Source organism: Larus michahellis, chromosome 3 (assembly GCF_964199755.1).
Source record: "Larus michahellis chromosome 3, bLarMic1.1, whole genome shotgun sequence".
In the NCBI taxonomy this organism is placed as follows: domain Eukaryota; kingdom Metazoa; phylum Chordata; class Aves; order Charadriiformes; family Laridae; genus Larus; species Larus michahellis.
Window position 1 is genome coordinate 86,381,135 of NC_133898.1, and position 286,112 is coordinate 86,667,246.

Here is a 286,112-nt window from a genome sequence, read left to right on the forward strand (position 1 = left end):
AGGCCTGTTGTGGCACCGGCATCTGCTTTGTGTGCGCGGGGATGTGCAGAGAAGCTTAAGTAAGTGTGGGAAAACAGCAACTGCAGATCAGGATTTGCCATAAGGCAAGACCTAACACATAGCTCTTTCTGGTTCACCACAAACAGATGGAAAAAGCACATAATAGGCTCCAGCTAAAAGTCTTCTGTTCTATTCTCTTTCTTATGAATATACCACTGAGAAATTAGCAAAGTTTTTCAAGAGCACAAGAACACTCACAGAGAAAGTAGCCACATAATTGCAAAGCCTTTTTCTACTAACGATTTTCATACAGATATGGGAGACGTAATGATTAAAGGAATATGTGTCCAGTGTAGTTCACAGTGAACACATTCGTTTTTACACGCCACAATTTTTGAGCAACACGTCAATCTTTAACAAAACACAAAGGAAAATTAGGCTGGTCACATTCACATCCCAAGACTTCATATGCAGAAGCGGGGGGAGGTCCTTCTGCAGAAAAGAGCCCCCCCCCTGCTTCCCCTCGGGCCTTTTTTTCCCCATGTGACCTTATAGAGTGGTGGCAAGAGACACAAGTAGCAGGAAGACACTATGTCTGTACTTGTGGCTGGTCAGTGAGGCTCAGGTAAAGCCCCTCCAGATATAGGGGATGGTATAGAAGCCTCATCTTACCAGCTGGGGCTTTTCCTTGTGTCAGACTCAGCAGTTTCATTTGCTGAGATTGACAGCAGAAACTCTTGGAGTTGTAATCTCCCGTGGGCAATGCGTGCTGGCAGCCTTTTTGGGGGGTGGGGGTGGTATGGGTGAGAATGAGCAGTTTTCCCTACTGTGAAGTTGGGCAGGGTGCATAGGTTTGCCGGTTTGCTCCTCACATGGTCCTCTAGCACTTCGAGAACCTGGGGGATGTCAGCTGAGAAACAGGTTCAGAGAGGAGGCAATGTAACTGGTGTCCCCCCAAAACACTGATTACTTATAGGAGGCACGTCCCTTTAGCTCCCACAGCATAAAGCTAGAATTTACAGGGAGACTAAAAATGAATTAAAATTATAGAGAAACTGAGGAATGTAATTAGGCACCTTAGCATGGTTTCATGTCCTCCAACCTGAGACTTCTACATCTCTAAACATCCACATCCCAGTTAGTCATCCAGACTGTATAACCCACGGCAAGGAATGGGCACTTCTAAGTTACACCTCACCTTAAAACAGACAATAGGTCAGAGGATTGTATGCCACCAGTGCCTGTTTCTCCTTCCATCAGTCACAGAGGGAGGCTATTGCAACTACTCAGGCACAGGTACCTAGGCAGCTGTTGCCCCCACACTCCCCCCAGGTAACGTTATATCCCCGCTGCCTGGGCAGCCCTGCGCCTCTCAGCTGGCAGGTGTCCTCCACATACTGCCATAAAGTAGGATGACCTCTGGCAAAACTTTCCACCCATTCCCCGCAAAGTTTAACCACCCTGTTGGTCATGCATAGAAATATCTTCCCCTTCCTTGCTAGCAGGAAGGCCTGGCACACCCTGTCCGTCTGACAGTGGAATGGAAAGCAGGAGTCCTCCGTGGCACCATCTGACAAGGACGTCTTCTCCAATTGCTCAGAACTGAGCCTGCCAAGCCACTATGGACTGCCTCGTACAACACCTTGCACTCATGTTAAAAGCACGTATTTAGACGGTCTTGGAAATTATTTGCTCTCGTTCTTCTAGAGCCACCCTGCACTCAGTCTGCAATAGGGTACTTGGGATAGCATCACACACAGAGCTTCATCCTTGATCCCCCTAGGTGTGCTCCACTTGCCCCCAGGTGTGGATGGAAGGCACATTCACTCCAAAGGAAAACCTGCGTTGCATGCTGTATCACTAATATGTATCCAAAACAGCAACTAAGTTAGAGCATTTTCCCTCATTTTGTCTTTCCTTGTGTGTTTGGAGAAATCAAATAAGCATCAGTGCTTCCATACAGACAGATGAAGAGCTTCAATGTCCCTCCTCTTACATCCACTTACAGCCACAATAACTATTTTGTTTCCAGAGGAGTTATTATAACTTCATACAGATGGGAAAGGGGAGAGAATTTGGCCCATTATCACTCTCTCAGAGCCTTAGTGAAAATAACTATCTTTCACAGGCGAGCTAGCCGCCAGTGGCAGCCATAGGAGCAGAGAAGATGTCTGCCTGCCTGTCCTGGTGTCTAGCAAAAGAATACAGAGCAAAAAAAGTTAAAATAAAGATTCAAGCCAAATGGCAACTGTTCGCTTATTCACGTACATTCTTATTATACTGCACTGGAAGCAATTAAAGCAAACCTGTCCTGGGAGCGCTGCAGTTGTGGTGCAACTCGGTGCCAAGTGGTGGAAGTAACGGCCATGGCTGAGCCGTCTACTGCTGAGCTACAGAAAGAGCTGCGTTTGGCACGCTTTCGCCCGAGGAAAAGTCCGACAAGCAGATGGAGAGATGGGCTAAGGCTCTGAGGCGCTATTAGCCAGCATGATGGCAGCAGCCTCATTCAGCGTGGTATCTAGCTGCTGGCAAGGGCTCTAGACAACACCTACAACGCAGACAATGCTGAACAAGTTACCACTACAGGAGTTAGGCTCCTATGGCTCAAGAATGTTAAAGAAGGAGGACAGTAAGGTAACGCTGGGTATTTAACAGCAGGCAATGCCCAAGAAAAAAGGCGAGGGGGAAGAAGTGAAAATAGCGACTTCAAGGGTCTGACCCTAGAAGGGAACGAGAGGAACTCCATAAAAATTAGAGTTAAAAACAGCACTCATCCCAGCACCCCAGGGACAGACATCCTATGAGGCTAACAGAGGGAAAGAGTTGTGGTTTCAGCCACTCGCTGCCCTCGAGCACAGGCACAGATGGTGGCACGGGCACAGCTGGCAGCACAGGCACATCTGGCCTCCCAGCCCAGCCCCGCGCAGCACAGCTGGCTGGGGACTGCCGACGTCCAGCCAAATGGGAGACTCGCGCTCCGAGCTCTGTGAGCTGCACCCACTGCCCTCCCACCAAGATGACCATTTGCGTGAGCATCGGGGCTGATGAGCCGCCCACAGGTCACTGTCCCATGGTTGGCGTCTTTCAAAGATGCCAAGGAAAAAGAAAATATCTTTCATGGAAAGTGGCAGTATGCTTTTTGCTACTGTGAGTTCTTCTTCAGAGGAAACAAAAATCTTAGTTACAAACCTTGAAAGAATACCTGCACCGTTTTAGTGCTTTGAAGAAACATAAGGCAATAATTCCAGATCCTGGCTGCTACTGGCATTACACCTGAATCCAGGGCCTTAGCACATTTTGTTACTGGATGGAGAGTGTCCACAGACATGTTCTTATGTATATAAACTTTTTTGTGTAATTGTACATCTCTAAGCAGTTTATCTGGTCTTGATCTTTATATGTCAATTATATGTTATTGTAAAACAAATTAGCTTTTGGTTACTAATACATTAAATCAGTGTGGTGGGTTTTCAAATAATTACATGAAAAATATATAAGGCCATCTACAAGAAGAAATTGTGCTATAGTATTGTGACCCTATTCTCTCTGGACCACGCAAGGCACTCATAATATGTTCTGATTTCTGATATTTCCTCTTAATGTTCTTTAAGATAATTATGTGTAGTTACAAAGAGGGCAAATAAAAAGACATTAGTTGAAATAATATAAATTGCAAGTCTAAAAATAGAGGTCAGAATAAAAAAAACCTGATGGCTGATCCTACAACTGCTGAATTTCCTTAAGCCCTTGTCTCCCAGGAGACTGATAGAGCCTAATGAAAATAAATTATATACTGCTGTGATTAAGCTGCAGTTATTAACTGAAATTCCATTTAAGAGAAAATAATCTAGCTTCTACTATGCAGTTATACTTGTTTCTAGCAGGTGATAAATGGATAGGGTTCTAAGATACAATCCTCTTTCTAAGATATTGCATATCCAGTATGCTAATTACTAAATACAGATTGAAGTTTATATTTGCCTGCATGCTCATTTTGTCTTAATAGAAGATAAGCAAGAGATCTAAAGAGTCACCCTTTTATCCTTTTACTTTGGCTTGTGTGGCAAATAAATGAAGAAAGGCCCTGAATTTGGCTGGCAAGTTTTCTAACGTGCAAGGTAGAAGAGAGATCCTTCAGTACAGAGGTATGCATGGGAAAATGCTGCTCTATGGAGACTCAAGATAATACCGGCAAGTCTTTCACTCTCATTTCCCATTTAAACATGCTATTAAAATTAATTTGTAAGCATGAGATAAGTCTCTCAGTAATTATAAAAAGGACGGTATATCTGAAACAATGAGTAATGTTGCTTGGTGGGCTCATCTCCACATTCTTCCCCACTGCAGGTTCGTAAAGTCAAGCACCAGCTTCTTTGAGCAATTTGCAAACGAGCGGAAAACTGCCGGTGATGGCAAACCTTCCTATACAAACACAGAATTGCACGCAGGTCTGTGCAGAAGTACATGTCACAGTATAATGTTTTTCAAATCTCTTCTTAGACAGCAAGAATGTAAATCTGTAGTATCCGGTCACTGAATTTCCAAGAACTCCGTGCTATCAGCAGCACCACTTAGAAGTTTTATTCATATGACTGCACAGAAGATAATGTTTTATATGAGCATCAGACCACTAAAACCACACTAGGAATTGGTTAAATTTTATTTTAAAAGAGGTGAACCAGAGATATCATCTGTGAATTTAAATTCGCTGCAAGTATTTTTGCCTCCCTATCCAAAAGTTTTCTAACATCACCTACTCAGAAATGTCAGATGCTCCTTTGCAATTCATAACCTCCTTACTTATTCTACAACAGTCATTAAAAACCATTCTTGCTTTGGTTGCATTGTGCCTTTCAGCTCCAGCTTCTACTTAGATTAATAAATTCACACGTTGAGGGAGCATTTTCTCACATTTTTTCAAAATTAATCTGCTGGCATAATACTCCAGTGAAAAGGTAAAAAGTAATCTTTTACAGTGTTTTTTGGTTTTGTCACATTTAGAGGTAGCATCTTGGACCTTCATCTTGACAACTGGTCTTATGAAGACAACAATGTGATTGGAGTTGTGTTCTTAAGCTTGCGCCTCCATGGCATTCATTTTTGTCCATCAATAATAATTTCCATGATTAAGAGCGATACAAAGATACAGGCATGGCAAGATGTTGGCATTGTGTTCAATGTTTCTGGCAGAAATCAATGGGGCTTTCCTATTTCCCTGTGGCCACTGCAAAGGTTAGAAAATATCCTTCTATTTCATTAGAAAGTTAAGTTGGTGGGAATAGCAATTTGAGGCTTCTGAGCTCTCTCTCGTGTTATATTTTGACATATGCAGCTGGACAACATTCAGAGTAGTGTTAGTCGTTCCTCCTTCATGTCATCATCGTTGGCGGCTCTCACCGGGGGCACCTCTCCCACCGTTCACTGCTTCAGCCAACACGGGTGCCTCACCGCCACTGAGAGGAAGGACCGATAATTTCAACAACTTGACATACCACAGCTATTTGCTATTTTCAGCTTGGAACAAAACTTTTGCCTCTGTTTTACCTCATCTGCTTACACAACTCGTTTTCTGTAACATTTAGTTACTAACCTCTGCCAATATTCCAGCAACTGTCAGTATTTCTGACTCCATTATATAATTTTTGCTATTTTTAGATGAACTAATATTAAATGCAAGTCTGTTGCACTAGAAATAAATGTTAGTATTCTTTCTTGTAAAGCAAATATCTTTTTGCAGATCACATACAGGTCATAGCAATTGAAACTGAAGTAATATAAAGACGATCATGTGTGTATTTCTAAGATATGTCTTGGTACAGTCCCCGTATATATAATTGAACTAAATAAATAATAGAAAAGCTATTTATTGAGTACTAACAGGTATAGATCTGAATGTGAGTATGGACTTCTACCTCTTGGATTTCCTTTTCAGTTGCATGTTAGAGAAATTAGTCTAATACAGACATATTACTTTTTTATTCTCACGGTAGTTCACCTGAGAGGTGTATCATCTTCTTGGCTAATTCTTTTCACTATTAGTTCATTTATTGTATTTTCATTTTCATGGAGTGCCTACAGTAGTATAGGGTGGAAAAAAAAAAGAAAAAAGAAAAATAGGAGAGACAGTTACCAAAAGAATTACTCAGATATGTATACAACTACAACTAAATAGAAAACTATAATTTATATAGAGCATGTCAACAAGAATTCATAGTAGCAAATGAACTCGATGAATATCTAACTTCTGCCTTCACCAAAAGTTTTTATATACAAATACCGGTTAACTGTAGAGACAAATGTGTTTTAATTTGAGAAAACAGTAGGTCACATTACAATTTTGTTAAAAGCTCAGAACACCAGTGTCATACACAAGTTTTTTAATGCTTCCTAAAATGTTATGTTGACCTTCTTATCAATACAGAATAGCTGAACGTGAGTCCCTGCAAATCTGGCCAACATTATAGAAACCATTGGTGTAGGAATTTCTAAGAAACAGTGAAAGGCAGAATGCTTATTTTCTCTTTCAATAGCTTGTTTTGTCTCTTCGGCACTCCAGAACTCCTTTTAGTGGTTTTAATACAATTATGTTATTTTTCAATATTTGTACCTCTTCAGTGAAACTAATTTGTTGAGTGCTTTTCTGTCTTCCTGTGGGATATGATTCTGAGAGCATAACATCATTTGGAGTTCAGGGTGTGTGACACCTCACAAATCACCTTGCAAAGCGTACATTTTTATGGGCGGTATCTTCATACGCTACAGCGAGCAGCGTAATAAAATGCCATGAATACAATCAACAATTTTTAGTATATCTTATGAGCGCAAGAGCCATTAGTACAGCCTTTGTCTTAAAAAATACTCAGTTTCTCAAAGCCCTATTTTGGTTTAGTTTTAACCTTGCTACGTATCAAAGTACAAGGATGAAGCTTTGTTCCTGCTGTCAAGACAACCAATGCCTCTTCAGCAGAAGGGAAAAAAAATCAAAGACTTGTAGAATGCCAGTTGAGTTTGAACCTGAAGGCCACAGTCTCTGAGCACACCTGGTACTCCCCACAAGAGCAGGATACTCAAGAAAATTGAGGCTTCAAATGAGCTTCCATCTAACAACCTATAATTTCTCTTCAGGGAGTGGGGGAAATGTTAAAGGAAAATTCAACATGACAGTCCCTTTGCTAAAGTGCAAGGAGGAGTTCAAGATGATCTTCAGAATGCTGCAAGACAAAAGCCTCATTACACGTAATTACTGCTTACCAGTACCCCAGATTGATAACAAGCTTCCTCTGCCAATTTTACTCTATCATTATACAAAGAGGTGATTAAATTATTTGACAAATCAACTTTCCTGTGCAATGTAGAGTTATTGACCTCAGGTAGAACAGAGCAAGGTTAGGTAATGGAGGGGGGCTAAGCAGCACGGCAACTTTAAAATGGCAATATTTGTCCAAAACTTAGCTACAATATGCAGAAAATTTTCAAGACAACTAGTGAGCTGGTATGTATTTAAAAACAAATACATGTTGCGACATCATAGGGTGTGCCAGCCCTCAGACACCACTTTGCGTGTATTGCCTCCTTCTCCTTTGCAGGTAGAGGAACTCTCCCCTATTTGGTGGTTCCTGGTCTTCCCTGTGTCTCCACAATAGCTCGGTGTGGCCATGACTCTCAGGGGTCTGCTCGGACTGAGCGAGGCTGCCTGGGCGATTCACAGCAGGGTGATCAGCATGAAACTTCTTTGCTCCTTTCCAGGTGCCTGGAACAAGACAGCAGCCGTGCCATGGGCCACACTACAAAATATAGTACAGATGTTTGCAACACAACAGCTGGCCAGGTACCCTGGTCCTGTTTCGTTTACTAGTGCAGACATAGCCAATCTTTTCCACTTTATCATTTCAAAAGACATTTCTCCTGTAGTTAGGATGTTGTTATTCTCTGGTTGCCCATTTACAGACTTTCTTTTGAGGGGCAGGAGGTCTACGCCAATTTTTATTTTTTTTTTCCTGCTGGAAACCTTTGCAATCTCAAATTCTGCAGCAGGAAAAACGTGACTCGGAGCAAAAGAGATGTCTTGAGTGCCACTAGCTGAATTTTCTGTCCTGAAATTGTTCTTACTCGAGTGAATATGACTAAGGTTTATTCAGAGCTCAAATACCGTGGAAGCAAAAGTAAGGCCACACGATTGCAAAGGTCACTTTTGATAAGTGGAGTCAGCAGGAGGCACTATTTCAGGGACAGCTTCTACACAATACCGACCTACTGCATTGTAAGAAACGAACAGCCTGAATGTGAGACAGCAGTTTAAATGGGATTAAGGCAGGTAAAAGCAAAGATCAGGCTGATGTAGCAGTGCTCTGGTAGCGTCTGGAACCAAGCTGCACAACCCCCGGGTACAGCTATATTCCAAATTAGCAAATAAGAGGTGTGGAAAAAGAATCCTCATCTGAAGACTGAGTGGGGCATTGCTTTCCCCACCTGCAAGTGACACACGACCCTGACCGTGGCCGGAGCTGCCTTCTCCTTGCTCAGCAGATCGAACTGATGCTTCCTCGTTCCACTACGCAATGCTCTCCCAAGCATCCTCATGGCCTCTCCAAAAGTACTCTGCTTCATCCCTCACCTTCGCTGGCGAGCAACCACCATCTCACTGGGACAGGCTGCATAAAGGGAATCATAAATTTCCTGACTCATTCGCATGACCTCTTGGCCAGCTGAAACAAAACTGCCATCCAAAGCAGGTGCTGGCAGTAATTGGCTCCCTCTAAAACCCATGGGTGGAGTGTGAAAATGGTACTACATATGCTAATTTCTCACTATAATATGTGCATGAACTATTCTCTTCTAAATCCTTTATTTTGCCACATGAGTGCTTTGTTTTGAAAATCCCACGCTGTGTGGTTTCACACAGGCTCTGCTGTGCTCTCCTCCATACTGTGATTCCGGGCTGGTGCCTCCCATTCCCACTTCCGTGCACGGCCACAACCACTCTATGGCTGTGCTCATTATAACTGCTCGTTATAAAGGCAGAAACTGGAAAGAGCAGTTCGCTGGCTGTTTTTTTAAAATATGTAGTTGAATTTGAAGGTCCTGCTTTGCTTATTTGTTTTTAATCCGAACTTTTCATCTCAACTACATAAAATATTAAATATATTGTTCACTTGGCCTAAAATATAGTTCAGCCATTAGATGGGGCATGTGGAATGCTTTTTTGCCTGTTTCATCTTTCTATCTTATGGTTATTTTAAAAGCTACCAGAAAGGAGCCATGTTTTATAATGCATTTATAATCTTACCCATAAGCTGTCTAACACTAATCTTTTACATAACTAACTTTTTTAATAACTATCTACTTCCATGTCCATGAGAGTGTCTCACAGAGGCAATCAAGTTCATTTTCCCTCCTCTTGCTAACATCCCCATGCTCCTCCACAGGTAACAACTCCCATTGCCTGTCTACTTGCCTAAATGGTTAAAGGGACCATGTAAAACTCAGACAAATTGTTCTCAAGCATTCTTTGCTCTCTTTGTTCCCAGAATAGCATGCACACTAACAGTCTTAATTCTTTTTAGCTTTTTCAGTCTTTCCAATTCTGCAAGTTGCAATATTAACTTATCCTATAATTCTTGTTTTTATCATGTCTATGATCACAGAATCACAGAATCACAGGATGGTATGGGTTGGAAGGGACCTCTGGAGATCATCTAGTCCAAGCCCCCTGCCAGAGCAGGGTCACCCAGAGCAGGCTGGACAGGAACACGTCCAGGTGGGTTTTGAATGTCTCCAGAGATGGAGACTCCACCACCTCTCTGGGCAGCCTGTTCCAGTGCTCTGCCACCCTCAAAGGAAAGAAGTTCCTCCTCATGTTTAGGTGGAACTTCCTATGCTCAAGTTTGTGTCCATTACCTCTTGTCCTGTCACTGGGCACCACTGAAAGAAGACTGGCCCCATCCTCCTGACATCCACCCTTTAAGTATTTATAAATGTTGATAAGTTCCCCCCTCAGTCTTCTTTTTCTCCAGACTGAAAAGACGCAAATCCCTCAGCCTTTATTCCTAAGAGAGATGTTCCGGTCCCCTATCATCTTTGTAGCCCTTAATGATGTCCAGAATCCAGCAGAAGAATGAATTTTATTTTCCATACTTATGTTTTGAAGAAATTGTGTAGGACTTACTTGAAAATCAGGACTAAAACATCACAGATGCAATTGCTGTTTCATGAAAGTGTTCTCTTCTCAGTGACTGGGCATTTCTCAGTTCTCTGCATTAATTAATTCCTGGGGTTTGTGATTGCTTGATTTCATTCAAATAAATTCTGTAAAAGTATTTGACATATTGGATGGGAATGTTCTATGAGCAATACACAGGTATAGGACTTCTAGATTCTGGTGGTTCCCTTGTGAGAAATGTTTACCATGGTAGTTATGGAAATCTTGTACACACATATTTCTTGTTTTGGATCGCAGAGTTCTGTCATGGACAGATTCATTCAGTACTTTTTGACTTGTTTGTTCTTGATAACAAATTTGGTGAGATTAGGAGACATGCCAAAGATGACAGAGGAGGTGTTGGTAAAATATATTTCAGGGCATAGTAAGGGCTGTAATTGTGTGAAAGACTTTCTATAGACACTCCATATATCATAGAATCATAGAATGGTTAGAGTTGGAAGGGACCGTAAAGATCACCTGGTTCCAACCCCCTGCCATGGGCAGGGACACCTCCCACTAGACCAGGCTGCTCAAAGCCCCATCCAGCCTGGCCTTGAACACTTTCAGAGAAGGGGCATCCACAACTTCTCTGGGCAACCTGTTCCAGTGCCTCACCACCCTCACAGTAAAGAATTTCTTCCTAATATCTAATCTAAATCTACCCTCTTTCAGTTTGAAATTGTTACCCCTCATCCTGTCACTACACACCCTGATAAAAAAGTCCCTCCCCGTCTCTCCTGTAGGCCCCCTTTAGGTACTGGAATGCTGGTATAAGGTCTCCTCAGAGCCTTCTCTTCTCCAGGCTGAACAACCCCAACTCTCTCAGCCTGTCCTCATAGCACAGATGCTCCAGCCCTCTGAGCATCTTGGCGGCCCTACTCTGGACCCGCTCCAACAGGTCCATGTCCTTCCTGTGCTGAGGTCTCCAGAACTGGACGCAGTACTCCAGGTGGGGTCTCATGAGAGCAGGGTAAAGGGGCAGAATCACCTCCCTCGACCTGCTGGCCAGGCTTCTTTTGATGCAGCCCAGAATGTGGTTGGCTTTCTGGGCTGCAAGCACACATTGCCGGCTCACATTGAGCTTCTCATCCACCAACACCCCCAAGTCCCTCAGAGCTGCTCTCAATCCATTCTCCACACAGCCTGTATTTGTGCTTGTGATTGCCGTGACCCAGGTGCAAGACCTTGCACTTAGCCTTGTTGAACTTCATAACGTTTGCTCGGGCCCACCTCTCAAGCCTGTCCAGGTTCCTCTGGATGGCATCGCTTCTGTCCAGCGTGTCGACTGCGCCACACAGCTTGGTGTCATCAGCAAACTTGCTGAGGGTGCACTCAATCCCACTGTCCATGTCACCAACAAAGATGTTAAATAGCACTGGTCCCAGTACTGACCCCTGAGGAATGCCACTTGTCACTGGTTTCCACTTGGACACCAAGCCATTGACCGCAACCCCTTAAGTGCAGCCATTCAGCCAGTTCCTCACCCACTGAGTGGTCCATCCATCAAATCCATGTCTTTCCAATTTAGAGACCAGGATGCCATGCAGGACAGTGTCAAATACTTTGCATAAGTCCGGGTAAATGACACCTGTTGCTCTCCCCTTATCTACCAATGCTGTAACACCATCATAGAAGGCCACCAAAATTTCAGGCCTCGACTAGCCCTTGGTGAAGCCACGTTGGCCATCCTCAGTCACCTCCTTATTTTCCATATGCCTTAGCAGAGATCCCAGGAGGATCTGCTCCATGATCTTGCTGGGCACAGAGGTGAGACTGACCAGCCTGTAGTTCCCTGGGTCTCCCTTTTTTCCCTTTTTGAAAATGGGGGTTATGTTTCCGCTTTTCCAGTCAGTGGTAACTTCACCAGACTGACACAACTTTTCAAATATAATGGAATACGGCTTAGCAACCTCATCCGCCAGCTCCCTCAGGACCCATGGGTGGATTTCATCAGGTCCCATGGACTTGTGTGCCTTCAAGCACATGATGGTACATGATTACTAGGAATATATGACTTAAGGGATGGGTTCTTTTTATGTTGTAAATAGGTGGCACAGTTAAAGACCCAACTTATTCATCCAGAGGGTGACTGTTGCTCTTTAGTTTGGTAAAATGAAAAGCTTTTTCAGAGCAAATCTAAGGCCATCACAGCGCAGCTGAGATCTCAGCTGCAAATTACAAATTTTTCAGCATGTTTTGGAAAAATTTTGATTTTGTGGGAGTAGGCTTGTGATATTTTGTATGTAGTTATCTGTACCTTGCCCTTTTCTTGATGATGAATGATGACTAGAAAGGGTATGTGGATATGAGAGTTCTCCAGACAGACTGATGAAATGGTAGCTCGTTGATGGTAGAAAACTGCAAAGTCAATATTTTTTAGGTGGTGCAATCAAGGTTTTCTGAATTATGCGTTTCCTGACTCATCCAGAATGTTACACCTCAGGGTGCTACTAACAAATATCTTCAAAGGACATTTTGGGCCTTATCCCAGAACATCAAGACCTTTTGGGACATACTCATGTCTTAATCACTCAAGTGCTTTCAGTGCAATCAATACCACAGTACAGAAAAGCTAGCAGCTGCTTTTGCAATATTCTGTTGGAACTGGCCCTAAGCACCCAACCATTTGTGAAAATGACTGTAAAGCTGAGTTTCCTTGTTCTTTTTACCAATCTCTCATTTAAAATACTATTTAGGTTCTTTTCTTGTATTCAAACTTTTAACAAGATGATCCAGATTCCTACTCTCCCACAATGATGTGAGCAAACTTTTTCAGGTAGGAACACAACAGTTCGATACGGCATTTCGAATATGGGTCACAATTCTTTTTTCTGATGTCTGAAAGAAGCCTTAATAAGCTCTTGGCATTTAGAGAATCAATCTTTTCTCTTTCTTTCTTTTTTTTTTTCATTTTTTTGTGTTCATTGGAACTTTTTTCCCTCCCCGGCTTTCAAATTCTGTAAGAAAAAACCTTGGAAGAAAATTAAAACTTCTTTTTTAAACACATCACAATTTGTTGATATTTTCAAGATTCAAGTACAACTGCATTCACAAGTTGAATGTGTGTGCTGTTTAATATCAAACAATTGTTTTAGTGCCATTTCAAGTGTCTGGCTGTGTTCATGCCTGCTAATTAAATGTTTTTTTAAAAAAAACATAACAAACCCAGCCTAAATTGTGCAAAACTTCATCTACATCTGCTTCTCTTATAAAAAGACGTCCTTGGAACAACTCCAGGGTATTAAATAGAAAGCCTTTTGTTACAAATAAGACAGTCATTTACCTGTAGGCTTTAGCATGAGTTACTGTGTATTAAATTCACCATTCAGTCCCTATTGACGGTTAATAATGCAAGTGTCTCTGTGGGATAAAAAGGAAGTATTACTTGAACCCTGTTTAGATGTGCTATGTTCTGGTGTTTTCGGTGTTTGATAACAACCAAATATTTCTGTCCCATCTCCAAAGACTTCAGGGTGGAATAAAGAAGTCGTCAAGTTTCCCGCTCACATTCAGCACAGAGGGTCGCGACAGGCCCCAGTGGCAACACCTGCGGGTTCCTCCAGGACAGGGCTCTCTCTTCCATATGCAGCAGCATCAGTACAAAGCCTGTGAGGGAGATGGTGAGGCAACAGCCTGTTACAGTAGGCAGACAATACATGCATTTACACGTTATCGCTTTTATCTTGTGTGCTAATCACGCCATCCTGCAGCTTTCTCAATAGCTTGCAGGTAATTGAAAAGCAAAGGTTATAAATATGAGCAAGGTGGAGCTGACAGTGCTAAGAACAGAACACCACTATGGAGAGCCTGTCTTGTCTGGACCATCCATCGCAACAGTGTGATGCATCCACCAGGAAACTGGTGGGTTTTTGGACTCCTCAGGGCTATGAAAACCCAAACTGTGATCCGCTCAACCATTGCCTCCCAGGCTGACCCTTGCATGCTTTTCAGAAAGAAAATCTTCTTCGTGCTAAGACCCACCATAAGACCAAACCTAGCCTCACACATGTAGCTTCTTCCTTCCCAAAAACCTTTTTCTGTATATTTTCTAAATAGCGAAACTTTCCATTAAGAGCATGAAGCTTGTAGTGCAAGAGAAAGGACTCATAAAACTCAGCACTGAAATTACAAGGATGATACTTAAGCTTCTTTGGCTTTCTTCACCAGCTTTCTCTCATTAAGGTTCTTCATAAGAACATACACACATGTGCATATTAACAAAAATGGCTAAAAGTCCTTCAAGGTAAAAAAAAATTTCTGCAAAGAGACTAGAGAGAGGTTAAAAGAAAACAACAGAAACACATCGTTCTATTTTTAAGAAGCAGAGCTTAAGGAGTCGCTGAATAGATAACGCACTCAGTAATATAGACGGAGATGTCATAGAAGTCAGATTTATCCAGGCTGATTTTCCTGCCCCTGTTTTTACCCATGTAATTTCTCCAGTCAAACTTCTTGGTGTTCTCATAGCAAAGCATGCTCACAGCAGGCATGGAAAAGCTTGTTTCACATATTGCAGTATGCTGTAAATATTCCTATAGATAATTAAAAAAAAAAAACACTTACAGAATTGGATGCATTGATTTCTGTGAGATAAGCTGGAATCGGTCTTGTCTAAAGTGGGTGGAAAAAAATGAGATGAAATGCAGTATGATTTCCCTCAAACACATAAAAGCCTTTGTCCACAGTTAGAAGATCACCAGAGCACAACATATCTGGCAGCACTCAGTGAAGACAGTTGTCAGCTTTTCTCAAAAAGAAGTAAAAAATGTAACTCATCTTGGCATAAACACCCTTTAAGTTTGAACCATTACAATGTGATTGCTGCAAAAGCTTCTAAAACATCGACAGATCTTTTCAAGAATGGGCTAGAGGCAACTGGGTTTACACTGAATTTTGGAACTAACTAAATTAAAATGTTAAGAGGTTTTTTCTGATTGAAGTTCAGTGGCATTTTTGCTGTCACAAGCTCAGTCATTGCAAAGCATCATTGCCTCAATGTAGTTCGTTTGGAAGGAGAAAATTCTGCCAGATAATTATACCTTATCACCAGGAGTAAATTACACCTTGTAAACCCCCTGAACATTACGTAGTCTACTTTCTTAAGAAATAACTGAATAAAACATGTGGATTGCTGAAAACAAGAGGCATTTTTAATTAAATAGGAAGTAGGATTGTTATAGATTTAGGATTTAGTGATTCTTAATATAGCATCTGATGTGGCAGGCCCGTTTACCCATACATGGTTGTGAATGGGTTTTAAGTTCTAACCTGAACAAAGGCAATTTAATTTCCACCTTTCAGACCACAGCGTTTCAGATCTGGGACTAGCTTTAATCTTTTGGAAAAATGCCCTGAAACATAAGTTCAAAACCTACAAATCCATACCTGAATGAAGACAGTTCAGGACCCAAAATCCAACATTCATTATTACAGCATTCAGAATTTATTGCTCCTTGTGCAACTGAAACTCCACATTCTTGCACCCCCTTGTTTCACAGCCATAATGCAAGAAGTCTGCGCTGACGAAGCACAGACCCGTCACTGCCCAGGCTGCTTACCGCTTGAAAAAGCACACTCTACAAAATAAAGATTATGCAATTCAAAAGGCAATTTTCAGAGCCCGAATCTGGGGAAATTTTCAGCAGAACAGCAGAACAGCCAAGTCGAGCTTCAGAATTATTTGCTCACCCATGCTCCTAATTAAAAACATGAGTTAGTTAAATTTTGAAAAAATAACACTGCAGCAAGACATTTTCTTCCTCTTGGGCCACTTTATTGGGAGTATTTCTGCCAAAGCAGAATCACACATGTGACAGACACTGTCCAGTTCCTTATGTTTTGACAGACAATATGGGGCGTTCTTGACAGCGATGTTTCTTCCAGCTCTACGCTTACTAAATTCTGCAGCCACTTCATCTCAGTTGCCATTAGATTCGTGACGGGCCGACAGATGCAGGTGTCTTTTTTGTACCAGTCGTTCGCTGTACCTATAATATCATGCCATCACAAAAATGATGATAAAGAGACTGCTGTTTCTGAGCATTCTCACATGATACGAGTCAAGCATATAAAATTGCTGTAGGCTATGAAAACTGCTACTCAGGAACTCTCCTCCCTGTCATGCAGGTTCAATCAGCTGAGGATCTCCTACCTTGGGACTGCGTGTCCAGGCTGCTGTCAAGCACCATCTCTTATCTCTCCACAAGATTTACATCCAGCATTTTGCTTCTGTCCCAGTAATTACAGTCTCGGTGCAGCCCATGAGAGTATCGTCTAGAGCAACCACCTCTTCTCTACATTTTCCATCTCTAGCAATGCCCCTCTAGTCCAAACAAAATACAGAGGCCAAAAGTATCATCTTCCCCTGTCAATTAACCAACACGCTTCTATCAGAAAGGTAGCTGTGGTGTCACACAGACAGTAAACTTTGTCCGTCTGTCAAAAAGCAAAAGTCTGTTTCGCTCTGATTACAAATTCTACTGTGGCTTACGGTTAATAATCACAACAACTGAGACAGCAAGAGTTGTCCTGCATCTTTTTTCCTTTCGAGTTTTGTATATCCTTGCACAAAAGACAATAAAGCAACAAATCTCCAGTGGAGCCCAAGGTAACTGGAAAAGCAACGCGTCTCGCTTTATGTTGCCTGCATGTCTTCTATTGTATTACTCTTAAATCATAGCAGTTACAGGTAATTAATAATTGCTAGTTTCTATTAACATTAAAAAACAACATCAAGAACAGCTCCTTTTTAACAATGGCACATTTCAACTAGCTTGCCCAGGATTCTTGTTTCTATGGCCTGGGCTTGACAGACTAAGAATACACCCAGCTGGTTTTCAAACCAACACTTTCAATAGTCCGGGGAAGGGCTGTATGACTTGCCATAAAAACAGCTGCCTCTGTCTCCCCAACCAGCCAGGAATAAGCTGAAGAGAACAAAACCTTGAATGAAAACACCTCGACTTTTCATGCAAGGACAAAAGGTGGTCATTATGCATACCAGGAAGGTTCTTTTATAGCTGGTAATTACATATAAATTGGGGAGTTATAATAAAAAAAATCATTTCTCTCTTCATCTACCTAAAATGTGATTTCTACAGCCATTATATAATTACTGGTATTTTTCAGTAACATTATTAAGAACAAATGAGCTAGTGTTTCTGAAATAATCATAAAGATGCAAATACTGAAACTTCCTTATTAGAACTGGTTGTTCAGCATGAGGCAAGTGGCAGGAAAAAAATCTTGTCTTGAAAACCGCAAACTGAACTTTTTTCAGTGTTGAAAAAGGATCAATTTCTATCTTTCTACTATCAAGAAATAAATCATCCCTATTATCTCTGACACGTTATTTCAAGCTCCTCATTTTTCTCATTTGTTCAGAAAATGTCAACCAACTACTGATCTCCAGCAGCAAACCTAACGTAAGATGAAGAAAGATCAAAAAAAATTCCTAAAAGAACAGGAAAATCTCCCTCCTGTCACTACTACTCTTTACCAGAAAATGTCAGTCCACCATGAAATAAATGTTGTTCTTGACTCTCGGTCAAGCAGTCATTCACAGGTGCATGTCTGAAATGTGTCACTGTAAGCAATGGTAAGCAACATCTTAGGGAAAAAAAATATAAAAATAAAGAACAACCATCTCTTGGGAGATATTTATGGCTCCGTGAGCAACAGCCTGGGTAGCTTTTAGTCAGCTAAGTTAGATGATATACCTCACCACCTTCAGATGTCTTGGGTGCTGAAAATCCATACTAAATGTTATTAATATAGAGGAACAAAAGGAGTGATACAGGGAACAAAGAGGAGAGAATGACTTGTCTGTATTATATGGAGAAGGACATTGGAATCAGGTGCACAAATATCATCATGTCAACACTCAGTCCACCAGAAACTTCATTTATCTTAAGGCAAATTAATTTTTATTACTGGTAATGTTTCTCTAAAGAGAGAAAAACAGCCAGAAAGCACAAGAAATGCAGAAGTAAATATTCAGTCCTCCAGGATGTTTTCTGTTGGCAGAAGGTGAAATAACTCACATCTCCACAAGAGCCCTGGGACTTTGGTGTCGGCATTTCCAGCAGATTCCTGCTGTCCTGAGCTACCCTGCGCCACAACGGCAGCAGAAGGCTCCAAACAAAAGAAATAACATAACCCAAAATGCATGAGAGCAGAGAGAAACCCATTGCATGGGCCCGATGGCAGTCCATCAAACTCATGTCTCCTTTCCCCCAGCCCACGCTCTGGCCCACCAGGTGCTTCTGCCGGCTGAGGGCTCCCTCACGGGGAGGGGGGATGCAGGGAAACCATGTCTCTCCCAGCAGGAAGCTACAGGCTGGATCTGAGCTGATGGTAAGAAATGAAGGCTCCACTACTGTGGTGAGGGGGTAAGCAAGATACCTAATTTTCACGACAAGGTCTTTTTTACTTTTTTACTTTTTACTTTTTATTTTTTATCCTTATTTTTTTTTTAATTATCGCAAATAAACTTTTTCGACACATTATAATTCATCTGACTCCTTGGAAACGTCACATCTCCCACTTACTCCACTGGTGACGGGAAGAGGCTCTGTCCTTAGCTGACTCAGACTGTCAAAGTGGCTTCTTCCTGGCTAATTGTTAAACATCCTGCTTTAGCATAATTTCGTAACCTTGCTCTTCCTCTCACAATATTACGTAGCATTTGAATACCTTCTGTGATACTGTCGCACATTTGCAATGCCACCAAAAAGCTTGGAGGAAAATTATGTACATCTTAGTGATTTATCAGAATAGTTTTAATTTTGTATTTTAAAACTCATAGCAGCAGCTTAAATTTGCCTGTGACTATACCAATACGTTCCCAGTATTTGCTGTAGCGCACAGAAGTCAGTCTTATGGATTTTCTGTCTGTTAGTAGGAAAAAAAAATCACAACTTATTGATCAAATTATGTGATACACATACTAAATATTACAAATACATGAGTACCCGAAAAAGTATTCTCAGGTTTGTATGGACCTCTCGGGTTCTTCAGTAAGGCCCTTTCACTGTGTTCATGTCAAACACAGCATTAATTTACAAACGAATGTCTTTTTCTTTGTTTGATCACAAAATGCACCTTATTTACATGTCTGGTTTTGCGCTGAAGTATTTACCAGTCTTCTTTAGCTGGTCTAAGCCATACCTGGTACTTGCTAGTTGACACAATACACTTACCAGTGAGTTCAGATGACGGGGGGGGCGGGGTGGGGGGCAGGGAGAGGAAGTTTTATGAAAGTGGGGCCTGGATACAATAAATAAGTCAACGAAAAAATGAAACATGAAAGGTGGCAAATCATAAACAAAATAATATGTGTGTGAATATGAAGCATGGAGCTATGTCTATCTATGAAAAATGCTAATTCTTGCTCTTGAGCCTCACTGCCAGACTGTAGCTTTCCAATGAGTGTTCAGAGTGCACCTTTGCACGACCGCTCCATTTTCGTTTCAGTTTATGCCCCTTACCTCTTGTCCTGTTGCTGGGCACCACTGTGAAGAGCTCGGCTTTGCCACCTTTACTTACTGCCATCAGGCATATGTACACATGGAGCAGATTCTCCTGAGCCTTTTCTTCTCCAGGCTGAACAACCCCAGATCTTTTAGCCTCTACTTGTATGCCAGGTGCTCCAGTTTCTTAATCCTCTTCATAGCCCTTCACTGGACTCATTCCAGTAAGTCCCCGTCTCTCTTGCACCAGGAAGCCCAGACCTGGACCCAGCACACCAGATGTGTCTCACCAGGGCTGAGTAAAGAGGAAGGATCACCTCCCTGCTGGTGATGCTCTGTCTAATCCAGCCCAGGAGACTGTTGGCCATCTTTGCTGTGAGGACGCACTGCTGGGTCACACTCAGTTTGTTGTCCATCAGGACTCTCAAGTCCCTCCTGTAAAACTTCTTTCCAGAAATTTCATCCCCAGCACATAGCAGTCCATGTAGTTCTGCCTTCCTTCCCAGGGTCAGGACTTGGCATTTCGCTTTGTTGAACTTCACGAGATGCCTCTCAAACTGTTTCTTGAGCCTGCCAAGGTCCTTTTGATCTGCAGCATAACCGTCTGGTCTACAATCACTCCTCCCAGTTTTGAATCATCTGCAAACTTGCTGAAGGTGCAGTCTACCCCATCATCCAGGTCATTAAGAAGATGTTTGTAATTGATGAATATTATTGGCCTCAGTATTGACCCCTGGGGCACACTGCTAGTGACTGGCCTCCAGCTGGACTTCAAGTTGCCGATCACAACCTTTTGAAACCATCAGTTCAGAAGGTTTTCCATTTGTCTAGTTCATTCTTCATCAGTTTGCCAATAAGAGTGTTGCAGGAGATGGTGTCAGATGCCTTGCTAATTTCATGATAAACAGCTATGCAAGACATTCTGTTCTCATTCTTTTAACTATGATCAGCTGCGGCTGCACTGAATTTACCAAGTCTCCCAAGCCCTGAGCAACCTGGTCTGAACGACCCTGCACTGACCCTGCTGTGAGCAGGAGATTGGGCTGGTTGGCCTCCTGAATGATCCCGTGTTTTGTTATAGCAAAAACAGCTGAATTGCTCCCCACCAAGGACAGGACCCAGGGCTAGGGTTTTCCTGCTATGGAAAGGAACTGGGATGGAGGAGCCGTGGAACTGCCATGAAGGATCAAGCATGCTTCTCCTGTTGGACAGGAGGACAGGAGAGACAAGGGCAGTGAATGCTGCTGCTGAGAGGGTCAGGCTGCCTGGGGACGTGTTTGAGTCACCATCCCCGGAGGTATTTAAAAGACAGGTAGATGTAATGCTTAGAAATATTGTTTAGTGATGGTTTTTGTTAGTGTTCGGTTGGTGGTTGGACTAGATGATCTGAAAGGTCCCTTCCAACCTGAGCAATTCTATGATTTCCCACATTAAGCACTGAGCTACTGCTCCAGCTCAGCTCCCCACATCCCAGCACCTGCTACACTGAGCGTGGGAGCCCCTTGTGTCAGCCGCAGCAGTCTGCTGCTCTGGGTGAACCCACCTGGTAATTGTGAGCTCCGGCTTACAGCGCTCCTTTCTGACTGACAAAGAACATTTCCTGGTTGCAGGAGTGAATGTAAAGCCTTAAATCTAGAAGAAAAATGTCAGAAAGAGGTGAATAACAAGAAAAGAGCAGCTGATCATGCAGGCTTAGCAGTGTGCAAAAGGTTATTTTTTTTGCTAATATTTTTTCTATTGTTTGCTCAGAGTTGCTAGACTTTCAATAGCCTACAGTGCAGTGTGGAAAGAATGCAGTTATTAGATTGTGCTAAAGAAACTCAAAGAATATGAGATCCTAGAAAAAAAGATACTTCTAAAAGACATGATCTTATTTTTTTTAAAATCTCAGACTGGTGATTTCTTTTTATCATTTAACACACCTGAGATTGTTGAGTCAGACATGCAGTATAGTAATGCCTGTGGCCACATTAACTCAAAATCCGCTTATAATAAGGATCAGAAACACAAAATTGAAAAAGTAACTGTTAGATGATTCTCATCTAGATTTCTAAAGGTTGCAGAACCAGACTTTAAGTTTTAAAGGGAATATAAATAATGGTACAGAGAATTCAAAGGCAAAGGTGGAGAAAAATTCACCCTGAGGAGTCCATAAATTGCAAAACTAGGTATCTGGTGAACAAATTAAGACAGTATCTGACATTAAGGTGAAAGTCTGTGTAAACGTGACTAAGTTATATTGAACACAGACTGATAAAACTGAAATAATGGACAAGTCAAGAAATCACTCCTTACTGTGGTAAGGTAAAATAAAAACTCAAAAAGGTAACATTTGTAAGAGTTTTGGAAAATGGAGAGCTTACTTGCAGGCTGAAAGTATACCAGGTGTTAAATCCTGTTGGTCACTTTAATATTGTTATGAGGTTGTTAATTTGAATTGTCCCTGTGAGCACATCCAGGACTAAATTATCCTTTCTCCATCCACACTGCATGGCACTTCTGGAGGCTCCCAGTCACATCCGTACTCCCCCAAACATGTCTCACCTGTCCTTTGAGGTCTAACTGCACATTTGGCAAGCCTTCTTCTCCTGGGCTCTTCATAGTCATCTGCATCCTTCACAGCCTTTGTAACAGACATGTCATTACTTTTTGCTTCAAACCAGGGGCTAGGAAGGGGACCATTGGAAACAGGACGGTTCAGTGGGTTATCAGCCTTTTCCGTGCTCTTCCCATGCTTCGAATTGTTGACAAGATATACAGAGCAGTGAACATCTGCTCTGTAGGACCGGCTCTTCCCAATGCAGGAGGCTCCTGCAGGGATGCGGCACACTGTCACATCTCATGGTGTTCATTTGTCATCTTCCCAGCATGTGTCCTCAAGCCTGGGCTCCCTCTCCTCGGAGGGAGCCCCTGAGCCTGGCTCAGCATCAGTAGCTCTCGCTGTTACCCAGGGACATGGCCAAGGCTGGTGGGGAATCAGGGGCCTTCTCTGATTAGTGTATGTGCGGTTGAATCCTGAAGCTAAGGTCCTTCCCCAGGGCACTGATTCAAGAGACAAGACGCATGTCAACAAGTAAGACTTTTTTTTTTTTTTTGCCAGAAACCTCTACTGCAGTCTGATACCATCATTCCTACCCAAAGAGATCATGGGCAAAGAGCAGGCCCTCTTTAACACCCCCCATGATTATGTAACTCATTTCATAGAGAGTGACCTGCCCCTCGGCCTCAAACACCCTGAAGTTGGCCACTTACAGACAGAGTCAGGCTTAATCCACCGAGCTGAGGGTGGGAGACTCGGGGAAAGACAGCAATGTCCAGAGACGTCTCTCAACGGAAACAGATCTCACGAAACCCAGATCTTTCCTTCTGAGCCATTAAAACTGAGGACTAATTCCCGGGGCAGCCATAAAAAAAAAAAAAAAAAATATTAGAACAGCCTTGGTCAAGTTGCCCTCTTACACAAAATCCCTGAAAAAATAATCATCTTCCTCAAACTTTTCCTACGATCTTTAGGCTGTTTTTTTTTTAACTGAATCTACAAAGGAGAATGGGCATCCCTTACGGGTAGAGGTGGAGCAGGACTGGACATAAAGCAAAGCCTGGAGCTCCAGAAGGGCAGAACTGAAAAGTAATCATTCAAGCATAAAAATCTTCACACTTTAAGACTGAGTAGGCTAATTTTGAAGGCATCTGAGAAAATCAGAATTCTGACCAAAAAAGCAGCTATTGCAGTAACATTTGCAGTGAAACTCCTGTGGGTATATAACAATTTTGTAGAAACAGTGTTAAAATTGTTTAAACTATGTTTAGAAAAGCCAGAGTCCAATACAGATACCTGCTCGATCCTACGCAAGACCACAGCAAAATGCTCGACACCGATGTCGTTGGACATTCTGGAACGTTTTGCAAGATAAAACGTAGACAGAGATCATCTGGCATGAAAAAGATGGTTTAAAAAATGGTTTGGGAATAGACTGAAAGGGGGCAAGTGCAAGCTGACTTTGGTTAAGAAGGTCTGTGTATTAGCAATACAAAGGACCCAAATTAATATATCCTGCTCCTCAGGGCTTAAAACTTGACCCAGTAATTCAGGTGAGGACTACAAACTGTCCTGGCTTCTTTGAAAGAGATACTGAAGAGCTAACTCAAACTCTACCAAAGAGCTAAAGCTCAAGTTAAACTCTACTAAAGAACTAGCTCAACTTAAACTCTACTAAAGAACTAACTCAAGTTGAGAGCTCAAAAGAGATAATGCTGCTAAAGAGCGCTGAATTAAGCTATTAGGGATTTCTACTTAAGATTTAAGAAGTCTTTCGCGTATTACATCCATGGTCTAATCAAATGGTGCTGTAGCTCCTCTACAACATCACCAACTCACTTCAACTCAACATCATTACTGCTTACCATTTTTCTCATAACTTTTGTTTTCTTCTGCTTGATTCCATTTCTGTGACACCTTCCCTGTCTCCAAAGGTCAAGCCCTTAACAAGGACTCGGTCTAGCAGGGGGTAAGATGCATTTCCATCATTAACAATATATTATGGTCCAACATGAGTATGTTGCATAGTTGAGCATTTTTTATTTTAGAAGTAGAGAGTTGTTACTTACACGTAGCACATTCTCAGTGTTTGGGCAAGGTCCATACAGAACACACAGAACAGACATATTATAAAAAAAAAAAAAAAAAAAGATTGCCGGAAAAGGAATTGAAGGTGGGGAGTAGGAAAAGGGGCAGCTTGAGCTAGGCAAGGCAGGCGAGAAATGGGCTAGAAGATAGAAAATTAGAGAGACAGATGGGAGCTAATTTGCACAAGACCTTGAAGGAAAGAACAAGGAGTTTGAACTGCATGCGGAAAGCTGAAATGCAAGAGATTTCACCACAAACATTCACACCGAGAGAATGATATTTAAAAGCCTTAATAAGATATGAATTTGGGTAACAGTTTAATTATCTTTCTGAGAGAATGACGCAGGTGACCTAAGCCTCGGAACCATTTTTCATATTGTTTTCCCCATCTGTGGAGTCACTAAATAATTATGCCATTATTGTGATTGAGGCCTCACTTCTGAGGAATTTCAGCAACACCTGGATATACTGACATTAACTGGTTCAGTGATTAAACTTCCCGCAGTTGCTTTAGTAACCACGTCTTTGATGGGATTAAAGAATTCTGTCACCATCACTTTTCTGAAATCCCCACCAGTCTCTACTTTACTAATCCACTAATTTGGTTCCTCCTATTTACCAATGTGCTGACCACCAGGCAACAGCACTGATTGCAGGACCACCTGCTGGGGTGATATTTGAGAATGTCTTTGCAAATATATCCTAGTTTTCCTCAGTGTTTGAGCAGGCTTTTTTCTCTGTTGAATATCCAGCCAGTACCTGACTAAGGATCCCAAAAGGGTGTTTCTCCATTCCAGAAAGGACCCTTGGAAAGGCTGTGGTGACACCACCTCTTTCAGCATCTAGGTCTTGGATAAGGAAAGTGAGCTATATCTTTGCATCCCTCTTGATCTGTGCCTTCCTTAAAGCAGCAGTGTCTTTCCAGGATCTAAGCTAACAGATTCTAAGGTACTCTAACAGTCAAGGGACAAATCAGACTATTTTGCAAACTATTGCATCTGGAATTTTCTAAAGAGCCCGAAAAAAATACGCACCAAATGACCATCATAATTCCTCAAGAGTCAGACACCGAGCTCCTTGTGTAACGCTCCAGCCAACAGCTTTAATTGTGCTGAGATACAGGTGATGTGAGTGGAGCTGACTGCACTCCAACAGCGTCCCAGGCTGGATGAGGGCAGGAGAGCACAAGGGCAGGATAACATTAGAAGCCGTGTGGCATCCTATGCTTTGACAGTTGCGTATGGTCACTTCTGCAGCTCTTTTACCTCTTGCAACTTTTGGCACCGGGCTGCAAACAGGCGTTTTATGTGAGCCCAGAGACCTATTGAGAAGCAGTCTGAGCACAGGTCTACACATGTACCTTTCTGTGGATGCCCAAATATCTCTTTTTCGTGGAAATGCATCATACAGCCACCATATGACAGGCAAAGTCACTCCAGAGTCCACTCTAGAAAGGGCCCCGTCACTTGCCAAAAGGGTAAATGGGATTTATAGGCAGCTGGAGTCTGGCTTGTCCTTTGAGTAGCGTGGTTGTACCTGCCAAAGCAAAGTCCAGCAGAGCTGACACGCAGACATGGATAAGGAAAATTACCAGGATTTTGGGAGGCTGTTGACAGAGGATCTAGCACAAAAGATTAATGAAATCTGTGTAAACTCCTATTACCTCTGCTTCTGCTATATGTATTCTTCAGAAATACAGACACACAGATTCTTTAGAACTGACTGTGATTCTGTCACTCAGTTCCTTGTTAGTTTTGGCATCTTTCGTAAGCATGACAGATAGAAGCAACTCTGAAAGTCTTGGAAGGGTGCAGAGGAGACATCAGGGAAAGCATGCACACCACAGAAGACTGTGCCAAAACAAATGAGTTTATAAAGATCACTTTGCTATGTAGTCTACTTGAACATTGTACATGCCATGTCTTTCACCGTATATTCTTCAGACTATAAATAAATCAAATTGACATATATTCACAATCTAGCACCATCTGCTGCGTAGAAGAGGAAGGCATTTTAAAAGCAGAAAAAGGATCTGTTCCTTTTCTTACACCACACATCTTAATCAGTGAAATGTATTCCTGTTTTTACAAATGCGTAGCTTGGCTTTAAATATAACGAGCATTTGAAAAGAATGATTTGAGGAAACCCTCCTAACTATGGATTCTCATTTACTATTAGTTTCTCCACTGCATTAAAATTCATTTATTTCCAAAACACTAAGCTGAGAGCAAGAAGCAGGAAGGTCTCGTTTGAAGTGTGGTGAATCAGACCTTTGTGGAAGAGATGCATATAATCAGGGATAAGGTTTATGTTTTATATACAAATTCTTCTAATTTAAGATAAACATGGGATTTAATAATTGAGGCAAATAGTTCTCTGCATCATCATATAGTGGTTTTACTTGCTAATTATATTTTTCAACTGTTTTATATATACCCTTACAACAGGTCTTTTTTTTTTTCATTAGCTGTGACAAAAGTATGAGATGTTATTCCCAACAAATTTCATTCAGGAACATAAGTTATGCCTTTCTTTCCTATTTATTACTCAATTAAATATATATATGTGTGCGTGCGCGCACGTGTGTGTGTGTGTGTATGTATTCCTGAAATGTTAGGTGTCTATCTCTTTTCAAAGTTTTTGGAAGATTGTGGCAAAGCATAGAGGCATATTCTGAAATTAATACATACAGGCTGCCTCAAAAAATTAAGCTTAAGCAACTTTGCTCCCCACAGGACACTAAAATTAATTCATTAAGGAACTCAGCTCTCCTTCATTTCTTCAATAGCTAAGCTGCCTCATTTGACTTTAACATACAATCTGTTACGGAACCACTGAAATCGTTCAATATAAAAAACTTGTTCACAGTTTCTTATGTCTCTCACACTAAAATATTGAAAAATTATTTAGCTTCCTCCCTCTGCTTTGTCCAAAAGGCTAATGCCTTATTATTAGCAAAGTGGTTGTCAGCAACAGAAAAAAAAAAGGGATGTTAAATCAAGTTTCTGCTTTAAAAACAGAAAAGAGGAAAAGGAAAAGAGCCCACAAAATTTCAGCGTACTGATGCAGTGAATTCTGGCCTGTGCAAAGCTGGAATAGTTTTCCTTATAGGTGCTGACCCAAAGACAACTATCACTGTGGGCCACGAGGTGCCAGAATCCTGCCTGAGCTCTGACCAGAGGCTGAAGATGGTCCCGAGTCCTTTGTTTCAACCAAAAAATGTCTATTTTCTGCTTATTTCTACAAGGAGGGGCTCTCTCAACAGTTAAAATGCACAAACTGTAGGCCAGCCACCATTGGTATAGCTGTTTGGACGCAATTTGAAGTGGCTGCTTAGCTGCAAATGTGAATTCTCAACAGGATGCTTTAGCCCTGTGCTGTGACCAGCAGGATCTTTGGTGAAGTACCTCTGAAAACCCCGGAGTATCCAGCCTCTTTGATTTTTCAATAAATATACTAAAAAAATACACTGTCTGCTTCTTTTAGCATTTCTTTTGGTGAGCTACTGCATAGTTTAGAGTACTGGAAAATGGAAAAGTCGAAGTTCTACACAGATAAATAGGACTCAGAGCTGAAATGTATTTTTAGTACTCCAATTTTCTGAATAGAGCTAAAAAAAAAATAATAATAAAATTGCTCATGCTGTAAGAACCAGTCATATGCTCCAAAGTTAACGACAGGCTCCAGCCGCCCTGACTCACCAGCAGGTTTTACAAACTACAAAGGAATACAAAGGCTTCACCTCTGCTCATTCTTCCTAACGTTTTCCCCATGCAACTGTTTATTTATCTGCAACGTGGCTAAAATGATGCCAACAGCGAAAAAGCTATGAATTATTCCTTAGCGCTCTGAACCTTAGTTTATCGATGTTGTCTCCATTTCAGATCAGGACTTCAGATTACCTGGTACCAAATCATTCCCCTCAGGAGCAAGCCATCTACAATTTCTACAAAAGAATATAAATACAAGCAAGCCCTTCCACTGGAATGGGATAATACATTCCAAAGCAGAAGAGATAAAAAATTGTGAAACATTAAACATAAAAAAAAAACCACACCCAGATGCAAGTCTACAGGAAAACCTTGTGAACTTTGATCATAGTTTTCCATAATATTTCCAAACATCAGCTCTAAACATATCTGAATATATACCTCGGATCTAGCCATCTAGCTCTTCAGCTATGTTTTTTTTCAGTTGCTAAGAAACTTCTTTCTCCTGTTTCTTGTAAAATACAAGTTTATAACATCCGACATGCTGTAGGGAATCATTCCTCATTGGATTGACTTTGAATATACCTGAAAGCATTTTGTTGCTCCTAGATTTTATCTGCTATGGTCCAATGAGCTCCAGTGAGCTTGAACCCGACCTTGACATGTTGCTCTTTACCTTCAGGTGATAATTCAGAAAGTAACTGCTCACAGTCAAGTTTAAAATCATTCTTTTCAGACAGTTTTGAGGAAAACAAAAAGATCAAAAACAAGCCTTGACCTTCACCATTCCCTAACCCGAAGCCAAGTGCAGTTAGATTTTCTCCCATCCTCATGTCTCCTTGTCACACAGGAAGTTTGAAGCCAAGGCTTGCAGTTCACTGCATCGGGTGCAGGTCTGGGGATTCTTTTTCTTTTTTTGGTATTGAAAATACAGTCTACAAATACAGCGACTATTTCAAAATGTATTTCCAAGCACGTAACTTATAGTGCAAATAGAAAAACAGTTCCCTGAAAATACTTTCAGCATGAATGCACCCAAATGAATTCAGACTCCCAAATGAATTCATAGGCTTTTCTGAACAAATACATCGTTTCTTTGCCACATCAGAGTTGTGGCCATAGAAAGGGACCCTTAAGAACATGCACTTTTTCATACCTGTAGCTGAGCTTTCTGATCAGATCACATCTGTGCGCGCGTGAATTTAAAATATCAGCTGAACAGAAAAAGCTTTGAAACTATACCCCTTTAACTGTATCGAGCCATTGCCTTGCTCAGAAGTGATCAAGTCCTCCCTGAATATTGTACTAGCAACCAGTCCAAAATCTAAGCTCATTTGCATTACAGCAGACTACATCTGTCTCACCTACATGTCAAAGAACTTGGCAAATTTTAAATCAGTCCCACTGGCTTCACTGAGAAGAGCAGGTATCCAACACTAGCAAAATCAGGTAATTTGACGGGTTGTATAAGGCTGTAAATTCTAGTCTTGTGTTTAAAGCCATTCAGCAAGTTTAGAGGAGTAAGACCAAGATCTCTGGTCTGTAAGACCCTGTCCTACGGCTTGGTCATTCACAGCACCATTGATCTCCCATGTGCATCCTTGGACCATGGACACAACCGCGGTTACAGCATTAAGACTGTAACTACAGCATTAACTATGGCAGAGTTTCATACTGAAACCAAGATCGGTTGGAAAACAAAACTACTCCCAAGATCTTTACAATCTGCTTCTGCGATGCTTTGCACCTCCTGCCAGACACACCCAGACTTCTTGGTGCTGTTTCTATGAAGAGGCTAATACAGGGCAAGTCAAAAATCATCAAAACTGTTTCTCAAGTTTAAAAAATGGAAAGTTACTCAAATCAATTGTTTTTCCAAGAATACCTGAGGCTGAGCATAAATTTTTGGAAACTGAAAGACCAGTTTCCGGGATGTTTAGACTAGTTTCTAATAATGTCCAAAAGCCTTCCCAGTGCATGTATTCTTCTTTACTCTTGGCTTCAGCAAGTAAATAACATTCTATTCTTCACTCGCAAAATGCAGCTTTTCATTATTGTCTGTTCAACTTTACTCAGAAAATGTGAGTTCTTCCATAGAAAATAAAATAGTCATTTAATCCCTATGGCCCTTAAGAAAACAAACCTTCCAATGAGTAATATTTAAAGGAGGTAATTTTTCTCCAGCCTCACCACCATTCTTTCTGCCTACACTTTCCACTTTGCACGGAATGTTTTTCTCATCTAGAAAGCTCTTTTTTTTCCTGTAAATGTGGTTAATTAATTTCTCTGTTATTACAGGATGCAGAGGACATACTTGCCTAACTGCAGCTATCGATAATTACAAATTCAGAAACCAAAACCTGTTCCTGTCCCTTTTGGGTTTTGTTACCCTAGTTGCAAATGGTAGCTACTACGGCCACCAGCCAGCAGCAGCGATGGTAGCCCTAGAGGTGTTAAGAACGCAAAATCCAGGGCACATTGTGCCACGGCTGAGTCTGCCATTAGCTGAGCCACACAACCCGCCACCGGCAGGTTCTTCATCTCCTCTCAGACCCAAATTTGCCCCCAGGGAAACCAAAGGACGGCGCGGGAACCGCCAAGACTGGCGCAGGACTTCCTGACCCCACGAGCCCTGATGCACCGGGCCGCAGGGCAAACTCGCCCAGCGCAGGGGAGAACGCTGCCCGGCCTCCCCCCGCACCGCCCGGCCTACCCCGGCACCGCCCCGGCCCCGCACCGCCCGGCGTCCCCCCGCGTCCCGCCCGCTGCCGGTCCCGCACCGTCCCGGCCCCGCCATCGCCCCCCGCACGGCTCCGGCACCGCCGGCACCTCGGGGGGCGGGGCGAAGCGCGATGTGGCCAATAGGAGCGCGGCCCGCTGTAGAGCTCAGCCAATCAGCGGCCGCGCCGGCGGTCGCGGGGGCGACCCGCTACGCCCGATACTCGTCGCCCCCGCGGCGGCCGCTCGCCCGGAGCCAGCAAAGGGCGAGCACGGAGCTCCGTCCGGCGTGCCAGAGCCCGGGGGCTGAGACTGCTGATCCGCCACTGCATCTTCTCCCGAGCTGCTGCTGTCCCCGGCCCCGGCTGCAGCTCCAGCTGCCGGCGCTGCCCAAATCACGGAGGTTTCGGGTGAAGGTTGTCGCCTCGTTCCTGGCCCCAGAGGGACAGTAAAACAAAATAAAAGAAAATTGGAATAGAATAGAATAGAATAGAATAGAATAGAATAGAATAGAATAGAATAGAATAGAATAGAATAAGCAAAGCGAAGAGAAGCAAAGAAAAGAAAAGAAAAGAAAAGAAAAGAAAAGAAAAGAAAAGAAAAGAAAAGAAAAGAAAAGAAAAGAAAAGAAAAGAAAAGAAAAGAAAAAAGATAAAATAAAATATTAAATTAAATTAAATTAAATTAAATTAAATTAAAAAGAAAAAATAAATAAATAAAATTGAAAATAAAAATAAAATAAAATAAAATAAAATAAAATAAAATAAAATAAAATAAAATAAAATAAAATTAAATTAAATTAAATTAAATTAAATTAAATTAAATTAAATTAAATTAAATTAAATTTAAAACCACAAGAAAATTAAAAAATAATAGTAATCAACCCTCTCTTCTGACAAGAGGGCTGCCGCAGCGCACCGCACCGCTGACATACGGGAAGCCGCACCCGAGCGCGGTGGTTCCTCGCAGCAGCCGCGCCGTCCTCCCCCCGCAGCGGCCCCGCTGGGCCCGGCAGAGCCGCCCGGGGCGGCGGGCAGCGCCGGCGGGAAAGCTCCGCAGCCGCGCCGGTGCGCGCCCCGGGCGGGTCACGGGAGCGCGCCCTCCGCCCCCGCACAGGGACACGGGGGACCCGGTGCGCGTCTCCGCGAAGGACTTGGCAGGGATGGGGCCCTAAACATGAGATGTGGCAGAATTCCTCCCTGTGTCTCCCCTCTGTATTTTGTATTTCGGTTTAGCCGCTGCATAGCAGTGAAAAAAAAAATTAAAAAAAAAAAATTAAAATCCATATCCTGTTTTGTTCTTTTCTTTTTTTCTTTTTTTTTTTTTTGTCCTCGACTTTGATTATTTGCGGTTGCTTATATTTATTTCGGTTTGTATTTTTTTTCCTAACTCAAAGACTACATTAATTTTTCGATATACGAACAGTTACTTCACACAAATTGACTGCCCCGAGTACTTCTTTTTTTTTTTTTAAAGGTAGCCCAAGTATTACGATTTGATGGGACACTTCTATTAAAACACACAAATGCTACTGACATGTAAATAATTCCTGGATGACAGTTTTATTACTCAACCCTTTCCACGACCTTATAGCGTACCTGGCGCATCTCTCCCCGGCAGCAGCTCCATGGTACGTGCCTTCCCTCGGGAATATTGAAACAGATATTGAAATAAATATTGAAATAAAGAACTCGCCGGCTAAATTCCGGGTCCCGCTGCCAGTGCTATAAATGACAACAGCGCTTGCGACTCCACCGACAGATGAACAAGACTCCGGACTCCGCAGGAGAGACCTTTTCCATTTACTTTCATGATGGAAACACAACTTGCGTCCCGGGATAAAAGCGAACCGAATAAGTGGATATTTAGTGCACTAGCTCAGACCAAAAGAAAAAAAAAATCCTAAAGCCTACAGCTTTTGAATCTAAATCAAACCTTTAAAGGAGATCCAAGCCTGGCATTTGAGTTACCATTTCCTATTACTGTCAAGCACGTTTAGCCTTAAGTGAGCAAACAAAGGATCAATTTTGTATCTGAGATTCTATCAGTTTCGTATCTGAGATTCTTTCAGATGCTGGAAGTAATTTGTTTGCATGCTACTTTGCGTCACCTCCACCCGGGACTGAAATAGGGCCCGATCCTGGAAACTCACAGCCTCCTGCCTCTCCGCACCAATCCAAGAGATTTACCATCTGCTTCAGAACAGTGAGCTCCGCAAAATCCAAAAGCGGGGCTCCCTCCGGTCTCCTCTTCCCGCCCGAGTGAAAGCTCCCCTGAAAGTATCAGATCGGACCTGAGCGGGGGGTTTACCCGCGTGGAGGCTTTTCCAGGGGAAACAGATATTTTTCTGACAGTCTTTTTTTGTGTTGAACGCGTTTCAGGTTTTTCATACCAACAGTGTAGAGAGACATCTTTTTTTCCCCTTCAGATAAAAGTAACAACGATTCTAAAGAAGAGTGTTTGCAAAAGGGGCACGTTTGACAGAACACAAACAGATAAAGCAGACGAATAATGTTCAGTCTTTAACATCTCTGTGCCGGCCCTTTGCAAAAAAAAAAAAAAAATTATTGTTTTCCAAGAGTCGTAGGTATAGGAAAGAACGGATTTGACTTCGTTTGGGTTTTGCTGGTTTGTTTTGATGAATGAGAGAAGGAAAATACTCAGACAAATGTATAATAATATATATATAAAATACTCAGTGGCAAATTCTTTAGAGCTTGACGGTGAATACCGTGGGATCTGGGCAGAGCTCCCCGTCATCAGAAACGTTATGGAGAAACAGGAGTTCCTGCTGACAGCACTTCAGTGAACCAACTAGACAAACAGTAGTTTGTCAGTAACTTTATTTAAAAAAAAAAAAAAATCGCATGACAAACTGGAACCAAGACCAAAATACTGTATCCACTGTACATCATTCATTAGAAAACAAACATACACCACATTTGTATTCTACCAAACAGAGAGTGTATTTCCTTTAAAATTATATAGTGCGTGCTTTTAGATTCATGCTTTTCAATATTTATTTTACATTTGTTACTCAAATATTATCTGTTATAAATAATTGCAACTTGATCAAATGGTGCACCTGTTACTGTATGCAAACCTCTTCCGTGCTGCAAGTGTGGCTTATTGTTGCCTTTTTTTTTCTTTCCTTCTTTCTTTAAAAAAAAAAAAAAAAAAAAAAAAGCTGTTGGTATTGCTTTATTAGGACCCGAGAAAGCACATCTGACGTGTCAAATAAAGTGTATGGATGCCAGAGGCGCTTGCAGACCCAGGACTGCTGGGAACTCCCACGGCTGGGACCGCTGGGACAAGTGACGGGAGAGCACATAGAAAAAAATCGTTTCCAAAAGGCACAATTTCCTCGACACAAAGGTACAATAAAAATATATGGCCACTGAAATACGGGCGCCGATGAGGAAGCGGTGTCTCTCCGATGGGATCCCGGGCCCGCCAGGGTTTCGCCCCCCGCCATCCTTTCCCGGCACCGCGGCGGGGGGACACCCGCGACGAGCGCGCAGCCCCGCCGCCCGCTGGGACCTGCCAGTCCGCCACCGCCCTCGACACGGCCTCCCGTGGGACCGCCCCGGGAGGCCTGGAGCTCCGAGTAAATTGGATGGGGGGGGTCTGCGGCGACACCTCCCCACACACCCCCCGCCCCGCCCCGTCCGCCTTCCGCATCACTGCTGGCGGTGCCTGCTGCCGCTCTCCGGGTCGCTCTGGTCGTCGGTGAAGCAGACGTCCACGTCGCTCTCGTTGTCAGTCTTTTGCTCCTGCTCGGGGTGCGGGTAGCCAGAGTCACTCTTGTCCTCGGCCGCCTTGCCGAGGCTCTGCCCCGGGTGCCGGGACTTGACGTGCCGCTCCAGGTCACGGCGCCGCACCAGCACCTTGCCGCAGTACTCGCAGCGGTAGGGCGTGTTGCCCTCGGCGTGCAGGCGGATGTGCTTGTTGAGGTTGCTGGGGTCCCCGAAGGGCCGCAGGCAGACCTTGCACTTGAGGGGCTTGTAGCCGGTGTGAGTCCGCATGTGGATCTTCAGCCCGTACTTGCGGGAGTACAGCTTCCCGCAGTAGAGGCACAGGTGACCCGTCTTGGGCTTCCCGCCGGCCGCCCCCGCCGGCAGCGCCTCCAGCCGCCCCCGGCCCTTCTCGGCCGCCAGCTCGGAGAGCTGCTGCGTGTGCATGGCGATCTCGCGGTCGATGCTGGCCAGCGAGCCCAGCTCGGCGGCGTGCAGCCCCGCCGCCGGCCCCCCGAAGTACGACACCGACTCGGGGTACTTGAGGAGGCCGCCGAGGTGCAGCTTCAGCGGGTAGTAGGGGGCGGCTCCGTAGAGCAGCTCCCCGTTGTAGACGGTGAGCGGCATCACCGGCAGCCCGCACTCGCCCGCGTACGCCTTCAGCCCCTCGAAGGGCGGCAGCCCGAAGCGCTCCAGGGCGCCGCCGGGCAGCGGCGGGTAGCGGGCGGGGGGCAGCGCGGCGGTGGGCAGCCCCCGCTCCACCTGCCGGAAAGCCGAGGCCTCCTCCAGGGGCGAGAGCAGCGGGAAGGCGCGCAGCCCCCCGCCGCAGGCCAGCCCCGCCGCCGCCGCTGCAGCCGCCGCCGCCGTCGGGGGGGCGGCCTCGCCCGGCAGCGCCCCGCACTTGGGCGGTGCCTCGGCGGCGGCGCGTCCCGCCTTCAGCCCCCCCAGCAGCTTGGAGAAGCCGAGGGCGGCGGCGGTTCCCCGCGCCTCCTCCCGCAGCGGCCCGGCGGGGCGGAAAGCCGAGCGGGCCCCGGGGCAGAGAGCCAGCCCGTTGCCTCCCGCCGGCCCCAGCAGCGGCCCCGGCCCGCGGGCCGCCCCCACGCTCATGTCCAGGGCGCGCTCCTGCTCCTCCTTGCCCGCCCCCCGCTTGGGCAGCCCCGGCTTGGAGAGCGGCGGGGAGGCGGCGGCGACCTCCCGCTTGACGGCCTCCCGCGGGCCGCAGCCGGGGGGCGGGTGGCCCCGCAGCGCGGCGGCCGGCGGCTCCTTGTGGGGGAGGCCGAAGGCGGTGGCGGCGGGCCGGCCGTGGTCGTGGTGGAGAAAGGGCCGTCCGTGGCTCAGCGCGCAGTGGAAGTGGACGTGGGCCTTGAGGCTGTTGGGGTACTTGAAGGTCCTCCAGCAGTACCAGCAGATGTACCGCTCCTCCCCTGCGGAGGCAACAGGAGGGGACCCGTCAGCGGCGGCCGCGCATCCCCGCGCATCCCCCCGCCGCCCCGGCCCGCCCCCCGCCGTGCCGTGCCGTGCCGCGGTGCGGTGCGGGCGCTGCGCTGCGCGGTGCGGGCTGCGCTCCCGCGGACGGGGCGCCGCGGGGGGAGCAGCTGCTGCCGCGAGTCGTCTGTCGGGGGGCCCATCTGTTGGCGTTTGCGGAGGAGGGAGCGTATGTCAGGGAGTCGGCTGCACCGAACAAAGGCCAATCTAATGATCGTGAGCCCCTCATTACGCGGCGAGACAATATCCGATATGTATGGGCCATATGTAATCGTTCCCTTTCAGAGGACAATGCCCTTTGTGCCCCGTCCCCTAAACATTTCGGCTTCTCTCAAGCGGAACAGACCTCGGTGGCCGCGGCTGTGGTGACTGCCCGGCACCGCGGAGGCACAGGTTTCGCTTCCCCCTCGTGGCCCTGCTTGCCAGGAGTGTGTTCCCACGGAGGAGCATCTCCCCAGCCCCGACGGTGACACGCTGCCTCTGCGGGCAACCTGTCTGTCTGTGTATCTTTTCTTTTTATTTCTTTTCTTTTTCTTTCCTTCTTTCTCCCCCTTCCCTTCTTTCCTTTTCCATCTTTCTTTCTGTCTCTCTCCTCCCCTTTCCCTCTCCCTTCTCTCCTCTCTTTTCTTCTCTCTCCTTTTCTCTCTGTGTACCCATATCTCTCTCTCTTTCCCCTTCCTCCAGTCACTGCCATACACCGACAAGACGTTTCAGAAGACCCTAGGGTCCCCCCGAGCTGCTGCCCACCCTGCCCGTCCCCAGCTGACCCTCTTTCCTGAACCAACGCACCGAAACGCCACGGGTGAGGCCAAGCGCCACACGGAAACGAGAGGCCGCTGCAAGCCTGGGGCCAGCTCCTCACGTTTTGGGGGGTCGCCTGGGGGGGGGGCGAGGTAAGGCACAAGCCACCGGGGACGGGGGGGCTTCGGCCCTGCGCTGCGCTCCGCGGCAGCCGTGGGGGGCGGCGGGTCACCGAGGCGGACTTACAAGCCCCGAGAGGGCTTGTAACGCAGCTTTTGGGCCAGGGACCAGACGGTGGCCGGTGCGGGTGAAACACCAGGTATTCGCCCTCCGCGGGAAACTCGGGCAGCGAACTCGCGTGGAAGGATCCAGCGCTGGTGCGTGTCCCGCGTCCCCCGTGTCCTCGCCGTCGTGCGCAGCCCTTCCTCGCTTGCCGTGGAGCGGCGGTCCCGGGCCGTGCAGCCTCATGGAGTCGTTGGACTTGCTTTTTCGCCCCGTCGAGAAGGGAAGGGGGTGGCACCGCGTCCGCCCGGAGCGCGGGTGGGGCAGCGGCTACGGGGATGCGGAACTACGGCCGGGATCGCAGCGCCGTGCTTTGGGGAACGGGTAACGGAGCGGTACGGAACCAAAGGCGTGTGGCCCCGCACGCCCGCCGGCTCCCTCCCTCTGCCTCCATTGGCCGTTGCGGTCTCTCCAGCCGCGCCGTTTGGCCCCGGGTTGTCCTCGGCAAAAGTGTGGCGGGATCGGCAGGACCGGCTGCCCACCGCGAACGCCACCGAACCCGGTCCAGCGCTTTTCCCGGCTCAGCTCCAGCCCAGAGACCATCGCTCGGGGGAGAGAAAAAAAAAAAAAAAAGTGAAAAAAAAGTGAAAAAAATAAGAAACGAAAACAAGGAAAACTACCCCTGTCTCATCACCATAAATACAAATAGATGGGGTCAAACACAGAAGATTTCCAAAGTTTTCTTGTTTCGTTTTGGTTTTGATTTATTTTTTCTTTTTAAAAAGCGCTCTCTGAATTTCTTCCGCCCTGGTGCTTTGCTTTGTTTTGTTTTTTTTCCAGCATACTATCCTTAAAATAAGAGCTCTTCAGCATTTTGATACACTTATTAATTAGTCCGTATTAATTAGCCTGGAAACTGTGTGGCCGGAGACACAGCAGATCCGCAGGATCAGCCTGCAATCAAGTCTCGCTTCGACGGGACGAGGAGGATGCCACACGCTGGGTGCCTCTGGCAGACCTGTGCTTTCTTGTCGTTATTTCCCCTGAGCAGCCTGGTCCCCATCCGCAGGCAAGGACTGCTGTGCTGGGAGGGCAGAACCCGGCGCTGTGTCCTCCTTCCTGCAGCCGAAACTTCGCCAGAGCCTGGGCTTTCCGAGGAGGGTGACCCTCCGCAGACCCAATCCCTCACTGCCCTTGGTGGGGGAGGACAGAGACGTTACCAAGAGTTTCTTTTCCGGCTGCAGTTTTAGTGCAAGGAGGGATTTGGGCTCTTGCGCATCGCTCGAGTCGGATGGGAGGCGAGCTGCCAGCGCCCGGCGTTTCGGCCATCGTCCCTGCGGGCCGGATCCCGATCACCCTGCGGAGCAGCCAGCCTTGAGGGGTGAGGAGGGTCAGCGCCTCCCCCGCATCGTGCCCTCTCTTCCTTCCCGGGGATACCACCAGGCTGAAGGGTCTTCTGCGTCGGGCAGGAGCAGGGCGGGTCGCCTAGCCGCCAGCTCAGCGGGCTTAGCCCGAGGTGGGCGAGTGCCCGCCGGTCGCGCCGAGCCGCCGCCGCCCCCACTGGGCGCGCTGGGAGCCCGTTTTCCCCCCGGGATCAGCGGGAGGATGCGTGAGGGACTGGACCCTCAAAATAATCGTCTCAAAGCTTGCTTAAGCTTCTGTAAATCGACAGCAGGCTTGCGGGCCGATAAGAAGCTTGCTTGTGTCTATTTAGCACTTTCTGCAGACCATTCTTTTGCTTACTGCCACCGGCTGAAAAAGGTGTATTGCCACCAGCTGAAAAAGGTGTATTGCCACCAGCTGAAAAGGGTGTAGGCCTTTGGTTATCAGAGTGGCCAGACTCTGTCTACCCCAAACTCGCTGAGGCACAATGACTGTGCTGAGCCAAGTGCTGCCCAAGCAACAAAGGCAGGAAGAGCTCATACGGCGACCGTGTCAAACAACGAGTAGCTGGGCACAGGCCACTGTCATGCTGATTGGTCAAGCTACAGACCAACCTGGACTATAACTGGTACGGTGACCCCACCAGAAACTGAGACTCCCACCACCATCACGACTTGAGAACTACGGATCAATGGGACACCGCTGAACTCCAGAGGACGATCGGGACGCTGTCGGGCCTGTGGTGGTGACTATGCTCTTGCTGTGTTCTGCAATACCGCTTCTCCTTTCTGCCTTTCCACTACTTCTGCCTTATTCTATCCCTCATGTCAGTGACTATTGCTGGGGAATAACAATAAAGCTACAGTAAGCGGCATCTGACCTCGTTTGTGTCCTACTCTCACGCTTGGAATCATTGCGAACCTCTCCCGGCCCAACTTGGGCTGGGATGTAACACTGGCTTCCCCCGCAGGGACTAGCCGGAGGATGTGCCTGCTGCCAGAGCGGCCCGACGGGTGAACACTGAGGGGTGCCGTCTTCTCTCCCCCTCTTTAATGTGCTGCCACCTTATCATTTTTGTTAACATGGGTGTAATTCCAGCTAAGAATCAGCTTGCTGATTGAAACAAGTGGTCCCAGATGACTGTCTTCCCCTCCCCAATATCCTCGGAAATCCTTATTTGAGTGTGATTTGATGACGACTTAATTTTTTACCTAATGCATCCTAATTTACAGGTATTGCCCAGTACCCGTTTCGACTTGACTATGTGAATCTGCCCAAAAAATGACCTGAAAAGAGGGTCTGAAGCTCTGACCAAGGAGCACACAAGGTGAAAGTGATGTTTTTAGAAACTGCGAAGCCAAATTGCTGTCTTGCATAACAACACGAGCGCTGTTTTCATAGAAATTCCATTTGCCTATCAAAAGATCATTAAATTGTGCCGCTGACAGAACGACTTGAGGCACGGGGGCCCTTCCATACGCTACCGAGTTAATAGATCACCCTTTAAACATAAGCAGATGGAGTCTTAGTTTAAAGGGTGGCAGGTTAAAAGTGACAGCAGCTGTGCTGGCATTAATTTTTCTGAGGAGCCACGTTTGCTTACCGCAGTTTGGGGTCCCCCCTCAAAGGTGTCAATTAAAGAGGGTTTGTTTTGTTTCGTTTAATTTGGCTGCTCTGATAACGATGACCGCATCCGTACCTTTCTCGTCGTGCGTCGGGGTGGCGGTGACGGGGATGTCAAACCACTGCGCCAGGGGGTTGGAGTACCAGACGGTGAGCTCCTCTCCCGGCTGGACATCTCGCAGCGCCCGGTAGAAAATCTGAGAGGGGGAGAAAGAAAACTTCTTCAGGAGGCTTGAGAGGGGAGGCAGGCGGCGGAGAGCGGTGCCAGGCCGTCCCGGAGCCGCGAGTGGGGTACCTGTCCTCCTGGCAGATCCGCAACAGCCTCCAGTGTCTGCTCTTGGGAGTTTCGGGCAGCCCGGATTAACCCTATCCATTCCAGAGCTGAGCTCCCGGCTTCATCCACTAATTCCCCTCTCACCATCCGCACCTGGAAGACAGGCGGCACCGCTGTCACTTCCACGCCACACGAAACAGAAAGACAGCAAAAAGCTTACCCGTCCCCCTCCCCGCTCTGCCTTGCCCGGGCGAGCCTGCTTTCCCACGCCGGGAAGGTCTCTGGGCATGGCAGCTGGGAAGCAGCGGCGACAGCGTGCCGTTTTGCCGCCGGTTTGGCTCTTCCATCCTCGCCCACCTTTGGGCAGGACCTTCCTCGATTCGCAGGTGCCCCGGGAGAGCTGCGGCTGGCCTGGAGGGAGCTGCTGCTCTGCCGGGGTGAGGATGGAAGAGCCCGGGCCCGGCGGGGACCTGCAGCATTGCGAGGGAAAATGGGGAATTTTTCCCTCGGGTGGCACTGGCCCAAACGCACCTTGTTCAGTCGCAGCTGCCGCATTTAGCTTAACGCAATATTAAATGCCCAGATAAGATGTTATTTTTTTTAAGGGTTTCCGCAGCCTTTGAGCCCGTGGCAAAACAATTGCGACACACACGACTTGTCGGGAGACGGGGAGGGGGAAAGGGGAGAGGATTCTGCTTAGCTACAAAGTCTCTGTGGCCCCATCCTTCATAATCTGCTTGCCCATACAAAGAGAAAATGAAGTGCCCGTTCCCTGAATGACCGTGCAATAAAAGTCATCGGAACAAAGCAGTCTAAAGCGAGAAACCAAGGGAGCCAGATGAGAAATAAATTTGAGTGGGCTGGCAGAGCGTTTAAAAACAATTAAAGGGCATTAAAAATCCGAGCGGAACGTGTGAGCCGCGGCTGCCCGGGGGGTAGAAAGAGGGCTCTCATCCGCAGTCCCCTGAAGAGCCTGATGGACGGGGCGAGCACCCTTCATCGCCTCCTCCTCGCTCCTTCCCACCTCGGACACCGTCTGACCCGGTAGTCGGGTGGCCGTCACCCACCTCCCGCTCCGACCGTGATGGTTGTTTGCCGTTCCGGGGGTCGGAGCTGGCCCCAGGCTTTGCGAGGGGGCCGAGCTGCGCCGGGCTGCCCCGACACCTGCACCTCGCCGCCGCCGCCCCCCGGGGACCCCCGGCCCGCTCGCCCCGAGCTCCCCTCCGGCCCCAGCCAAAGGGGTCGCGGCCGAGGAGAGGGATAGGAAAGGCGGGGGCGGGGGGGCACAAACCCGAGCCAAACGCAGGAATAAACCTGTGCATCCGCCTCTCCTCCTCCGGACAAAACCCGGGGGTTGTGAAAGCCGCATGCCCCCGTCTCGCGGGACCTCCAGGGGCGAGGAGCCCGCCGTTCCTAGTCCTGGCCCTGCCGGGGAAGGGGGCGATGCCCAAGTGAGCGAAGCCCCGCGGGGCGGGGGCCGGGCGGCGGGACCAGAGCCCTCCGGCACCGGGCACCGGGCAGGGGGCTGCAGCGGCGCGTTCAGCAGGTCTATGTCCAAGGCGGGGGAGCGTCCCCTCCTCCGGGAGAGCCCCCGGGTCCCCTGGCCTCGCCACGGAGGTCGGCTGGGCTAGCGGAGCCCCTTCGGTGAGGAGGAGGGGGAGAGGGCACGGGCGGGCAGGCTTTCCTGGCAAAGCCACGAGGAGACATCTCGGGACGCTCTGGAAATGTTTCCCGTTCCTTTTCTGGCTCGCTCTAAGAAGGGAGGATCGAAGAGAGAGGGGGGGAAGAGCAGCCTCTTGTCTCAAGCCAAGTCAACGAAAAAGCAAGGTCCAGCGGTGCGGGAGAGACCGTAGGAAAAAAAAATGATAATAAAAAAAAATAAAAATACCTTTTTTTTGGGTCCCGGCTCCCTGCGGTCTGACAGGTACTTGCCCAGTTTGAAGATGCCCGGCACAGGACCCAGCCGCAGCCCGGCCGGGATGCAGCTCTCGGCGCTGACGCTGATGGCCGGAGCCCTGCTGCTTTGCATCGCTGCCTCTGGGTGTGAGCGCTCGGGAACCCCAACTACTTAAGGGGGCCGGAGTGACAGCGGCGGGGAGGGTGAGGACAGGCGTATCTCCGCCCGCAGAGTGACGCGGCGGTGTGCGGGCCGCCGGCTTTTCAACGGGAGCGAGGAGGGGTACCCCTTGGCAGGGGGATGCTCTGGGGGCGCAGAGTTTGGTGAGAGAGTTTGGCTCCTCGAGCAGCTGCGGAGTCCCATCCAAGAGGGTCACATGGAGCCTTTCCCTAACCCTCCTGCATAATCAGGCGGAGTGAATGGCTGGCAGACAATGGGCCAGGCGACCTTCCCATTCCTAAAAATCCAATTTGTCAAGGGCAAAGAAAAGGCGCTGGTGAATCAAAGGTCTGGAGGGACCATTAATCCTCAGCATGGGGTATTGTCCCCCAGACAGTTACGATATTTTAAGTGACAAATCCACTGTATAATTTCTCCATAAATTTTACTTCCTTTTATTGTTCCTCGACAAACCAGTTTTGGAAAATAAGTGACTATTTTAAGTCTACTTGGCTGAGCCTTTTGAGGTTTAATATACTTCAAAGATTTTTAATTCTCTTCCCTTGGCTTTATTGTAAAGGAGATTAAACAAAGAGATGGGGAATGTTTTGAGGACTTGTTAACTTCTATTGATTCTCGGCGTGTGCCATACAGAAATTGGGCAGGTACTTGATGGGAAAACACCAGAAAATACCTACACTTTTTTTTTTTTTTTTTTTTTTTTAAAGAACGACCATATTACCATTTCAGTGGGTTGGTTTCAGGCCAGTAATCTGTTCAGAAGAGCTTTGATCCTTAAGGAGGATGAATAGCACAAAATATGAGCCGCTGTAGCCCCTGTAAAACACAAACCGCTGCATCTGCGAGCGCTGGGGAAGCTGTGCCTGTAATTCTTGCGATTAGGAAAGAGACAGGAGGAGATAGAGACACACAGCCACCAGGAAAGACAGGGACACGGCCAGCAGATAACACAGATGTCTAGCGAACAGCACGCAGCTGGATTCCCCGCTTAATACATCCACAGGTTCCTCTCTCACACACAAAATCGCCTGCCCCGACACTGCTTTCGGAGGTGGAACCTACAAAAAGCCACTGTAAATAAAGCCAGAACGAAGCGATTCGAACAGAGTGCGTCTATGTCCCTCCTCTCCGCATAAATGTTTTAATTAAGATACAACGAGGCGCTAGGATTAAGTCATTTTATAATTCAGGATGGGTAAGTGTCCCAAGAATTTTCCTAGAGCTGAAAAGGAAAGGCATGCGACTTTTTTCTTCTGCACATGCAACACTCCAGATGTGCCTGTCAGACCAAAGAGTACAGTAACAAATTCCGTTTTCCACTTTCGCTTTTATAGTCCTGTCTAATTCCCGCTAGCAGGTTTTCTCCGCACCATACCTCGTAACTCTCCAAAAAGAAGGTTTCTCAACCTTTCTCCTGCAGAGAAGTTGCACACGCAGATTTTATCCATTGCTTTCAGAAGCAATGGCAGGTATGGAGCTTTTTCCTTTTTTTTTTTCACTGCCGTTTTTCTAATAGTCAGACCTAATAAATTTCAAAAGAAAACCCAAAAAGCTACGCTTAGACGTGTGTCTACCCGTAGGTGCCAGGTAACTGAGCGGGCTCTTCTCAGGCAACCCCGCTTTCTGCAAGACAAACCTTGGCTCGTCGCTTTCGATGTGATCGTTAGCGTGGGCATTAATCTGGATTTGTTCGCCGCCGTCACGCGTGGCAGCGTGGGAGGAAAAGGCCACAGGGATGGGCACGGGGGACGAGAGCGTTTTGGAAGCCGGCGCGTCTCCACGAGTTGTCAGTCGCAAAGATGCTCTTTCCCTTCTCCCTGCCCGGCCCCGCGCCGGGAGAGCAATGAAAGCTCATCCTGGCAAGTTACTGCCGCTGCTGCCACGACACTTGCCCACGCCGGTGGCTGCGCGCCCCAGCCCCGCCGCTGCCAGCCCCCTCCTCCCCCGGCCTTGGCTGCCCTCCACCAGGCACCGGCGTCCGCTCCCACAGTCGGGGCGAGCCCCGGAATGTCAGCGTCCCTGCTGAGACCGGTGGGTCGCACCCCCCGTTCCCTCCCGGGGCTGCCCGCGGGCACCGGGCGGAGAGCGCTGGGCTCCCCCGGACGGGTGGCACCGGGATGGGGACCGGGACGAGGATCGGGGCAGGGACGAGGCGCTGCCGGGGGCTGCTGGCCTGCACCGAGTCCGCGTCGGTCGCGGATGTATTTTTAGTAATGGTGCGTATCGGCGCGCACACGAGATAAATGTCGCGCCTGCCCCCCGCGGCACCAATGGTCATCGATCGCGTCTCTCCGCGGTGCGGTGGCAGCGACCGTCCCGGGAGCGGGGTGTGTGTCTTTCTTTTTCACTTCAGGGAAGAGGGGGGAGAGGATGTGGGGAACTGAAGATGACCCCTTTGATCAGCGGCCTGAATGGGGAAAAAAAGGATAAACAAGAAGTTGAGGGCAATAAATTTAAGCCATGAACATGTCCCTGTAACCTCTGGCCTGGCCGCTTGAGGATGAGACCGGGTTGAAATTCCGAGAGCCGCAGAGGTAGAGAGAGGGCTTTTAAGGCGACCAAGGTACCCTACTGCTCCGCCTCGGGAGCCGCTCCCTCCCAGGCCTTAATGAGTCAAAAAGCGTGAACGACACGCGAACAATTTTATCAATAGGACCATGTAAAGGCCGACTGTGAGGAAAGTTATTTATTAATATAGCCGATTGTGGCTGGTTCCCATCCACTCAGAAAAGAAAAGCCCTTGCTCTGGAAGCATTCACACCAGTTCTCCAATTTTTATTCTGTCCTGTGGCTCAAAGTTGAAGTTCCCCAAGTGAAATAAATTGTCCACAAAAGAGGAAAGGAACCACATTTTCTTTTATTTTTCCTTCCCTAAAAAGGAAGGGTGAAACCGATCTAATGTGCCCACTGGAGCAAGATGCAGCATGAAAGGCCGGGTGTTAAAAGTAAAAGCAGCCTTTGGAGCAAATGGGATGGAAAATTAAATGAAATTAAATAGCTTGAACGACCGTATTGTCCCTTATTAAAAAGACACATTAATTACATGGTTTCAGCTTTATTCAAAGACAATGTTTAGACTCAATCAAAACATTCCACTATCGCTCTTTATATACTTAAACCGGGCTACTAGAGGCACCATTAAAGCGAGATCACTTTTGCCCAGAGATGCGATGAAAGTTATTTTCCTCGGCGGCCCTTATTTATGCCCACCGCTGAACTGCCGGTGCCCCTGAGTAACACTTTGGCACACTGTTCTCCCTGATTTAACAGGTTGCCCCATAATGAGGCATGAATGTTAAGGAACAACAGTCATCCAAAGAGGCACAGTTGCGGAGAGCAATGTCCCACCAGGGAGCTCCATTCAGACCATCAAACCGCTCCGGCACAGAGAAGGTTCAACACCACATTCAGACCAGCATGAATGCCTGTATACAGGGCCCGCCTCATTATGCCGCCGAGCACCGCAGCGCAGGCTCCAACAAAATGCTGCAAGTTCATTCAGCAGGCCATGCTCCGCAGAGCCAGCCCCGCCGCCGGCTCCCGGGGTGACCCTTTTCCCAAATGGCTTTGCCCCGCCGAGGCGGCCCTTCCCCGGGCTGCGGGACGGGACGGGGCGGGACGGGGAGGGGACCGGACGGGACGGTGAGAGGGACGGTGAGGGAGGACGAGAGGGAACGGGACAGTGCTCCCCGCCCTGCCCGGGCTGGCCTCGGGCCTCCGGACGGCGCCCGCCGCCACCGCCCCGCCGCAAGGGGATGGGGATGGAAGGAAGCGGGTGGAGGGCAGGGGGGAGGCTTGCTGAGACCCTGAAACACGCAAATCCCCTTTAAACCGAAGACACCAACACGGTCTGAACGTTTACTTTCATATTTTCCTTTTTCTCCTCTCCTCTCCTCTCCTCTCCTCTCCTCTCCTCTCCTCTCCTCTCCTCTCCTCTCCTCATTCCCTCCTTCCCTCCTGCCTTCCCCTCTCTCTCTTTTGCAATTCCTTGATATTTCTTCCTCGATTTCCCTCACTTCCACTCTTTCAGCCACTCTCCCTCAAAACCCCTTCCCTTTCCCACGCATTCCCCCTTTCTCTTCCTTCCCACCACATCCATTCCTCCCCCGTGACACCTCCCGCCGCCACCGCCGCCTCCCCGCCGCCCCTCCGCAATGCTGCCGGTGCCGGTGCCCGGCGCTGCCGGTGCCCAGTGCTGAGGGCGGGCGGTGCCGATTGGCGGGGCCGGGCGGTCGCGTCCCGGGGCCGGCGGCCCCCAACCAGCTGTGCGGTGCAGACGAGATGCGGGTGGGATATTAAAGCAGCTTTTGAATAGTAATTCAGGTTCTATGGGAACCCGGGCAGATGACAGGAGCTCGATTTGGTATTCGTATTGTTAATCGCGAGCGTCAGCCCAGATCGGATTCAAACACGTTTTGTGCTCGTTAAAAATTCCAGTGTAGGGGCTGAGATTTTTCTCTTTTTTTTTGTTTTGTTTTTTTTTTTTTTTTTTTTCTTTTAGCCCAGCTTCAATTGGAGGCGAAACTTACCGCATAAAGTATTCAAAGTCTGTCTAAAGTTGCCTTTTAACCGGATTCTCCCCCTCCCGCAGCCCCCGCCGTATCTCTTGGTTCTTTCGGTTGACATGGTGCAAATAAAAGTCAGTAAACTTGTTGCTGAATTGCAATGTTTCGGTGTACCTTATAAATTCATACCTTTTCTCCCTCGATCGCCTCAGAATGAGCCCCTGCCTCAATTCGATTTTCCTTGCTGTTGGGCACATTTAGGAGAGAGTCTATTTGTGAAGTTCATTTCTAGGCAAATGTATTCAAGAGCTGATTGGGATGAATAGGACCGTGTGTCAGCCGCCCCTAATTGGGATTAAAGCACTTCGGACCATATGCAGAGAGTGACAGAAATTCTCAGGTTTCATTGTGCTCAGACTTCCACCCGCCTGGACACTCGCCCTGGAAAAGGGGGATTTTTAAAGATTTCAGGGAGAAACTGAGGAAATAAAGAAGACGGAGAAAATGACCAGGCTGATGTCCCTCTGCGGGACTGCCAGCGTGGCAACTGCTGGGGACAACGACGGGCAGCGGCGGGACCCGGCGAGGCGGCGGGGCCGGGGCCAGCACGGCCGGCAGCGGACCTGGCGCCGGGTTTCCCGGCGGAGGGAAGGGGAGGAAGCCTCGGCTCTCTCACTCCCGGCTTCTATCGGGGGTTGAAAACGTAATGCGACATAATAACCCCGCGGCTGGGGGGTTATATGGGATGGGAATGAAAAACCCCACGGGGAAACTTCGCCGGGTGTTTCTAGCCTAAGGAACAGGCTCCCAAAAAAGGAGGGAGGCAGCGAGGAGGGAGGGAGGGAGGGAGGGAGCGGAGATGCGAGTCGCAGGCAGACGTCGCTCCCTGCCCGGCCCAGCACTGGTACCAGGGAAATGGCGTTTTTGGAAATGTGGCCCTGCTGCAGCGGGACCTGGCCGGGGGCTGTTCTCCCGGCGCCGGCCCCGCCTGGTCTAGTGAAAGATGCCGGTCAGATGCCGATTCGGTCAGTGAGTTGGACGAGGTGATCTTTAAAGGTCCCTTCCAACCCACACCACCCCGTGAGTCTATGCTTTTAACCCAAAGCTGCTCCACTTCCATATCCATCCATCGCCCTGTCTGCCCGTCCATCCAGCTGCGTGCCAGCTGTGCACGAGTGGCCCTGGCAGGGTGAAGCATCCTGCCGGGATGAAGGCTCTGCACTGGTGGAGCCATAGAGAGAGGCGATGTTCAAAGCTCAGGCCTGGCCTTCACAATTGTGACCAATCCGGGTGTGGGGTCATCTGAATGTGGCAACGCAGAGAGAAAAATATTATTTAAGTTAGTGATTTTTAAACGCTGTGCTCAGTTATTAGAAATACGATGTTTAATCCCATCATAATCAGAAGAAGACCCTGTACCGCTAACAGGGCCTTTGTTTGCCGAGGCTACTTTGTCCCAGCGAGGTGGCCGAGTGCTGGTGACCGTCTGCTGCTTTCGTCCTCTCTACGCTCCTCTGCAAAGTACCCACCGCCCCGACGGGGCGGCTTTGTGCCGGTGTCCCCGGCAAGCTCATGTGCCGCTGGAGGCACAGATGGTGTCCCCGCCGTGCCCACTCCGCGCTCCGCTGCCGTCCCCGCGGGCTCCGGGACCCACAGGCCCGGCGGAGCCTCCGGGGGGGTGTTCGGTAAACCCGGGGCGATAGGACACGGCTTTCTTCGGCGATACAGAACAGGGTATCCCCTGCGGCATCTCCGCGGTGCCCGACTTTCATATTTCTGCAAGACAAAGAGCGGGATGGAGCGGTGGGCACGGTCGTGCGTGGCCGTGTGCGGGGGTCGGGACACGGCGGTCGCGGGCGGGTGGTCGCCGCTGAGCCCGGGGGAAGCCCCTGAGGCAATTTAGCCGCAACATCGCTGGCTACGGACAGGGTGAAATGCACAGCCCTGCTGTGCCTCCGCCCCCAGACGGCTGCGGTATTTAAATAGAAAAAAGGAAAGAGCATCCCCGCGCCAGCCGGCAGCACTGCCCCAGCTTTCCGGGGGCTGGCGGGGGGGCACGGCGTGTTTGCCAGCCCAGCGAGAGCGACCCGTGTTTGCCACCCCCGGGAGACAAACCTCTTCCCTTGCCCCGGCCCGAGGAGAGAAGCGCGGCGCCGGGACACGGCAGGACCGGGCGTGGGGACAGGCCCCCGGCCCCCGGCTGCCCCTCGCTCCCGGGTGCCCGCGGAAAGGATGCCCGGGAGGCCCCGCTGGGCAGAGGTTGCTCCTCGGGGTAAAGGCAGAGCTGCACGCAGCTGCCTACAGCTCCAGCATCCATATGTTATCCCGCGTACATCCACAGAGGCAGGAGGGATGCGGGTTTGTCTGTGTGTCCGTACACAGGCACACGAGTGTGCCTGTTTATAAGTCGGTATGCTGAAGACACTGAAGTGCCCTTTTTTTTCCCATGGATTTCATGACAGGGGCGCAGGGAGAAAGGCCCTTTCCGCTCCCTCCCGGCCCTCCCTGAGAGGCAGGGCTGTGACTTATGGAAAAGCATACTGTACATACAGAGCCAAAGGTTACCCAATATATACCGGACCAATGCGCTAGGAAGCATCTGCTAAGGTCTGCATGGCGCTGAGGAACCGAGTCGCTCCTGTGCTCCGGAGAGCAGCAGGGTGAAGAAGCACGGCGCTTCCCTCCCTCCCTCCCCATCCTCCAGCATCAGAAATATCCCGGGGAATCCAGCCCATAGAGCTATATTCTGATCTGAGCTCCCTCTGAGTCGGCCTTTGTAAAGACAGTGGTTGTACCACTTAAATCACATGGTCCTTCCACCTCTAGGCAGGCACTGACTTTTAATTTCAGCCTGGGCTTTAATTGTTTGGGTTTTTTAAATACAGTGGGAGTCTCCTTCTCTGAGCACTTCCACAGACTGTCTCTCTCCGTCCTGACAGCTTGATAGATCCGAGACCGACCCTGAATCTCTTCCAGGGATGAAATTGTGCAGCGACAGAGGAAGCCAAAGCACGCAGGCAGAGTGCGCAGCCCCCAGAGCTCCCTTCCTCCTCCTCCTCCCCCTCCTCCTCCGAGGACCCCTCTGCCGTGCTCAGCTCGGCTCAGGCCGAAAAATATCCTTTACGCGCAGTAAATTTGTTGCGTTTTCCTCAAGAGCTTACAGGGAGGGGGGGGGTGGTGGTCATATCTTTTAAAATCAGCCCCGTGTTTACAGAAGAGTGGCAGCTGTAAAACGAAGCACTTAATTTCAGGAAATCTTCTCCCCGAGGGGCAGCGTTATAGCAGTGGGCTATGGAGGGGCGGTTCACAGGTAGATGCCAAGGACCTCGGGAGAAGCAAAGTGGCACCAGTGCCTGGATGGGAGCGGGGCCCGGCGGAGGGAAGGCACCGACCCGCTCCCGCTGCCGATGCCCTCGGTTGGGGAGCCGGGAGGTGGAAACGGTGGCGATTTCGCCCGTTAAGGCTCCCACCGAATCCAGCCCCGGATCTGAGGGGAGGCAGGGAAATAAATCATTGTCACGGAAGACAGAAAGGGATGAAAAAACGGTAGCTGCTGGAAGGAAGATCTCTCTCCGCAGTGGCACCAGAGAGCAGGGCAGAGCTTGCTGGCTGGCTGGTCATGATGTAGATGGAGAAAGAAATGGGTTTTGCCAGCAAGCGGGAGAAAGGGCTGTAAGAGAGCTGACTTCCTAATGAGCGCATATAATGTTGTAAAGGGTTTCAGCATTTTATGCTTTTCAAGATACGGCTATCCGCAAGAAGAAAAAAAAAAAAAAAAAAAAAAAAGAAAAAATAGAACTTTGTCACAAACGTAGCCATCAGAAACTGTTCGTTACACTCTGGTAAACATCCCCTCGTGGTGAAATTGTTGGTGGGGGCGGAAGGCAGGGCAAGAAAACGCATCTTTTTCTAGTATGTGCAGCTCTCTAATTAATGAATTCGACAAACTGAAAGGTCTTCCTCTGGTTCCTGCGACTTGACTTTTTTTTTTCTTTTTTACTTTTTTTTTTTTTAACCCAGTAAAGATATTCGAAACAAGAAAGTATTTGGGTTAGATACGTAGAATAACGGAGGTTAAACTCACGTTATCTAGGACTTATCTTAAAGTACACCACGAAGTACAGTCTTTTTCCTTCTCTTTATTTCGGCATTGCATATTCTGATGCTGAAATATGCATCATTTTGACAGCTTCGGAGTTATGAAACCAAAGAAACTTTTGGTGTCATCTGTCGGAAATAATTTTTCTTCACAGCCTGTAGATTTTATGTTATTTCTCTTCATTGTTTGTGCTATTAAAATAAAATCTAAATAAAATTATTCAGTATTTTTGCCTGATCCCTTGTGACCGCTGCCCTCAGCTTTCCCAGCATCATCATCTTTCAGTCTAAATATTCAAATATGCGTTTAGAAGAAAAAGACAGATTAACCTCAAAGTTTCGGTCTCACTCTATGTCTTTCACACGGAAAAATAAGGGCGCACTTCGTGCACACACACACAGAAGGGTTAGCTCTTCCAAAACTAGAAGGAAAAATAATATTTGTATTTTAATATTTCGATCACGGCTTGGTATTTGGCGGGGACGCCTTTTTAATAATCTGACCTATTTAGATTATTTGCGGAATGAACCCTTCTCAAAATCGTGTTTGAATTAAGCTGCGCTCAAAATATCAGAGTCCAACTAACTCCTGCTTTTGAGTCACTGGCTTTAAAGACAAATTATGATGCCCACCGTATCGGTATTTCTGCTTGAGAAAGATGGCTTGCCACCACTGTGTTTATACCCGTGTCCCGAGATATTTGATGAAAAAAATCGTGTGTGCACATTCAGCTACCGCTGAGAAGTTTTCAACATCCCGCGTTAGCCAGAGCAGCCCCCGGGCTTTGGGGTTCAACCCCAGGCGCAGAAACTGCTCTCGGATGGGGGCGGGATTGGACCCGCTGCAAACCTAACCCCATACGGAGGCAACGCTTGACTTTCATCCATCCCTTATGAGCCTTCCAGGCAGCTTTTCCTCGGCAATGTGAGACCCGGGCCAGTCCCCGAGGTGCCCGCACCCGCCGGCACTGGGCTCCCAACGCTGCACCGAGCTGTCCGCACCCGCTGTCCCCGCCCCGGCTTGCCCTGCCCGCTCCCTAGGAAGACCCCGCAACCCTGGACAGCCTTTATTTGAGAAAAGGCGGCCCCGTCCTACAGCCTGGGCGTCGCGGAGCCGGTGTGCTGAGATTTTCCTCTACTGCTTTACATTGCAAAGAAAAAAAAAGAAAAAAAGACTTTTTTTTTTTTAGTTTTCGCTTTTCTATTTTATTTTCCTCTTCTCTTCTCTTCTCTTCTCTTCTCTTCTCTTCTCTTCTCTTCTCTTCTCTTCTCTTCTCTTCTCTTCTCTTCTCTTTCTTCTCTTCTCTTCTCGTTCTCTTCTCTTCTCTTCTCTTCTTCTTCTCTTCTCTTTTTTCTTCTCTTTTTCTTTTTCTTTTTCTTTTTCTTTTTCTTTTTCTTTTTCTTTTTCTTTTTCTTTTTCTTTTTCTTTTTCTTTTTCTTCTCTTCTCCTTTTTCTTTTTCTTTTTCTTTTTCTTTTTCTTTTTCTTTTTCTTTTTCTTTTTCTTTTTCTTTTTCTTTTCCTTTTCCTTTTCCTTTTCCTTTTTCTTTTTCTTTTCCTTTTTCTTTTTCTCTTCCTTTTTCTTTTTCTCTTCCTTTTTCTTTTTCTCTTCCTTTTTCCTTTTTCTTTTCCTTTTTCTTTCTTTCTTTTTCTTTTCCTTTTCCTTTCAATTCCGAGAAAGCAAAAATACGCCTGTCCCCTGGGATGAGTTCCCAGGAGGGGAAATATCTGCGTTTTCATCACGGCACACCTGAAAGCTGTCACCCCGCACCGTTGTGCCAGTGCTCAAGCCGAGCCCCGCACTCCGTGTCCCTCAATTCCTATAAATATCAACCTTTACTGGCGCTCCACCCGTAGCCTGCCCGCTGGAGGAGAAGCCGGCCCAGACCCACGGGGACCGCAGCGCCGAGCGGCTACGGGCTGCCGGCGGGGCGGGGGGACGGGGACGGTCTGCAGCACCCCCGTCCCGCTGCCGCACCGAGCCGGCCCCGGGGGGCGGGTTGTGTTGGAGGCGGTTGAAACCTGGAGCGAGAAGACGGCAGTTTATCAAATTCCCTTTAGGAGACCGCAAAACGGGGTGGAAAAGATGCGCATACACATGTGCGTGTTGTACGCACGTATATGAAACCTGTCCGGGGGAATGTAGGCACGGAAATATAGAACATGGCAGTGATATATTTTTGTCTCCTCGGTTACATAGTTTTTCCTCACATATATAGTTTCAGAAACCCCCTCTGAGCTTCTGGGTTGGAGAGAAACCGTTTGCTACCAGATAGAGCGAGGCAGCGAAGCCTCCCCTTGGAAAAGCGTCTCTCAAGCGTGATCCGGCGAAGATGCAACTAATTAACTCGCTTCTCTGTTTTCCGCTCATTTCTCTCCGGTAATGTCAGGGGCTTGCCGGGGACGGGGGGCGAGGGGGGGCGGTTCTCCTCAGGCCAGGCTCCACCGTACGCACCGGGGAGGCGCAGCCCCCCTTCTCGCCTGCCGGGTTGCTTCAAGGTTAGCCGATACCTTTGCGAAGTCGTGCAGAAAACCCGGCTGCCGAGGTCCCACGGGGCCGAGTCAAGCAAGAATATACGTGCTCCTAATTTTATTCGAGTTAATAAAAGCAACACTACAAGTTTGCAAAGGCGGGAGACTGGGGCTGAAGGCGGAGGAGCCGCTCTCGGGGGTGGTGGTGGGGGGAAACGCAGAGTTTTGAGTGAAAACCTGGAGGAATAGTAAAAAAGGAAGGAGAGGGCTTGGGGAGGTGGGGACAGCCTCTGTGCAAGCCTGAGGTGGCGCCGGAGCATCCCCGGTGCCCTGCCGGGGCGGCCGCGGGCTATTTCTGTTTTACGGTAGCATCCTTTCCTCCGGAGAGGCCGAAAGCTCAGAGCAAAAACTTGCACCTTCGGGTCAGACTCGCTTTCTCCAGAAGGTGTTTAAGATGCGGAGGGGTGCCCGGAGGCACCCAGGGGTGCGGGGGCAGGTAGAAAGGGCTCCTGCCCTGGGCTGGGCGACGGCCTCGGGCAGCCTCCTGACTTCTCAGGACAGCTTTCATCGCCCACAACGGCTTAATGCTCATTTAACTGAACCTCTGTGAAGAGGTAAGGGAGAGGTAAATTCTCCCTGCGAGGTGCCGGTTACCTCAGAGACCTTCAGTCCCCTCTCTGTGTCCCCACGGGGGTCCCCAACGGAGCCACCCTCCCTTTGCAGCTCCAACACAGGGAAAGGAGAAGCTGTAACTCTGCTTAGTGCTGGGATTTGGCCACGGGAGAAAGGGGGCAATCTGCAAAATACCCTTTCAGAAGGGCTGCATTTCACTCACCCTGGTCTTTCCAGTAGGGAAAGTCCTCCCTGATGGGACACATACCCCGTGTGAGTGAAGGGCCACCTGGTCGGTGTCTGGACTGCAGGTTGACCTACACGGCTCACAGGGCTTGAAGGACAGTTTAAGTCCCATCACAGCCTGAACCGGGTGTGCTGCTCAGGATCTGGCCCCACATGCCAGGGCCAGGGCCATTCCCTTCATGGAAACTCTGAGCCATCGGGGCGGAGGATGCATTTACAGCTGACCAGAGGAAAAAAAAAAAACAACCCTCAAATCAACATAACACTGATTTGATACTCTGTCCTGCATATGTTCCTGCTGTGTACATTTTACTGAGAGGAGGTGGGGTTAAATGCCAGAGTGTCTGTGACCCAGAAAGGAAAACCCTTTGAAATAACAGGCTACAGTGTGGGAACGCTGGTGATTTTTAAAAATGATTCTAAGTGCAGGTTGGTAGGAGGTGGCTGAGAGCATCTTTCTGAACTGGCTACCCTCGCCAAGGAGTTCTCACAACAGAGCTGATGCTGATGGTTTTAGTAATGCCTCCGTCTCTTGTCATTTATCCTCACATTGTAAACTGAGCCATCATTATTCTAAAGTCTTTCCCTCATCTAATGAAATTATCCTGAAAGTCTTCTACGTAGAATATTAAATAGTTGCCTGTGCAAGAGTCTTTTTTTGTGTCTGTGCGTTGGGGTAGGGTGAGGGTGCTTCAAATAAAAAATTCTCCAATATAAATCCTTTGCCCCTGAAATCATCAATCAGGAACAACAGGATCCTTATGTTCAGACACGTGCTACCAAGCAGCCGAATTTTTGTTTCATATGTATAAACATTATTTGTGGATATTTCCCACTGGTTTGATGGGGTCATATCCAGAGTCACCACTCCTCCAATCCACCTCCCTCAGTGCAGTATATAGCCTAAAAGACCACCATTATTGGGAAAAATATCAGACAACTGTCACATTACCTAACTTAGCGAAATCATAACAAAGGCTTCCATTAGAAGTGACATAACATAAGCTGGAAGGGGTTTTCAATTCCACTTACACTTCTTTTCCCCGTTCCTTCCCTGAAATGTCTCACATTCTCGACATGTTTTGTGGAAGCTTGATTAAAGTCAGGAAATCTGGTTTTGTACCACTCATTCATTTCCCGAGGGGATATTAAACAGAAGACGGCAAACAGGAATGCTTATTGTCAGATCTGTGAGAAGAGACGTACTGTTTTCGGTTATTAGATGAATATGTAAACATGTACAAAAACTGAGAGCATTAGTAGAGACTATTTCTGTGTGCAACTAAGGGAAAAGGATAAAGGAAATACTGTATTTGGAATTGTGGAGGAGGACCCATGAACAAATCCTGAACGAGCATCATCCTTCCATCATTTTAAATGCTGTTTATAACATGTGGATTGGAAGAAGCATTTAGTTTGTAAAAAAAAAAGAATCTATCCAACTATTCTGTGTATATCTATATCTAGCGATGGACTACTAAGCATATTCAATATGTTTGTGACGGGTTTTATTAGGGGGGCAGAGGGGGAAGAGATCAGCGAGAGCTGACAGATAATTTCAGCTCACAGATACGACAAAGTATAATTTTACCTGCAGGTTCTTGGCTGCGATTTTTTCATCCTATATCTGGATGTCCCTCAGAGCAGCAGCCAGGTCCGGGGCTGAGCAGGGGACATCAGCGCACACAGCAGCACTGCACATCTGTTTTGTGAAATCTTCGTTTGCCTGTTTTGACAGAAACGCACTGAGAGGACATGGTAAATACAGCGATCCTCCGCACAGCTCCTGGAAAAGAAAGGCTGCAGAGCAATGTCAAGGGGAAAAAGCTCTGCCCTGTCTGCCCCTTGCCATGCCCCTGCCCGGGAAAGCACCTCTCAGCTGGGCCTCCAGGGAGATGGAGCCGCAGGGGCATCCATGTTCTCCAAGAAACATGGGAAACCGCACACGGCCATCAAATATCTCCCCTGCACCATATAACGCGGCCCCACGGCTCCACACCAGCCGCAGGACTCCTGGCCTGGCAATGGGCATCCCCAGCACGCCCCAGTCGAGAGAAGCCCTGGCCCATTTGCGCGGGGGATACTGCAGGGCTGGGACGGACCCCCTGAAGTACCAGGTGCCACGCCGCAGGGATGCTCTCCAGCAGTGCAGGATGGCCTTTTGCAAGGCACCAGGAGGGTTTACTCCTCCACAGCCCTGGTACTGGTGTGGTCTGCTGCTGTGCTGTGAAATGGGGTCATGCGACATGAGGCCTGTCCTGCCGAGAAGAAGACAGTCCAGGATCGGGGGCTGGCAAGACCCTGTGGTGCCAGGCGCTCCCGTTCCAGCAGTGTCCTGCAGTGCCAGGTGCTGGGCGAGCAGGGCTGTTCCCCGTGCCCAGAGTGCAGTGCAGCAATGGTATTTATCATAGCTATGGTAAATCTCCTGCCCAATCTCTACTAATTGCTTCCTGCCACACTACAGCATGCAGAAACACAAATTGCCAACACGAGGTACCAAAGCAGAGCAAGAAAAAGGCAAGGGGGCAGGTGGAGAAGGATGGTGTGACAAAGAGATGCCCGCTTGATGTGATAAGCAGCAGCATGAGGTCTGCTGCTATTTTTGGTTGCTCTTATATGTTCAGTGAGGCAATGACAGGCTTCTGTTGTACGGCAGCTTCCCTCTCTGCTGGCTTCTGGGTGCTGTGATAAGCTGGGTGCGATGCAGTTGTGGGTGGCTGTGATCCAAAGGCATGTGCTGGCAATCTGGTTCCCCTTTTTGTAGCTGTGACGCTGAAATAGAGGAATAAGGACTTTCTCCTTGGAGTTTTCACATGCTCAGCAAGTTCTGCAAGGTCTGGATGGCATTTTGGAGGAAGGTGTCTGGTCAGAGAGCTTCCATAGAAATCCCACAGAACTCAGCCTGTGGTCTCCGCCACGTCTCCTTGCATTGAGAAGGAAGAAGTAAAGGAAACACAGCCAGGATATGAAAATTCTTTCTTCCCTACCTCACCCCTCACCCTCACATTCCTACTTACAAACAGGGTCTCAAACCTAGACTCTCTCTGACGTGCCAAGAAAGGCTTCTCATCCCAGGGGCACATGTTGAGAAACATCACTGTCTCCATCTTATCCTATGCATCTTCCCTCTCCGCTTCATAGTTCCTCATGCGTCCCCAGCACCTTAGCTACACCGTCAGCAACAGATCACTGCACGGTTCTGTGAGACTGGGTCTGAAATGCCTTTCAGGGGTACTTGGTCAGTCTAAGGACAACTATTGGGTACTTCTCACTGCTCCACCCAAAAATTCTTGGTTTACTGCATCCAGTCCCCAGTCCCTGCCAGCTTCAAGGCAAAGCCCAAACTAAGCACCCCCGGGATGCTGCAGGGACAGGGAGGGACATGCGCAGTCCATCTCTGTCATGATAAAATCAAGACAGCATTCAGGTTCCCCTACACAAACTCGCATATAAATACTCATACTCATACATTCATATGTATATGAATACACACCTGCATACCTCTAGGCTCATCTTCGGCTATCACAATGCCCAATATATTCATATATATATGAATATATGAATATCCCAAAAGATACCCAGAACTACATTAATTATAGCCAAACTAATTTGCTCATTGAATATGTAGAAAGTCCTATGTTAAGTTTTGCTGAATGGAGCCATTTCTTTGCTTACTGGTGACAGTGGTGTTGGCTGCCTCGCGGGATATTTACTTCTGGCTCCGCAGACAGTCTCTCAGTTCAGGCTGATGAAGCAGAAGGAGAGGTTTGAAGTGGTGGACAGAGATGGAGAGAGTTTGCCCACTGTGAGGAGAGCCCCTAGGGAGCAAGTAGGCTGCTCTTCGCATGGTACGCTGTGTGCAAATGGACAAGGCATACTTAAATTTCATAACAAATAGGTTTTGTCAGACCATGGAAAAAATAGTCCTCATGTGCTCACAGGTCTTGCCAACCATTAGCACCAAGCACCACCTTCCCAGCAGGATAAACCAGGAGTTACCTCACCTCGCTGAGGATCTGCCCTTGCCAGTACTTCTTGCTGCCACCATGATGGCTGACAGAAACTCTGCTGACTTTTGTGAGTGCAGGGATAAGTCTGAACTACAGCCTGCGTTCATGGTGGAATGGGGAGGCCATGAGGGCTGCAGCTTTCCCATAGCTGCTGCCAGCTGCTGTCTATCTGTCTGTCTGTCTGTCTTGTGTCCAGGCAGCCTTCCCCTTCCTGCCCACATTCAGTCCTGAAAACTAGGCTTGCAGGAGGGGTGAGTACACACACTCACCTGGGTGTAAGACCACACTTACATACGTCTCTGGGTGGGGAAGGAAATAACGCCCCCCCCCCCGATCTAGGTTCTGCCAAAGTAGGGTCCTCATTAGAGGTAACAAAGTCAGAGTGATGATTTTGGAGTAGAAGGTGCGGAAGTGGGTAACGCATCCAGGACTGACTGACTCAATCCACTAATTTTATATACGGTGCATGTGGAGGACAGGGGAGAGGAAGAGATGAATGCAACTTCTGGCACCAGCAAACACCGGTAGAGCTTGCCTTCAAGACCCCAAGAGTTTCACCTTTTTAACATTCCTGGTTAATTAGCAACTTAGGAAACCGTTCTGCCAAGCTGAGGCAACAAAATGCAAAACCTAATGATTTAGACAGCAGCTTTAATGCAAACATGCTTGGGTCAAATATTAAATCTCATAAAACAAAAAGGTCACTTTTACTGCATCTGTGCTGGCACACCACACACCAGCTCCATATGCCAAGGGCCCCGAGGGCACTCACAGCCCTGGCTGTCCTTGCCCACCCCCCAGGGCTCCCCTCACCCTGCCCATGGCCCAGGACCCCGTCTCAGCCCCCCGGGGCCATCAGGCACTGCTACATGCTGCCAAATGGCATTAATGAGCCCCCTCCCCAAACACGGAGTGGGGTTTTAGCCAGCGAGCGATAAGAGTGTGGCTACCTGGCCTGTAACAGCCTTGCTCAGGGTCCCTCGTTGGTGGCCACGCGCTCCCAGCCCTGCCAAATGCCAGGTGGGCTTGTTCGCCTGGGAGGTGATGGCTAGCATTCAGCTAGACTCCTTCAGACTTTTAAAATACATCCTTTTTTTTACTGATCTCACTGCAAAAGTCATTCTCCTAGAGCCAGTGCTGCTTGAAGAGAAGGCACCATCCTTCCCTCCATCCCTCCCTCCATCCCTCCCTCCATGCTCACCCTCACCGGCGTGCTGCATCCTGGGGCAGCGCAGGTACCGGGACCCCCGGCTCCTGCCTCGGTGCACCCTTCCCAGCAGTACATGCATTAATACATCTCAGATCCCGCTCAGAAGTTATGACCTGTGAGTGTTTCCCATGCCACCGCAGGAAAGGACAGGAAAAGAAAGCTGCAAAGGGTTCAGGCCCAGGTTCTTCCTGTTAAACTTAAAAAAAAAAATAATTACCTCCAGAGGCTTTCTCCAATGAGGATAATTCCAGCATGGAGCAAACCGAGCCCTGAAACCTCAGGAACTGGGTAAGGTAAAGGGAAATTTAGGTGAGGTGGAGACCGCTGCAAGACAAGTAAGTGGTCTGATGTCTAAAGAACAAAGTCAAAAGTTTATCAGGAAGTTGCATTGGGACATGGTTGAGACATCACAGGAGACAACATGTGGTCCCAACTGGGCCCTTACTGGGAGCAGCCTGGTACCGAATTTAGATAGCAGAGGTTTTACACTGGAAGAGGGCAGGTTTATATTGGACAGAAGGAAGAAATTCTTTCCTGTGAGGGTGGTGAGGCACTGGAAGAGGCTGCCCAGAGAAGCTGTGGATGCCCCATCCCTGGAAGTGTTCAAGGCCAGGCTGGATGGGGCTTTGAGCTGCCTGCTCTGGTGGGGGGTGTCCCTGCCCGTGGCAGGGGGGCTGGACTGGATGCCCTGTGAAGGTCCCTTCCAAACCACCCCGTGTCTCCCCGAAGCCTCTACACCTCAGGAAAGACCTGCACAGGCGGCGGGATCCCGAACGGCCCCCACCACCCGCGGGTCGAGGCTCTTTGGGGGCTGCCAGGCCGCGGCGGCCGCAGTCCCACGCCGCCGGGCCGCTGACGGCCGCCCGGGGCCCGCCGGGTCCCGCCGGCGGCGGGCGGAACCCCCGCGCAGGGGAACGGTTCCCAGTGCCGCGTGTTGCCGGCCGGCGGCGGCGGCGGGCGCGGGGGGGCGGTGGCGGCCGCCTCCTTCCTGCTGCCGGCGCGGGGGTGGCGGCGGCGGCGCGGCGGGGCCGGGGCATCGCGGGCCCGGGCGCCTCCTCCCCGCTCCTCGCTCTCTCTCCTCTCCTCCCCATGGCCGGGAACTTCTGGCAGAGCTCGCACTAGTGGGTGCCGCGGGGTGGCGGAGGAAGGGGGTGGCGGGGGGATGCGCTGCGGGCCGCCGCCGGGCTTTGTCCATTCATTGCCGGGGCGCGGCTCGGTGGGGAGGCCCGGCGGGGGCCAGGGGAGCGCGGCGGCGCCGGGGTCCGGTCTGGCAGCGGCGGCGGGGCCTGCTGGCCGGCGGAGCCCTGGCGGGAGGCGGGCTGGAGTTGTGAGAGCGGCCGGGGCCGCCCCGACCTGTGGGGGCTCTCCGTGAGGGGGAGCCGCCTCCCGGCGTCTCCGTCGGCTGCCGCCGTCTCCGGCCAAGGGGTGTGGGTGGCTGCGGTCCCCCGGGTGCAATGTATGTGTCCCCAGCGGCAGCCAGGGCTGAGCTGCCTTAAAATACCCCGTGCTGGGCGCGACCGGGTCTAAACGGGTGCCCAGGGTGTACTAAATATAACGTAAACCTTCCTCGTTACCCACAGGCACCTCAGATCTATACAGCCGGTTTAGTTGATATAGCTAAAAGCTAACCTTAATCCCTGCTAGTTAGTGGTTTGGTTTGGTTTTGGTTTTTTTTTTGATATCTAACTTTGAAAACCCCAGTGAACGTTTCCTTGAGGAGGTCGTGTGTGGCTTGGTTAAAGGCCACTAGCCCCTTAGCCCCGAGCCTTAACCTGTAATCTGCTGGCACGGGGTGGCTGGAGGGGGGGCACTCTCAATATAACGCTGACAAAGAGTTGCTGAAATTATTTCCCCTTCTTTTAGTTTACAATGGATTTTGGATAAACAAGATCTGTTGAAGGAACGCCAGAAAGACTTGAAATTTCTGACCGAAGAAGAATATTGGAAACTACAGATATTTTTTACTAATGGTAAAACTGTTTTGTTTTCATCTCTGCCATAAAATCTGTACAGCATCTGCCATGTCTAAATGCAAGTTTGAATTGCTTAGAGAGTGCAATGTTTTCATTGTGGTGTTCCGTACACTTTCACAACCTATTTTAACAAAGAACTGGAATATCAATAACATTGTCATTTGTGAGCTGTATTAACACAATTTTAGGAGAAATTACAGGCAAATTAGCTGCATATATAACATTTTAACCTGTGACGGGACAAAACATGGTACGTTTTCATATTTTCAAGAGGTTCTTACTTAAAAAGTACAGGGAGAACAAGCAGAAACTGCTAAGCTAGCATATGAGAGGCTCAGTGTCAAGCATTAATATTCAAACTGGGCTTTTGGTGGGCTTTTAGGCTGTGGTAAGTATTGTAGCTGATCTGTGCAGTCCTTTTGAACAGCAAAGCTTGGAAACTTGTTATTTGGGATCAGTTACGTTCTTTGAAACCTTCATCACAGCCTGCATCTTGCCGTGTGACTGATTCCCTGGCACCGAGTGGCTCTCAAATTGCCTACAAGTTTCTGAGAGCTGTTGGCAGGAAGCCTCTTCTCCAAAGGAGTTTGGGGCTTGTCTCTGAAGTTACCTAAGACTTACTTCATCCTGCAGAGTGTTTAACTCTAGGAATGGCCGCACTGGAGCATATCAGATTATGCAGGCACTTAAACTCTTTTGTGTGCAATTGTTCAGCATTTTAAAAAAATCTGCCTAAACAAAGGATATTGCTAAGAAGTACTTTTTTTGCAGACAGCTCTGAATATTTTCCACAGCAGTCCTTTAACGTACAGAATGCTTATTTTTTCAGCTATCTGGCCAGACATACTTGAGACAGAGAAGTTAAGTGACTTTCCCGAGGCCACTGGAAGATATTATGTCAGTGCTGGAATTGTATCTGTGAAAGATACTTATCCCAGCTTCTCTTTTGGCTTAGCTATTTTTATAATAATTGCGTATGCTGCAAATCTGATTGCTGTGGATACATCTGTGTTGTCGCTTACATGGCACCAGGAAATCAAGCTAGAAATCTGTTCAGTCAGTTCCTGAAATTCCTTGAGGTTAAACCAAAGTGTTGTAGCTTCATAATGCAAAAAGAGAAAGGGGGGTACTGATATTTATAAAACTGCATGTCTATGCTAATTTTCACTAGTATGAATTTGAATTATGAGATACACTTTTAAAAATGTTTCACTCCAGCATTTTTCTTGTGTAGACAAAGATTTACAAAGTAGACAAGGTGGTTTCAGTTCGGGGTTCTCAGGATCCTTGCCTCCCATGAAGGTTCAGTGTGTGACCTGCAGCAGCTGGGGAATGGCTCTGCCAACATCTCCCTTGTGCATGTACGACCTCAGCCTGCCCTGGAGGAGAGAGTGGTGCTGGGCTTTCACCCCTTCTCTAGCAGAGAGAGGCCACCTTCATGCAGAAGGCTCTCAGGGGCTGCTCTGTGCTGGTGGGAGCTCAGGCAGAGCTTGCTGTATTCAAGCCCTCGTTATGTGTTGTATCATCACCTGCCTCTGCGTAGGGATCCTGCTTTGGGTTTATGGAGCCTCCCCCTCTTCTCTCTCACCTCCTGTGTTACCTGGGTGGGGAGATGAGTCTTGGCCATGGCTTGTCACGTTCAGCATGTGCCTGCCCAGGGGATGGTTGTTCCCTAAAGCAACCAAGAAATTGCCCGGAGAAAGGCCGTTTCCTGCTGCCTCCTCATTGTAGAAGTGCAATAGATCACCAACCGATTGTATGGCCATGTGCAACTACTCGGACTGTTAATACTGTAGAGAAGGAAAGCTGTCATCTAAAATAGTTTGGAAAAGGGAATTGATGTTGATTTCTCTCTTTGGATCATCAAATCTTAGTAGAGTTTTTGGTTGAAAGGCACATTAATTGATTTCCCTTTCTGGTTTAGGGCAGAAGCTGTAATGTTTGTGTTGCAGGTTACCCAAGACATTCATATTTAAAACAATTTTTATTTAAAAAAACCACTGAAACCATGTATTTTGTAAACGTAAGGGAATAAATAATCCAGTAGTTTCTTTGGAAATATTTAAAAAATTAATTACAAGTATTGGACTTTTTCCCAGCGTATACAAGCTTCCATTTCATTAAGTCTCTCTAGGCTCTTGTCCATTTTTTTCCCTAAACCAAGCTTGATATTTCTCTGACAGCAGATGGCTTAACCGTTCCTGAAAATCCCATGGGAGTGAGAAACATATTTGGAGAATTCTGTTTAGCTTAGTATTTGGATTTTTCTGATGCCTTAATAGTAAGACAGCTTTGTAGCCCCATGGTCAAATCAAAGGGAAAAATCCTTTCAAACCTCTCAAGATACGCTGATAAATATTTTAATATTTGTACAGACATTGCATACCGAGCTTAACCTCTTTTCTGGCAGTATTGCTTGTCCTAGTGTCACTGGCAAACTAGTCTCAATTTGGCATTCTTGTTTTTAGGAAAAGAGTGGTATGACATGGACAGGAACTTCATGTTGCTTTGGGTAATCAAGAGTGGATGACAAATTAGTTACCTTTTCCTATGGGGGAAAAAAAAGTTGCTAATTATCAGTGCTGTTCAGGGTGGCTTTCTCCTTTTCTCCTACGTTCAGCCCTTTTTAGCCAACAGCTTCCCTTGATATTTGTGTGTTTTAAAATTTTGTGCTGCTCATTAGAAGTGAGAGTAGGGTGTACCCTGACTGTCCCCAGGCGATATGGGGTAAGGGCATGGGGAAAAAAATCTGGACTTGCGTGCTTAAGTAGAGACTAAGAACTCAGCAATGACTGATAACAGAATTGTTTGCTTTTTCCATCAGTGCTCACTGTCTTGATCTTGCTGTACATGTTTTAAATATATATTTAAGTGTATTTTAAATTACTGTTTTGGACATTTCTGGTGAGGAGGGGAAAAAAAGAAGAGGGAGTCTTAACACAGCCGAGACTTGCATAGAATAGTGGCCGTGAAGAATTATGCGAAAAATAACAAGTAGCAACCTTCTGTTTTGCTCTGCCATTCTCTATATCTGACCCCTGCTCTTAATCCCAGCTTGATGCATCTAATTTGCTTGGCGCCTTTCCTTTGCCTGGGAGGCCAAACAAGAGCTACCTGCACAGATGACACCAGGGTTGTTTTTTGGCCAACTGGCAGAGGACCACTGTGATGGAGCAGCTGACTGCATCCTCTGGTCTCCCACCCCCTCTCCCAAGACTAAATATGTCATTTTTTTAACACCTGCTGCCTCTGCCAAATTTAATGACCATGTTTGTGTTGGCAGCTTTAGTTGTTTGGAAAAAAAAAACAAACAACAAAACAAACATCCATTTTGCATGGCGCTGAAAAGCCGTAGACTGATATTGTAAGTATTTGGATTTGTTTTGCTCTAAAATGGAATACCCAAGCTTTTTGCCTTCTGAGATTTGTGTTGTCATCTTAAAGGTCGTACTCATTTTGTACACAACGAAGTCAAGTTGCCTTTCCCTTTTTAAAGGTGTCCACAAGCTTCAGGATGCAGTGCTTCTTCTTCACCTGCAGGTCTGTAGGTTTACAGCAACATGTTGTGTCACCGGAACGCTGTATCTGAACTGAGGGAGAAGACTGTGCTGCTGCTCTTTAGAATCCCCAGCACTAGTCGTGTTTTGAGATCCTTTGGTATTTGGTGTCAAATTGTTGTAAAAACTCAACTCAAGCTTTTGTTCATTTTTTTTTAAGTTATCCAGGCTTTAGGTGAACATCTTAAATTAAGACAACAAGTTATTGCCACTGCTACAGTCTACTTCAAGAGATTCTATGCCAGGTAGGACTGTTTACTATGATGGTACGAGAATAAAACATTTGCTAGGCACATTTTGGTAGCCCTTTAAAAATGCAGTTCTGTATTAAAAACAGTGCCACTTTTGTTTTCTGGATGGTGTAAAGCTTTTATGCTACTAAAGTTAACTTAAGCTTTGCTTTTTCAAAAGGAAGTGTGGTGCTCTTAATAGATTAATCGTTCTACGTGTATGAAACAACATATTATAATTTTGTTATAACATTTCAGATATTCCCTAAAAAGTATAGATCCAGTATTAATGGCTCCTACGTGTGTGTTTTTGGCATCCAAAGTAGAGGTATGAAGTATTACAATTTTTTAATGTAAAATTATGTGATGTATGAGAGAGAAACCGTTTAGGACTTTTAAACTTTTTGTCGTTCTTCATGCTTTGGGGGTTGAAACCTTCTCTTTTTTTGTATGGATTTCTATAGCAATTTAAGAAAAGGAGATGGAGAAGGCCTTCAAACATATTACTTAGTGTTTGATCTTTCACAATTTTGTCTGAATTACTAACCCTGAAGGGCCTCTGAAAACCGTAAAGAGTAATTTAAATGGCTGTTTCACTGTGGTACAGTGTTTACGTATTTACATACACTATCGCTTAAATTGTGCAGTTTGCCTTTCTGGTGTGTTTTTCCTTCTTTATGTTTACTCAAACTTTAAAACATAATTTGAAATGTTTTCCTAATTATCCTTTTCCCTTCCACGTAGTGAGGGATCTTCAGAGTTTACCACACTTTCATTACTTGAATTAAAAGTATGTTGTAGCTCATATGGCATCTTTGAGAAATTATCGTAAGGAACTGACCCATTAGGGATAGTGGTGAGAAGGCTCCAATGCCTCCACCATCAGAAGTCCACTTTGAATGTGGCCAAGAGTTAGCATCAGCTTGGGCACTGCTCTTAGTCCTCTGTAATGCAAGAAGTTTTTCAGCTGTCTGAGAAGTGTCAGCATAATGGAAAAAAATCAAATTGGCCAAATTGTGATATGTCAGCACTAATGAATTTTACAGGGGGAATTCAAATGCCTAGTGGATGGTAGAAGCAGTCCTACTAAACCAGTAGTTGCATGTGATACTGTTTTCTGTACAAAGACTGTGACACCTTCAAGTGTTTGGAAGAGATGAAGGAAAGGAGAAAGGTGCAGAATATTGGAGAGAGTATTTTTTATCAGCCTGTTAATTAAGCCTTTAAGAAAGTGCAAACGTAGAGCATACGTAGACAGATTTACCTTATCTCATAGAACAATTACTAGAAGTCAGTGCAGCCTTTTTTACGCTATGGCTTCTGCAACTCTAGAGGGCAGCTATAGTGGTAATGATTCTGCTATGCACTTCTCTGAAAGAATGTTGTCCATAGAAATTTTTAATCTTGCTGACTATCTCAGCAGAGAAGCTAAGGCTTTGTGGAAACATAGTAAAAAAAGGTAGTTAATGACAGGTTTCTAAAGGCAGTTTTTTCTCCAAGCCCGTTAAGGAAAAACAACGTACCTTCTTGAAGCCCTCTTGTCTATCTTATCTTGTAGGGTGTTAGCCAGCTAAGCTTTTGTGGCTTTGGTACCTTTCGTAAATGTTTACTGTCTCTCCGTAACTCAAACAGCAAAGTAACTAATAAATGAAAAAACTCTTTACCTAAAATCCTTTAATTTACTCTGTTCACCTTAAGAAAAAAAGAAAAAGAAAGAAAAAGGGGTGGGGAAAAAAAGAAATACTGCGTAAAGAAGCCCATTTTAGTAAGAAGCCATTATTTTAATTTGATAACAGTATGAGTACATGGTATTTCAGGTGGTTCACCTCATTTACCATTCCTTTTCTTCAGGAATTTGGTGTTGTTTCAAATACAAGGTTGATTTCTGCTGCTACTTCTGTATGTAAGTATTAATGATTTTCATTATACTGTAGTTAGTATAATGTAGTATAACTCTGTAGGGAGATCAGACATTTTCTTTGTGTTTTTTTTTTTTTGTTCTATTTTGTTTTTAAAAGGTAGCCTTTTATCAAGTCATTGGGGGGCTTGCATGTTGACTGCTAGGAGCCAATTAAAGCTATACAGAATAAATAACTTCTGTTTTTAAATTTGGAAACAGAAGGGTCCTTTCTCTATTACTTTTTGGTTGATTCTCATTTGAACTTATGCCAAGCATAAATAAAACCAAAGTAATAAAATTAAACTATTGAGGTTTATAAACAGCCTTGAGTAGTAAATTGATTTCTGAACTACTCAAAGATAGCTTTGGAAACTTAGGGCTTTATTTGTCTGTTTTATAGCAGGTATGTCTCCAAGGAAGTACCTGTTTTCAGAATTTTTGGTAGGCTCCATACCTCCTAATTTTTTAATCCGTTTTTCCCCATCATAATATTAGTCTCTGCACGTGATACTTATTTCTAAAAATACATCTTATAACCTACATACTGTTCACAAATAAAGGCAATAAAATCACGCTGTAGTTACTTCGTTCTCTATCTTTCACACCTGCCTCGTACTTTCCAGTTCCTGTAGCTTGCATCTCATCCTTCAAGGTCTTAGTGATGGCTTCCTTAATTGAACGCTATTATTTGACCCAGAAGGTCCAGCTGCTCTCAGGAGACAATTCGTGGCTGTGCTCTTCAAAATGTAGGTCAGTGCTTTCAAAATCCCTCCTAGCTGTTGAGGGGACAGGTGACTGGCTGCATCTGTAGCCTCCACATGCAGTAAGTGCATCAGTCCATGGGGCTGGCCTTATGACAGTTCCACCATCAGGAACTGAAACGCATCTTCAGTGCCAGCATGACCAAGACCAGTACTGGATTTAGCAATAAGAGTTGCTATTTTTACAGCAGTAGCATCTCAAAGCACTGACCTGTGTGGCAGTTTTGATGCATCAGTGAGAAAGCTGGATGGATTTTGGTAAATACGCAGTAGCTGATTTTACTTGGACTTCTTCTCCTGAGCCATGCTGTTGCTGAAAATCCCAATTCTCAGAATCCCACAGAAGATGGCCCCCACACAGTTCTTCCTTCAGACCTAGAAGCCCTGCCTGTCCTGATAAGTGCTCTGCATGTCATGAAAGTGGGGACAAAAAGCAACATGCTTTCTCCTAGTGTTTATGTCTCTTACTCTACCTGGTCTTCCTTTACCAGAGTTGCTTCAGTAGCGTGCAGCAATTTTTTTGGAGGCCTTCATAGAAAAGGTGAAAAAAGAGGAGGTGAGACAACTAAAGAAAAGCTAATGAAAGGGATGACTAGCACAATAGTGGTCAGTTGAAAAGGTTTGTTTGCTTTTAGTTAGGTAGAAACATGAAGTTAGTAACACATGCTTCTTTGTGAGGAAGATAATCTCAGATTGGTTTCTGGCAACCTCTTCAAAAGCTTTTCACTCTGTTTCTACGGCTCCATATGGTTGTGTCTGCAGCTTGCTTTGTGGGGAAAATGTTTTGTTTCCCTATCTGCCCCTTCAAAGTGGTTTATTTTTTTACTATGTATCTCTTCAGTTTGCATGCTTCTTGAGAAATTGGTTTTATTCATTCTTCTCCTTCTTGAACTCATTAAAATTTCCAAGCAACAGCCTAGTTGTATTGTCCTACGGCAAATTTTCCAGCAAAGGCCACCATAGGTCTAAATGTTGAATTCTTTAGTCCAGAGGACTGGCACTATCATTTCATCAAAGTGAACGGCGTACTGATTTTCTAGATGTAGTATCGGTTCGTATTATACTGTCATTAATATAAGGACTATTGTCCACTTCCAGGATGTTTAAATGTTACCTGTTTTCCTTGGAGGACAGGGACTTAAAATAGATGTTAAAATGTTTCACTTGTACAAATCTCAAATCCACGTCCTCATGTGTACTTAAGTTTTTCTTTGCTCAGCATTCCAATATGAGGTCACTCTGGTTTTGCAACTTAACAGAATTCTTAACAGTGCACTATTTGTACCTGTTCTCATTGTAAAATGCATGAGGATAATTAGGTATCTAAATTAGGGATCATCATAAGCTAGAAAACCGAGGATATATTTGAACATTCCCTTGGAGGCAAGTGTCTTGAACCATATTGGATGCCTAACCAGATGCTTAGGTGTCTCTTTCAAGGAGAGAAACACCCTTGAAATGTCTGATAATCCAGTGCCTAGGACATTTGTCATCAGTGTGGTGCATTGACTTCTTGCTTTCAATTTGAGCCTGTTTTTTGCATATCCAAAATCTTTGTGTTGTGGACATACAAGAGCTTTTGGCTGAGCTCTCTCACTCTGCCCTTGGTCTTGCTTTTCTAAGGCTTCATTACATGGTTTAAAATCTTGCATGTTGAAGGATCAAGCCTATGTAAAAAAAATCGCATCTGAAAATTCCATTTGGATTTAGTGTCGGAACTGAGATCCTGAAGAGATCACCAGGTTTGGAGTGACATCAGTGGGTAGATAGCTCTCTGAATGATAACTTGTGGAAAACTAGGTGCCCACAAGCTAGTTGCTAGTTAATCAGATTTAAGGGTGCCCAAAGCAGCAGACAAATGTCTGACTGAGTACCTGTGAGTATCTGGGTTTCAGGTGTATTTCTCTTTCCCTTTCAGGATCTTAAATCTTATCACTTAACTTTTCTCTTTCAAAAACAAACCTTTTGCGCTGCAAACAGATGAGTTAATAGAAAGGGAAAGAAGTGAAAGTATTAATTACGTAATTTTTAACATACTCATTTCTCTTTGCTGTAGTGAAAACTAGGTTTTCGTATGCCTTCCCGAAGGAGTTTCCTTATAGGATGAACCATGTAAGTATCCTGTTCGAAGTACAACTCGATCAAATAAATTAAAAGACAAATAAGTGTTAGCAGGAAATTGTGTCTTTTAAATTGTAAGAAAGAAATATTTTCATCTTCATATGTCAGGGTGCTTATAATTAGTTTTAGATAGTTTATCGGGAAAGTTACTTCTAAACGTAATAAACCTCCCATAACCTTCTTTCCTTAAGTTGTTGATGGGAGTGCTATAAAGAGAAGTGATGTGACTGGGTGACTGAAATAGTGATTTTTAGTATAGTATGATGATACTTTTAAAGCTTTAGCTTTTTTTGAATGTTCTTGTTTACAAATACATTGCTGCAGGGAAGGTAAATAGCCCTCGCACCTGGGATACGTCAAGCTTGCACACAGGAGCAGTTGCTTAGAGAAAGCAGTTTTATTTTTGCATATAAAATGTAATGGCTTTTGAAAAAATAATTTTTATTTATTAGTTAAAATTTAGATCTACCAGTGGTTTTCAAGGTGTTCTCAGTCACAATGCTGAGAAATTTTGTAGTTTTTCTTGAAACCAGTTTTGACCTGTGCTGTAGTATTTTGAAAGTTAAACAGAATTAATTATTTTTAGATTGACTGTGACAAATACTGCTTTTCACCCAAACTAGAAAGCCAAATGATATATCAGAATATAAAACATCTAAGACCTTGCAATAAAAATGCGCTGCTATTTTACAGATAAAAGCAAATGGAAATGTATTTCGGAGTACTGCTTTCCTGTAGCCAAAGCGGTCCAGTCTTTTCTTTGGTATCACTAATACGTCACTATCTCTATGGAAAGTGAGAGCTGATTTAATTGCTGCGATTGGACAGAATATTTCATATGACATTAAATCTGAAAATACTTTAAAAGCCCATTTGGCTTGTTAGTGGCCTGATGAAGAGGCTCTAATTCTACAAAAAGGACTTCTCTGTTGCTTTTAAGTATTTATACACAGGGAACAATTTGCTGCTGTTGAAACAAATCAGACAGGTACTGCCAGTGAAGTAGTCTTTCCTAGTAAACTTGATCCAAAATGTTTAAATGCATTGTTATTCTGACTGGGGTTAAGTTCTAATGATGGTAAGGCAATGGCTAATAATAGTTTGATTTTTGTTTGGTTTTGTAGTTTCAGAGGAGTTGCATTTAGGACTGTTAGAAATACGTGTTGAGAAATCCTGTGGATTCATGACGTTAAACTGGATGCCGGTTAATTCTTTCTGTTGTCTGAAACATGCTGCTGTTTAACTGTGATTTTACTTCTTTGCAGATACTAGAATGTGAATTCTATCTCCTAGAATTAATGGTAGGTGGGCTTTTTTGGTGGTTTGCCTTTTTTTAATTTTTTTTTTGGTGTTGCCTCAGTTTACTTTTTACTGATGAAGAATATTTTGAATTTTGTGCTATGAAATATGCATTATGCTGTCTCCCCCCCCCCGCCCCACCCCCACCCCGTCTCCAATTTTAGAATGATGTCTGTGGAGGTCTAACGTTTACATTTTTCATCAGAGTTTTGCATACAGGAGTTTTATCATCAGTAACTGCATTTGCAAGAAGTTATGCTTTGGGGTTTAATTTATTTTTGCAGTACACTATGCAATATGTAGTACGTGTGATAACTATGTCTCGCTTCAGTGTTCAGCACATGTATCTTAATGCAGCTTTTCCCTATAGTGTCCATACAGTTGGCTGCTTTCAGCAAGAAGATTATTCCTTCTTGTTTACACCAACCTGGGCCTGAAAAGAGGGGATTTGAGAGCGAGAGCAGTGGATTTTTTTTCTTTCTTCCTTTCCAAACCAGTGTCAATTATTTTGGCGTGCTTTCCATGTATGGTATTTAGTGACAGACTGTTTTCTGGCAGTGTTTTATATTTCCAACTGGGAATTACGGGTTCGTAAGCAAATGAGGTTTCAGTGTGCTGCAGATGCGGCTTTTTCTGTCTCTTAGGGGAAAGACATTGACAGACTGGCAACCATGCTATGTAATGGTATTCTAGAGAGAGCACTGCCCTCATTAGAGCAGGGTTAGGTGTCAGAATGCTACTTAAAAAAAATAAAATCAGTAATTGACTTGTAAACCAAATGTTGTATTTTTTTAATATGAACTGACAACACAGTCTGCATTGTAATCTAACTTTTATCCCGTTGACGTTTTTCCTAGGACTGCTGTTTGATAGTATATCATCCTTATAGACCTTTGCTCCAATATGTGCAAGATATGGGCCAAGAAGACATGCTGCTACCTCTTGCATGGTAATGAAGACAATGATTAACAGTAGTGCCTCCTTTCAGCAAGAAAGCGAGTATTTAACAGTTACGCTTCAGAGGTGTTTAAGCAAAAGCAGACTTAGCTATATTTGAATACAAAGGGTGCCCTAGTTAACCTGTGCAGGTATACGTCTCCGACTTAGCTTATTCTGTCTTTAACCCTGTAATGATTTTACTTTGCAGCGATCTAATTTTTATTTTTAGACTAGCTCTAATAGCACAGTTTTTTACACTACTGAATGGCGACTATGAGCAGAAGTAATCTTTTCCTATTAATGTCAGCTTTCTCTTGTATCTCATCATAGGAGCAATATATAGGGGTTTTTAGCTGTGTTATCAGAAGTCTTGAACTGTTTCTCAAACACAGAAAGACAATAAAAATACTTTTTATGCTTGCCCTTACTTACTTGTGAAAGAGGTATAATTATTTTACGGCATGTGTCAATACCCTCTGCAGAAAGACATTCATGATGCTATAACACAGTGCTTCCAAATAAACTTCTGCTGTGACTACAAGGAAAAAAATGAAAGGCTTTAAGAGATTTTTTACAAGGGAAGAGATCTCTTCCCTTGCTGTTTTGCCCTGCAGCCTTACTGTTTCTACCATCTGGGAAAATATTTATAAACTAACAGCAGCTTTTTGAAGTCATATAGTCTAAAGGTGAATAGGGCAATACTTACAAGTTGTTTTTTGCACAGGAGGATAGTGAATGACACATATAGAACTGATCTTTGTCTGCTGTACCCTCCTTTCATGATAGCTCTAGGTAAGTAACACAAGTAATGTTTCTTGTCCTGTTTAAATGGATGTATTCTGTGCCTGTCCCATCAACAAGCATTTCCTTAGAGCGACCTCACAAGGTGCTTCAGTTTGTGTTTCATGCAGTGCTGACAGTGTAGCCTTGCAATTTAGCAAGCCTTGAAGAAAAATCAGATCATGAATCCCGAGTTTCCTCTGGTGAACCGTATACTGTTTTGTCTGACTTATAAAAAATAGAATGTTTCTAACTGTATTGAGAGCGGATCTTTGTTCAATATCCATGTCGCCTGATCTTTGCAGCTTGCCTACATGTGGCCTGTGTTGTCCAGCAGAAGGATGCAAGGCAATGGTTTGCTGAGCTATCTGTTGATATGGAAAAGGTACTCTATTTTTTCCTCCCACCACCTGTTAACAGATCGACCAGAAATGGTAGTCATGGTTATAAAACTGTCGTCTTCCATGTCTGCGATACTGATTTGAACTTCATTCAGTGATCACGTGTTAAGCACTGTTGAAATCGGGCAGATCTCATGGGAAGGGAGACAACGTCAGGTCATTCGGTTATCACCCTGCTCTGAAAGTTAAGACAGAACCATTGTGTAATGGCAAAGTGTTGCTGGTGTTGTCATTTTTCAGATGGAAATATAAAACCTTTGCATTTTTTTGCCAGAAAAAGAATTCCCAGTGTTTTTTGTCACTCAAGATAGACTTTTAAATTCTAGTGCATGTAATTTTCTGATTCTCCTTTCAGCATCATGCCTCCATACTGTTCTCATTTTCTCCCTATAAATCTACATAGTATAGCAGAGTGTAAAATGTTCCTGACGCTTTGAGGATGACCAGGGCCGTGACTTCAGTCAGTGTTAAACAGGGGGACACCAAGGTCATTCAGTTCTGAGTTTGCTGCTATTACAAATTCTATGTCAAATAATCCCCTTCATAAATTTATCAGATTCCAAGGTGCAGTTGTTCTCATACTATTAATGTTCTTCATCTTCATTAGTTCCTTTTACTTTTTAGGTTGACTTTTTTAACCTTTGTTTAGCTCCAGCAAGCAAGTCGAACTAGTACACATACTCCTTATCACACTGTTTTTCAGTCTGTCTTTTTTGAAACTGGGAGTCTGGAATTAAATAACATGTTATGGATGAGACGTACCATTGCCCTCTGCGCTCTGTATTGCCCTTTATCCCACTGATGATACCCTGGCGTTGTATTTGTATTCCAGGATTTGTCTTCAAATTTAAGCGCAGTGTGGATGCTGTGCTGCATCAAGAGTTCTGTGAATTACGCTGTCGTGCATGTAAAAGGAGGGTGATAATAAATTGGCAGCAGAGGGAGAACCAACCTATATTTGACAGATAAGGTTACCATAAGCTTCATACTGAACACATTTGAATGTTCACACGTCCTGGTTCTCACCCCAGTGAAACAATCTAAACTTGATTTTTTTACATTAACACCACGGACCTCGTAGCCAACTAGGACTTCTGTTTCAAAGATACATATTGTTCTCGCATTTAATCAAAAGACCATGTATTAAAAAGAAGAAAGAATTCTACTTTATTAATTTAGCGAATGATGAAACAAGTATTATCCACCTTTTGTATAGGATATTGCACTAGAAATTTAATAGGAAATTAAGGTAGTTAAGTTGCAGTAGATAGAAAATGTCCAAACTGGTAGAGAATGCTTATGCTTCCAGAAGTGGAATATGAAAGTTCAACAATTCTTATTATGTGCATATAAGAATATAATAAGAATATATAATAATAAGACGACGACTACAGTAAGAATAAGAAGTATTTAGACACTCCTTGGCTCTTTATTTCTTGGTAGGAAGGAATTCAGACCAATGTTTTGTGGTTTGGGCCTTTTTTCCCCCTACGCTGTGTCTCTGATGTGTATAGAACTTTGATAGTCACCAGCTACTGTACTGGTCACCTAGCTGCAATCATGCTGCCAGCTGTCTGTATTTTCCGAGCAGCATAGATATAAGCTGTGACCGTCGTTGCAAGTAAATAAATAAAAAGCTCTTCAGCTTGCAGGGGCGGAGAAGTGGTATATACAGTCAAATGGGAGGGAAAGTATACTGTTCAGGCTTCCATTCACAATTAAATCAGAAAACTACTTGTAGTAATGGTTGATTGCCAGACCAGATTAAATATGAGACGGCTCTGTTTATATTATGAAAATTGTGCTAGTTAATTTCAGTTTGGGGCGTGTTTAATTAATTACACACTTAAACTGACTGTGACAGAGATAAAATCACTATTGTGCCTGACCTTGCGATCTGTTTTCTTTCTAATCAGATTTTAGAAATAATCAGGGTTATTCTGAAGCTGTACGAGCAGTGGAAGAACTTTGATGAGAGGAAAGAGATGGCTACTATTCTTAGTAAAATGCCTAAACCAAAACCACCTCCAAACAGGTACTGTACTTCCTTAATATACCTTGCATATGGAAAAACATCTTAAGAATGAGTAAATGTTTAATTTGAGGTACAGCATATGTTTTTACAGTGCAGGCCTTTCTATTATAAACAGCCCGTCTGACTGTTGAGGAGCTAGTGAGAAGCAGAACATTCATTGTTTTATGGAACGCATTAATGTAATTAGAAGGTGATCGATACCACTTAGCAAATGTGAGGAACCGCGGTGTGAGGCTCTGTGACTGGGCCAGATTCCTTGGAACTAGGCCTGCTTGATGTCGTATTTGATTACTGCGATTAAAGATCACTGTCGGGGATCCGCACAAGCAAATCCCTGCACACTGTAATCCCGTGCTTATGTAATGTGAACTTTGAAATGTTGACTTCAGAAGTAGATTCAGCAGGCAGCTGTATGGGGATGTATTGAAATTATTATTCAAATGAATACTTAATGCATGCTGAGAATAACCTTTGCATTTTTTTATGAAATTCAGCAGAATATCCTGACTTATTTGTGTATATGTTGAAGTATTTTCCTTCAAAAGGTTTTTACTACTTTCAGAATACTGTATTTTTTAATAAATAAAAAAAAAGACAAAAATGTAATATGGTGCTTATTTTTGAAGACACGTGTTTTTGTGTTTTCTTTTCTTCCAAACAGTGAAGGAGAACAGGGTCCAAATGGTAGCCAGAACTCTAGTTATAGCCAATCTTAAAACATTCCAAAGAATTTCTTTATGGACCACTTTGACTCGAGACATCCTGGGATCTTTACCTGCGTTCATGAAATGGACAGAAAGTTTTAGTAACATCTTTGACGAAGAACTTGAAGAATAAATAGCTTGTTTGTGTCAAGCATTTTGAAAGCTTTTTCTCTAAAACTGCATCATTTTCTCTGACGCTGGAGCAAATGTACTAAGATCTTTCAGTGTAAGGAATCAAACGATAAACCCAGCTGCAAAAGATTAACACTGTCCACTCAAAACAAATAGTTCATGATCGGTTTTGTTTGCTTTGAGAAAATTGTAACTTGCCATTGAAGTGAACTATTTTTAAAGCGACAATAACCTGAAGCCTAAGTGTAACTGTATTAATGACTTGTGTTGTCTTCATTTTGTTTGTGACTGAAGGAAGATAGTGCACTGTATGTTAAATCTATTCATTACCTTGAATTTTGTTGATTTTTAAAAAAAAATTAATATGGATTCTGTAACAAGTGACACAGCAACCCTTCAGAAACAAAGCCTAGAAGAGCCTGCAAAGAATATTGTTACAGTTTTAATGAAAGCTGCAGGAATGAAATTCAGTTCCTTTTTTGGATTAGAAAAATGCTGTTTTACTCATAGATGTACTTGGATGTTTTTGCCATGAAGCGTAGTAGCCCAGCTTACCAGAGAAGTGCAATATGTATAGTGATTCTGCAGTTTTCTTAAACATTTCAAGTGTTAGGAATGAAAAAAAAACCCCAGCATACTATGAATTTTTTTGCAAGTAAATGTACTGTATGGTACTATTGGAATATTTCACAATCAAGTACAAATCTGGATATAATTCCTATTTTTTATGGTGGATTTTTTTGTACAAAAGATATACACTGTTAGTCTGCCTTCACTGTTAGTGTGAATTTGTGTGGTTCATTAGAGAGTTTATTTAAGAGGATCAAGCTTTTGGTGAGTTTCATACTGGCTAATTTTAATTGTGGTGTTAGGAGCAACTCTTTAGAATAACTGAAATGGGATTCCTTGGTTAACTACGTGCTGGAGAAAATGAGATACCTTCAAACAGGCGGCCATATCCTGTGTTCCTTACTCAGGCAGATAATCCCACTGAAATCAGGAATTGGCCTAAATCGAATTTCTTGATTTTTAGATAACTTTGTTTTTAATGAAGTTCTGTACAGCTTCATTTTGACTGATGATGCCGACTTGCCCGAGTATAAGAATTGAATGATTAAAATAAAGTTCAGTAACATTGTTCTCAATTATTTTTTTTTCCTGAAGCAACACATTTCACTGGTCTGAAATATTGGAGGGAAGTTCTTGAAAGCCCTTGCTCTATGATGCGTCTTGGTTCAAAAAACTGTCCCCTTAAAAAAAAACAACCTGTTTTTTGCAAATACCTGTCTTTGTAATTGGCTGGTCATTCAGTGAAATACAACGGAAGTGTGTTTGTATGTAGCCCATTAGGCTACTAGCATTTATTTCTGTTCAGGTTATTTTTGTAAAGTATTAGGTAAACAAGCCCAAACCACTTTGGTGAGATGGAAAATATATACATTTTGGTCTTTGCTACTTTTGTTGCCATTTGATCCATACCTTTTATAGCCAGTTGATTGATAAAGTGGAATTTGGCTATTTACCTTTGTTTCTTGAAGTCTAAAATGTGCTATTTGTAATGTGGACTTGGGGACTAGAAATAAATCAATGCAACTTGACCACTGTGTGTAGTTCTTAAACAGGAACTATTCTTTAGGTAAATGTCAGTCTTCTCACATATACCACATAATCTGCTAAGAAAGCAAGTGTTTTGAAATTAGGGATTTCACGCTATTAATGAAGAATTCCGACTGGAGTGATTAAAAGTTTTCTGGCTGCTCAAGAGCCTTTGCAGACTTTACTTCACACCAAAATTACCTGTGTGACTTAAAACCTCAGAGCTAAAATATCAGGCACTTCTTGGTGGTAACTGGAAGTATCTTAAGTCATTTCTCTACTGGGAAGGTGAGGATAGTTTTACCAGCTCTGATTCCAGTGTAAATGGTGAAAGGCAATAAAGTACGGTTAAAGGAACTGGATTCAGTGATGACAGTTATAAAAGGAAAGCTGTAAATTGGAACAACAGGACATCGAACATAATGTGAATTCAACAGCTTTGCTACCAACCAGACAGAAGAAATCACCTTTACTGTGCTTCACTTCAAAGGAGATAAATCCACAAAAATGAGGTACCTCATTAGAAGAGAGGTAGCTGAAACTCTTCACAGATTACATGGTTGTAGGTGACAGCGTAATGTCAAAGCAAACACAGGCCATCTATGCCAAAAAGAGTTAAAAAAAAAATCTAAAAGGAAGCAAAATGAACTGGACCAGACAAGTTATTTAACTTAATTGTCATTTGAAAATCAAGTTACATCCACATAGGGAAGATACAGAGAAAGACACAGAAAGGATTATCAACTTTGACAAGATACAAATAGCTTGAGAAACACCTTGCAAAAAACCTACCAAGACTAATAAAAACTAATTAAAAGAAAAAATAGGTATACAGTGGCTTTTCTGTTAAAATAAAAATCCACAACTCTTCAGCTCAGGAAAGATAGCAGAGGTCTAGAAAAATCTAGAGCGGTGTGAAGACTGATGAGGTGTCAACCGTTCACCACTTCTGACAGAAGAAGCAGGAGGGTCTGATGAAAACAATACATGGCAGGTTGTGAAGCAGCAAAGGGAGAGACTTCTTAACCATGCGTTGTTGAAGCCAGCACAGCCTGCTGTGAGCGCTGGGAGTTTGTGTGGAAAATTTACAAATACCCAACTATACCAAGACATGCAAAGCCTGCAGGAAGTATCAAAGCACTCTTGAGTTGTAAATGAGGATAATCTGGGAATTGTATCCCTACATACTTTATCCTGCTTCATGCTCTTCCTCAGATGTTTATGACCAGTTGCTGCTGAACAGAAAATAAAGGGCTAGACAAATCTTGGTGTGACCCAGTGTGACGGTTTGTTGTTCATTTTTTGTGGCTATGTAGTTTTAGATGTTCCCAACAAACTCTAATGTAGCTACAAAAGGAAGCACTGGCCACTTGTGATTAAATTGTGACTAAGTTTAGTTGACTAGATCTCCTTGCCTTGTTCACCTGTATGTTGAGGTTTGGTGGCTTGCTCAATACAAGTAGACAAGATTAATTACACATTTAGCTAAATATTTTCAAATTTTCTAGACAGTCTGACCTTAATGATCTAGATCAAAAGGCATCCTTAGTCCTGGTGAGACCTGGCACAACACAGCCAACGGTGGACTTCAGTTGCCTCTTTGACTATGTGCCCACAGCATTGTGAAGCCGACAGGCTAGGTCATGTTAAACAGGCAAAATTAACAGATCATAGGAGTTGGCTAAATCCAACAAAACTGCTGGCATCTGCTAGTCCTCCCAAACCCGTCTGAAAAAGACCTTTTAAGAGTAAGATAGTGAGAATTACAGAATAATTGACCCCCCACCAAGGTAAAAAGCATACTGATCCTACCATTTTAATTTCGTCTTTATCCTGTTAATTCATCAGTTAAACTAAACCAGCATCTTGGAAATTAACCTAAATTCTGGTTCTTAAGTTGCTTGGGTTTTTTTATGGATTGGAAATAAAGTATAGCAATAAGAGTGCTAAAAAGTCAATAATACTTTCAAGAAAACCACACTCATTACTCACTACGACAACTACACTACTGGGTCTCTAATTACTAGTAAAGACAGGAGAACAGAAACCCCCGTAAGATACAGAGTCAGGGCAGCATGGCTAACACAGCTGGCTGTGCCAACTACAGGAGTTCTCCTCTAGAAACAAATGACTGCAGAGAGACTGCAGGACTTGTTAGGAAATAAAATTCCAGTAAGATTAGTTAATTTTTCCTTCTCTGTTCTCTGAACTTGAGAGGGTATATTTTTTAGGTCCTCTTCTCACCATGCAGACTGCACTGTCAGAACAGAAGAGCTGTAGGGTAAGCACACATTGCCCGTATTGCTGATTACAGCAGAACCAGAAATTTTAATTCTTTTTTCCAGACATCCTGCAGAGTGCTGAACATCTGGGCTATAACTTAAATTTTCTAGAGGCCAAAGCAGTTCACCTTTGCTGGTTCCCCTGAACTGCTAACAGCATTAAAAAACAAACAAAAAAATTCCTTAAAATAATGACTACGCAAATTTGTAGGTGGGGATGGGATGGGTCGATTTGTTTTTTGAAGTTTAAGACACGCAAATTAACGTACATAAGGAAGGGAGTTTAGTAACTTCCTTGGACACCTCAAATTTTCCAGCCTAAAATGATTACATCTCTGTAATAATAACTTCAAATACAGGCAAGTTCTCACTTGATACTGAGCTGCTGAGGGAAAAGCTCTTGACTGAATGCTGTAGTATTTTGTGCTCAGAAGCAGATCTGCACATAAAAATGCATATACTTTTAAAAATAAGGAATAACACAACGTTTTGAACAGCAAGTATTCTAGCATCAGGTCAGTTTCCCTTTGTACTTTCTGACCAGTAGTGAAGTTTTGGCCTTACAGTCACATAGTACAAACCTAAAAATCTGTACTCTACGTGTACTCTTTGATAACACAGCAAGTATTTTAAAACTCCAGGTACACATGAAATAAAGTAAATCTGTGCTTAGGGCAGTTACCCCAATTCCATTAGAATATCTGCAGTGTAACTATTCTAAACAAACTAGCCAAGGCAGTTATTTAGGAAAGGATAATTTTATTTGTCCTATCATCATTATTTTAAGCAGTCGTAAACTAAATCACACAAAAATCTTAGTAAATGTAATAAGCACTTAGGTTCTCTTCACATACTTTCACCAAAAAACATAGCCCCAAGTAAAGGTTGAGCAAATTTAATATGCTCTATTCATGTCATAATCTTCAGATATAAATTAAACCAAGCAGTTGGTGTGCATGGCTATTTAAACGTGAATGTCCATTTACACAAGCAAGCAGGAGTGTATTCTGGAATTGGAACGCACACAGTTTGCACGCTAAAACCTACCAACCATCCCGAAGCCTTGATGGGGCAAGGGTTGGGGTAGTCATCTTCATTTTTTCTCTGGAGGTTCATGTTTTACCCAATCTTCAAAGCCACCAGCGTATTGCTGAACGCTGAAAACATGCAGAAGATACAACGTTAAGAAGGACTCTTCTTGAAAAAGGTATCTAAGAGGACATGGCAAAAAAACCCCAAACTAAAATGAAAAAAAAAAAAAAAATCAGAGGAAAAACATACAGAAATTCTCTGTAATCAAATACACTTGTACCTAGCTTCAATGAGACAGATCAACATTCCTTGTACTCTAATGCTGCCTGCTTCCATGCAGTGTGTTCTGTAGCTCTTCTCTTCCAAATGACACAATGCTGGAGATCAAACATCAACCAAGTAGTAGCAGCTGGACCAATGAAACAGTTTGCCACTTCTTTTTTTTCTTTTTTAAAAGAGAGAACAGACTCACTGTGGTGGGAGATTTACATGTTATTATACTTCATGTGTTGTCAAATAAATGCAGCACACTGATCTTTACTTCCTTGCAAACCTACATGCTCTATAGATCTGACATAAGCCTGCACAGAACTAAACTCTGGAAAACAAAAACCCACCATGTAAAACAATACTGACTCCTTCAATTAGGCATCAGGAAAAACAGGTAATGGAGGATATTTTGCACTTATTAAAACAATGTATTTATAAAACAGGAACATGCTTCCATACTTTTGACTAGAATTTGCAGGGATCTTCCATTTCATGAAATGCAGCTCAGCAAGAACACGAGCAACCAACCAATTTTTTAAATTCTATCTGCAGTCTTCAAGCCAGCGAGGCACCTTCTGTCACAGGTGTAACAATTCTGCCAACCAAATGCTGGTTTTGCTCTCGCTCTATCAATCTCACTGTCTTTTTAGCTATTGGCTTCACTGCTTTACTCATGGCAAACAATCCATTGCTTTCCTGGAAGCGAAGGCGTACTTTGTCAACAGTGAACTGTACAGGTGGAACTGCAATTTAACAAAGGGTGCGGTCTCCTAAACTAATTTAAGATTGTACTTTTACCAAGGTGAGCAATTCTCCACCCTTCCAACCATCCTACATCTCAGGACTAGTGCTTATGAAGCTGTATAAGGAAACAATGTCTTGGTGAGGGAGCCCTAAGAGGCAAAAGGACCCCTGTGTGGCAGCACGGTCTTGCAGCAGATTCTATCACCGGCAGCACATGCGCAGAGCTGCTGAAGGGTTGTTTCACAGGGCAATATACCTCACTTTGCTGGAACACCCAAGGTTCAGTGGCAGCAAGAGGAGTTGTCTAACTCAAATACCAGTCGCTTTGTTCACATTCCACATCTAAATTTTTACCCTGGCCCATAAGAAGCGAGTAAGACTTCCACTTCACAGGGAGAGGCCACCCTTACACACAGAAGCTTACCTGCTGAAACCCAAGGACATGGCGAAACTGAGTGCTTGTCTACTTCTCTTCCCTGCCAAGCAGGAGAAAACCACAGGGTCCGACTTGGCCGGCATCTTTTGACTGTACTTCTCCTCGAACTCCGTTGGGTCCATTTGCAGAGCTTCCACTAATTCACCCACTGGGAAATACCAAAAGAAAAAAAAAAAAGAGAAAAGTCTCATTTATTCACCAGGCTTACGCTGTAAGGCTTCCAATTCCTAAGAAGTTTAGCCTCACACCACACTAGCAGCCCTCTAGCACAGCTCCTCTTCGCTCAGTCCCTGCCACTTCTGCTCACAGGCATGGCCATCAAGCACAGGGGAACACCTCGACTTACGGGGTATGTTGACGGATGCTGGGATTTTTCCAAACTTGTCAATCTCCCACCTCTCCCGCACATCTACGTGGAGGACCTTGGTCTTCTTTAAGTCTTTGAGCTCCTGGTAGGAAAGGCTCGGCACCTCGCCGGCGCAGAGGCTGCGGCTCGGACCTGCCAGAGAGGAGCAGCCCGTAAGCCCACAGCCGGCTCCCGGCCCCTCGGGGACGGCCATCGTCTCCGAGAACGTCTAACGTAACACTGGGCTGCCCCCGGGCGCCGGCAAACCGGACCCCGCCCGCCCTCGGAGAGACCCAGCCGCCACTCCGCCGTCCCCGCCTCACCGGCCGCTGCCGGCCGCCACCATCCGCCGCCGCTGCCGGCCGCCCGCAGGGCCTGCGCCGCCCACCGCCAGCCCCGGATCCCGGACGCCATCAGCCCGCCTCGGAAGATGGCGCCCGGCCCGGCCCGGCGCGGCCCTCCCTGCCGCCGGCGGGGGAGGAGACGGGACACCGGCGGCACCGCCTTCTCCTCAGGCCTCAGTCCGGCGCAGGAGTTCAAGGAGCACCACGGCGCTAGTCGACGCTGGGTTAAAAACAATTAAAACCTTTTTTTTTTCTTTTCCTGTTCTTCCCCTTGTGACTCCAGAGTAATTCCAAAACCTGAGGAGAAAAGGTGGTTTTAGCACTGGCCTGCACTGCTTCCACCCTCCCTGCTGTCCCCTCACAGCCGCAGGAGTCCCAGGGCAACAACCGCATCCCCGGATTCCATATGCTTTGGGTTTGGAGGTTCTCGGTCTTCCAGCCCTCAGGACCGATGGCCAAGACATGTTTTAATGTCTTAATGTTAGAAATGAGGGTTCCTCCATTCAATGCGTCCTAAACCAGTACTCTGTATTTACCACGTATAAATACATCACCATACCAGTGGTTCCAGCCTTTAAAGGCAGGCCTGCTGGATCTTTTCCCTCCTTCATAAAAGATGTGTTTTGAGGAGTACGCTGTCTAATCTTTGCTAATGAGAGTTCTCAAAACAAGAACAAAATATTTCTCAGTACTGTAAAGTGTGACAAATTGAACCTGGCACACGTAACTGGTTCACTAGCTGCCCTTCTGCCAGCCTCTCCATATGGCCTCCTTGACAGGCATTTGCGGATTGTCTCTTTGAAGCAGTATATCTATCTGTATATATATATGAGTCGAAGTTTTATGTGTTTCCCATTTTCAACAAGGTATGGGTAGAATACACTACTTCTGCAAATTCTCTTTTGAAGTATAATTTACTGTATATTTCCCCTGTAGTAAAATAACAACCATGGTTACTCTCCATTTATTGCGTATATTGCTATAAGGACCATAAAGCATGTGACGTGGACCATCGCACATGCACATTCACATCAAATTGCATTTTTATAAATTAATTTATGGTTTTAATTTGACCCTGGATCACACACACAAAGAATGAACACACTAGCTTCCTTGCAGAAATAGGAATGACCCACTAGCCATCTCGCGAAAGACTGAGAGGCTGAAGTCAGAGGAGATGAAGCTAGGCAAACTCCCCCGGTCGGTGAAAGAGTGGGAAGCAGCACATTCAGTTCCCCTCTCACCTTCATGGCACTGTCATCCAGCATTCACTCAACCCCTCCTCAGCAGCTTTTTTCATTTCACCTCTTGGAACTCTCTCCATTTCACCTCTTCTTCAGTCCACTCTTTCTCCATTTCTGCACAGCCTCCCACACTCATCCCCACTGGCGTCATTTCCCAGCTGATTACCCAGCTGCATTTACCCTCTTCTTTATCCTCATCTTCTCATTTGACTGAAGCCTTCATTGATTGAAGATATGGTTCACAGACCTAGCCCTTCATCAAGCCTTACTGCCTTTCTAATTTTTTTGTTACCGCATCTTTTTTCTATCATCTGGGGTTTTTTTTCCCCACAAACTTTTCAGCATTCCCATAGTATTCTTCACCATGCTTTATTATTTGCTTTTGGCCTTCTCTGCTTTCTCTTTTCCTTCTTTCATAAGTCTGATTGCTGATGCTCTTCATGTTTCTTTCTTATTTGCCTTTGACCCTTCATTTTCTCTCACTACCAAACCCCAGACATGATTCAACCACAACATTGACTTTCTTTGGCTCTGCTTTTGCATTGTTAAGTGCTTCTGGAGGAAAGCTGTGGACCTGGCTGACTTCTGTGACAAATCTGTTTTCCTAACATGCAACTTGAATTTATATGCCATTTTTCCCCAACACAGTGGGAACCTATGCATAAAGCCTGCTGTCCTCACTCTCTGCACACAATTCAAATAATTTCCTTTGCGAAACATCTTCTCACCTCACCTTCTCCATCTCCTTTGTTTGCCTTCCCCTTCTGCCAGCACCCCAATGTTCTATCGTAGAATCATAGAATGGTTTGGGTTGGAAGCGACCTTAAAAATCATCTAGTTCTACCCCCTGCGACCGACAGAGACTTCTTCCACTAGACTAGGATGCTCAAAGTACTCCACTTGCTTTTTTTTCCTTCCCCTTATCCACCAATATTTCACCTCAAAACACCACAGTGAGTGATCACACAGAGCTACAGGGCTCTGACCAACTCCCTATATGAATATCTAGCAGGAAGCAATGAGTCTCCTATATTTAGCATAAAAGTAGATGTCCTCTTCCAGATATTTCTGCTCTCCTCTCTGTACTAAATGAACATATTCCCTGTCACATCCCACTATCCCCCTTTCGCACATCGTCACTTTTCCTTCCTTCCCTTTAACCTTTTAATCTAGTTATTGCTCTTGAAGTGCAGTAATTCCCTAACGTCTCCTGTGCGGAGGAGGAAGGGCCTACTTCTCGATCCAATTTGTTTCAGGTTGTTGTCCCATATTCCTTCTCCCTTTTCCATACAGACTCCATGAACACAGCATTCACAACCCATGTCTGGGGCTCCTCCGTTACATGGCCTGCAGTATGCCCGCACGTCTTTGGGCTCAGTTGTCCCCACTGTCACTGAAGTGCCTAAAGAATTCCTCCTGCCTAAATCAAATCCCGCTTAATCTGTCAACCTCTTTCGACAATAGTCTTCTTGGCATCTTGTCTTTGCTTGGTCCGATGACTTCTGCATGCTTCCCTAACCATTCTTTCAGCCTGTTTGATTCTTTCAGATCCACTACAAGTTTTCCATCCTTGTATTTTTGAGGGATGCCACAGCAGCTTCACCTTTGCCCCCTTTTTTTCTCTACGCCTTATCACTGGATAATCTCATTCCAATACAACTGCTGTCTCTCAGTCCTTAATTCAGATTTGCCTTCTGTCCAGATAAAGCCCCCTTTGCTGCCTTGCCACAGGCCGAGTTTAATCTCAGTCCCAGCCTCTACTATCTCCTCCCTTGCGTGCTGGTCACCGGTGACTCTGCCGGTCCCTCCGCTGGGACACGCACCGTTGATTTGCCATCTCCCTCCGGTCCCTTCTTGAAAATCTGCACAGACTCTTCTGCGTCCCCTCTGGGCAGGGGTATCCCCACACCCTTGGGCACAGGCAAACCTGTTCCCTTGCTCCCTGCAGACACAAATCCAGTCCGGCACCTCCGGGCCTTCCAGCAAGACCCCGCCAAAGCCAGCTGCGAAGGGACCCCCATGATGCCTCCCTCCTCTTTCCCGTGAGTTTCTCAGCTGCCCCGCAGCCGGACCTGCCGCTACCTGTTGCCTCTCAGCGGGCCCCGCTTCCCTCCCTCCCTCCCTCCCTCCCGCCAGCCGGCAGCCCCGCTCCCCCGCCGCCTTTCCTACCCGGCAGACCCCCCCGATCCCACCCGCACCCCCCCTGCCGAGCTCGTACGGTGCCGGGGGCAGCCGGCCCGCCGCCCCGGGAAGCCGCCCGGGCCGAGGTTGTGTCCGGGGCGGGGAAGCGGAGCGGGGAGGCCGGGGGCGGGCCGCGCCGGGCGGAGCAGAGCGGCTCTGGCTGCGGACCAGCTTCCTCCGCCGCTTCCTGCCGCCGCCGCTGCGCCAGCCTGCCTGCCGCGCGCTGCTCTGTGAGTGCGGGGCGCCCGGGGCGGGGAGGGGGGGAGCCCGCCGGACTTGCCCGGGGGCGCGCCGTGCCCGCGGCGGGCTCTTCCTAGCCGAGCCGGGGGGACCGCGGAGCCTCGGCGCGGCGGCCGCGGCTGGAGGGCCGAGCCGGGCAGGGCCGAGCCGGGCCGCCCCGCCATGGCGGCGTCCGGGCCCGCGGCCCGCGGGGGAGCCAGCAGGTGCGGCCGGGCTGGGCGCGGGGAGGGGAGCGAACTTGTGCCGGGCTGGGTGACCGGGAGTGGGGGGGCACTACGCCGCCGTGGCCCCGGGCCGGGCCGGGCGTCCTCCCCGGGGCAGTCCTGCTCGGTGTTTTGAACTGGTATCCCAGTACGGCTCGGCGCGGGCTCGTTTTGTGTGCTGGTGCCGTCCGGAATAATGTGACCCTGCCGTGGCATGACAAACAGCCGCAGCGGGCCGTCTCCGTGACCTGCAGTCAGTTTCTCGGTCTGTGAAATTAGAGAGCGTCGGCAGCATCGCCTTCGGTCGGGTTTAAACATAAGCTCCGTTCGCTTCGCATTAGGCAAAGCGCGGTTACGGAGTGGTGTGGCGGCTCCGCGCGGCGAGGCCGCCGTGGTTATTTCTGACAGCTGGGCATATGCCGGCCTGGTGATGCCACCGCCGTCCTGCTGCCGCCGCGGCCTGGCTGGGCCAAGGCACGCTGCCGGCTCCCCGCGCCGAGTGCTTCCGCAGGCGGCGCGTGTGACCGCAGCGCTGGTGCTCCGCGACCTGAAAGCTTGGTTTTCAGCGAATGCAGATGGGTACATACGTGCCTGGTGATGAGATGACAGCCTGGTGACAGTCCTCTCCGGTGATGTCCTCTCCAGACACGGTGTTTTAGACCCATAACTGCAACTCTGCACGTTGTATTTGAGTTAATGTGTTGATTTTTGGATTCCCAGGTTTCTTTTAGAACTTCATTAGGTCTTTTGCTGTTGATGTCCTTTAGGACTTCATCCTACAGCTCTTGCTATAGATTTGTCGCTACTCTCATGGTTAAACAGGGTTACGCGCAACAGCATATTAAACACAGATGCGCAAGAATAAAGAAAGACATCAAGAACATGGAAGTGGATGGCAGTTACTCCAGGTGTAGCACTATGTTCTTGTTATGCATCGTCTTTAGCTTCAAGTATTTACCAATCCCATTAAATAATCCTCCCATACAACCACATAAAGCAGAGTCATGTTTAAAGGATTCTTTGCACCCTCATCTTCCAGCTTTTTAAATGGAAGTGTAGTAGTGGTGCGAGCATGTGCCAGATTGATAGCAGAACATGCCTTTGTGAAATTGCTCTGCAGTTTACTATGGTTGTAAATATTTTGTCAGATTTCTTCATGAAATATTGAAGAACTGGTGCTCTGTAGTTTGTTTCTGTGAGATTCACAGAAGTGCAGCTCGCGTCTCACAGGTTCTGCTGTGAGCATCAATCGTAGATCAAGGACAAGTTGTTCCACTTTAGACGTGTCATCAAAACAAACTGGGGCAATTTGTGTGGAGGAAGAAAATGGAATAAATTTTTTTTCCCCTCAGCGTCAAGACTTTGACTTTCAAAGAGCTCAGACTAGTTTTCTGTAGTCATTTACGATTTTATCTGCTTTACCCCTATTAATTAGCTGACTCCCACAACACCCTTCCAGAGCAGATGGGAAGTTATGCGTAGCTGTTGTCTTCCTTCATCTTCTCTGACTCAGCCTTTTAGGCAGGGCTACAGCGTGAGTCTCAGCCTAGCGTATTATCTTGTGTGGGCTTCACCCTGGTATCTCACACACTGTGCTGCAACCACAGTTCCTTTTCATTACTTGCTATTAATTTACAGTCTCTTCTTCTTCCCCCTCCGCTTTTTTTTTTAGACTTCACAGAACTAGCGTTTCTCTGAACTTCATCCTGTGCTCATATTGCGCTTCATTTTCTCTTCTGACATCTTGAACCACTTTTTTTCCCAGTTTTTGTCTGCATGGTTATCCTGACAAGATTCTGTAAGTTCACGGGTTATTCTCCAGCTGTTTCCGTTGTTACATCCTCAGATTTTCTGTGGTGATGGCACCATTACATCAGTGTTCGTATCACGTGAGTGCATAGTCTGTCAACTCAGTCATCTGACTGCCTTTTCACGTACAAAATTTTCACTTGTGGGCCAACATCCTGAGTTATAAGTCATGTCTCTTTTTATGGTACTTATGTGTTTTGCTTTTTAAAGTGTGAATTTGTAGGAAAATCCGTGTTAGACCAGGAATGCATCCACCCAGATGTTTTTGCCTTTTGGTGTGTTCGTATTTTTTTTTAAATACATTTAAGGTGGATTAGAGAACCTAAGCAAAAGTTGCAATTTTCTTTATGAGTTTGGATATTGACAGGTATCCCTGAAGTTTTCCATAAGACACTAGCAAAACCTTTGCTATAAGATACTAGCAAAAATACGTCCTCAAAATACTACTCCTTTTGCCCACTTAATCCTTTAATTTAGTCATAAGACCAGTAACAGGGTCTTTTTATTCTTGTTTCTGGACACGTCTGGTTTATGTTCATCCTTAGAAATAAGTTTTCTGTGGCAAGTGGGTTTCAGTAGGAAATTTGAGGGGGATTGTGCAGGATGCAAACGTGAACGTTGACAGACCGTGTTTAGCATGGGCAGCTGGATAAAAGGGATTACTAAAAGTGAGAAATGCTATGGGTGGGATTTTGTTGTATCTGGTGGTCTGAAGGCTCTGTCTCACCTCTTGCTCAAAGAGTACCTCAGTGTCTCACCCTTTTAGGACTGTAATAGAATGTCAGGATTGGTGTTTGAGCTCCAGTGACGGTGTAGGATGTGTGATGTGCCTTTGGGCTAGGAAATCTTGGAGATGACACTTTCAGAATTTCAGATGACATTTTCCAGGGGAAGAAGTGTTGCTGCCACTACCAGTCATCAGTTCTGGTCCTTTTACTGCTCTAGCAGGCAGCGGGGGCTTGTTTGCCGCAAAGGTTTCGGTGGCTGTCAGAGCACTGAGCCTCCTGGCCTGCTGATGGGTGACACTGCCCGGTTGCTAACTGTGATGGATGTGGTTCTTGCTGTGATTGGGTGACATTTGATCTAGCAGCGAGCAAGCCAAAATGCCACAGGTAACGCTCCAAAATATATAAAATTGCAGTTTACATCAAAACATGTAGCAATTCTGCAGAGGATCTGGCATTACTGAGCTGTGCGAGGCTCTGCTTTTTTGTACTCTTGCAGTTATGTGGAAGCTCATAAAGCCCCTTTACAAATGTGCTATGGAGCATCTTGGCCTTTGGACTTAATCTGCACGTCTGCGCTGTTCCTCAGCCCCTTGCTTTGGTGGTGGGCTGCTGTTGACAGACAGACAGTTCTGTTAAGTTACATGAAAGTGCTAATTTTTGAAATGCTGTCTTCAGTGTGCTATGCCTTTTCAGTGTGGTGCAGTTTTGTGTTTTTTTCCCATTAGCAACATAAAATCATATAATTTTAATTGGAGAGTTTGACTACAAGTGCTGCGGTGGTTGGTATTTAGGATACCTCAGATGAATTGAGGGATTGAGGTAAATGTGATTGCCCCAGCTACTTTGAATTCAGGTGCTCACTGATGGAATAATTAACAGTGCTGGTTTTGCAGTTAATGGCCAGTCCTACTGGGAGAGTCTTATCGGAATCCAAAATAGTACCTGGAGACTGTCTGTAGACTCACTTGGCTATATTTCATAGGGTAAGCATGCTTAGATGAGCTGGTGGTTATTATACCGTTTGTATCTTGTTGTTTGCATTTTAGTAATGCAAGTGTAACCCTCCTAGTTAATCAAGAATCAGGAAAAATATTGTGGTAGGTATTACACAGATAAGAACAAAAAATGTGGCACTTGCCTGAAAGATCTGGCACCCTAATTATAAGATGAGAGAAAAAGTGGATCTTGGCAGGTGGAAGCAGTGGTATGGTAGTAGTCAGGACAGCAGGGTATTTCTCTAACATACTGATGATCTGGTTTGGGTTTCATAGAATCATATCAGAGAATACCAGGTTGGAAGGGACCTGAAGGATCATCTGGTCCAACCTTTCCTGACAAGAGCACGGTCTAGACAAGATGGCCCAGCACCCTGTCCAGCCGAATCTTAAAAGTGTCCAATGATAGGTTTCTTATAAGCACCATAGTGAAGGTACAGCATGGGAAAACTCACTAAGGTGGCACATTTCAAAATTTAGCAAGTGAGCTGTGGACGTTGTAGGAGGAGGGACTCAACCTCTAAGCAAACGAGTGTGAGATGGTAAGACGAGAATAGGTTTTTGGGAGTCTAGACAGTGAAGACATAGTTCGCTTCTCCACCTCTCCTGCATAAAGATGCTGTGAAGAGGAACAACCTCTTTGGTTTTGGTTTGGGTTTTTTGTTTGTTTGGTTGTTTTTTTTCCCCAAAGGAAAAGTGAGTCGTAGTTCACACTAGCCTTGTATCTTTTATTGGTCCTAACTCTGCTGAGTTCCAGTAAAATATAAAACTTTAAAAAAATAACAATTACTTATTTTAGAAATTATATCCATCTCTTTTTACTTTCTAATTTTATACTTTATGAAGAGGGTGCATTTCTAAAGATAGAAATATTAATGCTGTTACATACAGACTATTTCAGGCATGCCTTACATTTAAATAGTCTAGGCATACCTTGGATTTAACATAACAAATTTAGCACGTTGATTCTTGGCACTTTGACAAATTTAAAGCTTTTAAAATTAGATAGGCAGATCATTCTGCTGCTTTTGAAGTGGTTTGATCTTTCTAGAAAGGTGGAAATGAGCAGTTGTAGCGAGGAGCTTTTGATCTTAATCAGGTTTTTGTAGGCAGACTCACATTGGGAGTCTTTTAAGAAGTAAAAAGTAAGCAGAGAATAGAAAGTGATGGTGATTACACTTCAAACTCTTGTATGCTGAGCTAAAAAAATATGAACGTGTTTGGCAAGGACGACTTCTTAGTTTTGTATGAAATTATTGTTTATAAGGAAGAGAATTAGCTTTTTCTATTTTTAGTTTTTTCCCCGTGAAACTGCATGATTTTTACTTAAGGTTTGTACTGTGAGCCAAATAGAGATCAGGCTGGAGCTAACATACCCTCTGAACTCAGCTTCTTCTATTGCAAAATCTTTTTTTTTGTTTAATTTGTCAGGTTCGTTAGTCAAACATCATTTGCACTGTGACTTGATTTTGTGCATATGAAGTGAGAAACTTACCATATTTGTTTTTCCTTCAGAAAAAGAAACTTCCAAGCAAGGATGTGTAGAGACTTCTTTCTGCTTGTGCATTCAGAGGGAGAGTCTGTCTCCTTTAGGAGACTCCACAGCTGATGGCTGTAGCCACAAATTACTCACTGAATGTATTTAAAAAATGGGAGAATGGGATGAAAAAAGGCAAATCATGGGAAAATTGCAAAGGTTTTTAATTTTCATTGTGTTAAGTTCATTTTGTGTAAATTGCTCATTTCTTCTCCACCTGCATGTCCTGAATGGCTTGTGCCTATGGTTAACAGAAACGTACAGAATTTCTCTCTTCCCTTTTTTTCTTAGCTGTATTTTATGCTCTGTATTTTTATATCTTGGGGCTTTTTGTTCAGGGTTTTCATTCCAATAAAATCTTGATCTTCTATTTCCCATAAACTGAAATATTTCCGAGAAGTAATTTCTGAAGCACCTTAGATTTCTTCCTTGTTTATCTCAATTAAATATAATAATCAAATTCCTGGTGTAAACATTTTGATTTTGAAGTGTTGATCATGTTTTTAATTGTTAAATGAAATCTTTTACTTGTAATGTTTTCTGTCCCCAAATATACTGGACAAGTAGTAGATAGTACTGCATATATAATGTGCTACTTGCATTGCAGATGCTTGCTGAGTGGCTCTTTGCTCTTACGCTTTCATATCACTTAAATGCTTTTCAAAATTAGGCACAAGCCTCGGCTGGCTAGGTCCTTGATAGTCTGTGGCTTTTCCAAGAGCTCACAGGTCAGTAAACATTGTCTGATGGATGCCTGTCTGTATGTGTGTTCATGAAAACTGATTAACCTAATGGTCCGTGTTATCTTTTGTTCTGCCTGCTCTTACTGAAAGAAGACTGAAAAGTCTCCGGGTTGCTCGGTGGGTTCCCAAACCTGCAGCGTGAACACCGGCTCCTTATGCCAGTGTGCATTTCTAATGCTGTGTTGAGTATGTTGGGCTAGAAATGCCACGTTTTCAGTCATTGCAGGTACCAGCTGACACTCTGTCTTTTCCATGTGTCCTGAGGGACCCTCTAGAGCGGGTTGAGTGGTGGGCTGTGCGTGCCCCGATCTGGATTGTATCGCTTGGATTATGGGCCACAGGATTTCACAGGTGGTAAAGACTTGCTTATAGTTCAGCTAGTCAGGCCCATAATTGTTCTTTCGTGAAGTTATCTGAGCTCTCAAAATGTACTGACATGAACATGACTTTCATTTGGGTGAAATCTATGGTTTGGACAGTTTTACATAATCTGTCCAAAGAGATAAGAATTGTTATGCTGAAATGAACTCGTAAATCGCTTATGTCAATGTTGAGTAACCTAAACACAACTACGTTCCTTTAGGGAGGACATTTTTGCTGTCTTTGCTATTGACTCTTTACATAATTTAGTGTAAAATCATGAGTTTTCTAACAGCAGCTGTGTTGGCCTTACTGTTTGATGAATGTCTCAATGAATCTTGTGCTCAGTTAAGTGGCAGTGCGACAAGTGGTGATGGGTTGTTTTACATGAAGCTTAGATGTATATGATAAGGTGCCAAGTTGAAGTTGTTTGGGTCTGAAGCACCTTCTCCTGTCCTAGGGATGCCGTGATGCATGGCTGTTGATGTACATTAGGCACGCTAACATTTGTTGAATATAAATAGTCAAGAGCTGGAATACTCACATCTTTCTTACTGTATGAACATAAATTGTGAACCTAGAAGATCAGCAAAGCTGAATTCAGTGGCATTCTTCACTTGCACGTCTAAGCATTTGAAGCTTCATACACTTAAGTACAGGAAATTTTGAAATCTATAATTTAAGAACATCGTGGTATATAATATAAACTGATTGCTATGTAAATGTAGCGTTCTGAAAAAAATGAAATGCATTTTGAAAAGTGGAGGAGACATGAAGCCATTGATGCAAAGAACCAGAGAGCAAAGGTTTCTTTCATACTCTACAGAAATTTGACTTGTCCAAAGGAAATTTCTAGTCCATATGTTCATGCAGAAAACCTCCAGCGCTAGCAGTATGCGTGACAGATGCAGAGATGTGTCCAGATCTATAGGAACCTGGAGCAGGAGCTCTGAGGTACCGATTGCCTGCTTCACTTTAGTGAGGGCTGTTCAGATACCAGTGACGGTGGTGTTCTACTATCGATACTGATGACTGTTCTGCTGGTTGGCTTAATGGATAAGAAAGGAGGGGGAATACTGGGTTCAATATAAAGTCAGTTCCCGTGTCTCTCAGAGCTTCAGTAAAGGTCTAAATGGATATACGAAGAAGATTTAAAAACTTAGGTAGATAAAGTTTTTAAACTTTGGCAAACTTATCTACTCGATTGGTAGCAAGAAAATATCTTTTGCTGTCCCCAGATGCGGGGCGTTTTAGAAGTTTCCTATACATGAACGAGGTTGCACAGTTAAAAATGGTACTGGTGGCTCAGGTGATATTATTAACCTGTTTGGGGTACATAACAAGATGTAATTTTTTTTCTAAACAGAATGGCTCACAGGTTTGCAATGTATGAATGTTTGACTATCTTACATTCTGTAGGAAAACATAAATTTGTTTTTATGAAACACATAATTAAAAGACAACCTGTATGCTAAGCCTCAGAAGTTGTTTGTGTGATGCACAGCTACACTTCTTCAGTGAATTCACATTTGGATTTTGATTAAATGACCAGTGTGGTGAAATCACTGAAGATTTTTAAAATAATGTTTAGTGGCAAATATTTATCCTTTAATTTTTTTCCTCATAGGAGTCCTTGATTAATGACCCAAATTTCGTATGAGAGACTTCATCCATATGGCTTCTCTGGTGTTTAATAGAGGGGTCATCTCACACTCCAGTCTGTCCTCACTCATATGAGAGGACACTTTCATGAGATTTGGAAGACTTGAGTATCTTATTAAAGTGTTTTAAATTGCTCAAAAGCTTTTAGGGAATGTGCAAGGTATCCCTTTCCAAAGGGAGATATGTTAAGAAAGAGAAGCTTTTATTTTAATGACATTTTTTCTGGTAAGGTATGGATGTAGCTCTCTGGTAGTTTACTGCACAATAACAAAAATAAAGAAAATCTTGTTATCTCAAATATTTAACACTGCTGCCTGGAAGTGTGCATCCCCTGTAGCTGCAGATATAATTCATAATGTCATGTAACGTAACTAACTGATCTTGCAGCATTCCTAAGAGTTCATTCCTGACACGTTCCTACTCCTTGTTACACAATAGCTGACATTGGTCAAAGCCTAAAACTATGTTCGTGAGGTTTGAATGTGTGATTTAATCTCATGCTTTTAGAGTTGAAACTCGAGACATTTGCTGAAGCGTTTGGACAATACAGCAACCCCTGTTTCTCTTTCTCAGTAAGTAACAGATGCGGGTGAAAGATCCATCAAGAGCCAACCCCGAGAAAGCAAAGAGAAGCAAAAGGCCTAACAGGCCGCAGGATGAGGACTCCTCAGATGATATTTCAGGTAAATATATTAAGGGATGTTTGGCCCTGAGGTTGAGGGCTAGCTAATAACTTCCGTGTTGACTGATGAAAACCACAAATGAGCGGTACCATGAAATACTTTCCTTGTTTCGATTTATAACAGAGATATCCCCAGTCAAGTGCTTATGACGTGATCAGTTGTTACACTACGTGACTGCCCAAAGGGCCAAAGAGTTGGTTGATCTTCAATGACAACCTCTTCAGAGCAGAACAGTCCTTTCCAACGCGCAGAAGGTCAAGCGTGTGTGGCAGCAGGCTGCTTGCCTGAACAGGGAACTTCTGAGGCAAAAAGGAAGGGCAGAGAGGGTGGAGGCAGGTTTGGGCTGCCCTTGCAGGGGCCCTGAGTGTGCAGGGATGGGATTAGGTGACCCAGCCTCAGTTAGAATTGAATCTGTAAAGGGTAACATGGGCTTGTATGGATACTGTGCCAGCAAAAATGAAGGCTAGGGCAAGTGCAAACCTGCTGCTTGATGGGGCAGGGGACCTAGGGACAAGGGGCATGCGAAAAGGCTGAGGACCTCGATCCTTCTGTCTTCACATGGAAGCTCTGCACTTGGTCCTCCCTGGTCCCTGAGCCTAGTGTCAGACTCTGGGATTTAGGCATTGTCCAGAGTATAAAAAGATTGAGAACTGTTAAGCAAACTGGACATGGGTAAGTCTGTGGTATCAGGTGGCACCTGAAGATGCTGAGAGAGCAAGGTGATACTGTGAGGCTACACTCTGTCATCTTCTTCACAACAAAATGGGGAGAGCAGTTGATATGCTAGAGGGTAAGTCTACCATTCAGAGTCACCTAGACCGGCTGGAGAAATGGGCTGGCAGAAACTGCACGGAGTTCAACAAAGGCAAGTGGAGAGTTTGGCACCTGTGCCAAAATAACTGCACGCAATTACAGGGAATCAATGGCTTAAAAACAGTTTTGCGGAAAAGGTCCTGGGGGTCCTGGGGCACGTGCTGAATAAAAGCAAGCGGTGTGGCTTGTGCCTGCCGTGTGCTGGACTGTATTAACTAAAGGGCAGGGCGAGGTGCGTGATTCTTCCCATCTTTTCAGCACCTCTAAGACTTCACCTGAAGTATTGTGTCCAGTTGTGGGCTCCCTGTTACAAGGACATTGACTTGTCGAACTGAGTCCAGCAGTGGGCCACCTCCTCTGCGTTGTTAGGGAGATTGAGAACGTGATGCGTGAAGAGGGGCTGAAAGGAATGGATTTGTTTAGCCAAATGACTGAAAGTGTAGTTTCTTTCTTTGACTGCCTGATAAGTGGTTATAGAGAAGGCAGAGCCAGACTTCTCTAGGAGGTCCGCAATGGCAATGAAAGGACTAAAGGCAACAGAAAAAAATTAGGGCAAGGAAAATTTGGCTAGGTATGAGGAAAGTTACTTTATTTTCACCCTGAGGATGGTCAGATGGAAAACTGATTTTCTAGTGAGTAGGTGAAACCTCTGTCCTTGAAGATATTCAACACTCAGCTGAACAAAGCCATCAGCAACCAGATCTAAATTTGTATTTGGCCCTGCTTTGGATGAAGGTTTGGACAAGATGGCCTTCGGAGGTTCCTTCAAACCTAGGTTATTCTGTGATATTATAGTGGAATTTGTGCAAAAAATATGACAGAGAAGAATGTGGTTGATATTCATGTTCAGAATGGGCAGTTGTAGTATTTGGGTATTTGAAAAATCTTTCCTTATGGATTGAAAAAGAGGTAACTGCCTGTGTTGTTACATGCAAAAATAGGTTTATATGGTATTTTACTGGTGACAAAAAAAACCAAAACAAAAACCAGGGAAATTAATTTTATACAAAAGCAATCCATATACTTTTGTACAAAGTAGTTTATCTGTTTTTAAGAGGTGGTGTTTATTGACTTGAAAATGATTCTCATTATAGAAAGACTGAAATAGATCCTTCATAAAATTCAGTATATGAGGAGCAGCTGTATCATTTTTCCTGTTTTAGTTCTTTGCTATTTTTTTTTCCTAATGCTGAATTCGTTGAAGACTGCTGTTTTAATGTACACGTGCTCCCTTTCATAGCTATTATTTTTAATGGTTGAAAGTGAGTATGTGCCATTTTCTCTAGGCTTAACCTGCCAGCACGTGAGCCAAGCGGTGGATGTGCATCATGTGAAGAGAGCGGTAGCTCAGAGCGTCTGGTCAATATGCGCAGAATGTCTGAAGGAGAGGCGGATGAGTGATGGTGAGCCCGTGGCACCTTCAGACATCTGGCTGTGTCTCAAATGCGGCTCTCAGGTAAGCATATGCTGTAAATTTACGGAGGTGGATCGGCCCCGATTTTTCTAAAGGATACGGCTGGTGTGGATCCTTGTGTGTTAGGCATCTCGTTACCTTCAGGGAAACAATGTGACATAAGTGCTTAGTTGTGAGAGTCCATGCTCCAGCTTCTTCAGTGGAGTGGGATGTGGCATTACGGTCTTCTTGTCTGGTTTTCGTCAGTGTTTTGTGTTAGCTTTATGGTGTGGTTCGGTATTGCAAGTAGTAAGTGACAGTCCTACCTTTCCTGTGTTCTTCATCTGCATGCTTTTGCCACTTACGGAGAATTGGCTCCAGGAACTGTGTGGTTGCAAAATGCATCCGTTCAGCTGGCTCATCTGGCAGAAGATTCTGCAAATACAAATGAATGAAAAAACTGATCTGTATATTGCTGAATCAACTCACATTGTGGGCACTCAGTGCTAGATTTGATTGAAACCAGGGAGAAAGGATTGTGCCGGCATGAGAATGCCGCTTTTTGTGGCAGCTAGCCATTAGATTTGATCAGTTATAATGTGAAATTGTGCCCTCAGAGTTTAAAATGGTGGGTCCTGACCCCAAGGGCTTACACAGGTTTCTGACCTGTGAGTGAAGTAAAGCCTGATACAGAAAAAATCAGTTTACAGGCAGTGCCATGCTTGGTTCAGCTAATAGTTGCCTGAACAAAGCATTTCACAATTTTCTTAGACTTTTGGTAGATCTTGCTATAGTAAGGACAGAAGCCAGGTCCTACAAATATTAACTGAACAGATCTAATTTTGTGAAGAAACATGCTATTCGCAGTCTTCAGAAAATAGTTAACTAGATCAGAGGAAGACTCATATAGCTTGTCTCTGAAATTTTGTAGTTAATGAGGGCTTTTACAAGGAGTTAAATCTGTCTGCTTTTTTCATGTTTTGGAGGCTATTAACTGCATAAACTCATGCCTCATTCAGAGACCAGTCCTGAATCTTGTAAGTCCCACTCTGTAGACACTTAAAAAATTACAAATGCGTTCTCTTGAAGTTGCTGTACATAGTGCGTTCTGAGTAGTTTTTTTGTATAAAACCATTTTATGTGCCTTTTGCTGTCTGGAATGCATTTGGCATTCTTGAGCAGTGAGGGTTACTTGTGCTGTCCTTTCCTTGATATTCTGTGAAGCAAATATGCTACATAGTAATTTATTTCACATTTTTTAAAGGGAATTCTTACTTTTGTGAATGGCATAATTTGCTGTCTGCTGATACTTACTTGAAAGCTAGGAATTATTTTTATTATGTTAAAACAAACCTAGTAATTTTCTATACTTTTAACTGATTTTTCCAAGTAGAAAAGATGAGATTTTGGTTCTGTGTAGTGATTGATTTTCCTTTATTAGTAAGAAGAAAATGTGTTCATTAAAAAAAAAAGTTAATTTGTAATACTGAATTATAAAGAGTGTTAAACCCTCTCAGTCCTTGAGATTGCTAAGTAAGTATTTAGGGCACTATATCTTTCTGCTTAATTTTGAAAAGTAAAGTTTTTGCAGTTTACTTACTAATAATATAGTCTTTTCGTACTTTCCTTTTTACCCCTTACTGTGTTGATGTTTCCGTTTTTAGGGATGTAGTAAGAACTCGGAAGGCCAGCATTCTCTGAAACACTTCCAGACAGCACGCACAGATCCTCATTGCATTGTTATCAACCTCAGCACGTGGATCATATGGTAAGAATGAGTATGCAGGTGTTCGTGGGTGCTTGTGTGTAAGGACTACTCATGTAGTGTAGTGTCTTCTCATGATAAAGAATGATTATGACAGGTAAAATGAATACTTGATATAAAGCAAAGGCAGGCTTTCTGGAGAGAAAGTTAGTTTGTCTTTAGGACTCTCGGAGGGGTCACAAATCAATACTAAGATAGAAGTTTGTGTCCGTTGTGTTCTGTAGAGAGTTGGCTGGTTAGAGGAGTTTGTCCTTCCTGCTTGTTTTTATATCATGGAATCGTAGAATCTTCATGGTTGGAAAGGACCTTCAAGGACCTTCCATCAAGTCCAACCACACACACACACAAAAAACCCCTACAATGTCTGCCACTAGAGCATGCCCTGAAGTGCCACATCTAGACGTTTCTTAAATACCACTAGGGATGGTGACTCAACCACCTCCCTGGGCAGGCTGTTCCAGTGCCAAATATGATTGTTTGCAGGACTATAAACTGAGATTATTTACATCTGTGTCACGGTGCATTGGGGCTGATCTACAGAAGAACATATAAGGGATGAGAGAATTCAATTTTATTCCTCTTTTTAGTATGAAACATTGCAACCTAGAGCTTAAGTAATTTGCGTAAGGTTGTGAGAAAAGTTTGTTAGAGCTGGGAGGTGCATCCAGATGTCCTGAATTCCACTTCGTTTCGTCTTTTGTTTAGGTGTTACGAATGTGATGAAGAACTGTCAACACACTGCAACAAAAAGGTTTTGGCTCAGATAGTTGACTTTCTTCAAAAACATGGTTCCAGGGCTGAACCAAGTAAGTTTATACGAATAGTTTTATCTGGGGATGTCTATAATGTACTGTCTCTAAAAGCGAGTATTTCAGATTTTGAGTCATGTTAAACATACAAATGAAAAATTCTGTATGATGTAAGTATGGTACAATTTGTAGTTGCACAATTACTCTACAAGTAATGCCTGTTGTAGTGGTTTTCATAAACGTAATTTCATTTTTTTTCGTACAGTGTGGTTACATTTTAGGAATATTTTTGGCACTGTAAGATGGTTTTCCCAAATTTTGTCTTCAATGAAGAAACATTAGTTTATTGTAGAAAAGGTGTTACCTTAAAAAAGATAGCATGTAATTTAGTGCACAAAAACTATATGGAAGCATTAATCAATTGAATTTTCCAAGTATGGATATGTCACATGTTAAATTTTTTCTGATTTAAATTTGTTTCCCATAGTAATTAAATTTGTTTAAGGGGATCTTTTAATACTCTGTTTTGGTTGTAATGCTTTCTGTTCACTGATGTCATTGGGTTTTAATAAATAGAACACTAACAGAAAATAGTATTAAATTGTTTTCTTGTGTTAGGAGCCTACTATTCTTCTCAATATATGCAGCAGTTGATAGAACTTCGTACGTGTGGCCCTCAGGTGTTTGCTCATGATAAAGTTGATGTTATTCATCCCTGCTGTAACCACCTTGGCAGCATTTCTGGCTTATGACTTATGGAATGCATTGGATTCCAGATTTTCTTCACAAAAAACAGAGCTTAAGTAAACTTTTAAAACAATTGGTTGTAGGTTTTAGCAGAGACAGTCATCTGTTTAGAAGTAAGAATGGAGAAGTATTGCCTTTCTGAATTAGAGTAGGTATTCCTTTTAGCTGCATGTGCATAAATCCTACTGGTTTTAAGAGGTGTTACATATTTTTTGAGGGGGAAAAAATGAAAGGCCACTCAGAAATACATATTTTATATTTTGATCCAGTCACAAGTTGTATGTTAAATTATTCAATTGTAATAAATTGATAAATTGCTAATTTTTGCATCTCTTCTTGGAGCAGTGAAAAAACAGTATGTGATTTCAGTTTCATTCACAGCTTCAATTTCAAGTTTATGTGTAATAAATGGGTGTTGCAGCTTGCTTGCAGATGGAAATGTAGTGTTTGTTTCAATTTAATGGAAAGAATTTCATTTTGGTTTTGTGCTACTGGATAAGACTTTCAGAATGATATGTCCCTGTGTGCTTCATGGTTTAGATTCTTAATTTATGAGTCTGCAAAATATCTAAAGTTTTCAGAGTGTGGTGCTTAGAAGTTTTCTGTGAAATGTCTTAAGCAACAAAAATTCCAAACTAACTCAGGAAAAGTAACCTTAAATTAGGCCCAGGATTTCTTAAAAATGGGGTTTATAGCAGAGCAGGGCAGAATATATTTGTGGTTCATTTTGATGCTCTGTTTTGAAAACGCTTATATTTCATTTAAGTATTTGCCTGATATAACTGGAAGCTCTGAAGGGCAGTTGTGTCTCCTGCTCCACGCCAGGAAAGGGCTAAGGCTGATACAAAAAGCGAGCACATGTGTGTACTTCCAGTAATGGTTTTAAAACTGGAAATCCGCAGAGAGTGTGGCTGTGCTGAGCAGTTTGGACCTCGTTCTTGAGAACTCTGGGAACGTTGGCCCAAAGATGTTTTGTTGGGATTTCTTAAGTGGCAGGGAAAAGAGGAATAAGCTGTTTGCCTGGCATACTTCGTTGCTTTGGGCAGGCTCCTTGCTGGAAGAGGCTGGGAAACAGCCGTGTGTGGATAAATAAGTGGTATGTGTGAGAGGGCATTCCCAGGCAGAGTTGGCGTTCTTGTTTCACTTTGATAAATGTAACAGCAATGCCTTTTCTGTTTTATGTCAAATACTTGGGCTGACACACTTGGTACTTCCTCTAAAGAAATGTAGTTTAAGTAAGACTATTTTTTTTCTTTAAATTAGACTGCCTGTTTTTTTAAAAATAAAATCTGAAATCGAAATGTAATTCATGCTGTTGTCCAGAACACAAAGTATAACAGAGAAAATCAACTCTACTATTGACAAGTTATCTTTTTTATTAAGCGTAGCATTTTATTTCATGTTACAGTGATATTTTCAGGATAACTGTCACCCTTTAAGTTATTATTTGGCTTATATTTTTAAAAATTTATTTTGTATATTCAGCCATTATAAAAAACCCCTCTAATTATAAATAAATGAAAAATAACTTATGTGAGAAACAAGGAGTGTAAAACCTGACAATTATTCATTCATATTTCCCACTTAAAAATCTTGTGCCTTTTTTCCCATTGGTTTTCTGTTTCTTCCTAAAAAGCAGCCACAGCGAAGACACTTGATTTTCATATCAGAATGTGGCACTGTAACAACAATTCATCTTATGTCTGTATTTCTTTCTGTTGTACCAAGTGGTTGGCATGGTGCATCATTAAAATTCAAATAGCATTCTGTAGAAATTTCTGCATAAATGCAGTATGAACATGGATATGAGTAACTGATAAGGGCTGCTAGGTTTTTTTTTTTTGGTTCTCAAAACTGCAAGAGTCATTTAAAGATAAAATGATCAGCTTAAACATGTAAGGGAGGGTTATATAGATTTCCTAATTAATGCATCTTGGAAAATAAACAAAAGCAAAATGCTTGTCATTTGGTACTAATGTGGTGGAATAGTGTGGCAGCAGGATCCCTGCTTTTCACTCGGCCTCTCATAAAGATTCGACTTCACTTCAGCTGTAAAAATGTGCAAATTACATTACTACTACATGACTGACTTTTGTAATTACATTAAGCGATTGAGATAAATCCCAGTGCTGGGTTCCCAAAAGAATGCTTGCAGCTGTGTGATTTTCGCATCTGATCCTATGGTTTGATGTACCCAGCAATGCCTGTTTGTTTTGGGGGGGTTTTTTGGCCTTTTTTTTTTTTTTTTTTAGAGGAGTCTGTTTGGTTAAAAGGTCATGTTGGGCACAAGATGGAAGAATAAAGCAAGATTGCTTTCTAGGGTGTACCACCCAGAAATTTGTTTTGTGGAAAAGGTTAGCGGGCCATGATGATTTTCACGGAAAGGCAGGTGCAGTATTGTCCGTGTGGCACACTTGTGAGCTTCACATGGACATAATGCACATGTAGTACACAGAAACCATGCTGAGACATTGCGATCTGCATGTCTGCTCATTTGCTGGAGAAAATAAATTGTTTTGCAGTCTTAAAAGTGAATATTATGCGTATTTTCCTTGACAAAAGCCAAATTAGATGTTGGTGGAGACATAAGATTGCATACTCAATTTTTTTAGAGAGCAGTTAATTAAATTTGTTCATGTGGCAATAGAATGGGAAGGGAGAATATTTATTCTCAGATTTTCTAGTTAAATTTATTGTTGGGAAGGTCAAACAGAGGAACGAGATTTTGCTAGTAAGTTCAGCTGCCCGGATTTGCCAGTAGGTGAAAGTTAGAAACTTGATTGCTGTTTTAATGGATGTAATGGACATAAAGGAAAAATTAAAACATATATAATTTTACAGTACAATTAATAGGTGTTAACTTGTATGGAAAAACAAATAGTATGATGAATAACTTCAGATTTGCATTTGTCTGTGGATATTAGCAGTTGACAAAGGATCGCACTGAAAAAATAATTGTGTTCTTTCAAAATTGATTTTTACTATGTGTAATTTGGACTTTAAAGTCATGTAAGTCCATTCTGTCTATTTAAAAAGAAAACTAACTAGCAAAATAAAGCAGAATACGGTGATTCTCCAAATCTGAGATACACTTTAGCAAAAAGACATTTCTGTTGTTGGTCATAAATTTTTCTTTCAAGTTTACTTACTTGTTAGGGGCTACTGTTAATTATACAAGTTGCAAAGAAATGAAAAGTGAATCCTTGGCAGAAAAATTTTTAGACATTCTGTCATTTTAATCCATGTATTCTTCCCTTTCCTGTGCACATACTTATTTACTTGTGAGGTGTAGCACAAGTCATTTAAGCGTAGAGGATCAAAACTGGTGCTTGAATAGCTTGCTCTTTCACACTATGCAGACGTGTTTTTTCGTTTGTAACATTCTGGCAGAATCTGAGAAATAAAATTGCAGTTGTAATCTTTCATTTGGTAGTGTTGTAACACTGCAAGAGAAACTGGGCTTTTAAAACGTAAAGCTAGTGACCATTTCAGAAGAGAACCGTGCTGTTTTTCTAAGGGTTAGATTCTCATTGTTGTACAGTGTCGGAAAAAAAAATAATCTAAATTTTTTTAAATAAAAAAGGAGCGCCAGACAATTTAGTAGCATTTCATAATACAGCATGATGAGAACTTGGTAAAAGAAAGGCAGTCTATTAACCTTGCTTTTACTGTGAAGACCTTCAACTGAAGTACCAGAGTTGTATTCAATAGAAAAGGCTTGACCTTGGAATAAAAGTGCATATTCCTGGAACCATCATTTTTAATTAAAAAAAAAAAAAAAAGTTGCATTGAAAGGATGAGCAAAAATGCTTACTCCCCTGGCTGAAAGAAAAATTGGATGTCATTTATCCTTTTGCTTGCGTACCATCTGCACCCCCAGGCACAGCTCAGTTTCAGCAAGGGTGGTACAGAAGTCCATGAGCACTGCAAATGTTTGAAATACTGGCAAAACAAATTGATGGAGACCCTGCCGTAAGTTTTCCGAAAGTCTTTTGCAAGTGGATGTGTCAGCACTGTGTGTGTGTTCGTACACCTGGTCTGGTGACTTGCTCCGATTCACGGGCTGAATTGTTGTCTGTGCTGAGCAAGAGGTGTAGCAGCGGAGCAATCTCCAACTGCTGTCCTCTTCCCTCTGGGTCTTTGAGCAGCCTGGTCTAGTGGGAGGTGTCCCTGCCCATGGCAGGGGGTTGGAACTAGGTGATCTTTAAGGTCCCTTCCAACCTAAACCATTCCATGATTCTGTGGTGGGAATAGGGGTTACTAGCATGGGGGAGAGCAGGGGATGTCGTGAAGCTTTGCCGGGCCTGAAGGCAGTGCCAAAAGCGCAAATACAGCTGTCTGAGCACCAAAGGAGCAGGTGCTGGAGGTGGACATCATGGTGGGACCAGAAGCAGGCAGTGACCTGGTGCCAGGGAAGAGGAGGTCAGTAGGGTGTGATGAGTTGGATTGAGAGCTGGGCAATGGGTGTTGGCAGAGTGCTCCAGTCAGGTGTCTCTGCGGCCAGATACGCATTGTTGAGGGAAAAGGAGGTTGTGGTGATCAAGGCACAACTTGGGTGAGAGTTTTCCCTGTGTGACTGGATTAGAAAGGCCACCTCTGCAACAAAACTGCAGAAGGAGTCAGACAGAGAAGCGTAGTCTGAACGTCTGAGCCCCAAAACAGTCACAGTCGGGTGCTCTGTCGCTGCTGTGGAGGGACAGACCTGCCTTGGGCTGGTGTCCACAGGGCCTGAGAAGGGCAGAGACTTGAGGGGCACCACGTCAGTTCTCTAAAAGATGTAATAGTGAACTACAGGCAGAAGTCAATCTGTGAATTTAATTACTTTTGTGCTTTTTACCCACGTTGCTCTTGTTAACATTAACGAGGTCCTTTATAACAGGTATTACTGCACGTGGCGGGGTGGCTTGGAGTACTTTTCTCAAAACACTGGCCAGGAGCTGAAGGCCCTTGTGGGCAGCAGCAGATGACAACCATTTTGATGGAATCCTTCTGCTGGGGTCCTCGTTGTGTCTATGCTGGCATAAAAGTCACTTTTCATATTCAAAAGCACGCCCATTAAAATATTACAGGACTACAAGATTGTGTCAGCAAGAGTCTATGGAATGGTTCAGTGCAAATACACTTTAAAAAATTACATATTACCCTTTTGATTAATAACATGCTTGTAGCCTTGGGTTAATCTTGCAGAAGGACCCTCCAGCCCCAATCTGTAGAAGTATTAGCTATCACAGTCATTACCAGCATTTTCTATTAAGACTGACCAACTCTTCACATGTCAACTAAACATTCAGCTTCAGGCCTGTCTGTCATTTGTCACTGAGCTGGGGACACTGAGTTGAGTTAAATTAAAAACTGCTGTCCCTCCTCTGACTCTGTGTATGTCCTTAAAAATGTCTGCATGGAATAAGTGAGGCAGCAGATAATGTTTGTAATGGCAAAGCAACACTTTTCTGTCAAGACTTTTTCACAGATACAAAAAAACAGTAAAACGTCACATGGATTGTGTTTGTAAAATCTATTAAAAATCAAGAAGCAATAATTAAAACCTTCTGAATGAAAGAATTTTCCTAGATGCAGGCCTTTTCTTGATTTACTGCTACTTCTCCTTATCCCTATACTAATTATCCAGCTTCGTGGCAATGTCTGGTTCTCGTTTATTGTGTTTTATAATTGCGTATTCATCCAGCTCTTATCGCAAAGCTGGATGCTTCGGCTTTGTTTTTTCCCCCTTAAATAATTTATATGTAAGGTTCAGCAAATGGAACCTTGCTACTTGTGTGAAGCTGCCATTTAACCATGAAGTGAAATGCTTTTATCGAGTTTGCCCTGCAGATATGGTCCGCTGTGGCAGGGCTGTCCATATTTGGTGGCTGTGCAAGGAGAGCCAGGTGGTGCTGCAAAGCGTAGCACAGTGAAGCGTGGACAGATCTAGGTTTGACATTTGTCATCCTGTACTGCTAAAGGGAAGAGAAAAATCTGCTTTTCCATATGCTTATGCTTTAATTTTTGCCTGCAGTTTTGTCCAGATGGCCTTGTGAACATTGTTTACTTTAAGATGCTGTCCCAGATGTTTTTGAATGCCGATGGATAAATGCAACAACTGCGGTATACTAATACACAAATTATTTACACAATTTTGGCTTTTTTTTTTTCCCCTTTTTTTTTTTTTTTTTTTTTATTTTTAACCATCTCCTCTTCCCAGCACTTCTCTCTCATGTTTCGGAGGGGAAGAAGTCTCCACTTGTGTTACTAAATTTCTGAGAGTGAGTGGTGCCTTTGAGTTGCAGACACTTGGAGCTCCCATTCTTTTGGAGCTCTGCGTGGGTGGATGAGTCTCAGACACTGCAGCGTGGCCCTTGTAAGCATGTCAATTAAAAGGCGTTGCTGCACGTGGTCCATAAAACAGTGGCTGTTTCAGGGTGTGAGCAGCCCCCAAGCTGTTTGTCAGTCGTTGCATTCAGAAACACTTTGTCTGCTTTTTCAAGGAGAACTTGGTGTCTTACTTCGCCCTTGTACTGTCTTAATTTTCCACACGAGTGGAAAGCTGTGTAAGCAGTATTACCAAAAATATTTAAAAATGTTTTTGCACGGCAAAGCACCTCTAACTGTGTTTTGACAAACACAGATACAATTTGGAAAAATAATTATGCCCTCATGACACTATAGGGTGCAGGCAGACTGCGTCAGAAGTTTGTTGCCAGATACAGTAGATATTTTAATGACTTATTTTTTATTTAATTATATTTTTTTCATCTTCTAAGCAAGAAACTACCTAGGAGTGTACATAAAAGAACCTTTTGGCATGAGCATTTCATTAACGTAAATAGGTCTGTTAGCTATTTCTCAAGAACACTTTAATGAGACTTCAATGTGAAACTCATTAGAACAAATATATGAATTCATATGTCAAGACAGAGATTGCAGCATCACAGTTCTTGGCATCTATTAAGTCCATAACTCATTTACATTGACATGCATTGTTAATCAATATTTAAGACACTGCAGATGTCAGTAATGTTCATATTTAGTCCTGCAACCATGACAATATGAAAGTTGCTAGTAGAATTTGAGGCTAAATATTGTTATCTCAAGTCTTTCCATTACCTCTAGGCTACAAGTTAATGACCGTCTAACTTTGCTGCCCCTCATCTATTTAAATAATAAGGGAAACAGGGAAATACGTGGACATAATACTGGTAGCATATTCCATTGCAGTTTTATCAAGTTTTTGTTGTTTAAAATTTAAACAGCTGCATTATATGCATTTGGGTTGCGTTAGCAATTCCTCAGGCTGTGACAAAGGGAGGCGGGTGGAGGAGCAAATGTAGCATTTGGGGAAACTGATAACAACTCTGATTTGGCTGTTGACCGTGTTGTACAAGGCAATTCGAACAAAGCACAGTAAGCAATAAAGACTTGAAGCATTCAGCTGGTAACTTTTGGTTACCTCTCTTCAAATGCACCAGAAAGCAGACTTTGTGTGGCATTTCTAATGTGTCTAATGAACATACATCTTAACTACCCATTGTTAATAAACTAACAGAGCCTATTTTACTTTATTTATTGCTTGGGTAATTGAAGAAGTTACAGTCTTATAGGGGAGCGTGATTATTGTGGAAGGTTTTGTTGGATATATGTAGTTTTTGGGGGGATTCATTCTTTTTTCCCACCTGCTGTTGACTATTATTTTTAAAGATTACCTGAACAAGCTTAGGGTACCATCAAGGTATCTTTCCGCGGATGTTAAAAATCATAAACATAATCCATGGAAGGACTGTATTGATTAAACTATGCAATTATATAGTAATATTAATCTATAGTTTAATTATAGGTTCATCAAAAATCATACGACTCCGTGAAGAAAACAATGAAACAAGTGAGATACTGAAAGGAAAAAGTTCTGGTAATGGTGCATCAGTTCCAGTTAAAGGAATAAATAATTTAGGAAATACGTGCTTTTTTAATGCTGTCATGCAGGTAAGATGGAAAGATCATACAGCTTTCTCTTAATATATTTCAGAAATACTTTATCTGTATAAGCTGTGGACTTCAGAAAAGGTTCTGACTGTTACCAGTCTTCGTTCTGCTTTCTGAAGGTCCTTTTCAAATTCTTTTTACTCCTTGCTATCCAAGCAAGATTTCCTGTTATAACAAAAAAGAATCCCTGGATCAGTAGCATTTTTCACAGTAATGAGACAAATGAAAATGTCAAGTGTTTTACACACTGCATATGTGTGTGGGTTGTGCTCTAGCATATGGTTTTATTTGTAGTTCAGCATTAGGCAGTCATGAGTAATGCACAGTATTTACCATACTGGTGGGTGTGAAAAGTGGTACTTTTTGCGTAATATAAATGTCTGCACAGTGCATTGTGATGGTTTTAAGCCCTTACAATGGATGCAGTTATAAAAGTACTGATTATGGGGTTTTTTTTCTGACCAGAATAAGAGGAATGAGTGATACTAATACACTTTTATTGATGTTGAGTGTACAACTAATCCAATATCCTCAAAAAAGCAGCAGCCTTAGCGGGTTTTATATTGGACCATCCTATTGCTTGTCAGTTGAGCAGGGACATCTCTATTTCTGCAGACAGGAGTGAACAAATGAGAGAAACTGCTACAAAGGCGTTCTGAACTGGCACTCTTTACCTTGTGTTTATGGTGGTGATTACAAAACTCAGCAAACAAATAGTAAATTTGTCAGGAGCAGAATTACTGCAAATTGTTTCCTGTCTTAGGGCTTTGTAGAAACCTAAGTGATCTGCAGTCAAAGTTAACCAAAAATAAAGAAACAAAGCTGGGATATGTTGAGTTGGTTTCTTTTTCAAATTCAGAGAGGTGATGCTTTTCAGTGTGCCAAAGCCTTTGTGCTTCTTGTGCCACCATGAAGGGGACTGCGGAGTTTAAAAGAAACAAATGAATTCTGATACTAATGTCCTCGCCATAAAAAAACCCTAAGAGTTAATGAATCTTGTTGTTCAACAAAAATAACAAAGTTATTACTAGAAAACTATTTTGGAATTACAGAACCAGAAGTAGATACAATTTTAGAAACAGTCTGAGATCAATGATCTTGGCTCTTACAAGAGTGATACCTGCTTTTTCTAATGGTCTGATTTAAACCTCAGTTGTACATTATGAAATATATCTGGTTTTGTCTATCCCTGAGACAAGAATTTATAACTAAAGAAAAAAATATAGTTGAAAGATCAGCATGTGTTTCTTGGTTGTTTGGTTTTTTTTTTGTCCTTTAAGAACTTGGCACAGACTCACATACTAAATGAACTGATGTATGAGATGAAGGAGAAAGGAACAAAGTTAAAAATCTGTCATACTTCAGACTCCCAATTGGTAAGTATGCAGCAAGAAATATAAGTTTGGGGAAATGTGGGAAGAAGCTGGAGGATGGAGAATCGCATCTCCATTAAAGAGACACTCTTACTGTCCCCTTTCTTTTGCCTTGTAATTGTTTAGCCAGTTTATGATTTCTGTGAACTCACTCCAATTACAAAACTGATTATTCAGCCCTGGAGAAGGAAGAATAATCACTTCCTTTCACATTTTGTGACATAGAAGTAGCAAATAATGCCTGACCTTAAGAAAGAATGGCTGAATTATTTTTGTTTCCCATTTAGTTTCTTCAGTATGAATGTATGATACAGAAAATAGTATATTTGGCTCTAGAAAGTGTTCATGAAATATTTTATTCCAGTCTGTCCCAGCCCTTCATTGATAAGGCTTTAAAAATGTATTACGTACTTCACGGGCCAGAGGATTAAACTGAGAGTGAGGACCAAATTTCTTGTCCTGGAGCTCATTGCAGGCATATGGGAAAGAGACTCCTGTGGTTGTTCTCAAAATACATTGCTGTTCCTAGTCATGTCTCGGAGAGACATAAGTTTTCATAATATGTTGTTGGCAATAAAGATGATACCCCTTTCCCTCTGCTAGCTAAAAAAGGCAGTTGACAGAGGATTTCTTATTCTTTTTTTTTTCTTTTTTTTTTTTCCTGCTGGTCGCTGGGAGCTTCCTGGTGGCAGGGAGGGTTGAGGGGTGGGATTCTGTTTCAGATACCTCTGAAATAATGAAGATTTCTGTATGTTGCTGTCGGTGATGTTCCGAACTTCTCCAGGCAAGAACAGTGTGAAATGCACTGCCTTGCTGCCTTCATTACCTCCTGTGGCAGTTCTGAGCAACAACATGTTTCACTAAGTTCTCCTGAGCCACAGTGGAGGTCTGGAGCTTGTTTGTGCCCAGAAGCTTAGAAAGCCAGTGGTATGTTGGTTTATGCTTAATGTGAAACTTGCACAGCCAGGAGGTTGAAAGATTTATTTTTTTGTTTAATGACAATGCTTACAATGTAAATAAGATCTTTGGAGCAAAGACTGTGTTTTCTGGTCTTTATATGTCAACAGAGGATTAGAGGGCTGCAGTAGTCTAACTGATAGTAATGGAGAAACTCCCAGCTTCCTGCATGGTAAAGGGCATTTTCCCACCATTTCCTACCTTTTTATAATGCAAATACTTTATATTTGTGTGTATCCATAGTGCTTATGTTTTGTGTAGATCTGCTTTCTGGTTGAGGCAGCCTCTCTTATTGTTTGTCTGGCAGTTGTAATCTCATTTTGTGAGAGTCGGGCCAGCTAGTAGGAAGCACTGTGGTCACATACGGACCTGGGAGCATGTTAGGGAGAGCTGGCCATCTGTGGCTATTGAGATGCACGTGGCATGCGAGCAGTGCAGGAGTGTCTCCTACTCTAAGACTGGCTCAGGTGGCTGCTGGGGGGCTCCTTCCAGCAACAGGACCTGCTGGCTGGGGTGAATCTCATACCAGGAGGGGCTGCGTGTGATGTACCCTGTGCCTGTCCCTGCTCCGCCATGGTGGACCTGCTGCAAACCACTGCTGGTGCCTTCCCAGCACCTGGTTCCTGGAGGAACATGGTATATTTCTGTGGCTGTTGAACATGTGGAAATTTCAGTGTGCGGCTCACAGGTCAGAGAAGCTGGCCACCCCTTCCCTGGGGTTGAGCAGACAAAGTGCCACTGAGCTCTGTCTTACGCTGGCCCACAGAGGAGGTCGCCCGCGTTGTCTCTGCAACTGAATTTCAGTGCACATGGGAGTAAGAGTAAAGCAAGTAATTCAGGAGGTAGTCTGTTTTTGTGAGAATCAGACTGCCTGATTGACATGCCTGTTTCCAAAACTATTGGTTACCAGCCAATTTGCTGGACAAGAATTGTTTGTGTTTGCAGCTATTACTGCTTAAATAATAAGCTTTCTCGTCCCCCTGTACTCAGCACTGGTGACACCCCACCTTGAATACTGTGTTCAGTTTTGGGCCCCTCACCACAAAAAAGACATTGAGGTGCTGGAGCGAGTCCGGAGAAGAGCAGCGAAGCTGGTGAGGGGTCTAAAGAACAAGTCGTATGAGGAGCGGCTGAGGGAACTGGGGTTGTTTGGTTTGGAGAGAAGGAGGCTGAAGGGAGACCTTACCACTCTCTACAACTACCTGAAAGGAGGTTGTAGAGAGGTGGGGATCAGTCTCTTCCCCCAAGTAACAGGCGAAAGGACAAGAGTAAATGGCCTCATGTTGCACCAGGGGAGGTTTAGATTGGATATTAGGAAAAATTTCTTCACAGAAAGGGTTATCAAGGATTGGAACAGACTGCCCAGGGAAGTGGTAGAGTCACCATCCCTGGAGGTATTTATAAGTTGTGTAGCTGTGGTGCTTAGGGACATGGTTTAGTGGTGGCTTTGTCAGAGTTAGGTTGATGGTTGGGCTCGATGATCTGAAAGGTCCCTTCCAATCTTGGCAATTCTATGATTCTATGATTTCAATCATGTAGGTGACATCAACATTTTAAAAAAAAAAAAAACCGCAACCAAAACCACTCTTAAGACTGAAAGTTACATTGTTCTTTGTCATAAATGTCCTAACTTGAAATAAGTCTAATGTGTTATTAACTTTGAAATCTGATGTGCAATTTACCTTTGCTTTGAAGGATCCTTTGGTGGTAAACCTCTCTAGCCCAGGACCGTTGACTTCGGCGATGTTCTTATTCCTTCACAGCATGAGGGAAGCTGGAAAAGGTCCGCTTTCTCCGAAAGTGCTGTTTAGCCAGCTTTGTCAAAAGTACGTATTGTCAGTATCTCTTACTTATTTATTTTTAATTTCCAGTGATATGTTTCTAAGCGTGACATGTCTGTTGTCCTTTCTAAGGTGCTATTAGGTTTTTACTGGGCAGTCCAGAAAATGTTTTCTTCATGTTTTAAAGTGGCAGGGCTCCTTGTTGTGCTCCAGGGTTGTACCTGCTCTTCGTGAAATGTATGATCCAGTTCATAACCAGTAACTTTCAATGGGCTTTGAACTGAGTATGAGGAGGCAGAAGAGGGTATGGTAAAACTGAAGAAAATAGAATTACCTTCAAGGTTTTGTGGTATGTTAGCATGAAGCTGTGCTAATACTGCAAAGTGCATGGAGCTATTTTGAAAAAAAAAAAGGGTAAGCTTTTAAATGGGAAACCTCTGCTATGATGTCTGACCTTGGCATCAATTCAAAATTAAAAAGAGTCTAACAAGTAAGGACTTGAAGCAGTACTGAAATGGCATATGGCTCCAGATTGCGAAGAGCTCACAAGCCCTAAAGAAATTCCTGTTTCTTGTTCTGGAAAATGTTTACAGTGGTGCTTTGTAGGTGCCTTCAATTATGATGCAAACAATCTTGCTTTTAAAGCACCTGTAGAAGACCTATTTAAAAGTTGATACAAGTATTTAGATATTTGCTTTATAAGTAGAAGAAGCTGTAGAAGCAGAGTAGCTGGAGGATGATATAGCTGAATCTCACATTAAAAAAGATAAATAATGCATGTTGTTTTACTTGCTACAATATTATTGTATGGAATTTTAAGCAGCAAGAGAGTTAGGAGGAGAGTTGCAGCCCACTACCATGGCATTGCAGGGCAACCTCACTGTGCAAACATGGGTTTAAAATTTGGTATCAATAAACAAAAGCTTTTAGACTACATCAGGGACAATTTAATTCTGATAAAGAAATCAGTTATTACTTTTTCTTTATCCTCAAAATTCAACTTCAGAAACTTAATATTATATTTTTTCTATTGTACTTGACTTCCTTTTGAGTCTTTTGAGCTGTAAAAGGGAATTTGTATAAAGTGTCCTTATAGTGATTTTGAGTCAAACAGCAGTCTTCTCTGTTTAGCATTATCTACCTGGAAGAAAAATATGTTGTTTTCTTACTCCTCCTCCTGTTTCAGGACTACCCCAAAAATGTGATTGTAAGAACAAAATTTGGTCAAGAAATGAAAGGGAAATGATTAAATAGGAAGAATATTTTTTTCTCTTTACGTATTAAGGATAGAAGGGAAAAGATGATGTAAAACATGTTTTGAAGCCCACCTTAGCAAACTCATTGTAAAACAATCGTGATGCAGTATCCTTCAGATGGCATTGTATTTTTGAAGTGATGGTTATTTTGTACCTGCTCTGTGTGTGTTTTATGGTCATCAAGTGATGGCTACACAATATATTGGTATTGAATCTCAGATATCTAGTTCTTTTTCTTCTTGTTGTTTTTTGATCTTTAAGATAGGCATATACTTCAACTACCAGCTAAAATGGAAACGTGGGCAGCAGACTTTTGCTGTTTAGACATGTATCTGTCAGCTTCTGTCATCTCCTGCCTTCATCCCTACTTCTTGCTTTTGTTAGCCTTGCAGAACACAACTGAGATATAAATCCTTTACTAGCTCTAGTATCACTAACAAAAGTGTCAGCCACGTCCTGTTAGCAAGAAATTAGGTGTTTGAGGGCAGTTAAGTGGCCGCATGGGTATGACAGAAGTTTTGGTCTTTTGATTATATTGTTATTGATAGTGACATAAGAAGCAAGAAAGAAGAAAGGGAGAATTTCAGCAAATTCAGCAGTCTGCAGTGGTGAAGGTAGGAGAATGGGAAATCCTCATCTTTGCAAACAATACGTTTACTATATATTAACTTAAACACTATGAATCCAGTGTTCTGTCGTGCCGTTTTTACAAAGCCTTTTTTCACCTTTTAAAGTTGTCTTTCTACTCTTTAGCAAAGCTGAAATGAGAGAGAGAGAGAGCATGGCAAGATTGGAGGTGTCCCCAGCTAGGAAGAAATCTGTGTTGCTGCAGCATTCTCTGTAAACTGCTTTTTGAATCCTGCCAAGAAGTCACATTAATAAAGTAATCTTAAAGGCATGCACTACTTGTGGTCTTCACATGCCTTAGCACAAACTCTTTTTACTTAACAAGTAGAGTTCAAACAGCATTTTTCCTAAAGAGATGACAGGATGAGTGTGTAAAAGGAAGAACTACACTAAAAAAAATGTTTGTATTTCAGAGGGATATGTCAGAGAAAGACAAGTCCGTGAACTACTGGGGAGAAGGACTTGTAATAATAATGGTTTGGTTTTATACATTTTATGTAAAAGTTTGCTGACTCCAGTTGCAACCTTGTTTTTTTTTTTTTTTTTTTTTTTTTTCTTTTTAGTTTATTCTTTCCCTAGCACAGATCTTGCTGTCTCAGTCCCAGTCTGCAGTATATGGCCATACCTTTCTTCAATAAAGAATTCATAAAGCAGATTGTACAGAGAGTATAGGATGTACTTGTCTGTGATGTCAAGAGCTGGACTCAGTGACCCAGGAATTGTCTTCCCAGTCCCAGTTTTTACCATCTAGCCGAAAAGTAACACAGCAGTTTCCGAATAACATATTTCTCATGTGTAGGTAATCCTTTAAAAATGGTTACTTTTCCCTGATGACACAATTAGATTATATATATATATAAAAATATATGTGAATTTTGATTAAATTGGTATTGATGAATTTTACTTTTTTTGTTTTTCAATCTCCTAACTGAATGGTGATGTATTTTCATGTTGAATCAGTTGACGCAAGATAGAGTAAAGGTAGCTGTATAATTTAACACCTGGCACTTGCCCTCATTTCCAGTTCAGTTCTGGAATACACTTCTGAATTTGATGCCCAGAGTTGCTTTTTTCTATACCCTTGTAGGACTTCAGGACTCCACCTGCTTCAGATGTTGCAGTATGAGTTTGAATGCTTGCATTTGAACTGGGCATCCTCACCCAAAAATTTAAAAGCGCTCAGTGAAAGAAGATACAAGAAGGCAGGGAAGGAAGGAGGAGGAAAAAAGGAGAGGGCAAAGGTAGAAATACAGCTAGGTGTGGGCAGAGAGGCTGTAAAGAAGGGGACCAGGCATTGCCTTGTTCAGCTGCAGCTCTGTCATGGCATCAGGTGGGATCCCCAAACCTGCAAGGGAGAAACTCTGCAAAGTAGATGCACGTTTGCAGCTCAAAAGCAGTGAGAGAACTGGGACACGGTCCTTTCAACAGCAGACTCTGTCTTTAAGGGTCTAGGGAGATCATGGCGTGGAGTTCATAATCCTCTGTATGAAAGGGTATTTGTGGTGGTTTTTTATTAAATAACAAAAGAAAAAAAAATTATACCAAGTGTTAATTTTATCAAGTGGTGGGGTAGCTGGGTTGAAGAAGGGGAGAAGAAAAGAAATGGATGAGTCTTTCTATAGCAACTGTTCAGCGTCTGGTACTAATTCATCCACTGTTAATTTTGTTAGTGTTGCAGCTGTCAGATGTTTTGCGAGGACAGATTGTGAGCATAGCTACGGGGCCCTTCTGTTGGTTTTCCACTATGCTGAATATCAGGACTGCAGACTTCTGACTTATCTGGAGACTTAGTGACTAACGCAACACAGATATATTAAGAGGACATACATTTTATTTCCTTTATTTGTTATGATTGAATAATTTTATTGGTGGAAGAAAGCTTAGATTTGTGTAGCAAGTGAATGTTGCAGCATAGAAGTGATGAGTCGAGAAAGTAGTTACAGAACTTAGGTACTTCAGATTTCCACCAAATAATTATTTATAAGGGTGTTATATTGCTACATTAACATGCAGGAAAAAATACTTGCCTAACAAAGATTTTATTAGTGGTCACAAAATATACGTCGGTCTTCCCTCCCCGAGGAGTATTCATCCTTCCTTCTCAGGTGCGGAAAGTAGGACTGAAGACGGAGGTGGGACTGACAGAACGGAGCTCTTGCACAGTTAGGACTATCGATTCGTTTTGGAGGGAAACCTAAACAAAGCCTAGAGCATTCCATATTTATCACTTCTGAGAGGACATGCTAAGGGAAACTGAGGTAATGTTGTACGAGATTTAAGGGGTGAACAGGATTTTCTCATTGATTAAGAGTCTTTTAGAGCCTTTTCTTTTCAAATAGAATTGCTGTAGAGAAAAATCTCTTTTAAGAAAAGATTTCCAACTTGCCTATTTTTCCCATTTGATTTTTACCATTTAAAGATAACTGCAGCAGAACACGTGGTTGATGTTTCCTTGACCAGTTGTGAAGGATTATTTCGGGTCCCCGTCGTGCCTCCACGTGCTTTGCTGACGGTGCTGCGCCATGTTCAGGAGCTCTCTGACAGGAGATTGAATATTCTTGTCTGTGCAGCAGTAGCTGAGATATTGCACATCTTTCTTTTGGTTAACTTTGTCAGAGTTTCCTTAATTTTACAAAGAAGTTAACAAAGCTGGATGGATGAGGTTTATGAGTGCAAAGTAGATGAATTGCGTATATAAGTGGTGTGCATTGGCAGGAATCGTCTGCACTTGCTCCCGAGTCTTGCATTCGCTTCTTCTACTCAGGAGGAAGACCTCTGCAGCATATTGGACAACACAAGTATTTGCAATGTTTGTGGTATTGGTGAGCTGCGTAAGCAATATTTGTAGATACAATGAAGAAGAAAACCAGTAATTTCATTAGGTACATTGGAGGTGTATCCTCATTAGCAATGTTCACATTAACCAGAATAGAGCGTTAGAAGATAAAGCCAGTTTGGAGCTTAAGAGAGAGGTAACAAAAAGAGGAATCCTTCACGTCAAGAGGGACTTGAATATTGGGAGTTTAGGCAGGTGAGGACATGGAAAGGAGGCATGACAGCAAGACAAGACAGGAAATGATAGAAGATAAATCAGTTGTGCTTATTTAACTGCCCTTGGAAAAGTTCAAGGAGCTGTCTGTGAAACTGAAAGGCAACAGATTTAGAGCCAGGGGAAAAGAAGGGTTTTTTTTAACATTTCGTAGAACTAACCTGTGGAACTTGCTGTCACAGAGCACTGTTGCAAATCTTAGCAGGACTTAAAGGAAGAAAGAAAAATTAGACGTCTAAAAAGAGAAAACTTTTTGTATAGGGATACAAGACCTCATGCATGAAGGCCTTCACTTGGCTACCAGCTGGTAGGAAGAAATTTCCCCAGACAGGTATTTCCATTACTCAGTGAAAAGAGCCTCATTTCTCTCTGATGGTCAAGTGGGAAATGGCTCTGGTGCAGGATGTCAGCAATTATGTTCATTCAGAGCTACTTCTATAACAAGTGCTTTTTGCGCTGGCAGCAGAGATCTGGTGCGCCGCAAGGAAGTGATAGTGCTTCGTTTTCTCTTTTGGGGGAAGGCGAGGCAGAAAAAGATGAAAGAAATCAGCCAGCACGTCCAAAGGAGAGCGAAGTGCTGTCTGTCCCTGCCATCACGACAGGACAGGCATGTCTGGTGGTGTTATTTCCATGTGGGGGCAAGCCTGTGTTTGGTTGGGTTTTTTCCTACTAAGCACCCCGTGGCAGCAGAACTCTTATGTCTTTGGGACAGGTTTGAGGTAAGATTAATCATGGGGATTAATCATGCTGTAGGATTTTGCTCTCTTTTCTGCCGTAGTGCTGCATATAACTTGGGGTCATTAATGAGAATAATTGCTTTAGGAAGAACAAAACTTCATTCTAGCTGTTGTGTGATGACAGTGAATAAGTATTTGAAAGTGTCACTGGGAAAGGTAAGTCATGTGAATTGTGGTAATTTTTATATACTGGCCTTTTGCATAGTTTTTTTGTAACTTTCATTGATAACTGACCAGTCTTTAGAGATGAACATTTTCATACGCAGATAAGAAAATTTTTTTTCTCTCTGGCTAACATTAAGTAAACATATTATTTTGCTTCTCTATATGGTACTGCAGTGTTGAAGGGATTCCTACTGGATCAAATCAAATCAAATAATATGTTTTTTTTTTTTTCTCTTTCCAAACACTTATTATTGTTTCTAAAGTTTTCCAAGGTATTAGGCTATCTTCTGTTCAAAGATAGTAATTATTGGAAGGATTATTTTGGAGAGGATTTTTATTAGAGACAGCAAAAGTATGGCCATTCTGTGCAGTATGATTGAATGGCTGCAATTGTATCCCAGTTTTGCTTTTGAAGTGTAGCTTAATTTGCCTCAAATTAATATAAGATAGGAATTGAAAGTATTAATGCTTAGAGGACTGGTGGTTTTTTTTTTCCTTTTAAAAATTATGTTATTATGTAGTTTTTGTTACTAAAGCATTCTAGGAAGTAGATCATCATGAGAAGTATTTCTTTAACTGACAGTTATAACTGGTCTCCAGATGAGTAACGAGAGGCTAAATAAGCAGTACGCATGTAGATGTCACAGTTGTCCTTCACCACTTATAGCCATTAGCAGGAGTTCAACCTGTTCTGTCATTATCCTGCTGACACTGTACAACAGGTTGTATCGCATTGGCACTGGCTTCCATATGTCAGCACATCTGTGAGCGGTCAACTCAACCAACCATCTTCAAGTCCCCCACTTTTGCCAGGGATCTTGCTTGAAGCATATTTTTCAAGGAGACAAGAGCGCACATCTTTTAGTTGTCAGATTTCTGTGTATCAGCATGGACTAATTCCTTCCCCCCCCCCCCCCCCCCCCCGCCCCAATACTGGTTTGTAAGTGTAGGAAGTTTCCAGTAAATGCACTGTGTGGTGTGAAATTCCCTCCCTTTCTCCCTCCTTTTTTTTTATCGTTTTTAGGTTTTCTTGTGTGGCTTCCCCTCAAAAACAAATGCACTAATCTGTAACGTTTTTCCACAGAACACCAGATATTTAGTATTATGTACAACGTGCTATGTACGTGAATGACAGATTAACTATATGTTAAGCAGTGTTAACAGTGACATCATTTATCAGTCAAAATAATTGACTCAAACCTTACATAGCATCTTTACACGTCATTTTCTGTGCCACTTTACTTACAAAGTGGTAGCTGTTACATTCCCATCATTCGTGTTTCCATTAAAATTCAAGCATGTAGATTTATGTGGGGTTGGAAGGGGTTTTATTACAAGCACAGAGAAGCCTAAATAATCTTGTCCTTGTAGATGCAATGCGTGCTTGTAAAATGAAAGACTAAGAAAAATGAAAAACTGTCACGGCTCAGTTAATTTTAACCCCTTTCATTTAAGCTAATAAACTGGTGTGGAACATACGGGTAAACTATTTTCTCTTGAAATACCATTTAGTAAATTAATTTTCATCTGGAACGATTATTGTGTGTTCATCAGTGGGAGGTTACACTGGAAAGGTATGTGTGGGGCTTTTTTCTGATTGGCATTGAAGATCTAGCTCTGGGAGGTGTGCCTGCAATGACGAGACCCTCCTGTAACAGTGATGGAGTCTTTGCTTGCTGCTTTGTCAAGTAATTATTCATTTTTCCTCCTTTTTACTATAATGTCTCTTGCAGTGGCACAGCTTCTGTGGCCAAAAAACCCCACAAAAATTCCTATTAGTACCAAGATCCAGGTTATGTAAATGCAAGATTTTGTTTTCTCGCTATACACTGGAGCTATTGATGTGCATATGTTGGAGGAGATAGGCTGAATATAACCATGGATTCCTACTGTCTTGGGAAAACAAGAAATTTCTCATAAATAAAACTAATGATAATACTGTGGCTGACTAACTAGGTTTCTCAAACGGAACTGATTTTGGCATCTGGGTTAAAAAAATAAAAACCAGATTCTTTCTGATTCCCGGCCATTCAATGAAAGAAACAATGTGAAAACTGTTTTAGCCAATTGAAAAGTGAAACTGTGCATACATGTAAACATGTGCATGCAGGTATATATGTTTGGGGCTTTTTTTAGTGTATATTGGGTGTTTTATTGGATCCAAAAGAAAGCTTTAGTGCTTTTCAGGATTTATTTAGGTTTTATAATCAAATTAAGTGGAAATAAAACATATGATTTTAATAGCAGCAAAAACTTGCATCTTAATAATAGTAAACCAAAAATATTTCATTTTTAGGAGGAGTATTTCAAGTTTGAATTAATTGATTTTTTTTTTTTTAAATTTGAAAATAATATTTTATGTTGGCCTGCACATGCAAAAAAAAATTTAACTCTAAAAAGAATGCTTAAAAAAATCACCCACTCTGCTGATTCCAGATTTTATAGTAAGCATCATGGTAGAGCAGCATCATTAAATCATTTTTATCTAGGGATATTGTCCATTTTGTGTCAAAAAGTAGATACAAAGTACAAATGTGAAAGTGTCATATTTGTAAATGTGAACATGTTGTTTTGCATAGGCAGGTCCAGATTTATTCCACTTAATTTTAGGCACTGACCTTAGATGCCTTGCCACCTTAGAGCCTTCTCCAGTTACATCCCAAAGTGCCTCCAGCGAGCAGTTCAAAACTGAGCCCCGTGTATCACGGTCCTGCCTGTAGCCCAGGGCTGCCATGCCCTAACTTGGCATCTTGACATCTTGCCCAGCTTTAAGTTTTACTCTTGTAGGCACGTTGCATGTCTGATGCATTTTCTGGTCGCCTTTAATTTCTCCCGTCCTCGGGCACAAATTTCTGAAGCAAACCTGAGCAGCTTTAGTGCATGAGTGGGAAAGAAACCTCACCTTCAGCAACACTATAGAAGAGCTGAAGAGCGCGGCTGGGCAAGTAAGATTATTGTGCCTTCAAAAAATATGGATAACGTATTTACAGCTCGATGTACCTGTTAGCCAAAGCACACAGTCTGAGGCTGAAAATGAAAACTGGCTCAACAGGCGGCTAATAAAATTGAGTAACCAAGTAAGTGGGTGGTTTTTCTGGCTGCTCTGACAGTTTGAGAAAATTCCTATTTGAGCTCTGCTCAGCCAGTTGTCTCCTGTGCCAGATTTTGGAAGGGGTGCACATGGTTACGCCTGCACGTGCTCTTCCCAGTGTGCAGCAAGAGTCACAGCTGCCATTTCGTAGCGTTACTGGAAATGCAAAAAAAAAAACCAAACACAACAACCCAGCCTTTCAAATCCCGTTTTAGATTAATTGGTCCAAGACTGTAAATTTCTACACTGAAAGGGTTATCAAACATTGGAACAGGCTGCCCAGGGAAGTGGTGGAATCGCCATACCTGGAAGTATTTAAAAGACACATAGATATGGTGCTGAGGGACATGGTTTAGTGGTGGTTTTGTCAGAGTTAGGTTGATGGTTGCACTCAGTGATCTTAAAGGTCCCTTCCAACCTAGGCAATTCTATGATTCTATAAAGGTCTAAAGGGTAACTTGCCTGGAAAGACAGGTATGGTTTGGCCAGTAATTTACAGTTAATGTAAATAGAGATATGATAATAGTGACTATTTACACAGTCTCATTTGGGGTTGTGAAAAGCTGGAGGTCCAAATTGTTCACAAGAAGCCTTCTAGCTAGGGTTATTAAGGATAACACCCTAAGGATCTGTCCACGTATTCATAAGTGTATTTAGTAATTTCTATGTAACCTATGCCTGCAAAATAGGATATTTAGAGTATATTTAGATGCCGTGAGTAGCGAAAAAAAGACATTTACAGTTTTTGAATGGCAGTGATTGAAACTGCTGAATGAACAGATGCAACGTTACCCCTGTGCAGTTGGCTAAAATTTCACTGGTGCAAATGGCAGCATAGCCTGAATCAGAGGTTTTTCCTCTTGTGATTTAAGATGCTCTGTGCAGTTGGCTATAACATCACTGGTGCAAATGGCAGCATAGCTTGAAACAGAGGTTTTTCCTCTTCTGTTTTATGGGGCTCATGCGGATGCTGCTGATGGCCTTTTTGCAAGAATTGCCTTTCCTGTGGAGCCTTTGATTTTTGCGTGTCCTTTGCGTGTAGTAATGTGTAAACAGTACAAACTCAGCCAGTGCCAGTGTCCCTTCCGCGTCCTTGGGCTGACTCGCAAGCTGGCTCGTCTCCGCTGGTGCTGTGGCCAGACACCACGGAGGAGGACAGCTCGAAGGGCAGTGTAGTCTGAGAAGACAAGGGCGACACCAGATGTGTGTTTTCCAAGGCATGTAGACCCTTTTCCTTCAAGACTTTCAGTTTCTAGGGATGAAGAGTTTGGAAGTATGCAGATTATTATTATTATTATTTTAAGAAGCTGTTGCAGTCTTTGGTGACTTAGATCTTTAACCTGAGTAGCCAGTGTGTATTATTCTAGAAGGTGGGCTTGTAATCTGGGAATTTCAGATAGTCATCCAAAAGGTAGTGATGTTATCATTTATGCAGAGGTGGTATCTTTTTTGGTTGCAGCTTTAATGCTTTTTAGCTCATTAAGGATCTCAAAACCAAAGCAAAAACCCCTCCTTCATTCAATTTTATTTTAAAAAGGATGGCTGTGGCACATGGTTATACAAGAAGTGCTTATCACTCACCTCGTGAACAAAATCACAGGTCGACTGGAGAGCTGCATCCTCATGGCTTTCTCCTGTAGGTCATTTCACATGCTCAGCTCAAGATGCTGCTCGCTGCCATTTTGGGGACAGCCAGGGAAATCCCCATGGTGGGCTGCTGTGCAGGAACCTATTCTGGAGGACTTGGGGCTGCTTACGGATGTGGCACAGAAATCATTTGGATGGGATGGACCACGCTATACCCCATCCCCTAAACCTGATTATTGTGAGAAAAGAGCATCGTATCGTGATTTTCTTTTTAATGCTGGCTATTTAGATTAGTAAAGGAAGCTAATGGTGATAGGAAATGTAGTGATATTAAATCACAGTAACAGTGTGGACGCTTTATGATCTTCCATGGGTCGTCCAGATTACTTGTTCTGGTGCACTCAGAAATTGCAAAAAAGCTAAAATTTGTGATGCTTTTGTATTCAATATGCAGTGGGAGCAAAATACTGGCTGTACTTGGCTGTTACGATGGGTGAATTGGGAAGATTTCTTTGAATTAGTGCAGAAGACTTGTGAAATTTCCAGCCTCTGTCATCTCAGATGTTTCTTTGCTCTCAAAACCAACTGGGTATACAGCTCCTATAAGCAGCTTTGGGGGAAAAAATCAGACAGTGTGTACTCAATTTATTACCTGCTTTTGAAGACCTGGTAGCTTTTGGAATCTGGATTCAGATGTATTGTCTGAATCAAAGCAACTGTGAAGAGATTGTCTCATTGAATTTGGGCTCTTTCCATTTTAGGTATGAAGCTGCATTTCGTTTGCTTTCGTTTGCGTATGTTTTAATAGGAATTTCAGATGTGAAGTATTGCAGTTTGTTAGACTGTAGAACAGGAGTTTGGATGTGGATGTGATATGAGTTGATAATTCATGATGCTGAAAGGTCCTTCTAAAACTTTACCAGAGTGACTCTTAGAAGAGTGATTAACTCTTCCTACCAAAACCCCCAAACCCTGTCTTTACTCATTAGCAGTGCTCTAGAATGGAAATCTTGTGTTTAGCGCATTTATCCCCAATATCTGTAACGTTAATTGAAGAAATGTAGCATAAATAAAAGGCTAATTGAATACAATGTAAATTACATAGATCAGAATATCATATTACAACTTTCTCTCATGTTTTCTTAATAGCATTTGAAATCCATATGCTTATGTGATGCTACTTATTTTTAGCATGTTTACCATCTTACTTATTGACTGTTCACTCAGTAAGCTGCAGATTACTGGACTGATTGACTGTGGAGCCATTCAGAAGAGATGTTTAAGAAGAAAACATACTTCTGTTTAAGAAGTTAAGAAATTCTCATTTGGATTCTGACCTGCAGTTTTCCTTTGTTTGATGCACAACCTTGTGACTTCCCTTCCATTTCAAGATCATCTTTTCCCAATTCAGACTACAGTGCTGCTTCTGGTTTACTATTTACGGACTGTTTATATGCATTTGAGATTTCTTCTTGGTAGAGAGAAGGGTGAGACAGCAAGGCAGGTTCAGCACTTTGAAAATCTCCTGCATGACATTGGGACTGTTTGGTGATACAGAAGTACTGGTATAGTCTGTCACCAAAATGCTGCTAGCACGGATGAAACTTTACTGGCAAAATTGTATTTTACTCAAGCCATCCTTAATAGGGTCAAAATGCTACCCAAATGAAAGTGCAGCGTTGTTGGTGTAATTGCAAACACACCAGGAGCTTCCTAAAGCCCCATTAGATCCAGCAGGGATTGCACCTGTTTATACCCTTGGCATCCAACAAGATGTCTGATGTAAACTTTCTCTCATTAAGCACCTCCCAGTGTAAATTTAAGTTCCTCGCTGCTTCTTTCGTAGGGCTCCTCGATTTAAGGGGTTCCAGCAGCAAGACAGCCAGGAGCTTCTGCACTATCTGTTGGATGCAATGAGGATTGAAGAAACAAAGGTAACGTCCTCGTGTATGTTTTTAAAGAACTTATTTGACTGTATGGTAAACTAGTCTTTGCTTCAGTGTTCTTCATGTTCCCTGTGTTTTAAAGATGTACTTAATGGAGTAGCAGTGGCTCGTTTGTTATCTTGGGAAAAACAATGACATTTTTGAAAGAGGATTTCATTATGTTCATGTTTATATAATAAAACTGCTGATTGGAATAACAGTTTGAGTTTCAGAAAGAGCATGGTAAGTAGATCATGATAAATTTAGGAATCTGAATTGTTTGCCTTTATTAAAAAAACAAAAGGACAAAAACCAGACTTCTGGGTCGTCAAGAAAGTAGAAGTAGAACCTCTAATGTAGCTGACAGTGGGCATTTTAGGGTAAAGCTTTGGGACAGAAATTAGCAGCTCCTAGCTGTGGGCCTGCCCATACTTTTGTATGAAATCTATTTAAATGAAAAAATTAGGACAAAACCAAAATACTGAAAAGTTTCTTATATCTCTTGAAAGTGTGAAGAACTACTTGTTTTATAAATAAGGTGCTGCTTTTCATTATTTAAAATCTACATCCAAGTATGCCAAGTACATAAACTGTTATATTAAAAATGTCCCTGTGTGGTTTTTCTCGTGGTTTTTCTCATGGTTTTTTTTTTGCTTCGTTATCTCTGGCTCCTGCATTGTTGAATACAAGGAAGTGTGCATTTGCTTGCTCAAACTATTTCGACCATATCAGATTTCATCTGCTGGATTTAATAATCTTGGACCCTTCTTTTCAGATAATATTTTGGTAAATGGTGTTTTATAAGTCTCATCAAAAGGAGGGCCTTAAATCTCATACTGACCAGCATATTTCCTCTTCCCTCTTACTTAGTAACGGGACGAATGTCATGATCCTGAGCTGAATTATCTTGGAGATGAAACATAAAGCTGTGTCTGAGCCCAGTTCCTGGCACTAGACTAGCGCTGAACAAATCCCCATCCTACCAGAATATCAATATATATTGGTCTTGGGAGCAGTACACTTGGTCATAAGCAGAACTGAACTACAGGGAGAAAGAGCTAAACCTTGACTTTGTCATGCTTACAAAATTAGGTGTCGAACAGGGCACGCAACAGAAGCAGCCAACCTTAGTTAAAAAACATCTGTCATGTTTTTGCAGTGGAGGGAAACTTTATTTTGTTGTTTATTGATTTTAATGTAATAAAAAGTGGAAACTGTATTTGCTCCACAAGTGAGGATTCACCAAAAGCGGGATTATTACGACGACTAAGCAGCTTCTCCAGTGGGTGATTCCACTTTGCCCTTAAGTCAATCCCCAGTTTCACCAGTGAATGTGCTATCACTATGATAGCCTGCGTTTGTATTTGCCTTTTAAATAGTTTATTATTAGAGAGTGGTGACAGCTAGAGTAGCTACCACAAGAGAATAATGGAAGATGGTGAGAATTTTAAGTGACCTTTTGGGCACTATTCCTACTGCCCCCATCAGTGGGCAGGGAGAGGTTGCTCCCCCCCTGCAATTACACCCCTCTGCTGCCTTAATGGTGCATTATCACAGAATCATAGAATGGTTAGAGTTGGAAGGGACCTTAAAGATCATCTGGTTCCAACCCCCTGCCATGGGCAGGGACACCTCCCACCAGAGCAGACTGCTGAAAGCCCCATCCAGCCTGGCCTTGAACACCTCCAGGGATGGGGCATCCACAACCTGCCTGGGCAACCTGTGCCAGTGTCTCACCACCCTCACAGTAAAGAATTTCTTCCTAATATCTAATCTAAATCTACCCTCTTTCAGTTAAAACTATTACCCCGTGTCCTATCACTACACTCCCTGATAAAGAGTCCCTCCCCATCTCTCCTGTAGGCCCCCTTTAGGTACTGGAAGGCTGCTTTAAGGTCCAGAGATTCCTCCCGGAGTCTTCTCCTGGAGACTTCTCTTCTCCAGGCTGAACAACCCTAGCTCTGTGCAAACACGTCTTTATCACCTCGGGCTGCTCCACCACAGACAGTACTAGTAAAAGCTCTCAGTCTTTTTTTTCTTTAAACTTTATTTGATTATCCCGTGTTTCAGGTCTGTAGATGGCGTGACAAAGGGCGAACGTCAGGCCTGTGGTGACCCCGGCAGGAGCCTGGCAGCTGCCCGGTGTCCTCCCCACCACAACGGCTCCTGCTGGGGACAGCCTGCCTGCAGCAACCTGCCTGCCACCGCAGCCCTGTGGTGGGGGTTACAGCCGCTAACCTTCCTCTTTCACGCTGCTTTTAAACTTTACTCTCGGAAGAGGGAACAGCCATTGAAAGGGCAGCCGGCTGCTTTGCCAGCCCCCTGCGAGAGAGCCGAACGTGGGGCTGTGCCTGCTTCCCTGTCCCTACCGCGATTAGGTTTTTTCAACCCCTAAGGGTTTTGATGACAAATACGTATGATACATAATATGGCACTAGTTATAGGAACTGACAAAAAAATCACATTCCACTTTTGCCTCCTCTCCATGGTTTTGTATCTCATACAAGGGCTTTCCAACACCAACGTTGAACTTTTCCCTATCCCTGTTAAAAAAAGTTAGAAAGTGTGTATGTACACAAGTGGGTTTTTTTAAGATAAAAGCTTGTCAATACTACAATGAAGATGACATAGCGTCTGCTGTTTCCAGCAATGTGGGCCGGAGATGGTTTCACACCGGGGCCTGAAGTGGCTGAACCCTGCTGCTAATTGATTAATGTCTGCTGCCATTGTCCCCAGCGCCCTGCCCATTCAAAGACTATGTCTTTCTTTGACCTAAATAAATGGTTCAACGCGCTAATCCCAACAAAAGGGTTGCTTATGGCCCTAAACCCATTTATGGTGCTCGACTTCATGAATTACCTATTGATTAGTCCTTTTAGTATATTGTGGGCTTTAAGATGAACAAAGCTGAGCTCGGGGCAGCGGGAGTTAATTCACAAGCCAGGTCACATACTCATAAGGTGGGAGTATGACTTGGTCGGATGGGTGCCTGAACTGGAAACCAAACCTCCGACATAGCATAATATATGGCTTGCAAGTGTTATTTGCTGCCTGCAAACAAGAGTTATTTATGATTCTTTTCCTGTTAGGACACAGGGTTTGAGTTACTCGCAGAAGGTTTGATATCTCTGTCTGTCTCTAGGATGGTACTTCGCTCTAAGTGTGACTTCAGTGACACGTGTCACTGTAAATGTCATTTGCGCACTGACGTGAGGGAGTTGTACACGTTACTAGAGTTTGTGGATTAGAAAGCTGGTACGTTTTCCAGGAAAAAGGGAAGCAGGGGGCATGCAGGCTGTGGCCTTCCTTGGCCGCGGACCTGACGCTGCCTCTGGCTTCCCAGCCTGGGGAGGCCTGGGCTGAGCCGCCTTTGTGCCAGCCGGTGCGGTTCTGCTGCCGGAGTTCACCTCTCGGGAACACGGCACCTCCGTATCCCCTGGGTCAGCTGAGAAATAGCGGGGGGAGCACCCCCTGTTTGGAGGTGCAGCTACAGCTCACCTGTATGACATTTCTTCTTCCAAAAATGCCGGGTTTTAGGATTTTTTTTTTTTAAGCAAGTGTTGATGACGTTTATGTGGATTCATAAAAAGTTTTGTATCTCTCCTAAGGTTTTCTAACATAACTTTGAAATGCGCAGTGTTAGAAAGTAAACAGAAGTAATAAAAATACTGCCCAAACGCAGGCATTGAAGTCTGGCTATTGAAAGATACTTGGCTCCCTTCAAGTATTTTGTATCTTAGCAATTAGTAATAGTCCATTTTTCCTCAGCACTTCCCTCCCCAACAGTGGAAAAAATGGGAAGTATTTGTTCACTGCAAATCTTATAGTTTCTTGATAACCTCTCAAGTGCTCTACAACGGCTCCCTCTTTGAGGGGAGGAAATTTTTCAGTAGTCACCTCCTAAAGTTAACTTCATGTAGCTTTGGCACTCTTAGTAACAACAGTCGTTTTAAAATATTAAATGATGCTTAATTTAATGAAGTAAGAGTAGATAAAATCTAATCATATATTAATAGTTTTCAGAATGTTTACATTTAAAATACTTGCTAAGCATTTTGTTTGTCTGTTTTTTAACTATAGCGTATACAAACTGGTATCTTAAAAGCATTTAATAATCCAACTACTAAGACGGCAGATGAAGAAACTAGAAGAAAAGTCAAAGGTATGCAACTCTTTATTGAATACTTTTAAAAATGCACAAGTTTTTAAATACCATTTTCTTCAAAACTGGTTATTGCAAACAGCAATAACAAAGTACTGTAGTTACAAGACTTTTATTATGTATTATTCTAGTGCCACCTAGTGCATATCTAAAGGATAAAGAGTTTAGTATGTGCTGACTTGCATCTTTGTATCCAGGATGAAGTCTTCCCCTGTATTAATAATGCCTCTTGTAATGATAGGTAGAATTTAATTTTGTTCTCTAAAATATTTGCTGCATCATCAGGTTTGTTGTATAGCCACAATCATTGTATCACTCAAGAGAGGCCACTTTCCATAAATAAAACTGATTTCTGTTAGCTGACTGATACTGCGAGCACTCTAAATATGATTGATTGCAAAGCCAAGATAGGACGCTGTTTCCAAAACAGCTGTTTTTTAATTAATTTGTATGTGTGTGTTTATGCAAAAGTTCTAATTTGGGGGATTTTGTTTTAATTAAAGTCTTAATAATGATTAAGCTGTTTGGAAAGTCGCCCTTTCCAAATCTGCAGCAGTTAAGGCATAGAGATGTATTAGAACAGGCTTTGGTCTCATGTTTTAGAGTTTTATGGTTTCAAAAATCATTTAGAAAGGGTGACAACCTGTCTGCTACCCTAGTGTCTATATCAAGACAATACAATATTAAGTATTCAAAAGAAAACTGTGATTTTATTTAAAAGGCTTCTTCTTGAGAGATACAGTACTGTTATTCTGTTACAGTAGGTGGGGAAGGGAAGGATAACAGGGAATCATATCACTAAAATATTTTGAAATGTTGAGATAATACAGTATACGATATATTAGTTATTGTATTGTGTTCAAAACATTTTGAATATGTTTAAAATTGTGCTTTCACAATAAATCCTCGAAAGAATTTTGTTGTACTTATAGTGTGGCATTGGATCTGTTATTTTTCACATTTAAAAAAGGCAATGTTTTTTCAGCATATGGAAGAGAGGGTGTGAAGATGAACTTCATAGATAGGATCTTTGTTGGTGAATTGACTAGCACTGTCATGTGTGAGGAATGTGAAAATGTAGGTATTCTGGAATTTGGTTTGATGTGGAATAGATCACATACTGGTTTGATTACGTTGTCTTGAAAGTATAAAATTGTATTGCCAATTTTATACTTGTTTGTTTGTTTGTAAAAGCAAGACTTTATTGAAAGTTTCTCATTTAAAATGATTTATTCCTTCTTTAAAGCATTATCCTCCGCAAACCTAAGAAGAGGGATCCTTTAAATTCAAAAAAGGATTCAAGTACTGGGCTTGATTTTACATCTAACTTAAGGCTGGAGGTTCCAAATTCTATAATCATCCGTTTAACCCCCTGATTTTATTTGATATTTTTAAAACACCTGCCTATCTTAAGATGCAAATCCTCCTGCCTACTCTTCTGGGATATACCTGAAAATTGGGAATTGCTTACTTTGAATTAGCATGAGTGGGGAAATGCTAAAATTACTTTTTTTTACTTGAAGTGTTTTTGATAATTAACGTAATAACTCTAATGAACAGCATATTCCTTTCATAATTAATATTACTGACATTTCATCATAAATGCTTTCCATGATCCTTATAATTTTCTTTAACTTTGGAAGAGAAAAATCTTATTTGCATGACTTTTCTAATTGAATGTTACATTTGTGTTTGGTTTACAACATTATATTTCATATTATAGAGATTAAGTTAATCAATCAGCCTGAATAATTAAGCACAGTCCCGCAGTGCCAGGTAAACTTCCCTCTGTGTGATGTGCAGGTTACACTTCAATGTGCTACTAGTATCAATGAAGAACTTTTACAATATACAAAATAGAGTTTGTATGTATTTGGCATGTCTCATTCATTTTTGCTGGATTCTTATATTCCGCCTGCAGAGGACTCAGGAATTTGCTCGCTGTAGCCCTTTGAGGAAGAGTTAAGCATTCGCTTTCCTTTGCCTGCGTTGGCAAAGATGTTTTTGACTAATGTTTGTTCATGCAAACTCACTCTTTAGGGGAACCCCTCTTGGAACACCGCTCATCAGGCAGTCATTCTTGTTACAGTAGTTTTGATGTCATTTATTGCTTTACTGGAACCCAAATCATGCCGAGTCCCTGCACAACAGGTAAAAATAAGGCCTACAGTCCATATCAAATATCGCAGGTGTAAGACAGGGTCACGGATGCAAGAGAAGGGCAATGATGACAGTAATTGAGGGCATGACTGTGTTCAGTAACTTACATGTACAACATGATTTTTAAATTTTTTTTTAAGGCCTTGTTTTTCAGTCTTTCCAGAGGCAAGATAAGTCAGTTTTGGAAGGAATTTGATAACGGCAAGGGAGAGAGCTTAAGGAACAGGCTTGGATGAGATGCTCTAGTCATAAAGGCACATGGGAAGTGCTGAGAGCAAAAGTCTTTAGGTACGATTTGCCAGATATTTCTAGTCTCAACTTAGATTTTTATATGGCTTATAGATGGCAAAATAAAACTTCAGCACAGAAAAGAAGGCTGTTTTTTTTTCAGTCCCCTTTTCCCCAGTAATTGGATTTATTTTAACAATTACTAGCGTATGTTATGGCGTGAAAATTTCTAATAAAGCTTTTGGCTGTAACCGGGAAGCCTGACTTAATCTTTTCGGAGAGTGTCAGGTTAGAACCTGTCATCTAACTGTCATTAACCAGTCCTTGCTGCTTAACAGTGTACGAGGTCCAACGCTTGCACAGAAGCATCCAGGGTCAGGAAACTCTACAAATTAGCTTTCTGCAGAACCGTGCCATCTAGAAGGCCCACATACTTGAAAAGCTCAGAGAAACAGCACCGTACTTGCTTCTAGGTCCAGTTCATGCCCAGATGAATGGCTTTGCCCTTTGTGTCTGTGTGCCGAAATTTTCTGCAGTGTTAGAAAGAAAATCAGCGCTAACATAAAAAAAAAAAGAAGTTTCTGGAAGTTCTTCATTGTAGTTTGATACATCTTGTAACTAATAAGCTTTTTATATAGTTTCTGATAACTATTTAAAAAAGGGAGCTATGTGCTAAACTCATATATTCCTCTTTGCATTTAATATGCATTTTCTCTTTTTCTTCAAGATTTCAACAGTAAAAGAACCTTTCATTGATCTTTCACTTCCTATAATAGAGGAGAGGGTAAGAAACGGAATATGTACTAAATAACTATTGCTTCCAGTGGATTATTTTTACATACCTTTATGAAAATGTTTATGGATATACACACAGTTTTGATTTCAAGCCTAAAAATGGATGCTTGTCCATAAATACGTGTACTGTCATACATCTGTTCATTATATAATTTTATTTATATATATAGACACACAATGTCATTAAGTCATTTTTAAATTAGTCCAAACTTGGAACAAAGGACCATTGTAATTTACTGTATATGTAGGTCTGAGATTACCTTAATTTAGTAGTATTTTTAGTATATACTTATATGAATAGAATGATTATATTTTTTTTTTTAAGGTCCAGAAAGTTAGATTCTAGCATATTGGTTTGCATCTAGAGAACCTGAATCATTGGGCTGAAGCGTACCTATGGGATGAGACAGTGTAAAAATGGCTAGACTTCGAATATCTTTATTCTGGTGTTTTTGGCATTTCACAGAATGCCTCCAATAGCTGTGGAGGAACTGTGTTGCTTTGGAGACATATACTCTGCTTTTGCAGGACTTGGGGTTTTCATTGGAGAGTAGGGGGGGTGAGTTGGGGGTGGTTCTTCCCCCATCCTGCATATATTCATGTCTATTTAAGGGAGAGTATTTAACGTAATATTTAACCCCATATAAAATGTACTTGTCTCCCAACACCAGTTTTGCTCATCATAAATTCTTCTTCTCCATTGCTGCATTGAGTGCTGATGTCTGTGGGAGCTAAAGCTTTAGGAACATTTTGAGTATTTGGGCCCCTGTGCTTCCCGGCTCACACGTGTAACACGGGAACTTCACGGGCTCTTTTTGAGAGCAAGAGATCTGCTGGCTTTCAGCAATCGCAGCACTTACTTGAGGACATGCATTATTTTATGGTTGTCTCTTTCCTTTACAGTCTAGATACACCACTGCCATTAATGTGATGGGGGCTGTGCAGCAGCTCCTTCATCACCTCTCAAGGTGGTAGGCTGCACGAGGGTCTGACATATGGGGAGCGATGTCCCCTTTGATAAATTCACATCTCGTACAGCTCCGCATGTGTTTATACAATACTAGAATAGATTATTTGGTATGTATTCTCTACAGGAACTCTGTATCATTCCTGTTTCTTGTGGCTCTCAGTTGATCCTTCAACGATGTTGACAGTGTGTTTATGATAAATAAAATTAGAAAGTAGTCCTATCTTGTAATTCAGGGGCCAGTTAATTGGATATAGGTAGGTTACTATTTTCTAAAGCGAAGGAAAACCCCCACATACTTTCATCTTTTATGTAGGTTGCAAAGGAATACAAAATTGGCGTATTTCCTTTCCTAATTTCCTAGGTCGCAAAACCTGTGCCTTTGGGAAGAACAGGTAAAGGTAAAAGCGTACAAGAGGCAGATCTTGGTCAGTATAACTGTTCTTCTATCACTGCACTGAATAATCAACCCAAAATTGTCAAGAAACACACTTTAACAAAAGATAAGGTAAGAACTCAAATACTCGCACTAACCAGTCATCTTGAGTTTATTCTGAAATTTCTAGGGTTACAGGGGTAGGAATTTTGACATCTATCAATGAAGGTATTTTGGTATACATAAAGCTGACATAGACTTGTTTTAAAATATTTAGGTCATTATTAGAAGTGTGAGAAAGGACAGTCATTGGGAACCACTTAGTTTTCAGTTACGGGGGTTTTTTTTAAAGGAAAAAAAAAAATCTGCAAGTTAATTTTGATTCACGTTGCTTTTGGTTTTGTTGACTGCTTTTCTTCTGGTGCCCTCATAGTTTGTTCCTGGTTGCAATCACAAGAACTGTTAAGTAATGCTGGCTCAGAGAGCAGGCAGGTCTGCGTTAGTGCTGTCCCAGGGATTAGCTGGTAGCGGGTGCAACAAAAATAGTACAGCCAGCAGAGACTCTGGGGGACCGAGATGATGGTTTCCGTGATCCGCTTGGCCTTCAGCAGCCCGAGGGCTGGGGAGCTGGGTTCAGCCCCTCTCCAGTGCAGCCTCCTCGGCTGCATGGTTCTTCCTGATGGTAGTAAAAGGGTTCTGCAAACACGCCAGCCTAACAAAAGGGATTATTGGTACGTATTAGTGCTTAGAGATTAAACGAAGTATGTAGTAATAACTGTGCACATATATTACTGTTAATGAAATGTGAGAAAGGCTCTCATTGTCATTATTGTCATATAATGTCATTATATGTCATATACGGTCATAATTCTTTTTTTTAATAAGCCTTATCATCGATATAGGGTTATGTGGCCAATTACAATCTTAATAATAGAGTTAATACTGATACATAAAACACAATTACTAAAACGTTTTCAAAATTAAGAAAATAAAATATAGTATGGATTCAATAAACTAGATTATACAGACTAAAGGAAGCAACAGCTCTGCCTTCAATAAAAATGGATAGAGTGACCTATGAAGTATGTCTGTCTAATTGGTGAGGTTTTGTGATCCTCTTCGCCCCCTCCATCTTTTCAGACACGTATTTATCATTATTTTAGTCTCTTTTTTTTTTTAATTATTTCAGTGTAATACAACTGTTCTGCAGTAAAACTTCTAATCCAAAACAAGCAATTGTTGAATTCAGTCAGCGTTTGTTGATGTTCTGTGACTTCAGTTCATTTTCTAAGCTTGCTTGTGAAAATGGGGGCTGTCCCGTGGGTGGTTTTGTAGGCAACAGAGTACCTGAACGCTCCTTGTTTGGCTTTTCTCCTGAAATGGGGAGCTTCACAATTTTAATAATTTTTTGACTGCTGTTTACATAGTACCTGTCAACACCAGCAGTAATTTCAGACAAGCTCCTCTCCCTCTCCTCTACGTATAAAGCAAGCTTAACTGAGACAAGAAATTGTCCTAATGGAGAATAGTTTTGGGGGGTTCTAATTATTTTTATTGGGTTTTTTTTTTTCCTTTTTTGATAAACTGTTCACTTGCTTACAAGTTTAAGGACTTGAATTACAAAGTCACGCATTTAGTGTAGGTTTAAACCCTGCTTAAGAAAATATTCAGGAATATTTTTTGTCTTTCACGTAGACTTCATTTGGACTTAAGTTCTTGCTTAAAGTTTAAAACTGAGTATGTGCTTGAGGAGTCTTCATGAATTGAGTCTATGGTATATATTTAAGGGATAGACTGAAAAAAGTTCAGTGCCTGCAAGTCAGGCAGTTCCCTGTAGTGCCTAGCATTTTGGTACCCGTGACCTGGAGTGGGATCCAAATCAAAACCAGTCCAGAAACCCCCTCTACCAAATAAGAAGCTACCTAAAGAGAGTCAGGAGGAACTGCTAAACACAAAGCCATGTCTAAAGTTACGCGCTCGCTGCAGTGTAGGCACAGGATCAGGTGTGCAGATGGCTATTTCCCTCCACGTAGGTTCCCTGTTACGGAAGCAGCCCGTGAAAGTTAGTTTCTGTAGCTAGCTCCGTGAGAGCACTGATGTGAGCTTAACTCCTCCTGTATGTCACTTTGTTTGTTTAAACATACTTCATTAATGCCAAGAAGCGGAAGATGTGAGTGCGCAGAGCTCCTGGTGCTCAGAGGGCATTATGAGCCTTATTTTAGGAACGTGCCTAGACTATAGGTTATGAGATCGTGGCAATTTTAGATTTTTGTACCTGGTATCTGAGTGAGCCCTACTGAAGGGGTCTGTGCCCTGTTGGGGACCATAAAACCTCTCCTGAATCAGGTCCAAACACACTAAATGCACCCGAAGAAAAAATAAAACAGAATAACCATATAAAATACTGATAGGAGCAGAGAATGAGACAGAGGTAGAAACAGGACGTGATAGAAACAAAGGAAAGGATGGAAAGAAGAAGGTGCAGACACTGATTGTTGTAGGAGATAAGGACCAAAACTCGAACTGTTGAGGTGAATGAGAGGATTCCCGCTGGCACCACTGGAATTTTGATCCAACTCAGATAAAGGAAAAAGCAAAAGGGGAAGGAAAGTTGCTCATTTCTTCTGGGAAAAAGGCAAACAAAAGAAAGAAGTAAAAGAATCATGAACACTTACAAATCACCTAAAATTACGGCAGCTTTGGTTTTTTTTAGTCTATAGTAGTAGTTTTCTGTGGCAGCAAGGTTTTTTTTTCTTCTTACAATCTTGATAAAATACAAAAAAATCAACTTCAGATAACATACAAATTAGCAAACATACCACTAAGGATGTTTTATTTAATTCTAAGACAAGTGCCTACAAGGTGAGTTGAATGTTCTCCTGGAGGAGCTAAGGCCTTCGACGGGAGGCTGAGGGACAAGCTTAAACTTGAGAACCTTTTAGAAGCTTAAGTTAGATTAAGAGAATACCACTTCAAATGTGCCATCCCCAGCTGCCACGAAGTGAATGTAATTAGTTGTGGGAAGTATTGATCTCACAGTAAGTATAATGCTCTTAGCTGGCTAGGGTGTAGGTTTCTGATCCTAAATTGGTTTAAAAAGATCTTAAGGAGAGATCAACTAGCTTAAACGTGAGAGATGAAGAATATAAAAACAATAGGTTTAATTTGCTTTGAATTTGTTATGTTTCAAAACCTATGTTAGACCACAGTTCTGTTTTTTGTTTCTCCCCTATATTACTGAAATAATAATGCCATAATTTACAGAATCAGTTGAACCAGGAGAGACGGCTTGCCAGAAAAGCCTCCTCTAATGAAGAGGAAAGAAGTCCCATTATCATGCAGGAAAAAACCAAACAGCTTGAGCTGGAAGGTAGCTCTGGCGTCCTGTACTCCAAAGACGCGACCGCTGACTCTGCCGTAAATGGAAGTCAGACGGAAGGCAGTGAGAAGGAAGCCAGCCGCTCGGAAAGCAGCTTCGATGCAGACAGTGAAGCCTCGGAAAGCGAAAGTGCTTCCAAGCAAACAGCGTTCAGCCTGTCCAGCAACGTGTCTGGTTTGCACGTCAACCATGGAAATGCTAAAATGCCGCCCAACAAACCAAGTGACGGTAACGATGAGATGATTTCCAGCGCCATATCCAAACTCAGTTTCTGCGATACTATAAATGAAGATAAAAAAATGAGCCGCGGGGATTCAGCATTAGGTTTATCGAATAATTCCGTGTTCTCAGTAGACAAATCCCCGCCGTCCCAAAACCCTCAAAACGCTTTTCAGACGCTTTCCCAAAGCTACATAACTAGCTCAAAGGAATGTTCTGTTCAGTCCTGCCTTTACCAGTTCACCTCTGTAGAGCTCCTAATGGGGAACAACAAGCTTTTATGTGAGAGCTGCACGGAAAGGAAACAGAAGTATCAGAAGAAAACAAACTCCACAGGTAAAGTGCTTGTATCTGTCTGGACACTACAAAATTGCCTCTCAAAACCTGCTGTTTCATTGCTCCAGCACGGGCCTCCCCCTTGTGGATAAAGAGAAAATGTCTCCCCAGGTAGAACTTGCTCGTAACAACTTTAAAGTTCATCCTGCGAAGGCAACAAGACTAAATCTTATATTAGAACGTAAGCATAGATGCAACTTAGAATTTATTTTGCATCTTTATTTTATCCAAGATAAGTAATTTAATGACGACCACAAACTGAATAGGCTCATCGTTACTAATCTTTGCTGCTGTTTCTGTTCTTTGCAATCCTAGAACCTTTGAAATAAATGCTGTATTTTTCAGCTCTAGCAACTTACATAATTGGGGAAGTCATGTAATTAAGTAAGAGGGGCAAAAAATGACACTTGTAATGAAGAGGAAAGAAAAACTTACAAATATTTGTAAAAATGGAGATGAGGGAGAACTACCTTCTTGTGATGACGTTTTCCTCAATGTTTGTATAGCCCAAGCAGACCATTAGGGTTCACTGAGTAAGAAAAACAATTTAAATATAACGAAAAATAAACTTTTAAAAAGGACTGGAGGATTTTTTTTTTAATGTGTAGTAATTCAGAAAGATTAAAAAAAAATTAAGCTCTCCTGATTATTTATAAATAGAATACAAAGGGAAGTCTTACAGTAACAAAAAATTGCCTCTTTGCTGTGCGTTTATAGATATCTGGAGAGATACAGGTTAAGCATGGGTAAATTCAGAAAAATTAATCTAAAAAACCTATTTTATAATCATTCATTCATCATTATTGGTCTGCGAGTAAGTGCTATATAAGTCATATTTTGGTTCCATGGGCACAGTGAAAAATGGAAAATCAGTTCATAATTAATAATTAATTTTTGCCTTCTAAAACAAAAGATTTAAGAAGTCACCTACTTGAAACGCTCCATTCTACCTGAAATGAAATATTTACCCTTGGACATGCGTAAAACCAGTACATTAATTAATTATTCAGGGAAGGAAATGCTTTTACTGTAGAGCTAGCCACTGAGCTATTTTTGGTAGGAGCCCCGGATTCAGTTCCCTCTGCAGCACGGGGGGATCGGAGCCCACGTTCCCCAGTCCTGCGTGCTGAAGCCAGCAGATTGAGGCATCCTGAAGTAGACACCCCCCCTCAGGCCCTTCTCTTAAATAAGCATAAAGCATCTAGTCATTCAGAAAGAACTGAAGAATGTAAAATTAATCTCTATCTTAGCCGTTAGGACATTAGCATAGATGAAGAGACCTGCGCCTTCCCTTTCTTGTTCCAGTGATCATCCATTTATTTTGGGTGAGGTGGTTTTAACAGGAAAGTTGGGTGCTATAGTAACAGGCAATGTAGGTATCTCAGCGTGCAAGCTGACCTAGATAGCGTACATGCTTCCAACTTTTGATCTGATTTGCGCAGGACAGGTTAAAATAATGCTCAGATTTGGCAGGTGATGTTTATTAAAAACAAGAAAAATGAGAACAAAAAATTTCTGTTGCTACACAAAATTTCCCTTGGATTTTATACAACATGTACAAATTAATTGCAACGTAGATCTGTTCTAGCAGATGTTTAAAAAATACTTAAATTCTGTGTGACTGCCCCACTTTACAAATTATTTTGGTATTCATAAATACAGAAAAGAAAATGGACGGTGTCTACACAAATGCCCGGAAACAGCTGCTGATTTCTTCAGTTCCTGCTATTCTTATTCTCCATCTGAAAAGATTCCACCAGGTAAAAGGCCAAAACCCTCTTGTCTATTCCTCTGCCTCACCGGTGGACGAGCAGTTCTTTTTAAGTGTCATTGTGCGTACCGATATTTGCTATTTACATGGAGAACTGGTAGAACCACTATTTGAAACATGCTTGTGGGTTTTTTTTTGACTGCCTGTTACCTTCAAGAGCGCATTTAGGCAGTATCCAGGGAAACCTCTTACGTGTCCATCATGCTTATGTGTAGCAGGCGCTGTATTGAAAACATAACAAAGAATGTTTAAATGTTACAATCTTATTCTTGCTTTTGGTTTCTTTTAATGGTATAGCAACGCACCTTAGCTTTAAAAATCTTCCTACTAAAAATAATTATTTGACAGTCTGTTTTTTTTTCTTCTTTTCTTTTGAAGGCTGGTTTGAGTCTACGGAAAGTAAATAGGCATGTGGATTTCCCCCTGATTTTAGACTTGGCACCATTTTGTTCCGCATCTTGTAAGGTACCCCTTTCAAATCTTTATTTTTATTGTACTTCAACGGGTTGTTGTCCTGAGCACACGTTAAACTGGACTGATGATGATGAAGGTGATGAGGATTACTATTTCTTCCTTTCCTAGAGAAATTAGAGTGAATGTTTTCAAATAGTATCCCGAGATTGGAACTGTAACTAATTGAAGTTCCATTCATATCAAGAATACCACAGATGTTAACTAGTACTAGTTAAGCTATGCTGCCCTGATGGTGTTAGTGTATCTAACAGCATTAAGGACAAGTATTGGTGCTTCCATGGTAACTAATTTAATTAATAGCCTCTCGAGTATTTTGAATAGATTTATTTCACCACTGGAAATGCTGTAGATGTCTGTTTGCTTCTTTTAAATTAATACTGTTGAAAGCTAGTTAAGATATCCGTAAAATTCATTGTGAAATAATTTCTCTTTGTTTTCTGTGTATCTGGGAATGCAGAACGTTATGGATGGTTCAAGAGTGCTGTACAGCCTTTACGGAATAGTGGAGCACAGTGGGTCCATGAGAGGTGGTCATTATGCGGCGTATGTGAAAGTCAGGACACCCTCCAAGAAATTACTGGAGCATATTTCTACCACTAAAAGTGTTCTGGGTATGTACAAACAGAGCCTCCTTTCTCTGTGAGTAAAACCAAAAGCAACCACGGGGTACAGCTCCTTATCCTTAAGGGGATTTATAGCAAATAACTGTTTTAGCTCAGAATATTCTGTTATTTTTAGGGCTGCATAAATCAATTCTTTTTTTTCCTCAGTTACACCCAGTACGTGACCTGCTTCTGTATTAACCCCACGTAGAGCTCAGTGGATAATGGAATTTTGGTTCAGTTATTAAACAGAATTGATGTAAAACTCTTCTCTCATTCCTAGTCAAAATAATATGTCCAGATGAATAGTTGTGCCTGGTAAAATGTAATTCCTTGGCATATTTGGTATTTGCAGTTCTAGTACAAGAGACAAATCCATGACAATTTAAACTAAATTTTCCATATATTTGAGCATTTTACCTATTTTAGGATTACAAATTTTTAAAAAATCTGGAAAACTCTGGTTTAATGTGAACAGCAAGAAACTTTTTCATGGAGGATGCGAAGTTTGCTGTAGGGTTTCTGTTGGTATTTTAAGAACAGCACACTAGTTCTTATTAATATGTTTTGGATATGCAGAATGAAATAAGATTCTAGGATAGAATCTGTTAGTGAATGATTTGTGGAAGCAAGAATGTTGAGCTGTCAGAGTAAGATAAATATATTTACCGTTTCCCTTCACGGGAGGAGTGAGAACCAAGCACTATCCAGTCTATGCTGTGTAGTATCCCTTTGCATTTGAAGCGCGTTTCCCAGAAAGGTCTATTTTTTGTATTATTTCTGAAATGGAAGTCTTCCTTACTCTTACGCTTCCCTTGCAGTGATTGTTAGAACAGATGAGATCTTATTGTGTTCTTCATTTCATGCTGATCAGCTTTGGAAATATGGGGGTTTTTCTATGTCAGAACTGGTTGTGTGCTAGTATAACTTTCTGTTAGAAATCAGTAAGCTGTACTTGAAATGTCTTAGGCTTTTTGAAAAAAATATGAAAAAAGCACTGGCAGTGTACACTTGTAAGCATTGTCTTCCACCAGCTTCTCTTACAGTTCTCTTTAACGTGTAAATTTCAAACTACAAATACGGGACTGCATCTAAGTCATGAGTTATTCTTGTGGGTTAGAAGCTTCTCTTGCTTTTTGAAATATCCACTGTATTTGTTTGATGATGACGTGGAAGACAAAAAACAACTTCTTTTGCTTTTCATTTCAGGTTTAAAAGAAGCCATGGGCGCATCAGGAGGACAGTGGGTGTATGTTAGTGATGCTCACGTTCAGATGGTTCCAGAGTCAAGAGTACTAAATGCACAAGCATATCTACTTTTTTATGAAAGACTATTACTATAATTCACAACAGTTTAATTTAAAAGATGGTCGTGGTTATTTAGTTTATCTTATTTAAAGCTGCAGTGGTAAGAGTACCTGTAAATATTGTGCCTTTATCTTGTAGAGAATTTATCATATGTTGACTCTGAAGTTCAGTCACGCTATTATAAATATCTGGATGGTTCTCTTAAAGTATGCACTTTGCCAAACATTTAAAATTCCTGGATACATTAAAATACAGTACCGTTAGAATGTAAAATGATGTCCTATCCTCTTGAGGTCTATGGAAAGTTTGTTCTTTATTTTAATAAACTTTCACCCGTAGTTCTAAAACAGTTGAGAATAAAAATACTGATAGCGTTAAGTGCCTGGATTTGCTGGTGTACGGTAAGAATATAAAATATTTCAACTTTTTGTGATCTAGTCCAGATCCTTCCCGTCACTGGGTTGGATGTCAGCTGTTAAGACTTCTGCAGACAAGAACCTGTCTAATCGTGTCACTTCCGTGTAGTAATGGGAAAGCACAGTGCTTCCAGGATGGAGTAACAGCAGCTGGCTCTGGGTGATGCTGCACCCGGGGAATAGATTGGGGAGAACGTGGCTTCCACAAAGTGACAGTGAATCCTCGGATACCCAGTACCCTGTTGGCTGTCTCCAACTGGCACCGGTATAGCAATGTACTCCTGTTTTCATATAAATATATATTGGTGTGCATATGTATATCCTCTGAGATACATACGCGCACACACACACACGTGTGTGCGCGTGTGTATATATATATGCACACCGTAAATCTATCAATATATATTGTCATTTTACCTACTAGGAAAGAGAATTGCAAATACTTCTGTATTTAGTAAATTTTCGACTTCATAATTATGACAATGTACAGTATATAAGCTTGTGTATGAGTATGTGTGGGGTTTAAGTGTAATTGGGTAATTCTGTTACTTTTGGTTCTAAACATGAATTTGTTTATCTGTTCCTGAATACTTTTCTCACAGGAGTAATAAACTATAAATTATTTTTGCACTGTGTGTGTGAGTTGGACAGTAAATGATGACTTTTGCCCTGTCACACGTGTCTGGACTTCCCTGTGTCATACGTAGAGGATACCACCTGTCCCAGTGGCAGAACTTGTTTCTGTATCCAGTTTGCAGAGTTTTGAGTTACTTCTGGTAATTTCTTATTTCCAACCCGGAGAGTAATAGATACATTTTAAGGTCAAAATCTGATGTCTGCTTTGAAGCTATGCGGTATTTCATTTATTTAATAAGCAGTTGCTTAAATACAAATTACTTCCGTAACAGTTCCATCCTGTCCAACTTGCTCTTTGGTAGAGAAAAGACTTACGTTTATTTCTGCTTACTCTTTTCATTTATGGAAATGTTTTTTTGGTGAAAAGACATGCTGTCCCGACCACTATCTCTACCACATGCTGTCATTCCTACTTGCTCGACTTTCCTATTCTCCTATTCTATTTCAGACCTTCCTCCCACCTGCACTCGCTCTTTTGCGTAAGAAAATAGCAAAACCTGCCATAATTATATTTGCTCAAACTGCTGAGGTATATTTTTTAGCCACGTTACTTATGCATACTCGTACAGGCACTAAGGATTGTTAGGCCAGACAACTGGTTGTCATAACAGAGTGAGACCCTGCTCCCACAGGATTTTATCTTCCAAAGGAAAACTCCTCTGTTTAGGTCAAAATTAGGCTGTGCCTTCTGGCCAATGCAATAATTTGTTGCCCTCCACAGATTAAAATTGTCTCAGTCTACCCAAAAGTAGTAAAACCAAGCAGTCAGCTTTAGCCATATGTATTCCAACTAAGCACATCTTAACCTGAGTCTACACTAAGAAAGAAAGAAAAAAAAAATCATGTTTAGACTAGAGTTGGTTAAAATATGTTAATTCTCTTTTACCTCCTTATCTTCCCATGCCCTTCATCCACCTCATACACCCTCCCCCTGTTTGTAAATAAATGGTTAAAACTCAGGATTAGTTCTGGGCAAGAGTCGCAGCAAATACCAACCAAGTTTCACTTCTATGATGCAATCTTGCTAGGAGACCACAGATGGAGTGCGTTTGATCCACCTGAAAGCAGACGGACTGACTAGACGCGGCCTGAAGTTCCTAGTTTTTGCTGACTTACGTAGAACTACTGAACCTAAGTACCTATATTAATCTCCTACTTTTTAGCCTAGAACTACCTCCCTGGAGTACAGAACTAGGAGAAAAACAGAACAAGGTTCTTAACCTGTATTTTCTTAATTTTAATGCTATTTCCAGGAAACTCTTGAGGTGGTCTTTGCTTCTTTTTAACCTGAGCTCACATACTGTTTGGACTGCTGAAATCTTCCCAAGTAAACTTACAGACCAGGATACCATGAAAGACGCCGGCAGAATTATTTCCTCATTAACAGCCAGGGAACATTTCCTTCCTTTTAAGGTATTTTATAGGACACGTAGAGAAAATGGCATGAAAAAAAGCTAACGCCTTTATCCAAGATAGCCTCGCTCGTGACCAATAGTGATGGCTTCCTGAGTTGAAATAAAAGCAGTGTTAGCAGCAACTCCAGTAAGTTCAGAGCCAGGAACAGGTATGAAAATAATAGAGAAGGAAACACGCTTTAAAAGTGAGGGCAACAGGTGAAGTTATGGCTTTAGAATGAAGAATTGATGACTAACACGCGATGTCATACACAATTTTAGATGCAAGTCACACTCGGTGTGGCCTTCAAGACATAGGGTTGGGGTTTTTTTTGTGGCCAAATTTGGCTCTAAAGCAAGTGATTGTACATAAATATGCATACCGAAGATCTGTTATACTTCCTTATCAGGAATTGCAAGAGAAAGTCAGAGCATTTCAGGAACCCTGTATTTGCTAAAATGTTAAATGTGGTTCTAGAGTCTAGGAACTCTTAGTTTCCTGATGTGTGCACTCTATGGAAAAGCTGTGGGTTTTCAGAATTTAACTGAAGGGCTCCAAAGTTTAAGACTCTCCTTAAAATATCTTCTGTTACCAGAAAATATTTTCAGGCCTCCAGCACGTACTCTTCACAGAGCTACACCCTACCTTCTTGGTTTTGTTGGGTTTTTTTTGTTTTGTTTGGGGTTTTTTTTGGGGGTGGGCGTTGTTTTGGTGGGTTTTTTTCTTTTTTTTTTCAGAGAAACTTCAGATTTATTATACTAACTTACCGACACTGATATGTGTACAGACATCACGTTTGTATAAGCCTGTCCTCCTAAGAGAGGGCTACAAATACTTAGTGGTGAAGGAAAAACAAACAAATCAACCAACCCACCCCGAACTTCTCTGCCCAAAATGTACCCGCTGTAGTCGTCTTTGTTTAGAAAATGAAATACAGTCTGCCAAACCTTCCTACCCTGTTCCCATCTGCACCCTCTGTGTGTATCAATGAAGTGCTCTTGCTTACGGATTTCAAGTGGTAGCAGGTGAGAGTGGCCTGTGAATTCATTAAAAGGCTGAAGTGTCTTAGCTTCACCATGTGCTTCTCTTTGGACCTCTTTTTTATACTAACACAAACTGAATCATAAAGGGATATGAAATAAATGCATCTACATTCTCAACCCGTTACAAAAATCTTACTTGAATGTATTAGTAATAAACTAAGATTTGGAAAGGAATAATTTCTCAAGGATAAACTTTAAGATTTATTAAAATGGGAATAAAGAAAGCATTTGAATACAACTCATTTAGCAAAAATTAGCAAATCCAATTTTAATTAGAGAAGTGGTAGCATACTTCACAAAACAGCTCCACAGCAGCCCTGATTAAACACAAATTTGATAGTCCTCAGTTTTAATCAGCTGGAAACTTTTTTGCTGTGCTCTGTACACATGTATGCATTTGTACAAGGATTTATACATTTACATGAAAGAGATTCCACTAATGTTCAGTAGAACCGTTTCAGTCTAATTATTTTAGAATAATTTTTGGTTCTGTACCTACTTAGTGTGTCTTAGGGCGTAATTTTGCCAGCAGTTTTAGCTGTTTGTACCTCTCCTGTTGATGTATAAATACACTGCAGAAACAGTGGGGAAAGTGATTGTTCAAAATGATTCAAAATCTATTTTTTGGGTAAACTGAGATTATAAAATATATTTTCAGACAGAAGTCTGTCAGTTCAAGTCAAAACAGTTCCTTTGCACAACATTATATAAAAAGTAAGTGAATTTATTTGTTATAATAGAACAATTGCAATGTACTGTAACTACTTTAAGACTACTTGGTGTACATTCCATTTATAAAAAGTTATAAATACTTCTGTCTTCATTGATATTAGTAGAAAAGCTATTTTTTAAGTGCTGAGAATGTTTCTTACATCTATTGCTGCTTCCAATATTTTTCTAGTACGAAGCATAAGTGTGCAGTACTGCTTTTAAAAGAGAACAGAAAAGCATTTATTTTGAGTAGGTTTATGACTTCTTAACACTTATCTCATTCCTTTGCTAGGTTATTTTTTTTGGGTTTGAGCTGTGTAACCTGGGGATCATTACAGTGAACTCTGTAAGGAAACCACCATGTCAGTAGCAGACATTCCCTATTGAGCCATTTCACAAAGCAGAGTTCTGACACTGCTGTCATCTGTGCATGGGGAATAATCCCTGGTATGTTCATATGTGCTTGCACTTATACAAAAGACAATCCAAGTAATCAAAAAACCCCATTGCTAAGCTCGAAAATACATCAAGCATGTTAAAAGTTTTGTCTTGTTTTCATTCATTTACTTTTTTCATTTGTTTGAACTAATAGTCTGACTCTACTCTGCATGTATTTAAATAACGGTATTTTTAGAATTTTACTACAGTACTGATACATTGTACACTTTATTTGTAGATTTCTAATTCCAAATATTATTAAGTAAACAGGGCCTTAAGCACAGACTGTATTTAAAAAACAAACAGAAGTCTGATCAGTTTTCCAATCTATCCTAGGTGCTTTAACAAGTTTCTCAGAATAAAGCTGCCATTTATCTTCTGTTCATTTTGCCTTGACATCTATGGTATATATTATTTGACAAATTTATAAATAAAACATCCAACCATTTGGAAAACTATATTGTTTACATAGAAGCTGTATGTTGTACAATTGAGTTTGCAAAGCTTCCATTTTTTTTTCACAACTAAAGAGAGAACATTTTTTCCTTTTGTCTCGTGTCACAACTTCACTGCACTTGGAAGAGCTCCCCAGAGATGAGTCCATATCCTTGAACACTGAAGCTACACCACTTGTGTCCCCCTGCCTTACCATCCATGACGTAGGTCGTAGAGTAAGAGACAGAGTTGGTTCCCTTTACAAGAACAGAGTTTTGTCCTTCTGTGACAAGATCAGGACCAAAAGCGGGTCCCCTTCACATCCCCAGTTTCAGCAGTAGCTTCAAGCTTGCGCATCCGTAAGGTCCACTCCAGGGTTCCAGCTGCTCGTCAGTTGGCGCTGGACAGACTTAAAACTTCCAAAACACTTCTATCCATGGGAAACATTCTCGGTCCAGCCATTGCGACACAAAAGTCTACAACACTTCAGTTAACAGTAATACGTAGCATAAGCGGCACCAACAAATCTTACAATGAAATCATTATGTGAAGTAAAGCACAAGTTTCTTGAAGCTTTCAATTTTCCATAGATTTACAGAAGTTAGTTTATTCTGTTACTCTATGTGGGTATTAACGTGACTTTATCCAACGATCAAAGAGATTATGGATGTTTCAGGCATGTACAACAGATGATGTGAAAGGAAGTGATCACAGCGGTAAGTAATGTGCTGGCTAATGAAAATCTCTGTTCCGCAAAAAGCAATGCAACCACCAACTCCTGGCCTACAGAATCAACCCCGGCATCCGTACAAGAAGAGCTATTTACCAAGGATGATTTTGGTTTATCTTCACACGTAAATATACAACGATAACTTCAAGGTAAATCTCATAGCTTAAAGGTTAATTTGAGGATTCTGAATAAAATACTTCAAGAATTGCCCTGCTCCACAAATCCTCCAGAGATGCACAAGACTGCCCCGACTGACTTAGAAGGCCGACACCCTGCAGCTACACGACGTGGAAGTTACTGATATATCCCCATGCGGCACCACTGCCCGGAGTTACATCCACTTCACGAAGCACCTTTACATACTTCTTCACGTAGGCTCCACAGCGGAGCCTGCGATGGATTGCGCTCCCTGGCCAGCAGTTACCTGTGGAGGCCGCGGGGCTGCCGAGCTCCCCACGGGTCTCCTCACACTAAGGCAGGCCGGCGCCGAGGGGAAGCCCCTGGGGCGTCCTGCGGGGACAGGGCGATGTTGGCCGAGGGAGACCCCTCCGTCCCCGGCCGCGGCTGCCATGGAGCGCGGCGAGACACAGGAACGTGTGTGGCTGCCCACAGTAAAGATGGCGGCGGGGGGGGCGTTGCCCGCCGCCGGCCGCTTCCCGCCGCCGGAGGCCGGGGGGAAGGGAGGCCCCGCCCGCCCGCCCTTAGCAAAGATGGCGGCGGGAGGCGTTCGCGTGTTGCAGGCAAGGGTCGCCACCGTGACGCGTTTTACTTCCGGGTGAGCGCCAGTAGGCGCCATATTGTCTTGTTCGTGAAGACGAGGAGCGAAAGAAGGGAGAACGCGGCCGCCGGGCGGTAGCAGCGGCGGTGCCGGCGGCGGGAGGCAGGGGAGCGTGTAAGTAGCGGGGCAGGCTGCGCTCGCCAGCGCTCCCGGGGGCCGGCGGGGGTCGAGCGGACCCGATCTTCCCCTTCGCTCCTCCTCCTCCCCCAGCCGAGCCGAGCCGGGCCGGGAGGCGTTGGGGGCCGCCCGTCCACCGTGGCGGCAGCTCCGAGCCGGGCGTGAGGAGCCGGCGGCGGCGCTGGGCCGGCCCGGAGGAACAGGGAAGAGGCGAGCTGCTCGGCCTGCCGGGCGGCCCGCTGCGCATGCGCGGCGGCGGCGGGGGGATGAGGGACGGCCGGCGGCGGGGAGCCCCTGGGGACCCCCCGTCCTGCCCAGCGCGCATGCGCCGCCGCCGCCCCCCCCTCCCCCTCTTGGTCCCGCTGGGGGGTCCCCGGTGGCCATCGGGGACAGGGTCCCGTTAGCCGGCAGTGCGCATGCCCGCGGGGGGCGCGGCGGCGGCGCCGCCTCTGCCGGGGGTGAAGCCGCCGTGGGTGCTGTGGGCTCCCGCCCGGGGGGGGGCGGGCCGGGAGAGGCCGGCCCCGGGAGGTGGCGAAGGAACCCCCCTGGATGGGCAGGGGAGGACGTCGACTTATTTAGGCTGTAATAACCTAGTTAGGAAAGCGACACGTGGGCCAGGGTTCGGCGGCCGGCGGTGTCAGCAGCCCGGCTCTGGGAGATGAAGCGTCTCTGTGGAATGTTTGTGTAGTTCTGTGGCGATTCTCACGAGTTCGTTCCACTGGAGGGCTCCGGAGAACTAAAATTAACAATATCATCACGCGCAGCAACGTTTGTAAGGCACCGCAGCCTGGTTCAGCGGCTTGGCGAATGCGGGATGTTCCTAAATCGATCCTTAAACAGACCACAGGGTTGCAAACCTTTTTGTACCAAGCACTGCTCCAGCCAGATTCCCAGTACTCTTTTTAGACAATCCCACGCAATTCAGCGTTGAACTAAACTTGTTTGGGATATGCTAGCCTGTACAATTTAGGATGGGGCTACAAAAATGCTCAGAGGGCTGGAGAACCTCTCCTATGAGGACAGGCTGAGAGAGTTGGGGTTGTTCAGCCTGGAGAAGAGAAGGCTCCGGGGAGATGTTATAGCGGCCTTCCAGTACCTAAAGGGGGCCTACAGGAGAGATGGGCACAAACTCCTTAGTAGGGCCTGCTGTAATAGGACAAGGCACAATGGTTTTAAACTGAAAGAGGGCAGAATTACATTAGATACTAGAAAGAAATTAATTACTGTGAGGATGGTGAGACGCTGGGCTAGGTTGCCCAGGGAAGTTGCGGATGCCCCATTGTTGGAAGTGTTCAAGATCAGGTTGGTTGGGGCTTTGATCAACCTGATCAAGTGCAAGATGTCCCTCCCGTGTCAGGGAGGTTGAACTAGAAGGCCTTTGAAGGTCCCTTCCAACCCAAACCATTGGATGATTCTATGAGGTGCTATCCCAGCTGAAATTTACCAAGTTTCTGAAACAAATTACTGTAGGGAGTATTCATCTACCTTAGTGGTTGTTCATTTCTTCTCTTATAGTCATACCTGTAAATGTTTGTACGCAAACAATTTGTATCTAAAGGTGTGGGATACAGAGAGCAAGGGATGCTCTAAAGGATTTATTTTAAGGCAAAGGGTCAGCCAGCTTTTAGAGGTGAGGAATTCAAAGGTAGTCTTCAAAGCATAAGGTACGTCTACCAGCAGACAATATTCTAACATCATTTTACAATGGCAGGGTTACAAATAACAGTCCAGTCCAGCTGAATAGCTGTATTGGGTGTAGGAGTAAGAAACCCCTCTTGAAATCAAAAGTCAGGCCACGCTGAGAGGTGGTGCCTCTCGCGGAGGTGACTGATCCTGCGGCTGCTCCTGATCGTAGAGCACAGGAGGAACTGGGAGCCTCGGCTTTGTCCAGGGACAAGTCGTTAGCATTGCTGCCAATTCAGTGACAAATCAGAAGACAAGCTACTGATTTTTGATTTGCCTGGGGCAGCAGCAAACCTTGTGTCATCTCTGCTGTTATGCCATTATGAGAATTCCTGGATTGTCTCTGTCACAGGTGACATGCAAACTCCTGCTCTGAAAGAATGCACTCAGAGGTATTGCAGGGCTTAGGAGTCCACAAATTTAGCACAATTCCACAAATTTTTAGTGGACAGCTCACCATATAACCTGTAGTGGTAGAGAGGAGTCTTAACCATGTTTGATTTTCAGTCAGGTGCAGGATTATGCAGAGGTGTTACGGAGACAGGAGTGTCCAATCTCCCCTCTTCCCATGACTGAGGTACGTGATGATCGTAAGTCTGCCTTTGGCAACAAATAATACTATGGGTAGGTTTTATTAGACGTCCTTGCTTTCATCACTAGCTGATATCTCTTCCTTAAGTGATTACTGTAGTTATTGAGTGTAATATCTGCTCATGAGAATAGTTGTTTATTTATTTATTTAGTTATTGGTGCTATTCATTTTTTGTACAGAGCACGTTCATCAAGGAGGAAGTTGCAGACGGACAGTGCACTTCAGGAAAAAAAATAAGACTCTCTTACATTGCTAATTGAAAGTCTAGCATCAGGTCTTCTAGTGGAATGATACGTGCAAAAAGTAAATCAGATCAGACCTTTTTTTCCCCCACCCCAAACCCAGTAGAGTTTTGTCTCAGACCACCTAAGTTACTATGGTGTTTCTGTGATAGTGAACGTTTTAGCAGTGGTTTTTGTGCTTTATGATAAAGCATGTGTTTGTCCTTATGCCTTCAAAATACAAAAAAATATTAAATGATACCCGAGTTGCCAATATCTGGTCCTTTTGTTCTTTTAAAAGGGTTGGCTTCAGCTCAGTGGATATGTGGATTTAAGTTTAAAATAACAGACCTTGGAAGCTACACTGCTTGAGTGACTCACTGAAGAAGTTTTCATAGTACTTTTTTTTTTTTTTTTTTTTTTTAATTTGGCCTTTGTTCAGCCTACTTCATCTTGGTAGCACTGTAAATATTAGTCAGACATGCTGACGTGTGAACCAGATTCTGGAAAACTTTGTAGATACTGAACAAGCTGTTTTCTTCAGTTCTTTTTCTGGTTCTGTATTTTGGATCTTGGTCATGCATTTGGAAAGCCTCTGTTCTTCAATGTAAGAAAGAATGGTTTGATGTTAAAAAATGCTCTTGGGAAGAGAAAAGATGTACAGTATCTGGGCATTAAATACCTGCAACAACTTAGAGTGATGCCCTAAGGGATCTAGAGAGGTCTTTGGCCAAATAGAAGTGGGATGGGTGAAAAACTTAACTCATCCCATAAATGTTTAATTTTCTGATCAGCAGCTGAGTATAATATAGTAGTAAATATTTGTTTTCCCAAATAAAATGGCATCTGGTGCGTTTTTGCCTGAGCGATGGTGTGCATTTGTTCTGACTCTGAGTGAATGTGTGCATGCAGCCCTTCTGTAGTAACTCCTAGAGTTCTTCCTTCATGGGTGCATAGGGTGCAGTGCTTTTCCATACTCCCGGATATTTTCTGCTGCAGAGGTGTTCTGACTTACCTAGGTCTCCCACATTAAGATCACCAGCTGATGATTCTTGTAGTACCCTTTCTGCATTAAATTTTCCTTCTTGGTAGAGGGGCTCCTCCAGGTGTGCGAGGCCATTTTTCCTTTATCCTATTTGCAACTGAACGGTTCCACAAAATTCATCATGGAAATTCACCATAAGCCTTCAGTCACTGTGCTGAAACTTCACAGAGTCAATATCAACTACCTTGAATGAAAGGAAAAGACCTTACATTAGGAAAAGGCGCTCGCATGAAAGATGAAGAGATCAGGCTGTTGATTTCAATGACCTCTGCTGCTGAGACCTCTCCATTTACCTTTAGGTCCATCGCCAGAGCCAAAGCCTGTGTGGGACAGAGAAGCTCTGCCCACAGAGTATGTGGTACTTTTGAGATGCGTCTCAAGGTGTGATGTAGATGACTCTCTGCAGTCCAGGAATTCCACAAAGAGCATCAAACAGAGACTGATGTATCTTTGCTGTTTGTGTTGTCTTGAGCTTATGCAAAAGATTACCTAGCTAATGACACTGATTATTAATATTGATTTGTTTCAAAACTGGTACTTGCAGTTTGTTGTACTCCTACCTCTTGAGGTCCTTCCCTTCAGCTACTCTGTAGACCTAAAGATAGTCAAATAGTTATGGCCGCAATAGCACTTTGGCTGCGAGCAAATGGAATATCTGGTTTTTTTTACCTAGATATCTGACCGGTGAATGGAATATCAAGAAGAGTGTTGTCTTTAACCCTGGGGTCCAAAGACTAGCTGTGTAGGGGTTCTCAAAGTATGCACAGCAACCTGCGGTTTCAACTTCTTTGTTTATTTAGATGATGGATACTTCCTTGCTAAAATGCAGTACCTGTTTGGAAGGCCTGCAAGACAAGATCTTTAGTCACCAGAAGAACTTCTGCAGCTACGTATTAGAGCTCAGATTGCAAGTAAAACTTGTCAGGCCATCTCACGTCACGTATGGACCTGCCGTTCAGGGATGATGAGTAACATTAACAGAAAGGTGATGCAACAGCCTCTCTTCTGCATCAGAAAGCACTTGATTATTGGCTCTGGTTCTGTAGGCTCCAGAATCATTTGTTGGTAGTCTGCCTGTCTACAGCGTTGAAAAAACAGGCTGGCAGATAGTTTCTTGGAGATCTGGCCAAATGCTGGTTGATGTCTGATGTAGGAGTTCCTAACCTTGATCTCGTCAGCTCATGACACAGCAGAAGGTGCCTGCTCCTTTCCTTCTAGGGACAGCCTGAGTCCTAGGCTGTGTCCTGATTTCTTAGAGTTCAGGTAATCTTGCTTCTAACAAGTATCTTATTTAATGTCATCTTCCGAAGAATACATGTTATGCACTGCCGAGATATTTCACTGTCATGAATTTCCTGGGACAAGCCATTCAGAATCTCCAGATCTCTTTTTCTGCAGAAGCTGTTGATGTGTAAGGTGATGTTGTGGTTTAACCCCAGCCAGCAACTAGGACCACGCAGCCGCTCGCTCGCTCACTCTCCTGTTCCCCCAGGTAGGACAGGGAGGAAAGGAGGGGAAAGAAAAAAACCCTCACCTCCGATGATCGGTTGCCTATCCCGTCCCAAGCAGTGATGGCGCATCCTTGCCCCCAGCCAACCCCCATTTATATACTGAGCCTCATGTCTGTGGTATGGAATATCCCCCTGGTCAGCTTCTCCTGTGTATGCTTCCTCTCAGCTTCTGTGGGAAGCTGAAAAAGTCTTTGACTTAATATTACCTAGCAACAACTAAAACAATATATTGTTATCAACGTTCCTCATTATTCATCTTGTACCAAATCCAAAACACAACAGCTACTAGAAAGAAAATTAACTCTATCCTAGCTAAAACTGGGACAGATGTTCTGTGTAGTTTGGATGCTGTGTAACGTTCATAATGGGGAGAAGCACGTTGTCACAATGGTGATAGGTTCTTAGAAGGAGCAAGGAAGAGTCTGCTAGATGTACTCATCTGGCCAACTAGGTGTGGTTGGTTGTCTTCCTGGCGCTTTTCTGGAACTGGGCTAACTTTGTAAGTCTCTGTCTTACTGTCTTGGACGATCTGCAAGAATTGGACCAATTCAGATTATCCATTAGCTCTATTAAATTTCATTTAGGGACAGGTCTTCCTTATCTTCCCAGTGAAAATTTCGTGATGTTTTTCAGTTCTGCTGCGGCCAATCTTATAAAGCATGTAAAGAAGATAGCATCTTCAGGATGACAAGTGGGCATTATCTTTTGACATTCACAGGACTGAGTCTCGCTTCCTAAGATTGCTCCTCTCCATTGTCTGGACTGTACCATTGAACTGGGTACATTGAACTGGGTACGTTGTACCATTGAACTGGGTACATTGAACTGGGTAACAGATTTTATGAACTTACACTGTGAAACTGCCGAGGTAGAGTTTTCAAGGAATCTGAGTGAGTTAGTTAGAGCTCAAGTTCTGTTGAACTAAAAAATGGGCCCATCTTTGATATCGGTGGGCAACTAACTATGGAGGCCTTCACCAAGTACTGTGCCATTGGGAATTGTCAAGAAACCATGCTCTACTTGACAGGGTGGTATTTCTGTTGGTGTAAAAGCCTGTAATTTGCTTCAAGGTAACTGTATTTTGGGGGAGTCTCCCAGAGTTAAAGGTGAGCATATGAATTATCACTCAAAACTCTGGTTACTGGTAAGTAACTTCTAATTGTATGCTTTTCAGTGTGTGGTGTGTCTGGACACATCATACAACCGTATTGAAAAATACCTTATTTTGCAGACAGATAGGCAGGTTGGAGGAGATGCCTTTTTTCTTAAAAGAGCAGGTTAACACTGAGGTGTAATCTATAGCTGAGATGCACATCACAATCGAGGAGAGGAATGGAAAGGTGCCTTTTAAAATATCTTTTATCTGTCTTAACCTAGTTTTTTGTTGGGTAAAATACTAAAGTGTAGTAGAGAATTTGACAGCGACTTTCAATTTTCCTGGGTGCTGTTGGCCCTCAGAGGTTGCTATTTGCTAGGGATCAAGGTAAGTCTTATCTATGCCACTATGTCAGCTTTTATCACCAACAGGAAAGCTTTCAGCAGCAGTCCTCTCAAAGGTGGCACGTTTTAGTACCGGTAATTTGCAATAATAAAAGTTCAGCAGATCCTGCCTTTGGATAAAGTTCCAGTAGGTCCAGCTTTTGAATAGGAATCTCTCTTTTTTTTTTTTTTGTTGAACATACAACAGAATATATTCCAGAACATGTGTGCTCTTAAAAACTTTAGCAAAATTTTGAGTTATCATATTAACTTTTCATAATCTGTTAAGTACACGTAACTGAAAGTAAATGTGAATTGACAGAGTGTTTTTCCCATGTGATTGTGTTTCTGTATAAAAGAAAAAGAATCCTGAATTGGCTTCTGTTTCTTCATTGGTAAACAGATTTTTAATAGATTCAGGTTCCTGTTCTGGGATCCGACATCAGGGAACGGCTCTTGAAGCACCAATAAATGTTCTTTTGTTTATTTGTGTTTGCTAGAGAGAGAGAAAGCAGAAAGGCTATATTCGATTTAATTGAAGGGTAGAGCAGCTAAGTAAAAGAACCTTAACCCCTGTCATCATAAAGGAGGGTATTATATGCATTTTCCTTTACGAGTAGGTACCTGTAAAATGGATCCATTCTTTGAACTTGTTTGCTTTTCAAAACCTGTTTTACATGTAGTGACATTGGGACCAGAGTGTCTTAATGACTTCACAGTTGATGTACCCCTCTGTTAGTAAGTAACTGTCTTGCTAATGTTTAAATTTAGTAGATTTTAGCCAGTATTCATCTTCGGTCCCTTTCAGTGGAAAATAACGCTTGTTTCACTGCAATTTGGGTGCTCTGCTGCGTACTTGGCCTCGTGTCACTAGTGGGAGGTGGGCTTAGAGCTCTCCATTGTGTTAGGTGAAGCCTCTTTCTTTCAGGTGATGCTGATTTGGGAACTTGGTAAGAAATTAAAGCTCGTTTATAATTTGTGTGGTAGTGTCCTCAGTTTTGGCAATGCAGATTTTAATTAGGTGGGGAGTGGACTTGATTCTCTTTTCTCTGTTATTACTACTTGATGTGTCTCAGGAAAATAATGTTTGCTTCTTGGCACATAGATTACTACAAGAGGCTTCAGCTGTTTCAAGCCTTTAAGTTACTGACTTGGTGGGGGAGAGGCATTGTTTGTTGGTTTTGGGTTTGTTGGGTTTTCTTCCCTCCCTCAGTATTGGGAGTGAATTGCCTGCAGTAAATCTAAAATTACTGTGAACAGGCTATGTTTTCTTTGCTGTGTTTTATGAGTTCTTCTAGAAGTAGTTTGTGCCATTTCCAGTTTATGGCGCTAAGGTTCAAAAGTGTTGTTTGGTAACTGTCGTATCGGGTTTGTTCGTTACCCTAAGACTTGTCTCGGTCTGCTTTTATTTTTGACATCTTTAAAATAGCATCACTAGCAGAGGAAAATATCAGCGATATCCGATGGGACAATATTGAGATTCTGTTGAAAAATTCTATGATTCTATGATTCTTTTAGACTATGATAACTTAAAATGAAGAGCTAAAGCCAATTTATTTGCCTCTGAAACTTAAAAGCAGGTAAAACCATTAAACACTGCGGTGCTTAGCAAAACAATTTGTGAAGACAATAAATCACCTTTAAATGCCTGTGGCCTCCCTGTAGCGAATGAGAAAATTTTACCTCAAGTACCTTTTTCATGTTTACCATATACTAGTTAGGGAAAACTTGGAAAAAGTGTAGGAAACCAAGTGGGGTGCAAAAAAAGCAGGGAAGTTTGTTTCTCTGGAAGTGATGGTGTCCTGCTGGTTCAGGTCACCATGTAGGTGGAGGCCTTAGAACAAACCTCTTCTGTTCACTGGCTCTGAATACTGCATGTTTAAATACATCATTTACTTTTCACTACTGAAAGAATTTGAGTACATGTGGTCTTTTCCTTTAGCCGGTATATCTTAAGGTTAGTTTTATAAACATTTTAAGATGCTAATTTTGTTCCTTCCGTATCCAATTCCTGTTTCTGTCTGAAAAATAGCACAACAGAGATGAGTTGAAATAAATAGAAAATTAGAAATAGTTTTGGCCAATTTTCACAAGCTACTTGAAAAAGGGCTTTTTGCATGTATAGTTGCATAAAGAAAGTGATGTAATTGCTTAAGTATTTTTGTAGTACATATTTCTGATTAGTAAAAAAGTTTTTTTTTTATACTGAATTTGGTAAGAAATCTGTACTTGAAAGCCAGCATGTTTTGTAGTTGCCAACCTCTGAAAATCAACATTTCTTTGGGAAAACAGTGGAAGCACAAATGCAATACAGAATTAAAAGCTTTCAAATACAGTTCACAAACTAAAATTAGCAGTTTCAAATGGCAGTGGTTTTTAAATTCGTCTGCTCTGGATGGCATAAATTGAATTAACCAAATGTTGAAGTTCTTCAGGGTTTTATGCAGTTGTTACTGTCTTGTCATGCTGTTGTGCATCAAAATTGAAGTCAGCCCCGTGTCTTGACCTCTTGCTTTGCACTTCCCCACCTGATTTCTCATCCCAAAATAGCGATAATAAGGTGAAATAATCTGTCTGGGGAAAGCTGAAGACTCTGGGCGGTATTATGTTGCAGAGTGGTGGAGAAGCATCTATGTATGCTAACAACTAAAACCCAACTGTTTTTTTTTTCTCTGGCCCCAAAGCCAGCTGGCTCTGAATGAAAGTCTCTGACCTTCCAAACCAGGATGGACGTGTCCCAGCTGCTCGCTGGGTCCCAGGTCCGTGCTGACACCTGAAACATGGTTGGGAGCAGCCCAGAGGAGTCCTTGGTGGCCTGGGTCCGTGCTGGTCTGTAATGGGAAGATGGTGGAGTCCTTCGGCACCACTTCCCTTAGCAGCACAGACTTGGGCTCGAGCACGATAACTTGCAGAGAGGGAAACCAGGAGAGGAAGAAATGCTGCTGCTGGTGCCTAAAGTCAGTGCCTGTCTTCTGGGACTCTTGGTGACTTGCTCAGATTCCGGTTGATATAGCTGCAGAATAATTTATCTCTCTCCCACAAAAAAAGTTGAATTAATTTCTTTGAGTACCTCCTAAAATAGTAAGGTAGTTGCTATCTCAGGGGCAGGTTATACAGAGGAGATTTGGAGGAGTTGGTTACCTTAGAGCTTCTTACGCTCCAAACTAGTGCTTCAGTCTGCCTGTAGTGAAAGAATAAAGAAAAGGCTAGAATACTAAATATCCTTTTCAGTGCAGAATCCATAAGAAACAGGTAACTGAGAAGTGTTTTAACAGCTACAGAAGTTTATTACAAGCTAATTGTGTTAGCTGGATCATGTTAAAAAAAAAAAAATAATCCTGAATGTCCAGGATTTTAAGACAGATGTATGGCCAGTCCAATAAAAAATAATTGTCATCTGATCCAGTCAAGTACAAACTGTGCGTAGGAGGTTCCAATTCAGTTGAATTTGTAGAGGTGCTCTTAATATTGCTACACTTCCATAAGACAAGTTGACAGTTTCTTTAACTGGTTGAAAAATGGATTTTTTTAGCATTCAATTATATGCAAACCTGCCTCTTAGGTTATTGGTGGAACAATTTAATCTTCTAAGTCTTTATCACTAGCGTGATTTAACAGCTGGAAACAAAGGGAGCATCAAGGTGAGGCTGTGCAGTGCTTTGAACCACAATTGTTAAAACCTTGGTTTAAGATGTAAACAAGTTTATTTTGACAATTGAAAGAATTTGGGTTCTTGACAGAGAGATGAATTGAGGGGAGGAAGAAACAATTACTTTTTTCTTACTTTAGGATGAAAATAGTATGAGAAATTTCTTTTTCATACTTTGTGTACAAAATATGAGTACTTGGAGAGCTAGGAGTGGCAGGACCAGCTTAAATGTTGGATTAAGTGCACGTTAGCTACTTTTTTACTCAACTGGTGAAAGAAAGTTGACTTCCTAGGTACAGATCAAAATCTTTTAAAAAACAAAACAAAAAAAAAACACAAAAGAAGGCCATTGTCTTCACCTACTAAAATTTTTAATATCATAAAGACATCGTGGACGAGGAAAAAAATCAAATATTTAATTTGGCAAGAAAAGAGTGTGAAAATAGAAAAGTAGGTTTTGCCCAATACTTCCCCCCATTCCCAAAGTTGATGTGGTCTTGTTTAAAGCCCCCAAAAATGCATTTTCAGCTGAATTTTTCTGAGCCATACACATGTACTTTTTGCACTGGCTGGAACATAAGTGGTCTCAAAACAAAGGTGATCTACAATTTTTCAAATTAAAAATAAAATTTGACAAAAGTATGTAAAATATGAGCTTGCATTCATCTCTGCCTAACCGAGCACCCCAAAGTGTTATGTACAGCTTTTTTTGTTGTTGTTGTTGTGCATTTTTGTGGTGTGATGCTCTCTTCCTTGCAATCACGCAGTTATTTGTAAGAATGTGTTAAGCACTAAGCACCGGATCCCTTTGCAAGCAGGATTCCCTCTTAATTGCTCTTCTTGGGTCAGCCAAAAGCCGCCTCTGCCTGTGGGTCTTCATGTGTCCTACTCAGTAGTCACGGCTGGGGCGATGTCCCTGGCTGGCCACCCGAGTGACACCGGCTGCTTTGAGCCAGTTTCCTCTGAAGCGGACGGCTGTATTCATCTGTTCTCTATCGCTGTGAGCGTCATCTAGGTCTTGTGTGCTGCTCCTGTGACCTCGGGGAATGCTTGTTTGTGTTTGGTTTTGTTTTGGTTTTTTTTTTTCCCTCTTGTTTTTTTTAAGTTTGGAGTGTTTGAAAGAGCCTACATGGGTGATGCAATGGCGTGAGGAGATACTCATTGAGAAGGGAAAGCCTGTTGAGAAGTTGCTAACAGCCTGGGAAGGGCAGAGGGAGTCGCGCTTAGTGCAGTGTATTCCGTACTGGCGTTGGGAGCGGTTCCTGGAGTGAAGTGTTCCCAAAGCCCAGGCTTTGTCTTCAGAAAAGCTGTTTAGAGTGGTGTAGGTGGCTGCTCTCTGGTCCTCCATGTGTAGCAGGTTAGGTGTAGGCAGGTTAGGTGTACAAATGACTGTAAGGAATTGATATGCCATTATAGGCATATTGACCTGGTAGACCTCTGTGCCTCATCGAATTCTTGCATAGCTGGTCCTGGGGCTTCACTGAAAGCAGGTTGTGGAGCTCCCGTGCCATCAGGTCCTAGGGGCCGCCACTGCCTGCTCGGTGAGGATGTACAGCATGACACCAAAAAATGTTTCTTGTGATTTTAAGGGATGATGTGGTAACTGTGCAGTTATGCAGTGATATTATTTTTTTTTCCTCAGATTTGAAGGCATCTATTACTTAGTAATTATAACGAGCCTGTACAATGCATAAAATGCATGTGGACACTGTCTTGTACTTGTGCAGTTCTCCAGTGCAATTGTTAACGATGTGTTTTACCATTCGGTGGCTTTCCTTTGTCTTGCTTAACAGCCTTGCATGACACTTGTATAGAAAAATACACATCTTTTCCCTAAGAAACAGGCAAAGATATAATTTAACTAATGTCTTTTATATTTTGACTTACTTTAAATTGCATTTATTGTCAGATGAGTTCTTATCTTACAAACTTGTCATATCTCTCCTTGAACGTCATTTGGTAGTTAATTTCTTTGTGAAAATACAGAGAAAGCATACTAGGCTTCTGAAATCTTACAGTAATATTTTCAGACGTTACTCTAAAGGATGAACCATTTCCTCCAGCTTAAAATATTAAGCCAGCATTGCTTCAGCTTGCTTTGCAAGGCTTAACTATATCTGCAGTTATGTAAGTTTCAGTTGTGTGATATTTCATGGGCATCTATTTAAACATACAACTATTATTTTTAGTTGAAATATAGACTATATAAAGACTTAAAAGATGTGGGATCAAGGTGGACAACCTTGGCAGCAATGGCCTTTGAACCAACAGCAGTGGATGCAGTCATTTCAGCACCAGCAAGATCCAAGTAAGTATAGAGAAAGCTTTGTGGATTAATTTATTTTTTTTTTAATCTGTTGTCATTTGAATTTTTGAGTCTTTGTTACAGAGCATGACGGATAGTTGCTTCTTTGAACAACTAGAAAAAATAGAAAACATACGTCAATTCCGCATGTTTTGACATAGTTAATATTCCATATGTAAAACACAGGCAAGCAACCTGAGTTATCCTGGACAAGCTATCAACATTTTACCGGTCATACAGATCAGCATTTAGACCTCTTGTACATTTACAAAATCTGTATCCCTATCAGTTCTTTAGCCAAGCCGAATCATTTATTTGAGAAAATCTGCTTTTTATCCATTGCCTGTGTGGCAGAAGTACTAATGCAGATGTATACAAAGGAAAAACTCTCACTGGAAGATTAGTATGATATTTGTTTTAGGTTACAGCCATGATGACCATGATCTCTTGTTTGGATTTTTTTCCCCACCACCAAAAAAATCATTTTAAACAGTAGAATATAATATACCTTAAATTGAGAGTTAGGTGACAATTCAAAGTATCAAGAGAAATACTGAAATGGATAGAGAGAGTGGAGGCGTGTATTTAATACTCGGGCAGAATGATGAGGCATACTGGTTTTACATTGCTTTCTGTCACTTCAATTTCTGTAACTTCACTAGAGAGATTTCCTGACTTGATAATTAACAGAAGACATACTACTGTCCTCTTCTGAGAGTGCCATTTATTTACTTACTGGTCGAAATGGTAGTAAAGAAAAAAAGGGGGGAGAGAACTCTAACATAAAATAGAATTCCAGAAGTCAGGGCTTATACAAAGAGTATAGGTTGCAAAATGTGTTTTTCTAACTATGCATCTTTCTTACACTTCAAGGTTTATGAAGTTAGAATTTAGGCTATATATATTTCTTTCTTGTATCAAAATGAGTTCACTTATGAAAAATTTGTATTACGACCACCCATTCAGTGCTAATGTGAACCTAAAATAATTTGCCTTATGGCATTTTGAACATACACAGAGAAACTCTACTTCAGCAAGTATGTACACTGACGCTTGCAGTCTGTTTTAGTGTACACTGTGAATAACTTTTAATGGTGCTCCTGGTACTTGCTGAAGGTAAACGTTGCCCGTTTCTCTTGAGCAATGGGACATGTAATTGAGAAACACAGTTAAACTTCAGACATGTGAATACTAACCTTTTAAATTTCTGCTGTTTATTTTAGGCCAGATTGACTGGGCTGCATTAGCTCAAGCATGGATTGCTCAGCGAGAAGCCTCAGGGCAACAGAGCGTAGTGGAACAACAAGGAATGATGCCAAACGGACAGGATATTTCAGGGATAGAGTCTGGTCCAAACAACCATAATAATTTTCAGGGGGATCCCAACTTCAACAGAATGTGGCAAACAGGTTTGTTTTCCTTCCCATTCATTGCTTTTTTTCATGTAATGAAATTTTGGTTTTGTCAGATATCTTTGAGTGTGAATAGGCCCTGTCCCTCAGCTTTCAAGATGCAAAACTACCAGTAGCATAAACTAATTAACCGAGTATTGCAGTTTCTATCTTCCAGTCAGGTGTTCCACAGAATGGGTAGCAGTACAGACACAGAGGTCTGATAACACTTCAGTAATATCTATATAAAATAAATAAATTGCTTTTATAATATACACATGCAAAAGATTTGTTTTGTCCCTGAATGTTGTAGAAAGATAAATTGTGAATTGGCAGTTATATATTTATTTCCATGGATTTTATTCTTGCATCTTATGTGTTCTGTTGCGTATCCCACTGCACTAGGAGCAGCAGCACTAAAGGCAACAAGACGCTTCAGAATTAAAGCGCATCAGTTGCTCTTTCCTGTAGCGTAATACCTGCTTCTGGCATGATCTTGAGATGTAGAATGAGTTCACAATACAACTGACAGATGCTGGCTTTAGGTGTTTTAAAATCTTGAAAAAGGAGATAAGCAAAATTCTGTGTGTAAAATATGTTTTATTACATGTTTCATATGCTTAATATTTGCCCTTTTTGACTTACCTATTTGATTGTCATCTGTGTAGTTTTTCAGTTATCGTATGTCAGAGTTGGTTGAACGCTTCTATTAGTATTGATTATTTTCAGTTCTCTATAACTTCCTCAAAACTTCAGTTTTGGCCAAAAATTCATTTTCTTTTTAAAACTTCATAAAATAACACTGTCAATAAGCATGGGGTAGAGATTGAGTATTTTCTGCTAAGAATTTTTCTGAAGTTGTTTTCTGAAAGGTTTGTTATGTCACCACACTATAATGCAGTTTGAAATGCGTGAACAAGGTAGTCAGTCAGCCTGTGTGCAGGCCTTCTGTTGTCTTGGTGAAAACTGCACTTCCTGCTTGATTCTGTTAATGATTGAAAGAATAACACCCCCAATTTTCACTGTGACTGTTCAAACTTGTTTAAGTGCAATGTTTACCAAAAGTAGGCTTAAAATGTCATTGACGGTTCTTACATGTGCATAACAAAGGGTGGTCACCATCAGGGTTCATTTAAGTTTCACCCACCTGCCCTGGGCTATAAGTTATTGTAGTTACATGTAAGAATTTTAACTTTACTATGTGGCAGTACATAGAGTGTATTCTAGCTGTATTTCTGTATTGTAAGTAGAAGTTTTCACAGCAATACTGTGTCATTATTGGACAACTTTGTTTTTCATATGATCCGGTGGTGGTAAGTTCTTCCTCCTGTGCTTTTGCATCTGTGAGGTGAAAAAGAATAGTATCTTAAGTGGTAGTTTTTGCATATAGTCACAGAATGATAACAGTGAGGAAGATGTTTTGCTGATAATTATAAATGTTTGGTGCTCAAGCTCACCCAGAAGATGCAGAACAGGAAAACATCTTGGATCTAGGAGTGAGAATAATGTAACACCTTTTGTTAACGGAAAACAATGCGCCAATGCATTTTTTGATTGTTGGGTATATCATTCAAAAAATACATAGTTTTCGCAATTTTTTGGGACACTGGTAAAGACCGTGCTGATGCAGGTAGGACCCAGCTTCCCTTAATTTAGGCAATGTTATTCTTAATGTGTAAAAGCAGTCACAGCAGACAAACTAAATCATAGCGTGCATGGCTAGCCAAAGTCCTCTGTGTATTTACTCTGTTTCTACAAAGCTTCATCTTTCTCCATATCCTTCCAAGTTTCTTTTTGGATCCAAAAGTCCTTCAGGCGCTACTAATAAAAAAGCAAAATGGCAATCGGAAAGCCAACTGCATAACTTGCAGACAATTAATTTTGAAGGGATTCATGTTCCAGAAGTGAAAACAGCATCTGTTGTATGCACTTGCAAGCTTTCAAGTCAGTTGACTTGAACTGAACTGGGCGTTTAAATAGTATCAAATGTTAACACATACACTTATGAACAATAGCTCTTGTAAGCTGTACTTAAAGGATAAAGGATTCTGTCCCTTAGAATACTTTAGGAGTATTGACTCTGGAAAAGGATTTGATTAATCAGCTAAAAATGACCTACCAGGATGACAGTGAGAAAGAAAGGAGTGACACAATCTTTGAACATACAAGAAAAAGAACAACGAAGTAGAAAAACCATGTTAACGCTTTTTAGTTGCTACAGTAATGGATCCAGTTATGATGCAGATGGGAAGGACAGTAAAAATTAGAAAAATGGAAAGAATTAGTCCAGGACTGGATGGAAGGTAGGAATTAACCTGAGAGGCCAGGTATTAGTTCTGTTACCGTGAAAATTCTGTCACAGTCTATATATATCTGTATTAGTGAACATAATTTTTAGACTGGCTTCTTAAGGACACAAAGCTTATGGCCACTTGAGCTATTAATTAATTCCTTAAACCCTTTTCACTCTGTTAACCAATTTTAATTTATGTTTGAGGGCTTACGACTGTAGATTATGCTGGGACTTCTGCTAGATATTAGAGAATCTAGGGAATTATCTGTTATCAAGACACAAGAATTTGGAAAGCAGGTATCAGTGGTTCTCCTGCTCACAAAACCATTTGCTTTCCGTAATATGTCTTCTAAGTCTACTGTGCAAAGGAATAAGATAGCTCATTGCTTTGAAAGTTGAAACAAGGTAGAAATAGAGGTATAGGAGCAGTTCTTTAGCAGTTCACAAAATTTATAAGTGCTATGGTGGGCTCAATATCACTGGAAACTTATATAAACAAATTTACAGCATCTCTGTCTTAGTCCAGTTCTGCCCCCACCCCCCCACCACCCGCCGTTTTCATTCAGCTAAAGTACAGCTGAACTAAACAGTTCATACAGCTATTTGTATTTCCTTCATTTAGTTGAAGAAATTGTTGAGGTGGCAAAATACAGTCTGTAGATTGATGAGTCTTCATAACTTTTATCATCTGCGTTGCGTTGAGGAACCTTGTGATAAATACAAGAACATTGAGTGATTGGTGACTCATATGAATGGTACTAATTTGGTATTGAATTGTATTCTGAATCCTAAACAGAATGGGGAATGCCTCACCAACCCCCTCACCCACCTCCAGATCAGCAGTGGATGGCTCCAAGCACAGGTCAAATGGAAATTGTTCCTCCATCGGAAGACAGCAACAGTCAGGACAGTGGGGAATTTGCTCCTGACAACAGGCATATATTTAACCAGAACAATCACAACTTTGGGGGACCTCCCGATAACTTTGCAATGGGGCCAGTGAACCAGTTTGACTATCAGGTGAAACATATTTGTTGCTTTAATATTGTAGACGCGCAGAGTCCCTTCCGTGGATGTGTTCCTCTAATATCATCTAGCGGCGACTTTCATTCTTCAGTTCTACAAACATCTACAGAATCTGTTATCTGCTAAGACACATTTTTACCAAATACTTTACAGAAGAGACTTTAGAGTTTTCAGTCTTGTGCTGAGGCCAAAGGTTTTTTTTTTTCTATACTAGTAATGAGAAATGGCTGTTGTCTGCAATATTAAAATGAATCACTGTGTTCCAGTATATAAACTAACATTACGTAGTTTTGTATTTAAAGGAAAAAAAAAAAGAGGGGGAAAAAAGTGTTCAGAAATTTATACTTAAATACACTAGATAATGTACCATAGGGAACAGTCCTGTATTTGCAGGAAGATAGACTGGATGATCCATTGATCTGTCCATATCTATCTACTGTGATTCTTTAATAAACAATGGTATTTCTAAAAAAACCCACATCCAATTTTTTCTTCATCGTGGCATACAAGTTGCATAGCAGAATAAATCTGTAGGTGGTTTTAGCACTAATAATAGCAGAGGGCATTGCACAAATTTTTAAACACAAAGAAAGTTTTGGATCTTTCCCCTATTTTCAGTACTTTTCTTTCAAAACTCTTGATCTAAATGACAAACTGTACCTGTTAAAACACCCACCTCCTGTTCATAAACAAACCCAAGGGAAGACAGGCAGAATGTGTTTCTGTATTCTGGCCTATGTTATTATTAAATGCTCTTGTTCAGCAATATGAGGAAGGAAGTGAACCAATGTTTTCAAATACACTAGGTTATTATAATTTCCTTTGTTTACTATTGTGGGACCAACTGTTAAAATTATTTTTCTAAGTACTACAGAAAACTTGTTTTGCAGTGAATAACAGGGATGCTTGGCCTGAAATTGTAGTGGAAGAGTGCTTCTACTACTAGTGACTAAATAAATAGTCAATAAAATATAATTTTTAAAAAAATAGATGCTATAACTTTCTTCCTAAACACTCTCCTCTTAAATAGTTTCATTGGGCATTTCTGGGCAGCAAATTTTAAAACAGTAACCCCCTCATGTATGCCTCAAGACCTGTGACTTTTGGATTGTATACAGCTTGCTCAGAACCCAGGGTCTGCACTAAACTTGCATATTTATGCATTTAATATTTTAATCAGCCATACTAATAACATCCGTGAATGATCACTGGAAAACGCACAGTGCAAAATTCTTTTGTAATGAAAGCTCAAACTTTCCATTTTTGACTTATGTTGTAGTTACAAGGAAAGATTGCTAACATAGGCTTTTAAACCTTAATTTTGTATACTGTTCATTTAACTGCATGCTCTGTTGATAAGCTGGGAAGGAACTGCCGGAGATAGATGGTGATTATAGGGCTTAATGTTTAGCACAATATGAAAGGAGATTGATTGAAGCCCTTCCAGCTTCATTAGTATCCCTGCTTAAATCTGAGTTGGCTCATTAAATATTTAAGGAAAACTTGTTTCTTGGGGACCACAGAAAAAGAGATTGAGAGATCTCAGTAGCCTAGAAATCGTGGATTCCTACTTGCATGGATTTCTGTAGACCGACTTGCACACATGCTGTGTTTAGTGTTACATGTAAAGAAAAATAAACTGCATTGCTCTTTCAGCATGGGGCTGCTTTTGGTCCACCTCAAGGTGGATTTCATCCACCTTATTGGCAGCCAGGACCACCAGGGCCACCAGGTCCACCAGCACCTCCTGCACCTCCTCAAAATCGAAGGGAAAGACCCTCATTCAGAGACCGACAACGTTCACCTATTGCGATGCCTGTGAAGCAGGAGCCTCCGCAGATTGGTACATGTTAACCACTCCTTAATGAAAAAACATAAAAGCTGTGTTTTGAAAAGAATTGCAAAATTTGAAGACTTTTCCTTTTTTTCTTTTTTTTTTTTTTTAAATAAAAAAGGAGGGAAAGAAAAAGCTATGGTAAATGGGCATTTCCCCACAATCACATATGTGGCTTGATTGGATTGGGGTGGAGGGTTTGCTGCTTTGCTCTTGTGTTTTTGTTTTTTGTTTTTGTTTTTTTTTTTTTTGTTTTGGGGGGGAAGGTTTTTTTCATCTTACAAAACTGTAAACCTTGCTTATGTAGATGCTGTGAAGCGTAGAACTCTGCCTGCTTGGATTCGTGAGGGCCTTGAAAAGATGGAACGAGAAAAACAGAAAAAATTGGAAAAAGAGAGGATGGAGCAGCAACGCTCACAGATGTCTAAAAAAGACAAAAAGGAAAACGAGGAGGCTGAAGAAGTGGATGGTCCACGGTTACCTCAAAAAAGCAAATTTGTAAGTAGAAAGGTTTGCTTTTTGCTCAGGTTTGCATTTCCTGAAACGTATCAACTTTTTGGTCTCTTTCAAGCAGAGACTGTGTATTCCTGGTTGTCTCTTTGTTTCTGTTCCTTGAAGTTAAGCTGCTGCTTTGCTGATATTTACTTGGTGTTTTGAAGTTGTTAATGTCTGAGAGGTAAAAGTATGTTATTTGATCTGCAGTAGCAAAGAAACAACGATGAAATTAGGCTTTTTTTTCTTTTCTGTACTTTGGAAACATACATGGTCTTTGAAGGCTTGAATTCTAAATCAGCAGCTGAACAAATTCAGACACCTGTTTTTGCTAAACTGAGCCCATTCAGGAAGCCTTGTGTTACCTTCACTTTAGCAGTTATCTCATTTGTTTGCAGTTCCGAGTACCTGTCTGGCAATGAACTGACAACTGTGTATTTACTTATCTCGTGTGGGTAGAGAGGTACCTGCGTGTTTGTTAGGAGGAGAGAAAAGAACTAGAGTTTTATAACTGTAATACAGATTTCAGTATAAAGTAAATCATGTTAACTACCATAAATAGAAACTAATGAGCTTGACATCTCAGTTTTTCCTGAAATGCATGCTGCTGTTCTTGTAGGACAGTGATGAGGACGATGAAGATGCTGAAAACACAGAAGCTGTAAGCGTTGGGAAAATCAGCAGGAGTCCATCCCCGGCTCCTCAAGAGGAGCAAAGTGAACCAGAAATGACAGAAGAAGAAAAGGAATATCAAATGGTATTAATAACGTAGTCGTATTTGCTCATATTTTTTGGGGCATAGCAAAGTAAAACACTTTTTCTCTGCCTGATACTGTCAATACAGGTGTATCTGTTGAGTACTATATGAGTACTTATCATACAGTAAAGCAGGTTATATTTGCATGTCTCTGTATAATGCTGTTTTTCTCATGTAGAGAGAGATATAGGTTATATAACGCATATTTAGCACAGTAACGTAAGAATGTAATGACTGTAATCTTTACATTGATTGTTATTAGTTCTGTGGTTTGGCTTAACTTGTCAAATTCCTGAAGAGTTTTAGTGATTAAGTGCACCCGTCTGAAATCTATCGTTCAACCTCAGCTCCTGTGAAAGGGAATTTAAAAAATGTATTCTTGCAAGGAAGTGCTAGAAATCTAAGTCCTAGACCAGCAAAAATTTCACTGTGTGTGCAGAAACTTTGTACTTCAAAATCATAGTTGTATGCTAATTGTACAACTGAAACGTTGTTAATGAAGGCCCTGAATTCTAAACTGTTTGATGAATGTACTTTTGTAAAGCACGTGGCCAGACTGAGCAGCTGGGAGACGTAGCTACCAACATTTCAATTTTTGTAGTAAATATGTAATAATAAAATACTATATAAGTAACGTCTGATGATTTTTGCAGGATTGGGGTCTGTGAGGCAGCATACCAGACAGAAATGTACTCTTTGTTTTTTAAAAGAATAAATGGGACCAGTCATTTCTGATTTACATATTCATTTGTTGTACCATCTTTTACATTAGGAATCAGTGCCCTGGATAGCTGTGTGTAATACGTGTGGATACAGTTCATGGTCAAAATACAGTTCTAAAAGTTTTGAAATCAGGTCAAATTTAAACAATTTCAGACTTAGTTTTTAAGTCCTGTCTGTTGAAAGAAATCATTAAATAAAATGTGCATGAGAGTACTTTCATAGCTGTCAAAAGAAGTGACGCTCTATAGATACAAATTGAATGCAGCATTTATTCATGAGATTTTAGCCTTTAATTGCGTATATACAATTTTCTTCAGATGATGCTGACAAAAATGCTGCTGACAGAGATTCTCTTAGATGTCACAAATGAAGACATTTATTATGTGGCCAAAGATGTTCACCGTAAAGCAACTAAAGGTGTGCCGGTTCTTTTTTTTGTTTGTTTTTTTGTTTTTTTTTTTAGTTTACTCTGTGAATATTCTATATTTGCATGTCTCTAGAACATAAACCTCCATAGTTATCCCCCAAGAACAATTCCAATATAATGCATTCAACTTGGTAGAGTTCAAATCCAGTAATCATGTACTGTTGTCCTGTGCAGTGTATTGTGAGTTACTTCAGTTATTCCATTTCTTTCATACAATTCATTTATTTAGTTAAAATGGTACCTATGTGTCAGTGCCTCTTGAGTTGTAGCTGTTTCTTAATGCTATCATCTTTATCTCAAGTTCTTAGCTGTTCAGAAGTGAAAAGAGACAAACTTTGAGTCCTCAATTAGTAATTCATTTGCTCTCAATATTAACATATATTGTACTTACATAACAGATTTTTTTTTTTAACATAACTGAGTTAATCTAAATATGTAACTACTGAAACTTGAAAATGATGTGCAGATGCTGTAACTTGGAAAGTGATTTATGAGTATATATTTGGTTTTTTTCTGTTCACTATTAATTTGCAGTTAAATTCTAAATCTTCGTGGTCAGAAAATCTAGAATTGGTTTTAAATGGATGATGCGTTTTTAATGTTTCTTCTCTCCCTCCAAAGAACAGCAATAGTAGTAGATTTAACAATACCATAGACTCATGACTATGAAATCGTGGCTATTTGTGTTAACATGTTGTTCCTGTTGTTGATGTGATACAAAGCTCCTGCAAAACAGCTGGCACAGTCCAGTGCACTGGCTTCCCTCACTGGACTCGGTAAGTATGTTCCTTATTTTTGAGAGGGCTTAAAGGGGGAGTTTCACTCTTGCCTTGCGTTTCTAGAAATTGCATTTTGAAACTAGATTTTAATTGCCCAAGAGCATGGGTCGCTTTCCAATAACTTTTATTATTATCAGCACCTTTGTTTGTTCCACAGGTAAACCTACTGATATAAGTGGGATGGTTTTTGGAGTAAAGGACTAGTCAGTGTGAGTTAGCGTATGAGAATCTTGCCCTGATTTTGAAAATGCATAAAAACTTTAGATAGGTCTGTTTTTCAAAGTATGATTGTTTCAGAAGCACACTGCGGTCTTCAGAGAGAGGAATACTGTTTTATATTTTTGTCCTATTTTGATCCATCCAAACAAGAAGGGAAAGTTGTTAAGAGTAATGTGGAAGTCTATAAATAAAAATACTATAATCTTTGGAATTATTATTTTATTGAAAAGCTACATAAGCACAGAGGCTCCCATATCATGTATGACCAGAAACAACACAGAAAAAAGAGATTGAAATTCCAGCTTGAGACACCAACAGCAAAAAATCTTTCCCAACATGCTTTTTATCATCTAAAACATACTACGGCAGTGTCAGTCATCAGTTATGTGCTGCTTGTGTGGATTTCTGATGAATTAGGTTGAATGTTGTCATCACAAGTATACACGTTTTAAAACTTAACTCAATCAAGATCGTAAGAACCTCAGACTGAAAGAAAGTAAAATATCTCCATGTCTGATGTTTAAATTGACTTTATCTTTCTTACCAGTCCAGTAGTTATTGGTATCTCTAGGGGAGAAGAAAGTCCATTTCTGTTCCATCTCCGTACCTGTCAAAGTGCAGTGTTTTCTAAATCAAAATAGAAAAATTGATGTGGCATTCAGAATTTCTGTAGCCTTGGACTACGGAGGCGGCTGAAGTCATTTCAGAGATGTCTTCTGGGAAAGGTCCCAGGCATTTTCTGTCCGGTTGCTGATACAGAGGCAGGCACTGTTACGATCTCCGCAGGGAGCTTTTTTTCCCTTTCCATACAATGGGAAAAGTACCGTGATCACAGTGGTTGCTTGCCGAAAATAGACGAGCTGTTCCAGATGGAGTAGAACCAGACAGTGAGCATCAATGCAGATATGGGGGCCTTGATCACACCAGTCAAACAACATTGGCACTTACCAGAATAAAGTGACTTCTTCAGAGAAGAGGAAGTGAAGGAAGGGCAATGTTACTCTCCTCTTTGCCCCGCAGAAATATTAAGAACAAAGCTTAATCTTTCCTCGTGATAGACTGGACTTTATGCACGCAGGTGGACTGGGTGGTTATGGATCAGGAGACAGTGAAGATGAGAGGAGTGACAGAGGCTCTGAATCATCTGATACTGATGATGAGGAATTACGACACAGAATCAGGCAAAAACAGGAAGCATTTTGGAGAAAAGAGAGAGAACAGCAACTACTACTAGAAAAACAGCTAGAAGGTAAATCATGTAATGTCTTCTTACTGTGCTGCTGTATATGGAGTTTACTGCTTAGCACATGTAAATTGGTGGGAGAGAAAATGCATTTTAAGCCAGATTTAGAAATAATGTTCTTTAAGTAAAAAGTTTTAACAAAAAAAGATGGTTGAGCTACTTGATCAAAATGGGTTTGCTGCTTTTCTTTCTAGTAAGAAAAAAATCCATGTAGTGTTTTCCCTAAACTATTCTACTTCAGCATTAAAAGAGCAGACATGGTGCACATATATCTATATTCTGTAGATATTGTACTATAATGTGTTTTTAAAAAATTATTAGTATCTCTTGTGACTGGGGCATAAATGTCACCCTTCTGCACCAGACTGCAGTTTATATAAACTTGATTCCTTAAAGCTGTATGCTGTAAGTATATGAAGCACATTTCACGTCATCTGAAAAACCTGCTTTTCTGATACATAATCTTGTGCCGTGCAGCTTTCAGAACCTGGAGCAGGAGGCTGCAGTTTCTTTGAACTCACTATTCCCAGTCATAGTTGAGGGTTATGTCCATATGTTGCGTCTCCGTAATGGTGTTTTTATACCTGCTACTGGGGCAAGATTTATTAAACCCAGTCAGTTCATGCTTAGCCTCTGAGAAGGTGACAGGCTTGATTTAAAAAAAAAAAAAAAAAAAAAAAAAAAAAAATCTGTGATTGACTTCTCCTGCTCTATACAAGGTAAGGTTTGTCCTTTTATACCAGTAATGTAGGTGAAAAGGGCATCACAATTGTCACCTTGCACTGCTGAAGAGCAGTCTAGGTAACGGATGAATACAATGGTAAGAAGTCGTGATCTAAGTTCATAAGCTGGAGGAGAAAGAAAGTGCTATTACAATAGTATATTCTTTTTCTTATTTTGATATAGATGATTTCTTCCTTTTTATTTTTAAAGGCCTAGAAATAAGACACATGTATCTCTTAATAAAAGTCTGAACTAGCTAAACTTTTAGTTTTCTTAATATTCCTGTCCTTCTCTGAGTGTTTTTAAGATTTATGTATAAAAGGATAGTCGTGTGGAGAGTGACCGAATGGTGGCCTGTGACCTCTGTCTTCCAAGTACAAGAGGCCAGATGCCAGTTTGGGGACATCTCCATAGGACTATTTACCGAAATATAAATCTAGAGTAAACAAGCTGATTCTATACATCCAAAATACTGAAGAATACTAAATGCAGAATCCTATTTGTAGCGGTGTTTAGGAAAAGAAGAGATTTCTAATATATGGGTACGGCATTTTCTAATATACACTGACTTCTGCCTATATTACCGAATAAGTTGGGGACCAGATGGAGTTGTTTTCTGGGTTAGATTTGACCATTATAGTATGGTTTGGGTTGGAAAGGACCCTTTGAAGATCATCTAGTCCAACCCCCCTGCCACGGGCAGTTGCCATTTTGAATCACAGTGAGTTTCTGGATGCGGTTTTATTCCCTAAGTTAATTCAGGAACTGATGGCCCACATCAAAAGGCCATTTTTTGGCTACAAACGTTGTATGTCAGTTATTTTTTCTGGGTTCAATTAAAAATGGGGAGGGGAGATAAACTTGGCCAATGATGCAAAGGGTCGTAGGTTGAAGGGAAATAAGTAAAACTTTTTTTAAAATTGGAAACCTCTGGAAAATGCTCTGAGAATCTGAATTTCTTTATTTTGCTATATGAAAATATTGGCCTGATAGTCATTAAGTTACTTTCAAGAAATATATTTTTAATTCTTCTGTTGTGTTCTTGCCATGCTTATAGTACTTGCTGACTACCAAGTTTACATATAATCTCAACTGACCTTAACTTTTTGTTTTGTAAGAGCTTCACCATAGAATCATAGAATTGTTAGGGTTGGAAGGGACCTTAAAGACCGTCTAGTTCCAACCCCCCTGCCGTGGGCAGGGACACCTCCCGCTAGACCAGGTTGCTCAAAGCCCCATCTGTCTGTATTAAATGCTGTGGTCTTAACTTTCAAGCTGAGTCTTGAGCAAAGAACTATCTGCAAGTCTCCTTTTTACACTGTTCCTCTCTTCCTTGGAATTCATTGGCTTGTTAAAAACAAGGACAAATGTAAATTGTTTATCCTAGTTAGCTTTTAGGACTAACTGAAGTTATCCTTGGAAAACACCATAAACCCAGTATTTTCTTTCAAAAAACAAACTTGCGTCGCTACAGCGGAAGGTACTTTTTTTGTGTCATAAGGCTGGCAAAACGTACGGCCAACGTTGTTCTGAGGTTGAGAGGCCACCCATGCACCGTGTGCAAAATACAACTTCTTCAGACCAGCCAGTGATTACTCAATCCTGGATGAACAGGGCTGGAAGGAAGGCAGGAAGCGTAGGCAGAGCTAGAGGAGTATTGTAGGAGGGAGAAGGGCAGAATCAGGCGTGCCAAAAGGTTGCAGGAGGAAAAGGTATGTGTATGTAGATGAATTCGGGAGTTCGGGTGCTCCAGGGTATTCATTGGAGAACTTTTGTTCTCTTATTACCACTGAAACATGAAATGGCATCAAGCACTTCTAAAAGTGTCTGGGTTGTACACTTTTTCTAAACCAGGAGGGCAACTTTTCTAGAATTATAAAAAAAGAAAATAAGTTGTGTGGTAGGTAGTTGGTACAATGGCAGACAGCGTATTATTTATAAGTATTATGAAATGTGCTCGGAAATTTGGTTTTGCCAAAAGTAACAGTATGGAAATTATTACCTATTACTCCAAATTAATTGCATTTTTCTTTTGTATACCTTTTTTTTTTTTTTCCCCCAGAAGAAAAGCTACAAAATGAAAAAATCTCAAAGGAGATGAATGAATTTATCAACAAAGAACAAAACAGTAACTTGGCATCACAGGAGGCAAAAGAGCTTGAAGCAGACATGGTTCATGAAAAGAAAAGATCTCCAAACGCAATCGCACCTGATCTAGAACTCAAAAAAGAGGGTAAAGAAAGGACAGGAAGGAGTGGGTCAAGAAGCTCTAGTAGCGGTAGCACTAGCAGCAATAGCAGGAGCAGCAGCAGTAGCAGCAGCGTATCCAGTTCATCCTATAGCACTAGCTCAGGTAGTAGTCGCAGCTCTTCGCCTTCTTCCTCTCCTAAAAGGAAGAAGAGGCACAGTCGCAGTAGGACGCCTTCACATAAAGTTAGGCGCAGCAGAAGCAGGAGTTACTCCCACAGAAACAGGAGAGAGAGGAGTAGGAGCAGGGAGAAAATAAGAGAAAGGAGAAGGTCTAGTAGAAATCGCAGCGCTGAAAGAGGGGAGAGGCGAAGAAATCGGAGTCCTTCTCGAGAGAGAAGCTGGGATAGACGTAGAAGTAGCAGCCGCTCAAGAGACAGGCGAGCCAACCGTGCGAGCCGCAGCAGAAGCAGGGACAGACGTAAAACTGAAGACCAGCGTAGAAGCCCTGCTGGAAATAGGCACAAACATAAAAGTGAGGGTAAAGATCAAGAAAGGAAGAAGGAGCAGAGCGGAGGTGTAGACAAAGACAGAAAAAAGAACAGAGAAAGGGAGAGAGATCAGGAAAAAAGAAAAGATAAGCCGAAAAAAGAGGAAAAAGAAAGTAAGGCTGGCAATCATGACGACAGTAGATTAAAGAGAAAAAGAGACAGCGAAAGAACTTTCTCTCGCGGTGATTCAATATGTGTGAAAATAATCAGACAGGATTCCAGACAAGAAAGCAAAAAAATTTCTACCAAAGATAGCAAAAAACGGTCAGGCTCCGAATCTAGTGCGAGGAGTAGTTCTGAATCACCAGGAAGCAGTAAAGAAAAGAAGGCTAAGAAATCGAAGCATATTCGGTCATGCTCCATGGAGAAATCTCAAAGGTCTGGTAAGAAGGCAAGCCGCAAACACAAGTCTAAGTCACGATCAAGGTAGTATACTTTTTAAGTATTTTGTCTGACTTTTTTTTTTTTATTATTTTTTGCTATTCGTCTTCATGTGTACGGCATATGCACTTTTTTTTAAATAAAGTATGGTATTTATTAGATTTTTTGTCTTAGGCAAAAGTAATTTTGGAAAAATCTTTTAAAGCTATTAATTACTAAGCCTAAAGTGTGTGTGGGTTTGGGGGTCTTCTGTTTTTTCCAATTAACTTTTTCCCCCTTTTCCTTTATTTTTCAGATCAACAACTCCTCTTCGTCGTAAACGCTGAGGAATTTATGGCACCAGTGCTATGACGTTTAAAAATTCCATGAGTTATAAAAGGCTTGTCTCATTATAGAGGCACATTGTGGCTATGTAGGTGAAACCAGAATCCTTTTTTTATCTGTAAATAGGTGTATTTTTTCCAAATGCTGCTCAGAATTAAATACCTAATAGGATTTCTTTGTATTACATTTTTTCAAGAACAGTAGTGCTTATTAAGAATATAAAACATGCCATTCTCTTTCAGCTGTAATGTTCTTAAAATTACTATTGAATGTACTGTGATGTCAATAAAGCTCTTTAGTTCATTTTTTGTTTAAAATTCTTGCACCCGAATTTTGTGTTAAATTGTAGAAAGTACCTTTTTTTTAAAAAAAAAAAAAAGAAAAGAAAAAGGCAGCTTTTTTGGTATAACAAATTTTTAAAGTACTTGAAAAAGATTTTAGTGTAAAACACTTGTCAAAGTATGTAATCCGTGGACCTGACGAGATTTATCTCGGGGGGGTGTGGGGCGTGGAAGAACAAAGAAAAGACATCATACTTTTTCTTTTGATATGTGTAATAGATTTTTAATATCCTTTTGATTTGGACTAGCAAGTAATATATGCTGTGTGTGTAAAATATGGGTCACTGTAATGCAAGCTGTACTTAAACAGACTGAACCCCATTAGGAATATGTGCGACTTAACTGATCTTGTGTGACGGTGTTAAGCTCTGGAACTATATTCCTCACCCAGTTTTCAGAGAGAACTTTCTGGACGTTCAGGGATATTACAGGAACAAGACTCAGTATTTCAGATGTTTTTTTTATGGAATATATTTATAAATGGCACTCAGTACACATTAGAAAACCAGTAACAGGTTAACTTCGCACTTTGGCACAGGCATTAAACGTGTAGTAAACATTAAAGCTGGTTATTTTTGTTAGTGTTATGAGAATTGTGGTTCCTGCAAAGCTAAAACATTGATAAGACAGCAATGTAATTAAATTTTTTTTTTTTTAATATCACCATAAAGTGAAAGAGGTCACTGCGATTACCTCCTCCTTCAGGAAACGGACTCAGACTATTGCTGGTAGTAATAAGAGTGTGAAATAATACTAGTTAAAAAAACCCACAACAATAGGCCAGTGACTGTTACAGAGGAACATTAATTCAGGAAGAGACTGGTGATCTGTGCCTGGAAGGTCTGGTACGATACCAATTGTGAAAAAGATAAAAGGCTTAACATCAAAGTAAGATCTCTTTGGCTGTATCTTCGAAGAAAAAAAATTTACTAGTACAGGCAACTTGCAAAGCATGTCTTCATGAACGGATTAATCCATTTACTAAAATTAGAATTCAGCTATGTAGCATTTTTGCCAGTGTAATTTTTTTTCTGTAAATTAAATGCAGAAGTAAACTGCCTCAGTGCAAAGAATCACATTTTAACTATACATTTATTAAGCAAGCTAACGGCTGGTGAATACGTGCATGTTTATCAAAACACCGTTACAGGGAAATAATTAGTTAACCAGTTATAAATAACATACCGCCCCAATTAAGTCCGTTTACAGAGAGTAAGCAGTCATACTTATTAGCAAAATAAGGCATAATTTGCAATGCGCTAATTTTACTTGCATTGGTATGGATATAAATAACAATGTATTGATCCAATCTCGGTACACTATTGGCTCTTGGTAAAAGTGAGGATTTTTGGAAGAATAGGTAGCATAACACTTCAGATGCCTTAGAAGGATATTGTGAGAGAGAAAGAAAGAAACTAGAATTAAGTTTAAGAAAAGCTATTGAGGAATACAGTTTCTATGATGCATTGAATTTGATTTTCAGTTCAGATTTTATATTCTCTGTCTAATAATAAAAAAAAGATTGTGTATGAAAAGCTTTATATACTCTGCCAACAACTGGAATTCTGTCACTTCCTGTACATATGAAAATTATTTTTTTGACACAAATGCACTTATATGGGTAGTGACTGTATGCCAATAAAAAGAGCATACGATCTCTGTATTTAACTGTTTCAGAAATCTTACTAAACAGCATACTCGGCACACCAGTAATTAAAAATACATCGGTACTATGTCAGCTTCACATACATTAGACTGCTTGGTGTTTTACTAAAACTTCCTTATGAATGTTTTTCAAGGGTGAAGGCTAAAATAGCATCCAGTCTTTAATTCCATACATCTGAAGTGATCTTAAATCAAAACATGTGGAAATATATACAAAAAATGGGAATGTATCGCTTTGGAAAAGTCTAAATTGGGTTGTTGCTCTATTCTTTTACATTTTTAAATAAACACTTGAAAACATTTCAGTACTCGTGCACTGTAGGAGAGCAAGACGTACAATCGTGAATGCGATGCAGCTACTCTGAGGCAGTTCCCTTGGAGATTTTTTTGTAATAAATAAGGGATGGTGTGGAATCAAGTGAAAAGTGGTCTCCATGCAGATACTGTTTTGAAGACGAGTACAACGCAACCAGCGTGAGCGTGTGCCCCACGGTACCTGTTACACCATCAGAACAGGAGTCGGCTGCTGCCGTGGTTAGGCCAAACAAGAGCAGTTGGGTAAAACATTCTAAATTTAAAGACTGAGCAACTACACGCTCTTTGAAACATGGCCTGATAACTGGCTTGGGAAAAAAAAAATCTGTTATTGGTGTCTTTGAGGCCCTGTCTTGTGGGAGAAGTCAGAGTCTAGGCTGCTGCATTTAACTGCTGTTATCTGAGGATCTCTGTTTAATAATAGAAAAATGGAACAGCTACCTCTTGTTTAAAACCAGCCTAGCCTGTTAAGTAAAATACTTGCCAGTGTGCATGTATTTAATTGCTTGTTACTGAAGTTTTTAAAATGGCAAATATAAAAGCAATGGCAATGTAAGGATTAGCGCTCTCCCTCTCCAGATTTTGCCTTTGCTTTGCTCAGTAAATGAGAAGTCATCAATTAATTTGCATAAGTAATATGCAAAAGCACACTTGGAAGGAAGGCTTAGTTTTGTGTCTTGAGAAGGCTGTGTGTCTTGGCAGAAAGGACGACTTTGAGCTCTGAGGTGTTATTAACGACTCGTGAGTCCACTGCACCCTGAGCTTTGCTGGATGGGAAGCGAGTGAGTAGGGAAGTGGTGCACGTACAGACTAAGCAGGTTTGCTGTGTATTTAATTGCTGCCAGGACAAGCTGCTTTGAGACCTTTCAGTTAGGTTGTGTTGTTTTTTTTTAAATTTGCAGGAGACCTGTAAACGGGCAGGTTTCAAGCAGCGAGGGTTGTAGCACCAAGCAAGGTCAGTTAATAAAACAGACTGGCGTTAGATAGAGGGCAGAGCGAGTCAAACTGCGACTGGCTTTGTGCAGGCTGTGCCTCTCATCTGCGGATGCCAGTGTCCCCACGGCTGGGCTGCCATCGTCTGCCCAGAGAGCACGGGAGCGCTGCCAGCGGCTGTTTCCATGGCTTACCCCAGCCTTGCTCCGCACCGCTCCCGCCCAGCCAGCTTTGGTTTTCATGGGACTTTCTCATGAGACCTGCAGCTCAATAAAGTGTCAGAAAGTTATTCTTTTTCACAAATGGCTTAATTCTTTACCATTTAAGTGTGTTAAAACCAGCTCACCGAGCTCGCCGAGGGGAAGAAGATCTCCTAGTGTCTGTTGGCTCTGAATGGCCAGTGCTTCTCACAGCTCCATATGGATTCCAACCCCCTGACTGGGCAGCAGCGCCTGGGCGAGGGAGCGGGGAAGGCAGCAGCCCTGTCCCTGCTGGGCCGCTGCCCGGACTGTGCCGGCAGACCCTGAGATGGCACCAAACCAGCCAGGATGGTTCCCAAGAGGAAACACTCAGGAGTTTGTCTCGACCTCGGCCATCCTGGGGCCGAAGGGCTTTGCTCCGTGCCGCAGACGTGTCATGCGGGATGTTGGGTATCACTTCTCCCCCTGTGCCTCCCCTCTCCCTGAGAGAGGAGTCTTGTAATTCGGGCCCTCCCCTGCAAGTCCAGTGTGCTACTTGGCAATAAGAGACTGGAAGCTGAGAACTAATCGCTGTCATCTGAACAAGCCTCTGCTAAAGGAGTGTTTTCTTGTTCCACGAGACGTGCAAGGATCAGGTCCACATGCAGAAGTGAGGGGGCATAAATTTAAATAAAATCACTGTGTTAATTTTCAGCAGGGCTCCCAGGTGGAGCCCCAGTGACATGTCCCATGACGCACCTGTGGGACAATGCGGGCTGTATCAGCGATGTTGCAATGCAAAATGCATCAGGACACTGCAGTGCTTTCCTGTTGCGAAGGGAAAGGGAAAATAAAGCTGTTTTTCTTGCTGCTTGTACATCTTCCTAAGCTGGAATCTTGGTTTTTTTTTAAAAAAAACAAGCTTGAGTAAGTGCTTGTCATGGTCTGTCCAGCATTTTGTTTTGCTTCCCTTATGTTTTATAAAATAAATATTCATAACATGTTAAATACTAGAATCATAGAATGGTTCGGGTTGGAAGTGACCTTAAAGATCACCTAGTTCCAACCCCCCTGCCCTGGGCAGGGACACCTCCCACTAGACCAGGCTGCTCAAAGCCCCATCCAGCCTGGCCTTGAACACTTCCAGGAATGGGGCATCCACAGCTTCCCTGGGCAACCTGTGCCAGTGCCTCACCACCCTCATAGTGAAAAATTTCTTCCTAGTATCTAATCTAAATCTACCCTCTTTCCATTAAAACTGTTACCTCTCATCCTATCGTTCCACTCCCTGATAAGGAGTCCCTCCCCATCTCTCCTGTAGGCCCCCTTTAGGTACTGGAAGGCTGCCATAAGGTCTCCCCAGAGCCTTCTCTTCTCCAGGCTGAACAACCCCAACTCTCAGCCTGTCCGCATAGCAGAGGTGCTCCAGCCCTCTGAGCATCTTGGCGGCCCTACTCTGGATCCACTCCAACAGGTCCCTGTCCTTCTTATGCTGAGGACTCCAGAGCTGGACATAGTACTCCAGGCGGGGTCTCACCAGAGCAGAGCAGAGGGCCAGAATCACCTCCGTCGCCCTGCTTGGCCATGCTGCTTTTGATGCAGCCCAGGATGCGGTTGCCTTTCAGGGCTGCCTGTGAGCGCACATTGCCGGCTCGTATAAATACCTATAAGTACATTTTATGAAAGATTCTAACCGGCGGCGCTACCCGCGGCCGGGCCCGGGGAGGAGCAGCCCCGCGGCGGCCGCCCCTGGGAGACCCGGACCGGCACCTCCGCCACCGGCGGCCACCGAGGGCCGGGCCGGGCCCCATCGACGGGCGGAACCAACCTTCCCGGCACCCGCCCCGAGAGGCTGCCGGCGCCCTGTGGCCGCCGCACGCCCGGCGCCGGCAGCAGGGCGGAGCGGGACGAGCGCGGCGGCGGCCACGACAATGTGGGGCGGAGGCAGGGCGGCCCGCGCCCTCACCCGTGCCCTCGGGCGCCGGCGGGCGGCGGCGGCGGCGGGCGGTGAGCCGGGGGGGGGCGCCGGTGGGGAGGGCCCCCGGCCTGGCGCGGCGTGGTGCCCGCGGGCGGCGGGGCCTGGCCGGCCCGGCGCGGTGCCCGCAGCTGAGGTGGCCTGACGGGGCGCTGTTTCGGCGGCCACCTCGCAGCAGGGCCCCAGCAAACCTCCCACCGGATCCGACCTTGGCGGTTGCTTCTGGTGGCGTCTCCCCGGCCCTGGGCTCGGCGGCCCGGCCGCGGCCTGACCCCCCTCCGCCCCCGGCTCAGGTCGGCCGCTGTTTTCCGGCGGCTGCGCCGGAGGAGGCCGAGGCAGCCGCAGGCCAGGCTCGGTGCTGGCGGGCTCCCCCCAGAGCTCTCCCGAGGGAAGCGTTTTCCCCCGGCCACCTCCTTCGTAGCCCTTCTTCATCCCGGAGGGATCTGTAGGTTTTTCCGTCGCACCCTGCCGCCTAAAGTCACCTTCAGGGGGCTGCTGCTGTGGGGCAGTGGGGCTTTGCTGTGGTTTGGGGGCTGTTGGTGACAGCGGGGCGGTGGGTGAGTGTCCCTCAGGCCTGGGGGAGCCTCACCGCACCTGGAGAACCCTGTTCAAGGCCGTGTCTCCGCACTGTCTGTGAGGTTTTCTTGTATTTCCTTAACAATTCATACAATACAAACTGTGCATGCAGCTCCATATTTCTTATTACAATATGGAATTTCTTACTCCTTTGTCCAGACAGGAATCAGAGACCAGGGTCAGTAATGATATCTGTGCATATGCACAGCCTGTGGTCAGAGTAAACGTTTTGGTGAAATTTTTGCTAACTGGAACATTTCAGCTACCTGAAAAGTTCTTTGTTTGGGCTCTGAAAAATGTCATCACACATAATTAGAGAAGTACTGGGGTGGTGAACTAGCATATGCCCTTTTTATTTCATCCCCATGTGCTCCCTAACTACGATAGTGAGCAAATGTGTAAAGATTTGCCCAGTTAGTATTGTTGTTCTAGAGCGGTGGCATTGTTAAACTAGGGGTTTTTGCCTATGAGCTCTCATAAAGCTGATGTTTTCCATTCGGTTGCTTTCCTTTTATTGATGCAGATGACCATGCTGATCTGTCTTTTCAGACAGGCCTGAGAGGTGCCCTTCAGAACTATAACTGGAAAATACAGATGAAATCCAGCGGTACTCTGCCTGTCTCTCCAACTGAAATAAAAAGCAGTATGTAAGTATTGTATCTAAAATAATCCTGCATGACAAGGACTATAATTTTCTATAACAATTTAATTTTACTTTGTGTCAGTGTTACATGAAGTGATTTTTACATCTCAAAAGTGTTTAAATGTTTGATGTGGCCTATTTTTGTTTTATTAATTACCAACTTAAAAATTACAGATACGCAGCCATCTGTTTTGGGAGATATGTTATACATACAGTATATAAAATCTGTTTGTTATTAATCAAGTATAACTAGAACCTCTAAAGGAACATGAGTTTGGGTTTTTTTTTCATTTTCTGATGCAGAATTTCTTTTCCCATATCTCATCTGACATGAAACGTCGGTACTGGTTTCATGACATTCAGCTTTCATTATTTAGGCTCACCATGAAGAGACTTTTCAGCACTTCACACTCATCAGTGGATTCAAAGGAAATGAAAAAATTCCAGCTCCTCGCACATAAGTGGTGGGATGAAGAAGGAGAATTCTCAGCCCTTCATTCTATGAATGATATTAGAGTGCCATTTATTAGGTATGGTTTTGAAGACAGATTTTTTTTTTTTTTTAGTATGTACTGTTGCTGCAGAACCTCAGAAAATATTGTAAAAGAAAAACACTTAGTAGTACTTAAGATAAATGCATATTGCATCTACTAAACCACCTTGTGTGTTTGCACTTAGTCACATCCCCTTTCTTCCAGAGATACTCTGTTGAACATGAGTAGTAATTATCATTTGGGAAATCCACTTTCTGGAGTAAAGATTCTCGATGTTGGCTGCGGTGGTGGACTGTTAAGCGAGGTAAGAAGCAGCGTGCTCCAGTTTCTCTTGCTAAAAAGCATACAAAGTACTTGTATTGTTTTACTATTACACTGCTTAATTTCTAATCCTCTGAGGAGGAGCTTTTCTCTTCTATGATATATGTTAGTTTCTGAATGTTTTGGAGCAGTTTGCAGAAAAGGAGGGAGTTGGTAATGAGGAATTCTAAAATTGTGAGGCTCATCAGAAAAATAAGGTTTCAAACACTGTAAAGAAAAGGAGAGGGGGAAAATTGTGTGAAAGTCTTTGAGTATTCCTCTGTGCAGTCACAGTAGGACAACTTTTTTTTTTTTCTTTTTTTACTTTGGAGCCTAGACAAGACTACTTTAATCATGACAATCCTCATTACTAAAGGAGTATTTTCTATTATAAACTTGTCCTTACATGTTCACTTCTTTGAATTGCTTATCTTCATTTTTTTTATATTGGGGGTGGGGATTCTTGCCTTTGCTTTGATCTCATGGGAAAAGCATGGAATAATGTCAGACACCTGAGGCATACCTCCTCTCTGTCAGGAGAGATTCTCCTGGTACAGAGGCTGATGTTACTGCTGCTTCTTGGGGAGTCTGCTCAGACTTGGGACTGAGAAGGAACTATTTTTCGTGGAACTCTTTGGCCGCACAGGCTCTGAACGGTGCTGTATCCATTATCAATGGACTAGGGATGGTTTGTGAATTTAGGATTACAGATCTGGCTGAGTTACTCTGGGAACTTCATCAGCATCTGAAACGAGGCGTAACAAAGGGACCTGAGTCTCCCCCCGTGTTTTCTTTTTTCTTTTATTCTGAGCAAAATCCTGTAGTCTTGTCAGAGTCTGCTCTCAAAACCGGTGTGCTGCATCACCTTCTCAGACTAAACAACTGGAGAATTCCAGGTTGGAATAACATACATGTGGTCATGTTCTGCAGCCTGTTTCAGTTTCAAAAGAGGTGATGGCTGAGGTGTTAACCTGTGAGTAAGAAGACACTGGAGAAACTTGAGTGACAGCCAAGCCTGATGCTATCCTAGTAAACATCAGCGTTTAGTTCTCAGCAGTGAGAAAGTCCCAGAGATAATCATATATTAAGTAACCATTAAAAAGATATGAGGATTTACCATTACAGGTGGATGTTGAAGAAAGTAATGATGGTAATTAAATACGGCATTGTTTTCCCCTCTTTAAGTACTGTGTTGATTTTCCCCCTTTGTTTTTCCTCTATCAGAGGGTAATAGTGGAGGAAATCTTTATTTGGTGTAACCAAATGGATTCAGAACAATTTATTTTAAAAGACAATTTAAATGTGTTTATTCCAGTATATAATTTTCTAAGAAAATTAACACCATCTCCCCCAAATCTAAAGAATTTCTTGCTTTAACAAACATTTAAAATAAAACTACTGGATCAGAGCTCATCGTTTACTGTTGTTTGTCTTGTTCCCTGGTAATGTTTTATGGATCGTGTATGTACATTGCAAAGCTGCAGAAACTTTTAAGTAAATTGTTTTCATGCAGAGAATAAATTATCCTCTGTTTTATTAGCCTCTAGGTAGACTGGGAGCTTCAGTTACTGGAATTGATCCTCTGGAGGACAACATTAGAACAGCAGATCAGCACAAGTCATTTGATCCGGTCCTGGCCAAGAGAATACAGTACAAGTCCAGTTCACTGGAGGAGATTGTGGAAGAGTCTATGGAAACCTTTGATGTAATCGTAGCTTCTGAAGTAGTGGAGCATGTGGCTGACCTTGAAGCGTTTATCAAGTGTTGCTCTCTGGTGTTAAAGGTAAGAGAGTTTTTGCTTTCATTATTGGGAATATTTATTCTCTTTTATTATCATTAAGGCTTTCATTTGAAGGCATGTGAAAACACCTAAACCTGCATTCATTCCTCCACTTTGGAGTGCTTGAGATCCGAAGCCTACTCCAGAGGTGCCTTCCATTCTCCTCCATCTTGCAAGTACACGTTCCCACCTTCTGTAACTAAAGTTAGAGAAAATTTATTTCCCCAGCCCTGCCTTAGAAAAGTGTTAATGGCATTACCTAGCATTGCAGTTTTGCTTTGCATCAAGACCTTAAGAAATCTGGTTGCATCTGATTTCACTTAGGTGGGAGGAAACATTGTTGATGGATGGCAGCGGCTCAGACTGCATTGAAACTGGCTGTCATGATGTTTCTGACTCACAAGATTCTATTCCAGCTCTAGCATCACATCAGGTGTGCTCCTGGATTGCTCTTAAAGGGTCATAGTTATGCTTGGAGATACCAGGTGTCGTTTTATTCCTCTTGATATTATTTCATTTGTAAAGGGTGGTAGGCCCAGTACACAAGCAGCAGCTTTCCTTTAATCTCTTGATTTATCTTTCTGGTCATCAGAAGGAATATAGATTATTTGAATGGAACACTTAACTAATTTTCAGCCTGCTGGGGACATAGAAATTATTCTTTATTTCTACCAAACAGTCTCTTTCAGTACTTAGAATTCATTTCTGGCTTTGTTTTTTGGCCCTGTAATCATTAAAACAAGCACGGCATTCAGCAGAATCAAAAATTAGGCAGTATTGCATGTTTTACTTTGGTTTTAATTTAAAAAGGTTTTCTTTTTACAGGAGATAATTATACCATAATATCTTTTATTTATCTACTTCTCAGCAATGTTACGTTATAAGGGACTTTGTCAGACGTTCTTTTGGGCAAGGAAATGGTTATCAGACCATCCAAGACTTTGATTATGCTGACTCTTTGAGGACTACTGAGTCATACTCTTAGAACGTTATATTCTTTATTGTATTTAAATGGTATACTTGTAAATATTGATCCGGGGATGAAATTAGTTCTTACTCTTGCAGCATGTAGACTTGAAGATAGACAAATTACGTGTTTTAATGTGATGAAATTTACCATTTTTTTAAAAAAATAAATATTCTTCTGATTTAACATTTTAATCTTTTAATTAGCCTGAAGGTTCTTTGTTCATTACTACAATCAATAAAACACAGCTGTCCTATGTCCTGGGAATTGTGGTTGCAGAAAAAATAATAGGCATTGTACCAGAAGGAACACATGAGTGGGAGAAGTTTGTTCCCCCCGAAGAGCTGGAGCGCCTCCTGGAATCAAGTAAGTTCTAGGCCAGATGATGGGAATGCGGAGAGGTATCCAAACGCTCCCTGTAGAAATGGCAAGGGGATAAGCTAGGTGGGGTGAGTGCTAGCAACAGTACACAGCTTCTCCTGTGTGAGTTACCGGTTATATGTTATCAGTATCGTTTCTGGTTTAAAGACACTGCTGCTTACTGGATTTTGCATAAAATAAACTAAGTGGAGTCGTAAGAATGCAGAGATTGCTCAAACAAAATGACTGTCACAGCTGCCTTCCGTTTTATCCCCTAACTAAAAATGCCAGGGTTCTCCATCCTGTTCTGGTGACAGAATGTATGCTCTGAAGTGGTTCATACGCTGTAGGTCAAGTTTGAGAAAATAACTGCATTGGCACTCCAGAGCTGCGCTGCTGCCACTGCATTGTCTGTCATCTTCCCTTTGAGAGAAGGTGGTTTTATTCTTGATTGCTGCTCCGTGTTCTTTATTCATGCCATGTTACTAAAAGATTTCTTCAAAAACGTAAAGATGAAACCTACACAAATTCATTAGTCAGTTCTTGAGAAACTATATGATGCTGATTTGAAGAAATAATTAAATTGCCCTGGTTTGATTGCTTTTAAAATAGACAAAGCACTGAGCTGGGAAGAGTTCTGCCCATTGCCCTCCTTCCCTGCAGATGTTTTAAAACCCTCTCACCGAATATTTCACTTTGCTTTAGTTCACTGTAAAGAAGCTGCAGTATGAGTTGAGCTGTTCTCTTGGCAAGGTCTTCTCCTGGCACTTTGAAGTGATGCCATAAGGAACATGACTAATACTGTGTCGTGGTTTAACCCCAGCTGGCAGCTAGGACCACGCAGCCATTCACTCACACCTCCCCACAGTAGGATAGGGAGAAGAGAGAGAAAAAGGAAAAAAGAACCCAACAAATAAAACAACAAAAAACCTCTTGTGCGTTGAGATGAAGACGGTTTAATAGAACAGTAACGGAAGAGAAAATATGAGTTACTGGTCATATATTATGAGTATCATTTCTGGTTTAAAGACACTGCTGCTTACTGGATTTTGCATAAAATAAATAAACTAAGTGGACTCATAAGAATGCAGAGATTACTCAAACAAAATGACTGTCACAGCTGCCTTCCGTTTGATCCCCTAACTGAAAATGCCAGGGTTCTCCATCCTGTTCTGGTGACAGAATGTACGCCCTGAAGTGGTTCATACGCTGAAGGTCAGGTTTGAGAAAATAACTGCATTGGCACTCCAGAGCTGCGCTGCTGCCACTGCGTTGTTTGTCAGCTTCATTACTCAATAATGGTAAAAGAATGTACAAGATCAGTGATGTGATACAATTGCTCACCACCCAATGATCAGGTGCCCAGCCCATCCCGAGCAGCGATTGCAGATCCCTGGCCCACCCCCATTTATATACTGAGCCTGATGTCTGTGGGATGGAATATTCCTTTGGCCAGCCTGTCCTGTCTCTGCTCCCTCTCAGCTTTTATGGGAAGCTGAAGTCCTTGACTTAATGTAAGCATTACTTAGCAACAACTGAAACAACACGTGCTATCAACATTATTCTCATACCAAATCCAAAACACAGCAGCTACTAGGAAGAAAAAATTAACTCGTATCCCAGCTGAAACCGGGACATAGCGGTTCACATCCTGGTGGTTCCTTCTGTTCTCCCTTCAAAAGGAGAAGCAGGTGCAGTGGAGTGATTTGTTTTGGTAGGGGGTGTGTTTTCCACCTTCCCTCATGCATCCAGCTGGGACGCAGCAGAGCCACGCAGTGAACTGAGCGCGGCTCAGCAGGGAGTGCTAAATCACTCTTTACTTGCACTGAGTCCGTGATGGCATTCTTCTGCCTTTTTCTCATCTTTTCCATTCCTAAGGGGAGTCTGCCGAATCCTTTCAAAGACGTGCTCAGATTTTGATTTTGATATGTGTGATATCAATCTGAAGAATGTCTCCACCTGCAGAAAATGTTACCAGTCACCAAAATGTGGTGGTGTGAAGTTGGGGTTTCTAGCATATGGCTTTGAGGTGGCTCACCATAAAGCATGCTCATGGTACGTGGCCTGGCACAGAGCTGTCGCTGCTACTGCCGGTAGCAGGACCCACTGTCACCGGTGATGCCGTTGCCACTGCCTGTAGTGGTGTGTGACAGAGGCCAGCTTGTGAAGCTCTGCTCCCCAGCTCGGAGGAAGAAGACTTCTTGTTCTAAAGGGTTTGATGTTGCAGTGACTTAGAGTATTTCAGAACATCAGTTGCTTTATGGCTTCTTTCTTTTCTAGATGGCTTTTCAGTCAAGACTGTGAATGGGATGTTGTATAACCCCCTCTCGGGGTCGTGGAGCTGGATGGAAAGCACGAGCGTGAACTATGCGATGCATGCGGTGAAATCCGGGGCTCAGGCACAGTCCAGCCCCACAGACGCCCTGTCAGAGATGGAAAGCGAACAGCCCTCAGCCACAGCTGGCACTACCGTGTGACAGTCTGAGATGGGTGGTGATGGACTGCCACCAGGAACAGCAAAGGTTTTACCCAGGTGGACACAATAAAACCTTTTTTAACAACAAGCTTACCATTTGCATTAATAATGCTTATGCTATTTTTGGCCAAATATTTTAGGGCAGTCTCAGAAAAAAACCAGTGCCCATTATCTCAGGAATAATTTAAGATTGAAATGAGCAACGCTTTTAAAGAGTAAGTATTCTTATAAAAAAGTGGTTTTGAATTGTTGGACAGGAAAATGCAAATTATTCTGTCAGTAGCTGGGAGGAAGCTCTTATATGTGATGGCATTTTCAGTCCTACTAGGAAAACTCAGATCTCCATAGAATAATAGCTTAAATGTAGAATGAGTTTAAAAACACAATAGTGTATAATAAATAAAATGCCTTAGATATTTAAGTTACTGAACTGAGTCAGTTAAAATATAGAAAACACTTTAAAAACCGCAAACACTTGTTTCTATATTATGCCTTCTCCCTGAGAGGAGGAAAAAAACCATAGAGAGCTGCGAACCTTTTCTGTCAGGTCGTGCTGTTTCTACAGTTGACGTGAGCTAACTGTGCAGGGGTGGAAGAAGAATCTCCTAGACCAGAGTGCCTCAGCTGGCAGAAGTCTTTTCACCATAAAGGTACTTGTATCTGTGCCTATTATTTCAAATTTCTCGCTCTACCCAAATGAAGGGAAGTAAAGTTGCAGGTAGAATTTTACTGAGCAGCCAGAGTTTTATGCTAGAAAAACGATGCATTATCAGTCTGTCCTAGAATTGAAGTTAGATACCTGCTCACTCTCAAGTCCTAGTGCCAGGTTAAGGAAAAGCGTTGATCTGCAATGAAATAGGACTTTCTCAATAAAATGTCTTGTGTATATCCATGGCAGTATCTCTTTCCTTCTCTTCTCTTCCTCTCAGCTTGTTGTATACAGGTAGAGAGGTGGGCTGGACGTGTTTTTTCTAACTTTTAGTTTGCAGGGATTAAAAGTAAACTTTTTTTCTTTTTTTTTTTTTTTGCGGGGCTGGGGGTGGTGGTTCAGGGGCTGTGTGGATTTTTTTTTGCTACCACTGCATTTTTCTTGCTGTAGAGGTTTGGTGGGCTAAATTATTGTATTACAGATCTGCGTTCTTGCAGGTTTGCTGCACCTGCATGATGCCTTGGGATCCAATTTCGTGATGGATCTGATGATGCACGGAAGAATATAGTTAATTTATAATGCAAATAATAGTAATTCATACATATTAAGACTGAAAAGGGTTGTCTAGTGTGATCATTTCCATGACAGTAAATTCTGCTTTATAATACCTGTTTGGGCTGTATTTTGGCTTTGGGAAGAAGATTCATCTTCATGTAAAGAGTTGAGTGATGGAGAAGCCACTATGTCGATAAGTAAATTGTTCCAAAAGTTCATCAGTTGAAGTGGTCTAACCTCAGATCCCAGCCAGTGTTGTCTTAACGTCTTATATTTTTAGGTTAAGGACCTCTCTGCTATCAGCTTTCTCTGTCTTGTAAATCTAGCTGGTGTAGTTTCAAGTCAAGTCACCCCTTAATTTTAGATAAATGGACTCTACAGCTGCTTACTGCTGCGGTGTAAGTTCGTATAAAATTTTGTGGTAAACACCCTTTTTGAAGCATGCTGGTGGAAATGGACACAGCATTTCAGTAGTGGTCTCACTAATGCTGCCTGCAGGAGGGACGATGTCGTTCTGCTTCTGCCTGATCTTCTTTTGCACAGGCATTTGCTCCATCGGTCACGCGTGCAAAGCAGCATGCAGTGTTGGGGAGTGGCGTGACACCGGGAAAAATGTAGAGCCAGAGCACATAACCAGCAGGCTTTGTTCCCAGCAGGGCACGTGGGTGAGTTCCCCATGCCAAGTAATTGACTTCAATCTAAGTTATTTATAGCTCTATGACTGCTTCAAATTTTACCAACAGTGAACGGAAAGAAACAGTATCTGGAAAGCACTGAGACCTGGGCAGGTTCCTAGGGTAGACCACTAGAAACATCCCCTGAGGGGGAGCAGTCTCCCGTTCACCGATTTCCTAAATCCAGATGTTTGTGTAACCAGCTGACCAGCTGTTATCCTGGCTTTCTCATCCTTTCCTTTCTTCCTGCTTGCTTGTCGTTTGCGTGTAGTTTTTCATTAAACTGTGAGCCGCCTGGGGAAAGAACTGTTTTTTTTTTTCACTGCTATTTCTATTGCACTTAGCACAAAAAAGCCTTTGATGCTGCTTGGGTTCTCTGTCCGGGCTCACATACCAAATTAACAATGGCTGGCATTTAAGCAACAAGCGCATGGACCTGGTTGTCCATGGATACCCCTGTTTTTGACAAAAACAGCAAGCACCTGACCCGCTGCTCCTGCATGCGTATAGGAGCCCTGTCAACCTGGGAGAGTTTAGTGAGTGGTGTGGGGACTGCTTCAACAGGTCCTTGTACCCATGGCATGTCTCCAGATGTCCCTGTGTGCTCCATCCTCAGTCTCTAGCCCCGGAGCATCCTAACTATTCTGGCTGTATTTCATCCCTCTGGTTAAAACAACCTCTTTTAAATCTAGAAAGTAAATGATTGCACTAGAGATAATTTTAGTGAGATAACAAACAGTGTGAGAATGTCCTACACCTTGCTTTTTAGCTGGTTTTTGGTTTGGGTTTTTTTTGTTTTTTTTATCCTTGCATTATTCATGAACGTGCATCTCTGGCACAGTGTAATCAAATTCAGTACTGTGCGCTGAATACATACTATATATTCATGCTGCAGAAACTTTTTTCTTAAAATCTGTGCATAGGAAACCAGTCATGATTTCACTCTTCTCTTAGCCCGGTTGCTGTGGAGATTTAATAGGTGCTACTGAAATGGACAGAATTTAAGTCAAATAAATATGCAAATCTTTGACTTTCCTGTTGCAACTTGTTCATGACTATGGAGCCGTAGCTTCAACGTTTACAGGAATAGTGATGGTAGGAGGTAAAAAAAGTAATGTTATAGCACCAGGCACGCAGCGGGGACTAGTGGTGAGGCAAGAGGTGATTCTTGCCTTGATATTAGGAGAAAGTCTTATTTGGGGCTTGCTCTTTTTCAGCCCCTGTGTTTATTTCTGGTTGTGGACCCTTGACTCTCCTATTCCCAGCCATTTGTTTCTGCAACACAACAAATCACAGCAAGGACCTGATCTGGCCAAAAAAATCCAAAAGAGCAAACACTGGTGCGCTGGGTGGTCTCAGCTGTTTGGCTCTGCTGTGGCTTGTCGTGTGTCTCATCTCTCCCCCATTGCTCCGCATGGTCCCAGTCCCAGCCCTTTGGTGAGACTGGTGCTTGTCCAAGTTTTAAATCTTTTTTTTTTTTTTTTCTTTTTTTTTTTTTCCTTGGGGTGCTGGTGGTGGTTGTGCTGCTCAGGGAGCTGAATTTTCCCACTGTCGAGGACTAGTGCCAGCCAGGAGGTAAGCAGTGGGAGCACAAGGCCAGGGAGAAGGTGGGGCAGAACAGCCCCATGAGGCTTTTAGGTTGGCTCAACCTGTCTGGTGGAACAGCACTTTCAGATAATAATTGAAAAATGAATTTAACTCAAGCCCAATTTGGGTAGTCTGAGAGCCTCAGAGGAGATTTGCATTTAATTTCCTTTTAAAATAAAAACAGAACTTGAAGTTTCCGTGACGTCCTGTTACACTGTCTCATTCCCCATTGTTCCCTGGAGGTCAAGTGACATTTCGTAGCCATTTTTGCAGGACTTTTTACATTTTCTTTACATATGTTTCCACAAACAGCCGGTGTCAGGTTTGTAGGGAATGGAATAAAGGAGGGAGAAAGTAGTGGGAAAGGAAATCTGTAGTGGCTGTAAGTAGAGATAAGAATATCTTGTAAAAAGTTTTTCTGAAAATGGCTTCTCAATTTCTTTCATTATGTTGAAATCTCAGCTTTAATTAAAAAAAAAAGGCAGCTTATTTTCCACACGCTTCTAAGAAATGCTTGAATGGAATAATCACATGCAGTCTAGAGGTTCAGAAGCCAAAAGGCGCAGCTTCTCTAATTAGCTAGCCTGATGAAGCAGACTGGAAAAGTGAGACAGAACGTTAATCATCATGTGTGTGTTGACACCGTAGTTGCAGGGATGTGAGAGGCACCCAGGAGTACCTGGGATGGGGGACAGCATTGAAATTGCAGAAGGAAGAAGAGCGATGCCTGGAAGATAAATGCAATTCCAATGGAGATGCCCACAGGCAGGAACAACTGTATCCTAAAACTGCAACACTGTTGAATTCAGTTGATACTTATTTAATAAAATTATTAATGTTAACTTGTTAAAGGAGAAAAATGTGGAAGCCCGAATTCGTCATTTCTCTTCCAAGTCGCCTCCCCTTTGAAGTCCTGCAGCTGCTGGGCAGCAGCGCCTCTCCCTTACTGCCTCGGCTGGGCTGGGCCCGTGAGGGAGCAGTAACGCTATAGCGGGTACGGTTATCCTTCAGGTAATTCAGAATTATCCCAAAGCAAATTTTGTGGTTTATTGGGCTCTGTGCTGTCTCAGAATAACTTTCTATTTTTCCAACGCGGGGTGAGTTTTGTTGCCTTGTCTCCTGCTTCATGATGAATGATTGAAAAATAGTTCTTCTTTAAGTAATGTGCTGTCTTGCCGTCATGACCATGTATTTTTCCCAGCCCCTTCTTCAAGGGAAAGTAGAACACTGGTTTTATAACCCTTTCAAAATTAATTGATTCTGCTTAGACGGAACAGTACTATAAATCCTAATACCATATGTATATATATTTTTAAATATATATATGTATATATAAATATTATACTATCACAAAAACATTTCCAGGTGACGTTTTTGTTATAAAAATCAGCCTGTATTTCCCCTGGTTCCTCCAGGTTATAGGACAAAGTTCCAATCATTTAATGTTTGTACTAACAGTAGATTTTATTTGCATCGACACACATTCAATTTTCTTGAAGCAATATAAAATGATGTCCCGTTTTATTCCAGCCAGAAGGGTTATGATTTCACCTAGGATGTAAAATCACCTGACCTGTCTTGACTTACACGTGCATTAATTGCACAGCCACCTCTCAGTGCATTAGGGATTCAGGATATATACTTTGATCTGCATTTTATTGTGCTTTTATTCCCAAATGGAGTCACTCCAGAGATACAATCAATATTCACTTTTTCTAAAACACAAAATTGTTTTCTGCTTAAAAGGATTGTGAAGAGCATTAGTGTTCCATTAATAAATCTGAAACCTCTGTTGTGTCTTCACGAGATATGTTATCTTAAAAAAAACCCACAACCCTGAAACAACTTAGAGATTACACTGCTAATATTGCCGTGTACAGTAGTTGTATTATAAAAACTTGCAATAATAGATGATATAGAAAAAGATCTGGTGTTTATTTTCCTCAATTAGAATAAGCGTATACAACCTGAAGACATATAAAAAGGAAAGTAAAAGAAACGTACAATAAAGAGGAGACCTTAGAAGAATGTATCCAGCTCACATAAATAACCATAAAAGTTAGCAGATTCACCCTGAACACGCTCTGATGAAGCATAGCCCCAGCGTTGAAACTTGGGGTTTAATTCCCAGCTCTGCCTTCCTGCTGTCGGATGAGTGGCAGCTGGGTGCCTCGCCTCCCTTGATCCGCCTTGAAGTTACACTTCACAGAACGAATGGGACCCAGCCACCCCGGGGGCTCTACCCTGAGGGTCCCTGCCCCGCTTCCCAGCTGTAACGGAGGAGGTCCTGACCTAGACAGCCACATCTCCAGCCACCGAGTGCTGCCTGCTGTGGCTGCAGGAACGGAGGCATTGATAGCAGGCGAGTGGTTAGATACACATCTGTGTAGTTGTGCAGAAGGCAGTCGGACACAAAATGCAGTAGAAGATTACAAACACAGACCTTGGAAGGTAGTGATGTCTGCAGGCAAATGGGAATCCACAGGCAAGGAACGGCCAAGGGCAGCTGTGGCACCTGAGAAGGCTTCCAACAGGTTTTAAAGTGTTTTGCACGCTCCTGTAACACAGAGTATTGTGTCTCTGCCATGCCCAGGGCTGTTAAAAACCAGTGAACCCCAATGTTGTTCTTTCTAAATGGAGCAGTACCAGATTTCCTTTGAATGTTAAAGAAAGAAAGGTGTCGCCTTGTTCATTAATCCTTTCCCCCTCCCAAGACCATCTAACTCCCTAAGAGCATAAAGCTTTTGAACACCAGGATAGTTTCCTAATTGCGGGCAAAAAATGCTGAGTTATTTACATCATTCGAGGCAGTCTCAGGGTATGTGCCACCTCAGAAAGTGGCTTTGTTTACCAGAAAGTGCAACGTAAACTCTGGGAAACTCCTGGAATTGCACTTAATCTGGACTTAGATATAGGTACTTCTGTATAGCACAGAAGAAGTAGTTTGGACTCTGGATGTTTTGCATTTCTTATGTATTTGTGCATTTGTATGTCATTAAAGTTATCATTAACCCCTTTTCTAAATCCAAATCGAAATGCATCATGACCATTTTGCAGCTTTACATTGGCTATTTTTATCTGAATAACTAAAAAGATGTGCGTATGAAACTCAAGCTGCCCAGAGAGATCATTAATATTACAACAAAACCAATCCTGGCAGCAGCCAGTGATTATTTCAGAAGGATCTTGGAGAACCTGCCGGCAACGAAAAAGCCTTTTTTCACCCTCTCATAAACTTGTCCCTCACCACAAAACCCTATTAAATTATGTCTTCTGCAGACAAGGGCTCAGTGAGTTTGGGCTGTTTCAAAGAGAAGGAAAGCATTTCTGTCCCACTGGAGGATGCCCTGCCAGCACACAAAGAGAGAGTCCTACCTGAGCCGCGGTGTCACTTTGGCTGGGGACAACCCATCACTGCACGTGGGGATGGTGAGGTGCTTTTGCTTCAGGCAGAGCAACCTGTAAAAACAACCGGTACTGATTAATGGAGCTGTTAAAAGCTCTTCTGCACTGACAAAACTCTGGTCATGTGGAAGAGAGAGAGGCAGCGAGTAGAAGCCATGGGTGATACCAGAGTGGGAGACGAGCAGAAAACGTGTGTCCCTGATTCTCGAAGCCCCCGGGGAGATGTGGCAGTACAGGAAAGCAAAACTCAGGACAACACATTCAGCATATGCCCTGATTTTTAAGATGTTTATTTAGTTCTCAGGCTGCAGTGGGACTCTTCAAAGACCCATCGCAACCGCTGGGCTCAGAGCGTGGTTTTGATATCTGCCACCAGCTCCATGGGCAGCTGGCCACGCTAACTGCAGGCTTTTTTAAAGAGGAGGAAAGACATCACAGAAAAAAAAATAAATTAATGTAATAAGCAACAAGAGTTTTTATACCAACATACAGACTCTAGTAACACTAATGAGTTTATTAGTGTCTCCCTGCCCCCAAAGCAAACTGCAGACTTCAGAAGAAAAATTTGACCTGCTGAGTAACAAAGTAGGCTTAGATTTATGTTAACTGGAAAAATCTACTTATTTTATTCTATTATTCTCTCTTCCTTTAGGCAGCTGCACTAGAACAGATTACAGATAAAAGTGTACTTTAACGTATTAGATCTTGTTTTGCTCTGCACGATGTATCTGAGGGATGACTGTTCCAGACTGTGCCGCGCTCGGTGCATGTCTGCAGCCAGACAGGCATGTGGGTGTATCACTGTTAGCTCTTATTTTCCCCACTCACAAAAATGAAAAGTGGTAATTTAGCAACGATGCTGGATTCCCACCCTCCCTGAGCGAGAGAGCAAGGTGGCCATCAGTCCAGCGTGCGTCACCTGTGAACTTCTTTGAGGCAAAGGTGGGAAAACCCAAACATACGCCAGGAACCAGTCCGAGATTGCAGCACCTGCGATGCACAGGAGCAGAAAACTACCCACTGCTGGATGAAGTGCTGCAGCTTGGGTTCCTGGGCACTACCACTGTCTAATTAGCCTCTCATTAGTCATTAGTCAACAAGTCATTAGTCACAGGCAACAGTGTGCCCTGTGGGGCTGTGCACCTTCCCTGGAGGAATGGACACTGCCTTCTCCAACAGCCAGGGAAAAGGCGGGCTGAGGACATGCACTTTGCTGTTTTGCCTGCGGATAAGCTTGGCTACCAGACTGCCAGGCCAAACGGATTCAGTAACTGCTGGCAGGAGACTCTGGCTACCAAGATGGACATGCACCTTTTAAGTGGTCGAGTCTGGTCAGTGCCATACAGGTCATAACCAACCTTTTAAAATCTGGTTTATGAGCAGGACAAGGCTCCCTGGGTGTCTGCAGGGATCTGTATCCAGATCCCCCCACAAGGCACACGGGATCTGCAGCTGGGGCGTCCCATGCTGGGGCATCACTGTGCGCTGGACCGCTGCAGCCTCTGGGCAACACCGCACCCAGAGCAGCAGTAACACAGTGTAAGGCCCTTGTCCATCAGGAGGGTGGCAATTTCCTTGCTGAACAAATTATAAACATCTGACTAAATAATAACCCTGGGGCAACCAGTTTGCCTTACTGTCTCCTTTGCATCTGTACAGCATCTTAATGCCAGCAAAGGCACAGGCAGGGCTGCCAACAAAAAGCACTGACTTCCAGAGCATAAATTGCAGTAATACTTCCTTCCAAACACCAGGTTTGGCCACCCTGTTTGGGGCAGCTTCGGGAGATGATGGTTTACTCCCTCCTTCCCACTCTCCTCTCCCGCAACGGTCTTCCCCACTTGTGCTGGCCATTGATTCCAAACGCAGGTTTTAGGATAGCTCATTTGCCTCTGCAAGTCAAGCAGTGGCAGCAGCTGGGATGCGGATGCCCAGGACCTTTCTTTGCCCTCACAGAAGCTTAGATCCCATCTGTAACTGGATCTCTCTTACCTGTAACACAACAAGCAATTCCTTTGCAGTAGCAAAAGCTGAGACCAGTTACCAGGCTGTGACGGTCCAGATTTATTAGGCTATCGGCCACTTGAAACAAATCTTCAGCCAGAGATCTGCAGGTGCTATAGCAGAGAAAAAGCACTTTCCTTCTTTGTCTCTTCGCTGCCCTGTTGTAAGAATTTGACGAAACCTCATGCTGCAAATCATCAGCTGTGGCAGGGAGCAGCCGCTACTCTCACTTTGCACTCTTATTTCATTACCTGCGTGTCATCTGTAGCGTGGAGTGGCCCAAAAGCTGTGAAGAAGGTGCTCGGCCCCCACCTCGTGAAGGATGAGGGCAAAGGAGCTCAGCAGGGTTTGGAGGGAACAACCTGTTTGTGGAACAAGATTTACCGCGTCCCTGGGACCTCTCTGATCCCATTAATTCCTGAGAGCAGGACGTCAGCACAGTATCAAACACATGGTACGTATCAAACTCGTGGCACGTGGCACTTGCACTGTAGCCTGTGGTTACCGAACACCCATAAACAACAAGTTAAAAGTGAGGAATAAAACAAAATGCTGCAAGGAGCTACAGCAAGAAAGCGTCAGAGCATAGCACCCTTCCCGGTGAGCGCAGGCAGGAGGCAGAGACCACTGCTTGATGTTGCCTAGCAAAACTAAATGCAAAACTGGCCACTGCTGGCACTTGGAGAACTTGGTACATGGATCTGAACTCCACGGCTTTGCTAAGGGCTCTCCTCTTCCTCATCTTCCTCCTTTGTCTAACCTGTCCCATAACCTGAGTTAAAGCACCTACAAAGCTCTGGGCATAGACCCCATCTATCCCCTACCAGACACTGAAAATGGCTCCATTTGTGTGAAGAATCAGGTCACTTCTATTGCCCCTGATGGCATAACAAAGTGGGAGCTTTTTGGAGCAGCTCTGTACACACCACTGCATTTAATGAAGGACTAAGTTGTTTGGGCAGCGGTATTAATGAGACCACAAAGGGCACTGTTAGCATTTTAGGGTCAGTGTGATGTGGATGTTTGGCAGAATATAATGTCAACATAACAAATATAACGCCATCACATAACAAATATAACACCATCAACCAACAAATATAACACATATAACACCCAGGGCCCTCGAGGCAGCAGGCGAGGGTGCAGGGGGGCCCTCGGTGCCAGATAAATGAGGGATTTGCTCTAGCATCATTTTGCTTCCCTTCTCTGCATCTTTCTCCTTGTAGAGGTGTTCTTCTCAGTCACCTCATCCAGCATCGAAATAACAGAAAGACAATTGCTGCCGGGCGCTGGGTGTTAAGAAACACCCGTGGTGGTCAAGTTCAGCTGAAGTCATAGAATCATAGAATTGCCTAGGTTGGAAGGGACCTTTCAGATCACCGAGTCCAACCATCAACCTAACTCTGACAAAAAACATCACTAAACCATGTCACTAAGCATTACATCTGCCCATCTTTTAAATACCTCTAGGGATAACAATTCCACCACTTCCCTAGGCAGGCTGTTCCAATGCTTGATAACCCTTTCAATGTAGAAATTTTTCCTAATATCCAATCTAAACCTCCTCTGGAACAACTTGAGGCCATTTCCTCTTGTCCTCTCGCCTGTTACTTCGGGGAAGAGACTGACCCCCATCTCTCTACACCCTCCTTTCAGGCAGTTGTAGAGAGTGGTAAGGTCTCCCCTCAGCCTCCCTTTCTCCAGGCTGAACAACCCCAGCTCCCTCAGCCACTCCTCATAAGACTTGTGCTCCAGACCCCTCACCAGCTTCATTGCCCTTCTCTGGACACGCTCCAGAGTTTTCCCTGTAGCGAGGGGCCCAAAACCGAACACAGTACTGGAGGTGGGGCCTCACCAGTGCCAAATACAGGGGGCAATCACTTCCCTAGTCCTACTGGCCACACTGTTCCTGATACAGGCCAGGATGCTGTTGGTCTTCTTGGCCACCTGGGCACACCGCTGGCTCATATTCAGCCCTCTGTCTGCCAACACCCCCAGGTCCTTTTCTGCCAGGCAGCTCTCCAGCCGCTCTTCCCCCAGCCTGTAGCGCTGCATGGGGTTGTTGTGACCCAAATGCAGGACCCGGCACTTGGCCTTGTTGAACCTCAGACCATTGGCCTCAGCCTATGGATCCAGCCTGTCCACATCCCCCTGCAAAGCCATCCTGCCCTCAGGCAGACCAACGCTCCTGCCCAACTTGGTGTCACCTGCAAACTTACTGAGGGTGCGCCCGATCCCCTCACCCAGATGGTTGATAAAGATACTAAAGAGAACCGGCCCCAATACCGCGCCCTGGGTCAGGCACCGGGGCGCACTATGTCCCAAATACCGCATCAAACACCAGGCCGCCGTTCCTCCGGACGGGGCCGGGGCCGGGGCGGCGATGCTCGGGGCGGCAGCCCACGGACATTTTAGGGCCCGGCGAAGGGGGGACAACGCGAACGCCTCCTGAAGGGCAGGCCCGGCCCCCCGCTTTCCCCATCCACCTCTCCTCCCCTCCACGCCGCCTTGCGCAGCCGCGCAGCGACGGCTAAGGGAGCCGCCGGAGCCGCCCGGCGCGGCGCGGCCCTCCCCGCCGCCGCGGCTGGGCAGGGCAGGGCGGGGGGCTCGGCGGGGGATGCGGGGCCCGGGCGCAGCATGCTGTGGGGGGTGGGCCTGGCGGCTCCCCGCTCCTGCGTGGCGGACCTGAGCCGCAACCGCAGCCTGTCGCTGGGGTGGTGCGGGGGGCCGGAGGAGCCGCCGCCCGCCTTCTATGGGGGGGGGGAGATCGTCGCCTTCCCGCTGGCGGGCGGGGGCGCGGGCGGCACCATGGCGGCGCTGGGCACCGACTCCTGGTGGAAGAAGACGCTGTACCTGACGGGCGGCGCCTTGCTGGCCGCCGCCGCCTACCTGCTCCACGAGCTGCTGGCCATACGGTGAGGGGGCGGCGGGGGGCCTGGGGGAGGGCGGCGGTGCCGGGCGCTGCCCCCTGAGGAGAAGCGGTGAAGCGAAGGGCGCTCCGGGCGCGGGGCCGAGGCGGCGCTCACCTGAGGGGAGAGGGCGCTGAGGCCTGATGGGGGTGGTTTCTCCGCTTCACCGGGTTTTTTGCCGTTTATCCCTCCCCCCACCCCCTCCCGGTTTCCTTCTCGCCATCTCTGGATCCGAGGAATCACAAGCCTGCAGCACCCCCGTTAAAGGAGGATGTTTGCGTTGTCTCGGCCAGGATGTCTCCTTTGTCTGTTTAATCTATTGATGTATCATGCACCTGTTCATTTTTTTTTTTTTTTCCTTAATTCTGTTTTCTTTTTGACAGGAAAGAGCAAGAGCTTGATTCGAAAGATGCTATCATACTGCATCAGTTTTCACGGCCTACCAATGGCGTTCCAAGCTTATCTCCCTTCTGCCTGAAAATGGAAACTTACTTAAGAATGGCGGATCTCCCCTACCAGGTACGTCTGTGCAGCTTTCCTTTACCCTGCAGTTTGCTATGATTTCATAAAATGCCAAATAGGCATCCTTTCTGCCCTCCTCCCCAGTCTGTCTCACCCAGAGGGATGTAAACACACACCTGCAACGAGGTGGGTACCCCGACACTTTTTTGTCTCTGCCTAAATTTGATGTTTATAACCTTTAAAGATAGAACTTGAATAAGATTGATCTGGAACAGCTCTGTATTTCACTGGCAAAGCTAAATGAATGTCAGAAGTTACCTTGGTTGGAAATGCTGAAGTGGGATAGTGGTCTGGAGTTTATGTAATGCTAAATAACACCCCGAAACTGAAGTGTAACATTATGTAGTCTCTTAGAATTTCACCGTGCTAAAGAAAGAGATCAAGATTAGACAGCTGCAGCTTCTTATTTTCCTGGAGGGTTTCTCTCTGGAGCTCTCCTGGGAAGACATACTTGCCTTTTGCTTCACCCCCCATTGCCAGTGCTTCACTTCCAGTGAAGGGAGACAGGATTGCTTTTAGAGGTATTGAAAGCCGCTTCTTAATTGTGGCTGGGTGTATCCTGGGCCATCTTCCCACAGGGGACGAAGCCCGAGCTACTCGGGTGAATGAAACCTGGGAGAGCAGAAATTTGAATGTAGCAGTCTCGCCTGTTAGCGGCAAGGTTTAGTTGTGACGCTGCGAGTCTGGCATGCACCTTGTTGTGGTGTCTCGAAGCTCTTTGAAATGTGGAACAGGTTTCTTTTCTTTTTGTGTAAAGTATTGAGTGTATTTAAGATGGTACAACAGTGGTCACAAGTGTAACAAGAATCTTGGGTAGAAGAAATGTCATTTTTCTTTTTTTCTTCCTCTTTCTTTTTTTCCCCGCAAATGGTGTAAATTTGGCATCTTACTTTCTCAGAGAGACTGAGATGTGGGTAAGTTGCCTGCTCACCCAACGTGAGTTCAAGTCACTTTTAACTTCTGCAGACCAAGGTGTTAGGAAGAATGTTTTGTTTATGTCCAGTGTTTTACAGAGGAAAACCAACCATATTACAACCTTTTCTTTTTTTTACACGTTTGTGGTTGATACTCATTTGGCTTTGTATGCAATTAAACTCCTTTACATCGGAAGTGAAAGAAAACCTAATTAGCACATTTTGCTTAAGTCTTTAAAAGCCCGAGTTTAATGTTCATTATCTTACGATTTAATGGTACTTGAATCAGATACTTCAGGGCATTAAACTGGGAGATTTCCATCCCGTGGGATGTAGTTTCCTCATTTAGGTTTACAGAACCTGCAAGATAACTGAAGTTTGAACACGTCATTGGAGCAGGAGGACTTAGTGCACATTGCCTCTCCACCCAGAGTAATTCGGGTAGAAATGGCATGTTTGAGGGGAAAACTATTCTGGTGAGAATGGTTTTCTTTTTTCTGTTTTCTTTTTCATGGCAGTTGATGCGATTCAGAGGTTTGCAATGGTCAAAGTTGCTCTGGTGGAGAGTAGTTAAAGCAAGCTGTGGTTATAAAATACGGTTGTGACAGGTTATGGTCACTTTTAAAAGATAACACTGTGCATTTGTGTGATTCAAGTTGGAGCCATTTAGACAGCTAATGCTGGGTAGAAGTGACTCACCCAGCTTTTTGGAGAGAGAGAGGTATTTCCAGGGGGTTATCTTCCCCTCTTTATTCTCTGTACTGATGGTCAGGATTGCTTTTTGGGGTTGCATCTATCTGTCCTTACTCATTAGCTGTGAGCACCTAAGCTGGCACAGGTCAGCGGAACTGCCAAAACCAGCAGTCCTACCTTCAGCGGCAGGTGGCTCCCTCTTGTCCCTTCCTGCCTGTGTTTTTCTGTGGCAGATCAGGCTGGGACAGAGCTGGCTTGGCTGGAGCCATGAAGGTTTAGTTTATTTAGCCCAGCTCAGTTGCCCACATGCTCCACATGCAGAGGGGGAGAGCAGGAACAGGTCCCGCAGATGCTGGGAATGCGGTTGACACTTTAGCCGTGCTGGTTTATACAGATTTAAGGTGTTTTGGGGTTACCCACCCTATGTAGGGTTTTAGAGGTGAGTTTTGTGGAGCTAAGCCGAAGACCCAGCTTTTCTTCTGGAAGAGGCAGATTCTGTTTCTGTCCTTGTGTTAGGAGTAGGGTGCTGTGTTTGGTTCTGATGGGCGGAGAAAGGTGTAGATGCCACCATGGGATTAAGAGGGAGGAGAGCCAGCAGGCAATGCCGTTCTCAGCTGGAGTTATGAAGTTTTCTATACTCGGACTATCCGGAGACATTTATTTTGTTCCCTTGTGGCTGTGTTACCTGTAGGACACTGTAGGTGACAGAGGCAGCCAATGGCCCCCCAGGCAGGCACTGGGGTGGGTGCGTAGGGGGGCTATATGGCTTGACGCAGGAGGAAACACCTCCCTTCCCTGTGTGCTGCTGGCACCAGGGCTCGCCTCTGGAGAATTGCTGTGGTCATCACCTTCCTGGGGAGGGGATGCTTCGAAGGGAGGTGAAATGGGGTGAAGAAAAGGCATCAGAGGTCGTTGGACTGCTTTTACTCTTTCAGTTCCTTGTGTTTATTAATAGGGCATCAGACTATTGAATAACGTGCTGTGTGTTATACAACATGCTTTAATGGCACGTGAGAAGTGGAGTTGGGTGACACATTCCTACCTTACTCTCATCTGAATTGCTCCCAATGGATGCGCTCTTGTAACGTGCTTACACTTTCCCGAAGCTGCCTTTCTAGGTGCAAGTTCTCCATCCAAAATAATTTGGCAGCCCCACTCCAGCTGGGCTGTCATAGTACCCAGCTGTTTTGTTTTTTTTTTTTTTCAGATTTTTGATGCTTTTCTTGATAGAGCTTGCTTAGAAAGAGCCTATTCTGTGTGTTCGTGGAGATCTTTTGGGGGTTCTTTGATTCCCTCACAAATATGGAGAGCTGAGCATTTATGTAATCTGAGAAGTAATTAGCACAGCAGAAACATGCTGGTTTTGTGCTGGGTCTGTGAAGATGGTAGCCTCCTTGTGAAGAGACGTGAGTAAAACTAAAAGCATAAGCACTGAAAATGTGGAACGTAATTTTTTCTGGAGAGTACTATAAAATTGCCCCAGAAGTGCCCTATGCCATTCTGTTTATAAATTCCTCTATAAATGAGGTTCTGGGGACCTTTTGTTATTGTTGCTTTGCAGTTCAGTTAAACGTACTATGAGGTATGAGGGGATATTTTGTTTGATTGTTCTTTTTTTTTTTTTAATGATAATACCATAGCTTTTCCCTGCTTTGCAGCTGGAACAATTTTTAAGTGGAAAATCAATAAATATTTGATGGCAATTAGGAGCAGCTGTAAGGGTACTGAGGTTTCAAGCCTAAAATTACCCATTTGAGAACAGTGGATGCAAGAACAGTATAACAGATTTGTCAAGAGACTAAGGTTTTCTCAGGTCATTGAAAGATGTTTCCTATTTTGTTTTTATGTAGTGAAACATGAAAATCCTGAGAAGGCTTTTCTAAGCTTACCTATACTAACTTTCCTATAAGAACTTTAGCTCTCATTTGTGTTTTTGAGAGTGTAATATTAATGCAGTGCTAACAAGTTTTTACGCAATGTATTCATATATATAATATATGTGCTTGAAGGAATGTGTAATTGAATAATAAAACTTGCTTTTTTTCTGCGTTGCAGATGATATGGACTGTAGTAATTGCAGTGTGTAATAAACACATCTTAAAGTCTAGTGGCTTTTGTAAAACATCAGTGTTTGTGCACAAGAAGGGAAATCTCATTCTGAAAGGGCTTAATAAAGATTAAATGTTCAGTGCCATATAGACACACTATGTAGTTCCAGAAAAAGTTTATGATTCTGTAGTAAATTCATAATGAAAAAATATGGAAACCTATCAGTCAGTCTGAGTGCTGCAAGAGCCTTTTTGATGAAGGAAAGGTCTGGAATGTGGAAGGATGGGGCAGTGCTCTCCTTTCAGTTTCAGGTGTGCAGCAGCTTTAGAGTTTCTCCCGATGTCACCCATACATGCAAGCGGGGTGGATTCAGTTGCTTTATTGACCCACGCAGTTGTTTGGGCAGAAATCCCAGAAAAGGCTACGGCCAGAAGGCATTGTTTTCCCAGCAGCGTTACCTGTTTCTTCTGTTTTCATCCATGAGGGAAGAGTCTTGGGGAATGGCTGGGCGTTTGTAGTGCTTTGCCCATCCGTGTTTTGAGTGGTAGCCAGGATGCTGTGCTCTCAGACTGAGATGGAGGCATGTTCTGGTGTACGCCCCTTGCTGCGGGAGGACCTTAACGCATCTTTAATGGATTCAGGAAGGGTAAATATTTGAGGTCCAGAACTACTAAACCTAAACCTCCAGCAGTTAGGAGCCAGATCCAAAAATGGTTAGGGTGACTGACAGAGACTTGAGTATGGGCCTGTTTATTATGAGCCTTTATGGTTTGGGTTTCTGAGCTGGGATTTTTCATTCAGTAGATAACAGGACATGAGGAAGTGAATCACAATAAAATAGAAAGCTCTGCCTTCAACAGTAAGAGAGAATTGAAGTCAAACATCTGATCATGTTCTGGAAGCCATCAATTCCTCTTGTGTTTGTCAGATGAGACATAAATTCTCTAATCTCTGTTTCACCTTCCCCAACTGTAAAATGGGGAAAATACATTGCTACTCGCATGTGAGTGCTATGCTGAGCATACCAGCATCCAGCAATACAGTAGTGTTGTACTGGTGCTAGACTCTTGGAGATCCAATTGTAACAAGTGTGTCTGTAAATGTATGACACTTCTACGTTATGAAGTTGCAGAAGCACATGTAAAGGCAGATTTTCATTCCTGGCCAGTGAAGGAATGATGGGCCTTTCGTTACACGCTTGTGATTGTGTGTGTTTTATCCTTGGAGGTAATGCAGCTGTCTGAGATAGGTAGTGGATGAATCTGCGTAGAGTACTTTTAACGTGAAAAGCGCTGCTCTGTGCAAGAGCCAAATTTAAGTGTCAGTCCTGTGATTAAAAATCACGACAAATAAGAAACCCAGTCTTCTGGGAGATCTGAGCATCTCCAACCCCTTAAATAGCCTGGGTACTTAAATAATATTACATCACGTGGCATCCAACATAAAAGCATGTAACACCTTGCAGGACCTGGAAATAATTTTATCTGAATTATGCAGGGTAACGCTTTTGCTCTGATTGAACAGCTACTACTAGTCTGGAGTATTAAACAAAAAAAAAGTTTGCCTTTTAAAAACACAGAAAAATATTTTAAAAGCTTTATTCTTATTGAAACAGAACCTGAAGGGCCTCATTTGTCTGTATGTTTGTTTGTTTACTTCCTTTTTTTTCTTAGAACTATTTTGATGGAAAACTTTCCCCTCAAGGGAAAATGCCTTGGATTGAATACAATCACAAGAAAGTATCTGGCACAGAGTTCATTATTGACTTTTTGGAAGAGAAACTTGGAGTGAATTTAAATAAACACCTTGGCCCGCATGAAAGAGCTGTTTCCAGAGCAGTGACAAAAATGGTGGAGGAGCACTTCTACTGGTAAGCTTGTATGGCGAAGCTGGCTGCGTTCTTGCGCTATCAGATCTGCCCCTGCGCTCGTGCCTGGATGTGAATGCTTATTTTCTCTTGCAGAAAGCTTGGGTACCCAATTATTAATTTCACAACTGTCTTCACCCTAGAAAACTGCTGCTGCTTTCTGCATGCACTAGTATGAGCCGGGGGTAATTCCCCTGAGAAGCTGTTGTGCTGTGGAAGCACGGTGAGAAGTCAGGCCCTTCACCTGCAGCTTTGCAGAAGGGAGCAGCAGTGGGCTGTTTCTCTGTCCTGTTTCACGTGATCTCCGTATAGGATCAGCCTTGTTAATAATGAGCAAATAATCAAGATGGCCGAATACATTCGTGGTTTGAGTCTGCGCAGGGGAACAAATCCAGCATTCATAGTGAATCCAGAATATTGTGTTATTACAGATACTGATTTTAATTATCTCTGTGTGTGATTACAATATGGATTATTGCCTTTCCTGTGACACAGGATAGTCCTGTTAATATGTATTGTTGGCAGCAGTGCCAGTTGATAGGATACAGTCTTAGAGTATCCGGAGAAGCTGAAGTATGTGAATGAATGGAAAACATAGCCTTGCTGGTACTTTGTGCATTTTACTGATACCTTTGAAAATAATACCTGTGATTTCCGACCCCCACTTCACGTTTCAGTCCTTTTTTAAGTGCCCTTTCCATCCTGAATTCGTAGAAGTAGCAGGTGGACATGGCATCTTGGATGCTGCATTGGCTGCCTCAGCGGGCACAAGGCATTTTCCCAGTAGTTTGCTTGCTAGCGTGCATTTAAGTCCTTGATGTACTAAGTCTTCTGTTCATGTTGCACTTCTTTTCTTCAAAACAATGTGTGATTTAAATTGAATGCGTTTACTTGCTTTTTCTTTCACCTTGTGATCGAATATGAGCAGCAACACGTGTACTTATAGTTCTTCAAATAATTGTTAGTGTTTCCTGGGAACAATTTTAGCATTCAGTAGGCAGATTCAAATGATGTGGTTTAGAAATGTAATGCCTGCCTTCCAAGAAGTGTGACCTTCACCAGTTATGCCCATGTGCAGTCCATAGCCTCAAAAAATCTGACTCAAGTAGCCTGCAAATGTTGGTTATTTTGTGTGTTCATTTGCCCCCCTCAATAATAAAAGCTGACAAAGGGAAGATGAGGCCTTTTAATCCCCTAATGCTCCATCTCCTTGCCTTAGTGTCGGTTGTTTCGCGGTCCATAGACTTAACTGCTTTAAATGTAACATTACTGATGACAAATTTACACAGCTGTTGTGTCTCAATTACAAATCACGCTTTCCTCTGTGAAGCTGTTGGCTGTCCATCCAGGCTCCCTCTGAGCTGACTCAGCACTGCTGGGTGTGATATAAGGGGGGGGCGTGGGGGACAGGTATTGCCAATTCAAGTGCTCACTCAGGGAGGTGGCATTGAAATGGGTGGACAAAGCTAGACCAAGTAAGAATAAAGACCTGTATGCCTGACTCTGTCCCTGTTGCCTTTCCTGTTCAGTCACACAGTTGAGTTTCCCTAAGGCATGTGTTTTTGCTGCAGTGTAGTAGATAGAACATCCAGCTGTATTACTGTATGTACCTGCTGTGTGGCTTACCAGAAGCTTGCTACCTTGGTGAGGTTACACCATGCCAGTTCTCAGTACTAGGCAAAGCCTGAGCTGTGTGGCATCACAGTTGTACTGCTCTAAGTCCTGGATAAGAACCTTGACCATCTTATATTTAGACCAAAATAAAATCAGGCTTTAGCTGTGTAGGACCGCCTTTCTCCCTGACAGCATTGCATCTGTGGTTGTGGGATCCCTTCACATTGGTCCTTGAACTTGCCCACTTCCCACCAGAAGCTTAGGGTTTGTTCATGGTGTCCTCAAGTCTCACGGTGAGGAACTTGGGACAGCGATTGCCTTTCTGCAGAATAAGGTTTATAAAATCCAGCCTCCAAAGCAGTGATATAAAAAGTGATTTCATACCATTTCGTTGCCAGCAGCATGCAAAGTAGCTTCGTCATAAATAAGTAATACTGTAGTACATTTATCGAACAAAGAAGCAAAGTACATCCTGTGGTATGCTGTCTCTGGATGGAGCTAATCCTGGTGGGTGTTTAGCATCTCCTCCTGAAACTTTTAGCTTTTGCTGAGGTAATTGCTCATCTTCACTAATTAGTGCCTCTTACAGGTGGAAATTGCTGCTCTGGCTGGAGTTGAGAGCAATGCAGGGCTGTTGTGAACCTCAGCCTCTAGACACCCTGTCTCCGCCCCAGGCTGCGATACCTGGCAGGGGTCAGGCAGAAAGACAGCAAGCGAGTGAGCATACCTATTTTTGTGCTGGGATTAGAGCATATCTCCGAGATGCACAAGACTGATTGGGAGCTGGCACTGGAACTCCTGTCCCTGGAGAATGCCATAACTATTAGGCTTTTGCTATGTTTAAATCAGCAAAAGAAAATAAAAAAGCCTGGGAACCTGAATGGGTGTTGGGCTGAGTCAGCAGGGAAGAGATGGGAGCAGACCGATTTTGTGGCTCTTGTCCGAGGCCCTGGACCCACTGCAGACCTCTGTTATCTGCTGAAGGCTTGCCCTGGGCCGCCTCCACTGCTTGCAGCGACCTGTGGGCCCTCAGAAACCAGTGGGGCACGCACAGCCGTCTTCGGGATGCGTTGAGTTTTTGGTGTATCTGCAGCACGTTGGTGGGACCAGACCTCTGTGTAAGATGGGCTGGGGGATGTCAGATTCTCACATCCTTTTGGTGCTGACATGCTGGACTCGGCAGCATTGCCAGCATTCAAACCAGGTAGCTCCTGGTGCCTGGAGGGCTAGCAGGCACTGCAAGGTGCTTTCTGGCACTTTAATCTCAGGAGAAGGATCTCAGGCTGATGACATTAATGTGCTTAGTGAGAACCTAAAGCCTTGAATACGCAGCTTAACCAAACTAACCTGTTTAGCTTGGTTTAGCTGTATTGTCAAACACAACCTTAGTGATCTAAAGAGGTGATCTATAAGAGCGTGTGTGTGTATATATGTATATATATATACACACACGCATACGTATTCAACTCACTTCTTGCTTTGTCTTTCAAGAAGACCATGTAAGCATCACGTATTTCATGAGTGCTTGAAGCACAGGAAAAGCGTGGTATGAGAATACAAATGAATCTGACTTTGGTTGGCATTCAGACTTGCCATGTATTAAACATAAAATACATTTATAATATAAATATGTTTAAATACATCAAGCCAATTACAAGAGCAGCGTCTCTCCTGCTATTAACAATGATGACCCTTGAATGCCACTGGCAGCTTAAAAGCCAGTTGCTTTTGGATGGTGCACAGTAGGTGGTGTTTCTACAGGAGGTTGTGGAATGAATTTATTATAATCCTTTTGTATATCAAGAAATTCCACTCTGCACAGGTTCAGATAGGCAAAATAAGCCCCAGTTCACATCCGCGTGAACACCTCCCCCTTGCCTTGATGTTCAGAGAGTTTGGGGATAATCAGGCAAGCCACTGTTGATGAGTCACTTTCTCCATCTCCTCTCCTGATTTATGTATTGAGGCCAAAGCTGCTTTTACATTTAGACTTCAGATTTGCTTCACCCCCGCAGCATTGCTTTTTAACGCATTATTGTTTTATTTATATTCTAAGATTTGTACAGATGTGCTGGCACAAATGGGAATGTTAATGTTTCCCAAAATGCTCAGTTCAGGCCAATGTTTAAAATAATTATGTCGTCCTATAAATACTAACTGTAGTTTAAGATGTATAGTTATGCTGAAGTAGGTTACGTAGACTACCAGTTTTCTGGCATTTTCTAACCTTTTGTAATGTTGATAATACTCTAGTAATGTAGTTTGAGCAGAAGGATGAAGGGTGGGATTAAATGCAGAGGAGCATGTTTTGATAGGAAGCACAGATTAATGAACCTTTGAATAGAATTATTTTAACAAAGTGTTTGTAAAGCTAGTTTTAAAAGTGCTTTTAACTGACTCTCTGGATCTGAGCCTGCTTTTTTTTCTTTGCTTTTGCATGCTCAAACCCATAAAATTGTAGGAGTAAACTTTGTAGTTGTCTGTTTAGCTGCCTTTATTGCCCATGTAAATTTGGGATTTGGGACATGTGATAGTTTTACTCATTCAGAGTGACAAGCAGATGTCTTAAGATAGTGCTTGACAGTTTAACGTAAGCAGGATTACCTAAATCCTGTGCAGTTCTGCTCTCCCTGCCTTAGTGTCCTGATCGTTAAACGCTTCGTCTGATCTCTGCTTCTTCCAGACCCAAAGACCTTCTGCCCCAGAGCAAGCAAGTGAGCGCTAGGGAAATGTATTTTTGATTTAAAGTATAGGCTAATTAGCTTTGTGGGAAACCTTCTTCATCCTGTCTCATGAAATTAAAGCCATCCTGGACGTGGTTGATCATTCTTGATGCAGTGCCAGCTTGCTGGTGTGAACAATAGTGATGGTAAGTCCATAGGGCTGAGTTAGTCTTCTGCGACTGGGGTGACTTTTTAAAATGCTGCAGCAGAGTCTCCTCTTTTCTTTTTCTGTTTTGTTTTAGCTTCTTTTTTGATGTTGTCCCTCTCCATGGCCAGGCCTGTTGTCCTAAAGCAACTGAGTTGTGTTGCAGAGTTGCTGCGTGAAGCTGGTCAGGTCTGTACTTGGGGAAGAAGAGGTCTTTGCAGTGAGATGCACAGCAGTCCTCTCGGAGAGCAGTTTTCTTTTTTTTTTTTTTTTTTTTCCCCCCCAGCTTATTCAAGTAATAAGTAATAACTTACAGATATAGATAGTATTTGCTATTATTTCCCAGCGTTTGCACCAAGACCAGAGTTTTTCTTCCTGTTCTGAGCTGCACCTGCTGAAGGGACCTTTTCCTTTCCCGGGCCCATGGAACATGACTACTGAAACGTTCTGCTCTATGGAGCACCCTTATGCTTTCAGCCCAGTCTACTTTCCACCCTTCTTAAATCCTGTTTTACCTTTGTTCCTGGAGCAAGGCAGTGTTGCACCACATCTAGCCAAATACAATACTTCTGGCGTTTCACTAGCTGTTTATGCCTGTGCTTGCTGGCTTCGCTTTCCCCCTTTTTGTGCTGGTGCCTCTCGCTAAGTCTGGCTTTGTTTCAAACTCTGCTGTGCTGAAAGCAGCCCAGTGACTTGAGTTGATCCATCCATTTTGAAAAACAAGGATTGTGCAGAACAACCCCATTTGAAGAGTGGTACCGAAGCGTGCGAAACTTCAGCAGGATGCTTTCGTCACTTTAATACAGTGTGAAGGGTTGTGGAGAAACCTGTTGAGGATAAAAGCCATCAGAAACATAGCAGTGCGTTTGCAGCAAAACCTGCACGTGCCTCACTATTACTGATTTTAATGAAATCAGTTTGAGCAGAAGGCATTGTCCTGCAGTGGACAATTTTTAAATGAATTAAAATGCCTTTCACCTGCTCTGTTGGGAACATTCTAAATTTGAGCTGTAAGTGGATTTTTTTCAGCTGTTATGCCAAATGTTCTTCTTTTACCTCATGTTATTAGTAATTCCAGTAAAGAATCTGTGGAAACTTAAAGTTTAGTACATTTTCGTGGTGGAAACATAGTTGTTCCTGGGTGGTACTGCTGAATTCAGCTTCTGTTTGTGACATACATGAGTTTGATAAAACATACATTTAAAAAAAAATTCACAGGAGTTCTTCAGGAAATACTGCTTTGTGATTTTTTTTTTTTTTTTTTTTTTTTTTCCCCTGTCTTGAATTAGGCGATCTGTATCAGCACTAAGGAAATTATATGGAATTAGAAATATGTACAAAGATAAAACTGAAGTTGTATTCCAAACTAAAAAAAATTGAGCTCTGATCATATTGGAAATGGGGAATTATTAAGTTTAATGTAATCGTGTACGTGAACTTGCAACTTTTGCTATTTCAACTTTTTGATCTAGCTGCATTAGTTTATCATGTCTCCATGGGCCTGTTTTCATACGATCTCAAATATGTAAATCCACTTTTAGATTTGTAATTTTGGAAATTGCTACAAACATAGTGGAATATGTGTATCAACTCCCAGTGTTTCTGAGAGCCTGTTGGCTTCACATATTTGTCATGTCTACTTTGAGGTGTCTTTAGCCTCTTTTTCCAACATCCCTTGAACTTGGTGACAAAAATCATGTGGTCTTTTTGGTTTCTTCGTAATGTGAGAAGATGTTAGATATTAAAAAAATTAATGTTTCTTTTTTCATAGGTTTCTTGAGTAGTGAGAGCAACAAATCAATTTTTTGTTTGCCGAAAATATTAGTAAAGAACAAAAATTCACGTAGGGAACAAATTTCAGCTGGTAAGACAAATTTTTATAAAAAGACCTTTCAAAGTAATGTATCTGCCATTCGATAAACCTGAAATACAGCTCAAAATACAAGAGTCCTTTGGAAAGGTGTCTCTCACAAAATCAACCTTTTGAAGAGAGGAAAAAATACAGGAGAAAACTAATCCAATAACCACCACCCCTTCATTTTTCTTACATTTTATTTTTAAAAGATTGTGTCATTCTTAGTTTCTGAGGAGAGCAGAGATCTTCTGAAAAATGACTGCTACAGTATTTATGTTGGGGCAAAGTTACTGCTTGGCTAAGTTTCAGCAGTATAGAAAGCGGGGAAAACAGGTTGGTGGGAAAGATTGGTTTCTTTGTGGGCTGTTTGTTGTTGTTTTCCCCAGGTCTGTGCAGTCAATCATCTTTAGCTAATAAATCCTTTTGGCAGATTTGGCACTGCAGTTCTGTTATGCGAGTTTAGCAGAATTCTGCAGTGTTTATTTTGTATTTCAATGTGAATGCCATTTTCTCTTGAATGAGTCATGATTTACTGAAAGAATAAGTGTGGGGCAGCCTGCGTAAGGATTGCAAAGTCAGTTTTTTCTGCTGTCACACCTGAGTTGCATCAGGGTCTGCTCTTTACGGGAAACTACCTCTCCACCAGGGCAGTGAGTGCTCAGCGTTAAGAAAGCTCGCTGCCTAACCTTTGTTGCGAGCCTTTGCAGGGTGGTGATGGGCTGTCTGGGTATTTCACTGCTGTAACTTATTTTCGCATCCTTCTAGGACTTTGGCTTATTGCCAATGGGTGGAAAATCTTCACGAGACACAAAAGATGGTTTCACTTTTTGGCCCCTTCAGTGACTTGTTGAAGTGGATCCTCTGCCATCTGACCAAAGGGATCGTGAAGCGGGAGATGTACGGCCATGGCATTGGCCGCTTCTCAGAGGAGGAGATGTACAAGCTGATGGAGAAGGACATGCGGACTCTAGCAAGCCTCCTGGGTAAAGTACAGCGAGTCCCGCGCATTCTGTTTGATCACAGCCTGCTGTCCACAGGATGAAATTGATGGCGACTGCTTCCTGGCAGCTTGGTTGTGTACACAAATAATCTCATTTTGTCAGTAGGTAGAGTCTGCACTGCTGCTGTCACCCTTGCTCTGGCAGGGACAGTGCTTTTTTCCCCTGCTGTTTGTTACCAAATTCTGTCTCTAGAGGGCTAAGTGGCTTTCTTCTCTGTGCACCTGGTATGTGTGTCTAGAGGAGCAGAACGTGATGCCATTTTGGAAGAGCATTTTGCTATGTGAATTTAGGAAAATGTAGTGTTTAGTTCTGGAAATGAAACCTCTTATTTATATTTTGGGGGGGGGTGTCTCTTTTTTTTTTCATGGAACTTATGGCTGTTTCATGGATTGTTCATAGAATCATGGGATTGGAAGGGGAGATCATCTAGTGCAACCCCCCTGCCAGAGCAGGGTCACCTTAAAGCAGGTTGCACAGGAACGCGTCCAGGCGTGTTTTGAATGTCTCCAGAGACGGAGGCTCCACCACCTAGGCTGCCTAGCCTAGGAGACACAGAATGTCTCCAGAGACGGAGGCTCCACCACCTAGGCTGCCTAGCCTAGGAGACAGAGAATGTCTCCAGAGACGGAGGCTCCACCACCTAGGCAGTTATGAGGCAGCCACTTGGAAAGACTTTGCAGATGTTATTTTGATGAGCTAGGCTTTGTTGTATTTGGTTGGTGTTAGCAGCTTTATTCAAAGCTGCTAGTAGGAGATGAGTCTGTGTTGTCAAAATGGGTGGGTTTAGGCTTCTTGGTTGTCATGGGTGGATCCCATAGGGTTAGTCTTAAGGTTGACCTTAAGACTATTCCAGCTATTCCTTAGCTGGAACCATGTGAGCCTTATTTCTGTTGTGTAGCTCAGGCCAAAATCTGCACCAGAGCCGTCTACGCTGTGCTGCTTGCCTCTTGCACAAGGAACCAAGGGAGATGGTACCTGTGTGGCAGCTTTGTTCCCTATTGTGATCGCTTTAAAGAGGTGGCTGAGAGGAGGGCAGGAGGGATACCTCCCTGCTCTGTGCTCCAGAGGGAGGACATATCGCACATCCTCTGAATAAATAGGTGTGGAGTGGATGGAGGGAGCGAAGTGAGAAGAGCCCAGCAGAAGGTAGAAACTGAGTGCTTGCTCAGAAAGGGAAGGGAGATGCTTCTGGGCTTCCAGGGTGTTTTGGAAAGGCAGATGTTTGTAGACCTAGACTCTGTAGAGTTTTCTGTGATTTTGTTTTCTGAAACAAACCTGCTGAATTGCTGGATTGGGATCAAGGTAGAAAAAAGACATGCGATGCATGGGCAAAGTTGACAAGGCAGGGATTTGGTGACAGCTTCTCTTGTGTCAATGCTTTCTCATGCTGCATTTGGTTTGTTAACAAAAAAAGTTACCTGTTCTAGTGCCTCTTCAAAGAAAACCTAACTTTGGAGCTTAAGAGGTCCCTTTTCTTTCTGGGGGACGAAGGGAGGGAGCAGATCATTTAGAAGAGGAGACCTGGGCACGTCTGCAGAGCTGTGGCCAGCTCCAAGTGCCCTCAGCTGTGGGAATGCCGTTGCCTTAGCTTTGAGGTTGACACAGGATGGCTCCACGTATGTCACAGAGTGGAATGGGGTTGGTACAGGTGATGGAGCAAGTTCAACCTATGACTTGGGAGCTCAGCAGAACCCCCTTATTCTGTCTAGGCAGCACTGGCAGGCTGAAGGGAGCAGCAGTGGATGTGTCCATGCTGAAGTCATCCCTGTCTGCCAAGAATAGACGTAACCTTCAAGAGAAAACTGAAATGTGTTCCCGAGTACCTGTAAAAGTCTTTTGGTTTCCTTTTTTGAAGTCTGCATCATTCTGTCTCTGGAGTCTCTGCTGACACTCAGATTTGTCAAGTATTTTTCATCTTCCCCTCTGAAACGGATGTCAGATTAGTCCGTGTGCAGTTATGTGAATCATTATATTTGCCCTTTTGATTATTGGTGCATTTGTCTACTTTTCTATAATTGCCTTGATTTTTCATTAATACCAGCATGGTGACGTTTTCTCCAGCCAGCTGTTTATGGTTGGGTCTGGTAACTGTGGTCTCCAAGTGGTATCCTGGGACTGGGGACAGGAGGTGGGATGAGGACTTCCAGCCTGACTGGAGACCCTCCAGTTTCGCAGGGGGAAGGAGAAGGTGGTCAGTTAGTCTGTTGCCTGCACAGCAATCTTCTCCTTCACGTATATGTGCCTGCATATTTTCCCTTAAGAGGAGGCAGTTGGGATTTTGGCTGTTAATTAGAGGGCAATTTTAAGAGCTTAAAAAGCATGTCTATCATGCAGAATAGCTGCACATACCAAACTATAGCTGTCAGTCATCAGGTATATCAGATTAATTGAATGCTCCCCATTTTTTAACAGAGCCATTCACGTGGGAACAAGAATGCCTTTTAAATTCCAAGAGCTGCTTCCAGAGAATGATAACTTGGCATCTGTCAGGTCTTGTGACACTCATATTGACATTCCCAGTCACATCTTGGGTGCTTTTTTTTTCTTTTTCATTTCTGAGAATCATTTTTCCTTTTTCCATGTACCTGTTTCCCTAGCAGACTCCTCCAGATCTCTTATAAACGTGGAAAGTGGAATGTGGAATCCTGTGATGGATCATTCTGCCCTGTTGGTATCATCTTGCTCTTTGTCCTGCAGTCCTTGAACCACGAATATAACTTCCTTGTGTTGTAGTAGTTTCCTGCTACCTGGTAGTCGTGTTAAGGAAGTGGAGGGAACTGGGCATATGAGCTAGCAATATATAAAAATATATGTTTTGGTAATTATTTAAAAGATGCAAGTGAGTGAGCAGTGCCCATAAATCTGTTGGTGCTCTCTCAGCTGTCTACCTGCTTCAGGCTTTTGGGTAAATGGGTATTTTTGAGCAGGGAGTTGCAGGGCAGCAGCTGCCTGAACAGGCTTTTGAAAAGCATTTGCTGTTTTGTGGAGGGCAGGGGCACTCAGAGCTGAAACACAGAGGTGGGACTAACCTGAACGCAAGCCTCTAATGCTAACTGTAATGCCCTGCAGCAGCCTGCGTGGGCTGTACGTGCTGCTGTGGAAGGCTGCAGGTCTCTTGTTGGCCCTGTGTATCGTAGATCTGTCTCATGCTGGGGTTTCTCAACCCCGTGCTGAAGTAGCTGCTTTTTAATTCTCTGGTGGGTGCATTTGTAAATAGTGGAGCTGTGTGCTCTCAAATCCCCAGGCAGTACAAATTTGACCCAAGTCTGGTGTGACCAGGTGATTGCATTTCTGCTGGATTAGGCAGGGGATCGGGGCAGGGGATCGGGGCAGGGGATCGGGGTGTTTGAGATTATTAGCACTATGGCAGCCTCGATGTGACAGGCGCTGTGTAATCTGGCATAAAACTAGACACTGAGAGATGATACCTGGTCTGTCAGAAAGTCTTCTGGAAAATTGTTGTACTGGGAAGTTTTGGGAATGGATTGGAACCGGTAGGAGGAAATGTGCATGGAGGCTGTGTTACGCAGTGCAGGGTGACCTAAAACCAGATTTACAGTATTGTGGAACCACAGCTCTATTTCTTCCGCTTCCCCTCTGTTTCCATGCACCTGAGGGTCTACGTGTTGTGTCTGGGGAGCCGCTTGGCTTGCAAAAGAGTGGGGTGGTTTAGCCCTCACTCACTGCCTGCCCTAGTTCTAGCAAGACGGAAACAGCAGTATTAACTTCCCAGCACAACATCGTTATGGATTGAATCCCAGACCTGGTTGTACGGTGCTAAATTCTAGTGTTGGCATATAACTGTGGTTTGGGGACCAATTTTTGAGCTGTGTTTGAGATCGATGAATGCTAGGCGTCACATAAGTACTGAAAAGACACAACATTTACCCTCTACGTAGTTTTCAAACAATAGATTGATGGAGCCATGAGAGAGCTGGGGAGAGTTAACTCCATGTTAAAATTACACCCGACAGGCTGGAGGAGGTTATTGTTACTGGTTATTCCTGAGCGCTGCTTTGCTACACTGTATAGTACAGGGAGATGTCAGCGTTCGTTGTACGGTACTCTGGAATTTGATGCATTTTATTGCTGGACAGTTTTTCTAAACTCACTCAATAACCCTAACATTTAATAACCTGCTGAATTACAGGCAGCTTATATTGGGCAGGGGAAGAATGTCCTGGGGAGACAGGATAACTGGATTTGGAGAATTCAATTACGTACCACTTTCACAGAGTTTATAGCACTTTGGGCCAAGGCAGGGACTGTGCAACCATCTAACGTGATCTCTGAAATACTGCATGTTTTACCTGCGTGCCGTATGTGTCGTCTTTGCTCCAAGTTTCTGCTGTATGTTTCTTTGCAAATGGTGGCTTTGAAACATGATTTTCTTCCCTATCTTAGGTAGTTTTCCATCTGTTTGTGCTGTGGTGGCCACTTAGGACCATCATGGCATTGGGATGCCCAGAGAGGTAAGCAGAATAGCTGTGTGGAGTGGACACGTCCTTCCTCTGACCCAGGCCAGTCCTAAGCAACTTGCGTGCCTGATGTAGCTCTGTTTGGTCTCTGCGAAGTAGAAACCAGTGTTTGTGTTGGGGACACTGTGCTGGTGGTGTGTGAGAGGAGATGTTCACTCCTGTCTATGGCTGTGTCCTCCTCCTGGATCTGTACGCACGAGAGATACAGGGTGATTAGCTTCTTTCAGCAAGTGCATTCTTGATTTCAAACCGTGGTTGAACGATTGTGGGTTTGCACCAAAGGAGAAAATCATGCTTTCAGGCACCTGCTGGCTGCAGAGATTTTATATGCAGCAGAACTAGTGCAGTGTGTGCGTGCTGCCAGCTGTGATGAGCGGAGGAGGTTATTTGGCCAGTGGTAGCTCTGTAATTGGCCTAGTTACAGAAGTGATGAGCAGAGGGGAAGCTGCAGTAATGGATTTCACCTGCTGAACCCTAGCAACAGCTTTGAACCATATTCAACATTGAATTGTCTTTGAACCAGTGCACATTTTCAGCTAAGTGATTTCAGAGAAAAAAAAAAATAATGCTAAAGATGTAACCAGGGAATTTTTTTTTTTTTTAACTGGGGAGAGGTGTCATCCAGGTAAGAAATGTTTGCTGTTGTTTTTACAGGTGACAAGAAGTACATTATGGGACCAACCGTTTCCACTGTTGATGCCACTGTCTTTGGGCATCTGGCACAGGCAATGTGGACACTCCCAGGGACTAGACCAGAGAGACTGATCAAAGGTAAGAAAGCTTAAGTTTTTCATCTCTGATGAAAAACTCCTGGTGACATTTGCCATGTTTAAACTTGGAGCACCTTGTAAGGACCCGCAGCATTTCAGCTATTTGAAGACTGCAGCAGCACTTCAGCTGCGTCGCAGGCTGTTCTTGCCTTTGATGTAGCATTTGTACCCTGTAATGTTATTTTCTCTTAAAATTCTTGTTTGTTTTCTCTTTAATGTTCTACATGGTAATTGTTTCTATTCCTGTGCTTGATCTTTTCCTTGTTTAACATAGCAGAGACTGAATGCCTCTAAAGAATGAATGCTGGGTAAAGTATGAGAAGACAGAAGCACGGCCATGAGCCAAATTCTGCTGAGCTGAGTAGTTTCATTGAACTGCAAGTGCTATTGTCCCACTGAAATTACAGCCTTTGCTGTTATTGACGATGTTGGTCAAGGAAAAAGTCTAGCCTGGCTTTGGAGTCACTGTGCTTTCGCATGAATTGGAAACATACCCCTCCCCTCCACACGGTTTTTTCTCTTTTTTTCTTGTGGGGTGGTATCGGCGTGGGAAAGTATCTTTGCATCCCTCTTCAAAATAAAACCAGACACAGTATGAAAAATGGGAAGAGCTAAGGAGGAAAAGGATGTGAAATAGGTGTAAAAGGAATAAATCCAACCTGTAGATCTGCTCTGTGCAAGGGAGAGGTATTAAAGCAACAGTTAGGAGGCATAGACTCGCTCATTATTAAAACTTTGAGGGGAAAAAAAATACTTGAGGACGTAAGTATTGTCTATACAGCTCTTCCCCTTATTGTCTGGGGAATCACAGATACAATTCTGAAGGGTCCATGGCTTTCAAGAAGGAATACAATGTTTGTTGAACTAGTTTGTCTGTAAAGAAAATAAATAGATGGTAATAGGTGCAAATACCCAAGCAGTATGGATGATTCTCTGTACCCATCCAGCTGCTCATGCTATTGTGAGTGCAGTTTTCACAGACATTCCCTTTAATATGCTGTTATTTCTTTGTTCTTTGAAGTTTTCTGTAATTTCTTCTCTAAGCGTACATGTATGTATAAACATAAGGCATAAGCTACTAAGGCTAGGAACATCAACGGTGAGCCGGAGACTGTATAAAAACTTCAGAATGTGAATTTATCTTGCAGACAACGCTGCCATCTGGTGGTAGAAAAGCTAAATTCACCGTATTTTAGTAAGTGTATATATAGGATCGAATTCTGTCTTTAGAAACGAGGCTTCTGCAAAATAAGCAAGGATTTGACTATGAAAAACTTACAGTATTAATATCTTGTTTTGATTTATTTCTATAGAGGTTGAATTTGGGATAGCTATTTTGCTACATGCATTTATGTTCATTCCAGTGTGACCCTTCTTGTGTGTAGGTTAATAACGTGTGTTTTAAGTTACCTGAAAGTTAGAAACAGAGTCCCTAAGAGGAATGGTGGGATCTTGGAATTTTGAAACGTCTTTGGAAAGAACCTTCACAAATTGTTTCCCAACAGTGGTAATGTGTTTCTGCGTCAGCAAGTGAGTTAAAGCATCATTGACTGGATGTATTTACTGGTGTTTCTTGTGCTGTGTTGCAGGTGAACTGATTAACCTTGCTATGTATTGTGAAAGAATAAGGAGGAAATTTTGGCCAGAATGGCACCATGATGATGATAACACTCTGTACGAATCTGAGGAAAGCAGTGAAGCAAGCAAGACTTACTCCCCTTTGCAGGACTTCAGTTTTTATTCAAGGACAGAAACATTTGATGAGGAAGGGAACAGTATTTCTCAAACCCCTGACACAGATTACACTGGACATTCCCTCTTTGACTCGGATGTGGACATGGATGACTACAGAGATCATGAACAATGCAAGTGATGCGTACAAGCATCTCCCATTTTGCAGACAAGCTGTTTCTTGGGATCAGTGTGATTTATTTTCTCCTCCAGGTCAGGAAGAGGTTTATACCACTTTGGAAGAGACCATTGTGCTTGACTCAGCTGTCATGTGCTACCCGGACTATTTCAACCTTAATTCATTTTGTGTAAGTTTTCAGGTGGAACCAAGGTAAACAGTTATTTAAAACACACATGGGCAAACTGAAGGTCCAGAGGGCAACAGGACCTTTCAGTCTACGTTTTTGTTCGCACTCAAAACCAGATTCTGCAACCAGGTGGGACAGACCTCCAGGAAGTGGAGCATTTATCAGAGCTGTTTTGTGTTGATATCTTATCTTTACAGGAATGGGTCAAGGACAAAGATGGAAGAGGCATGATTGGCACATCTTTCTCCCAAGGAAGAAAATGATTGATGCTGTATTGATTTGGCTGAGGTGTTTGTTTTTTTTTTTTGGAGGGGATGTGGGGGGGATTTTATTTGATAGCTACCCACGCTCTGGGTGCACATGCTACTTACAGTGTTTGCAGGAAGGAACTGCTCACAGTTCAAGGAAGGCAGGAGGGAAAAAAATATTTCTACAAAAAGGAGCTTTTTAGTATTTCTTGTTCTTTGTAAAATGTGGAAATCGCTACTCCAGAATATTTTTATTCAGAAGGGAAATGTGAGTTTTAATGAATAACCTCCCAAACACTCATCTGGAATGTGTGTCGGCCAGATTTCTTCTGTGTTTTCAAATTAGTATTATGTTTTAGTTCCTGCCACTGGCTGTTGTCTGCTATTGATAGGCAAGGCTAAAGAATTGGGATGTGTTACTAAAAGTCCGGTGTGCCTCAGCAGTGGGTGCCCTGTGTTCTTTACCAACAGACACGTCAAACCTATGAAGCTTGCAAAGCGATTTTGGGGTGTTTTTAGACATGGGATGCTGTGTAAATGTAAGGTGTTGGCCCAGGCTTAGGAAGGTGCCTCAGAGGGTGCTGGGCACTGTGCTGGGTCACAGTGCACAATCCCTGAAGCCGGTGCAAAGGAGGCAGTTGAGATAGGGCAGCTGCCTCAGCACTGCTGTCTGTGGGGATTTCCTGGTGCTGAAAGCATGACCAGAATTGATTTTTAAGGTGCCTTTGCTAGCACATTTGTAAATCTGGAACCCCAAATGCAGAATGATTGCACAGGTGCTGACATGCCTTGTGTTCGTGTCTCCCTAAATGCAGGTTAGGCGAGAATGAATCCATTGGATTTACTTACCTGTTTGAAGGTAAGCAGTGTTGCTTGGCCATGACTAGTTGGTTTTAAGTAGAGATAAAGCATATAGAACTCAGAGACAGCTGTGGTATTTGTAAACATGTATAAAATTGGGTATTTGCCTGCAGACTTTGGTAGTGGCCCATTTAAAAATATTTTAATTATGACTTTCGCTATAAGTTACAGTTAAATGAATCGGGATCTTGCAGCAAAATTTTTATAATGTATTGGTTGTGCCATACATTCTGGGAGGAGGCAGGGCAGGCAACCGCTTTAGAGCGTTAATTGTTGGTAGTCCTAATAGTTTGGAGCTTGAAATAACTCCAGCTTTCAAAGAGTACCTCTCTTGGATCGTGGAGTATCTCCTGTAGAGGGAAGTGCTTACTCTGGGGAAATGCTGAGTGAGCCGTGGCTCTGAAAGCAGGGGGACACGTGTCTGCCGTGAGTTCCTGGGTCTCTTCATGTATGGGAGCCAGCCCAGCAAGAGCTGACAAGTTTGATGTGGTCTGAGATGGGCGTGAATTTGCACCTGTTTCCTCAATTCCCCAGACATGTCCTTGGAGCCATGTTCCAGTCAATGATCTCCACTATTGTGGGCAAGTATCATTTGCAAAGTGCACCAAAACTGAGGAGGAGGAAGGCATCATCCACTTACTTGGGACTCTTCTTGGGAAACCAATCACAGGAATAGGACACAAGAAGATAAGTCTTGGGCTTGAAAGCACAGAGGTGATGGCCTGAAGCGCCTGTGAAACTTAATAGCCAAGTCAGGGCAAATGCTACCTACGGAGATTAGGTATTGATATTCTGGATAAAAGGCATCCGTGTCAAAAAGTTCCTCTTTAAAAATGCTTGGGAATGTGTTAGGAATTCTTATGGAGGTGTTCTCGTTCATTTACCCGTGTGTGTTTGAAGGCTGTGCTTCCTCTGTCTTTTCAGCGTTGGGAGGGTGTGCTTGCAGGTATGGAGGCTCCTGCTGACAGCAGATGAGTCCCAGCCATAAGTCACAGTTATTAAAAGACCAGCCTGAGTTCAACAGACACTGTCACCTTTATAATTTCGGTGGGCTGACAGATTTATTTGTGGCAGGGGTCCTTGTGACATCCCGAAACGTGGGTTAACCAGAAGTCAATGGTGCCGTTTTACCCTCCCACTTGAGCACAGCCAGATTGGGATTTTGCATGGCTGTGCATGGAGATGGGAGACACCAAAGCAGTGGACAGCCGGTGTTGTGCCACAGCCCCATTCTCCCGCCGGTACCCGGAGCTGTTGGCATGGCGGATAGAGCGGGTCCTGCCACACCATAGCATGAGTACCTGTGCTGAGGATGGAGGTGCCTGCCGGGGCCACAGTTACATTCGCACCCAGCATTTTTTACTTTTGTTTTGAATAAATCGGCGTGCCTCAGCGGAGGCTGAACTTCACCCTGACCAGCCAGGTAACGGGCTTTGCCCCTGCAGAAGGTGAAGAGGAAAGGATCAGAAGGGGGAGCAGCCTGTGGCTGTCGGCTGAGGCATCCCAGGGAGTTAATCAGTGAGGTGAATGTATTTTGCAGCTCGTCACATGCCTGCCTTTTCTGAGGACTGCTCAGGTTAGTTTAGAGGAGATGTTGGTTGGGAGAAGTTAGTTGGCTTTCTTCTCGTGACAACTACTCTTGATAAAGTCTGCGTTTCTGTGTTTGACTGTGTTTCAAACTACAGGTGAAACTAGGAAAACGGCATCTCTTTAGGAATTTATAGGTGTAGTATTTTGTCCAGGTTTGATAGCCAGTCTTTAGGTTTATTTATCCCTTCCAGAAACAAATACTGACTGTTAGACCTGTTTAAAAGGATTTAATCCAAACTTCTTTCTTTTGGAAGCTGGTCTTACTAAAGTGTTGTGGGGAAGGGCAGGAATGTTTAAAAAGAAAAAAAAAAACAAACTTTTTTAACATCTGTGAAAAAAATTTAAATTAATTTTGGTTTGCATTGGGAAAGAGAAGATGAGTTTTCTTCAAAAAAAAAAAAAACCAAATTTTTTTGACTTGCCAAAATTCTGCTAGAAGAGCAATATTTTCTTAGTCCTGCAGTGTTTTGATTGATTGGCTTTTTTTTTTCCACCCTCTTTGATCATTTCTATTTTTTTATCATAGTGCTAAGGGGCCATATGGATGTAAAATAGTTGGAGAGCATCTTTATTTCCTCTTGGTTTTTTTGCGTTGGTTTGTTTGTTTGTTTTTTTCGTCCCTCATTGATCAAAATTGCAAGCAAATCCACCGTAGGGATGTCAGAGGTCCTGGCTGCGCTGCTGCTGAGGGTCAGGGACATCAGGTGTCTCTGCAGCAGTGAAACCTGGAACAGCCACAGGGTGCCGAATGCCCGATGGCTGAGCTGGGGTGGACACTTCAAGCTGGAGGGTGAAGGATGCCATGATGTCATGTCTGAGGTGACATGGACCACATAAGGTTTTCCCCTGGCTGGGGTTCCCACCACTGTGGCCAGACACTCATTGTGGGGTGATGTTAGGAAAGATTCGGGGACACTTGTCATGAGTCAGATGTCCTTGAGGTCTCTGAGAGCATCACAGCTGCCAGCGCCAAACCTGGTCGTGGTCCCAGCTGCAGCCCTGGGCTGGTTTCGGGTAGATGGTGGTACGTGGTCCTGGTAGGAGGAAAGCTAGCTTGGGGCTCCTCCGTGCTGGCCGGCCCCTCCCAAAATAGGGCAGGGGGCCTTGGATGGTCGGGGAGGGAGGCAGCGGGTGGGAGAGGAGAGGGTGGGATGCAGGAAGGGTGCCAAGTGGCAGGTTGCCGCAGGAGGACTCGGGCTGAACCTGTGGCCTGGCTAATGCCACTTCCAGTGACTGGATGGGAGCCCTCCCCGGTCATGAGCTGGAGCACAACCCCTCATCCTAGCGAGGAGACAGTGTGGTGGTTCTTGGTTATTTTACCTTAAATACCGCTAAAGGTTGAGCACTGCCTTTGTTACCGTTGTGCTGCTTTAAGAGAACGGATAATTGGTCTGCTCCTCGTTTGGCAAATGGGAGTTTAAAGCAAGCCCTGCATTTCCAGAAGAGTTACATTTGAAGCAGTCTGTTGTTTTTTCATGCGAATTGCAGTGTTTGACTATGTAACACTCTGTCATGTCAGAAGGGATTTGTTTACCCCTGTTGGACTCATTGGCTCTGTCAGCAGAGCTCACTGTTACCGAGTGGGAGAAACAGACGCTGGGATGTATAGGTCCTACAGAAATCCTACAAATGTGGTGCTTGATTTAAAAACCAAACCAAACCCGATGTTTCAGATCTGGAGGACTGTTCCCATCCAATTATAACACTGCAAGTCACACGTTTTGATCTTTAAAACCTTGGCAATGTCCCTCCAGATCTATATTCTCTTTGAAAAATATTGCCTGAAATATTTCTGCAGTAACAGTTCAGGCACAAATTTCCTTTTGTCAGTGATGTCTGCTCAAGTAATCATGACAGTTTCATACTGTTTTCATCGAAAGGGCTGTATCTGTCAGATACTAAGCCTTACAAAATATTGCCTGCTGGAAAAGTGTGTTATGTGCAGATTTATGCAGGGCAGCTCACCAAGTGAAATTTCTGTGGCAGGGGATGAATTCAAGTGCATCTTGTCCTTAGATGTTTGAATAAGAATTCAAATCTGTTTTCTGCCAAGGAGCTATTTAGCCTACCCCCCACCCCCAAATACTGCAAAATTATGAATTAGGCATGTGATCAAAATAAAGCAAATTATGCTCTCTAAATGCAGAATTATGTTGGATGGCCCAGTATCTGGCATATGGAAACGGGGAGAGAGATCTGTATAGCGTAGGTGCGAGTTGTGCCATACGTGTCAGTGGCTGTGATCCGGAGGAGCACCCGAGTAATAGTGTCTAATCCTGTGGACCAAAAGGACCAGAGGTACCTTTGAGTGACTGCGGTGGTTTTCAGCAGGTATCCGTGTGTGCTGTGCTGTGCTTTGGGTACTCATGAGTGCTGGGTAGCCAGCGCAGGGGCTCCTTTTGGTAGCTGTGGCTCCGGTGAGGCCGCCAGCATGCTGTCATCCTGTGCTTACGCTGCAGAGCCATCCATGCCCTGGTGACGAAGGGCGAGGGCAAGGATCTGCTCGGATCTGGCCCCTTTGCAGGGCACTGCAGTGAGTGCAGCTTCGAGCTTACTGGCGAACGTGGGTCATTGTGTCCAGCTGGTGCCCTGTCAAGGGAAGGTATTCCCTGTGCCGCGTGGGTTGCTGGTGGGAGGGGGGATTTAATTTTCAGGCCGGTGACCCCAGTCTTGACAGCTTTGGCTTATTGGAGAGAGGTGTTGCAGCATGAATGGGCTCTGTCTCAGCGGTCTTGGGCAGTCCTTTCTTTGGTGGCCATTGGGGAGGGCTTCTCTTGCATTCCTTCCTTATGGAAGTACCCTAATGTGAAGTATTTCTCAGCCAGGCTTTCTGCAGCTCCCTGAGGAGTTTGGAAAAGAAATGGGATGTCTGTGTACAGCACAGGGATCTCCATCGTTGGAAACGTTCAGTGTTAGCACCGCATCCTGGTTGCCTCACTTGCAGATTTTTTTTTTTTTTTTTTAAGGCCAGAAGAGATCGTTATGGGCATTTAGTCTGACTCATGCATAAAAAGGATTGTAGGTTTTCATCTAATAATTTCCACATTCAGCTCAACAAACTAAAGCTGAAACGGAGCATATGCTTGCAAAAGGCATTCAACTTTTACAGAGCAAATAAAATCCTGCCCCCTTTGAAGCTGCTGACAAAAGTGCCATTTGCTTCAGCGGGGACGGAGTTTCTAACTGAGCTTCCAAGTGACCCAGAATTTACCACTTCTCTTATTCCTCTAATTATCCTCATCTAAAAATTTGCCTTGTTTGCGGCAGTAAGGTAAACAAGATGTTACTCTTGTTTTTTTAAGCTCTCTGAACAAAAACAAGAAAGTGCATTTTTAAGCTTCACTGGTCGTGGTGATATTCTCACTGGGCACTATGTTTGTGTGTGTTCTTCCCTCACTTCTTCGTTTGTTCTTACAACTCATCTTTCCTTGAATGTACAGGTTTTTATTTTTCAGGATAGTGGAAGAATGCAAGTTCCAAAGTTTTAACCATTGGGGTGTGCAATCCAGAAAGAATATAGTGCACGTGGATGGATACAGGGAGAGGGATTTATCCAGCTAGCTGCAGTGTACAGGGTTTAATTAACAAAATGAAGCAACACGTTGCTAAATGAGGACTTTACTGCTGTAGCTGCATTATGTTGTTTGGTATGAACTTACATGAGACATACGTTATTTTAGCACTGTTATTACTACTAGTTTATAAAGCCATATTTAAAATTGTACACTTAATTGTAACATAACTTTAAATTGTGCACTGTGTTGATCCATGTATATATATATATGAAAATCTGTATATTTTGTCTTTATGCCGTATGTCATTGTTGTGTAAATTACAACTAATGGATCTAAAATACCTTTGGGGTTCATGTCCTTATTCTGAACGTCTCTCTGCTTTCTGTAGAGCTGTGAGCTAACGGTGCTCTCTTAAGAGTGAGGGTGGGGAGTGCGTGAAGCTTTAATGGCTGCTGAGTTAAACCCTCATCTCCTCAGGTAAATACTTCAGCCACCAGCATTATTTGTATGGGGTCACTCTGTCACGGGTTGTCTCTCCCCTCGACACTGTGGGGAGGACCTTGGGAGCCAGCACAGGGGGAGAGTCTGCACTTAAGCTTGGGTATGAGGAGGGGTCCCTGCTTCCCTCTGTCTCTATTTTGTGGCTACTGCCACCAGCATGAAAATAAATAATCCTGAGAAGGGAACTGTGTCAGAGGAGTGCATAAGCTTTAAGGTCTTTGCCCGAAGCACTGTGCTATTTCATTGTACAATAATATTCTGGAAACTTTTTGGCAGGTGTAAGTCCTGAGCCAGACTGGGCACACTGCCCCGATGGCAGCATAGGGACCGCGTGACAGGAGACGTGGCCTTGCTGGGAGACATATGAGGATGATTAAGGTGCACAACTATACGCAGGTGCCTTCAGACCTCGCAGGGGCTTGACATCAAATCCCGCTTTGTAAGTGATGACATCAGTGTTGCAGGTGCACTTCACCTACCTGAACGTTAAACCCACAAAAAACCCAAGTCAGACCCAACCTTGGAGTACCATTCTGAATAGATTTTTAGCTCCTTTCATTGCCTTCAAGTTTTATGGCCAGTGAGGTTGATGTTTGTAGTCTTTTTCTCCATGAAGGCTACAAATGTCAATGTATTTAATACACACAGAGGTCAGAAACACCTACCTAGGTTGTAACACAGGACTCGAAACATTAAGTGTTGCAAGCTCAGAAGAGCTGGCAGCCAAAACTGAGAGGCCTGTCAAGGTCAGGTCTCTCTTTGTTCCAGTGAACTTCTGTCTTGGTGGAATACTCACAGATTCTTGTTTATCCCCCAGTCCCCAAACCATTACATTATGGCATGTGAGAAGTATTCTGGATGTGACACAGTGGTTCTGGGACATGCAGCTGCTTCCTGCAGCCTTGCTGGCAGGAATTTGGTCAATCATCGTCACTGGTGATAAGCTTCATCTTTACTTCACAGAGCACTTCTGAAAAGCTGAGGGTACCTCTGTGTCCCGTGGGAGGAGGTGGAGGCAGGTGCTCTGAGAGTGCCCCAGGGGCGTGGGACTAGATGACTTTTAGAGGTCCTTTCAAACCCAAAATGTTCTATGGTTCTATTATTCCTCATTTTCCAATGAAATTGTTTATAGCAGCTGATGAGAAGTCTCTATGCTAGCTCTGCCCCCCACTCAGATGTCTGTTGCCAGGCTGGGCTTCAGTTGCCCAAGGTAGGTGCCCAGTATCTCCTGAGATGCCCTGGGAGACCTCGGGCACCTGTGCAGAGCTGGCAGGACCCATGGAAGACCTGAGGGCAGGAGCAGCAGCTGGAGGCCAGGCAGGCTAAAATGATCTAAAATGATGGCTGAACACTTGTGTCCAGGCAACAGAATCCCACCCTGGATAATCACTTTAAAGGGAAAATGAAAGAAAGTGATGATGGTGGTGTTGTAACTAATATTCAATGCTTATATCATGGTAGAGCCCAAATAATCTGACCAGCATAAACCCTTGTAAGTGATGTTCTTCAGAGGCTCAGACTGCCTACCGTGAGGTTTACAATCCCAGAAAAAAAGGGATGCAACAAGAGTGTGAAGAGAGAAAGGCAGTCTCTTGTTTCAATACTTGGCTGCGGATTTGGCCATGTACGTTTGATTTTATATTAAGACCTTGCTAGGCATCTCTAGGTGTCCGTGGAGATCTACTCTGAGTGGTCCGTGCAGCCTCGGGGCTCCTCAGGGGAGCAGAAGTGCCTGCCCTCGGGTGAGCTGACCTGCTCCTGCTGTGCTGGCGATGGTGGAAGCCGAATCTTTAGCTCATGAGTGTACCCTACAGTCAGACATCAAAATTAACACCTCTTAATCCCAGGCTGAATCCCACCCTAAAACATCCGTGTTATTGCTTGGAAGCCCAACCATCGCCTCTGTTTTGACACTTTTTCTGGGAAATGACATTGCAGAGAGGAGAGGTTGTTCAAGGCAACTTCAGGCTGTAACGTTGAGCGCTCCGGGGTTAGGAAATACCGGAGTTCAATTGCCCCTATAGTTTTAATGCCACCTCTTTTTGCATAAGTATCGAGTTGCAGATTTCATTTCTTTCAGTCTCTTGTTATTTTTTTTTTTTTTCTTCCCTTAAGACCTCTTCCTCATCTGGTGCAGGGGGTAGAGACTAGTGAATTAATGATGAGCTGGTGGTGATTTCATTTGAAGTGTGACCCCCTCAAGCCCTATTTACTGCGCAGGATTCAAGCCCTACAATGGCAACATTAATGATTAATTTCCTCGTGAGCGTCTCTGTGGCAGTCATTACCATGGTTTCTGGGTGCTTCAGAAATACTAACAAATTTATTTTCACAACATCCCTGTTGAGATGCAATAATAGACAAGACTAGAAAGATAGAGTCGTCAAGGGCCTGGAAACTAAGGGCAAGAAACTGGAATTTGATATAGGAAGAGCCAGTGGATGGACTCAAAGAAAAGGAAAATAAAAACAAGCAGTAGGCATCAAAGATGTTCTTAGCAGACACACTTAATGAGGGTTAGAGGGTCTTGGAGAAGTGCTGATTACTATGGGGTGGAAGTTGAGGGTCTGAAATAGAGCCTTGTTTGTCAAAACAGGAAGGAAATGATTTAAAGGAGAAAAGTGATACAGAAATAATAAGATTTGGGGAGAGGAGGCATGGGCTGTCATCAGGCAGAGGCCCTTTTTTCCTTCGTTCTCCTAAAAATCTGGGGTGGCTGGGGGTGTGCTGCCCTTACAGACGGCATCGAAAAGAGCTTAGTTTTCTCTGCCCAGACATGGCAGCTGTAAGCCTGGGCCACGCTCGGCCGTCGTTTCGAAGGCAGCGTTTGTTTGGGAGCCAGCTGAAGCACAGTTGTTACCTAATAAGAAGCTTTGATTTGTTGCCTACGTCTCTGCATAGAGAAATGGCCGTGCTTTCCCATTCCCCGATTCACTCTGACAAAGAAAACCGTAATTATTTTCAGCGTGCAGACTTTGCCGCGTGCTGACGCGGCCCTTGTCGTTGTGGCTTCTCGGCGCCCCTTTTAACCTTGAATGCAGCACGGGGGGTACAGCTAGCCAAGCAGGGAGAGGTGGTCAATTGCTCCCAGGAGGATCCAAAGGAATGCAGAGCGACGTGCTCGCTGTCGCTTGGGAGAGCCGGGGCTGAGCACGGGAAAGGTTTTCCCCCTACGCCAGCCTTTCTCTGCGCCTAGCCCTATTTTTGGTCCCGTCACCAAAGATCGTCAGTGATTCATCGTCACACAGCGATGAAGGAAAGCATCGCTGTGAAAGCAGCTGGCTCCCAACCACGTGCATCTTTTACTCTGGAAAAAGCAGAGGGTGAAGTTTGTACCTCCTTTCTCCTGAGTTGCTGGGCAAGTTGTGAGCAGCGGGTGCTTTTCCTCTTACAGCTCCGTAAAACTTGGCTGTAATATTTCAGCGGTAAAGTACCGTTACACCTTTTAAAGGTGGGACCAGCCTTCCAGTCCCTAAAGGGGCCCTACAGGAAAGATGGGGAGGGACTCTTTATCAGGGAGTGTAATGATAGGACGACGGGTAACGGTTTCAAACCGAAAGAGGGGAGATTTAGATTAGATATTAGGAAGAAATTCTTTCCTGTGAGGGTGGTGAGGCACTGGCACAGGCTGCCCAGGGAAGCTGTGGATGCCCCATCCCTGAAGGTGTTCAAGGCCAGGCTGGATGGGGCTTTGAGCAGCCTGGTCTAGCGGGAGGTGTCCCTGCTCAGGGCAGGGGGTTGGAACTAGATGATCTTTAAGGCGCCTTCCAACCCAACAAATCCTATGACTGTAGCTATTCTGCGCTCTCAGGCTCAGCGCCACTGGAATAGTAAATATTTTCCCAGCTACCTTCTGAAAGCCAGTGCCAGCCCTGCTCTTCCCATTAAAATAATTCAAAAGGTTATATTTACATTAATGCATATGTCCTAACGAATGGGAGCTGGGAAGTGCCTGGATTTCGCTGTAGCTCATAACCAGCTACCAAACCCCTGCAGAATTACCAAGGAGTTGTAAAAGTTTGAGGATTATATGTAGACTTTTTAGCTGCTATAACTATTGTTAGTTTATTTATTTGCTTTCTGCTACGAGGCCAAAAGCAAATCTTAACCAAAGAGGGGGAAAAAAGTGACTAAATCTGATACGCTGTTTATATAATAAATAAATTATATAATGGATAATGCTGGAACCCGCTCGGGGAATGAGAGTGAATAGCAATCTTTTTAAAGCCTGCTTAATGAAATGGTTCCCAATGTCAAATCCCTTGGACAAATCATTAAAGAAATCTTCAGTCTTTTATTGAAAGCCGTGAAAATATTAGTACTTTTACAATGAGCCTAAAAATACGACAAACAAGAACGAATGGTATGATTGCTAACTAATCTCTCCATGGTTCTGGGGCTGGCTAACAAGATGGATAAAAGTCAAGTACTTAGTAATGATTTGCTTTGTCTATTACGTATTTTTTTTAATCCGTAGATAGATTTCGGAGAGCTTTGGAAACATGCACTGCCTGAGCCAGACAGCATCAGGAAAATGCCAGAAAGGGCCGTGTACGTGATACGTGCTGGCAAATAGCCACGGCTAGCGGGGGAAAAAAGAGCAAACGTTTAAAAAAATGGAGCAAACCAGAAGCCAACGGTAGGAGGAGGATACAGCAGACGAGCAATCATTTTACGAATGCGAACCCAATGCTTGTTGTGTGAAGTTTTAAAATCCTACCTAGAAGAATTTTAAAGCTTCACAGGGAGTGAGAGGGATGAGATCCGCGGGAGGGTGTCTCCACTTGCGGCCGCACCGGGCACGTTCCCGTTCACAAAGTCGTTGCGATGGTGGTTCAATCCGTCTCTTAAATCAGCTGATGCTGGCAAAGAGGCCGGCTAGATTTTGTGATACACTTTTACCAGTCTAAACCGAGGCTCCTAGGCATCTTGAAGGCTTCAGAATGGCTTCTATCAGTTTGTCTTAAAATTCAGTGTTTTCCGTGCTAATAAGGTGAGAAGCTTCTGGATTTGCGGCTGTTGTTTGAGATTTCTTTTAGCAGCAAGAGGAAACATTAGTAAATTCAGTGACAACTTTTATTTCCACAAACATAAGTGCATACTTGTCCCATTGAATTTTAAGTCAGGAAGAGGTTCATTCATCGTCTAAATTAAATGGTTTCTCAGCTCTACAGACAATCTGGTATTCGCCTGTGTTTTGGTGGCTGAGGAGACGGGAAGAGGGAGAAGGGACTGGGGTGAGGAAGGAAATGATAAATAAAATACTTAACATTCAGGTAAACACATTTATAAAATCATCATTTGTACTGCCCTGATTGCAAACATCGGTGATTAAATTTCTCGGATACCAAAACATGGCTGGAATGTCTCAGGGGAGACAGAAGTCGTGTATTTCGGCTTGAGTGCTTCCCTGCTGGGTGCTGCTCTCCGGGGCGGCTTTTCTGTACGCACCCTGCTACTCCGCAAGGCAAAAACCCAGTTGTCCTGCAGCACTTCTGCTTACAAATCTTATTAAGCTTTCCTGTTTCCATCCAGATTCAAGACAGAAGGGTGCTTCAAAGTAAAACTGTTTTTAGGGAACGGGGTTTGAGGCAGCCCTGGCCCGGGCAGCAGCCTCACACCTTGCCCCTTATCTGATTCCCTGCTGCTGGGAGGCGCCAGGGCCAGTTATTAATTGCACATCCCCAAACATCTGTGCTAGGGTTAAAATGACAACTTAGGCGTCAATCACCCTGATTTTGATCTGGTGCAACAATGCCCCAAATAAGGAAAGGCCCGACAAAGTCCCCATTTAGCTGTTTTTTCATTCTCGCTCTGTGCGTAATCTCCGTCAAACAGAAGTGCCGTTTTTAACTGTAATCTAAGCCTATTTGCCTCCCTACCGGAGTCGAGGGTAGCTCATGTCATCAGGCCACTGCAAACATAAGCAAACGTAGCTTTGTTAGGTAAGTAAATATGTTTTCTCTTTGACATGTGAATGAAATGAAATAGATATGAGTGATTGACTGACACCGGAGATGTCAGACCCCTCGGATGCCCCCCTCCTGCCCTAGTTTAGTCAGCATTTTGTTCCATCTGCATTCGAAAGATCATTAGTTTTTGTTTATCCAGAACTCTAAATGAGAGAATGATGTTTGTAATTTAAAGTGCTGATCCTTCCTCTCCTTTAACCTCCCCATCCTAAGCAGGGTATAGTCAGCCAGTTTAACATTCAAGCCAAGTGAATTGTGCCACGAGCTTTCAGCGACACAATTACATCATCTGACGCAGGTGTACCAGGTTTCTAAAACATCTAGTGCTCCCTGCTTGGTACTTCAGCTCTTAGCAGCCATATATAGGGGGAAGCAGAAACAAATCTGGAGTATTGTGTCCAGCTTTGGAGTCCTCAGTACAGGAAGGACATGGACCTGATGGAGTGAGTCCAGAGGAGGGCCACAAAGATGAAGAGCAGGCTGGAGCACCTCTGCTGTGAAGACACCCAAGAGAGTTGGGCTTGTTCAGCCTGGAGAAGAGAAGGCTCTGAGGAGACCTTATACCAGCATTCCAGTACCTAAAGGGGGCCTACAGGAGAGACGGGGAGGGACTCTTTATCAGGGAGTGTAGTGACAGGATGAGGGGTAACAGTTTTAATGGAAAGAGGGTAGATTTAGATTAGATATTAGGAAGGAATTCTTTCCTGTGAGGGTGGTGAGGCACTGGAACAGGTTGCCCAGAGAAGCTGTGGATGCCCAATCCTTGAAGGTGTTCAAGGCCAGGCTGGATGGGGCTTTCAGCAATCTGGTCTAGTGGGAGGTGTCCCTGCCCATGGCAGGGGGTTGGAACCAGATGATCTTTAAGGTCCCTTCCAACTCTAACCATTCTATGATTCTGTGATGGATCAGCCACTTTGCATTCAGCCAAACATCTTTGTGGAGGACTGAAGTTGGGCTTCTACCTTATTTGTCTTCAGTTTGCTTCTGCAGTTCAGCCTCCTCCTGGTTGTTCTGATGGGTCTCCAGCAGAGCCGCCTGCTCCCACATCCTGTGCTCCTGATGATGGGCACCCTCCTGTTCCTGCAGTCTGCCACCTCACTAGGAGAGAATCCAGCAATGAGTGTTTCGACCATAAATATTCCTATTTTCTCTCCTGGGGAAAACTGAAAGAGACTCTGAAGAGATCTTCTGAAAGAAGCTGCAAAAAAGACCCTGACATCTTTCTTTGAGGGGCTGCCACGTGGCACTTGTTGATTTTAGTCATGTATTGTTATTAGAAGAGAGACATGAGATGTCTCATCCAATCTTGCTGTATTCACACATCAGGGAAATGTAGAAATTTCTGTTGTTTGTGCCTCTTTCTTCTCCTTTTGCAGAATCCTCATTGATGATCGATTGCTGTCAGCCGCAGGGAAGGTCCCTGTCACGTCCCGAGTCATTCCTCTTCTGTGCTTGCCTTGATGGATCCCTGGTGGTAGTGCAGTATTGCTGGCGTGCTCGGATGACTCTTGGATCCCCCTGTGGTGACAAATCCACCTCCTTGGTTTCTCTTGTTTCTAGTTCCTGTCCAAATGAACATTTTTCTGGAGATGCTATCTTGTTCTGAAACACATGCCCCCAGGCTTTGCTGTGTGTCACCAACTCAGCCATCTCTTCTGTGTTCTGGTGGAGAGAAAAGCAGGGCCCTTCCTTCTTCCTCCGTGTCGGCTACTTACTGTGGAGCCGTATTTAAATAGGAGGACTTGTATATCCTTCAAAATTCCCTCTCTGTCCGCTTGCTTAGGGGTTTCATCACGACACCTTTCACAGCAGCAGCTCCCTTGAGTTGACCAGGCCACGTGTCCGCCCTGCTGGGTGTGTGGTGGGCAGGGTGGCCATGGTGGGTTTGGGCAGCAGGGGACATCCCTCTACCGGCTTCCCCTGTTGCTGCATGGGCTGCCCTGCCCGTGCGGGGACTTCCAGGACAGAGAAAGTGTCCCTTAATTATCACGTCTGTGCTGACACAGCTTCAGTCGGCAACCTGTCCTTCATCTGACCTTCAGCGCTCGCCTCTGTGGTGACAGCACATTTTCCCATTATTTTCCTAGAAACAAGACGCACCTGTGCCGTGTCGGCAGTGTGGCAGTAATTTAGCAATCTGTAGGTTACTGATTGGCGAATGTGGGAAGCAGCTCATGCAAACAGCAGAAATTCTGAGAAGAATGTAGCCAATTTTTGATTTAAGATTACTGAACGTCTCTCAAACCTCAATCGTGTATGTGTTGACACCGCACGCCAAAAACGCTGCTGGATCAAAAGCCACAGAATAACGCTTCCAACGCACCCGACAATCCCAATCCTGCCCCTTCGGCGACGGCACGGGAAAATGAGTAAGACTTTGTAATCCTATCTGCGCCCGATCCAGGAATTTTTCAGGGACTTTTGTGTTGCATTAAGGAAAAATGCAGGGTTAATCTCAGAAGATAATATTATTGTGGCAAGAGATTTTACTGAATTTGACACAAGAACTCACTATTATATTTTTCTAAAAACTGTGGAGAAATATTAATACGTTATACTTTCCTGTGGTTTATAAATTGTACGTGTAACATACCTTCTGGGGTTTTTCTGATTAACATTCTACCACTATTAAAGTTAGAAACAATCTTTCGGCCAACAGCCAAGCATTAAGTGCCGGGGAAAGACAACATAAAGACAATCTACTAATTTGGCAAATGTATTTGAATGGGCTCAAAGATGAGGCCCTTCCCTGCTGCCAAGTGCTTTGGAGGTGCTTTACACACAGCCACGGGAGGGCAGTGGATGACTTGGATATGCGCTTTCCTCCTAGTTTTTATCTGTTTTTTAATCGTTTCGTTTCCCTTCCACCGAGCCCCTATCTTGTCAAGAAATAAAAATCTGACGCTGATGCGAGAAAAGGGATTTGATTTTCATTTCCCTCCGCGGGTTTGGCACATTTTCTTCGTCTTCTTGTTAGTTCAGCTTATCATCAGTGTGTGGAGAGCGTGTGATACCATCCCCGGTACTGCGCGCAGGGCACGAGGGGAGCCGGGAGGAACGTGTTTGTACAACTCCCCTGTTTACACAACTTTCAAGGTCAGGACATCCTTCCACGAAAAAACAGAACGGAGAGCCCACAAACAGTCTAATGGCTATCTGTGGTGCTAAGTTGTCCTAGATGCACTCCGAATTCTTCCTTCTTCATTGAAGGACCCTGACCCGTGTTCAGCCCAGGTTTCAGCCAACCAGCAGTTTAATAACAAAACCCTACCCCTCGAGCCTCCTGGGGCTTCAAGATTTGCTAATGGGCTGGGGTATCTTTTTGCCACTATGCTATTCAGCCCACTCCAGCCTAGGCTAGCAAAGGGTAAAAGTTGTAGTTGTAAGCGGAATTAAACATTTTTGGTAAAAATGAATGCAAACAGGTCTCCTCCTGACCAGTGTTTGTGGCCAGCGGGTCTCTGGGAAGGACAAAAGGCAACTTAAAATGTCAGGACAAGCTCTCCGGGCTGACCCCGTACCCCCATCAAAGGTATGGAAGTTGGCAAACACTCAGGATCAGAGGAAGTCCAGCCTAGCAGTAAGCAGAAACAGCCACATTCCGGCTGGACAAGCACTCCGTGGAGACCGAATACGAGTTGTACAGTTCACAGCAGAAGTGATGTTTGAAACATTTGGAAGCGAGTTATGGAGAACAAAGGCTGTTTCTGTGGCACACCGAGTGCGGGGAGGAGAGGAGAGCATCCGCAGCCTGCCAAGGCGGCATGAAATATATGCCTGTGTCTCAATATGCCAGAAGCTTCTGGGCTTTATTCCCAGAACTCCCACTGGCGTGTATGACCTTGTGCTAGTCACCCACGCTTGCCATGCCTCAGTTTCCCTATCGCAAAGTGAGGACAAAAGTACCTCCAAAAGGCTGTCAGGGGGCTGCTTTTTTAACTTTTGGATGCGAGGGAGAGGGTGTCTATTTGTATTTGAGTAGTACCAGCTCTCAAGCATTTTGGAGCTTTTTGACGTTTGCGGTAGAGTAGCCAGTCTTTGTGTTGAGGCATTGCAGGAAAAGAGGCAGCAGAGGCAAAACTCACATTTCCCTAAGTACAAGCTCCCTCAGCTAATTATAGAAGAACGTATCCTAGCAGCTGTCAAGGTAGGAGCTCTGCGACTTGTGCCAAAGTAGTTTTGACTCCATGTAACAGACAGTGCGTAGGTATAGCGGCCAAATGCAGACCAGTAGGTTAAGTAGGTTATTGACCCACCATTTCAGTTGCCAGGTTGGCTGGTCACCAGTTCCCGATGCAAGGTTCAGCGTGCCCACGCCGACAGGAGAGGACGCTCAGATGGCACTGGAAAAGCAAAGGGAGCCTGACCCTTAACCATGAAGGGCAGACGAGAAGCCGCGGGGCGACTGATGAAAATCTCTATTTGTCCAGCCCGACGGTTGCTGGGTCAGACTCCACATGCCCGCTGTGAATGAATTGGACTCACTGTGTAGGTACATATGTGATTTGTCTCTCCGTGGGTTTACACGGATTTACAGATCTGGCTTATTTTGCACGGGACTGTGCCCTCCTAGATCTGTCACTGACTGGCCTTGGGTTGCAACACGTTTCTTTCAGCTGAAGGCTTGGCTTACAGTACATCCAAAACTGCACGTAAACTTCAAGACGCGGAATTTCTCCGTACTTGCATTGCTTTCACTGTTCACCGCCACCAAACTGAGCCTCCAGGCTGGTACCCGACAGTGGTGTGTGTGCGCAACCCCACGTACAGCCCACCCGTCACCGATTTTTGGGGGAGGCAGGGAGAGCATTTCAGTTATTAGATTCTCGTTCCCTTTTCAGTTGGTTTCCTCAATATTGAGGGCGATAAGTTTGTTGGCAGGAACATCTCCCGATAAAGTAGGTTCTAAATGACTTTTGTAACACAACAGGAAAGAATCGAGAAACCGTACCTGCAGAGATGCTTGGTTCGTCTTACCTTCTGCGAACAGTGAACGCAGCATGGGGGTAGTGACCATTTCAGCTCTTTCAAATATTGAGTATTGCATACTGTCAGCTGTTTCCTTGTGACCTACCTACCAATGAGTACGCATTTCCATTTTTTTTTTTTTTTATATTTTTTAAATTCTTTTAATTTCTGGAACTTTCCCCAGCATATTCACAACCAATTCTGAAAACTCATCTCCTTGCTGTGAGGTCTTGGCAGCCCTCTTGGCCTCCATGTTGCCTATTTATAAAGTAGGAGCAATACTCTTCCATTATTTCCTCTACTGAGGAAAAGTTCACCGGAAACTGTGAATTTCCCATGTTCTGAGATAAAGATGAACATAGGAGTGGCTACGGTAGATATTTTTTAAGTATTCATGTTGAATGCTGTTATCTTGGCAGCAATGGGTAAGGACATAGAGAAACAGTGCTGTGTAGAAAAACCTGCCATGGTGCATAAAGGTCCCACCTGGAACATACCAACGGAGTTCCCATTGAAGGAGCACTGACGTTTCTCCCATCAGAAACATTTTTTGCTGCATGGAAAAGGAATTACTGCCTGTGGATGGTAGGCCTGTGTCAAGTGAAGGTGGAGGTAAGTACTACAAAGAAATGTCAAGCTGTTTCCAGAGCAGGGTGTTGACTTTAAGCCCCAATCCGTAATGACTTTTAACCTTTTTTCTATATGCGTACTACCTGCAAGTCATTCAATTCCACATCAAATCTTCTCAACTGAGTTAGGACAGTCACTTAGACTGTGTGAGATGATACTTCAGATTCCTCCTCTGATTCAAACCTCATCCAAACCCAAGCGTTTTCCACTGGACTGCTGTGTGGTCTGTAGTGATGTGTTCCCAGTTTCCCAGTTTCCCAGCTGTTCTGCTTTGCAGAAGTGCTCTGTACGTCCACAAACACGTATGAAGCAGGGATGTACCCTCCACAGTCCCCAGCACAACAGCTGTAGGTTCAGGAGAAGGACAAAGAAAATGGACTGCAGATTTGCATTCAGACTCACTTGTCCTCCCAAAACAGCATCCCCCATTGCCATTCTCTGAGAGGCAATGAGGGCCAAGAGGGACCACTGGGGATTTAGGGCACTGCTCTGAACAGTGGAGGGTTTCACTTCAGCTTTCTGCTTTCATGGAAGCGCAGCCATCCCCATATCAACGTACCCAAACCTCCATCAGTGCCTTCAGCACCAGGGCACAAAAGTCCTCCCCTCACGGGAGATAATATTTGTCAATGACTTCCCCCCGGTGATCTAGTCTTTACCAAAAATGATCCCAGCTACAGTCTAAATTTAACCATAAATGCTATAGAAATATTGATCTGGGTCAACCTGAAGGAACATTTTCTTCTGAGAGCTGTTTCTTTTGCCTGCAGAGCTGAAAGCCAAATGCTTCTCCCAGGCTATGCAGTGGAAGTGGGTGGTGAAAGGGGAGAGAGGGACATGGGGGTACCAAGATGAGCTAGTCTGCGCTAAAAAAAGTTTTGAGACAAGTCTGGTTTTGTTTCTGTTGTTATTTTTAAGCCACTAAATAAACAAGAAATATTAATGACATCAGTAATCCCTCCTGGACATATGCCTGGTCATTAACTTCTCTTATTTTCCTAACCAAAGGCAACAGCATCACATTGTGTTGATGTTTTTTCAAGAAAATATCACTAGCAAATAATCCTCTTAAGGAAGTGCAAGTGGCTGGAGGCAGTGCTTGGGGCTAAAAAATGCTAAGTGGACTCAAACCAAAACAACTGCTCCCCTCCATGCTACTCGGCTGCTGGGCCACTATCAGAATACTAATACAAAGAGGCCTGGGTAGCAAGGAACGGGCTCACAAAACAAAAGATTTTGACCCCTTCTGTTTGAAAACAAGCAATGTTTGATCAGTGAACACTGTCATATCTTATAAAAGGTGGAGGATAAATCGGGTAGCAGATAATTATAGTGTCAAAACAGTAGAGATCAAGTCCACTCCTGTTGCATGCCAGTGGAATTCTGATACGTTTGACCAAATTTATTCAGTACTTTTACCTGCTACGTCAGCCTTGGTTCAACTTCCAACAAAGGTGGTGCTAGCTCGCTTCCAGTGGGCCTTCAAAAGTTTTTCGAGGTGTTCCCAAACCTGATTGCCCTACATAAGCCTAATTTTAATGGAGCAAATTTTTAAGGCCAATGAAAGCTATGTCCATTGCAGTGTCTTTGTCTCCGCATCTGCAAAGGGTTCTGAGGTCTATCCTTGTGGATATCTGTAGGCCCTGCTGACTACTATGACTTCCCGAACAGTCACGGATGCATCTCAAGAGCCTGATGATAAGCTTACAGGTGAAAGTTGCAGAGGAAGAGTAGAAGAGGTAAGGTTTTCTGTTATCTTGTACTGATATTCATCACCAAGCCCATTTCAAGGGAAGATTGCATTTCACCTCCTTGTTTTTAAACAGTTGTGTTTACGCTCCCCCATACCTAAGTGCCGCTCTTTGCTGAAGCCAGGTCAGAGCTTCAGGCAGAGTTCTTCATTTCTGGTGCTGGGGGTTCTCTTAAATTTTCATTTAGATATTTGGACAGTCTCAGGTTCCTCTGGGCTGTTTGCTCAGATGTGATATCTAAAAGCTGCCCTCATTACCTGTTCTTTTCCGCTAAATTCTAAGTTGAAAAATATCCTCATCCTCTAGAGCTTCTGATGCTGCTCTGTCAGGTTAATTTCTTACTGTGTAGTCAGTCCTGGGGCTGATTCACTGCATCCCTTAATTTTGGTTCCTTTAAACCTTGGTGAGCTCCAAGTTTGTACTGCCCCGTCTGAAAATGCAGCCTTAGTTTTACCTTTTTTAAATTTGCTTACCAAACTGCACCCTTCCTAAAAATGCTCTTTGCTCCTCAGGAAGATGGTAATGTGATACACGGACTTCTAGAAAAGGGGACAGAGACCTCTGTAAGTGTAGTTTAAGACCGCTTAAAACTTTCGTCTAGTGATCTTTATGAGCCTGTTTGCCATTGTTTTCACTCTAACGGAATTCAGTGAACCTTGTTTTCCACTTTTTCCAGTGCAGGGGAGCGAAGTTCTCTAGGAAGTCTGTAAACTTACTTGTTCAATTAGCCCTTCCTCAATCCATGGGGTTATTGGGGCCGGGAAAGCTGCCGGGAGCTTGGAGAGCAGCCGGGAGGGTGTGCAGGAGACGCGGCAGGACTGGGTGGTGGAAGAGACTATTGCCTGCAGGGCCTCTACAGCATGTCTTCCGCACAAGTTGGGAAGCGAATAGTGAACAAGACAGAAAACTGCAGTAAGAAAAGGGACAGCACCGTGGTTTAGCTGGCTAATGCCATCCTGGAGAACTGGATTTCAGCCCAGACAGAGTTTTTCGATGATACTGAACAATTAATTTAAATGGCCATGCATTCACAAGTAGCCACACCTGTGTGGTCCCTTCTTAAGGCTGTCCAGCCCGAGTCGCTCAGGCCCTGGTTCTCAGAGCACCAAAACACACAGCAATAAACAGAGTACATGGAGACTGACCCAAACACAGTGGCTGCTACAAAAATCCTGGTTATCCAACAAGACAGGCATCACGGGTGCTTATTCATCTTGCCCAACTATAAACAACTAAAGCTTAAGTCAGGAATGAGGTTGCTTCTATATAATCCAAGGTGGAAAAGGTTGCTCCAGAAGGCAATACTCCACCGAAGACATGACACTGCACACGCAGACAATCCCAGCTCCCATAAACCATCAGGTTTATGGAGTGTGCTCAGAAAAAGTATTGCGTGGACTATTTGATTGTGTGTGAGTGCATGAAATCCAGCTGTCAAACCAGCTAATGGGATACATTGCATATCTACAGTTAACCTCATCTAGTACATCAGTGTGGAATGGTCATTGGAGGGTGTGTAGCTACATTGATGTAAGAGGTTGACAGAAAATGTTGGGTGCTACAACAGTAAATTATAAGGAGAAAACAGCAATACCCAATATCTTGGGTATTGAAAGAAAGATAAAAACCAGTGGTAACGTAATTAAGGATCATGTTGTAAAACACGTGCACAAGACAACTTCAGGGTCACATTCATTTTGTCATAGAATCATAGAATGGTTTGGGTTGGAAGGGACCTTAAAGATCATCTAGTTCCAACCCCCCTACCATTGGCAGGGATACAACTGTAATTTCCTAACTTCTGAACATTTACATTACTTTCTCATTTATTAATATAACAATAATATAAAAGGCATGGTCTGAGGTGCTTAGATGCTGGTGGATATCTCCTGCTCTCTTTTTGTGCTGCTGAGGCAATGGCTTTTGGCCTCTGCTAGTGGTCAGGATAACATTTTAGAAAGTGTTTTCTGGGCTAGGCAGCGTGGTGACACTGGAGCAGATGTTTTGGTGGACTGCCTGGACTAAATACCTCTTGCCCAGCCATCTGAGACTGTGGATCCACTGGCCTCTGCAAGAGGAATGCAGCTGCTGGTGTAAAGCCTTGGTCCGGCTGATGAAGTCTGACAGCAAGAGAAGCCCAGTGGCAACAATCTGATGGGGCTGTGTTGTTGTATTCTTGAGGTAGGAGTGGATTTCTTTCTTTATTTTTTTTTTCATCGTTCCTTGTCATTATCATAAGAGTTCACATCCCATCCAACTCGTTTGCCTGTGCTAGGTCTATACAGAGTCTCTACCAGAGCAGGATTTGAGCTGGACTTTTCAGCCCGTGCATGGCCAATAGTAAAGCTGGTGGCACTGCCTATGAGAATTATGAACTGATTTCCCTGCTCCAATCACAGAGAGATAAACCAGTCCTTATATATTATGAGGCAATTATATGAGCTAATGATCGAGTTTTCCTACTCAAATTGTAATAGCTATGCTTTTTATTTCCAGCCAGAACAAATTTCACACAGACTCTGGCCAAGCCAATAATGATTGCCAGTTCCCGTTATACCTTTAAAAGTTGAATAATATATGTAGCACTTGCAGTGTTTTAGTGGCACTTAACGTAGTCAAAGAGCTGAACAAGCAGTATTGCAGTTCACAGTCAGTTCTGTCAAGCAGGTGTTCACAACTGCCATCCCCGCCAGCGTTCCTGCAAGGAAACTAAGGTCTGAGGAGAGATAGGGGTGAGTTTTTAGCTCAAGCATGCCCATGCAGCAATCTGTTTTTCATACTGGAATGAGAGTACATCTGTCTGCACCCAGTCATGTAAGTGTGCCTCTCATGGATGCTCATGGTTCCCTTTCTCCTCTTCAGTGGGGGTTTAATGGGGAAAATCTTGCAGTTTGGGTTTTTTGTTTTTTTTTTTCTTTCTGCATGCAATTTTGATTCTTCGCGGTGAATGGAGGTACATGAGCCGTTAGCCTGAGCCTTCCTGTGATTTACAGGAGAAGGCAGAACTATGTTTATGCTGGAGTCTTCCTAGCAAAAAAGGCAGGTGGCCAAGCTCACCGCTGGAGAAGCTACTGCTGAGGTTTGGGCCACTGCAATACCAGATGCTGCAGGTTCCTGCTGTGCTCAGCGACTCTTTGGGTCCATTGTACGGTGTCTGCCCAGGGTCACTATGTGCTGGGGTCACAAAGTTTTCCTTCTCTGTCTTCTGGAAGGGAAAATGACATTAAACAAAAGGAAGACTGGGTGAAGTACATCCAACCTAATTTAGCTGTCTTAAAGTTAGGTGTCTAAATCAAAGCTAGCTCACTTATGACTCTTGGATGTCTACACTGGAATTAAATCATGAAGGCTCCCTTTGGACTCCGATGTATAGAACAGGTATCCAGAGAGAAATTTTCATCACATCCTCAGACAGACATTTACAACAGGTGCCAAGGAATCACCTCTGGATACTTCTGTTTCCTCCCATTGATAATTAAAAAACCACAAAACAACAAAGTTAGGCTTTACCGTCTTTTCAGCCCTGAAAGTCAGGGCAGATGGATCCTTTTGTCAGTGTGCTAGGTTCCCGTGTTTCATTCCCTCTTTCAAAATCTTGGTCTTTCCTTGTTTAATAATTATATCCTGTGTTCTGACACTGTCCAGGCTGCACTTTTTCTGTCACAGAGACAGGTCAGTGGTAGTATTTTATTGTTAAGATTTTTGGGGCCAAGAATAATTGCATGTTTTTCTCTTGTATGTCTGTCGTTATAATTGATTTACACTTTGGAAGAGCCAGGCTTAAGACATGCCACTAGAAATAACTTAATGCATTGACTTCGGTATCTATGGTTAAAAAAAAGAAAAAGAAAAAGAAAAAGAAAAAGAAAAAGAAAAAGAAAAAGAAAAAGAAAAAGAAAAAGAAAAAGAAAAAGAAAAAAGAAAAAAGAAAAAGAAAAAAAGAAAAAGAAATTCTTCCACTTACTGCAGAAGATTTGCCATATTCAGTCCTACTTATGTCAGCAGGTCATGCTTCTCTCTCTCTCTCACTCTTTCTCTCTTTCTTCCCCTTTCTCCTTCGGTGGGAACATTAGAATTTACTCTGTATCGCTTTACTTTAGCCTTAAAGCAAGAGAAACCAGACTTAAAATGTATTTTTTCACCTTTCGTTTACAGAAAACGAGTGACATAATGAACTACTAGTTTTAAGCATGTTGTACTGGGAGAAGGATTGCAAAAAGAGCTTCTCAGCAGCCCTAGTACCAGGATGTATATAATCAAACGTTACTGACCCAGGGTGTAAACTTCTCCCTGTTTGAATGTAAATTTTTGTGATATACAGGGTGAGAAATCAGCTACCCTTTCTCATACCAAGAAACAATAGAGGAGGGTGGACATGTCAGCTCAGGCATAGAGCAGAGCTCAGGTGGGGAGTACAGGGATCCAGCTGGAAAACTAGGACCAGTGGGAAAAAAGTTCAAAGACCTGAGAGAAGAGCTTATCCCAAAACCTAGGGTCTTGAGAGTCAGGTTTTGAAAAGAGCATTTAAAAAATAAAATAAACTAATTAATAGATTGTGACACAGAAAGTGAAGGTTTCTGTTCTTAGTGAATACAAGGTAGCTTAAATTATCCCATCTGATACATTCCATCGGAAGAAATAATTTAAGCTACTCATAAATATTGTTGGGATCTCAGTTCGGCATAACTAAGAAAATAATTGGGGCAGCCCAAGAGCTCGATGAAAGTGGCTGATCGATACGCAGCTAGAGGTGAAAGGACTGAAAGTCTTGCCGTGTTAAAAATGGGGCTGAGTGCTGAGCATGTGACAGTCCTATCTGACATGTCATGAAGACGCAAATCATAAAGTATGACGTCATCCAGAATTCTGGTCTAAGTTCTGCTTCTTTTGTCTCAAAAAGACGTGTGAAGCAGAAGCTTCCATCTCGGTAGCAGAGGTGGTTGTAAAAATAGAAGGTGCTTCCATCTGAGTTACGGTTGGAATGACTAAGACGGCTTAGTTCGGAAAGAAGATGAGGAAGTGGGAACATATTGGCAGAATATAAAATACTGAAAATGGAGAAAGTAAATAGATTGCGTATTCTTTCTGGTAATGACAGATGAAATGAGTATCTAAACTAAAACACACTATTACTATTTAAAATCTAAAGAAATGCTTTTTTAACACAATGCAAAATAAACTTGTGAAGCTCACGATGGCTAGATATCATGGAGCTCCAAGTTGGCAGGATTAAAAGCAGATTAGACATTTACTATTAGAGCAATTACCAATAACTAAGAAGTCTACAGTCACTTTAGATGGTAGGACGAAAAATGCAAAAGGGATATCAACCTTTTGCCTCAGTGAATAGAGAAGCCATTCAAGAGACAGGGGTTAAGCAGACACTTCCGCCAAGAGCAGGTTTCTCCTTAATTATCTAAATGAAGACTTCTTGCATCTTTCTTCAAGGCATCTGTCCCTGGACATGACCAAACTTTGGTTATTTGTCTACTCTATTTTTATGATGGAGATCAGGGGAAACGTGATAAAAACTGGTATTCAGGATGAAAATAGATACAATAGTTACATAAAATGTAGATTGCTTGTAAGCCTGGTCAGAAACCGACTTATTTAGGGGACGGAGAGGAAGAGTTTGATGAAGTACACGGCCAAGAAAATCTAAGAGAGGGAAAGAAGAGAAAAGGAAACATGATGCTGGAAAAAAACCCCAAACAAACCAAAAACGGGAAGAGAACTCATTTTCTGGGCAGAGTGTGGGCTGCAAGAGGTGTAGAGCTGGGACTGAGGAAACTTTCCTCTTGATTCCTGCCCTGCTCAGGAAACAGGGCACTGTGTACATGCCTGTAAATAAAAAGGATTCAAAGAGGTAGCTGACTGCATGATCAATTTTAGCTTCTCCTAATTGCCAGAATGTAGGCTAATTGATCTGGACAAAGAAGTAACTTCTGCTCTGTTCTGCTCTATCCTACTCTTTCTATTCTATCACAATAACACAACCTTCAGTGTGCCTATACTAAGCTCTTCCTAGGCTACATTAATCAGTGCCTATTTTAATTTTCTTTTTTTTAAAAGAAATTTTTTTATTCTTCCTAGGGCAGAGAACGGTGGAGGCGTCTTTTGCAGGGTCTTTCACATTTTTTAAAAGGTACCTTGCTGATAGCGTTAAAGATGATGAGGACGGTAAAACGTGCTCTGCATACGGAGCAGGGGAGAATTAGCAATGGTTCATCACTCCTGTGAGAGTTCATTCGGCTGCCACAGACTGGCCCATGAGAATATTTCTGGAGAGATGAACTTTATCTAATAATCAAAAGTCCGCTGACCTGCTCTCATGTCGCAATTCCTATAGCATGAATAATTGCACCCTCTTGTATAATTGGCAACATTAAGAGTGCTAAGTGAAATAATTATGAAGGAATCAGATTTCACGAGCGCACCATGCTCTTACTTTGAGGATTTTATTCGTACCTCTTCCCCTCTCCTGGATAGTCACCACTCGGCTGCGCTTCTGCCGGGAGACGTGGGCAAGCATCTGCCTCGGCAGCTCCTGCCAGCCCGAGGCTGGCAGGGTGTCAGCAGAGCCCCCAGGATAACGCATGGCATCTTCAGCGTATCTGGCCTTCGGCGTTCCAGCAAAGATGCGAGTCCGTGGCACGGAGTTTTGCACCAGGTGCCTCTGGTGCCTGGAACTGGGGTTTTCCAAGGGCTGGAGGTAGCAGCGCGCTCCCAGGCGCCGAGGAAAAGAATCATTCGGCAATGGCAAGGTCCCTGTTCCACAAATTAATGAAGATTGATCCTCCCCTCCCAGATCTCTCAAAGAAGCGACGGTAACGCATTTACGGGAGAGCAGCCATTGGAAGCTGCCTGAGTGTAAGGACATAGCTTTGCGGTGGGTCACGTAGAGCTGGTGGGAGCGTGCCATCTTTGCTGGGTCAGTCTGAAACTGAAAGAGAAAAATCCCTGACCATCTGGCAGGATGCAGCTGGCACCTGGGGTAGTTTAGGATCTTTTTGCTGGTTGCAGGGCAAGGGAGAGCTCGTCACAGAGCAGCGCGCACAGTTCCCAGACAACCCCAGGGAAAAAATCCAGCGATGTGTTCCAGCTTCGACCAGGACTGATCTGCGTGGATAACATGTTTGACAACCATCCGCTGCCTTAAAAAAAAAAAGAAAAAGAGAGAAAAAGAGAAGAAAACCCACAGAAAGAGAGGAAATACGAACTGCTGAGAGGTCACTTGGAATTAGGCGAGCGTGAAATGTAGTGTGACACTTTTTAGGTCACAGGTTGGGGTGGAAATCTCACATATTGAATCATACGATGGCTGCAGTCACATGCACTGCGTCACGCAAGAGCTGTGTGACTAAACATGCCGGGTCGCAGGCTGGGGAGCAGGATCCTGCAGGAGATGCATTCCTCAGGCCCTGCGCTGGTGCCACATCACCCCGGCACCCCTGTGTGACTGGTGGTGAGTGCAGCACCAGCACTACCACCAGGAAGGTGTTGCAGCAAAGCAGGAGTAAGGGGGACACCAGCTGAATAGGTCTCATGGGACATGTCTGGCACCCCCTCCGCTAGGCAAAATAACGGGAGAAAATCTTGAAACTAGTACCTTCCAATCGTAATCTGGGGAGACACATGGGGGGCAAAACAAAGAGCTGGGGAATTTCTGGATAAATGCCAGAAATGGTAGTCAAACCAACCCCTTGAGAAAGCAGAAGATAAGGAGATGTAAGGGTGGTCGAAGACCAGGTGACCTTCTCAAGATACTGCATCACCATGGGCTTGTGATCTTTGCTGCTTTACAGCAGATCTCTGACTATCTGATGCATTTGGGAGAGGCCAGGGTAATGAATAACACTGGACAGTTGTCCTCAGGTCCAGTTCTGGTTTATCTTCTCCAGCATACTGACTTTTCTTTTGTGTGGGTCTCCAAAACACATGTACACCTCTCACACATAGTATCCATAACCCCCACAGCCCCATTTCTCAGCACAGCCCCCTTGTTATACTGGAGTTTACCTCCCCAGCTCATTCAACCTTAAATGTTGACGTGCACCAGTTGTTCTGCTGGTGCCTCATCCTGTTCCAGCATTAGCCTGGGAGTTGCTTTCACAGGCTTTGGGAAAGAGGTGTGAAGATAGGGTGGGCAGTGAGAAAGGACAAACAAATGTGGCAGAACAGGTCCAAAACACGGTCTAACATTGCAGGTCTTTGCAGGCTGTTAAGCTGCAGCTATCTCTAGACCATACCCCTCTTCAGAGCATCTACTGGGAAAATACTGCAAACCAGGTCCCAGCCGCTCTTCGTTATGCCAACTATTCCTGCAACCCACTCCAAATACAGATGTCTTTTTCCCTTATGATCGTTAATTTCCATACATCAACATAAATAATAATAAAGATCAAGGGGTGGGGGGGAAGTTTCTAGTCAGCTAAAATATAACGGGAGGGGGAATTAATATAAAGAGGAGGTTCCAAGGCATGAAGGCATCAGGCTGCCTGCTGGGAATGGAGGAAATAAACACGGCTACAGATGAAGATTTATAGGGAGATTTCTAAATGTGCTCGGCTGAAGCTGTTACAGAAAGAGGACGGATCCAGTCTCTTAAGCTAGGCTTTAAGCTGGATTCTCCCTGCCTTAACACTCTTTTATTTTGGCAATTATAACATTTGTGTTTATCCGCACTTCTCAAACTTCATGTAATCTGAAGAGTTTGCAGTATCACGTAGTATGGCTGACTCAGACGCTAGAAACAGCTTATGTAGTGAGATAATATAGAGAGATATTTAGCATTTTTGTCACATTCTTTCCAAAATGTCACATAAACAAATAATTTCTGTATTATTGTTGTTTCTACCAGGAGGAACTGATGCGATATCACTGTGCTCTACATCTTTTTTTGATTTTGCCATTTTTATATGGAATAGAGAGACCAGAACGGCAGGAGCCACATAATACCAAATGATGACTTAACACATATTTAAACCAGCCCTCCACTTTTCACACAGTAATAATATAGACTAATCGCTATTTCTAGTAGTAGCAGACAATGCTGATTAATACACAGTGAGCTCATACTCAATTGATTTTGGTTCCCTTTAACTGATGATAAACTCATGTGTAACTCGTCATTAAAAATTAGAGGCGTGCTGGACATTCAAAACATCACAATTTTGCCAATATTTGAGCATACGGCTGGGGCTACCTTGCCTTACGATCTGATGGAGAGGCACGCCATTTCTGCATAGCCTGCTCCGACTGCACAGAGAAGGTCGCTGCGGTTGGAGCCGTTAGGTAGATTGGAGGAGTTGAGCTCAATGGTGCACAAAGGACTCAACGAGTAGGATCACAGAATGAAGGAACTGATGCTTGGTGGAAGGGACTGGTCAAAAACTTTCCTTCCAACCAGTTTTCTTCAAATGGGAAATTGGTAATTCGGTGGCAAAAAAGTCGTTTTTTCTTGAAATTGTTGCTTTTAAAATAAAAACTATAAACTGGTTTTCTTTTGGCAGACAGGTGGAAAAAAATGGTTTCTAGATTCTCAGCAAAAATTCAAAATTCTGGAACAAAAGCTCCCAGTGTCTAATCAGCTCCCCATATGCCTGTCCCTCCTGGCTCCTGGAACAGCTCCACAGGAGGTCAAGCAGGACAGCTTAGGAAAGGTCATGTTTTGCAGATGCCCTCTTTCATCTGGATGTAAGATGCAAAGTCTGACAAGTTGTGCCGTTTAAACTCCCGTATCACTTTTTTTTTTTTTTTTTGCCATGTCACACTTACACCTCGGTCAAATGCTGCCTGCTTAAGTTATTAGCATTGTAAACTCTTATTATGTTCCGTGTGCACTTCATATGTCATTGGCCTCCAGCTGTTGGTGCTAGCGTAGGAGAAGGCGACTTGACCCAAGGTGGAGAGGAGGAGCGTTATGGGAGACCCTTGGAGTGAGACAGCCTGGGAAGCCGTCCAAGGGCACGCATGTGTAAAGAGTGGCTGTGAAAGGTAGGAGCTGCACGCAGAGCCATGCCCTATCACTCAGATTAGCAATTTCCTTATCGTTTCACACTTTTCTACAATATCAGCCGAGGCCGCAGTTGACGTGGTAGTATAAGCTAGCCATTAATGCATTAGCTGCTGTGTGATACCGGCACTTTCTGAGCGAAACCAGACAGCGCAGTGCATGAAGCGCTAACCGCCAGCCCAAGCAGTGCACCTCATGTTGATAATTCAAGGGAGGGACACATTTCGCTTTCGAAAAATCGTGCTGAGGACAGGCCATTTCTCCAAAGGGAAAGGAGTTTGGCCGCCTCAGTGGTAGCAGACTAACCAAGACTTTTTAATGTGGAAGAGATGTCCCTTTGATGCAGCTGGAAGTCATTACTGACTATGGAAAAGGAAATTTTGGAGGAGGGAATTTACATCGAAGAACCCGGAAAACACTGCTCCAAAGGGTACCTTGACAGACAGAAAATAAATGCATCCCGGGAGGTAATGAGAGAATTTGGGCGCAGCAGAAGAGCCAGAAGATGCTAAATGGATTTGGTCAAGGCATGGTGGCAAGTCTGTGTTCATAACAGAGGAAAAAAGGGGCAGAGGAGGGAAAGCAGATAAGGAAAAAGTAGGTAGGACAATAGTAAAGCAATACAGTGCCCTATCACTCCCAAGTTTCCCCTGAGAGGTGAGCTGGAGAAGTTGTTCTTTTCTGTTGCCATTAGCACTGTTGCACAGTTTTCAGGAGCAAAATGACTGCTGCAGATCTCCCTGGAGCTGGCCTCTTTGCGGTAGAGGATGGCCCTTTGTTTAGAGTTCAGCTGCTTGGCGAGATACTTCAGGGGATTTTCAGGAGCATGGTCAAGACTCTATGGGGAACGGAAGAGGGGAGCATTTCTGCCACTAGTCAGACACTATGACTTTGCAGCTGCGGAACCTATGGCAGATGGGGAAAGAGATGGGTCTTGTGTTTTTCCTAACACTAAATCAGACCCATAGGGTGACATGCTAAGGATGCTTTAGCACTAGCTTCTTTTCCTTCTCTTTCAGTTCGCCAAACTGTATGTTTCGGAGTATTTTTACAGCTTTGGTAGTAACAGCGTAGTCATAATGGAGTAACCAGGAGGCAGAAAGTGGCTATTATGGGGAAACTTTAAAATAATTTATTTTCAAAGAGAACAGAAAGCCAGTGAATGCATGCTGTGCGTCACACGAATTAAAGTAAAAGGTAAAAGGCTTGCACCTGAAAGACTCAGACAGCATTTCTCATATTGCTCATGTACACATACATATTATAGAATGGTTTATGTTGGAAGGGACCTCAAAGATCACCTAGTTCCAACCCTCCTGCCATGGGCAGGGACACCTCCAGGTTGTGAACCTTTGACCAGGCTGCTCAAAGCCCCATCCAGCCTGGCCTTGAACACTTCCAGGGATGGGGCATCCACAGCTTCCCTGGGCAACTTGTGCCGGTGCCTCACCACCCTCATAGTGAAAAATTTCTTCCCAATATCTAATATAAATCTCCCCTCTTCCCACTTGAAGCCATTACCCCTTGTGCTATCACTACATGCCATTGCAAACAGTCCCTCCCCGACTTTCTTATAGGCCCCCTTCACGTACCGGAAGGCCGCTATAAGGTCTCTTCGGAGCCTTCTCTTCTCCAGGCTGAACAACCCCAACTCTCTCAGCCTGTCCGCATAGCAGAGGTGCTCCAGCCCTCTGAGCATCCTCGTGGCCTTCCTCTAGACCCGCTCCAACAGGTCCATGTCCTTCCTGTGCTGAGGACTCCAAACCTGGACACAGAACTCCAGGTAGAGTCTCACCAGAGAAGAGCAGAGGGGCAGAACCACCTCCCTATGCCCAGGTATTTATATGAATGTGCATTTATGTAACACACATGCGTACATGCTTAAGCACATGGAATTCTTTTTTAGGAGTATTATTTATATGAAAAAAACATAATCACGCCGCCAGCATCCTCTAAACGAAATCTGTTCAAACTAGAGATAGATGAAGATCTGAAGTGCCCAAATGCCAGAACAACCTGGCAATGCCGCCGTCGCCTGCAACCCACACCGGCCCTTGCTTTGTCGGGGAGAGGCTGTCCCCAGCCTCCAGCAGAAGCTGAAGGAGGACTGCCGTGCTCCCAGGCCCCGGAGAGGGGGGACAGGGCAGCATCTGTGTTTTGCCCCCCCCACCCCCTTTCGTTGCTAATTGTGTGAGCTGCAGAGTTTTGAACCCAACTGAGCTGTGTTTCAGGTTACACAATGCAGCAGAATGGGATGCGATTGAAAAGGCTACAGATAAAATCAAATGCGAGGGAAGGATGAGAACACGGTCCTTTCTTCTAGCCATGACTATTTTGTTGTGACTGTTATCTAACCCTGTAATTAGGACGGCATTCAGAAAATGCGAACAAAGTTGGTATTCTTTTCATAACCCCCAAATCTTTGCATTGCTGCATGAAACTTTTGGCTTCAGCTTTTCCCTGTTCATTAACCATGCCAAAATTTTTAATCTAACACCACTGTTAAAGAGTGGCAGGCTTCCAGGGAAATATATCAGCCAGGCTTATTAATTTCATGCCAAGTGCTGGAGGCGTGAATGTAGAGAACGCTGTTTGACTTTGGATAATAGGAATCAGGCAGCTTAAAGGCAGGGGATAAAGATCAGGAGCCCTGTGTCTCAAGAGGAGGAGCAGGTGCAGGCTGCAAGCAAGGCCTTCAGGCCCAAAGGGGCAGCCAATGCTTAAAACAATCTGCGGCGCCTCTTTTTTTTTTTTTTTCTTTTCCTTCCTCCTCTTTTTTTTTTTTTTTTTTTTTTAATTTGGCATGTGCCTCTCACAGCTTAACAGACCGCTGCTCCACAAAGAGTGGTAAACAGAGAAAGGGAAATTAAAAAGGGAAGTCCCATGATAGACAAAAACAAATTAGGGCAAACAAATTACACAGAGTCAACAAATAAACAAGGGAACATCTGTGAATATATTTCTTGGATTTTCTGATTCTGAAAGCAACCTGAGAAACAGTGGAGGGATGTATAAAATTTAATCGGGGAGCCAAGACTCTCCTCCTCTCCCCCCGCCTCTCCTTCCCTGGGAAGGTTGAGTTGCAGCAGGGGATACCTGCGGCTTCGCTGGGGACCCCGCCGGCAGGGCACATCTCATATACCCTCCCTGCTCCCCATCCCAGTCCTGGTCCCGCTGTTCCCACTGATGCCAGCCCCGCAGGCTCCCCCGGGACCACTGGCGGTGGCCAAGGAACCCTCCGATGGCAGTGGGAGGGGACGAGGCTGCGGCCACACCAGGTCACGGGGGCTTCCCTTTCCCTGCTGCTCCCCCCGACGCTAAGGCTGGGTCTGGGTTGCACAGGGGAGTCAATATTTTGTCCTCCATCTCTTCGATATATCACTTGTTATATCCATATGTATATATTTATGTATACATTTAAATACAAATATAGATATAAGTCTATATATAGTACATACATACTTTTTTTTATACATAGATATATATAAAGATTCATAGGTACAGAGGCATAGACACTGATCCTAAAGATTTTGGGATTTCTCTTCTGGGAGGTATTGCTGGGATGCCTCAGGATCCGACATAATTTAATTACAAACCTGAAGTCGGGTAGAAATTCTCAGACAAGTTCTTCAGAAATGAACCTGGTCAATCAAAAAAGGCCCCCAAACAGCTGTATTTACTTTTTATGCATACACTATCAGAAAATGACATTTAGTTACTGTTGGCTGGGGGCATGCATAAAAAAGAAAATGGAGGACACTTGAATTTAGCAAATCGATTGTTTATTTTGGGTTCTAGAAATTTACATGTTTTGGTTTTGTTTTTTTTTTCTTTAGTAAAGTTCACAGGAAGGGTCTGAAATCAGAGAAATCCATGCAAGGGGCATTCATCTGAGAGTCCACCCGAAAGCACAAAACATGTATTTCATTTCTCTCCGGACCCTCACGTGGCTCTGAATAATTGTGTTTCCCCCCTCTTATATCTATTACACTAAAAGATGCTTTCAAAGGAAATTATTATGTTGACAAGCACGCAGAAGTGATATATTAGTAGTGTTCAAGTTTTCTATGCAGCCCTTAATTTACCCCCTGCATAACAAGCTTTGGTCATTGCATTGCATAATATTTTTCCCACGGGGCTGTGGCCTTATTCTGTACGTGGAAGGGGCAATACTTACTTAACAGGCAACTATTCAGCACTTTGTTTTTGACTTATTCTGTGTGTGGTCTCTGCCTGCTATTCAAGCTCGGCTCTGCAGGCAGAAGTTGTTCATTTTCTTGAGGTTTTGCTGCATTGTCCACCACTGGGGTTTTGCGGTGCTTCAGGAACCTTGTTTTGTTTTCATGGCTCTCCGGGCAGGGTGGTGATGGTGACAGCGCTGTTGTCTTACGTATGAGGAGCAGAGGCAAGGAAGAGTTGCAAACAGATTTATTTCAGGTGGGCAGTTGGAAATGCATGGGAGCTGGGCTTTATTTTCCCAAACTGCTTGTATTTACATGTAGGTGTATAGCTATAATGTAACGCACTGCTACTGCTGACACATCTTTTCTCACGAATCTCTCCCCACCACTCCGCTAGTTTCTGATCCCCCGCTCCTTGCTCTGTTTGGCCCAGCTTTTCTTTCAGCTCGTTTTCCCCTCTTGGTCTTGGCATATTGCTGCGTGGCTATTGCTCTAGCCTTATTTTCCTCCCTAACTCTTCGTCCCTCTTTGATTCCCTGACACCATTCCCCCTCTCCATGGTTTTCGATAGATGCAGCTTTTTCTCCTTTGTCCTTGAAGTATTATTACACATGGACATCACAGAAAGCACAGGAAAAACAAGTCTTATCTTGCTATAGGCCCCAGTTACAATGTCGAAGGAAGACCCTGTGTAGTCCCATGGTCCCATGCAGCATCATGCCCTAAATAGAGGAAATTCATCCAAAGGCAAGAGTCATTCCAGGCTAGTAGGTCATAGCAGCAGCTTTGGACATTGACAGCCGGATGGGTGGGTATCTCCCAATCATCAGTTTCACTTTCGATGTAACTAGCATCAATTAAAGAGGTCCAGCTTAGCAACCGCAAGTATCTCCGGTGAAAATGAAGAACTTTTCTATTTCTGGTAATTGTAGGCATGGAATTACACTTATATTAATTGATCAGCAGTCCTCTGGGCATTTGGAGGCATCCAAAACTGTCCTGACTATAACAACAAACGAAATAAATAAATTCAGGACTAGCCAGAAGCAGAAAGTAGAAAGCAGGGGGCATGGATAGAGGATAGTTCCTGCCTTACTACTTACTGCCTGACACTGGAACTTTCTCCATAGATTTGGACGCTTAGCTGCTCAACTTTCAAGAGCAATTTTTAAATGCAAAATCTGGGAGAGAAGTTAGAATTCAGCTTGCTCTGAGTAAAACGCATTTATCTGAAAGGAAAATCACATTTTTGAAATGCACTTTCTGCCTCACAGCTTTCATGTGGCTAGGTATGCAGATCAAACTGAGTAGGTGCTGGATAAACATGATCAGTAAAGGTTCATATCAGACCGATGCACACCAGACTGGTGGCTTCCAGTGTTATCCAGGCTGGTTATACCATGCAGAGAGAGGAAAGGAGACGAGGCAGTGAACACTGTTGCTTGCTTTCTCTGTGATCAGGCTGGCTTGGCCAGGTGCTGTAACAGAAATGCTGAAAAAGTTGAAGAAACTTTTCTTGAATAAGACTTGCTAAGGAAGGCAGCTGGAGGAGGAGGAGAAGTTACAAGGCAGTCTGTGCGTACCAGCATACTCTGGGTACTTATGTTTTCTCACACTCCAGAAAACAAGAATGAGAAGTTTCATTACGAAAAATAAGAGTCATACAGAAGCTTACTGTAGGCTTTCAACTGAAAGTTTTAAATGGCAGGGGTTCGTACTAAGAGTGCTAGTTATAAAGCGTGGCTAGGCTCCCTTAATTTTTCTTGTCATCTTTCCATCTGATCGAAGACAAACTTAGCCCAGAAGCTTAATGAGTTTCGCTGGTTGGCCTACCCAAGTCTAAATGGGGGACAGGAATCCAGGGTGAATTTGTCTTTGCAGAATTTTGTACTTTGCCCAATTGGTGTCTATTTCCTTGAGATCGTCACAAAATCCTGCCCCATCTCAGGGGAGTGTGGTGAGATGTCTAATGCCATCAAGCCACCCAGACAAGGCATGTTCCCAGTGCCTGGTGCATACTGGGACATTGATTAATGCAAACTGGCTGAGCGTTCATCCTCATGGATGGGCTTTGGGAAACGTGTGGGCTGGGCAATCCTTTGGTATGGAGAGCACATATCCGGTCTCCGCCAAGAAGGCTCTTCATCAAACAATGAAGACACATTTTGCAATTTCCATTTACTCCCAGTCACTGGAGGCAACTATAATGCCCATCTGTATCTCCTTATGTGGTTATGACAGTTTCCTCTTCAAAATAGGTCTTGTCCCATTCAACCATATATTGGTGGTTTACTAGTTATGGTTTTATTTAGCTAGACTTCATCAATGCAGAATATAAATTCCCTCTCCCGTCCGCTATAGGAAACACAATTCCTTTGCAAGGGCCACTACGGCTGTAATTTAGATGAACCATCACTGTAGCACTTGATAAGACAGAATTCTGCTTTTAATACCCATTTTCTGTTAACTTTGTTTGCAGCACCAGAATGTGTATGTACCTTCAAAATTCAGATCTGGGTCCTGCTTATTTTCTTCTGAGAACCACAGGGTTCTCCTGAGCAGGAGGTACTGTGTCTCTGCTACAACTTCAGGGGCCTGCCAGAGTCTGTAAGTACTGAGCACACATGTGCACCTGATTTCAGGAGATGTCTAACAACTATATGTTTCTGGCTTTCAAACAAAAGGGTTAATTGCACTAAACCCACATTTAAAGCGTATTACCTACCTTCTAAGACTAAAAAATTTGCCCATAACCAGCTAATCTGAAACTTCAGACCTTGAAATTTAAATGCTTTAGCGTTATCTGCATGACACTGGTTTCAGTATCTTTCTTTTCTCTCCACCCTCAAAAGTATTTTAACATATTTTGTTCAAATTTCATCTCTTTCCCTTAACTTCCGGGTAATTTAAGGAACTTCAAAAGTTAAATAACACCTGTTGCAAGCAAGCCCCTGATTTCCCAGGGAGGACTTTAACTTGAGTCACCTCGGGTCTTAAAAGTCTATCAAGCATTGTGGTGCCAGTTTACTCACAAGGAGCGTAAAGCCTCCAGCGGTACTAAGGGAGATGGCAAAAATTCATGAGTCTTTCTCTCTGGATACCTATGAAAACTCTCCTGCAAGCATACAGCAGTGTCCTGGGAGGCAGAAAAGTAATTTCGCACATCCCTCTGCTCCAAAATCTGCTTTTCCAACGCATAGCTGTGGAATGAATGCCACCTGCATTGGCTCGTGTCTCCTCATGGTCATACCTCAGCTGTCTACGTGACACTGATTAGCTCTCCGGCTTCTCTCGTCCTCTCTGGGCATCAGAGGTAGGAGGCTGTGGGAGGAAATGGAAGGATAGCAACAGAGATCCTGTGCATGAGGCCTTCAGGAGGGAGGTAAATCCCATTGCAGGAGAGGGACTCAGCCTTGGGATGGAGCCGGATGGCTGTCAGGATCCATTGGAGAGTTTCATGTTGTAGCTAGTGGCTTGTGGAGGACGTGAGGTTGGCTCACTGGGTGTAAAGGCAGCTGTAGCTCTGCACAGAGTTTTCATGACGCATTTTAAGAGGACTTCAGACTGAGGAACAGAGATGTTTTGTAGCAGATCATGGTTTGTTCCACGTCTTTCCTTTCTTGATCTTATTGCTGGTGCAGGATTTTTTTTTTTATGGCCATTTGCAAAAATTCTTATTTGATATTTATCATCCCATCCAATCAGTGGGATTTGATAAAAGTGTAAGTGCCACATATATGTATATATGCTATATAGGTAGGTAGATAGGCACGTATATCAGCTCCTGTATGTATACAATGGTTGCGATGGACTTGCACCTTTCTTGGTTATTCGAACGATGTGGGCTCACAAGCTCCTTAGGTTGCTATACAGCCAAAGGTTTTCCACACTTCCTTACCTCTCCATCAGCAAGGCTACTGGGGGAGTAAGGAGTTACTCTCAGTGAGGAAAGGGATTGGATCTGGCTCTTAGCCACTCTTGTTGACAGAAAACACCACTTCAAATGTTGGTCAGGAAGGGAGGCAAGGATTCGGTATTCTCTGAACAGCTTGGTCTAATGGTACTCCCTCATTCCTCTGCCTTCACCTTTCTTTTCAGCAACACACGCTCACGAGGAGTGTACTTATGAGTTCAGTGGAGTCTGTGTGTGTGTGGTGGTAGTAAACTTTGAGGATTTGCATGTCCTGTAAATAACTTTTCTGAAAACAGATCTTTCTTTGTTTAACCATGGTAGTGCTTGCTTACAGGACCGCAGCACTGACCTGAAACGTGGGAGGGCTGGAGGTGGCGTCTATCTCTCTGCATTGCGACGGGTAACTTAGCTTCTTGTCTTTTCACAATATAATGCAACCGAAACAGAACACTTGGTATTTTAGATACCTTGAAAGCATCAGAGCGCAGATGAGCCTTTGCTGGCATTCACAAATCCTGTTACTGGCAAATGCTGGTCAACCCAACATCATGTTTGGAAACCTTGAAGGCAGAAGGCCAATGAGAGGAGACTGCTACTTCCCAGCTCTGTAGTCAACCCACAGCTTGGAATTTCTCCATCTAACACATCTGCTGTTCAATTAAACAGGAGGCCAAATCCTCGGCAAGATCCACAAAAAGCAGAAACCTACTCCTTTAAAAAAATAAAAAAAGAGTGCCTTTTATGAGCTGCTTTCAGAAAGACTAGAAAGCATCTTGACAATTCATTAAAGAAGAATAAATCGTATCAGAAAGTGGCATTGATGGCAGTCCACCCGATTCCTAAGTGTTAAAAAAATAACTGCGACAAAAGATTATTCTTAAATTAAATAGGTGGGGAAAATGATTGTATAAGATGAAATGACACATAACTGGGGCTAATAAGGCCTGAATCGTTCTGGTTTGATTCATTAAGCCCCTGAACTGAATGTCAGTATGCTTTTTTTCTATACTTGGTGTTAAATTCCAGTATGAAGTATGGTCTTTTCAAGAAAGGTGTCTTACCTGGAAATTACTGTACAAATCTAGGCTGGGGGGCGGATGTTTTTGTGAATCAGACCCTGAGCTAAATATCAGACTTCGCTAAAATTTAAGCCGTATGGACAAAGACATTTTCTTTGATTCATAGTTTGATTAGTTTAAGAAGAAAGATTAAAGCAGGGATGAATGGCTGTGTTAATGAAAGCTGATAGGTCTTGGAATGGGCTCAGTTACAATGTTGATCTCAGTGTCTCAAAAATGTAATGTCATTATCCAGGATTAGAGATTATAATGGAGAAAAAGTTTCTTTGTGTACATAAATTTGTTCCCAAACTCTCTTGATTATTAGATTACACTAAACACTTCAACACGACTATGTATAACATAGTATGAGACAGAGAGATGAATAAAACAAACAAGCAAACATTCTTTGAATTAATTGGAATTTTTTTTTTCTCTTTCAGCCCATTCTCACCCCATAAAGTGTGGGCTGATTTCAAAGATTTTATCAGAACTGATTCTGGGCTGCAAGTAAAGGTTCGTAGGCTCCAGGTGATTTCTCTCTGCCTGCAAGCTTCATAACTTGAAACTATTTTCTTGATGTCTCCGACTGCTTCCACGGAACTACAAGGACAGAGGAACCTCAGTGACCATCTCGTGTGACCTCCCTAAGGACACAAGCCAGGCTCCCCTCAGGTCTCTACGCCCAGGCAGCTCCTACACCTTTAGAAACCTGCCCAGTCCTGAAATGAAAGCTTTGAGGGATCCACAAAAAGTCATCCTATGATTCTTTAGGTGTTAATAATGCTTCTTTTAAAACTCCTGTTTCCACTTTTTTCTCAAGCTTTGGCTTTTTACTCCTGGATGTCCTTTTCTGCTGAATCAAAAAGTCGTGCAGCATCAGACACCACTTCCTCACGAAGGTGCCTGCTTACAATAGTCAATCACTTCTTAGGTCTTTTTTCGGTTTAAGTAATATAACTAAGATTCTGGAGTCTTTTACTATGAGACAAATTTTCCGAACTTTTACTACAACTTGGGTTTTTTCCCAGTGTTTCTAATTTCCACTTGCCTGGAGCCTCCGCTTTCATGGCCCCCGTCTTCCTGGCTTTGCAGCTTCATGAGGCAGTGCTGCCAGGGACTTGGAAGCTCCAGGCAGGTGAACGGCTGAAAACCACTGATCTAACTATAATTGATTTTCTTTCGAGAGCAGCTAGGCAACACCCTAGTGGAAGAGAGAGGCAAAAATCCAGATGCGCTACGTACCTCATTCACTGCATATGTGTTCCAGCTGTGGAGGTGGGAACACAGAGCCTGCCAAACTGGCCAGGCCTGGTTCACAACTGGCATCGCTTTGAAAGCTCAAGCTGGCTTAAATAAAAAGCGGGGGGAAGCGTCTAGAGGTATTTCAGGTCTCTCATTGAGTTAGTCCTATGGAAGTTTCTTTAGATGCATCACTACTCAAGAGTTTAATACCCAAAGTGGAATTCTGCTGCATTTGAGGAAGTTTATTTTGTATTATGTTACATGTTCCTGCAAGGGTTATGCAACATGAGTGCCATTAAAACATCAAAGACAGAGTCATCTTCCTTTTGAGAATATTCCCATTCTGTTTCTTCTGTTCTTCTTCTTGCTTCAAGGATCACTACAGTTAAAAAATTAAAGTGTGGATCTTTTTTCATTACGGGAGAGTTTGTAAATTCCAGCTAGGTGTTTTTCAATTTGCATTTGTCATCCTTTAAGCTAATTTTCAGTGCTGCAAAACAACTTTAAATATTGTTTGAAGCCCTCCATTGAACTCTTCTTAACATGACTAACATAACCCTTCTGTAGTCTTTTACTTCAGTCTGACCAGTGTTTGTTACCATCACAGAAGGCCAAAAAAGGGAGAAGACTGTAACTTTGTTTCTGTGCACAAAAACATAATGAAATTCCTTAAATGATATGACTTGGAAATGTTTTCAACCCTCCAAAATTTTAGGTTATTTAAAAAAAAAAAATGAGTCCAACAAACAAAAGTTGGAAGAATTGAGATGAAAGAGGGAAAATGCACAAATTTCCCTGTCTTCCATACCTCTGCAGTGATTAAACAGAAAACCCTTTAGCAACCAAGTTACATTTTCACTTTAAAAAATCTTCAGCAAAATATAACCTTGCAGCTGTAAACATATGTCTGAATAATTATTCTGGCTTTATATCAAAAAACCCACCTCTGCCAGAGCAGACAGATTTTAATTTAGCATTCCCCCCAGAGCTCTGGAGGGCAAGGTGGATGATTGAGAGGGCAAGGTGACTTGGCTTCAAGGGCTATCTTTATTTGCATGAATGAGTAACCGTAAAGCACAGAAAATATCTTTAAGTAAATTCCGCCTGTCACTGACAGTGATCTAAATGGAATTATAGTTGCATGAAACTCTCTTTTGCTAATATATATATTTTTTTTTTCTGAGAAGCATCTCCCCCCACCCATTTTAAAATAATGCAAAAAAAAAGATGTGAGAACAAAACAAGCATTATCAAAGAGCAACCAAGGAACGTGATTAAATACAGCAAAAAACCTTTCAAACAAATGGAATTTTTCCTCTTCTAAACCATGCTGGATGGAAGGTGTTGCACCCACAAGCCTTCCATTTAAACCCCCAATAGCTACTGCAGAGCCTGTGGCAGACAAGTCTTCTCTGTAGTGGTCTGCTGGTGCAGCTCAGAGGCATCCCGCAGAGGCCCCATCCCAGGTGAGCACTTAATTAAGCCTATTTTTAAGACTGGCATTTTAAGTTGATGAGCTTTCTGTGCACAGGAATTAGAGCTGGGACTGTTCAGCCTGAATAAAAGACAGGATGTAAAGAAGGGAGAGTGTAGAGAAGCCAGGCTCTTTTCTGTGGTTCCCAGTGTCAGGACCAGGGGCAATGGACACAAACTGAAACACAGGAGGGTCCCTCTCAACATCAGGAAACGCTTTTTTTTACCGTGGGGTTGACTGAGCACTGGTGTGGGCTGCCTGGAAAGGTTGTGGAGTCTCCATACTTGGAGGTATTCAAAACGCAACTGGACATGGCCCTGCTTGAGCAAAGGGGCTGGACCAGGTGACCTCAGGTGAACCTTCCAACCTCAACCAGTCTGTTATTCTGTGAATATTCTGTGAATACTCTGTGAATACTCTAGTTAGGCAAGGAAAGGTAGGCAAGGTAGACAATGGAAATTAATATTTCTGGAAAAAAAAAGAATCTGTAAATCTGGCCTCCTGAAAGACAGAGTGCAGGAGAGTCCTCATTACAGGAAGCAAACCCAAGCAAACCCAAATCCTGTTGGCTCAAGTCCTGTGCTTGGACTACTGAACTACCCCCATGTCATACTTCCTAGGCTATAAGGCTGGCTGCGATATTTAAAAAAAGCCCAGACATTGAGCCACATTGTTCTGAAATAGGTTGCTATACCCTTCTGCCGCTTCTGTGAGTGGTTACGCTACTACAGCTCCATAGCCATTCCTGTAAGTTCTCTCTCAGCCAGAAAAATCCATGTGTAGCCAGTACAGTAGCGGCATCACACTGATTTATTGCTATTTGTTTATCACCTACTCCAATAGGCTTCCAGTTTTTCGGGGAGAAACACTTGCACTGGAAAGTTTTGCCAGTGAGCAGATCTCCAAGATGTGACGTCCTCTGATGCATGATTAATTTAGGATTGAGATCTTCCTCTCTCTCTCTAGGCATCATTTGCTGAGAACTTACTGAATAGTGTGCGACAGTTTGGCCGTTTTGGGTCTGCAAGTTGCAAAAAGGGAGGTTCTGCAATAATCCTGAAAATGACCAACACGTGGGAGCTAACGCAATCTGCCTCACTGCAGCTGAGGGGGAACGTCTATAGGACACCCGATGCAAAGACACCCTCACCTTGGCTTACTGCCTCCTCAGTGAAGTTTACTGGCTTCCTGCAATTGCTTTTGAAGGAGGCGGAAGAGCCTGGTGATTCAGGATGTTCTCCGAGCCCTTCCCAGCTTCTCCGGTGAAGCTGCCAAGCACAGTTTGACATCCACAGTGCCACCACTTTTCACAGGAAACGCGGAAGTCAGCTAGAAGGGCGGCAGGCCGGCAAGAGTGGAGAAACTACCCGGTATTTAGAGCCACATATGATTCTGATAATTATTAAAGGCCAATTCCCAGAAAAAATATGCATAGTTAGCATTTATCACCACATGGAATAGTAAGACTAGGATCTACATGTACAAATAGATACAAATAGCTGTAACCTTGTAGGTATTTTGCAGTGAGATTTGTTAGCCTGGTTGTCTTACTTTGACTGCTATAGGGTTTTTTTTTTTTGCACGACAGTTCCTAGCTTCTTTTTGTTTGGTCTGCTGTATTTAATAGCTCCCTAATTCCGCTAGATTAATAAAAGAAATATGTATTTAAAATCTAAAATAATTCATATTCAAAGCCACTGCATTTTCACAATTTTGCCGCGCTCTGTCACGGTTTAGGGTCATTTCAATGTTATTCTTCTCAGCTCTGTGAAATGTCACTCACAATGGGAGAACACTGGGGAATACTGCTAAGGACTTGTCTACATGGGGAAATTTACTGGCAGAATGATGCTGGTATAATATGAAAGTGGTATTTCATTGGCATTCACCATGTCACTACTGATCCGGGATATTTAAATGACATGGTAACTTTGAAAAATCTCTATTTGATTATGTTAAGGAAAGCAATTGCATTTTTCTTTTGTGTGCGCCTCTTAAAATAAAAATGATTTTTACAAGGTGTTTACTGAGTTAAGTGGAAGTGCAGCAAGCAAAGTTAATTATAAAAGATACAAGATTCTGAAAATATACTACCGGTAAGAGGAAGACCAGAAAAAGCATCAGTCCAGTCTTCAACGGTGAGGAAAATCTAACAAGGAGGAAGCTAAGAAGGGCAAAGTTTTTGGTATTTCCTTGTATTTCATGAAGGATTAAATCGTAGAATCATAAAATCATAGAATGGTTTGGGTTGGAAGGGACCTTAAAGATCATCTAGATCCAACCCCCCTGCCATGGGCAGGGACACCTCCCACTAGACCAGGCTGCTCAAAGCCCCATCCAGCCTGGCCTTGAACACTTCCAGGAATGGGGCACCCACAGCTTCCCTGGGCAACCCCTTCCAGTGCCTCACCACCCTGACAGTAAAGAATGAAACAGCTAAAACAATTAATACTAGTAACTAACACCTAAGGAGTCTGGCTAGAATTAGAAAGAAATGTATATGAAGAATGAGACATTTCGAATCAGCTGGACATGTCAGGCATGAATTTGGATAGCTTGGGAGCTGCTTGAAGGAGTTGAAGAATTAGCAGAGCTTTGGGAAGGGGGTGTGCAGCTTCAGAAGCATGGGTGATGGCGTCTCAGGGGTCTACCTTCTCTTAAAAAGAGAAGAGGAGGGGATGTTAAAAAGAGAAGGAAGGAATCAGACTCATTTTAACTTAATTCTTGGACATACATGCCAATGGATCATGACAAAATTTGTGATCATCTGGACAAAACAAAACAATGCAACAGTCAGTAATGGCTTCGTTAAGAATAAAATGCATCAAGCCAAGGTAACTGACTTATGAGCAACAAGCCTTATGGAAGGAAGAATGATATCATAGAATCATAGAATGGTTCGGGTTGGAAGGCACCTTAAAGATTATCTAGTTCCAACCCCGTGCCGTGGGCAGGGACACCTCCCACTAGACCAGGCTGCTCAAAGCCCCATCCAGCCTGGCCTTGAACACTTCCAGGGATGGGGCATCCACAGCTTCTCTGGGCAGCCTCTTCCAGTGCCTCACCACCCTCACAGAAAAGAATTTCTTCCTAATATCTAATCTAAATCTACCCTCTTTCAGTTTAAAACTGTTACCCCTCATCCTGTCACTACACTCCCTCAAAAAGAGTCCCTCCCCTTCTCTCCTGTAGGCCCCCTTTGAGTACTGGAAGACTGATGTAAAGTCTTGCTGGAGCCTTCTCTTCTCCAGGCTGAACAAGCCCAACTCTCTTGGGTGTCTTCACAGCAGAGGTGCTCCAGCCCTCTGAGCATATTCATGGCCTCCGCTGGGGCACAGAGGAGGGCATGTCCTCTATATGCCAGATAGATCTTGATTCCTAGTAGATTTTTATACTGTCTCACGTGATAGTCTTGTGAACAAATACGGAAAATGTGACCTATGGTCAGATGAAAACTGGCCAAAGAACATCAAGGAACCCTTCCCTGCCACACTGCAAGGCTGCACTGAATGCCCCTCCACTGTCGTTTGGACACTCTCAGGCAGATTTAAATACCAATCTGGGAAACACTTCAAGTGCGTCGGTGGGCAGGACTAGCATTCAGAATTATATTGAAAATCTGAGGAATTTTTCTGCAAAAAACGGGGTAGATTTTGATAAATGCAAGCTCCTACACTTCGGTAGCGTAACTGACTGCAGAAATGCAAGAAAGGGAATAGATGTCTAGGGAGCAGTTCGGCAGCAGAAAAGTTGGAGATTGGAATGACGAATGTACATCCACAGCATTACACAAGAATAATTAAAGCTATGTGTTAGACGTTAGTATGCAGATATTCAAATAGTATGGTGCTCGGCACTGGAGACCCGTGTTAAGTACCGTATATTCAAGAGAGAGGAGGGGCCAGGGAAGGGCGGCAGGGAACTGCCACCAGCAAATATGACCTTTGAAGGAAAAATATCAGGGTTAGCTTGGTTTCATCTGAAGAAGAAGAAGATGAAAAAAGTGAGGCCAGTTTTAACGTATGGTAAGCACAAAAGGAAAGTATTTAAGTGGTCTGGGTGTCCTTTGGAGATCAGATGAGAAGTCATGAGGATGTAGGCTACATACAGGGAAGAAGAATTTTCTGCCCACAAGAGCGGCTGAGCACTGGGACAGGGTCCGTGACAAGGAATCAGGGGTGGGCTCTGAGACCTCCAGAGCGATTTTCTTCCATTCACACTGTGATACATCAATGTGCTGAGGGTAATAAACCATCACTGCCTTGCCTGCTTTCTAATCATGTCAAAGTTCAATTTCTACATGAAACAGGAATTACCTCAAGTGTCTTTTGCAAATTTTGTCCACTTCCACTCTAAAAATGAAATCCCTGAATTTTATTTTTCTTTTGATTTTTATGCTCTACTCATTTGAGTAGCATGCCAAAACATGAATGGAGTCAAGTTGTAAAGTTTTAACAGAAATAATTAGTTTTTGCTACTTAGCTGGGGTTGAAAGTTCTTTTGCTAGATCAAACTGTCTTCTGTGTGTGTATTTTAATAAACTGGTTTGAAATCATTTTACTAATCCCCAAAATAGCTTAATTAAGTATTTCTAGGCTAACAGAAGAAAAATGGAAGTACCTGTTCTGAAGTCACACATCATGTTTATTGTATTAAGCTAGGCTCTTTAATTTGTGCTTTTATGTGACATTTTAAAATGTCAATTTGCGATTAAGATAATATAATAATTTAAATATGCATTCATGCTCTGACCATGTAAATTTGTAATACAGTAAGTAAATATTTGCATTGAAATGAAATTCAAATAAACACTAAGCAAAATTTTTACATTCTAAATTACATTCTTACACCAAAATACTAATTCTTTTTTTTTAAAGAAAATTTCACTGAACGGGCTGTGGTTTCACCTGCAGTTATTTGCAGTCAAAACAACCTTTTACTAAGCCATAAATTTTCTGACCATTTCTGCTTCTAGTCGAGATGAGTCATATGTATCAAGATTTAGCCTTTTGTACCTTTTAATAACAAAACCTGCATTTTAATCACAGCCTTTGTATTCTTGCATTGATTAACAGGATATATACTGTACTTAGTAAGCATTAAATGACTGTTTCCATTTATTTTGTAGCTTCCCGGAATAGCTGACGAACCCATTCGTACATACTGACTTTTTAACTTTTTTTTTATTTTAATGTTCATACTGATTAATAAACTTATTTTTAAAACACAGGCTGTTCACAGTTTCATAAAGGAAATGCTATATTAAATTAGGCTGTTTGTATATTTTTTCCATCTGAGTGTATACGTGTACGTATACATTTGCAAATACTCAGGAAAAAACACCTCTTTTTAGCACTTCTATCTGAAATAGCAAAAACTGAAGAAAAAGGGTTCTGCGGGGAGCAGAAGGTGGTCCCTGAACCCTGTAGTTAAATCTGAGTAGTATCCCAGTACCTTGTCTGTGGTGGAAAGAGCTTCCTGAAAAAGAAAAGATGTTCAGCATTCAGTAAGAATATATTTTCTTGCGGTACCAGGTCTTGCTGCTTGGGTTTGCCATGGAAATGAAGAGCTGAGATGGTGGTGGGATCTGATAGAGGGAGAGAAGGCGGCCTCCCTGGGTGCCTGGGAAAGCGCTGGGAAAAATACCTTTCTTCTTCGATCAGACGATCTGGGTGTCCCCACATCACCCGCCCTGAATGAGGAAGGGTAAAGCAGAGCCAGGAGCACCACTTCATTGCAGCCGGTTTCTGAATTAATTTACAAGGAAACCTGTCAATTGCTTGCAAGAAATGTTAGTGCGTTTAATACTAATTAATTCCACTAAGGACCTTTTCCAGGACTCCTTACACAGGCCACCTCCCTGCTGACTTGGTCTGCAGGCTCGAGACCAGGGTATGGACTGAGTAGCACTGGTTTTTCTGTGGTCTCTCAGTGAAATGTCAGTGAAGATTAATAAAACTATCACAAGTAAGAAGTTAAATCTGCAGTTAGGGTACCCAGAATAAATTGTTTCGAAATCAGAGCTGTCTGAGTAACTTCAAGAGGACTGGGCTTCTTAAACAGACAAAAAATATCCAATATTCTGCTACTTTTGCAGTTTAGGGCTCCGCTCAAAGGCATGGCAAACAATCCTTACCAGGAGACCTCTCAGGACCTCTGACTTTCTATTCCATTTAAGTCCTTCAGTGGAAACCCTTAGGACACACATTTTGCACTCTCTCAATCACTGGCTTCCAGGAACGACATTATGTAGACGATGCCCTGAACTATGTTAGCAGCAGTATGCAAAAATGATGTGATTCAGCTTGTTTGGGCGAGGAAAGATACTGCAAAGTTACTGAGCAGTGTCGTTATAGGGTGATAACCCGGTGGAATTGAAGCATTTAATCCATGAAGGATAATTAATAGCACCACTGGATACTGATTCTTGTTTTTCTCGTAGTTCCAGATGGATTATACTTTGAAGGGCAGCAGGCATTTAAACAATGTGGATTAGCATTACACATCACTAAAATCTAAGCCTTAGGTATGATGGACTGGGAAAAACCTCCTAAGTAAACTCCATCATTGTTGTTGCTCTTATTAATGCTGGGAGCTAGATCTGTGTTTAAACATCCCAAACTTTTAACATGAATTTTGACTTAAGCAACCACTTATATTCTCACCTTGTAGTCTGTCTTATATTTGGCCAATTCAAGGAAGTAATATAACACAGATCATATATGTATCATATGGTTTAACTTTTTTTATGACAAACACTGTACGTAAGTATTTGCAAAGCTTTTTCTGAAGGTTTAAACGATGAATGAAGAATAACAATTATTTCCCAGGGGTACTTTATTTTTTTTTTTTTAATTTTAAATAGGTTTCTAAAATAACCCCAGCTGGCCAAAATCACACTTTTTCTTTAAATGCTGTTCCATGTATCACAGAGGCAATTGCAGTGTTTCAGTGCTAAGAGTCGTCGTCCAGGAGAGAACTTCAAGATCTTGCAAGGGTGATGGACATCAAAGCCCTGCGAAGTCTGGAGGTGAGGTCTGTGACTTGATCTTCACTTTTTATAAGGTATCATGGTGGAATGATGGAACAATTCAGGTTGAAAGTGACCTCGGGAGGTCATTTAGTCCAGACCCCCGGAAAAAAACCCATGGAAAGATACGAGATAACAACCTGTATTAAAGGAAATGTAATAGTGAGGCCCTATGCCCCATACTTTGTTACCTATGATATCAGATTATTATCAGCAACCTGACTGAGGGGTTTTGGCAAGTGGGTGATTCACCACCGAGATCTCCAGGCTCATTGTAAATACTAATGGGGTGCTGAGCAGCCACTGTAACTTTTTAATTGCCAGTGCCACGAGTCAGATTGAGAGCTGCTTTTCAGGTGGCAAAAGACCCCTTTGAACTGCACAAATCCCCTGTGCACGGGTCACCCTTATGCTTCCTTTGAAAAGGCTCAAAACATCTATCATGCCAGCTTGGGGTCCTGGCGCTTTGCCTTGCTCCTTGCTCAGCATCTGTGTAGTGCCTGTGTTGGAGAAGCTGAAAAGCCTTTCCCAGCCCTGCCTTGTATTTCATTTGTATGCGCACAGACCACTTCACGGTCTTCTCCAGAGGTGGATGTTAGTATCTGGGAATGTGGAGATGGGATATTTTGTGATTTCTACCAGGTATCCCCCACTTATGCACCCAAAGACCACACTGCTCTCTTCTGCAACGCCACTGCTGTGAGAGCATCTGTAGAGGCAATCGTCTTCAGCAACTCTAAGTCCTTTTCCAAGCCCCCGTGGTCCCAGGCAGAGCCTGTTCTCCGATCCCCAACGCATTACCTGCATTACACGGCATTCAGCTGTCTTAAAAGGCATGTTGCTGGCTTGTGACCATCCAGCCTGTGACAGTAAGCTGCTCTCCTTGTTTGCCGCTCCACCAATCTTCGTCTTGTGGCTGAGTTTTACAAGATTTCATTTTACCATCTGGGTTGCTGATAAAAACTGAAATGGGCTCCTGCCTGCGAGCCCGCTCTTGTAGCAGTGACCCTCCTTCGTATTTCCCCGCAAACACGGGCCTTTAAGCCCTGTTATTAAGACCTGATACCTGCTCTGCTTGTCATGGGCTGTTTCTAAAGGAGTTCAAGGTGCAACTTTAAAGCAAAGGCAAAGCAAAGCTGTTTAGATTCTGAACCACAAATAGCAAGTAGCCCAAAGTTACAGAAACAAATATTTTTTAAGCTGCAGAACTGGAAATGTCTCACTGTTGTATTCACCTGTGCTCAGTGTTCTGCTTGGCTCCTTTTATGTCTGGTAGTATCGCTAAAGCTGTACAGTAAATTCCTTTTAATGATGGCTTGAAATGTTTGATATCTTCTAATGCTTTATGAGAAACACCCAGACCAGAATACAAGTCTTGGCAGGTTAAAAAAAAAAAAAAGAAAAGAAAAAGACAGAGCTTTTAAGTTCTTTTTTTTTTTTTTTTTTTCCCCCGATTGCTTTGGAAACATTTCTCTTAGAGATGTGCATTGTGGCTTTAAGGTTGTGAAACCACAACATCTAGCTTCAAGGGACTCTTGATGTTCACCAGAGCATCCTCATCACCGTCTAAGCCACTTCTTCTGGTCTCCCTGTAACGCCGAGGAGACAGGAATACAGAGCATTTTTGCTTCCATGGGAGGATATAAGCTTACTGGCTTTGGTGTCTGTGGTTCAAGAGTGCCTTGCAGGGACTGGTTAGGTTTCATCTGCCGGCGTGTATCCTGGGGGAGGCAGAGTACACCTCCCAGGCTCTCCTCACTGGTGGGACGGGAGTAATCTGATTTTCAACTGGGCATTAACTGTGGGATGAGTGAGACACTCCATGGAGAAACAGTCCGAGACTTGATGAAAATAAAACTGTAGATATTACAGAGCAGGTCCCCCTGCATGAGATGCAGGATCCCCCCGTCTGTAGCCTGCATCACCCAAGACAGCAACTCGTGGCAGGAATTAAGCGCCCATCCTTACGGCCTCTGCAGCCATCTTAACAGGGCATCTCCCAGTCTCTGTGTGCTCCTCCTCACAGCCAGCTCAGGGATGGCAGCAGGGCCCTCCGGTTACCCCAGCTGCGCGGCAGGGATGGAGCTGCTTGTGGGGCTGAGGGCTCTCCCCGTGCCCACATGCCGCAGGGTCCCATCCCAGCTCCTGCCACACTATGGGGGCCAGGAGGACCCATGGACTGAAGGGGTCCTGGCTTGTAGGCAGAGTGCTTTGTCCTGTTCTGGGTTAGAACCACGGTATTACTTAAATTCAGCGTTGCCCAGAAATGTAGCTTTCTTTAATGATTATTTCACTGGGTGAAACGTTTCCTTTTGTCCTTTACCATGTTATTTTGCTGCATTTTTTGGAGCATCCCTTCCCCTTTTGGAGCACACCTGCTGCTGAGGGTGGACTGAGCTTCCTTTGAAGCAACACTAAGGTGCTGGAGTGTGTCCAGAGAAGGGCAACGGAGCTGGTGAGGGGTCTGGAGCACAAGTCTTATGAGGAGTGGCTGAGGGAGCTGGGGTTGTTCAGCCTGGAGAAAGGGAGGCTGAGGGGAGATCTTACCACTCTCTACAACTGCCTGAAAGGAGGGTGTAGAGATGTGGGGGTCGGTCTCTTCTCCCAAGTAACAGGCAAGTAGGACAAGAGGAAACACCCTCAAGTTGCACCAGGGGAGGTATAGACTGGATATTCGGAAAAATTTTTACACTGAAAGGGTTATTAAGCATTGGAACAGGCTGCCCAGGGAAGTGGTTGAGGCACCATCCCTGGAGGTATTTAAAAGACGGGTAGACACAGTGCTTAGAGATACGATTTAGTGATGGTTTTTGTCAGAGTTAGGCTGATGGTTGGACTCGATGATCTGAAAGGTCCCTTCCAACCTGGGCAATTCTATGATTCTATGATTTTTTGCCCGACTCTTCTAGCTGCCCCCTGCACTCCCTGCGCTTGCTACCTGCACTCAAGAGCAAGCCATGTGCTCCTGTGCCCCTACAGCTACCCAAAAAATTGTGGACCCCTGGCTTTGGCTGAACAGGATCTGCTGTAGAGTAAGAAAGAACAAAACTCCTCAAAACCCAGCAGCTTTCCCCGGATTCCTGCTTGTCAGAGGAGGGATGGAGTCACGCGTGATGCTGGCGTGCTGGCTGGGAGGTGTGTGTTCTCCAGAGGAGCTGAACCCCGCGACTTTGCCCCGTGCAGAGGGATGTGTGTGCAGTCATCCTGTAAACCAAACAACATGTGCTCCGATAACGCAGAGCTAACGAGATTTATGGGGTTTCAGCGACGAGCTGTGTTTGGTCTAAAATGTAAATTCGGAAAACGGGGAGGGAAGAAATATATACATACATATATATATATATGTATGTACATACATATGTATTTTTTTTGGCTTGCACTCTTGCTTATCTCAAGCCAGTTAAAAAAAAAAAAAATAAAAAAAATCCCCAAGTTTCTATTGGACTTTGGATGAAGCAGAGACAGCATATTTTCCCTGTCTCTCCCGAAGCATCACACCCCACTTTGGGAACTTCATTTATATGCACATCATATGCAATCTGACTGACTCCTACTGTACCTTTGAACAGATCCAATCAGATACCCATATGCATGTAAATGAGGCTCCCAGAGCTGCGCTCTCCGCGCCGAGGAAGAGGAGTTAAAGAGCAGCCTCTTCTTGAAACTTGTTACGGTGACAATCTCATCCTGCAAAACACAATAAAGCCTTCCCCATCCCCCCCCGCCCCGCTCCCCAGCCCTTCGCTTTTCTCTCTGCCGCGCACGTCAGGAGAATGCCCTGTAACTCACTTTTCCAGGCTGAGGTAATTTATTTAAACATGGATTATTTGAAAAAAAAAGAAAAAAAATGGGAAGGGATACAGGGTTTGATTTTAATCCCTGCTAACACAGAGGAAAGAATGCTCGTGTCACAACTCAGTGAGTGTAAAAATTAAAAAAGGCTGAGACTATTGTTTGAAAACAGGCAAAATAATTAAAATTATTATGGAATAATCACATATCACACAACAACCTCCCACTCTTCTGAGCAACAATCCAAAACAGCTCCTCCAAAGCAGGCCCAGGGGCAGAGGTTCTGTATATCATTCAAAGACCATCTGTCATTCAATTCCTGTAGCCCCTTTCCACTATTCTAAGGGCAGGCTGAAATTTAGTCCTGGCATTTCTTTTTCCATTTGCTAACAAACAGCAGTGATGGCAGATAAATATGGCAAACAATAGGCGTTTGTAATGAACTGGAAAGGGATATGGATTTTTGGAACCAGCACCAAGAAGTTCCCGGTCCCGCGTGATGCTCTGGGGACCCCCAAAGCCTGGTTCTGCCATGTGGCTGCACAGACAGACATCTGCAGGCTGCGTTAGGCTTTCAAGAATTCAGCCAACCTGCTAAGGGGCTGATTTAAATAAGATCAAATTTTTTTCTTTTTTTTATTTAAAAAAAAAAAAAAAACAACACCAGAAAGACTGAAAGCTAATTCCATTCCAGGGTAGGATAAAGAAGGACACAAAAGGATCACAGATATACAGCACAAGCGGTGTGGAAAGCACCCTGTTCTAACAGTAATCTTTATTTTTATTCTCTGCTTTTCTTAACTCATTCAGCATTTCCTATTGATTCTCATAGGAAAAAGCAGCAATGGATCCCGCTTTCATGCCGCTCTATGGGAACTCATGCCTGTTAAATGCTGTTTAAGCCAATGCTCATTTTATCTTTATTTATTGTTTGGAGACTAAAAATGAAGTGTGATTGTGTGGAGCTGAAGCCGAACGACAGAATTACTGCTGCACACACCTCAAATCGATACCGTTTCTTTTCACAAATTAACTCTCTGGGAAGTACTCAGTTGCTGGGATTGGAGTAATGCTAAAATGCTGCTGGAGAGCAGGGAGGACACAGGGACATCGTGCCCAGCCCATGCCTGCTGGCTCTAGCCTCCCCTTACCTCTGTCCTACCTCTGAGGGGAGCCACCTGGGCAACAGGAATGCCTGGGGTGACCCAATCCCTCCTCAGGTGCAGCAAAAGGAGATGGAGGGAGAAATAAGGAAAGGAGGGAAGCTGGGCTGTTTGAGGTTCATGAGATGTGAGGACACCCTTCAGCACCCATCCTAGCAGCAAGGAGTCTTGGTTTTCCTGGGTTGGTTGGTTGGTTGGTTGGTTTGTGAGGAAGCCATGCAAAGGGCTGTGTGGCCCTTGTTTGAGGATGCAGACTCTGAAATTAAGGCCGGCCATAACACAAAGGGGTTTTGGACTTGTCTGGTTACCCAACGCACCATGTCTGGAAAAAGTCCACTTCTCCCTGAAGGGAGTTAGCAGGTAATCTGTAATACATCCCACTGAACTGGGACATGGTGGCCTGTGTCCCCATCATCTCGATGCTTGGCTGTAGCATCCCACCCTATCTAGGAATGAAATGGCACTCCTGTAAAAACATGAGCGGCACAAAGTGCCGTAGCCCACGGCACAGCTTCCCAGGGCACAGGCAAAGCTGGGGTGTGCTGGGTGGATGGGTGGAGGAGGAGAAGGCAGCACTCTGGCCAGTCTGACTGGTCTCCTGCACCACTGCCCACCCCCAGGATGGCAGCTGAGGAAAGGGGTGCCCAACCCAAGTCCCCAGCACTGTTGCCACCTACCACACCACAGAAAGGAAAGGCCAAGTGAGGACTTGGCTGTTAGCCGCTTCCACGGGTTGCCCTTTCTGCCTGTGCCTGGGCTGCTCCAGCCGTACCCATCTCCCAGTGAGCCCTCCAGCAGGGCTCAGCCACCAGCTCTGGCTCTGCCTTAAACCCAGACAGAAGTCAAGGGCCAGCCCCATCTGTCTGCCCTAGCTGGGGTGAATGAAAAAGGTGTGCAAATGCAGGAGTTTTTGCCCTTATTGCCTTTTTGCAATAATTTTCTTGTACATGTACAGCGCCATAAATGAGCCAAGCTTTCTTCTCACACTGGGAATGGTGAGCGTGACTCCTTTCATACTGCCTCTGTTTTCAGAAGTTGGGAAGTCTCAGATACAATTGGGAAGGGTAGAGGGAGGGCATATATTTACCCAGATACAATCTGGGTCCAGTATAAAACTAGACCAGAGTTTCCAGTTTTAATATAGACCCTACGCAAGCCTCTTAATAGCTCTCTTATGGCATCTCTAACTATAAAGTATGGATAATTCTTAACAACAGGTGTGCTATCAGGATTAATTAATTAATGTAATGTAATTAATGAGATCTTGAAAGCAAGGTGACATGAAATGCAAACTAGCACTACAGCAATCAGTCACTTTTTCCAGGTTGATTGTCTTTGCTAGAAATAAAATGCCCCTCTAGAAGAGCTCGTAGCTGCTTGTTTCGAAGTGGAAAATGATAAGCAGCATGTGTGAAACAATATGCTCTTAATACTGCACTTTGTTAAGAACTGATGACTTTGTTAGATGGCTTGCAGACAACTGAGAGAGGATCCTGACCTCCGGAACCCCCAGAGCTTTCTATATTGCTTTTTTAAAGCTTTTGCCCAAGCCAAGTAAAAGCAAAGACTCAATATTTGTCAGAGCTGAGACATAAGGGGGATACAACTGACTGGAAAAGAATTTTTTTAAAGCTGAATTTTACTGAATGTTTCACTTATCTATAGATGCCTTAGGAACTCTCTCTTAGACAAGTTAGACAGTGAGATCCTGAGAGAAGTCTTTTCTCCGAAGGATAAGAAGTTGTACTTCTGTCAGGAAGAAGAGCTATATGTTAGGGGAAAAGCTTTTGGCACCATAAAAAAAGGTCATGTTAGGCGTTTGGATTAGAAATCATGACTGGAGCCATGGAGACTGTTGAAGGCAAGACTTGGTGGGGCTCCAGATGAACCTATGCTCAACGTGGAGCAACATGGAGCAACGTGCCAGTGGCACTGTCAGACGGACTTTTAATCACTCCCCATACAGCAGGGTTTCCTAATTGCCATTTCACAAAAATGTCGAGGTGTGACTGTGTCTTCTCAGCAAAAGGAGGAGAGGCCACCCACAAAGGAAGAGGAGGACCGGTCCGTCACTGCAACTACCCACCAGTCAGTCCTGAGACCTGGCTGATTTTCAAGTCCAAAAATGCTTGTAGATACCTGGTTGTAGACAGCAGCGTATTTGGGTGTTTTGGTACCGGGCATGGTATAAGCAGACCAATAAACCAACTTGTTTTTCCTAATCTTTTACATTGCTTTAGGAGAATAACAATGAGTTATTGCTGCTTACCTATGCTAAATGAGCCAGAGATGAAACTTCAGGCTTCCTCCCCAGTCCCCTGGGCCATCTAGATACCTCATGATCATTTTCAAAGGGTATAATTTACATGAGATTTTTTTTCCTGCCTTGTGAGCCATAAATTTATAGGGAGCCCCTCTGAAAGACTTACTGCTTTTGTGAGGCCTCAGATGAAGTCAATCAAGCCAACTAGTATAAAAGCCAAACTCCCAATTAATTCTGTCCCTGAGGACCATGTTGTTTGCCGTTAGATTGCAAGGTCTATGGGGCACGGGCTATCTCTTTCCCAGGTGGAGCAGGCTTGCGTTGGATGGGGGCATTTTTCAGTCCACGGCTTGAGCGGCGTACGTGCCCTCTAAGGAGGTGAACATCGCTCTCGGTGGTGTGAGCGTGCCATGCAAGCCCTTCGCAAATGATAAATAAATAGCTGAGGGGTTTGCTTCCTTTTCTCCTCACTTGCTACCCTCGCTACTCGCTACATTCAATCATTTTTGGAAGCTGCATAATAAACAAAAGTTGTACATCTCAGTGTTCCCAGACCAGATTAGAGAGGATTAAGCATCAAGGGGTGGCAGCTGGTCAGTTTACTGCACATTTTTAATGTGGAAATGTTTCTAAATGAAAAAAATGAAAGGTGGGAGATGGTAGCAAACTCAGATTCTTGCATCTGCTCCCCGGAAAGCCGGCGCTTCTGTGAGGAGGGGGTGAAGGGCAGGGAGGAGGGAGGATGGGTCAGAGTCCCAGGGCCGGTGGAGGAAGGAGGCCAGGCTAAGGCATTCGCAGCAGAGCTAAAAGTGGAGTAGTTTGTGTCAGGAGGCCCTGGTGGATGCCAGGGCTGTCAAAATATTGGCTCTGGGTCCCATGCTTGCAGGCGGCAACACGGCAGTGGCAGGGCATCCTCGCTGCCAGGATGGGATGCTCAGCCTCCGAGCTCACCCGCTCCCCGACCTCTTGTTGGAGCCCGGCCACAAGAGTGTCAATTAGTGCTAATTGTGAGGGGTTTCGTTTGTCATGTGGCCACCTGTCCGCCAGGAGCCGGGCTGAGACCCCCCGGCAGACCCTAATGAGCAGCTGTCAGCCCCCAGCCACGCTCGCGCTCTCCTGCCCAGGGCTGCGTCTGAACATGCCTCAAGGTGAAGGCGTACGGACCCCGTTCCCGGGAAAAATCTGTGTCATCCCTGTCATGTCTTAAGTGTAACCTATATTTTAAGGGAATATAAACGCACCCTTTTTTTTTTTTTGGCTAATTAAATTACACCCACCTCTGTAATTCCAAGATGCGTATTAAAGAGTGTAATTAAATGAAAGCTCAAGTCACTAATTAGAACAATTCTTGAAGGGATACATTCTCCCAGTGACACCTGTGTAACCTCTATATGTGAACGGTACGCATCTTGGCATTGCAAAATATGCAGTAACCCTTGTGCAAGATTTTTGTATAACAAAAAAAAAAAAAAGGAATAAAATTTCTGAGGTCAATCTGATTTCACCGCCGTGCTCTTTGCTGAAAGGCCTCGTTTGACACTATATCTTCTAAACCATCCCAGCAGGGACACAGCCATTGATGTGTGGATTGAGGGTTAATGTCGGTGTGGGAAACCTTGATGTAAAATCCTACAGTGTGCCGAGGAGGACCGAGGGGATGGATTTAGCGCTGCAGCCCCAGGTATGGTAATTCCCAGCCCTCCTTCTCCGCCCCTCTTTCCTGTGAGGCTCTATGGCCTTTATGTCTCCTCCTGGTTCCGCAAACATCCTTTAAATTGTTTTAAAAAACAGTCCTATAATCAAAATGTCTCCGCATTAGTTTGTGTGTGTGTGCATGTATAAGCCAGGTTCCCTGATGCCCAGCGTAAAGCTCCTGTTTCAGAGAAGGGCTGCAGCAAGTGGCTGTGGCTCAGGGGCTGGCAGTAACATAGGGAGGTTTTCTATAATTGCTAACGTGGAGGGCATCCAAAACTCCTTAGTAGTGGTTCCCATGTTCTTCTTAAAACTCCTACGCCGTGGTTCCCAAGTTCTTCTTCACAGCCATTAAGTGTGAGAGGGAGCGCTGGTGGACACGACTCCTTTTGCCCTGCTTTCATCTTTCACGTTGCTTCTGGTGCACCTGGGGAGCTGAACGTACACGAAAGGGGAGGCAGGATCTGGTCTGTAGTTCCCTCATGAAATTTTAGGGCACGTCTGATAACGCTGTTCCAGAAATGAGAAGAAAATCTTTTAACAGTCAAATGAGGTAGAAATATCTGTGGATGAGGGTGGACCAGACGCAGACCCGACAGTCCCAGACACCAGGAATCGATCGCCTTGGCAGAGGTGGCGATGACACACTGTGAAATTCTGTTTGCAGACAGGGGATATTGGCTGCATTCGTTATGCGGGGCAGCCATCTCATTGGGACCACGTTCGGCGGCGGGGGGGCGGGGGGGGAAGCATCTCTCTGCCTTTGCTTTCTCCCAACAGCATGCCAAGAATAGCTCTGCAGGGACTGAGCAGGGGAAAGCTGATTACACCTTTTGATTGATGGCGTCTTACACGTTTAGAGAGATTTCATGCAGGAGCCTGATTTACTTGCACATCAGTTCTAGAAGCGGGACCAGAGCAAAGCCCTGGACTCAAACACCTCAAGCTTTTAGGAAATTCATAAAGGGATCTGAATTTTCACCTATAAAGTGCCTTGTACCAATTCTTCCTTTAACCGTGAATCTGCTCCCTGCTTCTATTTCTTGCTCCCTGAGGCCACCTTCTTAGCAAACTGTCTCCAGGGTAATTCAGGATGCCGAAGCCATTGATCACCGTGTAAATCTCACCAGGCTGAGGGTGCCCTGCCCCGTGCTGTGCGCGCTGCTTGGTCTGCGGCTGTGCCCTGCGCTTGGCACGGGGTTGCCCTGGACAGAGAAGCAAGCTTCACCCACGGATGGCCTCTCTTGGCTGCAGGAGCACACAGTGAACGTCAACGAGCGGGCTGGGGCTGCAATCATTTTCTGGATTTGTTATTTATAAAAGTTCCAATGCCCTTGTCTTTACTGTAAGATGCCAGGAGATGCCAAATGCCACAACATAGAGGCACTCTGTAACAGCAGAGAGCCCAGGACAGTCCTTAAAATAGGTGGACAGATGCATACAAACACACAAATTTACATGTAGAATTATAAATTTGAGTATGTGGATTAAAAATATTGGAGTGAAGACAGCTGCATCATTTACAGGTATGTTTTATATCTAATTATTGAAATTAACCCTCTTATACTTAATGATTACTGTAATGAGCTGACCAAAACGCTTTTTTTGTCCAGAGTGGGTGTGGAGCCAAGTATTGAAGTGGGTACACAAAATGATGCCTAAAAAGCAATGGTAAACAGTCATAAACCAAAAGGTTAAAACGGGCAGTGTTTGCGGTCTCAGCTATCACAGTTGCTACCTTCACCCAGCACAATAAATGCAAGCCTTAACAGTATTGATAGTAACACTTCTGCAGTGGTGTGTACGGCCGGACGCCACTGCTTTTACAACGTACTCCCCACACGAATACAATGCGGACAGATTGCAAAACCTTTATCTACGAATGCTGTAAGGCTGGTGAGATATCTTATCAACTCACCGTATATTTTCTGTCCTTTTACTGTGGTGGCTTTTTTCACTTTCCCCAAGCCAAACTTGTAAAAGCGTCAATCCCCCGCTGTCTTCCTTGTCCCAGCTATCTGCACTTTTTGGTGTTTGTTGGCACCTTGCTACTCTAAAATATGGGGGAAGAGACCATGCTTTTAAGTATACCTAGCCTTTTAGAAGCAAAAACTACTGGGATTTTTTTTAAAGAGAACAGTTTTATACCAGTTTTTCAAATGAAATTTATTGAATTTAGTGACCTACTTTTCTCCAAAGTTGCTGAGCATCCGCATTTGAAGCTGATGGAAACCGTGGTTGCTCAGAGACCTCAGATAAGCAGCCAAAATGTAACGTGGGCTGAAATTCTTCTAGTCTTATTATGGGGATGCTAACTTATTCCCAAATTCAAATCTCTGTGAGCTAAAGCGAAGCCTGAGAAAGAAACTGTTTGATTCAGTTTAGGTGAGAACTTGGACGGCTGGTAGAAAAGCTACCTCCAGTAAGATGGAAGATAATCAGAGCCTGGGTAAAGATTTCACTCTTCCGAGGTTACTGACAGCCCACTACTGAAAGAAAAATATGTAAAGGAAAATATGTCTAGAAATCCAAACCCTCCATCTACATTATTGCATCAGCAATACGGCCCTAACCCAAGTGGCTGGGAAGTCCAGGCATGGGCTGAGACACAGCTGCTCCAGGGGCTACAAAAGAGAGTTCCTGCCCTGGACTGTGACATACAGAAAAAGGTTCAGGAGACACATAGGTGCATATATACACAGGACTGCAGGAGCAGCAATACCAGTCATCAAGAAAAATGGTGCCAGGAAAGGTGAAGGAAATTGGGTTTTGTTGTGCTACTTTTGAAGTGGAGATGAAAGAATGAAAACAAAACCCTCTGTGCCAGACCATACGGAGTTGCCCTTTCACCTCCTGCACCAGCATCCTCAGAAACCAAGTAGATCTGGGAAGGACTGAGAGAGGATTACAGGTCATTTGTCTATTGATGTCATTTGTAGGACACCTAAGGACAATGCTGAGAAGGAACAAGGAGACAGCTATGGACAAAGACTTTGGGAAATTTGGACAGTGGGAGGAGCAGTAGGAGGATGGAGCAGGAAGACAAGACACCTAACTCAGGGGATATTGACCGTAGTCATAACAGTAGGGCACAGACTCTCTGAAACTCTTGGGAGGAAAGAAACAGGGATTGATTACATCAAAGGAGCTTGATAGATCAAAGGGGATGAGAATAAAGACGGGATCTTGGAAATGTAGCTGTTGCAAAAATACTTGAGGTGTGGGAGTAATTTATTGTGGCCAGCAGGTTGAGGGAGATGATTCTCCCTCTCTGCTCTGCCCTGCTCTGCTCTCATGAGACCCCACCTGGAGTACTATGTCCAGCTCTGGGGCCCTCAATGTAAGAAGGACATGGATCTGTTCAAGCAAGCCCAGAGGAGGGCCACAAAGATGATCCGAGGGCTGGAGCACCTCTCCTATGAAGACACCTGACAGAGCTGGGGTTGTTCAGCCTGGAGAAGAGAAGGCTCTGGGGAGACCTTATAGCAGCCTTCCAGTATCTGCTGGGGGCCTACAGGAAAGCTGGGGAGGGACTATTTACAAGGGCATGTAGTGATAGGACAAGGGGTAATGGCTTCAAACTGAAAGAGGGGAGATTTAGATTAGACATGAGGAAGAAATTCTTTACTGTGAGGGTGGTGAGACACTGGCACAGGTTGCCCAGGGAAGGTGTGGCTGCTTCATCCCTGGAAGTGTTCAAGGCCAGGCTGGATGGGGCTTTGAGCAGCCTGGTCTAGTGGGAGGTGTCCCTGCCCATGGCAGGGGGTTGGAACTAGATGATCTTTAAGGTGCCTTCCAACCCAAACCATTCTATGGTTCTATGATTGCACTCCTCTACACTGTAAAGTGCTCCTTTTCCAAATCCATGTGCTTTCACGTGACTTACATATCCTTTAGCTTCTCTTTTGTGAGCAAAATCTTGCACAGATAGATAGTTTTTTCAAGCAAGATGGGCCCAATTTCTCCCATGCCCACACTATGCAGATGTCACTGAAGTCAGTGAGAAGTGAAGGCATTTGTCTGAAGGCAGACTAGGGCTTCCAGCTCAGGAGTATGGAGGTCCTGTTTGGGCTTCTTTGTTTGAAAGCCGAGCTCAAGCAGCTCCCTTTTGTCTTCTCTTTTTCCATTTTTCCTTCCTTGGGTTCATGTACTGCTTTTGAAATGGAACTGTGGAAAATTTTTAAACACTTGATACGGCATCAAGGGAAGAATAGCTCTGTTGATGGAAAAAGCAGTGAGAAAAAAGAATTTATTTTTTTTTTCTGGACTGAAAATATCATAAAAGCCTAGCCCTGGTGCGTTGCACTGTTATTCAGCATGTTTTCTGCTGTGAGATGACAAGTGTGGGGTGGGGGATGAGGATGGAGTTTCAGCTAATTCCATGAAACTATGCTGATTATCTGAGGTGTCAGATGTATATGTGTCAAGGAGCATTTGAGTCTTCGCTTCTTGTCAGATCATTTTTTAAATCAGGGTGCCTGGGGCCCTTCTCATCAGCAAAAACAGGATATAAGCCTTTCCCCCTTGAAGATGATTATCAGTTTTAGAAGAAGTACATTTGTATACTTTCAGAAGTCTGCTTGAAATGTAACCAGGCAACTCATTTGGGGAAGGAGACAAATGTCAGCCCAAACTCAAGGCTGAACTGCAATGCAGGCTTTATAAATTCTGCCTTTGAAAGTAAAGACAGTGGGTCAGCTTTTGGGGCCAGGGAAGCTGGTACAAACTGGATTCACTGCTTACATTGACAGTACACAAAAGGTAGCAGATTTAACTCCGCTGCCTGGGAAAAACAGAAGTTAAAGTAATAGGTGGTCTATTTTAGCTGTTTCCTTGCAGGTTTCTGCGAGCTGCATTTTGGGTAGATTATACTTTCCTGTCTCTTGTATGTGTGACTTAGAGACTCTCTAGTTTCAGATGGACAAATTGTGGAGGACAAAAACTCCATGTGAATTTAAAGGTCCGATTCTCAACAGTGCCGAGGCCCTCGTATATACTTTTGATGCCCACATTAGGCACGGTTACAAGGACAGTGTTTCTTGCTGTGCCTGCTTTAAGACTCCTTTTGCAGATGGGCTTCTCCACCAGCTCAGACAGGTCTGAGACCCCTCTGCAAATCTGTGCAGAGGGTGGGAGTGCCTGTGCTGCCGTTTGGAAACTTTATGGAGTCATTTCCCACAGGTAAATAACAACGCTCGAGTCTGAGATGTTGCATGCAGGGGCTGGTGGCTCGTGCTATCCGCAAAGAGCGTTTTATCCTTGCTTCGATTCACCTGTGAATTTGCCCAAAGGTGACTCTTGAGAGTTCTTCTTTTACTTCTTAAAAAGCTTCTGCGTGATGAAGTAATATTTCAGACTCTTCTCCAGCTGCCTGGAGCCAATTTCTTCAAGTTAAAATCTAACCAGAAATAGGCGGCTTTGAAACACCGAGGCTGCAGCATCTCGTTACTAATGCCCTTATAGCAGGTGGCAGACAGCAGCCCGTTCGTCCGCTGTGCTTGGGTCCCCCCCCGACTCAGCCCACATGGGCTTGGGGGAGAGTGAGGCATTGCTCTGCTGCTGATAAACCAAGGCAGTGCCTTCAAACCTTGTCCCAGCGAGGGTACTGGGCACTGCTGCTGCTCTTAAAAACAGAGAGTCGTCACTTTGGTTGTGTCCCTTCTACCACCCTCCATCTGGAGGTGTTTGGTTGCAGTGGGGGCTTCTGTCACAGCCACTGCTGCTCCCCGTATCTTTGAGGAGGTCTGACCTCGGAGGAGGATGCCTTGGAAGGAGGAGGCAAATCTGCGCGGGAAGCCCCAAAGGCA

General features: G+C 43.5%; 7 protein-coding genes and 1 long non-coding RNA gene across 22 annotated transcripts; 5 read left to right on the forward strand and 3 right to left on the reverse strand.

Moving 5' to 3' along the window:
• Positions 1 to 34,406: 34,406 nt before the first annotated feature.
• PRDM13 (PR/SET domain 13) lies at positions 34,407 to 42,652 on the reverse strand. Its single transcript, XM_074578338.1, has 4 exons — positions 42,077 to 42,652; positions 40,210 to 40,341; positions 39,991 to 40,111; positions 34,407 to 35,884 (listed from the first exon to the last, which is right to left on the reverse strand). The coding sequence occupies exons 1-4, from the start codon at positions 42,215 to 42,217 to the stop codon at positions 34,407 to 34,409; spliced, it is 1,872 nt and encodes a 623-aa protein (XP_074434439.1). The 5' UTR covers positions 42,218 to 42,652.
• Positions 42,653 to 60,398: 17,746 nt separating this feature from the next.
• CCNC (cyclin C) lies at positions 60,399 to 77,846 on the forward strand. 2 transcript variants are annotated; one of them, XM_074581046.1, is made up of 12 exons: positions 60,399 to 60,537; positions 61,280 to 61,386; positions 65,107 to 65,191; positions 65,435 to 65,504; positions 67,028 to 67,079; positions 69,894 to 69,949; positions 71,224 to 71,259; positions 72,115 to 72,206; positions 72,921 to 72,988; positions 73,282 to 73,361; positions 75,294 to 75,412; positions 76,074 to 77,846. In XM_074581046.1, the coding sequence occupies exons 1-12, from the start codon at positions 60,506 to 60,508 to the stop codon at positions 76,126 to 76,128; spliced, it is 852 nt and encodes a 283-aa protein (XP_074437147.1). In that variant the 5' UTR covers positions 60,399 to 60,505; the 3' UTR covers positions 76,129 to 77,846. The 2 variants fall into 2 exon arrangements, with proteins under 2 accessions (XP_074437147.1, XP_074437148.1); XM_074581047.1 differs by lacking the exons at positions 60,399 to 60,537; positions 65,107 to 65,191.
• Positions 77,847 to 79,113: 1,267 nt separating this feature from the next.
• TSTD1 (thiosulfate sulfurtransferase like domain containing 1) lies at positions 79,114 to 85,299 on the reverse strand. 2 transcript variants are annotated; one of them, XR_012586272.1, is made up of 6 exons: positions 85,276 to 85,299; positions 83,278 to 83,518; positions 82,955 to 83,107; positions 82,597 to 82,756; positions 81,439 to 81,603; positions 79,114 to 81,283 (listed from the first exon to the last, which is right to left on the reverse strand). XR_012586272.1 is itself a non-coding variant. In XM_074581048.1 (5 exons), the coding sequence occupies exons 1-5, from the start codon at positions 85,282 to 85,284 to the stop codon at positions 81,220 to 81,222; spliced, it is 627 nt and encodes a 208-aa protein (XP_074437149.1). In that variant the 5' UTR covers positions 85,285 to 85,299; the 3' UTR covers positions 79,114 to 81,219. The 2 variants fall into 2 exon arrangements, 1 of the variants encoding a protein (XP_074437149.1); XM_074581048.1 differs by lacking the exon at positions 81,439 to 81,603.
• A 1,526-nt stretch (positions 85,300 to 86,825) lies between these two features.
• Positions 86,826 to 143,503, forward strand: USP45 (ubiquitin specific peptidase 45). Of its 7 annotated transcripts, XM_074581054.1 has the most exons (19): positions 86,837 to 86,953; positions 95,574 to 95,683; positions 97,783 to 97,952; positions 99,554 to 99,657; positions 100,360 to 100,460; positions 108,982 to 109,127; positions 110,408 to 110,503; positions 113,153 to 113,283; positions 125,597 to 125,684; positions 129,756 to 129,837; positions 130,823 to 130,914; positions 131,878 to 131,988; positions 132,953 to 133,009; positions 134,352 to 134,495; positions 137,628 to 138,297; positions 139,960 to 140,057; positions 140,447 to 140,533; positions 141,000 to 141,153; positions 142,354 to 143,503. In XM_074581054.1, exons 2-19 carry the CDS (start codon positions 95,584 to 95,586, stop codon positions 142,485 to 142,487), a joined length of 2,565 nt encoding a protein of 854 aa, XP_074437155.1. In that variant the 5' UTR covers positions 86,837 to 86,953; positions 95,574 to 95,583; the 3' UTR covers positions 142,488 to 143,503. The 7 variants fall into 7 exon arrangements, 6 of the variants coding, with proteins under 6 accessions (XP_074437153.1, XP_074437155.1, XP_074437150.1 ...); XM_074581049.1 differs by lacking the exon at positions 131,878 to 131,988; XM_074581050.1 differs by lacking the exons at positions 86,837 to 86,953; positions 131,878 to 131,988 and adding an exon at positions 87,134 to 87,166.
• Positions 143,504 to 148,956: 5,453 nt separating this feature from the next.
• PNISR (PNN interacting serine and arginine rich protein) lies at positions 148,957 to 177,914 on the forward strand. Of its 4 annotated transcripts, none has more exons than XM_074581056.1 (13): positions 149,024 to 149,148; positions 151,342 to 151,411; positions 161,521 to 161,639; positions 162,860 to 163,045; positions 166,117 to 166,340; positions 168,003 to 168,189; positions 168,488 to 168,678; positions 169,292 to 169,429; positions 170,470 to 170,569; positions 171,302 to 171,355; positions 172,656 to 172,826; positions 175,606 to 176,707; positions 176,958 to 177,914. In XM_074581056.1, the coding sequence occupies exons 3-13, from the start codon at positions 161,552 to 161,554 to the stop codon at positions 176,986 to 176,988; spliced, it is 2,472 nt and encodes an 823-aa protein (XP_074437157.1). In that variant the 5' UTR covers positions 149,024 to 149,148; positions 151,342 to 151,411; positions 161,521 to 161,551; the 3' UTR covers positions 176,989 to 177,914. The 4 variants fall into 4 exon arrangements, with proteins under 4 accessions (XP_074437156.1, XP_074437158.1, XP_074437157.1 ...); XM_074581058.1 differs by having other exon boundaries at positions 175,609 to 176,707; XM_074581055.1 differs by lacking the exon at positions 151,342 to 151,411 and having other exon boundaries at positions 148,957 to 149,148.
• Positions 177,915 to 182,288: 4,374 nt separating this feature from the next.
• On the forward strand, positions 182,289 to 190,878 carry COQ3 (coenzyme Q3, methyltransferase). Of its 4 annotated transcripts, none has more exons than XM_074581061.1 (7): positions 182,289 to 182,426; positions 183,494 to 183,617; positions 183,991 to 184,143; positions 184,312 to 184,411; positions 185,948 to 186,190; positions 187,361 to 187,520; positions 189,795 to 190,878. In XM_074581061.1, exons 1-7 carry the CDS (start codon positions 182,351 to 182,353, stop codon positions 189,989 to 189,991), a joined length of 1,053 nt encoding a protein of 350 aa, XP_074437162.1. In that variant the 5' UTR covers positions 182,289 to 182,350; the 3' UTR covers positions 189,992 to 190,878. The 4 variants fall into 4 exon arrangements, with proteins under 4 accessions (XP_074437162.1, XP_074437163.1, XP_074437164.1 ...); XM_074581062.1 differs by having other exon boundaries at positions 183,524 to 183,617; XM_074581063.1 differs by having other exon boundaries at positions 182,296 to 182,426; positions 183,520 to 183,617.
• Positions 190,879 to 195,104: 4,226 nt separating this feature from the next.
• Positions 195,105 to 202,014, reverse strand: LOC141741129 (uncharacterized). Its single transcript, XR_012586276.1, has 3 exons — positions 201,891 to 202,014; positions 196,831 to 196,914; positions 195,105 to 196,012 (listed from the first exon to the last, which is right to left on the reverse strand). It is a non-coding gene; the product is annotated as an uncharacterized LOC141741129 (long non-coding RNA).
• FAXC (failed axon connections homolog, metaxin like GST domain containing) lies at positions 201,421 to 225,525 on the forward strand. The gene is made up of 6 exons (XM_074581059.1): positions 201,421 to 201,779; positions 202,157 to 202,292; positions 207,625 to 207,821; positions 214,921 to 215,138; positions 220,289 to 220,405; positions 221,994 to 225,525. Exons 1-6 carry the CDS (start codon positions 201,502 to 201,504, stop codon positions 222,275 to 222,277), a joined length of 1,230 nt encoding a protein of 409 aa, XP_074437160.1. The 5' UTR covers positions 201,421 to 201,501; the 3' UTR covers positions 222,278 to 225,525.
• The last annotated feature ends 60,587 nt before the right edge of the window (positions 225,526 to 286,112 follow it).

Bases quoted from the DNA above. Each gene is read 5' to 3' on its own strand.
- PRDM13 (XM_074578338.1), bottom strand. From the start codon at position 42,217: ATGCAAAGCAGCAGGGCTCCGGCCATCAGCGTCAGCGCCGAGAGCTGC. The intron at 40,112-40,209 runs GTACCCCACTCG...TCCCCCTCTCAG, and splicing joins CGGATCTGCCAGGAGGACAG to ATTTTCTACCGGGCGCTGCG. The intron at 35,885-39,990 runs GTACGGATGCGG...TTGCCTCCGCAG, and splicing joins CCCGACGCACGACGAGAAAG to GGGAGGAGCGGTACATCTGC.
- PNISR (XM_074581055.1), top strand. From the start codon at position 161,552: ATGTGGGATCAAGGTGGACAACCTTGGCAGCAATGGCCTTTGAACCAA. The intron at 172,827-175,605 runs GTAAATCATGTA...TTTTTCCCCCAG, and splicing joins ACTAGAAAAACAGCTAGAAG to AAGAAAAGCTACAAAATGAA. The intron at 176,708-176,957 runs GTAGTATACTTT...TTTATTTTTCAG, and splicing joins AAGTCTAAGTCACGATCAAG to ATCAACAACTCCTCTTCGTC.
- FAXC (XM_074581059.1), top strand. From the start codon at position 201,502: ATGCTGTGGGGGGTGGGCCTGGCGGCTCCCCGCTCCTGCGTGGCGGAC. The intron at 201,780-202,156 runs GTGAGGGGGCGG...TCTTTTTGACAG, and splicing joins CACGAGCTGCTGGCCATACG to GAAAGAGCAAGAGCTTGATT. The intron at 207,822-214,920 runs GTAAGCTTGTAT...GCATCCTTCTAG, and splicing joins GTGGAGGAGCACTTCTACTG to GACTTTGGCTTATTGCCAAT.
- COQ3 (XM_074581061.1), top strand. From the start codon at position 182,351: ATGTGGGGCGGAGGCAGGGCGGCCCGCGCCCTCACCCGTGCCCTCGGG. The intron at 184,144-184,311 runs GTATGGTTTTGA...CCTTTCTTCCAG, and splicing joins ATTAGAGTGCCATTTATTAG to AGATACTCTGTTGAACATGA. The intron at 184,412-185,947 runs GTAAGAAGCAGC...CTGTTTTATTAG, and splicing joins GTGGTGGACTGTTAAGCGAG to CCTCTAGGTAGACTGGGAGC.
- USP45 (XM_074581054.1), top strand. From the start codon at position 95,584: ATGCGGGTGAAAGATCCATCAAGAGCCAACCCCGAGAAAGCAAAGAGA. The intron at 99,658-100,359 runs GTAAGAATGAGT...TCTTTTGTTTAG, and splicing joins CTCAGCACGTGGATCATATG to GTGTTACGAATGTGATGAAG. The intron at 113,284-125,596 runs GTACGTATTGTC...CTTCTTTCGTAG, and splicing joins TTTAGCCAGCTTTGTCAAAA to GGCTCCTCGATTTAAGGGGT.
- CCNC (XM_074581046.1), top strand. From the start codon at position 60,506: ATGGCCGGGAACTTCTGGCAGAGCTCGCACTA. The intron at 69,950-71,223 runs GTAAGTATCCTG...ACTTCTTTGCAG, and splicing joins TTCCTTATAGGATGAACCAT to ATACTAGAATGTGAATTCTA. The intron at 71,260-72,114 runs GTAGGTGGGCTT...CGTTTTTCCTAG, and splicing joins TCTATCTCCTAGAATTAATG to GACTGCTGTTTGATAGTATA.
- TSTD1 (XM_074581048.1), bottom strand. The intron at 82,757-82,954 runs GTAAGTCGAGGT...GGTATTTCCCAG, and splicing joins AGCATCCGTCAACATACCCC to TGGGTGAATTAGTGGAAGCT. The intron at 81,284-82,596 runs GTAAGCTTCTGT...GCATGTTTTCAG, and splicing joins ATGTCCTTGGGTTTCAGCAG to CGTTCAGCAATACGCTGGTG.